Source organism: Phyllopteryx taeniolatus, chromosome 11 (genome assembly GCF_024500385.1).
Source record: "Phyllopteryx taeniolatus isolate TA_2022b chromosome 11, UOR_Ptae_1.2, whole genome shotgun sequence".
NCBI classification, from domain to species: Eukaryota; Metazoa; Chordata; class Actinopteri; order Syngnathiformes; family Syngnathidae; genus Phyllopteryx; species Phyllopteryx taeniolatus.
The window spans coordinates 9,759,384-10,047,741 of NC_084512.1; the positions used below are offsets into that span (position 1 = coordinate 9,759,384).

General features: G+C 41.1%; 9 protein-coding genes across 36 annotated transcripts in view; 2 read left to right on the forward strand and 7 right to left on the reverse strand.

Moving 5' to 3' along the window:
• Window positions 1-5,768: 5,768 nt before the first annotated feature.
• LOC133485589 (arginyl-tRNA--protein transferase 1) lies at window positions 5,769-68,122 on the reverse strand. 7 transcript variants are annotated; one of them, XM_061789527.1, is made up of 13 exons: window positions 67,955-68,122; window positions 64,879-64,942; window positions 64,710-64,772; window positions 64,483-64,586; window positions 64,143-64,364; window positions 61,657-61,871; window positions 58,445-58,573; window positions 57,199-57,327; window positions 50,414-50,446; window positions 45,904-46,085; window positions 35,892-35,991; window positions 13,236-13,356; window positions 5,769-7,871 (listed from the first exon to the last, which is right to left on the reverse strand). In XM_061789527.1, the coding sequence occupies exons 1-13, from the start codon at window positions 68,052-68,054 to the stop codon at window positions 7,693-7,695; spliced, it is 1,641 nt and encodes a 546-aa protein (XP_061645511.1). In that variant the 5' UTR covers window positions 68,055-68,122; the 3' UTR covers window positions 5,769-7,692. The 7 variants fall into 7 exon arrangements, with proteins under 7 accessions (XP_061645511.1, XP_061645513.1, XP_061645512.1 ...); XM_061789529.1 differs by lacking the exon at window positions 67,955-68,122 and adding an exon at window positions 67,303-67,477; XM_061789528.1 differs by lacking the exon at window positions 50,414-50,446.
• Window positions 68,123-70,188: 2,066 nt separating this feature from the next.
• Window positions 70,189-79,257, reverse strand: aldh18a1 (aldehyde dehydrogenase 18 family, member A1). 2 transcript variants are annotated; one of them, XM_061790495.1, is made up of 17 exons: window positions 79,099-79,257; window positions 78,594-78,692; window positions 77,806-77,957; window positions 77,572-77,721; window positions 77,395-77,499; window positions 77,162-77,314; window positions 75,893-75,983; window positions 75,235-75,359; window positions 75,004-75,148; window positions 74,824-74,897; window positions 72,507-72,606; window positions 71,971-72,191; window positions 71,747-71,884; window positions 71,463-71,658; window positions 71,174-71,295; window positions 70,765-71,047; window positions 70,189-70,687 (listed from the first exon to the last, which is right to left on the reverse strand). In XM_061790495.1, the coding sequence occupies exons 2-17, from the start codon at window positions 78,679-78,681 to the stop codon at window positions 70,506-70,508; spliced, it is 2,325 nt and encodes a 774-aa protein (XP_061646479.1). In that variant the 5' UTR covers window positions 78,682-78,692; window positions 79,099-79,257; the 3' UTR covers window positions 70,189-70,505. The 2 variants fall into 2 exon arrangements, with proteins under 2 accessions (XP_061646479.1, XP_061646478.1); XM_061790494.1 differs by having other exon boundaries at window positions 77,156-77,314.
• A 1,698-nt stretch (window positions 79,258-80,955) lies between these two features.
• On the forward strand, window positions 80,956-84,983 carry LOC133486164 (tripartite motif-containing protein 14-like). The gene is made up of 6 exons (XM_061790935.1): window positions 80,956-81,535; window positions 81,613-81,708; window positions 81,799-82,032; window positions 82,136-82,158; window positions 82,481-82,614; window positions 84,383-84,983. The coding sequence occupies exons 1-6, from the start codon at window positions 80,972-80,974 to the stop codon at window positions 84,979-84,981; spliced, it is 1,650 nt and encodes a 549-aa protein (XP_061646919.1). The 5' UTR covers window positions 80,956-80,971; the 3' UTR covers window positions 84,982-84,983.
• A 781-nt stretch (window positions 84,984-85,764) lies between these two features.
• LOC133486161 (hyaluronan-binding protein 2-like) lies at window positions 85,765-91,530 on the reverse strand. Its single transcript, XM_061790928.1, has 13 exons — window positions 91,109-91,530; window positions 90,432-90,561; window positions 90,259-90,357; window positions 90,031-90,141; window positions 89,823-89,939; window positions 89,623-89,733; window positions 88,001-88,172; window positions 87,821-87,912; window positions 87,350-87,701; window positions 87,133-87,275; window positions 86,333-86,467; window positions 86,039-86,184; window positions 85,765-85,950 (listed from the first exon to the last, which is right to left on the reverse strand). Exons 1-13 carry the CDS (start codon window positions 91,166-91,168, stop codon window positions 85,786-85,788), a joined length of 1,833 nt encoding a protein of 610 aa, XP_061646912.1. The 5' UTR covers window positions 91,169-91,530; the 3' UTR covers window positions 85,765-85,785.
• A 63-nt stretch (window positions 91,531-91,593) lies between these two features.
• LOC133485912 (probable E3 ubiquitin-protein ligase TRIML1) lies at window positions 91,594-98,213 on the reverse strand (the record flags this gene model as incomplete). The annotated part of the gene is made up of 5 exons (XM_061790301.1): window positions 91,594-94,708; window positions 94,792-94,934; window positions 95,060-95,106; window positions 97,052-97,285; window positions 98,055-98,213. Coding segments are annotated over 5 exons (1,155 nt in total), but the record flags the coding sequence as incomplete, so codon positions are not given.
• Window positions 98,214-99,140: 927 nt separating this feature from the next.
• LOC133486157 (actin-binding LIM protein 1-like) lies at window positions 99,141-156,684 on the reverse strand. 11 transcript variants are annotated; one of them, XM_061790916.1, is made up of 25 exons: window positions 147,400-147,995; window positions 126,156-126,293; window positions 122,860-123,043; window positions 122,479-122,588; window positions 120,104-120,230; window positions 118,119-118,212; window positions 113,682-113,769; window positions 112,375-112,439; window positions 110,985-111,062; window positions 110,618-110,776; window positions 110,392-110,436; window positions 109,895-109,930; window positions 109,637-109,766; window positions 109,075-109,194; window positions 108,452-108,556; window positions 108,048-108,095; window positions 106,820-106,954; window positions 106,049-106,128; window positions 105,821-105,944; window positions 105,664-105,725; window positions 105,086-105,146; window positions 104,827-104,834; window positions 104,241-104,315; window positions 100,367-100,447; window positions 99,141-100,182 (listed from the first exon to the last, which is right to left on the reverse strand). In XM_061790916.1, exons 1-25 carry the CDS (start codon window positions 147,632-147,634, stop codon window positions 100,069-100,071), a joined length of 2,502 nt encoding a protein of 833 aa, XP_061646900.1. In that variant the 5' UTR covers window positions 147,635-147,995; the 3' UTR covers window positions 99,141-100,068. The 11 variants fall into 11 exon arrangements, 9 of the variants coding, with proteins under 9 accessions (XP_061646900.1, XP_061646896.1, XP_061646894.1 ...); XR_009790940.1 differs by lacking the exons at window positions 104,241-104,315; window positions 104,827-104,834; XR_009790941.1 differs by lacking the exons at window positions 99,141-100,182; window positions 104,827-104,834 and having other exon boundaries at window positions 100,392-100,447.
• On the forward strand, window positions 156,578-165,855 carry fhip2a (FHF complex subunit HOOK interacting protein 2). 3 transcript variants are annotated; one of them, XM_061790917.1, is made up of 18 exons: window positions 156,578-156,696; window positions 156,795-156,949; window positions 158,103-158,181; window positions 159,304-159,473; window positions 159,682-159,786; window positions 159,886-160,008; window positions 160,429-160,626; window positions 160,714-160,910; window positions 161,006-161,120; window positions 161,210-161,286; window positions 161,366-161,558; window positions 161,925-162,088; window positions 162,488-162,634; window positions 162,715-162,805; window positions 162,883-163,026; window positions 163,513-163,653; window positions 163,854-163,957; window positions 164,037-165,855. In XM_061790917.1, the coding sequence occupies exons 2-18, from the start codon at window positions 156,905-156,907 to the stop codon at window positions 164,146-164,148; spliced, it is 2,205 nt and encodes a 734-aa protein (XP_061646901.1). In that variant the 5' UTR covers window positions 156,578-156,696; window positions 156,795-156,904; the 3' UTR covers window positions 164,149-165,855. The 3 variants fall into 3 exon arrangements, with proteins under 3 accessions (XP_061646901.1, XP_061646903.1, XP_061646902.1); XM_061790919.1 differs by lacking the exon at window positions 156,578-156,696 and having other exon boundaries at window positions 156,703-156,949; XM_061790918.1 differs by lacking the exon at window positions 156,578-156,696 and having other exon boundaries at window positions 163,854-163,916; window positions 164,001-164,139.
• Window positions 165,856-165,865: 10 nt separating this feature from the next.
• Window positions 165,866-218,442, reverse strand: srfb (serum response factor b). 6 transcript variants are annotated; one of them, XM_061790931.1, is made up of 8 exons: window positions 217,357-218,442; window positions 202,475-202,708; window positions 179,944-180,184; window positions 175,619-175,783; window positions 175,252-175,362; window positions 172,126-172,320; window positions 170,890-170,966; window positions 165,866-168,157 (listed from the first exon to the last, which is right to left on the reverse strand). In XM_061790931.1, exons 1-8 carry the CDS (start codon window positions 217,990-217,992, stop codon window positions 168,059-168,061), a joined length of 1,758 nt encoding a protein of 585 aa, XP_061646915.1. In that variant the 5' UTR covers window positions 217,993-218,442; the 3' UTR covers window positions 165,866-168,058. The 6 variants fall into 6 exon arrangements, with proteins under 6 accessions (XP_061646915.1, XP_061646916.1, XP_061646918.1 ...); XM_061790932.1 differs by having other exon boundaries at window positions 170,865-170,966; window positions 202,442-202,708; window positions 217,357-218,441; XM_061790934.1 differs by having other exon boundaries at window positions 202,442-202,708; window positions 218,144-218,440.
• Window positions 218,443-220,053: 1,611 nt separating this feature from the next.
• ptk7b (protein tyrosine kinase 7b) overlaps window positions 220,054-288,358 on the reverse strand; it is a 100,495-nt gene continuing 32,190 nt past the window's right edge. For 2 of the 4 annotated variants that reach the window (XM_061790901.1, XM_061790899.1), the window contains 19 exons: window positions 254,806-255,102; window positions 247,411-247,513; window positions 247,105-247,289; window positions 241,097-241,244; window positions 237,712-237,842; window positions 235,164-235,430; window positions 234,111-234,247; window positions 233,629-233,764; window positions 230,917-231,036; window positions 229,831-229,980; window positions 229,348-229,495; window positions 228,465-228,592; window positions 227,798-227,998; window positions 224,757-224,918; window positions 224,443-224,675; window positions 224,273-224,353; window positions 222,986-223,137; window positions 222,734-222,912; window positions 220,054-221,544 (listed from right to left, as the gene is read on the reverse strand). In XM_061790901.1, the coding sequence (XP_061646885.1) occupies window positions 221,384-221,544; window positions 222,734-222,912; window positions 222,986-223,137; window positions 224,273-224,353; window positions 224,443-224,675; window positions 224,757-224,918; window positions 227,798-227,998; window positions 228,465-228,592; window positions 229,348-229,495; window positions 229,831-229,980; window positions 230,917-231,036; window positions 233,629-233,764; window positions 234,111-234,247; window positions 235,164-235,430; window positions 237,712-237,842; window positions 241,097-241,244; window positions 247,105-247,289; window positions 247,411-247,513; window positions 254,806-255,102 (3,119 nt within the window). In that variant the 3' untranslated portion in view covers window positions 220,054-221,383. Of the gene's footprint in view, window positions 221,545-222,733; window positions 222,913-222,985; window positions 223,138-224,272; window positions 224,354-224,442; window positions 224,676-224,756; window positions 224,919-227,797; window positions 227,999-228,464; window positions 228,593-229,347; window positions 229,496-229,830; window positions 229,981-230,916; window positions 231,037-233,628; window positions 233,765-234,110; window positions 234,248-235,163; window positions 235,431-237,711; window positions 237,843-241,096; window positions 241,245-247,104; window positions 247,290-247,410; window positions 247,514-254,805; window positions 255,103-264,385; window positions 264,558-288,358 lie in introns of all 4 variants that reach the window. The other 2 variants (XM_061790903.1, XM_061790902.1) reach the window with 2 other exon arrangements.

A 288,358-nucleotide genomic window follows, 5' to 3' on the forward strand; every position in this document is an offset into this window, starting at 1 on the left:
TGAAATAGCTGAACTGAACAAACTAAACAATTTTGCGCAAGAAAATTATATGCCAAGTATCCACATTGCAACTATTTTGATGCAGTGTGACGATATTGCAAGTGATTCAAATCTGTATTTTGGCCCCAGCCACAGTAACTGGATGAGAGGCACATTTCTGGGGTCAGTCATGATCTTCTTCTGTCTGTATATTCCAGAGAAATTGCTGTTTGCTGTGAGCAGGGATTCTGGCCATAGTCCTTATTTGATTTGATTTACGGGCGCCATGAAGAGACCACAAAGTCAAAGCTGAGACATGAATGTGCTATTTGACACAAACAATATCCAAGCAAAGAACAATCACAGGAATATTTCAAACATGTGGTGGGAATTTACAGCAAAGGAAATGTTTTGTTGATTGTCATTCATTGGCCATATTCAGCGTTTGTGTCAGCACGCAATACAGTACATCATACCACATATGGAAGTACATAAACTCGCTGACTGCTACATTAAGTACACCTACAGAATGTAATGAGCTTGGGATTCATATTAAAACGATCTTTACAAATTTAACAATGCTCTATTTTGATTTATTCTGCTAGTCAGGGATTAATTTAAAGGGGAAATATTATGGAAAATTGTGTATTGTTTGTTTACAAATAGTTGCGTATCTGTAGTGCATGCTTCATGTGTGAAATTAAACAACCAAGTAAGTCTTTAGTTATCTGTCCAAAAAAACACTTTTTGTTTTGTATGGTTAAATTAGCCAGTGGTGGCTTCTCGCTAGCTGTCACTTTCGCTGTGCACTACATTTCCAAGACTCTCTGTGCTCACCTTCCAGGTGTCCAACATCTTGGGCTTTGGCATTTTTGCATCACGGACAACATGGGTTCCACCATAGTGACAGTGACAACAGCCTGGACGCATCACTGGCCATCAGTCTTCGCAAGTTTTAGCTGTATTACCGCCTTCAACCACCAGCAAATTATTGATCCAGCTGTGTCCCCCATTATTCAGCCTCTTTGCCAGCTCCCACTTAAAGGCCTCTGAATACTCCCGCGGTCACGTGGTCGACAACGCCCGCATTGCATCACGTGACCGACGAATTGGCCCGCATGGCCCCTCTACGTAGCTTGACGCGCACACGGCAAAAATTGTTGCTGCGCGTTGAACGCTGGAGATCATCTCTCGTGATTGGTCCGTTTTAGTCACATGCTGTGATGATGTAATTAGCGTTCCTCCCGGTTCCACATTGCATCTACGCTGCCGCCTTCTCGATCGATTTTGCAGCATAATTAAACGTATCATCTGGTCATCTAGGTCCATTTGTTCTAGCAGACTCTGTTCCATGGTCACCATTGTTGTTGCTTTGTTCCTTGTTACGGAAAGGAAAGTAAAACCGGCTAGCGGAAATGGCCACAAAATGCAGAGGTAAATCCACCCTGTGGCGTCCTAGCCAATACCAGCCCTAGCAACCCTCCCGACTTGGAGGAGAACTGCAGCACACTTTCAAAACAGCGCGCGTGGGTTGCGCTCGAGTATAAAGGAAAACTGCATGCGCGATAGCCGCAGTGACGTCAGCGCGGTCGCCGTCCGTGCGAGTATAAAGAAGCCTTTACTCTTGGTGACGACATTATGGCTGAGCTGTAGAAGCTCCTTACTGCTGGCATTATCAAGTGGCTCAACACTCCTTGGATCTCAAACGTAGTGTCAGTGAACAAAAAGTCAGGTGGCTTGTGGCCCTACATTGACCGCAGGATATTTAACAAAGCTGCAATTCCTGAAAAATACCTACTGCCTACAGCAGAGCAGCTGGCTGAGAAATTCTACAGCTCTACTGTACTATTGTACTCCAAACTCTTTAGCTGCAGCTTTCCCTGCACCTGGACAGCCTTTACCACACAGCATTTATGACCCACATGAGGGTCTTCCGCTACACTCAAGCTCATCTGAAATGGACTGATGCAAAGAGGAAGAGTGTACTGTGGTCTGACGAGACCACATTTCTAATTGTTTTTGGCAATCATGGACGTCGTGTCCTCTGGTCTAAACAGGAAAAGGACCATCCGGATTGTTATTAGCGCAAAGTTCAAAAGCCAGCATCTGTAATGGTATGGGGGTGTGTTAGTGCCCATGGCATGGGTAACATGCACATACAGTATGTGAAGGCACCATAAATGTAGAAAGGTACTACAGGTTTTGGAACAGAGACGTCCCTGCTTATCTTAGCACGACAATGCCAACCAAGCCACATTCTATATGTGTTACGACAGTGTGGCTTCGTAGTAAAAGAGTGCAAGTACTAGACTGATCTGACCTGTCTCCCATTGAAAATGTGTGGCGCATTATGAAGCGCAAAATACAACAATGGAGACCCCGGACTCTTGAGCAACTGAAGTTGTACATCAAGCAAGAATTGGAAAGAATTCCAACTACAAAGCATCGACAATGTGTCCTCAGTTCCCAAACATGTCCTGAGTGTTGTCAAAAGGGAATGTGATGTAACACAGTGGTAAAAATGCCCTTGTAACAGCTTTTTGGAATGTGTTGCAGGCAGAGTATATATTTTCCCAAAAAATTAATTTATCAGTTTGAACACTAAATATATTTGGTTCATAGTGTATTCCATTTACTATAGGTTGAAAAGGATTTGCACATCATTGTATTCCGTTTTTATTTACACTTTACAAAACGTCCCAACTTCATTGGAATTGGGGTTTACAATATATGCTAGCAGAGGGCAGTATTGCAGTAGTAAAGTTAAAATTTTGAATAAAGGCATATTTGTTTTTGTCTGTCACTTTTGTAAACAATTGCAAGGGAAAATACATAAATTGATTGATGATCTGAGTTTTTCTGCAATGACGTCATTCACATCGCTGTGGTTGCATCAGCCTCATAAAGAGTTTTACAATCTTAATTAGACACCGATTTTCAGTCTTCCTCCACTGGCCAGCTCCCCATCAGATGCCAAGCACTCCCTTCGACAACAAGGGCAGCATTCAAGAGGTGAAGATTTAAAGCTCTGCAAATATTGACTGCTCAATGGCTTTCATGGGCTAGGCCTGGGAGGGAATGACTCTAACCTCCACCTGTTTTCTCAGCAGCTTCACCACATCCAATAGAACACATGAGGGCAGTTTCCTTGGCGGAGATAAATGAGATTTAGGTCAGAAAAACAGCAGGGAGAGGGAGTGAAACAAGATTTAGATTCCCTGAGGAGACAGCGCACATATGAGACGTGGCTAGTTGGTCAACTCCCACCACTGCCTGAAGATTTGACTCTATTCACATAGAGCCATTAGTATTCTAATGCCAGTGGGAATATGTATGACTGCCTTTGAGAGAATGAGATGCACAGGCCTGAGCCAGAGAGGCAGGAGAAAAGACAATGAAGACAAGGAGAGACATTTATGTGTTTGGGACAGAGGGGAGCACAAACACATTAAGGGTGCTAAATAATGACATCTACCTCACTTAAGTCATCATGTCCCCATTATTCTTCTGATGCAGGAAAAGAGAGCCCACTCCGCTGTCATGTGTTTGGATTCTGATGGACTTTCCCAAAAGATCATTTTACTAAACATTGCAATACAAGTTAAATTGATTGTTTAAATTATATTATAATTCAAATATATAAACATCTCAATAAATTAGAATATAGTGTAAAAGTTCTATTACTTCAATAGAAAATGGTTCAATTGAAAATGGGAAACATATTTAGATTGAATAAACACTGAAAATACTTTCCTAAAGGTAATTTCCTATTTTCTATATTTAAAATAATGTTGGGTATTTCTTTTATAATATTTCAATTTCTTGAGGTTGGTAATTGTGGGCTGGGGTTAAATTATTCATTTAATATTTCACTGTGTGTAGTAAATTGATGTTTCACTTTTTTGATTGAACTACTAAAATTAAGTTTTGCACCTGTGTATTCAAAATAATTGAAAATTTGACAGTGGGTATTAGATACAATATCTAGCATCTTACTGCTTACTCTTAGCTACCTTTTTTTTTTTTTTTTTTTTTTTAAACAACTTGATGCTTTTAGATATTTTCACCACATTCAAATTGCAAACACTACAAGGCCCATGTAAAAATCGTCTTTCTTGTATCCACGGACACAATGCCTCCCCTCTACTTCAGAACAGTCTAGTGATCGTGTGTTGAATCTGGGTGACAGAGGCCCTGTAGGAGAGGGTGGGTGCCATCGCCACCCCCCCCGCCTCCCTCACAGTCCTCTTCGATAATCCCTAAGAGAAAGACTGGGCATTTAGGGTGAGATATGCTTAATCCAGGGTGGCCTTGCTAACAAAAGACTCTGCCACTTCCTCTGGCTTGGGAGCTTCCGCTGATTTGAGAGGCCTGGCGTGGGTGCAGTAAAAAACACACACCAATAGTGCATGTCTGCATCAATGGAGCAGACTACAGATGTACAGTTTAGACACACATAGACATGGAATGGTGGACAAAACAAGTTGGGTGTGATGGGAGAAACTAAACAACAAGCCCACACATCCAGGGGCGAATACAAATGAAAGACATACTGTAAAATATGTCTAAAGTATGTTGGCTGTGTACGTTCTGTTCCAGAGTTGAAATACAGTGTTCATTTTATGGAGGGATCCACCGAAGAAGATAAAAACGTCACGGCCTACTGCACTCGCATCTACAAAGAGAGAGGACCTGTCATTCATGGTTAAAGGTCCTTCTGATGGATGAGAGGAATGTGGTCATCATACAGTCCATCACATTAGGGCTTTGTTTGTATTTCTAAATGAGGAGACTACTTTCTGTGCAAAAAAAAAAAAAAAAAAAATGGCATCAAAAGGATTGATCCTGAACTTTTTACCTTCTGACATACCGCAAATTTCATTAATCTCACATTCACATTTGCTATTTTCACAGGAAAAACACACCCACTTGTAGTTAGAAATGTCATCACAGGGAGATACTTCACTTTTTCCGCTTTTTATTTCCCCAATTTAAAATAAACACACCATGGAATCATGTCATTGGCAGTTAAAGGTCAGTACAGACCTCATGCTTAGTGAGGCAATTATATCCCAGTCAGGTCCAAGACTCCAAGGCCTGCCATGCTGTGTCATGCAACATTATGAACTCACTACCAACCAGCTGAGCCGTCCGGGTCACTAATTCTGACAGGTCTACCACTGCACTAATGCTGACCGTCCTACGTAGCCTCCACCAAGACTAACTTTTCATGACAGTGCCAGGTGTATGTGTGTTCTCATGAAACTTGACACAGTCTTGTTGAGAATCCAATTCAAGAAGAAAAAGCCTCAGTGACGCACAGCACTAAATCATAAATGAAGAAAAAAAAAAAAGACTTGGGTTTTGGATAATGATTGGGGTTCAACTAAAGAAAACCAGTGTCCTGTGGAGTGATGGAAACGTGTGTATGTGCGAACCATACCTAATGTGGGATACCAAACCTGGGAAACTCACCAACATCAGCGTGGCAATCCTGGAGAATTAGCCTGTCCATCAGTCCTAACTCCTAAGGACACGGACTTCTTCTTACCAGGTTGCGTTTAAAGACGACACTATGGCAGTGAAGACCGACTTTCAACAGTATTCTTGGGTTTGATTGAAGGCAGACAGGTTCAAACGTGCAGGATTGTGAGCTGTACAATGCAGTGACTGAAACAAAAACAACATAAGTCCTCCAGTCCACTCCTTACATAACACAAACATTTCCTTAGTGCAGTTTTTACAGTATTTCATAGTGCTCATTGCTCAGAAATGACCAGAAAAGACAGTTTAATTGCAATATACAGCTCTTTATTTGGTTAACATAGCTGTCAATATTAAAAGAAAAGCACAGACATCTATGGACATAAATACAGAGGGCTGACGTTCAAAAAACGCTATCGAAATGTGGTTTGTCATGAGAATGAGGTTTTGGGATGTAAAGGTAGTAATTAAAAAGATACTTTTAACTGTAAAAGAAATTCAAAAGATAGTTGGCTCCTCCAGCAGCAATAAGTGGAAATGCTCGAAAAGCGGTGTGGATGCACGCATCTCGTTCCAACATTATTCAAGCATACAGTATCAAAAGTATATTTAAGGGACTGATCACTGCGAGGTCACACATTTAATATACAGTATATAATAAAGACATACAGTAACTGATGAGTGAGGGCTAGAGATGAAGGGCTATATGGATAGGATTCCATGAGTGGCAATTCCATTGCTTGAAGAGATCAGCACAGTGAGATTACTGACAGAGGCAGCAGAAAGCTCAGTCACAGAGACAGACCCAAAACCCACATTTCCACTAAACAGTACAGTGCAGTTCAGTTTGCAACTCATTTGGTTCGGTTGATTTTACTACACCAACCAGAAGAGGGCTCAAACAATTCAGGACTGTCTACTTTGCTTATTGCAGAAGGAATTGAAACACAAAGTGAAAACAAACTGTAGCCGTCCCTATAATGCGGTGCTGATGCTAAATAGAGCAAAGTTTGAAGGACCATTTTAAAATAGAAAACAATGATGTCCATTGTAAATATTGCATTGTAAATATACGCCATGCATACCAAATTAAGTGATGGAAAGTGGGTACATCAGTTGTCTAAAAATCTGCAGCCCTTAGTGCATGTGTGAGCAGGTGCATTGAGCTGATGGAGTGACTTTCATAAGGCTCCAATATCTTAAAGTTGTTTTCTTCATTTGACTGAAAGCCTGGAGTCTCAGGCACCACTCCATTGATGCACATTGTGCCACACTGTGGTTTCCTGTCTTTTAAACTGTTTTAGAACATACACTACTCCAAAAAAGTTGAGGATATTCAGCTTTCGGCCGCAATTTCATGATGAACCTAAAATGGACTATAATCTTTACAGGTGAAAACTTGATGCGATCTCTAAATTTATGAATACACAGGACATGTCCAACTCTTCAATGGTTCAGTAAATTGTGCGCAATATGCTGTTCTCGATCTTGGAGTTAAAAGCAGATCCTTGGCTCTACATCCCCAACTTACTGTGAGTAGTCTAAGTCCTTGGTGGAATAAAAAATGTATTGTTGATTGCATTTTCTGACATCTGAAATCAATGAATAAAAAAAGTAAAGATGAATCAAAAAGACAATTACTCAAGATAAATCCATCCATCAATTTTCTGAGCCGCTTATCCTCACAAGGGTTCAAGATAAATCAAAGAGGAAAATTATTTTAAATGCCCATCCTGATAGCTAATATTAGCTATGATAATAAAGTCAGTCGTTGCATTAGAAATGCAAATAAGAGTGACGTATCATCAGTAAGCAACAAATCAATGGATTCAATGTCAACCATGACACGGTAAACAGAACAATGGAAAACATCCAGCATCTTCATTTTAATGGCATCTGTGTGTTTACTAGAAGACGATCTCTGTTGCATAAAAATGTTCCATTCCCATTGTTGCATTGAAGTAATGATGCTCAATTGACCAAATCATTACTAGTGCACTACTGTGGTTGGCAACTATGGCAGGCTGCTTAAAGAAGATTTAAAAAATAAAAATAAAAAATGGTACGGTATAAATTATTCACAAAACTTTACAATGGAAATGCAAGAAAATTATCTGTTCTGTACTGTACTGAACCTCTATTGTACTGCTTTGTTGAAATGAGGTTTAAGTGACAGACTGTCGCTGGAAGGTGAATTTTCAAAGCTTCAGGTTGTGTGATTCTTCAGGGTTAGGCTCGGTACAGCAAGATCCTTTCAGCACAGTTCTGGCCAACCAAGCTAGCGTATTCTTTCACCTCCGTCTCATCACTGGAACCTTTCTGCTTGCGGCAATAGACTGTGTAGGGCATGATGGTCCGTCTGTGTAGCACTAGAACTCTGCCCACGTCTTTCAAGACCCAAGCATCTCCTGGAAACAAAAACACACAAATGCACACGTAAGCACACACAAGAACAAAATGTAGTGTAACACAATAAACTAACCTCAGTTTCCCTCCCTCTGACTTACCTCTGAGTGACTTGGCAAAGTTGCTTCATTATTCCGAGAAGCAGTTGGAGGAGCAGAAAGCAATTTAGCTCCAGACAACACTAACTACACTCTGCCCTAAACCTGAAGTCATGGCAGTGCATGAGCGGGCTGGTTAGCTTGCCTTGTTTATGTGGCCTTGCTCTGTGCTGGCTTGCCAAGCTCAGCATCTCATTAGGTCTTGTGTCATACACTGCCAGCATCTATTAGGCCTGTGAAAACACTGTTAATCTCAAAAGTGCATGCTAAGCTAAGAGCAGGCCTCTGGAGAGGTGGTTGGAAAAAGGCTGAAAAATGATGACCTTCTCTTTGATATTAAAATCCCCACCTCCTGGAGAGAAAGGCTGTGCCAAAGTACCTACAGCCGGCGCCAGTAAAAAGAGTAAGAGGTAGCACACAGCAGGGAAAAGAAGTAACTATGCATACAACGCATACTGTAATATGCAGAGGGTGTGTATTGACCCCTGTTTAAAATGCTCAAATATCAGGCTCACTTTAAATTCACTTTGCCAAAAATACGCAAACCAACATAACTGGAGTTTTTTTTCCTCCAAGACATTTGAATCTTTCAAATAAGATTTAATGAATCAATGTTTCTTTTATTAGCTTTGCTATGAAAGTCCTGAATTTACCTTTGCTCAAAAATAGACTTTTTGAAGCAAAACTTTAAATTAAAAACAAATCAGCAGTTTATATCATCGTGCCAGTGGCAGACGAGGACACAAAAAGGAATGACCACAAAATTAATTTAAGTAGCTCCTGATGACAAAAATATAATACTGTATTTAAAAATTCAAATCGTCAATGAATGCAACAGCTATAACATCAGCTTGCCTCCTTGAGTTAATTATCAGTAACAAAACACTAACTTACAAGTTACACTTGCGGTGTCTTTTTAGTGATTATTTTATGTGAACATTACACAGACCTTAATGGTGTGTAGTCGCACACATCTTTAAGATAGTCTATTAACCTCCACTTTAATACAGACCAGAGTTCGTAGTGGAGCTAGAAGGCCCTTCGCCTCCTTTCACTCGCAGAAATCCAAACATCCGCTGTGAACATAACTTCCTTTCGCGTCTACTCTCTCTCTGTCCCCTTATTCATGCACCATCTTCAGTTTGATGAACTCCAGACCGCCTTTTCTCTCTATCTCCCGGACATACTTTGAAATACTTCTTTGAGGTCACAGCTCTTAAGCATCCAGGTTCAAGGGTCCGGGGGAAGAGGAGTGGTGAGGATCGATCCGGGAGTCATAGGGTCAGGGTTGGAGCTCGGGGCCTTGACACCTTGCAACACTCCTCGCTCTTTTTATCCATCTCAAACTTTTAAAACATGCTCAACACACCGGATGCAGGTCAAAGGCACACCATTGGCTGTTTCTTTGGACATGAGCACTTCCTTTAAACTCCTGTTGCAAATCCAAACGCGATTTGGGTATGAAAGGAAAAAGGCCAACGTGTGGGTGTAGCATGGATAGGGTCTTTGACTGAATGAGCAGGGTTCAAGACCTCATGTCAGTAAGCTTCCTTTCAGCTGTACGTGCTGCGGAGGATCCCAGATGAAACCTTCCAGGAGTGCATGAGGGCATGGCAGAGAAGGCTGGGAAAGTGTGTTAGAGGGGGGGATTTCTCCAGAGGAGAAAACTTGTAGTTGGTAGTTTGGATTTGAAATATACAGTCCCCTCCAAAAGTATTGGAACGGCAAGGTCAATTCCTTTGTTTTTGTTGTTTCACATAAGACATTTGGGTTTCAGATCAAAAGATGAATATGAGACAGACGTTCAGAATTTCAGCTTTTATTTCAAGGTTTTTACATCTAGAAGTGTTAAACAACTCAGGACAGAGCACCTTTTGTTTGAACCTTTTCAATCGCGCAAAAGTATTGGAACGTGACTGATGGGTGTTTCTAGTTGCTCAGGTGATGCCTTTTAGATTGATTGCTTAAACATTAGATAGTGCTTGTTTTTGGCTTTGTGTTTCACCTGTGAAAAGTGCATTTGCTGTTAAGCAAACATGAAGACGAGAGGTGTCTATGGAAGAAAAGTGAACCATTTTGAAGCTGAGAGAAGAGGAAAAACCGATTATAACTATTGCACAAACATTGGGCATAGCCAAAATAACATTTTGGAATTTCCTGAAAAAGAAAGAATCTACTGGTGTACTGAGCAACAGACATCGAGCAGGTCGGCCAGGGTTATCTTCAGCAACTGACGACAGAAACATTGTGAGACCTGTGAAGAAACACCCAAAGACAACACTCAGTGACATCACTGCCAACCTCCACAGGGCAGGGGTGAAGGTATCACAATCCACTGTTCGAAGAAGACTTTGAGAGAAGAAATATACAGGCCGTACCACAAGATCCAAAACACTTATCAGCAAAAAGAATCGTAAGGCTAGACTCGATTTTGCAAATAACTACAGAGCCACACAAGTTTTGGAACAAAGATTTATGGACTGATCAGAATCAGAATCATCTTTATTTGCCAAGTATGTCCAAAACACACAAGGAATTTGTCTCCGGTAGTTGGAGCCGCTCTAGTACAACAGACAGTCAATTTACAGAACACTTTGGAGACAGAGACATTGACAAAAAACAATTGTGCAAAAAGATGCAGAGTCCTCTAGCACTTAGAGCAGTTCGAATGACTAATATTGCAATAGACCGGTGCAATGACCATTGTGCAAGGGGCGCTGAGACTTCAAGGAGTGTATGCGGTTTAAAGTGACGAGTAGTGCGATAATCTGGGACAATGTTGGTTGTGCAAATGTTACAGATACTCCTCAATCAGTGTGCAAATGGAACAGATGCTACTCTGGCATGAGTGGCCAGTATATGCAAATAGACCAAGATTAAGCTCTACCAAAGTGATGGAAAGGCCAGAAGTATGGAGAAAGAACGGATCTGCTCATGATCCAAAACACACAAGCTCATCTGTGAAGCATGGTGGAGGTAATGTCATGGCTTGGGCTTGAATGGTTACTTCTGGAACGGGCTCACTAGTCTTTATTGATGATGTAAACTCATGATGGCAGCAGAAGAATTAATTCTGAAGTCTACAAACCGTTTTGTCTGGCAATTTACAGAAAAATGCATCGAAACTATAATTGGGAGTAGCAACATCATGCAACAAGACAATGACCCAAAACACACTTCCAACACAACAAAGGACTTTATCAGGGGGTAAAAGTGGAAGGTCTTAGACTGGCCAGTCAATCACCGGACCTTAAACAAACAGAGCATGCATTTTACCTCCTGAAGAGGAGACTGAAGGGAGAAACCCCCAAAAACAAACGAGAACTGAAAGAGGCTGCAGTCAAGGCCTGGAAAAGCATTTCAAATGAAGAATGCAACAGTCTGGTGAAGTCAATGGCTCCTAGGCTTGATGCAGTTATTGCAAGTAAGGGTTACACCACCAAATATTAAATGTTATTTAAGTTAATTTAATGTCTGTTCCAAAACTTCTGCTCACTTGAAAAGTGGGTGGCTTCAAACAAAACGGCCTCTGTCCTTATTTGTTTAACACATCTAGATGTACATACCATGACATAAAAGCTGAAATTCTGAACTTTTGTCTCATATTCATCTTTTGATCTGAAACCCAAATGTCTTCAGTATACAACAAAAACAAAGGAATCGACTTTGCCGTTCCAATACATTTGTAGGGGACTGTACCTTTTGGGACACCAGTCCTAGAACTTTTCTTACACAATATCAGACGTGTATGTCTCAAAGCAATCTCGCTTGATGTTGGGGGTGAATCGACCACCTGCTGTGAAGACTATTAACTTCAACAACAACAAAATTCAGGAGCTACAAGAAAAGCGATTGTGTTGAAAATTTCAAGTCAAAATTTGTGTATGTCACACATTTGGTCAGTGCACATTAGTTTAAGGGGTTGACTCCTTCACGGAAACATTTTTTGCTGTGTTTATTCAGCAGAATGGACAATGACCCTGGCTTTTTTCAGTCTCAAATAAACATTGATAGTGAATGTGTGAGATAGTTCATATGTGTTGTACAGAATGAGTAAATATTATGCATACACTCTTGAGAGGCCACATTGAGGGCACTTAAATTTGATCCACATGGGTCGGCTTTGGATGGTTATTTAAACAGATAAGCTCGCTGTACACTTTCCTTTTTATTTTATTTTATTATTTTATTAACACAGCTCTTCAGGTACCCCATACCATTCAAATCCGTGAGGCTTGGACTTGGGAATTGGTTGGAATTAAAAAGCTTTTTGCCTCAAATTCAGTGACTAAATGACATGTCTAAAAAAATTACGTCCAGAACATATGCCTAAATTGTGTGCTATTGTGTCATTATGACACATGGAAGGCCATTTTGGTCGCACCACTGGGCGTATATTTCTGGAATAACAGTCTGAACCCTCCACACCAGCAGATGCCCAAGCCCACAAGTTTGGCAACAACACTGCTGCAGAGCTAAATATCCAGACGGCCAACACTGAAACATGTTGACAGTGAGTTTGTACAGTTAGGCCTGAAATAATGTCCATCTCCGGCCAAGATCAACAGTCCATGGAGGAATGGAGGCACCACAAACATAAACTTGTCATAGCATATATAAACTCTGACCATGACACATCATCAGTGTTTGTGCCTACTGATGGCAAGGTTATTTTGATGAAATGAAAATACCTAAGCTAACTATCTGGCCAACAAGTTATTCAAAGTAATGTTAATGGCAGTTGACTAATTGTTTAATGCATTTACTTCTTCAGAGGGTGCAGCTATGAAACTAAAAACGCATTCAAAGTACAACTCGCAACAGAAACCACGCAATTTCTTATTAGACAATGCATATACAAATGAGGCAACCGATGCCTAAAAATATAGCCATTGGACAGCCTAGGTTCTTAGCAGTGGAAAGAGTTGATTGTTTTAACTACCTCTCTAAATTGAAGGATTTCCAAGTATGACCTCACGATAAGAAAATATCAAGCTGTCGCTCACATATAATTTTTTTTTAACATTGTCCTCTACATACTTGTTAGTGTAGATTGACCTTCATAGCACCTCTCTCTCTTAGTATTGAGAATGGATCAGCCTCCCTCACTTTCTGTCCTCATTGCTGTGAACCTTTTTATATCCCATCTTTCCTTCCTCTACTTAGCTACTCTAATGCTGTGTCCCAATATCAGTACAGGGTTAATTGATGAGAAAAGACACGTCAAATGTTAACATGTGACCAGACGAGACTGTTGTGTTGCTATACCTTCATCAGGATTCGGGTTGAAACGAGCATATCGGGAATTCTCCAGGTGTGGAAGGCATTGCTCAATGGTTATCCAGACATTGGTTTCTGGGCAGAGTAGGTCTGAAGGTCGGTACTGTCCCTGTAAAATGAGGAAGGTAGGGAGCACGAGGATTAGAGATACATCTATAATGTACATTGGCTAAATTGTTGATACTTTTCTTTAAAGAAGGACATAACCACAATGGTCGTATAAATAATTGGAAACTAACAAAAGATATAATAAAAGTATTATTATATTAAACAAAATTAAACTCATGAAACTCACCTGGACAAAAAAAACCCAAAACTTTTTTTTGCACAACATTTCAATAACTGAAGGAAAAAGATTTTTGTAACTTTGTATTTTGTCCCACTTCTCATGAGCACACTGCTCCAGCTGTCTCAGGTTTGAAAGAGGTCTTCTTCAGGCTCCATGTTTCAGCTCCTTCCACAGATGTTCAATTGCATTTAGATCAGGGTTCAAAGAAGGCCACTTCCAAATAGTCCATTGTTTTGTTCTTATTCTAGAGTTTTTTTTAACTGTGTGCTTTGGGTCTTTATCCTGTTGGAGGACACATGACCAGCAACTGAGACATTGTTTGTAGACCATTTTGGGGGTTGCTCAAGCACCCCTAAATTGAATACCAGCACACCTAAAAAGAGATTATTTATTCATTTTATATGTATTTGCTTTTTAAACAAGCTAGAAAAGTGTATAACCAAACAGCAGCCCCCCTGGCCTCAAAAATGGCCACCCAGTGTTCCACCCAATTCCTCCCATCGCTCCCCGACTGGCCTTGCGCTACCTGCACGTACATATACATATATCACACACACGCGCGCACACACACACGCACGCACACACACACACACATTATATCAAATCGTCATATTCTTATTTAATTGACATCACAATCCAGCAGTTCGAGGGTGGGCCTTATTTCACATTTATCCTTTATTTAACCAGGTAAAAGCTTATTGAGTGATAAAATCTCTTTTTCAAGAGCCAAGAGGCAGCAGAAATTATACACTACATAACGCGACAACATTCATACAATAAATAAAAATACTGAAAACTAAACATAATAGTGATAATAAAAAGTATGGCATCTGATTCAAAAACAGTGACAAAGCCCAAAATCCATATATGGTGTTTTCTTTTCATTCATTCAAATTTGGCAGGCTTTAATCAATTTTTTGGGGTTTCTTTAGTGGGTGAATGACTCTATACCTATGTATGTTAAATATTTGTTTATGTGCAATTTTTGCGAACAGAGCCTGAGTCTGATTTATTTATATTTTTTTATTCATCTAAGATATATTTATTGTTCTACATTACAATGCCAATGTTCTTTAGAATTGAAAGTTAATTGTTCTTAAAAAGGATGTACTTGATTTATTATGCTCTATAATATCATTATATCAGTGGGGGAAAAAAGTGAAAAAAACGATACTATGGCTTATCGTGATCAGTCGACCGCGAAAGTAGTATTGGTAGATCGCATGACATCGCGTGACATTAAAAAAAAGACATCACTTAGGTCACGCACATGCGCAAACACCGGCGCTAAAAGATAACTGCAGATGTGCAAACAACGGCGCAAAGTGTGTCAAGACTAACAAGCTAGTCAGTGAGTTACCTCCAATTTTTATCTCTCGGCATTTTCTCTTAAACTTAAGAAAGGGTATAAAAATGAGTGGGGGAGCTGGACCAAGTAAGAAGACTAAAACTTACCACTTTCATACGGAATGGGATGAGGCGTATTTTTGCACGATGACATTTTCAAAATGCGTATGCCTCATCTGCCAGTCTACCATCGCATTACCAAAGAAGGGAAATGTGGAACGGCATTTTAGGACTGTGGATGGAAAATACGACACTGACTTCCTGCCAAAAAGTAAGCTGAGAAAGAGAAAGGTGAAGGAACTAAAATCCCAGTTGTCCGGACAGCAGTTACTTTTCACACAACATACTACAAAAGCGAAAGCTGCCACCGAGGCATCGTTCCGGGTGAGTCACGTCATCGTTAAGAACAAGAACTCCTTCCAAGAAGGAGAGATGGTAAAAGATGCCATCGTTGAAGCAGCTGACGCATTGTTCCGGGACTTTAAAAATAAGGCAGAAATATTATCTTTCATCAAAGCTCTCCAGCTGTCAAGAAGTACAGTTAAATGGCACGGTGAAGCCATGGCTGAGGATTTAACCCAGCAAATGTGGAAGGACATCGGAGATTGTGAGTGTTTCTCACTGCAGTTGGACGAATCTACGGACGTGAGTGACACAGCCCAGATGTGCATTTTCATTACATTCATGTGCTATCCTTTTCGGGAAGATGCTGAAGTTGATTCACTCGCATCAAAAATTGCAACACTGTTTCAGGAACTCTTCAGGAGTGGAAGATAAGATTTTGACACGACAAGCTGACATTGAGCTGAAGTCCAGAGCTCATGGACAGTTTTGGTACTTATTCACAGAGCTAAAGTACCCCAACATGAGGAAATGTGCTACCTTTTTGACTGCATTATTCGGCTCCACTTATTTATGTGAGTCAGCCTTTTCCCACATGAAGATCATGAAGTCCAAGTACCGTTCCACCCTAACTGATGAACATTTGGAAGTGTGCTTGAGGCTGGCTGTCAGCAGCTACTGTCCAGACTATGCATCCCTGGCTGATTCACTTCAGTGCAAGTCATCGGAGTAAACTCAGGTAATGACAACAAATTAACATTGTTAATTATGTTGTGATGTGCAAGATTGGCTCATGCGGTGATGTATGGTACATCAACATACATTGGTGCTGAGCTGTGTCGGCGGCCCAGAATTTTAGCTCATTGGCAGCGCTCTGCACTCTCAAACCGGAGACATGGTCGCGGCCCCCACCCCCCAAAAAACAAGTAGCTCGCGGGAGGTTGGCTGCTTACAAAGTAGATCTTGGGACAAAAAGGTTTGGGCACCCCTGATCTATGTATTGTATAGTATTGTTAAAGTATTCATGAATGTCAATATCTGTTCAAGTGTTTTACATGTCATGCACTGCATTTCATGCAAAAGTCCCAAAAATATGTCCAAGGTCCATTTTAGGTATATATAGTAGTCACTATAAGGGGCTGGTTTACTCCAGAAAAAAAATGCATGTTCCTAATGTTTATGTAGAGTTGCTGTTGTATCAAAATGAATTATCTTAGTAGGGTTACAATATGCTTATTTTACGATTCCCATTCCTTCTTCTTTTGCTGTGGCACATTTAAATAACCATTATCTGAATGAATGGTTCAGTCACAGATGTTCCAAAAAAGTGTTATGGTTCTCTTTCATAAATGTGAGAATGAAATTGTACGGAGCCCCTAAAGGGACATGGGGGGGAATAAAAAATAAACTTGTTTCTCATTCTAACGAGAAACTCTCTCCTTCGAATGAGAAAGTTCCTCGTTACAATGAGAAAGTTCCTCGTTACAATGAGAAACGTCCTCGTTTGAATGAGACACTTTCTCATTCAAATGAGAACGTTTCTCATTCGACCTGTGAGTGGTACCTTATTTACCTGCTAGCGGTAGCTTCATGCGTTCGGGTAGCCGTACAGTAGCTTATTTACAACTTGCTTCCAGCGCATGTCAGCTGAGCGAATGGCAACAGAAGAGGACTTGCTCTCTTTCCTTAAAACAAGGAATATACCTGATAGTGTCATCGACCAACTAAAAGAAGATAAGGTGAGTATAAATGTAAATGTAACTTTCATCACACAAATATAGCAGTATAGGCTATAGAATAGCTGAGCCATATTTGCTAGTGTGTGTGTGTGTGTGTGTGTACGTGTGTGTGTATGTGTGTGTGTGTAAATAAGCTACCACTCACAGGTAGACGTTTCTAATTCAAATGAGAAACTCTCTCATTCGAACGAGAAAGTTTCTCATTTGAATGAGAAACAAGTTTCTTTTTTTTTTTTCCATGTTCCTTTAGGGGCTCTGTAAAATTGTGTTCAAATGTAGAAAAAAAGTGAAATTTATCTTGCCGAGCTGGGAGCTCAGCACCCCTAAACCTTTTATCTTAGAATCACCCCTAGACTGAGACCATACTTGCAATTGACAAACGGCGCACTACACACTATACGCAATGGCGAGCAACATGTTGGAATAAGAGGAGGAGGATGATTTCGACGTACAGGAGCACCCAATTGAACTTGGCATCGTCAAACCTTACATGTTTGAGCCGATAAGGAGGTCGGAACCTGACAGTAACGACGATGAGCAGCCAAGCAGCAGCTGTACAACAGAAAAAGAAGAGTGGCCACTGGCTCGATGTGACGGTATGTCAAAAGCATGTCTTTTTATACAGTGATGGCTTGAAATAATGGAGGCGCATTCTGCATCATATTTATCGATTTTAACCGCTGTATATCTGCTATATAATCACTTCAAAATGGCAGATGTGGTTTGTAAAGGGGTTCTAGAGTTATCAAGAAAAATGTTAACATCTTTGTCCTCTGATGGCTTCTAATGGCAGTTGGTTGTTACTTCTTCAAAAGGAAACCAAATCAGTTAAATGCATGCAACCACACAAGAACAAGGATGTAAGCATAAAACAAACCAATACTAGCATGCTAAAGTGCCTGTGCTAACAGATTGCTGTAGATGGAATGCTATGCAGCTGTAATGGACACACACATCGATCTGATGCTCTCCATGTCCTAACAGCCTACAGTTTCTACAACTGTCAGCACACGTGGCTTGAGACACACACACACGAACGCACGCACACACCTCTATAGATTCCTTCAACACTGCTGCGGAACACCTCTAAATACACGCACACACATACGCACGCACACACCTGCTGGGCCATAAAAGCTCACTTGTTTCCCCCCACGAAGGCCTCAGCAGCTCAAATCAAGCATCATGCACGGTAGGGAGTAATAATGAGGGAGACGATAGACACTTCTTCAATTAGCTCTCTTTCCATGGTGGTGTCTTCAGTCCAAAATGATAAAGATATTTTATTATGAATATTTTATCAAAGGAAGGCCAAAAGAAAGTTGTTTTTACTGAAAGTGAATACTGAGCCTGTTTCTACTTGTCTCTACAACACAGGCCAACTACTGTTTGTAGTATTGTTTCTGTGCCACTGTTGCCTTTTATTCATAAATGTTTGTATTGCACAGTAAGCATATCAACAGAATGAGGGTCAAGTGCCTATTCCTGCATTTCAATGATAACATGCAATGCTACCTTTTACCATTTCTAAACTATACGTTGAAGATTATTACAAAGTCTTATTTCTAACCATAATTTGAGTATGTGGAATAGCAAGAGATGTCTTTGGGTAAGCTTGAGCACAAGTTGCACTGCACGTCATGCTCCATTAACAGTATAACAGCAAATAATGCCCGAGGAAAATCAGTGTAATTTAATGTGGATTGTTGTTTTAATGACATTAAAGCTGTGTGAACCCAAAATAACAAAGAAGGACACAGGCAATTTTTGTGACAAAAATGTGTGCATCATGAAGTAAAAGTTCGTGGTAGTTTTGGTGAAAAGGGGCCTTAAAATTGTTGGGATAAGATCCAGTCAGTCACCAGTGTTCCTTTTTTCTTCATTCCACCCTAGCATGTCTAGACAGATATGGATGTAGTGCTGGTGACAAACAACCTTTGAACGCTTGTTTAAGGACAACTTTAAAAAAAAAAAAAAGAAAAAAAAAAAAAAAAAAAAGGTACAAATGAAAGAACAAGCAGAAAAAGCCATAAATTAACAATGACGTGGAGGGTAGAGTTCGCATTGACAGCACAGTGATGAAAGGATGGTGGAACTTCAAGGTGTTGCAAAAAGCTAGCAAGGACTGTAGGTTGACAAAGGGTGCGACCTAAGGGTAAAAAGAAAAGAAGGAAGTGCAAAGACCCAGAGAAAAAAGTAGGAAACCTAATCAGGGCACACTGGTGTTAGTGAATGAAGTGCATTACGTAAATGATATGCTTGGTTTTTATATTTGTATATGTTTTCTTTTTTTTTTTTTTTTTTTCTATAAACATCGTTTGTTCACGACTGAATAAATCTCAACCACAATCATCAAGGGAAAAAATAAACCCCAAGGCTTACACAGTATTAAAAACAGACATGCAAAAACCAAAGGCATGAAAAAGGTGATTAAAAAAATGTTTAATATTAAAAATAAAATATTAATTGTAATATTTTTCAGTTTTTATTGGCCGTTTGTGAATTTGAAGTTAGTTCATTCTGTGTTGTGACATAATCCCTAACATCGCTCCGTCGCTTAATACATATATCATTATCATCCGTAAACTAATTAGATGATTGTAGCCGCATTTCCTAATGAATACAGGATGTACTAGGGCAGGGGTGGCCAACCCGCGGCTCGCGAGCCTCATGCGGCTCTTTAACTAGTTTCATGCGGCTCTTCAGGAGCTGTAACATGACATGCGTCAAAAATTCTTGGCTGGCGCTGTCATTCACTCCCCTACAGCTAGATGGCACACTGACCATGTAAGCCTGTTTGAGTGACGTCAAACGAGCGACGAGAGAATCTTTGGTGTGACATCATTTGTGTTGTAAACAATTTCCGACAAGTTACCTCTTGAAATGGCAGGGAAAAAAAGCACATCCAAACGAAAATATGAAGAAGAACACAGGACGTTTTTACCAGAGTGGGAGAGTTTATATTTTTTTGTTAAACGTAATGGCAAGCCGATCTGCCTTATATGTCACGCAGCATTAGCGCATTTCAAAGCTTCAAATCTTCAGCTCACTCCACCCTAACATCGAACAGGAATTTCCAAAAGGGACTGAACTTCGCAAGAACAAGTTGGTCGCTTTGAAAAGCAGGTGCAGTTTTTCAAAAAAATTACAACACACTCAGAGACCGTAACGCTTGCATCATATCAGCTGGCTTGGAAGCCAGACTGTTTGAAAGCCCCGCTCGTCACAGATGAGGCTGCGGCTGAGTTGGAGATGATCGACCTTTGTGAGGAGGATCAACTGAAAACTGTTTTAAGGGAAGGGACCGTTGAGTTCTGGAAAAGTGTGCCAATTGAAAAATACCCCAACATCAAACGAGCTGCGCTTAAGATACTGTCCATGTTTGGGTCAACGTACGTCTGCGAGTCTGTGTTTTCTACCCTGAAACGTGAAATCAAAGCATCGATCTCTTCTGACTGACACTCATTTGAAAGAATTGCTTAGAGTGGCAACAACAGAATACAAGCCAGATTTGAAGAGGATTGTTCAAGATAAGGAATGCCAGAAGTCTCACTAAGCAGCATAGTAAGAGAAAGATGTTATTGAAAATTATTCTTTTATTGTTTGTGGACTTGCTTGAACTGAGAGTTTGTGTGTGTGAGACACAATGTTAACTGTTGAAAATTACTGATATTATCATGTTGGTGTGGTTATTTTCATTAGATCTGGCTGAGCAGAGGTCTGTGTATGCGTGCATACATGATTAAAAGATGATGTTCATGTGTACCCGTGTATGTGGCTCTTTGCAGTAACACAGGAAAAAAAGTGGCTCTTAGTCTCTGACTAGTTGGCCACCCCTGTACTAGGGGATCAACACTTGTCGCCAATGTTACGTGTGCTTCACGGTTCTGCCGGGACCACAACCAGGGTCACGACCTACAGCACCTCAACACGAAAATACAAAAGACCAGTGCAACAAATACGACACTGGCTGATCTGATGAGCAAAAATGTTGCTTAAACGTAAGATAGAGGATGTCGCTCCAGAGGTGGGTAGAGTAGCCAAAAATTGTACTCAAGTAAGAGTACTGTTAGTTGACAATAATGTGACTCAAGTAAAAGTAATCCTCCAAAATATTACTTGAGTAAGAGTAAAAAGTGCAAAGTGAAATTATTACTCAAGTACTGAGTAAATAGTGAGTAACTTCTGGTTTTGTTTTGCTTCTTTTTTTTTTAACCACAGCATGAACATCCATTAAAAAAATAAAATGTGAATGTGCAAATTCTGATGTTTTTGTGTGTGAGTGTGTGTGTGTCAAAACTCCTCCCCCCCCCCCCCAAAAAAAAAAAAACATCTGCAATTTACTGCACAGTGTTTTCTCAAGTTATAAGTGAGCTGAAATATCCACGTTTGTGCAGACAGTGCCAGACAAATGCTACAATACATGAAAGCTGTTGTTTTTGTTTGTCTAAAATCAGGGGTGTCAAACTCATTTTTGTCTCGGGCCGCATTGTAGTTATGATTTCCCTCAGAGGGCCATTAGAACAGTGAAACCATATAAATGTTTTATCACCAAATCATATTATTACCATTACACAACAAATTGAGGGATAACTAGTTTTGAAATAGGCGGCACAGTGGCCGACTGGTTAGAGCGTCAGCCTCACAGTTCTGAGGTGCGGAGTTCAATCCCCGGCCCCGCGTGTGTGGAGTTTGCATGTTCTCCCCGTGCCTGCGTGGGTTTTCTCCGGGCACTCCGGTTTCCTCCCACATCCCAAAAACATGCATTAATTGGAGACTCTAAATTGCCCGTAGGCATGACTGTGAGTGCGAATGGTTGTTAGTTTCTATGTGCCCTGCGATTGGTTGGCAACCAGTTCAGGGTGTACCCCGCCTCCTGCCCAATGACAGCTGGGATAGGCTTCAGCACGCCCGCGACCCTAGTGAGGAGAAGCGGCTCAGAAAATGGATGGATGGATAGTTTTGAAATCAGAAGACAAGGATAATAGATTGTTCAAGTATTGTTTAAGTTACTGTATAAAAAGGGTTTGGTAAGAGAAAAATGCAATATCTCAACATTATTGTGTATTATTATGACAATTTGGAATTGGGGGACAGATTTTAGCAAAAGTCACGGAAGTTGACAAGCATGATTTTCTTTCGCGGGCCCCATCTGGCCCCCAGGCCTTGAGTTTGACCCCTATGGTCTAAATGTAAACACGAGTAGCGCCCCGTTGCCTTCATGGTAACGACGACCTTCCCAACATGGGGACCACGTATGCACGACGATCAGCTGGGCTGGCTTATCTAGTGTTAATACCCGGCTTATGGCCAGGAAGCCCAACAGAAGACGCTGAGTGAGGTCATGTGACTTTGTGTCCTTTGATTGGTGAACTAGAATTAAACGTCACTCGCGCTTCAACTGGATTGGCGCATACAGCGACCAATGCGGAAGTCGTAGTCTCACGCACGAAATAGTTGATGAATAAGCAATAATTGATCAATAAAAGTAGCGAGTGACATTTAGATCATTGTAACAGCAGAAGCGGCAAAGGTTTTTTTCTGGTCTTGTCAACTCATGTGACTTACCCAAACCTTACCGAGCGCACAGGCGGAACCTCAGGCCGCATATTCGTCCGCTGCGGAATAATATTCACAATTACTTCTGTGTGTGGATGGTGAATGTGTAGACTGGATCTAGCTGCCAGTGTTCAAGGAGTCCGATACAGCCTATGACGTCGGCAACCCAACCCCGAAAAACTCATCTATACGATTCACGTAAATGGCCTATTTTGAGTTTCCATGTATGTAAACACAACCTGAAGCCTCCTAAAATATTTAATGTATTAAGGACTAATTTAGTGTAAGCCCATTTGAGAGTAAAGGCACATTGCTTCACATCCAGACCGTTGCACTGTTGTTGTTCGAAGTTGCTCGCTTTAAGAATTAGTTGAGGGAAAGACGAGAAGACTGGATTTGGAGTTTTCTTTGCAACACCCACATCTGCTGCTTATTTCATATTCATATCACTTAGGTTTTCTCTCTCGTTGAATTGTCTCCTATCCCAAGTATACGTGCACAAGTTAGGCAATGTGGGGAATATGTTAATAAAAAGAATACACTAAACGTGTAGTAAAAGTGTAGTTACAGAAAGGTGGCATTAGACCTTTTGAACAAAAAAGCCTGTTTTATGATAATGAAGTTTGGTCATGACTCATGAATAGAAAATTTAATAGGGAACTCTGGGGAAATGACATAAAAAGCAAGCACTTTTGACCCAACAGACAAATACGGCCACCACGTCAAATGTGCAATTCATCTGTAGTAAGTTGTTTAGTTGGTTTTCACTCAGGGCATGAAAGAAATTAATTGGGATACAAAGAAGTCTTGTGTGACCCAGAGCCATGCAGACTTAAGCCAGTCTGGCCCTGGTTGTGCTCTGACCCAAGGTCACATTCAGCCAATCTCAGTTAAAAAAATAAAAAATAAAAAAACATAAACATGGACCACAAGCCTTCCATCTATCCTCCCTCTCATAGATACAACTTTCACAATAGTCCCTTTTCATCATTAAAAGATTGCTGAAACATGCACATTCTGGCCCAACAAGGGGGCATGTGGCTGCTGATGGACACATGTAAACAGCACGGCACACAAACACACACACGCAAGCTAGACAAATAACACAAGAGCCAAGCAGCCTGGACACAAGGATAGCATCACTGAAAGACATGTCCAAACAAGACATGACTCTGAATTGGGGCCCACACAGACCCATACTCTCACTGTAGTCTGCAACAATACGTTTATTTATGTAGTGGTGGAGGTCCTTTTGCAAATGCCCTGAACATGTCTGGAGTCTATGTTTTGGGGCAGATTTATACTACAGGCAGCAGTTTAAACACACAGTGTGCGCCAATGCTTTTTCACCCTAGTCAACACATAACCACAGCACAGCCTTAAAATAAAGTACCTAGGCTGTGGGACCCAAGACTGCCCTCATAATCCTAACACCAACCCACTCCACCCCTAGCTCTGCTTCGTCCAGCAATGCATCACAGCTCCATGGATGACAGGTTAATGAGGAGAAAATATTTTTATAAGATCACATTTCAACTGACTCCTGAGAACCAATGGCATAGCTTTTATGGATATCAGTTCACAGCTTGAGCACTTCTATCTCTATCACTTTTGGTCTTAAAATGCAGGCAAGCCTGACATCTGTATCACACTCACTACAGCTTGGCGACAAGTGGAATTACAACAGCTAATCTTGGTCTTAAAACCCCACCTCAAAGAACAAACTCGGCTCTTCACGCAACACAAAAACATGGATTTCAAATTGCAGCTCAGAAGTGGTTATCGAAAGATCTTAATGTAGTTTGACGAGCCTTTACAGACAAAATGGCACAGCTGCTGAAGTTAAAAAAAATATATAAAAATAGTGGTGAATTTAATAGTAACACAAACACCTCCGGCTGGCAGCTAGAGGGCTCTGGATCTGATCAGCATGACACCATCTCTAAACTCTCACTTTCAGCCCTGTGACCTTCGCACCACCCCCTCGCTCCAACCATGCTACCACTCACACCCCCAACTGAATCATTCAAAATCAACACTGTGACTTAATCTCCTCCTGACCTGACCCTTTGAACCTTGCTCTGTCAGACCCTCACCCTGTCAGCACTACTCACGGGGGGTGCCAAGTGCTGGCTGCCACAAGACCAGGTTGTAGTCTGTTAGTGATTTGTTTGATACACAATTACGACAAGATGAGAAAAATGTGTTGATGTGGGGAAAAAAAAGACAAAAAGAATGGTAATGGTAAAATATTTAAAGAAATGTCTACTGAGAGGTTCACCGTTGGTGGTCTGTAGTTAAATAAAACAACAAAGTGAAACTGAATATAGACCTAAAAGAGTTTTCTAAAACGTAAAATTTTGAAACATAAGATTCAAACAAAAAAATTAATACCTCAAACATGGTTAGTAGGGTTTTATACTGTAAATGAAAGTTAAACATCTATGAAGTAGGGCTGTCATTATCGAATCTTTTTTAAAGTAATTTTCCTATTGATTATCGATCAAATAATCACACCTCACTATTAACAAATACATATATATATATTTTTTTGTTACTACTAACATGCATTTTAATCTCATTTATGAGGGATGGACTTCGACGCTTTAAATGCATATGTTGGTACCATGGTATAAATTTGGTGTACAACATTTGCAATAGCAAAATGCTAAATGGTTAGCAATCACGAATAGCATTAGCGATTACTATTTTAGGTCAAAAAATGCTAACTACCATTCAGCTCACTCATATATCATGTTATATGTACATTACACATCTAACAGCGTCTTCACTTACAGACGCTCCTCTGTCATTTTGGCAACGTTTTCAGTGGCCCAACATCTGCAATAAATGTCTGTGCGAAACATGGGTTCCAGCGGCGCAAAAGTGGTTGGGGCGGACCTTTTTTTTTTTTTTTGTTGGTCCTGGCGGAGCTTTGAGGCAGAAATATTTCCGTCGACCTATTTTTGAGGTCGACTTTGCAGAGTTATTCGATTTTTTTCCCCTGCCCAACTACGAAGGTCACCGGAACATTTAAGAATCACCTCAAACTACTTTAGAACTGCACAAGAGTGATCTGAGCATGAAGGCATGACAAGTGGAAAAACAAGATCCTGACTGCTGCTGTAGTACACCATGCCAAAAAAGGCTTGTAATAAGGCCCTCAAAGATAAAGAAATCTCCTGTCATGGTTAGGTCTGATTGAAATCATACTATATGGCGTCATCACTTTGCTTGCTTTCTATCAGGCTTTAATCCCAACCAAAATGGTAGTTGCTTTTGTGAAAACAAAAGGGAAACAATCAGTTGTCTCGACCTGTATGACCTGACAAGTATGACGCAATTAGAATGTTTATTAGACCTGTACTGAATACAGTATATAGTCAAATAGAAATATTTAAAAAAAACAATGCAACATTCATGAAAAGAGGCTTGTTACACAAAGTTGGGGAAGTGGGCATCTGTGGAAATATCCACCGCTAGATCCCTCAAACTCAGACACTGTCATTCTTAAATCTGCCCAGATATATTGTATAAGTGACACTGAGAATGTGAGGTCAGATTCCCATACACATAACATACTGCATGAATGCGAGACATTTCGCAAGTTATAACCTGCAACCTTGTACAAGAAGAGAGTTAGGTTGACTGTGAACTACAGATGCCACTGTAAAACAGAGAGAAAAAGAAAACGTTTCAAGATTAGGTCGAGAAAATTGATTTGTCTGAAGAAAACTGGAGGACATGGGGGGGAAAATCAACCACTGTTCAAGGTTTAATCATTTATGTATAATTAAGCATGAATCTTGAGAAAATGAAACCCATTGATAGCTCAGGTTGAATGCATTTTATACATGTCTAATTTGACACAATATCTCGAATGATAAACTCATTAAGTACATATAGTAGTAAAGAAGTCACATCCACTCAAAAATATTTTATGTTGTCTGAAATCAAAACTTTAGCCATGTGAGACAGCTGCTGGCTGCTGCTTGAGAACTGAACAGCTCTCCAATGATGAAGTAGAGAAAATAAATCTATTAGTCTAATCATGTCTACAATTGACATACAGCACAGTATGAATTAAAAGTGTGAAGTAGAAACTTAAACTAGCTGCTAATATAATAGTTACCCAATAGCCTGCCATAAAAAATGGCATGTTTTAGCTAAAACACTAACAATGAATATACAGTATATGACGGAAGCATTAGTTTGAATAAACCATTAGCAACCTATTTCCAAGTACAGTATTAACTAGAGGTGTGGATTCGAGTCATGATTTTGATTACTTTAGACTCGACTTGACAAGATGTTAAAAGACTTGCAACTAGACTTGGACAGCAATGACTCGTGACTTCACTTGGACTTGAACCCATTGACTTGAAAAGACTTGCTAATTGGACCAAAGCACTGAGAAATCAACACTTTGTAATTTCTCTAGATGTCTTTCTCCAGCTATATGTGCAAGTTACTGTTTTACGACAAGAAAATTTGATAAGTAACAACATAAGGCTGAAAGTCTCGATTATTTATTAGGTCAAAGTCTCGCGCACAACTTCAGTTGTACAGTTGGGTCCACAACTCCTGTCCTACATGCTTCCCCTCCTGTCCTATCCTTCCCTCACAGGATGTAGCACTACTGACCCATACAACACTCGAATCGAATGTGTCATTGTACTAGTTATATAACGCTTTACTTTCCTAGTCTTGTTTACAGCTGGTGCTTTGCCTTTTGTTGTATTCTTTTCCAACATTATGTAGTTACATTTTCACTCTCTCTGTTGTTTTTGTCAATCCCCTTTAAAAACTTTGTTCTGTGCAACTGAACGACCATAATTCTCAATAAATATCCATCACAATACAAAGACACCATATTGGCAGCTTAAAAAGTCCACTGTGACAGTAAAACTGTTCCAGCATAAAAGATCTTCCTTTCTGCTTGACCAAACAGCCGAACAGGACAAAAAGTCTTGCACGCCATCATTGCTAATGTGTAGTTAGTTTTTATTATCGTTTAACAGTTAAAACCCTGTTGGTCACACTCTGGTAGAGGAATTGATCAACAGGTCATTCCTTCACACACTACCTAAAGTATTGGTTTTATTGAAGGGAATAAATAAATAAACAACCTAAACCTAAATAAGGTGTACTTTCCAAGAAACACTTAACATACACAGAAACAACGACAACAGTTAACGTAACAATAAAGATGTTAATTATGGCAAATAAAAAAAGAAAATCCACATTGCATTGTGGGAATCGAGCGGCTTGATGTCACGTATGCTTGTTTTCGTTAGCATGAGCAACTATCTTTGTGAGCGATCATGTAAATGGTTAGACGGCGGGCCAGCCGCTGCGCTGTCTGGGCTTCCTGTACATTACAGTCTGGCTTAGTCAGTGTAGTGTTCTCAAGAATCAGTCTTGTAGTGTATTTCTTTTTTTATTCATTTTATTTACCAATCGATCAGCACACAGCTAGCATCTATTCGACATCCATCCATCCATTTTCTGTAGCGCTTATCCTCACTTGGGTCGCGGCCGTGCTGGAGCCTATCCCAGCTATCATTGGGCAAGAGGCGGGGTACACCCTGAACTGGTCACCAGTCAATCGCAAGGCACATATAAAAAAAACAATCATTCGCACTCACATTCACATCTACGGGCAATTTAGCGTCTTCAGTCAACCTACCACGCTTGTTTTTGGAATGTGGGAGGAAACCGGAGTACCCTGAGAAAACCCACGGAGGCATGGGGAGAACATGCAAACTCCACACAGGCGGGGCTGGGATTTGAACCCCAGTCCTCAGAACTGTGAGGCAGTTCTAACCAGTTGTCCACTGTGCCACTCTATTCGACATTAAACTACATTCTTCTTCGTGTCCTTTTTTCACCTTTTACAGGTTAAAGTTTGGTAATGATAGCGGAGGAATACAACTGTTGTATTAGATTTTACATCAAAATATATAATTCAGCTCAGTTCATCTCAAGTGTGGTTCATTTAGAAGTCTTTCAGTGCACATGAAAGGCACTTTTCAGAAAAAGGTGTCAGAAGGGCTAAGACCTTTGGGCTCATTTAGCGTCCAACAGCTTCACCTTCTGCTGCCTACAGCTCAACATCAGAGAGCTAGAGAGGGCCAAAGGGACAGGGACAAGAGCCAGCGGCAGGATGTCACGTCTATCCACAAAAGCACCAGCCAAACCAGGAAGGCCCTGTGGGACACGCAGTCTCAGATTTGACAACAAAGGAGAGGGCTTGAAACAGGCCAGGCAACCTCCTCTTTCGTCCTAGTCTCCAAATCTTGAGTAACCCTGCACTTAAAGTGCAGGCACGTCTCAGATACGTTTTCAACCCATCAAACATTGGTCTGTTACCCGTTAAACAGAACAATTATTTTACATATACTTCTAAATAATGTTAATGTGCAAGCAAAAAAAAAATATTGCTTTTTTGTATTTTTAAACCTGTTCTATTCTGCTGCACCTGCCATGCAGAATGCTGAATCTGTATGACTTTAGTACTGGAACAGTTTTGCTGTGTAACGGGAGTTTGAAATGGTCCCTCTATTTAACGTATTTAATTCTTCTTCTTCTTTTCCTTTCGGCTTGTCCCTTTAGGGGTCGCCACAGCGCGTCATTCTTTTCCATGTAAGCCTATCTCCTGCATCCTCCTCTCGAACACCAACTGCCCTCATGTCTTCCCTCACGACATCCATCAACCTTTTCTTTGGTCTTCCTCTAGCTCTCTTGCCTGGCAGCTCCATCCTCATCATCCTTCTACAAATATACTCACTATTTCTCCTCTGGACGTGTCCAAACCATCGAAGTCTGCTCTCTCTAACTTTGTCTCCAAAACATCCAACCTTGGCTGTCCCTCTGATGAGCTCATTTCTAATTTTATCCAACCTGGTCACTCCGAGAGCAAACCTCAACATCTTCATTTCCGGCACCTCCAGCTCTGCTTCCTGTTGTCTCTTCAGTGCCACTGTCTCTAATCTGTACATCATGGCTGGCCTCACCACTGTTTTATAAATTTTACCCTTCATCCTAGCAGAGACTTTTCTGTCACATAACACACCTGACACCTTCCTCCACCCGTTCCAACCTCCCTCTCCCTGTAGCCTCACTCTTCCCCCCCCCCCCCCCCCCCTCATTCATGCACATATATTCTGTCTTACTTCGGCTAATCTTCATTCCTCTGCTTTCCAGTGCATGCCTCCATCTTTCTAATTGTTCCTCCACCTGCTACCTGCTTTCACTGCAGATCACAATGCCATCTGCAAACATCATGGTCCACGGGGATTCCAGTCTAACCATCTGTCAGCCTATCCATCACCACTGCAAACAGGAAGGGGCTCAGGGCTGGTCCTTGATGCAGTCCCACCTCCACTTTAAATTCGTCTGTCACACCTACAGCACACCTCACCACTGTTCTGCTGCCCTCATACATGTGCCGTACTATTCTAACATACTTCTCTGCCACTCCAGACTTCCGCATGCAGTACCACAGTTCCTCTCTAGATCTACAAAGACACAATGTAGCTCCTTCTGACCTTCTCTGTACTTTTCCATCAACATCCTCAAGGCAAATAATGCATCTGTGGTAATCTTTCTAGGCATGAAACCATACTGTTGCTCACAAATACTCACTTCTGTCCTGAGTCTAGCCACCACTACTCTTTCCCATAACTGTGTGTGGCTCATCAACTTTATTCCTCTATAGTTCCCACAGCTCTGCACATCACCCTTGTTCTTAAAAATGGGTACCAGCACACTTTTCCTCCATTCCTCACGCATCTTCTATTGAACAAGCTGGTCAAAAACTTGACAGGCACCTCTCCTAGATGCTTCCATATCTCCACAGGAATGTCATCAGGACCAAATGCCTTTCCATTTTTCATCCTTTTTAATGCCTTTCTAACTTCCCCCTTACTAATCATTGCCACTTCCTGGTCCACCACACATGCCTCTTCTACTCTCATTTTCCTTTATTCATCAACTCCTCGACATATTCTGTCCATCTATCTAGCACACTACTGGCACCAGTCAACATATTTCCATCTCTACCCTTAATCACCCTAACCTGCTGCACATCCTTCCCGTCTCTATCCCTCTGTCTGGCCAGCCTGTATAGATCCTTTGCTCCTTCTTTAGTGTCCAACCTGGCATACATGTCATCATATGCCTCTTGTTTGGCCTTTGCAAACCTCTACCTTTGCCCTATGTCGCATCTCAATGTATTCCTTTCGCCTCTCCTCGGTCTTCTCAGTGTCCCACTTCTTCTTAGCTAACCTTTTTCCTTGTATGATTTCCTGTACTGTGAGGTTCCACCACCAAGTATCCTTCTCTCCTTTCCTGCCAGAAGATACACCAAGTACTCTCCTGTCTGCCTCTCTGATTATCTTGGTTGTAGTGGTCCAGTCTTCTGGAAGCCCCTCCTGTCCACCGAGAGCCTGTCTCACCTCTTCCCGAAAAGCTGCACAACACTCGTCCTGTCTCAGCTTCCACCACATGGTTTTCTGCTCTGCCTTTGTCTTCCTAATCTTCCCCCCCCCACCACCAGAGTCATTTTACACACCACCATCCCATGGTGTCTAGCCACACTCTCCCCTACCACTCCCTTACAGTCGGTAACCTCCTTCAGATTACATCGTCTGCACAAGATGTAATCCACCTGCGTTCTTCTACCTCCGCTCTTGTAGGTCACCCTATGTTCCATCCTCTTCTGGATAAAAAGTGTTCACTACATCCATTTGCATCCTTTTTGCAAAGTCTACCACCATCAGTCCCTCCAAGTTCCTTTCCTGGATGTCGTACTTAACAATCACTTCTTCATCACCCCTATTTCCTTCACCAACATGTTTATTACAATCTGTACCAATCACGACTCTCACTCTCTCTGGGATGCTCAGAAATACTTCGTCTAGCTCCTTCCAGAATTTCTCTTTCACCTCGAGGTCACATACTACCTGTGGGCCATAGCCACTAATCACATTATACATAACACCCTCAATTTCAAGTTTCAGCCTCATCACTCGATCTGATACTCTTTTCACCTCCCAGACATTCTTAGCCAACTCTTTTTTTAAAATAACCCCGACTCTATTTCTCGTTCCATCTACACCATGGTAAAATAATTTAAACCCTGCCCCTAAACGTCTAGCCTTACTGCCTTTCCACCTGGTCTCCTGGACACACAATATATCAACCTTTCCCCTAATCATCATGTCAACCAACTCCCGAGATCTTCCTGTCATAGTCCCAACATTCAAAGTCCCCACATTCAGTTCTAGGCTCTGTGCTTTCCTATTCTCTTTCTGCCGAAGAACCCGCTTTCCACCTCTTCTTCTTCTTTGACTTCGACCCACAGTAGATGAATTTCTACCGGCGCCCTGCAGGTTGATGACGCCGGTGGCGGACGTTGGAATTCTTTGGATGAACGCTCATATTTGCTTGGCAAAGTTTTAAGCCGGATGCCCTTCCTGACGCAACCCTCTGCATTTATCCGGGCTTGGGACCGGCCTACAGTTTGCACTGGCTTGTGCCCCCCATAGGGCTGCATTGTTTAACATATTTATTACTTTTGTTAATTATTCTGATGATTATGGAAAATACGGCCGGAGAGAAAGGAGTTTTAGGGGACAGAGCGAGGGACAGAACAGACAAGGAGAATGGGGGTGTGAACCACAGCAGAATGATAGTTAGACAGTCTAGATATTTGACTACACATTAAAAAGTCAAATTGCATTCTTATTTGTGGACGGGGGGACTTGCAACAGCTAACCAATAGGACAAGACTCGAGAGGACAGAAAAGGGCCTGGTAGGACAGGATGTGGAAGGTGACCAAGGCAGTGCTACTGATGAGGTGGTGGTGGAATGCTTTTATAGTGTGTAAACATCTGTAAGAACTTGTGGGTTGATATCTTAACACAACCTGTGTTATTATTAGTGGTCCCAGCACAATTAAAGCCTATACTGTCTCTATGGAACTTATTGAAAAGTAAAGTAAGTAAGTAAAAAATAAAGTCATAGTTGAGTAAAGTAAGTAAGTAAAAATAAAGTCACAATTGATCGGGCTTGATAGTTGATTGGGCTTTGAAGAGCCTCAATTCTCTCGTACTGTATGACAAGTACACCTTTACAAAGCACATGAACATGGGCCATAAACGTAGCAAAGTGAAGATGATGGAACACATTCAATAGCTTCAATATTATTTGCCTGCAGCCCATCTACAGGTACATCAATAAATTGAAATATGGTAAAAAAAAAAAGTTTATTTATTTCAGTACAATAAAAATTATATATATTCATCAAACGGGAAAATAATTTTCAGATGTCAAATTCCTACCTAATTTCTACACCAAAAATCATTTTCATTGTTTCTTGATTGCTATTTTTACGTAATATTTTAGTTTCAGGATTTGGTGAATTTTGAGCTTTTGTTTATTTTAAACTATAATCATCAAAATTATGTATATTAAAAAGAAATCATGAAATATTTCACTCTGAGTGTGTGTTATGCATCTCTGAGTTTTACTTTTTGAATTGAACTACCTAACTAAAGCTTTTGACACTATTCTAATTTATTGAGATGTACTGTACCTGTATGACCACAACATAATTTTGCCAAAAATTTTCCACCATCCTGCAGTGTACAAAATTATTAGGGTCTCAGGAAAATATTACAGAAGGGATAGGAGGATGTTAGTGAGTAAAATGAACATGAGTGGTGTCAAGAGCTTTAAGTGGTGTCCAGCAGGGTTTATTGCTCGTGCTTTCATGGATAAAGAGGTAAACAGCAGGCAGGACTGGGATCCAGAAATGAGTAAACCTCCAATACAATGCCACTGAAGTTTATGGGCTCACCGTCTTGAACAATATCACAGTATGTGTGTGCATTAATGAACGACTTGGGCTCATATGCAAATGAACATGAGACATTGTGTGTATAACAGCACAAGCAGTGTGTGCATGGGAGGATTTCTGAGGGAGTATAAGAGTCCAAGGTGGGAACTCGGCAACCTTCTCACCCTTGTTCTATTTTACTCTCCAAGGGTAAAAAAGGAAGAAGTGGGGAGGTTATGAGCATGATGTTGTAGTGGCAAACACACAAGAACAGATATGGCGATAAATCCCCAACAAGACATCAGTCTGCCATGGACATGGGAACATCTTTCATGAAATAATGGCAGGATGAGCCGGTGAATAAAAGAAAGGCAAAATTTCAATAAACTACTTAGACTAATGCATTTGAAAGGGCTCCTTTCATTTACCATTCTTGATGCTTCAGCATCTGAATGAGAATGCAGATGAAGTGAAACTTCTATCAAATTAATGCGTAGGCCTATTCACAATTAGTGCTGACAAGTCCAATTATTACTTTACTACTCTATAATGCTTGCAGCCATACTTGATAGATGACTTCGTAAAACACCATCCCAGTTATCTTAATCCTCTCTATCCTGTGACAATAAGGTGTAAAAATGTTATAAAAATATACAGTGGGAACGGAAAGTATTCAGACCCCCTTAAATTTCTTACTCTTTGTTATATTGCAGCAATTTGCTAAAATCATTTAAGTTCATTTTTGTCCTCCATGTAGGCATGGCACCCCATATTGAAAGAAAAAAATTGAATTGTTGAAATTTTTTCAGATTTATTAAAAAAGAAAAACTGAAATATCACACAGCCATAAGTATTCAGACCCTTTGCTCAGTATTTAGTAGAAGCACCCTTTTGAGCTAATACAGCCATGAGTCTTTTTGGGAATGATGCAACAAGTTTTTCACACCCGGATTTGGGGATCCTCTGCCATTCCTTCTTTCAGATCCTCTCTAGTTCTGTCAGGTTGGATGGTGAACGTTGGTGGACAGCCATTTTCAGGTCTCTCCAGAGATGCTCAATTGGGTTTAAGTCAGGGCTCTGGCTGAGCTATTCAAGAACGGTCACTGAGTTGTTCTGAAGGCACTCCATTATTTTAGCTGTGTGCTTAGGGTCATTGTCTTTTCGGAAGCTGAACCTTTGGCCCAGTCTAAGGTCCTGAGCACTCTGGAGAAGGTTTTCGTCCAGGATATCTCTGTACTTGGCTGCATTCATCTTTCCTTCAATTGCAACCAGTCGTACTGTCCCTGCAACTGAAAAACCCCCACAGCATGATGCTGCCACCACCATGCTTCACTGTTGGGACTGTATTGGACAGGTGATGAGCAGTGCCTGGTTTTCTCCACACATACCGCTTAGAATTAAGGCCAAAAAGTTATATCTTGGTCTCATCAGACCAGAGAATCTTATTTCTCACCATCTTGGAGTCCTTCAGGTGTTTTTAGCAAACTCCATGCGGGCTTTTATGAGTCTTGCACTGAGGAGAGGCTTCCGTCGGGCCACTCTACCATAAAGCCCCGACTGGTGGAGGGCTGCAGTGACTGTTGACTTTCTAGAACTTCCATCTCTGGACTGCATCTCTAGAGCTCAGCCACAGTGATCTTTGGGCTCTTGTTTACCTCTGTCACCAAGGCTCTTCTCCCCCGATTGCTCAGTTTGGCTGCACGGCCAGCTCTAGGAAGGGTTCTGGTTGTCCCAAACGTGCTCCATTTAAGGATTATGGAGGCCACTGTGCTCTAAGGAACCTAAAGTGCAGCAGATTTTTTTTTTTTAAACCTTAGCCAGATCTGTGCCTTGCCACAATTCTGTCTCTTAGCTCTTCAGGCAGTTCCTTTGACCTCATGATTCTCATCTGCTCTGACATGCACTGTGAGCTGTGAGGTCTTATATAGACAGTAATCAAGTCCAATCAGTATAATCAAACACAGCTGGACTCCAATGAAGGTGTAGAACCATCTCAAGGATGAGCAAAAGAAATGGACAGCACCAGAGTTAAATATGAGTGTCACAGCAAAGGGTCTGAATACTTATGGCTATGTGATATTTCAGTTTTTCTTTTTTAATAAATCTGCAAAAATTTCAACAATTCATTTTTTTCTGTCAATATGGGGTGCTGTGTGTACATTGAGGAAAAAAATTAAAAATGATTTTAGCAAATGGCTCCAATACAACAAAGAGTGAACATTTTAAGGGGGTCTGAATACTTTCTGTACCCACTGTACATTATGAACCAATACATGATTTTTTGTTTTGTATTGTTAACAGTTTAAAAAATTTGTAATGGGACAGAGGCTAGGAACACCAACTTGGTGATTTTCAGTATATCACCATGTCGCAGGGGCACAATGGACATATTCTTTCAACCAAAGTTTGTATGATGGCTGACAACTGAAGCACGTAATGTTGCATGTCAGCCCTATAACCTGAGTTTAAAAAAAAAATTACTCAAAGGATTATAAACAGACAGATGTGTTGATGGCAAACATACCTTATACCGCATCTTGGGACAGGAGTGAATATAAAAGCCCAGGTAGTAGTGGGACAACTTTGGGGACTGTTTCTGTAGCTGCCTTGTGAAAGCAATCTCCCTAAAATGGAAAAGGCAGGTTAAGAATTTGAGGTTATATATTTTACTTACTGAGAATTAATAACATTAAGCAAGAAATATCTTGCTGTAACAACTTATAATACCATATTAATGTAAATTAGATCAGTATTGAAATATCAGACCAGATTACAGTGTTTTAACTGGCCCTGTAATTAATGACCAATGTACTGATTACATTGCTTAGCAAGAAATGCTGGAACACAGACAGAAAATGTTCCGAATAAAAGTGAAACACGTGTTTGTTATAAACACACGCACAAAAAAATCTCTGGTGTGCACAAATTATGTTGAGATATTCAAAGATAAAATACAAATAGCAATACCTCAAAATCAGTGAATGTTTTTCATGCAGCATTTAATGCTGGTATTAAGAAACAAAATGGTTAAAAACATTTAAAACCAGTGCCCAAGCTGAGGAAGTAAACACCCAAACTCAAAGAGGCAGCTTTTCTTGTCTCATTTCATTAGACAAAAACAATGACCCTCTCTCTATATAGGCACTGAGCCGTTAAGCACAAAAGCAAGCAGGTGGTAAAAAAGGAGAAGATTTAGAACTCTAAAGATTTAAACAGCTTCTTCAAATACAGTAAATGTCTTGCGTTCTTTATTTCCCCCAGTAGTTTCTTCCTTAATTGCATCCTTTTACTAACCCTCCATTTTCTCCTTCCATCTGCCATTTCCTTCACCATTCCATAACTACGGTAAATTCCAGCTCCTTTTGTTTCACCCTTCCTTCTACTACCTTTCATTCACTCAAATGAAGGGGGAGAATTCCCGTTCTTTCAATACTTTAGAGTGAGAGAAAGAGGCCTTAACATAAAATAGATGCTCTGAAAAATAAGACATGGGACAAAGCAGACCAGGGGAACATGGGGGAGAGAGAAGTGCAGAGAGAGCAGGAAGAGAATATAAAAGAGCATGTTGGAGAAAGCAAAAAGAAGGCTGAGGAGAGGCAGCTACAGCGAGGTGCTAGAAGGTCACCCACTTGCTGCCAGGTTCCTGGGTTCCCATCCCCTCGTCACAAAAGGCCTGAATTGAGTGTCGGGGGGTGCACGAAAAGCAAGGGGTCCATTCACAAAAAGCCATGCAGACCCCCCTCCTTTCTCTTGAGCCCTTCACACCCCCAATCTCACCCCAATGGCAGCAGCTTGAGTTTACTATTATCCCCTCTTCAGCCATCTGACACTCCAGCACAAGCCAATTATCAAGCCCTGATGAGTACATCCACACGCACGAGCGCACACGCACGCACGCACACACACACACACACACACACACACACACACACACACACACACACACACATACACACACAGAGAGAGAGAGGGAGCTGCAGCCTCATATGAACAAGGAAACATTTCTTCAAAAACGACAAAACTTGTGCTAATTAGCTGGATAGGATAGTATGTTAAGTTGCAGAGCTGACCAATGTGTGCGTGAACCTATTTTTGCAAGGTGCCACAAAAACAATTTCACATTACCTCCAGCAGTGTTTTTCACAACCTTTATTGAGCCAATTTTATATTGGGAAACAAAATTAAAGATACACCATCACACAAAAGTGCCTCAAAAAGTATACATACTGAAATAATGAACATCTTGTTTCAATTTACTTTTAAATGTGCTTATTCAAGATGGCGCCTACCAGTCTGGCTGCCGCGCTCTCTAGGATTGTTTTTGTGTTTTTCGTTCGACTCACTTACACAAGGGGAGACTTGCTAACCATAAAGGAGGCTACGGAGCCTCCTTTCTTTCACCAACTTTCGCAAATCCGCTCAGTTTTTTCCCGGAGTGACTCATCAGAGCAGCGACCGCGGTCCTCGGCGCATGGAAACGGAGGCGACGCAACAGAGGGAAGCGAGCCGGCATCCAGGTGAAACTCCGCAAGAGAGGATACAGATTGGCGTTTCCGTCCATCCACCTCGCGAATGTACGCTCCCTTCCCAACAAAATGGACGAGCTTCATCTTCTGATAAAGACCAGTAAAGACTTCGGACGTTCCCCCGCCATGTGCTTTACGGAGACTTGGCTTTGTGAGGCTGTACCCGATGGCGCCGTCATGCTTCCGGGTTTTCATCTTCACCGAGCAGACCGCATCACGGCGTTATCGGGGAAAACAAACGGGTTATGCTTCTATATCAACGCACAATGGTGTACGGACCTCACGGAGCTCAGCACACACTGCAGCCCGCATTTGGAGTTGCTGTTTTTGAACTGTAAGCCATTCTACTCGCCGCGTGAGTTTGCATCATTAATTCTTGCTGGCGCCTATATTCCGCCTCAAGCCAACATGAACGCCGCACTGCTAACGCTCGCCGAACAAGTCAAAGAAATTGAAAAAAGACACCTGGACTCACCCCTCATTATTCTCGGGGAATTTAACAAAGCTAAACTCAACCACCAACTCCCTAAATACAAGCAACACATTGACTGTCCTACCAGGGAAAATAACATTTTAGACCACTGCTATACTACGCTAAATAACACATACCGTGCCCTGGGCTCGTCTGATCACTGCTTAATTCACTTAATACCGACATACAGGCAAGAACTTAAATGCGCGAAGCCTACAGTGAAAACAGTGAAAAAGTGGACCAATGAAGCAAAGATGGAAAACAATGAAACATGGCAACTTCAAAGCTGTTTAGACTGCACAGACTGGAGTGTCTTTGAAAATTCAGCTTGCAGCCTGGATGAATATACGGACACTGTCACATTCTATATCAGTTTCAGTGAAGATGTGTGTGTACCAACAAAGTCATTTCGCACATTCAACAACAACAACAAGCCATGGTTCAATGCGAAACTTAAGCAGCTTCGCCAAGCTAAGGAGGACGCATATCAAAGTGGGGACGGGGCCCTGTACAATCGAGCTAGAAACCAGCTGACTAAAGAAATTAACATTGCAAAGAAGAACTATGCAGCAAAGTTGGAAAAACAGTTTAGCGCTAATGACTCTAAATCAGTCTGGCATGCATTCCAATTGCTGACAAATTACAAGCGACGATCCCCCCCAAGCTGAGAACAATAGCACACTAGCCAACGACTTGAACACCTTCTACTGCAGATTTGAAAAGGACACTTTTGTGGGCGACCAACATCAACTCTGTCCTCAAAAAGGCCCAGCAGAGGATGTACTTCCTGCCGCTTCTGAGAAAGCACGGCCTGCCACAGGAGCTGCTGAGGGAGTTCTACACAGCGGTCATCGAATTAGTCCTGTGTTCTTCCATCACAGTCTGGTTTGGTGCTACTACAAAAAAGGACAAACTCCGACTGCAGCAGACAATCAAAACTGCTGAAATGATCGTCGGTAGCCCCCACCCACCCTGTCGGACCCTCCACATCTCGGTCACCAGCTCTTCCAGCTCCTTCCCTCAGGTAGGCGCTACCGATCAATGCAAACTAGAACTAGCAGACATTCCAACCGCTTCTTCCCTCTTGCAATCAACTTCTTAAACACCTAACCTTCCATTACAACATGCTGGCAATTTTTTGACTTGAGTTTGTTGTCACATTTCTGTGGGGCCAATTATATATTACTCGTGCAGTCACTGTAGTAGTCTCGCCACGCTGCACTATTTGTATATCTGTTGTTGACCAATACTGGCCACTCATGCCAGAGTAGCATCTGCTCCATTTGCACACTGATTGAGGAGTATCTGCAACATTTGTACAATCAACATTGTCCCAGATTATCGCACTACTCGCTTGAAGTTTCGGCGCCCTTTGCACAATGGTCATTGCACCGGACTATTGCAATATTATTCTAACTGCTCTAATTGCTAGAGGACTCTGCATCTTTTTGCACAATTGTCAAAAAAAAAAAAAAATTACCGTCATTACCAGATAACTAGAAACCCTTTATTGCTCAGTTTTTGTCAATGTCTTTATGTCTCAAAAGTGTTCTCTGTCAATTGACTGTCTGTTGTCGTAATAGAGCAGCTCCAACTACCGGAGACAAATTCCTTGTGTGTTTTTTGGACATACTTGGCAAATAAAGATGATTCTGATTTAGTGTGAAATCTCTGCCTGTTTAGTTCGTTGAACTATTGTTTCTATTGTGTTGTATGAACGGTAACAGGTGGTTGAGAAACAGGTTAATTGTACCTTCTGCCATCTAGAGGAAGAGCATTTCATTGCTCTGCCAGGAACTAAAAAACCTAAATGATAGATTATGCGTGGCAAATAAATAATCTTCGTACCAATTAAGTGAAATTGCATAATTTGCCACAGCAAATCAGCAAGACCACGTGTCAAAGCTATGGCCCGCAGGCCAAATGTGGCCCGCCGTGTCATTTTATGTGGCCCGCGGGGCTTGAAAGGTCTTAAAATAAGTCAATTGAGCAGTTTACATGTGTATTCGCCATCAACCACATTTCCCATAATACATCGGTCTTAAAAATTACCGCCAAGTCACGGGATCTTACCACTAGGGGAGAGTGTACCCGCATCAGTGTAAAGCAGCGGTTTTAAGTTGAGAAACATCTACAAATGATCCCAAAATGTCGAGGAAGCAAACAATTTATTCAAATAGAAGGCCTTTTCAACAAAAATTGGAAAACGAACATATATTTTTCTGCTGCTGTGTGCACGGGTTTCTGTATTAATGCAGACAAAGTATACAGTATTCACTATTTACACATTTCTCATTAGCAGGTGGTATTCCCTTTGCACTTTATACCAGGGCAATTTGTATTTCTAAAATGCTAACTGTGTCACCAATGTTCTGAGTAGTGCAAAATTGTAAAAAAATAAATAAATAAATAAATAAGTCTAACAAAAAACATTTGAAAAAAGTTAATGTCATAACCTGGGTTTGGAGATATTCTTCTTTATTTACTTAAATAGTTTGATGGTTGATTGATGAGCAACGCGTTTTTCTTAGGATTCATGTTATAATATCAGGGCAATAAATAATAATAAATACAGTTATTTAACAATATGTTGAGGAGTATAGTTACATTTATGTTACATTTAGTTACATTTAAGGTCTTCTAACTGGCCCTTCAACAGCATCGATAATGCCAATATGGCCCTTGGTGAAAATGAGTTTAACACCCCTGACCTAGACCAATCACAGTGAAGCACGGTGGTCACAGCATTACGTATTGGGCAAGATTATTTACAATTGGAACAAGGGTTGGTTTAAAGTGGTAGGACTTACGGTATAAATATAGTCAATAGTCAGTTTTAGCCCAAAACTTTCAGATGAAGGAGAAGAATTTCAACTGTCAGCATATCAATTACCCAAACACAGACCCAAAGCCAGTGCTGGAATAGTCCCGTCAAAACCAACATCTAAATCTAATTTCAAATGTGTGGGGTGATGTGCACTGAAGAGGGCTGTATGCCTCCAATCTGAGAGATTTGGAGAACTTTAACAAGAAAGTAGGCCTAGGCAATATATCGATTTTATCGATTAATTCAAGGTTTCTTTTGTGGTGAACCATTTAAAAAATATAACATTTTCGGTTTTTTTCTCCTCTTCCTGCGGACAACATGGCTACAGCTAAAGAGAGAGTGACACGTTTATTCCCAAGAATAGAATGGTATCATCAGTGGTTTGGAACTGGTTTGAGTTTGCGGCGACAGACATGGAACAAGTAACTGCACGCTGCAAAGTTTGTCTAAAGCCCGTTGCAACAAAAGGCAGATGCACAATGAACTTATTCTGGCATCTAAAACAGTGGCACACAGCTTAGTGGGAGACATGCTGATTCGTTACAAGGCTTAACAAGACCCCTACAACCCAAAAACTCCTGCTAAAAAGCAGCTTACTGTGGTGGAATCATTTACCCAAAGCACCACGTATGATAAGAAAAGGGCACAATGGAGAACGATAACTAAAGCGATCACTTTGCACATCGCTCAAGATATGGTACCCATATATTACAATGGAGAAGTCTGGGTTTATCCATTTGCTGTAAACTGGAAACCCCAGTTATGTGCTACTAAGACGCAAGTATTTTGATGATGTTGCCTTACCCCATTTGTACAACAGGACTCGTGAGTAAATTAGCAGAGAGCTTGACGGGGTGTCGCTTTATCATGCAACGACAGACGTGGTCCAGTTGAACCATGCAGTCATACATGAGTTTGAAGGCGCACACTATCAACAATGACTGGGGTCTGTGGAGTATTTGTCTCCAAACAGCATACTTTCCAGAGGATCACTAGTCTTCTTTGCCAAAAATGTATAAAAGTTATAGACAACAAGCACAGAACGCATGTCCTACATTTCAACCAAAAGGTCAGTTTGGTTTTGTTCATACAGTGTGTTCAGGGAGACAAGTGGCACTGTTTATCTTTTAAAACAAGGCTTAACAAAAGTTTTAAGTTTGAACTTTATAAAAATCTTGGTGTTGATTTTTTTCATTTGCATTCAATGTGCTGTTACATTTATTTTTCCAAAAGTATTTTATTTAAGACAGAAGTTTTGCACTAACTTTTTGAAAACTTGTTTTGTGTTTTCTCTGTCATTTGTACTTATTGATTTCTTTAAAAAATAGGGAAAAATTGGAAATAGAATTTTTTTGTGAAATAATCTGAGATTTTATTTTCAGGCCATATCGTCCAGCCCTACAAGGAAAAGTGCCAAATGTTGCAGAAGTTAAATTGTGCCATGCTAACCCCTATTTATAAGACAGAACGTTGTAAAGCTTTGTGTTACAATGTATACTACTTCAGGCACCTTCCTGAGAAGGAAGAGACACTCCTGGAAGAACATTCTCAACACCACCCTCTTCAGTTTGAATCAGACATGTACACGACAACTCCAAAGGTTTTTGCCCACAGAACCCGCCACAGTGTGGTTGAGATGACCAGTTAAATGATTGGTCCACTTGTCCTCATTGGATATGCAAAGTTTCTTTACGTTGTTGGTTTAAGGAACCCACATTTTAAAACCTTTTTCAAGCCGTTTTGGTCAGTCCACTCATTCATGATCTATGGTCAATCTTATGTTACATTCATTTGTGATTTTTTTTTTTTTTTTTTTTTACAGGGCATAAAACAAGTATGAAAATGTTTTATACTAATTACAAATTGCAGGCTAATGATATTCTTTAAAATGTTTTGAAAATATAGCAATGAGTCTATGCCATTTGAATGGCAAGATGAGGATTAAGTGTTATCTTTAAGAATTAATGCTGCAGTGGGCAGCTTCTATAGCCCCTTGGCTGGAATTTTGCTTTACAACAGAGCTGTCGCTTCGATATGACATAGGCTATGTCTAGCCCCGCCTCCACTCCACTCCCCTCCCCTCCTCCATCGTGTGACTTCAGAACGTTTAATTTCATTTGGAAGGACAACTGGAGAAAAGATGAATACTCCAGAAGAGGTAATTATTGTATACCGTAATAGCTCGTGCATAATGCGCATTTTCCCCCCCAAAAAATTGTCAAAAGTCAGTAGTGCGCGTTATACATAGGTATAGGGACCAATGGAAAAAACGTTCAAATTTTATAAGTGTATGCCACCATCTATTGGTTATGAAAAAGCTGTACACTTTCATTCCAAAATGCCACCGCCACCTAGAGGTTATGAGAAATGTGTACACTTTCATTGTAATATGCCACCTAGTGGTTATAAAAAAAAGCTGTGGCCTACACATGTACAGTTGTGCTCATAAGTTTACATACCCTGGCAGAATTTGTGAAATATATATATATATATATATATATATATATATATATATATATATATATTATTATTATTATATATTTTTTTACATTTATTTTATTTATTAATTTATTTATTTTTTTAGTATGACTGATGACTAACAACCATCATTAATTTCTTTGTGGCTATGGTCTGTTTAATGATAATACTTTTCTGAAATGCTTCACTGTTTAATTTTAATCCCATTAAAATAAAATGAAATGAGTTTCCCCTGGTCCACGTTTTCTTTAAAGAATTGTACCCATCTTACAAATTCTGCCTGGGTAATCAAACATATGAGCGCAACTGTGTGTTTTCTCATTTACTAAATAAAAGTAGGGGTGTGAATTTCAAAATAACAGCAAGTAAATAAAAAAAGTATGTGTTCAAATAAAGTGCTTAACTTCAGAATAATTATTTGAAAACAACTAACAAAATACAGATAATACTTCATGTTTTGATCATATGGGTAGAAGCAAAATCATGCATTGTAAAAATGGATTACACATAGGTAGAAGGGTTTTCCAGAATTTTGAGGTCAACCTTGGAGGTGCGTCGTATTATACATGGGTGCGCATTATACAGGAGAAATTACGGTAATTATTTTCTGTTACAAAAATTCAAAATAACATGTTTAGCGTTTTACAAACGGGAGACAACATGCAACGCTCAGACCATTGCTAGGTAAAATGCGTCGTTTCTGGTCCGTCATTTCCGGTACGTAATTTTCTGTGCGCCAGCAAGCGCCGTGTGCAGGAATGTCACTAGTGCACACGCAATATAAAAGATTAAATACACCAAGATGGTAGAGGAGCTGATAGGCTTCATCAGCATTGTGTCATTTCCCCTAGTAGTGGCTTGGGTGAAAATGACTATTTTTATTTTGTTTTATTATTATTATTATTTTTTAAAGTTACACATTGCAGCTTTAAGGCCTTAATTTTGAAAAATCAAATGCAAGACTCTTGGACAGTCAGCAATGACAGGAATTGCAATTGGTGACTTGTGTGTTCTGTACAAGGGTTTTGCGCACAGACAGCAAGGGACTGTAGACCAGAAAGTAGAAATGAGTAAAGACCTGTGCTCTGGTATCCTACAATAACCAGGAGGACTTCAGTGCAGTGGGCTTCCAGTTCCAAAACTTCCTCCAGACAAAATCACTTTGTTTGAGTCTTGAATTCTAATTCAGAATAAAAATAAAATGTGAAGGGAAGCAGTGCACTTAGAATCGCAGAGGTGCCCCCTTTAACATGAGCAACGCCCACCTGTCTAAACTGGTCTCACGTTTTTGTGGACACACACACACACACACACACACACACACACACAGAGAGAGACACACTGTACACCATCATTAAACCAACATCTGTGAAATATTTTAAAACGTTTTTCCACTTTACTGGAATGGCCAGAAATGCGTCTCCAGTGTGTGTAGTATATGTATACGTGTGCTCTAATTTCGCATGGGCAGAGAGAACTGTCGCCAGCTAAACCACAATTGGAAAACTGCCTCTGCTAATCAAATGTGAAGACAGAGGAATGTTCCTTACAAACACGATATTAAACGTGTACACACACACACACACACACACATACATACAGTAACTTGCCTATACAGTATATATTACATCAAAGAAAATATTTTTCGAAGAGGGGGGGGTGGTCTGTGAAAGAATGAAATGGCAGGATATATATAACAAAATACTAATGAAAGCACGGTGGCCGACTGGTTAGAGCGTCAGCCTCACAGTTCTGAGGTGCGGGGTTCAATCCCCGTCCCCGCCTGTGTGGAGTTTGCATGTTCTCCCCGTGCCTGCGTGGGTTTTCTCCGGGTACTCCGGTTTCCTCCCACATCCCAAAAACATGCATGAATTGGAGACTCTAAATTGCCCGTAGGCATGACTGTGAGTGCGAATGGTTGTTTGTTCCTATGTGCCCTGCGATTGGCTGACAACCAGTTCAGGGTGTACCCCGCCTCCTGCCCGATGACAGCTGGGATAGGCTCCAGCACGCCCGCGACCCTAGTGAGGAGAAGCGGCTCAGAAAATGGATGGATGGATGGACTAATGAAAGACAGGCAAATATAAAGGATCTACAAGTGACATTTTACGAAGACATGAAATTTCAAGTCCATGTTTTACTGCAAACTGATTGATTTGATTGTTCTTTAAAATGAAAGTAAAAGTGTGTTGTTTGATCTTAGGATCAAACAACGCGAGTTCTGACAACCAACCTGAGAGCAGAGTAGGATCCCAGAGACAAGAAGGCAAAGTCTGGGTGGTAGTACAGGTAGACGGATGACACACAGGAAGGCAGGATATCGATCACTCCCACTGCCACAATCTGGCCATCTAGCCAGTACTGCTGGTGAAAGGAGCCATAACCCATCGCGGGCCCATCAACAGAGTACTCTGCCTGGGACGGCACAAAGAAAGTGGATAAGATTAAAAACCATTGCCACTGACCAAAATAATTGCAGTGCTCTTACGTGCAAAAGCCTGCAAAAAAAGATGAACATCGCACGCACACACACACACACACACACTTTTTTCAGGGGTTCGAAAGTATTTGGAAATTTGAAAATTATGGTTTGCTAAACTTGGATGAAAATCATTTGCCATCATTGGGTGCCTGAAGTCCAACTCTTTTTTTTTTGTCTCCCCTTTCAGTTTCCTCCCTGGAGATGCTTTGCCAGGGCATCACTTCAGTCCTGACTATTTGCATACTGCCTTCACCTTTGTCTTGAGTGAGTTAAAAGTATGCTCTACTGTGTTGAGGTCAGGGAACTGACTTGGTCAGTTTGCAATTGTGTTCACAGTATGTTTAAGGATACTATCCACATGCACGGTAAAAAATAAAAATACACTTCAATCACATTCATTTTTAAATAAAAAGACATTGTGGTAGTATATAGAGGTATTTAGGAGGTTCTTTCTGCCAGGCCTCACACATTATGTGTGGGGGTGTACAGTAGCGTCACTTTCTGGCTGCTAATGGCTCCCAAATGTGGAATGAGTGCAATAGTAAAGAGAGTTGGGGTAGAGTTGGTACTAGCTTCAGAAACACTCCTGGAGAGAACTTTTTAATAAGTCACTTCACCAGCCAGCTGTGGCTTGCTGCCAAACTTTCTCCTGTATGTCTGTGTCTGCTCGCCCCATGTGGTATGAAATAATGTGTGTTAGGGTGCATATGCTTGCTTGTGTCTAATCTGTTGATTGATGTAGGGTGCAATTATGTGTGCCACTTATCAAAGGGACTTGAGATTGTTTGATTTAGTGTAATTTCTCCAGGTTTATGAATACGTAAATGTGTGGCATATTCCAGTGCATGAGAAAGTGCTTGTTATCATTCATCAGTACAATTATGCACTCACCAGTTCAGTATGCATTCACTTTATACACTGATTTCAACAAGAAGCAAGGTACAAAAACGCAGGACTTGTGTTACATGTTATGACTGAGATAACTGCCATGGTACTGAACACCACATTTGTTTGTGTGAATGTTGGCGTATGTGTGCGTGTGTATGTGTGTGTGCTTCTTGAAGATATATTTTTAAAATAATGTGTTACACCACCAACATTGTTATTTTAAAATAGCAACAATTGTATTGTGTTTTTACAATATTTTTACAGAGAGTGAATTTACTAACATATGTAAAGCAGCAAATACTGTGGCTTATTTCACTGGCAATTATCAGTAATAACTAACTATATACTGTGTCTATACATTGTGTGTTTAAAGCAATAGTCAGAGTAATGGAATAATATACCTCATCATGGTTTTAATTGTACACTGAAAGGTGTGCATCTACCTGTAGGTTGCAGAATATAGTCTTTGTGTATATGCACTTTTATTCACGAAACAGATTACTAATCACACAAGGCTTTATGCCCACAAAATAGAACTTTCAGCGATATAATTAGCTTCAAGTTTGTTTTCCTACCATTTCAAGTCAAAATGGCTACAATTAACTAGTTCTGTTACTTGTATGTCATGACTAAAATGCTTTCACATTTATTTTCGAATTTAATGGATTTTATTATGTGCACACTCATGAAAACAGTTACATTTTTACATCCTCACACTCAGATTTTTTTATTTATTTTTTGCCATATCTGTTGGCAAATCTACCAAACGTTCTCTTGGGCTCTATATCAGAGGCTAACGATATGAAAGTGTTGATGTGGTTTCACTCCACATTAGCGTCGCCTAACTGGCAAGCAGCCAATGAATGAGGAGAAACAAAACTTGAGCGAGAGAGATAGATTAAGTGCGATAGAAGGGGAGAGTGTGTGTGTGTGTGTACGCGCGTGCGTGTACGCGCGTGCGTGTGCGCGCGTACGGTGAAATGTCCATCTGTGTAAGCAGCCAGCCTGTTATTTCTTGGCACAAGTTCAATGAAAAACACTAGACTCTTTGTAAGGGGTCCCAAGAAAACCTAGCCGAGTAGGTGTGTGTGTGTGTTTACATGCGTGTGTGCGTGCGTAATGATTTGTGTGTTAAAAAAAAAAAAAGAAAGTATTTTTCATCATCCCACTTTGGATGTGCATGTTTTATTGCAATTATATGTGAATGTAAGCACAGTAGAAGTAATGGGCTGTTTTGAGTTTGTGTGTTTGTTTATAGGTTCATACCATGTTCAAGGCTGATTGCTCTCTTACCAACCTGCAAGTCTCATCACAAGACAGCTTAATGGCTGTGTCCTTGCCACTGCAAAAACAATCTAAACTTCTCTGGAACATTTCAAACCAGCCCAGAGCTTCCCGTGCTCAACCAAATCGCTCGCATATGGCCAAAAGACTGGACCAAGTGAGCAGTACACTTTGAGAGTCAGGCGGTGGTTGTCGCTTATCTTTTAACCTGCATCACACATATTTGGGTTGACCCTCCCTATATGAGGGCAGTACTTATTGTAAACTGTCAGCCACATGAGCTCAGTGTGTCATGATCACCTTAGTGGAAAAGAAATTAAGAGTGCACTGATGCTACCGGCAGTGATGCTGCCAGTTCTCTTCAGCACAATGTGACAATGTAGGAACTCCAAGTTTAAAATTCCAATTATAGACAAACAGACAAATTCCTTGTGTGTCTTGTAACATACTTGACCAAAAAAGCTGATTCTGATATAAGAAGGTTGATGTTGTTGTGAGGCTGTTCTGGGAGATGTGTGATCACACAATGATTACAAAGTGACAAGAATAAACAGTAAATTATACATTTTTAATTGCATGTATTGACATAAAAAAAGGTTAAAATGATGGAGTTTGCACTTTCATTGACTAGTCAAAGTCAGAGTGTGCTACCTTCAGTCAAAATATGAACATCTTGCCAGTACTTTCTACAGCACACACACCATCCCAATTCACCAGGGTCATGTGAAATGACACTCATGGCCGCTGTTCATCACATTAACGATACTGATGTGCAACAGAGTAACAAAAAGCAAAAATTCACTGTCAGAGTATGTAAATAGTTTTTTAAAACACCTGCGATCTAATATGAACCCTCTGCAATCTTGGTGAAGATGAACCTAACACCAAGCATGTCCTTTATAGCTGCAGTTAGATGAGACTACTTTGCATACATTAGAAATAATGCAGGCCAATGTGAACCACACACACCATGTGGTGAGTGTATGTAGTCTAATAGCCCTCAGATTATAAACAGATGGAAGCCGACATGCAGTGGTAGAAGAGAAAAGCCACATACAATAACTCTGACATGAGAGGGGAGGACTGGGTGGGAGATCAGAGACAGAAATAAAAACAAGTTGGGCAACAGGGGGTCATACGAGCAGATATGGCATGCTAAATCCATCTAAGGAGAGTGAGTGAACGCAGCATATGAGAGGGAGTGTGCCACAGAGTGTGTGCAAGAAAGGGTAGTTCAATGTGCGTGGCCAGCTTTGAGGACTTGATAAAAGCTTGTCCCTTATAAACGCTTATGATGCTCATTAAGGAAGACCCAAGGGAAGCCACACAGCAAAAGTACAGAGATTTGTGTGCACCTCAGTCTAATTCAAGTTGCTGTTCCAAGTATCCTTCCTGCGTCTGATTACGGATGTAATTGTCCTGAGCTAAAATGTGCACTGGTGCCTCTAGAGGCTGAAGTTCACAAAGCCTGGTATGTAGTACTCAATGATGCCTGGCTACATATTCATGTCAATCAACGGCATAAAGTATACCAAGGTTTTAGCATAAATTCATTATACTTTGAAGCTGATAGCAACTATTAGACTTAATTTATACATTGAATAAAACTTTGTGTGGATGTATCAGAAGCCAGTGAGAGTTGGGTGATGCTTAAACAAACACTTAATAATCATCTGTTGGATACTGAGGCACATAGCAAATTTGTCCCACTTTATCAAGGGCAGAGAAGAAGGACTGATTATGGGCATTTTTTCAATTCCAATTCAATATGGACATCACATTTCAATTTAACCTTTGACTCCCTCTTCTACTTCCACTGCTTGCGATAACTCCTCCATATGAAAAAATAACTCCTTTCCTGTATCCCTTAACCACCACTCAATCAATCTAGCTGGAGGGCTTGAAAAGAGAGAGCAAAGATGAGTGGCTCAATATGTAAAAGTTGAAAGGAAATTAACTTTTAATTAATCTGTTCTGGTAATGTGTTGGCAAAGAAAATGTGGAGTAAGAAAATATCAGGCAATGCTAAAAGGAAAAATATTGAAAAGATGTATTACAGAACTGTGCAGAGGCCAAAGGAAATACATACCTCTAATGGTGAATCGCAGAGAAATCGCCGGAACTATAGCGGGATGCAGAGGGGAACAGACGGAAAATGTGAGTTCTCACTATCATCAAAATACGAGAAAGAATACATGGAAAAAAAAAAACTTCCATTCTTATCAGACTGTCACAGAAATAAGTCAGCCCTCAAAGTGTTCTCTTTACCCAGGTCTTCTATATGTTATATATGCATATGTATATGTTATATATCAAATACCACGGCAATCACAAAAGGCCATGAAAAGAAAGACTGTTTACACAAATGAAAACATTTAGGCCAGTCAATTAGACAAGAGGAGACAGTTCAGAGGATAAGTAAGAAATATTTCAACCTGGTCTCCATTTCCTCCATTTTAGATCTAGATACTAGTCGGGACAATAATTGTTACCGTTTCTTCAGGGGGAGTGAGAATACTTTTGAGAAATGTCTTAACAGGGCTTGTGTACCTGTCAAAGGAGGACCAACAAAAGTTTGTGTTTTACCACTGAAAGACTTGCATTGTGGATCAACAAAAGCAGGATTCCAGAGATGTACTTTTCCATGTGCACTTTTCAGTGTTTTTGTGCCAGGATTGAGAGCATTGTTTGTAGGTGACTTACATCTTCAGGACATAACTCTACATAATTTAAAAATAAATAAAACAATAACAGAAAATCCCTCATGACGGACTGTGTAATTGTATTCCCCAAATTTGCTTCAGTCCCGCTCTTGGACTCAAACTTTTACAACAAAAAAGAAAGCCCCTTGCCAACAACATCTGTGCCTTCTTGAAATCACTAAAATTAGCTGACACCATTCTGTTGAAAGATTTCAAAGTTAACCCCATATAGGATTGGAAAAGGCTTATTAATGAATGGCAAAGTGCAAAGGCAACATTAAACTCATAAATTCAAATGAAATATTTGTATATTAAATGCATTTGGGCATAACGGTATTATATGGGTATACGGTAAGTGGTAAATCCACAACACGCAGACTCACCAACCTATATCTGTCCTATATCTGTGTTTATCTAAAAGCAGAATTTATCCATCAAAAATGAATTTAACTTCTCTAAACAAATGGCTCATGACCAATTAAAATCTACCTTGGCTGCAGATTGGTGTATTTTTAATCAGCCACTCTGTTACCATGTATGCATTAAGCAGTTTACTTACATTGTTCATTCTCTGCTTTTTCTCTGAGTGCCAGTTTGCAGTCCATGTACTGGGTACAATTCTATCTGGCCAAACTATGTCTGCCTCCATAATGCTATGTGGCAATGATGATGTTCCGCTTGGCTTTCAGCTATGACTAATCAACAAGGCAGAGTGGCTTGCTACTTGCGGGGCGTTTTATTTGATGCAGAAAAAAAGCGAGGAGGGGAAAAACAATGAATGCTCCCGGAAGATTTCAACATAATATGTTTGTGTTTTACCGACTTTTATCATGACGGTTCCCATGGAATTAGTATACACTGATCATAACCGCATACACTCCTTGAAGTCTCAGCGCCCCTTGCACAATGGTCATTGCACCGGTCTATTGCAATATTAGTCATTCGAACTGCTCTAAGTGCTAGAGGACTCTGCATCTTTTTGCACAATTGTTTTTTGTCAATGTCTCTGTCTCCAAAGTGTTCTGTAAATTGACTGTCTGTTGTACTAGAGCGGCTCCAACTACCGGAGACAAATTCCTTGTGTGTTTTGGACATACTTGGCAAATAAAGATGATTCTGATTCTGATAAGACTGCTATAATAATAGTGGATAAAACTTATGTCTAAATTATTGTTTAAGTCATTTCTTGACAAAATAAAAATGTCATTAAACAGATACACGACTGTACTTGTGAATGGTGTTCACACTTGCGTAGAACATTTATTATTTTTAATGACTTTCATTAAGAAACAAGATGCACAGGAGAGTGGAGGTGGGGCTATTAAAGATGCACTGTTTCATCCACCAAGAAGCACTCTGTGCCAAGACAGTCCAGCTAAGTAAATGTAATGTAACAAACTGCTTTGTAATGGTGAACATAATTTGAGCATAAAGACTCTACCATAGAAAATATACACACCCTGAACTGGTCGCCAGCCAATCGCAGAGCACACATAAACAAACAACTATTCGCACTCACATTCACACCTACGGGCAATTTAGAGTCTTCAATCAACCTACCATGCATGTTTTGGGGATGTGGGAGGAAACCGGAGTACCCGGAGAAAACCCACGCAGGCACGGGGAGAACATGCAAACTCCACACAGGTGGGGCTGGGATTTGAACCGCGGTCCTCAGAACTGTGAGGCAAATGTGCTAACCAGCCGGTACCGTGCCGCCCAGTACAGAAAATGGATGGATGGAATATATTTGTGTTATCTATTGCTCTTGCTCTCTCTCAATATATTATGTTACAGCCTGCTCCGATAGCAAGTTTTTTAGGACGATATTTTTTCCCCAAAACGATATTTTTTTTATGCCACTGAAATAATGATACTATAAAGCATAATAAATCAAGTACTGTACATCCTTTTAAAGAACAATTAACTTTAAATTCTAAATAACATTGGCATTGTAATGTAGAAAAATAAATAAGATAAAAAATAAATAATCAGACTCAGGCTCTGTTTGCAAAAAAAAATACTTTATCAAATATTAAACATTTGGCACATAAGTGCAGAGTCACTAAACCCACTTAAGAGCCCCAAAAAATAAGCCTGCCAAATTTGAATGAAGAAAAAAACGCCATGTACTCCAAAGCATTTGGGCTTTGTCACTGTTTTTAAATCACATGCAATACATTTTAATATCACTTTTTATTTTAGTCTTTATTTGTATTTATTGTATGAATGTTGTTGTCTTATGTACTGTATAATTTCTGCTGCCTCGTGGCTTTTGAAAAGGAGATTTATCGCAATAAGCTTATCTAGTTAAATATAGGATAAATAAAATGTAAAATAAGGCCCGCCCTCAACCTGCTGGACTGTGATGAAACCTTTTATCTGTCAATCAAATGACGCTGAAAATGAGTTCGCTGAAGTCAACTGCTGCCTGAATATTGATGTGTGCCGCTATCGTTATAGTTTATAAACAGTTACCTTTCCCATATGTGTCCGTGTGTGTGTTTGTGTGTTATGTGGGGAAGACACACAACTCGGAACACTGACATTTTAACGATGTCGCCGCGGTCGAGTGAGCTTTTTAGCTCCAACCCTTACCTCAATAGCTCATTAGCTCGCAGGCTAGCGAATGTTATAAACAGTTTATTTTCCCTTTGTCCCAGTTGTGTGCATCTACGGAGCAAACGGCGTATGTGTATGGATGGAACGATCACCCGCCCAACTCTGCCTCTGATTGGCTAGCACCAAGACAGGATTCGTACTTTTGATTCGTTGTGCAGGCGCGCGCACACACGAGGTCTTAAACCATGCATCAATGGACGCAGAATGATTATGCTTAATCCATCGGTGCTAATTTTTGTGCGTCTCAGACGCAGGCGCTCATCAAACGAGATCCCTGGATTATATGAGATAATGAATGTTAGAATATAGAACAGTCTATATAGTTCCATTTTCCTGACGATATTAACTGGGGGAAAAAAACCTTAAATCTGGAAGAATACCAGTAAACTAATTTTCCACTACTAACTTTACAGTCAAGACATTTCCAACCACAAACCCCCCCAACGTGCAATACGCTTAAAGGCAAAAACACTAACACTTTTACTGAAAACTCACAAAAAACAGCTTCATAAAAACAGCTGCCGGTAACAGATGTCATTTAAAATCTACCGTCCTAAAACACACACTGCCATGTATAATTAAGTCTCCAAACAACCTACTCATCCATTTATTTGGTTGAGTTTGTGGGGATAAAAATAATTTTCACAGAGGCACAGACGTTACAAAGTGAAAAAACGGGGCATTAAAATCAACTACAAGACAGCCCTGCCACCCCTCTACTTATACATTGATTTGGCACTCAGTGGCTAGTTACTGGACTACATTCAGTTCTAATTAGAAAAGCTTAACAGGGGTGCGCTATTTTGGGCATGAACGCTAGCACACCCACGACCCTAGTGAGAATAAGCGGTTAAGCGAATGGATGGATGGATGAGTGTGTAAAAACGAAGTGTAACGTGCAGGTGCAGTCACTGAGGCCTGTTGACAGCAAGGCAATACAATGTGAAGCAATCTCAGCTTCCCTTCTCTGATGCAACGACACAAAATAGTCTGTAAACAGATTAGTCAAGTACCCTCTGGAACATTCTCACTGGCAACACATGGAGTACATCACTTCCCATTTCTCTCCCTTTACTGCAGTAAACATTCATCTGCACATGATTAGAGTCTAAAATGCACACACACGGTACATATAAATACACTCATTTGCTTAGACCCAATTCCTACTAGGACCATACACCATTCTCCCCTTTAAACACGCATGCACGCACGCATGCACACAGCCCAGCCCTCTAAGGCTGAACATTAATGGATAGTGGTGGATTCACCCCATCCAAATTGAATGCCAATTGAATTGAATCTGCTCACTGCACAGGGTCCTAAATTAGCAATCTATTATGTTTTCTTCCTCTCCTGTACAGGCCAAACAAGTGAAGAAAAGCCATTGAAACAGTGTTCTGTGGATTAGCATTTTCACAATGTTAAATAAAAAAATTAAAAATACATCAATACTGCTATCCAGATCCACACACATCAAAGTTAAAAGCTTTCTTCCTTACCACACCCCTCCACAAGAATTTTTGAAAAAGTTTTTTTTTTTTTTTTTTTTTAAGATGTGCCATATGAGATGGAGGACACAGATCTTTGTGGATGTACTAAAGCTAAAACAATATCTTAATAGGTTTGAACTCTTGCAATAAAAAGATAATCTGGGTAAATGAAATGTTTTCTTTTCTCTCTCACCCACATCTACTTATCCACCTTATCACTATTCCTAACTTTGTGGCATACTTTCATGTGTGTCTCCTTAAGTTAAGGTCCTTTTCCAAGAATGGGAATACAGATTTAACAGTTTAGTTGTTGTTGTTTTTTTGGCCTGACAATGAAAGCCACATGTGGTGGAACCCAGTCACCGCTTACCAAAACAGGTAGGTAAGCAAAATGTGTGCTTTGTAGTGCTTTTGTAAAGTATGTGCCTCAACTTTAGGGGAATGTTTTGGGAATAATGCCGATCCCACTTCCAGGTGTGGTATAACAGGAAATACATGACTTTGGATCGTTTTTTTGTAGAAAAGAGATTAGAGAACACTGTCATTCAAAACAATTCCCCTCTACCTCACCTGCATGACAGCAGGTTGGCGTTACAATGCTTAGGAACAGGCAAATCCGTAGTAATATTTCTTAAAATACGGAGAGACATAGCATTGTATTTGTTGGGATGCTACTAACAAGAGAAGAGGTTACTGGTGACATTCAGTTTCAATTTAAAACTCTTACATCGCATTAGCAACCTTTCAGCTACTATAAAAGTCACTATGAAAATCAGTGGGATCCCTCTCAAATGCCATTGATTCACCTTTAGCTGACAATGTTCATTTACAACATGAATCACCATTAGTCAACTTCCAAAAACGTCTCCAACAAATTCCATCATTCAGTTAGTCAAACTGCACACAGTATAGCAAAAGATTTTTCTTTTTCCATTTTTAAATCTTTACATTATGTTCTAGAACTATTCTGATCACAGTGGTTATAAAACTGAGCTAAAGCTGGTACAGTACACATTCTTACTTAGAATTGCCAGCGTTAAGGCACTAAGAAAGAATGTGCCAGCGCCTCCTTCCCAAATCATACTGCTTTTACAATTAATGAACTACCTTACTTTTACAAGACAAAGAATTCAGTCATTTACAGAGGCCGACTTGCAGAAGGTTTTGGGAGGTAGATGTTTTTCCAGCCCTCAAGGACAATTGGCCCACTCAGGTTTGTGGAAAAGGTTTCGCAGTTCTGCATCGACTTTATTTTCTCCACTTTTTATGTACGTATAAAGGCAGGCGAACACATACACTGCTACAAACCATAACAAATGTTTAGATTTCATGTTTTCCCTGTTTTCCATTAGGCACAATATTGCTCATGCACCAAGGATGTAAAGATAAAGTTGTTTAACAGGTTTTGCTGTAATATGCAATGTACCGGTATGTACCTCTGGAAAATCTACAAGAAATCTTTCTTAAATAAATGTTAGTTATAATGATGCCTTACAATAATTTATCTCCTCAGATCCTGTAGTGGTATAGATCTGTTTATTATTCTGTCCCAAGCCCAGGGGAACCTTTGAGAATGGCGACATTGTTTTTTAACATATCATGATTAGATATAATTGATGCATGATATTCTATCAGGTACTCTTTCTATTGCTGCTGCTGTTATTGTTTCTGTTGTCATCACATCTGTGGGTCCACTGGACAAATTGGACTCCTTTTTGTGAGTGTTTTAACATCTCCTTTTATGAGATTATAAAGATGCTAATGTTATGATATATTCATTCTACTGCATCATCTTATATCTCCTACCTTACGTTAATAGATTATTTATTTTTATTCTATCATTCATACCATTTACTGCATAAACTCTGGAATTTCACTCTTTTATAGAATGTATATAAAATGTTAACAAAAAGTACAAATTACAAGTAAAAAATATAGGAATGGTATAACTGCAATTGGATTTCTTTAACAACATACTGTCTGCCAAAGAAAGAATTTCTGTTACACAAAACCAACTATGCGTGTCCTACAGAGAGTGCGGAGTAAAAATCGTGCAGTACCTCACTCTCACTACATTCGCTGGGGTCATCCCCATGAATGGCCATCTGGTAACGGGTGTACAGCGCCACAGACTGCTGATAGGACGCTGTGAATTGTGGGTCCTCAAAGCTGACTGGTACTAGCCTCACCTTCAAGCACAAAGTGTAAAAGGGGAAAAGCAATGAGGTTCAATGAGTGCTGTTTAATGTTGCTTAGAGATCTCACTTCAGTCTCCTTGATCATGGTTACAGCCGCAATTGACATATATTCCTTTTATGGCTGTACAAAAAGTACGAATGCATGGAAAAAAAATGATGGGATTCTAGGAGACTGAATATATACTATGTTTTAAAATAGCTCACAGTTAAACAGGCAACCTGAAGATGAGGCTAGTGCATGGCCCAACATTTTCCACAGATCGAGCGTTCTCAACTTTTATCTAACTTTTAGTACATAGCCTTGCCCCTCTCAAGGAAGCACACCAAATTTATCAAACTGCAATAACCCAATAATCTCTTTTCCACAAACACTGTGCCGCATGGCACCCAATCTGTGACTCTATCCAGTGCATTGTATGTAGAGTGCTGAGTTGCACCGGTGGCGTAACATTCCCAACAAGATTGTGTAGTAGGTGCTAATAATAATCTATTATTTTTCTTAATAATCGATTAAAGATCTACCTAATCTAGCATGAATTTGGGTGATAGAAGGGGAGCCGATGAAATTAAACTGTGAAAACTAGGAGGATTAGTAATCAATACTGAAACTGTTCCCCCAAAAAACAGACCACAATAAATAGCCCACCAACTGACTCAAGGCCAACTCAATACACCTGGAGAAACACTGCTCTCAACCATGGCGCATGGAAACATTTTCACATTATTATCTCCCTTGATTGTCTTTCTTTGACAATCTTTTTTTTCAGACTGAAACCTAATGGTTTTCACTTACCCTGATATTTTTGATATTTCCCCTAAAGTATTTATCGTTTATATGTGAAAATGTATGAATCATATAAAAACATGTAGTACATTTCTATAAAGTGAAGTAGAGTAGGGCAATGTGACATATACTGTATATAGCATGACAATACTTCTCTCAAACAAAACTAAGGATTCTTAAAAGACAGAGTGATTCTACTATATGAATTGGAACATTTTATTTTCTTGTTATTATTACTAATGTCCCTCTGGATGCATATCTATCCTCTCCCACCCACTATGAGAAGGCCAACAGCAGCTTGACCTATGCCTGCCACCCCCTGACCTGGCTCTCAGAGGGTTTGTCAGCAGGGTCCTTGTGAATTGCCATCTGGTAGAGTTTGTACACCTGGTAGGAGGCGTCGAAAGAGGTTTTGAACTGCGTGCAAGGGGGATTGGCGCGCACTAACCTCACCTTCAAAAAAAAAAAATATTGGCAGACAATAGTTAACATCAAAATACAGATAATAGGACAGGTACAATTTGAACAAGGGACAACTCACAGACAACTGATGAATGCATTGCAACATGAGAATCACAAACACACACCCTCCTTGCTCAGTGGCATTATGATTTCAAGTCAGCCTTAGTAAATAATTTGTTATCTTTTCTACGATACAACTATTGCTCTTATGGACCCCTTCCTTTAAAAGGAAACAAAACTATACAGAGAACAGTGTTATAAGAATCTGTAATAATGCACACGAGATGAACAGATATCAAATTGATAAAAAGAAGAGGAAATAATTTCCAGTGACTCACCAAAGTTTTTATTTTCTTATTTAGAAAAAAATATTTTTTGATGCATGTTGGATCTATGATGTCACTGCTGTTAGCAAATTAATTTACACGTGTTTATTATTCATACACTCAATTGTGTGTTTCAGTCTCAGAGATTAAAATAGACCGATCAAACCATGAAAAACAGTGAGTGTTTCTAATATCAAACAAATTATTATTTTGCTCAGACATTGGCTCTGTGCCACCAACCACTTCTTCAACCATAAGTTTTTTACTGGCCAAAGACACTATGTCAATTGAGTGTTCTAGACAGATAGGATAGGGGCTTGAACCTACGGTATATTGGATTTGGACTGAAGAGGGCTGGTCTCCTATGACCATTGGCATCCACTTTTTTGTTACACAGGTCCTTATAAATGAAAGAAAACTTCCCAAGTTCAATCTTTTTAATTATGTTCTAGAGCTGAAGATATGTTTCGACAGGATGAACTACTTGAGGCAGGCCACAAGTCTACACCATAGTGGTGAGATTTTTTTTGTTAGTTTTTTTGAGAGCTATTACAACAGTACTACAACATTACTCAAATAGTTGGATACTTGACTGCCCAAGAAAGTTTTATTATAATGCAAAGAGTTTTAAAGAAAATATCATCCAACATTCACCTTTCTCTAATCATATAAGGACAAAACCTCAGTCTATATAAGAAATTATAATATTTTTTTATACTGGTGGGAGGGACAAAAAAAACTGCAACTGCACTGAAATTTTTCACACCAGACTTCAATATTATTTGTTCATTTGAAAGCATTTAGGTACTACACCGGGCTGTGTTCACATTATCTCCAAATCATTGACTAAACTTTTTTTTTCTTCAAATTTTTATATTTGGTTATTCTTTTATTTCAGATTAAAAACTAAAGAAAATTAGGAAACTGTTTGACCAGTCAAGAAGGCTTTTTTTAAAAGAGTGAGTTTACCATGAGGGCACAGAATCATGTCATCATATTGCCCTCTGGTGGATGAGAGTTGACCATCACCAGCATAAGTAGAAATGATAGCTATTAAATTGGTTAAATTAATGATAAAATATCATGCCAAAAGGTGACCGTCAACTAAGTCATTTCAAAGGCAGATTCATCCATATTCACACCACGTAAAGTTTTTTTTCTGCCTTATTTTAAAAATATGCCCAAAGTATTTGTGTTGGTGTTGTCCCTGATGTAGTCAACACTTCATAAATATGTGATAAAATCTGGATACTTTAAGGTCACTTTGTAACTATTACATTGTCAGTGCTCTGAGACTATTCGTTATTATGTCGTTTAGCTTTTATGAAAGGGTCTTAAATAGATATACAGTGATTTGAAAAGTACTTGCCCCCTTCCTGATTTTTTTTATTTTCATGCATGCTTGTCATATTTAAATGTTTCCCATCATCAAATAAACTTAAATATGAGTCAAAGACAACAAGTAAACATGGCCCTGTGTGGCACACGTTATTCAGCCAATACTTGACTACAGCAAATGTCAGCGTATTAAGGCTGGTCTCAATTTTGCCAGAAGACATCTTGATGATCCCCAAGACTTTTGGGAAAAGACTTGTGGTCTGACGAGACAAAAGTTGAACTTTTTGGAAGGTGTGTGTCCCATTGCATCTGGCGTAAAAGTAACACAGCATTTCAGAAAAAGAACATCAAGCCAACAGTAAAATATAGTGGTGGTAGTGTGATGGTCTGGGTCAGTTTTCCTGCTTCAGGACCTGGAAGACTTACTTTGATAAATGGAACCATAAATTCTTCTGTCTACCAAATAATGCTGAAAGAGATTATCCGGGCATCTGTTCGTGACCTCAAACTGAAACGAGCTTGGGTTTTACAGCAGGACAATGATCCAAAACACACCAGCAAGTCCACCTTTGAATGGCTGAAGAAAAACAAAATGAAGACTTTGGAGTGGCCTAGTAAATGGCCTGACCTGAATCCTATTGAGATGCTGTGGCATGACCTTAAAAAGGCAGTTCATGCTCAAAAATCTTCCAATGTGGCTGAATTACAACAATTCTGCAAAAATGACTGTGCCTAAATTTTTTTCATGATGCCAAACATTTAAGTGTGACAAACATGCAAAAAAATAAGAACTCAGGAAGGAGGCAAACACATTCACACAACTGTATTTTGGGGTACTGAAATTACACGACTGTTCAGGAAAGTGTACAATGTACAATACAGTACATGTCAAGACACTATACTATTATGTATACCGCATGGTGTGTGGCCAGAGATATACTTTCTGAGCTAACAATAGTAAAGTTTAGGGCTCTGCATTCAGATTCTTTATGAATGCTCAAACATCCGCAAGAAGGGTGTGTCAATAATAGACAGTGCTTGTGTCTGGTTCAAGTCTTGGCCAAGAACGATGTGTCTCTGCCAACCTCATTTTAGAACCTTTGCCAGGGATTTTTTTTAAATCACCTTGACTCCCAAATTTTTAATTTTCATGTCCTCTCATTCATGGTCATGTGGGTGATGTGGTTTTAATGTCATCATCAGGGTAACATGACTAAGTCAGTGGTGTGTCTGCAGTTCCATTGATCTTTGAGAATGAGGTGTTTTTTGAGGTGTTTGAGGTGTCACTATGCATTGGTCAGCAAACCTCCAAACATAAACATGGTGAAGTCACTGAGGCTAATGATGATGGAAGAGAGAGTTAATGCTTATTTCAAGTACAAAAGGAGAATGGAAACCACCGCTGCTTACCTCCAGGCAATGAGACGAACTGTCAGGACACGTCTCGGTGAGAAAATCTTCCAGGGTTTTGGTTTGGTTGGTCTGAGTGGGAGTAGGAGGGCTAATGGTCAGAGTGGATGAGGCTCCAACACTGCTATGTTTCATCTGCTCCTTCTGATGACGCCGCTCTCTCCTCAAGTCTTTGGCCTTCCGACAAGGGGGTCGGTTGGGATCCACTCCTATACCTATACCCCAGACAGAGGAGACAGTCATAAAAGAGAAAGAGATGTGCCTCTTCAGCCTTCACAAACAGCAAAGATCATTCTTGTGCGTGGGGAACTGTGGATGGACACTATCGTAAGCAGACATCCTTCCTTCTCATTGAATTTTCACTGAGAGTAGCGTATAATTTGCTTATGATATCACTACTACTGTGAATAGTAAGAACATTAACATTGTCTGTCGCAATGCAATCTTGTTTTAGCCCCCACCCCTTCTCTCCTGCGCTTCCTTTTCAACCACGATCTCGAGACTCTTGCCAAGTCCTCCAGCTCGACGGGCATCCCATGTCAACAACTTATACGCCCACATCCTGTTTGGAGCAATAAGGAAACGAGGACCATTGCTCGCTTGTCAAGTTGCCCAACGCAACCATCAGTTCACTTTCCACCTTTCTCCTCCATCACCGTAAGAGAGGAATACCCCATCTTGACAACAGTAAAAAGGAAACCTGGCACTTGCAAGGATTCACTGGAAGAGTCAGCTGGTTCAAAGTAAAAAAAAAAAAAATTCCTTAAGTGGGGAAGCTTCTGTTCTGTATAAGGTAGATTTCAGATGCACTAAAAAGCCACATCGTCAAAATCCTTTCATATGATGCAAAATTTCCAGTATAGAATACTATAGTATCATTCTAATTATGATGTCGGTTTAAACAACTACAGTGATCTAAACCTACAATTCCCTATCAAGATTTACAGCTCTGTTCTAGTTATTTTCCTCTGGCAGAGGCACGCTGGTCAACTGGATGACAAAGGTTTCAGTTCTGGACTGTGTTAATCACACTGCCTCAGTCCTGAACAAAGCATCCCCACTCAGAGGACAATGCACAAATTCATGTTGAGTATTATGTTTAATAAATCATTTCCTGTGAAAGACAGATGCTCCCACTCCAGCGCTTAGCACTTCATAAAGCAATGACACTCTCCCTTCCTGGCTCCCCAGGCACAATCCCCAAAGTAATATTTAGCTTAAAACTTGTTTGAAACATAAAAATACACATCATAATGTAATAAACCTTTCCGAGATTTGGTCGTTAGCTTAGATAACATTCCAAGTCACATTTTTTAAACCATTTCCTGTTTTGAAAGCACACCAACTGTATTATTGTTATGTAAACTAACATGCTGTTCACTTAAAGGACCAAGTTAATGGTGAGAACATTCCATAGGTCTGGACTTAAAAATGATGTCGGCAGAAGAAAAATCTTCCCAAAATTGACTCCATAGTAACTAAAATTACTATGGAGTCAATTTTGTTTTGTTTTCTGATGAAAAATGTGATTTTCAGCCAGATTTTGGCCCGCCCACATTTTGGACATGTCGGCCAGTCACAGCTTGACACGTAGATGGCAGAAGGCGATCACATTTCCTCATTGAACTTCGATGGGTGAATTTCTTTTCCATATTTGGAACTTCCTAGATCCGAGCTCCTAGCACCTCTGTTTACATGCTAGCGCCTTTCACCAGAAATTCCATCATGGAATGAGGATATTCACAGAGGAGCAATGCAGGAGGACGTAGGAATGTTTTGGGGAAATAAGACAAGGGTTCCCCGATGACGTCATTTTCATGGAGACGTCTACTCCAGATGTTGCTACATCACTGACATGTCCCAAATCAACCGTCTGATCTATAGCAGTAACTATTACAAACCCCAATTCCAATGAAGTTGTGTAAATATAAATCAAAACAGAGTACTGTGTGTTAACTCTCAGTTTTCCTGAGCCCATATGGCAATATCCTTTATACAATGATGCCAATGGTGCTGCCTGAGGGATCGAAGGTCAGGGGCATTCAATATTGATTTTCAGCCTTGTCACTTAGGTGCATACATTTCTCCAGATTCTCTGAATCTTTTGATGATATTATGGACCGTAGATTACGAAATCCCTAAATTACTTACAATTGTACACTGAGGAACATTTTTCTTAATCTGTTGTACTATTTGCTGACGCAGTTGTCGACATAGTGGTGAACCTCATTTTTTGACACCGGAAGGAGAGCGTTCTCAATTATGTTCACCCGGCAGAAATGAACAAAGTTCAGTTAACGTTCACACAAAATTTGAACTAGTTCATGAACTTTCGTTCATTGAACTTGTTGCGGTACAAATCTGCATTTATTTATTCAAGAGGACAATGTCCATGCTATACTGTACAGTCAAATCAACATTACACTTTCAGCAATGGTGACCAGCAGCACCATCGCATAATAGGTACCGGAAACACGATTTCCTACCAGGTTTAGGAACTGCGGCTGTTGTTCTGCCATCCAGGACAGAGCCTGGCTCTTTTCTAGGTGTCTCTGAGACAGTGGGTGTGACATCTGCCTCATTCCTGTCAACTTTTGTGATATGTGGGCACTCTGCTACTTCCTTTTGAATGTCTGTAATAGCACACTCCATTCCTTTAATTGGTTCTCGAGGACCTGCAACTTCACACACGGAATCCATTGGTTCCACTACAAAAAAAAAAATAAAAAAATGTTAAATAACACCACAAGTGGGGGATAAAATTATGGAAAAAAAAATCCTCTAAAACAAACACACGCACACTAAATTATTAAAGAGAATACTCACCAGTTTCATGCTCTTTTGGTACTACTCCTTTAAAAATGAATGTATTGATCTTCTTCAAGATTTTCTTATGAGATTTGGAAGGCTGGAATTTCACAGCATGACATCTTGATAAAGAGCACAGAGTAGTATCTTTGGTTAGAATGCTGTCAAAAAAATGTGTTATCTACCTGTAATGAATCCAAATAATGAGCATGAATGCTTAGACCATCATGTTTGGAAATCATTACCTGATGGTATATTGCGGACAGCATGTCTTGTTCATTATGGGCTTGTAAACATATTTTCCACTTCTATTGAATAAAAAAATACATGGATGAGTCCAGGTTTTTTTGTTTTTTTCTTGGGCTTCAATATTAGAAGCAGGTTGGTTAAAAGCAGACATAAGTTGCTTGGTACCTTCTCCATCCTCTGTCTATGAGGTCCTGGTAGTCTTGTACTGTCAAGCTGTGAGACCACATACCTGAAGAAAATTATATTATTATCAAGGTATATTGATGAAATACATTACTATAGTTTTTAATAATAATGGTTAAAATAGTTATTTTCCAACAGAGCCAAAGCAGTAATATGAGAATAGTCTGACTCGTGTGTTTTCATTAAGCAACCAGTTTTACATTTCATCACATCCTCCAACAGTCTAGAATATTTGATTGTATAAATTATCTTTATGCAATTAATTTAATAATTTTGCCTAAAAAGGGTCATCATTCTTAATTTTTATTGACACTGTCAGAAAGGGACCGCCACATGTACACTGCAGTTCAAATAAATAAATTCTAAGACAAAAACGTAACTCAAACTTCAAGAGATATCACTTCGTCCCATGATAAGATTACAAGTGCAGTTACTAACACAAAAGAATTAACGGATCCAAATAAAACTGAACTGTCTGCGGCAGATGTACTACTCTGAGTCCCTTAGTAGCACCCAGGCTTCTCCACGTGGGATACAAGAAATGGGACAAGTGTGCAGTGTCCTTGTCCAGTGTGTTTCATCAAAATCTTGAAGTACTGCCAAGAAACATTCCCATAGTCCGCCAATAAACACATGCATATTTATGATCTGTAGAAACAGCAGCTTACATCCTAGTTCCCAGGACTGAGGGCGAAGATCTCATTTCAACCTCTGACCTTGTCTACTAAAATCATACACACAGCTTGCAAGCAACATTGACTATAACATTACCGTACTGTAGGCCTACATCTAAACCAGAGAAATTAATTGTAAACTAGGTTACACAACTGACAGGCATGCACCCATTTATTTTTAAAGTTTTCTTCGTTAAGTTGGTAGCAAGCGTTAAAGAGACTTAACTTTTTTTTAAGGTTTACTTTTCTAGCCCTGAACCATACATGCTGCTCCCATGATGTAACAAGTCCATATCACTGCTCTTGCTTTAAATTAGAGAACCACTCATCTGTATCACTCACTAGCTATATGAGTTACCATCTGAGTCCTAATTATAGCAAAACTGTCTCATCCCTCTTGAGACAGGAAATTATATTTAACATAAAAAAACATACCACTTTAGTTGTTTCTCAACAAGTGTAATTTACACTGGACATTCACATTTCAACGCCTAAAGACAGATTCTTTGAATGAGGGTCCAAATCATAGCGAATACAAATAAGTTAACGGCAGACATTTATTCACCCAGCAAAGAAGTTTATTAAGTTGTATTTTTAAAAGCTAATTTATGAGTAAGTATTGCCAAATTATGTTTGGGTAGGTGGAGGGAAGATGATGAGAACTGATGCTAGTACAATAAAAGTAACACATAGCATAGTCTGTTAAATGTGTAGTCCTCAGACTTTTAAATGTTCATTTAAAATGGAAATGTATACATTATAGACAAACTAATGTAGTGCAGGGTCATGGTTACATCATCTGACTCTACCCGTACTCATAGACATGTGAGTGCAAATGGTTGTTTGTCTATATGTGCCCTGCGATTGACTGACGACCAGTGCGGATGTACCCAGCCTCTTGCCTAAAAGAACGCTGGGACCTGCTCCAGCTCATCCACAACCCTAATGAAGACAAGCGGTATAGAAAATGCACTGAGGGATAATTTAGAACAAAATCACAACAGTAATCAGTATGTCTATTAAATGGCTAAAAATAATGGCTAACTCTCATCTATCACGTTTATCTGTGATAACACTGTTCCAAAACAAATGTACATGCTTTGATTACATAGATCTTTGGTGAACTGTCCCAATTTCAATATGTAGATCTGCCATCTCACAGGTGCAACTAAATGGATTGTGGCAAAATTCATTTCTTTCAGTAGTTCAATTCAAAAAGTGAAACTCTCAGTGATATAGTACAGATTTGCTGCACTACACACACTGTGAAATACTTTCAGATTTTCTTTTATCACAACTTGGATGATAATGGGAATGAATAAAAAAAATCCATACATACATTTTCTACAGCGTATAGCCTCACTGGGGTCAAGTCCAGCTGACTTTCTGTGAGAGGCAACCAGGCAGGGTACCCTGGACTGGTCGCCAGTCAATTGCAGAGCACGCACATGCACACTCACATTAACGTCTATAGACGCATTTCGTCAATAAACATAAGAAGCATGTTCTGATGAATGTGGAAAGAAGGAAGCCCGGAGAAAACATGCAAACTCCACAACCCTTTAACTGTGAAGTAGACGTGCTTAACCACATCTACTCTGTGCGGCCAACAATCGAAATCATTTTGAACACAGGAATTACACCTTCTGAAAAAAAATATTTTCCCCATGTACAACTACTGAGATAAATGATCTTTTCCACGGTGCACCAATGTATTGACGTGCATGTTTACCGTCACACAAGCGTGAAACGTCATTCTGCTACAGGCAACTCCAAATGTGGGACAAAGTGCTTTGGCTTCAGTGCATTTATTGTACCGGAAGGCTAACTTTAAGCAAGTAGTGAGGAAAGACACGAGTGTATATGCTCAATCACTCTTTAAGACTTTCGCCAAGATTTGAAGCTATGACACAGCAGAGAGTATTGCGTGGGCGGGCACGTCCTTGTCAATGTGAATACACGGTGCTAGTGCTAGCTAGCTCGATGCTAGTTGGCAACACACCAGCTGTCTTTAATGCTAATGTTGCAAGTGTTTATCATGAGCCAAGAAGAGAGCGTCGCTGCCAAATCAACATTGCACACAAGACTCCTCTGATATAATGCACGGGATATATATATATATATATATATATATATTATATTATATATGAATAGTTTTTTTTCCCGGACAGAAATATAAACTTTAGGGTATAAAATGAAGGGCTACAATGGTAACATTCAGAGTCCTTCACGAGCAACACTTATTGCAGCACGTATTGAAACACTTAGTTCATCTTTTGTCTGAATATATATTACACAGCGATCGGCGAATTCTCTCGCTGACAGGAAGAGCTAGTTTGTTAGCATGGTAATGTATACACTGGGCTATCTTATTAGACGCTTACCGTGAGAAAAGTTTCCCTTTTCATTTTTGCAGTAACCACAGCGGTAACCATCATCCCCACCGAAATATTCGACAATAGTATAGGAATTGTTTCCTGCCATGTTAAATCCGAAAACCGATGACAGATGGAGAGATGAATGTAGGAAGAGGGCGGGGGGGGGGCTCTCCGCCGGCCGGTCTACACGACAGACAGTTGCAGCTGTGGGTGGGAGGGGTGGAGGAAAAAAAAAACTTTATTGAAACCAGCTAGGAAGAGTAATGCCTTATTTTACTGTATAACGAAAAACGTGAATTATGAAGAACATGCAACATGATTAAGATTTTAGTTTTAATATCAATTTATCTTTTTTGCCCGCCCAACTATTAACGTCATAAGGATACACCAACAGATATGAATAGAAGACTTCATACAACAACAAAAAACATTTTGAGAGATAGAGAGAGCAATGCATGCACATAGAAAATAAATAATTTCATTTGTCAACCGATTTTCAAGGTTTACTTTTTTATCAACGTCAAATCGTGTGCTATTAATATATGGAATCAGATTTGGGCCAAGAATAGAACAAAACCTCTTGCAAACAAAAAAAAAATAAGACCATCAAAAAAAAACTTCCCGAACTACAAACAAAAAATAAGACAGTGATAAATATAATTAACTCAAGGGGGAAAAAATGTAAAATACAGCAAACACATTCAGGTGGCAAAAATTACACGCTGTACTTAAGTACAGATACTGGCGTAAAAGAAAAAAACACTATGGTCATGTAAAAGTAGAAGTAGTTTCAACTCAAAGTACAGTGAATCATGTTTAAAAAAACAAATGAAAAATAATTGATAAATTGCCACAAAGGGGGGGGGGACTGCGCTTTCCCTCCTTTATCAACTTGCATATTGCTCGTACCAAGAAGAAAAAATAAACCTGGACACAGCTTTGCTGGAGGCTAAATTCTGACAGGAGAATCAGGACTGAACTGACAAGTCCTGCATGAGCAAACAAAAACACAGAAAAAGTTAAATTAGCTAATGATGACCAAAAAATTTTTTTTTGTTATCATCCTTAGGCTTACATGTATGTTTTTGGGTTTTTTTCAGCTTATTTGGAGACTTTTTTAACACTAGTAGCTGGCTATTAGGCACAAAACAACATACTGGCCAAATGGCCGCAAAACATTATTTTCTCTGACAACATAAATGATCTTAAATGAGGTAATTGTTGGGGAAATTCCATCTGGTAAGTCAGTGGTGCTCCCGAGTTCACATCATCCATGTTACTGCTGTCTGTACCTTTTTTTTTTTTTAACAGGTCATCATCCGTGGTTGAAAAAAAAAAAACCGAACAAGCCAATTTTGACAAAGAAAAAAAAAAAAAAAGTATAGATGTTTTTGAATTAACGGAGTCAAAAAAAGTCAAACTACAAATACAGCAGTGACGTGCGGTGAGATTCATGATTGGTGAGGCACTGACTACGTCACGTGACTGAAGCTCAACTCATCACTGCCACATGCCGGTTGTGGCACCGTCCATACCAAACGCCACTGTGCACCTTTAGTGGCTTTTCTGGTCGAAAAATAAAGACTAAATGTCACACAATTTCATTAAATATATTAGACAGTCTGTTAAAAGTCAGTAAGTGCAGTACGTGTGTGATAAAACATTATTGGCGATGTAATGATGAAACACCGATGTCTCTTGTGTGAAGCCACGGACCAATCACGGCCTGCCTTAATGGATGTGTGCTTGGTCTCTTGAAGCATCATGCGAGCGATGACTCGTGACTCATAACTGCACTTCCTATGCATTTGAACAGGAAATATGAAAATTCAGCTATTTTAATGATGAAATCACTGAAATTGGATTGAAAAAGAAAATCAATATAAAGCACAGACCATAGAACTAAAATGGAACAATTTAATGTAATAAGGTTGTTTTTTTCCTGTTCACATGCAGTGGAAAGGAAAGACCACCAGGGGGCAGTGCGGCTCTGCCTCACTTGCCTATCCTGACCTCACGTCACTGAAGTACAGGTACCTGAAATTTTTACACTTCAGCAGTATTGGCAGCCTACTTCGTTACTTCCCAAAGTTCCCACCACTGAACACCAAAAAATACAGATCTAAATTATCTGTTGAGCAATTACGAATGATGATAATCTGATTTGTGTGTGGATAATGAAATGGGAAAGAACACAATAACCCACAGGTAGAAAACAAGATATAATGATAAAGCAAACACAATTTACCATAGATATTTATTCAAATAAAACTCATCAGGAAGATATATCGTAAACAGATCTGCAACAGAACTGCTTTTACCATAAATTACAAACAGGCGATGATAGTTTGTAGAAAAATAAGTTAAAAATCCCTACTGTGTCAGTGATTGCTTTTTTAATCACTGGGGGAAAAAACTACATGCAAGCTTTCTGCAGAAACACTTGATTTGTACAAGAAATTAAGCAGGAGTAGCAAAGTGCTACGTTCAGACACAAACCTTTGAATGTGACTGACATTTGCAAACTCGAGTCACTGATATCAGTTTGGACAAGAGCCTAGCTGAAGCTCCCCTGGGGAACAGGGATGTTTTCATGAAGGTATTTCATACTTCCATGCTCAGAGAAGTCAGCCACAGTATGACCTTCTCCTCGAAGGACCCATTTGGTGGTCAGAAGCCCCTCTAAACCCACTGGACCTCTGGCATGGATGCGTGCTGTGCTGATCCCCACCTCAGCACCTGGAAAAATAATTGACTCTGTCATTCAGTTTTTATAATTTTCTCTAAATAATATAAGGTGAAATAAATATCCCTACCTAGACCAAAGCGGTAGCCATCAGCAAAGCGAGAGCTTGAGTTGAAGAATACACACGCACTATCCACTTGCTGCAGAAACTGTTCAGCTGTCTCTTCATTTTCCGTAACAATGACATCGGTGTGGGAGCTGCCATATTTATGGATATGGTCCACAGCCTCCTGCATGCTGTCCACCACTTCGATGCAGCACTCCAGATCCCCATATTCTATCCGCAGGGACTTCACCTCAGATGGGCCGAACGTTAAATACGATGCAAACCGGGGACCGGCGTGTATCTTTACCTGAAGAAATTAAAATGGGAAATCAGAGTAATTCTTTGTAATCAGCTCAATAATTTAAAGGTGGAAGGAAAAATATTACAACCATATTGGATTAAATGGACAAGTCCCAGAAGCTACATGTCTTACATGTTCTGTCCTCAGCATATCGATGATTTGGTCAAATATTGGAGTTCGCAACAGGTCTCTATGAATGAGGAGAGTTTCCATGGCATTGCAGGCCGCAGGGTAGTCACATTTAGAGTCTCGGACTGGAATCAAATGTATACAACATACTGTATGCAAATATCAGTGTCCTGCATGTCAAACAGATAAACGCATTGGTCTTATACCTGAACACTCACAGAAATTAGACAAACCTTAAAACACAACCCTTGCTAAAATAGGCAAAATATAGACACACATTAGGACTACATACCAATGTCAATGGCTTTGTCAATGCTTGCTTCACTGTCAATGTAAACATGACAGACACCCTCACTGTGGCCCAGTACAGGAATACCCTTTGCTGCTCTCTGTATGTCTCGCACCAACTGAGACGACCCTCTTGGGATGATCAGGTCAATTACTTTGTCCAGTCTGCATAAATCTTCAACTTCTTCTCGTGTGCTAACCTGCATGGCACAATCAATGTAAAAATGAAGACAGTTATCCCAGGAAAAATTTTGCTGCATGTATATAATTAAACACTTTCAATCTAACCAGTTGAATAGAATCTGCTACTCCATGAATGGAAAGTGCTTCCTGGGTGAGTTGATGCAGAATTCTGTTGGTGTTGGAAGCTTCCTTGCCACCCTTCAGCAGCAAAGCATTTCCACTGGCAATGGCCAAAGCAGATACCTGAAAGACACATTGCAGACAAATTTTAACTATAAATCAGCATCGAGATCCGGTATTATACACACGAAAGTGACAGTGACAATTACCTGTGGGAGGCAGTCAGGACGTGACTCAAAGATAACCAGCAGGACACCAATGGGGACAGTGATCTGCTCCAACTCTAAATTGTTTGCAATCCTGGTCCTCCGCAGCACCCGACCCACGCTATCCCTGGAAGACACAGCCAGCTGACGCAGGCCGATGGCCAGGCTGTTCAGTTTAGCTGTTGACAGACTCAACCGGTCGATGAGAGCCTGGGAGAAACGACCTATGAAAATTTTTAATGAATACATTAGGACAATTAATAAATGGTACACTTAGCAGATCCACATGCAGATTTTCTTGGAGGGCCTGGTTCCTGAAAGACCAGTATTCATGCTCAGCTACAGAAGACTGGTACATTCTGAACTGACAATTCACAACAAAATCTACTCACTCATAATTATGTGCAATCCAATCACACACACAATAAAGACCTCAAGAACAAATCTACTGAGCTTGAATGAGCCACTAAATGACACATTGAGCCTGTGGAACATATGCCCCAGTGAATTACGTTAATTCACATGTCCCATTTCTTTACCTGATGCTGTTGCTATCTCCATGTCTCTCTTGTTAGCACTCAGAATCTCATCCTTCTTCTCTGTAAGCAACTCAGCAAGACTGCAGATGATTTCACCTCTCTGGAAACACAAAGATGAACAATTTATATACAGTAATCCCTCACGATATCACGTTTCACTTTTTGCTGATTTAGTGCATTGGAGATTTCTTCAATAGGTCAGTGTAGGGCAGTTATTCACTTGCACATCTCTGATACATTTAGCTTTATTGGCTATATTATTTTAGTGTGGCACCAATGACTCACATAAGGTCAATTGCGCTCTTATTCATAGCAGAAAAAGAAACCTTACTAAATAATCTCCACTCAAACATTTGGTAAATCACCAGATTGCTTGAGGATACCAAGAACATGACCCGAAAGCCAATGTTTAAAAAACACAAGCCACAGTAAGATTTATATGAAATTAATTCACAAATCCAACCTTAGCCTGACAAATAGCTAGTGCACACATTCATATCATCAACAGGAACAAATGCAAGTAAAAAGAAATGTTTGTCTTAATTTTCTACAACTACTGTAGTTAAAAATATCACTGCAATGAATTCTTGGTTCACTGACTACATTGCCAGGACCATCAGTGTGTAACGGTGCTAATGCTTAAGGCAGGATATTGCCTGTTCCCACCATGTCTGCATGGGCTGTTGTTCACGTCATTCAAGCAGAGCCTATCCAGCTTTATTAGGAATGTGCTCGTGTAGAGTGTGGATAAAAATACCTGCAACACTAAAGTATCACATATCGGCACTGAAATGCATATATGATACGTTTGTATATGATAAATAATTGGAGGCTACTTCACTGATTTATTGCAGGGGTTTTCTGGAACGTAACCACCATGATAAACGAGGGTTAACTGTATACAGTGGAACCTCGGTTCAAGAACACATCGGTTTGTGAACGAAATTTCCGGTCATATCTTATTTTGGCTGACAGTGGTGGAAAATAAAGCATTTTTACACCCTTTACTCAGTATTTTGCAGGCATCTGTACTTCAGTAATTCTTTTTCGGACAAATTTTTATTTTTACTCCCTACCTTAGAAAACATATCGATACTTTGTACTCCTTTGTTACAATTGACTTATTACTCACAATGATCTAAAAAAGATGCAAATAGAGAGAGGTAACATCAACTGCGGTTTGTATTTTATTTGATTGATTATTAATTGAGATCTTGGGGACTTGTAAGGAAAAATGTGAACTGAGGAGTATGAACGATGATGCATCAGATTCAGACAAGCAAGATATTCTCCCTCCATAGCCATAAAATTGTTTGATGTCAGCTGCAAGAATAATTTGTCACCCGTGTGTTTTGTCTTGTACCAGCCAAAAATAATCACAAATCGCATTCAAAAATTCTCCAAATAAGCTCAACAAAACACAGGGAAGGTGTATTTTTTTCTGTTGCTATCATTAGCTAATTTAACAAAAACATTTTATTTTATTTTTTTTTAGATAATCCCGGTACACACAAAGACAATCGGGCTGTTTTTGTCTTCAATCTTCCCCTTTCCTGACCAAGCACGTCAAACAATCTTATGTTTTAGCTTATTCAAGAAGACTGTCCTTTGGTCTGAAGTGTGTTAAGAGTGGATTTGTACCGATTTTAGGGTCCGAAGCAGGTTGGGGCCGACAATCTTAAATAATGAATGCGTTCAACATTTACGAGCAAAACTCTTCATGTGTGGTGATAGTCGACATCTCCCTGGTTCAAGACACTGTGAATTGAAAGAATCTTTTAAGATTTGAAAATACCAGGCCGCGCATTAACAAACCTATGGGAACAACTTTTTAATCGGAGTTTTGTTTTTTCTGTTGTGCCCAAGTTATCAAAAGAGGTATTGTAAATAATTGAGAAGAAAAAAAAAACAAAAAACTTTTTACTTTTGTACTTAAGTACATTTACGTGCTCACCTGCTTTTTGCCAGCGTCTGCGCGCAAAGAAGATTTGGCTGTGGGGGTGAAAACTTATCAATTCTAAAAATTGCTTCTGTTCGCAAACAGTTTTGTAACAAATTAAGGTTGCGATTCGAGGGTCCACTGTAATCATTTAGGCGTTGGGGCTCAGTGCCCTGCTTAAGGGCACCTCGACAGTTATCAGGGTAACGAGCATCTCTCCAAAAACTAGTCGTAATTTCTTTTGTCCGCAGCAGGACTCGAACAGTAATCCTCCTTTTCCAAAGTCTAAGCTCTTACAGATGAGTCATTACCACCCACGTTATTAATAGCTAAATAGCATTTTTTCATGCCAAAATATTGAGGCAAGGAGAAATTCACCTGCTCTGGAAGCAAAGAAGCCAGAGTTCTTCCGGCATGACGGGCCATCTCTGTCTGCTGCTCCACAGTGGGACCTGAAGGTGACAAGAGTATAATCCAAAAATACTTAAAGACCTCATTTAAAAAAAATACATGATCATTTAAAAACATGGGGTTCCGTTTGCATTTAGTTCAATGCACCTGCTGGTTTTACTTCAGAGAAGAACGTGCCAACTTTCTTCCCCTCCACAATGTCTGTGATGACATGGCCTGTGACTTTGGGATCCGTGCCGTTGGCAATAACCACTGATGACCCACCTTGTAGTGCCCACAGGGCTGCTTTGACCTGTATTAGAAAACAGTGGACTTTAATCAAGATTTTTAACCAACTGTCTACAATTTATGATGAAGTATTTTGTCTGTTGTGTCGACCTTGGCTTCCATGCCGCCAATGCCAACTCTGGACTTTGTTCCATAAGTGATTGACTGCTGGTCTCCAGGATAGAAGATATCAATGAGTTTGGCATCATCTGTTCCTGGGGGACTGTCATATAGGCCTGGAGAAGAGATTTGTTTTTCAGATTTAATCCTCCATTCAAGCAGTGTAGTCATGACAAAAATGACAAATCAACTTATTTGAAGATAAAGAAAAACATATTTGATAAATTATTCCAAATTTCAGTTTGGAATAATGTGTTAATCATTTAGCAAGTTTAAATCAATCAATTTTCTATCGCGCTTCCTAGGATCACAGGTTAGCTGGAGTCTATCCTAGCTGACTTTGGGTGGGGTACAACCTGGACCCCCAGAAAAGCCATGATCCATCCATCCATTTTCTACACCACTTATCCTCACTACGGTTGCGGGTATGCTGGAGCATATCCCAGTTAACTGCGGGGAGGAGGCGGGGTACACCCTGAACTCGTTGCCAGCCACTCAGGAAAAGGTATGAAATGAAATTAATTTAAATGTGTAATTTTAATCAAACAATACACAATTGTGAAAGTTTTTAGACATTTTGGGGGGAATATTTAACTTACAACTCATAATGCTAGCATTTAAAAAGACCAATAATCAGGTAATTCTGTACCTTGAACATCAGACAGGGCAATTAGGAGGTCCACTTTCATTTCAACAGCCAGACGGGCAGCTAAACTGTCATTATCTTTGATGCTTATAACCTGAAATGCATAAAGTCATTGTGATAAAGCCATAACAAAAATCTGGTTATGAATTATCATGGGGGGGGGGGGACTAATTTAATAATTTCTTTTTTTCATTAGATGCTATAGAGCATGTATGTCAAACTCAGGTTCAGGGGCCTGCAAGACCATATCAAATGTGTAGTAGAGCAAGACCATATCAAATGTGTATTAGAGCTGGCCCGCCAGTATATAGCACATGTGCCACTAATATTACAAATCCCAGAATGCTTTGCTAGTGTGTTGCCCAATCAGTCTAGACCGGCGCGCACCCCTTCCCTCTGTTGCAGTCGTTAGCAGTCGTGAGCAACTATGCTACCAGTCTCCTCAAGCAAAGATGGAAACCGGTTAACTTCGGAGACAGGTGGGAGGCAGCTTGTCTGTTCACTAAAGTAAAAGACAGAATATATATCTTAATTGAATTGTTGTTGTTTTTTTAAATGCCTTTCATCAACTCAAGTTTGGATTTTTATTAAAGGACATTTTTTGGTTTTTTGTTGTTGTTGGCCTTTGAAAAAAAGATTTACATCAAAAAGAAAGGTCGTTGGAGATAGATAAATAGAAGATGGAGAGACAGAAGGATTCATGTTAGCTATTTAAATACAAAACAACAAACACCACTGATGTCTTTTATCGCAAATTTTATTTCTTGTGTTTATAATATTAAAGTTTGTTTATTCCAGATTCAGTGTTTCAGCAAAATTTAAGTTTGTTGTCATATGATAAACATTAACGCTACATTTCTGCAGAGAAGGGAAACATGCACATCGCCGTTATTTTTCATTAAATATTGAGTTTGGCCCGCGACGTTGTCCCAATTTTTAATTTTGGCCCACCATGAATTTGAGTTTCACACCCCTGCTATACAGCAAAAGCCAGCAAGTCTCAATAAGTGGTTAAAAGATCACCGCTTTCGAGTTAACAAGCAGGAATGTACACCATGCGGTTTAAGGGGTGAAAAGACCCAACTATCTCAAAGAAGACAATTAAATCCCTAAAAAAATTTTTAAACGCATGTTCCCAAGATGTGAATGTTGCGATGAGTAGAAACATAACATTATATGGTATTTGATTTGATGCATGCCTTCACCTTAAGAAATCCTCATACACAACACTTAGCATTCCCAGCATGCCCTTCACACAGTACCCACATTTACCCCCTGCAGGTCACTGTTGGGAACAGGGGGTGGCACAACAGCATCATTGGTGTTAATGATGGGAACTATGTTCATCCGGAGAAGTTCAAGAAGGGTGCTGTTAAGGTTGCGTCGCTTCTGCTCGTCATGAAAATCCAGGTTTGTGACTAAAATCTGCAGAAAAGAACATAAGAAGCCTTCAATGACTTTCAAACACCTCTCAGTATTCAGTAGAATAAAGCTCAAGTGCATACTTGTGCAGTGCAGATGCTATACTGAGTAAACATGGCTTCGTACAACGCCATCAGACCACTCTGTCCAGCAGCTGCACAAGCCCTTGCCTCCAAAACTGGAATTGCCTGGGGGAGACTCACCATGAAAATACCTACAGAATACTAAACAGACACTTATCTAATAAAGTTATAGATCACCATTTCCTTCAGCTGGTTCTGACCAGAATGTAAAGCTTGTCTGACACTTTGGGAGAGCAGGATTTCATGTCTTAATCTCTGCTTTCCAAATGCCACAGCACCACTGGTGACAATCATCATCTCCCTGCCTTGATTCTGCAGCATGGCCACCTGACAGGATACAAGAAAGGATAATGAGTCTTGAACGAAACCGACTCTGTTTGAGTATGCAGATCGACCAACAATATGCGTTACCTGCTCAACTATGGAGGCCAGTCGCCCCAGGGCCAGGCCGCATTCATCTCCCCGTGTCACCACAGCACTCCCTAATTTCACCACGATGCGTTTGGCTTGCTTCAACTCACTCCGATGGGCAAAAGACTTGCCATGGGAGCGTGGGTGTGAGACTGCAAGTGCACATTAGGGATGAAACAGTTAACAGTTTACTGGTAAACTATGACAGTCATTTAAAAGATTGAATAAAGCCAACTTCAATTTATGAATTAAAGACTTGTAAAATCCCCTTGATGGGAAATAGACATTTGTGATTTATTTTTGTTTATTGTTTCGGTGACCAAAATCTAATTGAAAACTTTGTACATGTATTGTATAAAGAATAAATAAACCCTCTATTTAATTAGTTTGAATGAAATCCCACCACTATAAAATATATCCCTGTCTATTTTAGCCATTTTAAGTACATTTTGTGGGGTTTTACATGTGAAAATTCATTTTGGTTGCATAGGTTTGGTTACACAGGTTTGTAGATTTTATAGTGTTTGTATACAAATTAAAATTGTTGCCATGTTTTGCCCATGTATCTGGGTTTTTGTTCTTTTGCATTTCTTTTAGTAATTCTGTTTTTTTCCCCATTCAGTTTCAAATCTATTGTACATCAGAAAAAAAATATCAGCATGTCCCAAAATTGGAATTGGGTATACACTAACAGGCCACTTCATGACAATACTTTGGTTACATTACTTGCCATCATTACAAAGTAGAAACACTTCACATTTATACTGAATCAGATGAGTGCTACTTACATTTTGCTTGGGAAAATGTTCTGATAGTGACTTTCACTTGCCGAATTCTGGGTGGAAAGTGTGAGGACAAGCGGAGTCTGGCAAACATGGCACCGAAACCTAAAATCAAGTGTGACAAACAGAGCAATGCCCATTTAATGCAGGGAACCTGGCTTAACGGGTTAAGTACCTTTTAGGTATGATGGCTGACCATGTGCAACTAGGACTGCAATATTTTATTGCTTATCTTGGCAGTAACCTACTGAGAAGATGTTGATGGTCAACCAATGTTAACCTAAAATATTGACTCTAAATGAACAGACAGTGGGTGACGTTCATACGAATAAATATCGCGGTATTTATGCAGTGCCATTACACTAAGTCGCCGAGTGAGTTTCAGACTGTACATTATGCTAAACATGCAATGGGCTGCATGTTGGGTAGCTTAGCATTAGCTTATGTTTTATTTTGCCATGCAAACGGTCCAAAATGGTCAAGAGCAAAAATTTAGTGAAATAGTCTATACCTGGCAAAGATCGAGAGTGAGAAAACCAGCCCAAATCCACTTGAGTGAACTTCTAGAGCAAAGACACGTAATCAGGCTGCCCGCACTCAGCTGCCACATCCACAGCCCACGTCGAGGCAGTAGCGCGACGGGCTGCAATTCACAAACGACGCTTGCGTAAGGTTTCCGTTTACGGGGCCTATGTTAAGGAGTCCCGCGTACGCACAAAATAGTAGTTGGATATTGACGTAACAACAGGAAGCAAAAACACAAAATTAGGCATTACTATTGTGGTACTAGAAGAAAATGCATTCTATTGCACGTGTCTATTTAAATTTTAAACTTTAAAAAAGTATATTCAATAGAATAACTTTTTTGACTAGTGAATATTGATTTGATCATTATTTGATTAGGACTGTGCAGATTTATCATAAATATATTGTCAAGTTAGCACAGTGGCTAAATTGCATCCGTTGTCCTATGGTGGGTATCATAAAACACATCCAAAGACAATACACCATGACAAATATGATTGAGATGTAGAGGCTTGTAAATTGACTCAAGCTATGACAAAAAAAAAAGTGTGTGTGTGTATATATATATATATATATATACACACACACATATATATATATATATACACACATGCATACATATATATATATATATATATATATATATATATATATATACACATACATAAATACATATATATACACATACATACATACATACATATACACATACATACATACATATACACATACAAACATACATACATACATACATACATATATATATATATATATATATATATATATACACACTAGTGACTAGTGAGCATCACAGGCACTATCCAGGAGGAAACAACAGGTCTCCAAGAATACATAAAGAAGATGGCCCCCAGGGATGAATGAACTACTAAATGAATGCCTCAGGCAACAAAAGCGTAGTAAGGAGAAGGAGCCAGATGGGTTGTCATGGAAAGACAAGCCCCTGCATGGCATATACCACCGACAAACTGAAGAAGTGGGTGACATAGAGAAAACATACCAGTGGCTGGAAAAGGCTGGATTGAAAGACAGCACGGAGACACGAATCATGACAGCACAAGATCAGTAGAGGTGGGGGTCTACCACATCAGACAGGACCCCAGATGCAGGGTGTGCAAAGAAGCCCCAGAGACAGTACCGCACATCACAGCGTGGTGTAAGATGCTAGCAGGCAAGCAGACATGGAGTGACATAACCAGGTAGCAGGACAGGTGTACCGCAACATCTGTACCAAATATGGACTAGAGGAGAAGGAATCAAGATGGCAGACACCATCCAAGGTGGTTGAGAACACCCAGGCAAAGATCCTGTGGAACTTCCAGATCCAGACTGACACACTAGTAGGGGCCAAGCAGCCTGAGATAGTGGTAGTGGATGAACATCAGAAAACAGCAATCATGATAGATGTAGCAATCTCGAGTGACAGCAACATCCGGAAAAAGGACCATGAAAAGCTGGAGAAGTACGAAAGATTGAAGGAAGAACTAGAGAAAATGTCGACGGTGAAGGCAATAGTGGTGGCCGAGCGATCGGGCACTTGGGGCAATAACCCCCGAGGGTGATTGAAAAGTAACTCCCTATTTTAAAATACTTATAATTTATTCATATGTTGTCATATTTTTCTCAATTCTTTTGTTTATGTTCCATGATTAAAGGACAAAGTCTATTCTACCAAACAGGAAACAGAAAAATATCTACACATCTCTGCACATCTTCAGTAATGTGATACTGAGGCACGTGAGTGGCTGTGCATGCAGAACGAGGCCTGTGAAACATTCATGAGCAGAACAAGCAGCACAAAGCATTCTCACTGAGTCACCATAGCAGGTCCAAGCAGAGCTATGGGGACCGTTGAAGAAATGTTGAAGTGCCCTGCCTGCCAGGATTTATTCACGGATCCTGTGAAACTCCCATGCAGACATGACTTTTGTCTGACCTGCATCCAGACTGTCTGTGAGGAAGGTCCTCTTTTCTGCCCAGAGTGTCAGATCCTGCTACCACCCAACCTCACCCTGGAGATAGATGCAAGCCTTCAAAGCAAAGTGAAGGATTTCATGATCAAATCATCAACACCGGTGCTACCGACAGAAATCAAATCTTCTTCGACTATCTTCTGTGACCACTGCATAGAGACGCCATCAGAAGCTATTAGGACCTGCCTGACCTGTGACGCCTCACTATGCCAAGCTCATGCCCTGTTGCACCAGCAAAGATCAGCACTGAGGGAGCACACTGTGGTGGATGTGACACAGGATCTGCTGTCTTTAAAATGCAAAGAGCACCGTGACGAGTTAAAGCTCTTTTGCTTGGAGGAGCGAGTCCCTGTTTGCTGTTTGTGCGTCCTGGTTGGTGCACACAAGAATCACAGAGCAGCCCAGCTAAATGAAGCCTGCACCGATTTAAAGGTCATTAATTTGTTTGCCATAACATATGTTTTTTGCCAGGATTACATTAAAAAAATCACATGTACATCTGTCTTTAGAGGATGTTGGAGACAACTGTGAAACAACTGCTGCAGATGAGATGCGAAGCAGAGAACGCCATTAAGGACTTGGAGTTCATGTATACACAAACAGTGGTATGGTCACTGTAAAATAAAAAAAAATAAAAAAAGCTTTTTAATTGATATTTCAGCATTTCAGATTATTCTTTTTTATATCATTCCCAGATGTCTTCAGCGGACTTCAGAGAGAGAATATCAGACAAGTACAACAGGATCCGAGTTGTGCTGGATGGCGACGAGCGTCTGATGATGCAGATCATTGACGCAGAGGAGGAATGTATGAGCGAGTGGCTGGAAGCACAGAGAGGAATCATGGAGGCTCGCATCAAGGAGATAGATGACCTAAGAGTTTCCAGTAAACTACTCCTACAAGAAACACATGACTTGAGCTTCATTCAGGCAAGTTGAAAACAATGTAGAGCACATAAAAAAAAAATTCCAATGTCATTTCCATAATTCAATACATGAACAGCTTGCTTTTTGCTTCTTCTTTTTTTAACAGCAAATCACCGCACAGAATCTGTGGTGAGCACATTTGTCATACTTTATTTAATTGCACTGCAAAAGCACAAAATCTTACCATGCAACTTATCTTATTTGTAGTGAAAACATCTTACTGTACTTCTTTTAAGACAGTTTTGACTTATTTTAAAATTTAAAATCTTATTTTAAGTATCCTATCAAGTCGATTCATACTAGTTCCATTGCCAGATTGTTTTCACTTATTTTAGAGACAAAATGTCTGGTTTTTAAAATTTGTTTTACTTGTTTTGAGGTCATTTTTTTCCAGTGTCATAATTGATGAGTATGTGTTTTGATGTCTGATTGTGTTGCTGTTTAATTGTAGTGACCCTCCAAAGTTGGCACCCATTCAGCAAATAGACAAAGAGCTGTCTGAGCCTGACAAGCTAAGAACAATAGAAAAGCTGGTGGATGACCTGTCAGTGGCTCTGTCTCAGCACTTTCCCCGAATGTGGTCCTGTGAGTAAAATTATCTTATACAGTGGAACTGCCAAAGTCGTGCACAATCAGTTCCGTGATGTTGGTCGACTTCCAGGTTATTTGAGTTTCAAAATATTTGTATCCATAGTAAATAAGGTAAAGTAAATTAGTTTGTCCAGCGTTCAGACAGTTGCTATCATAGAATCTTTATCATCTGTAAAGAAAATGTTATTTTAACATTCATAGCTGTCGCTTGAGTATAAATAAAAGTGAACCATTTACTATAATATAATTAAATACAACTCAAATAAAGTAAAACTACTCACCATGTATAAATGCCTCACAGACACAGAATGGAGCGAGAACAGGAAAGTGAAAAGTGGAAAGTGTTTGGAGAGTGGGACTTTATTGGTGGAATTGAAAACATCTTGCGCTTTTGTTGTTTTTGCTTCGTCAAGTATGTGCTGCAATTTCAATTCCGTATCAGACATGGCATCTGCTTGATAAAAATGTGAACCAGAGGTTAGCATTTCTCAACCAGAACTGTATGTTCTCCCTGTGCCTTTATTGGTTTCCTCCGGGTACTCCCGCTCCCTCCCACATTCCAAAAACATGTATGTTAGGTTAACTGAAGAGTCTAAATTGTCCATGGGTGAATGTGGTGCTTATCCTCATAGGGTCCCATGCAGTCACTGGGATAACATGCAAACTCTACACAGAAAGGCCAGAGCTTAGATTCAAACCCCGAACCACAGACCTGTGGCAGACGTACTAATCCATCGTTCATTGTGCTGCCACACTGAATATCATTCGATATTAAATGACAATACTTTGTAATGTACGGAGCAGCCAGATACTTTCCTCTGTTACAAAAGGTTCCATTTTCATTTATCATCACACATTTCTTTAGCCATCAGAACTTTCACAAGATTTTCTGAAGTATCACTTGGCGTCACACACGAGGGAACGTTGAACTAAAAGTTTTGTTTGACTTTTGAGGCATACATTACATGAAGATTTTGGTTGAACTCCAAATTGTACCACTTTTGGCAGTTTCTGGGTTGTCTGGTCCAGTGGTAACTTAAAAAAAGAAATAAGAATCTATAAATAAATAAATAAAAAGGAGGCAGAGCTGGAGGTGGCTGAGATAAAAATGTAGTTTCTCCTTAGGAGTAACCGGGTTGAATGGGATTGGAAACGAGCTCGTCAGAGGGACATTCGAGGTCAGATGTTTTGAAGACAAACTTTGATGATTTGGACACGTTCAGAGGAGAGAGCGTTAATATACTGATAGAAAGATGATGAGGATGGAGCTGCCAGGCAAGAGAGCTAGAGGAAGACCTAAGAGAAGGTTGATAGATGTTGGTAAAACTCTGCATCTTTTTGCACAATTGTCAAAAAAAAAAAATAATAATAATAATAATTGTACCGGCATTACCAGATAACTAGAAACCCTTTATTGCTCAGTGACTGTTTTTCTCAATGTCTTTATGTCTCAAAAGTGTTCTCTGTCAATTGACTGTCTGTTGTCGTACTAGAGCAGCTGCAACTACCGGAGACAAATTCGTTGTGTTTTTTGGACATACTTGGCAAATAAAGATGATTCTGATTCTGAGGGAAGACATGAGGACAGTTGAGGATGCAGAAGATAGGCCTAGAAGGAAAAGGATGATACACCATGGTGACCCTTAATGGGACAAACCTTGAAAAAGATTAAGACTGTATTTGATAAAATAAAAAAAAAAAAAACCTAAAATCATCTGGTTATCCCCATAATTGAGTCCTGGCTATAAATTTGTCATTGCAGATCTAAGTTGTCCTGCTCTCGACTTGAAAACAGCCCACCCAAAGCTGGAGATATCGCAGGATGGGAGACAAGTGTGCTGGGGAGTGCAACCTGACAGTCGGGCTCCAACCACACAGCCATATGATTCCCAATACAGTGTCTTGACTCAGAAGAGTTTTATTACTGGCCAACACTACTGGGAAGTCATTGTACAGGAGAAACCGTACTGGCTGATCGGTGTCACCACTGGTCCGGTCACTGGAGACGTTGGTCTGAGTCTGAGGCCTTCTGGTCTGGGTGTGAATAAGACTTCCTGGTGCATATACCATGGTGAGGGACAGTACATGGCGTGCCATGACACCCAGGAAAAACAGCTACAAATTGGGAAGAAAGTCAGAAAGTTGGGCATACTGGCAAATCTCCCAAAGGGGGAGCTGTCGTTCTACAATGCAGACACCGTGACCCTGCTACACTCTTTCTGTGTGGAGTGCAAAGAGCCTCTTTTCCCAATGTTTAACCCCTGCATTGATGTAAATGGACTGAACAGGCATCCCCTGACCATGTTTTGGATTAAGGACCCCTGGGATTGGAGTGTCAACACAGATGGAGGCGACGAGTGACTTTGCAATTTGTTTCGGTATAAAAATGATGGCTGTTAGATGTTGACAAATCATAAATAATGTTGATATAGCATTCAGTTTATATTTTATTTCAGTATATTACGATTAGAGTCTGTAACCGACACTACAATACACTGTAAATCTAAATATTTAATCCATTCATTTTCTGGGGCAAACTACTCTCATGTAGTCCACAAAGTTAATGACCAGTCCATTGCTTGTTCTTTTCACTACATAAGCCTCAGCACAGCACAACACCGAGGTCATTCGTGCTTTCGGTGTCACATGTCAGTGTACCTTGCAGAGGTGATCTGCAGGAAAAGTTTACACAATCAAGCTGGAATATGTGTGTGATTCTGCATTTTAATGTGTATTATTGTTTACATTCATAGATCGTAAAGATAATAAGAAATACCATTCTCTTGGATTGTAATTTGAGGTCGTGTGTAGCCATTTGTTCACTAACAGATGAATAAAATATTTCATTCAAACTTTATGTGTGTGAACATGGCCAAATTGGACCTTTTGAGTAAAACTACCGCTATAAATCATTTTCAGTCAGTTTAACTGAACAAGTAAAGTAATGTGTAGGGTGTTAATGATTCCAAGGCATTATGTAACTGAATATCATCATAACATGTTACATCATAATCAAATGTGCAGAACACTTGAGATGTTATCCTTATAAGTACATGACCAGATTATCTGGAATTACATTTACAGTAAAAACTAACTACACCAAAAGCCAAAGCTAAAGTCATAGTGATTGGCTCCTCGACTAGATGCAATAGTAGATGTTCTTTATTATGATGATGCTTGAGTCTTTGATTTGATCCAGTCCAGGAAATGAGTGACCCGTGAGTATACCCCAGGTTTATTCTTCTTTCCACATTGGTCTCCCCAGCTCACCAAACCATAAACAACATGGGTGTTGTTGTGCTCACAGGTCAGCGGTCCTCCAGAGTCACCCTGAAACAACAAGTGTCCTCAGATAGTAAATCCACAGCCACACATATTCATTGTATGAGTATTAGTATTTAACTTTCTCCTCACTCACCTGGCAGGAATCGACACCTCCTTGTAGATGTCCAGCGCAGAACATGCCATTATCCAAAGTTGAGCCATAAATGTTGTCTTCGGAGCATTTGTCCTGGTTGATCAGCAGAACATTGGCCTCCAGCAAATGGTTGGAACCATAGTCGGCTGCAAACAGAAATAGTAATGAGACAAGGAATGTGAGCCAATAGAAGAAGATTCAAGTTTTGTTTAGTTCAAGTTCTTTGAAGGAAAAGATTGGAATTAAACTTGAATATATTTTTTTATCATCTCAATTGTAGGAAATTGGACTTACATTCCTCAGTGGCACCCCACCCAGAGATGGTACATTCCTCCCCATCAGCTAGTGGGCTCTCAGGCAGACAGGCTGCCTTCACAAACTGGGTCTCATTGGCACAAACACCATCAGCACCTTCCAGTCGCAGCAACGCTACACAAATGCAGTTGTTGCGCATTATTAGATTACATGTGTAATGGAATATTTTACTCCTACATAACACGAACAACAAAGTGTGAAGTGGATTTTCTTATTTGACATTTGAGTGTAAATGTTCAGCGATGAAAGTTACAAGGACAGTGATGTATTTGGAGATGCAGTTAAACTGGAAATTATTGAAACCCTGGCCAAATTTGAGTTAAATTAATTTGTGTTTTATTTGTTGAATAGGTGTTATTTTAATAACATTGCAAAAGACTGTGGGATACAGACCGACACCATGCCGCGAATGGCAAAAAACGCAAGCGATGACCCACAACAAAAGATTTATAATTGTGCATATTCATAGTTTACTGTAAATACACCACCAACGATGGACCCAAAAACCCTTCAATATTATTTCAAACTCATCTTAAAACATTAAAAATATAGGATTTGATTTTGAAAAAAAAATGCATAAGGCGAAGACTCTCTGTAGTTTATACGAACAATCCAGATTCGGAGATTTCGCATGTGTTTTCACGGGAATAGTTGAGGATAGGTTCCACAGACAAAACTGCAAATAGGTGGTGAACTGTACTGTAGTTTACAGTTAACTGTAAGCCAGGGTTACAGTAATTCAATTTAGACACCCGGTCACGTTCATGAAAACTGCTCACCTATGTCATTGTGGACTGATATTAGAGTTTCCCTATAGTTCTCATGCACAATGGCCTCTTCAACATTAAAGATCTGTTCAGTGGACTCATCAGTGTCCAGAGAGAGCCCTCCCATAACCACCTGCATGTCATTTCGCCGTTCACTGTTCAAACACATAAACATAACACCTGAAATTATTTCAATGTTTAAAATTGTGCATGTCAAAATTGCTCTTACATGCAGTGTCCAGCTGTCAGTATCCAGCAGCTTTCGATGAGAACACCTCCACAGATGTGCTTGTACAACTGAGTGGATCTCTTGGGCCTCACTTGCAGGGACACCTGCCAAGGTAATGCCCCAGGGGGTACCTTCAATCCCCCAAAGATTCGGGTGATGGCTATCTTTGGCTGAGGTTTCCCACAAGTGCTGAACGTTTTTAGAGAAGGTGTGAGAGTGGGTGAGGCGTCACTAGGTTGTGGAGGCTCGATGGTCATTTGGGTTGGGACAGGTGTTGTTGGCTTTGGAGGAGCTGGCTCAGGAGGTGCTGGAGAAGCTGGAGGTGCAGGGTGAGCTGGGGTGGCAATTCCATCTGGTGTCACCCAGAAAATTCACAATCACACAAGTAAAACAACTCTTTTGGGTTACGTGCACTTAAAATTACTTAATAAACTTAATCTTGTGCAAAACCTTGAAGTCTATGTACAGTACCTTCAGAACATTCATTTACATCACAATAGTTCCACAGCAGCTTTCGGCCTCTTCTGAAGAAACACCACGGCGTCAAGTCACCATCTGAGTTTCTGGGGTATAGAAAATATCTCACTTAGCCCCTTTCTTAATTTTTTGTAAGTAGGCATTTTCAGCAGCATCCTTTGAGAAAAAGTTGACCTGCAAAAGTTGTGAGGGCCAAGGCCGTCGCTGTCCTCAAAAGAGTTGAAAGGATACATTCCTTTCTCCAGGATGAAATGAGAGTTCCAGTAGAGGCACTCATCACCATCAACTGTCTCACTCACGGTACCACGATATGACTCTCCATCATCTTCATAACAGTCATTTGGGCCTGAGAATTACAGCACTCCCAGTTCAATAATTTGTCATATATAACATACCATAAAGTGTAGACTACAAGCGGCAACTTTCATCCCAGCTTTAACCCATGCAGATTTTCCTGGTTCCAAGAGCTTCAAGTTCTCAGCTATCCATACATTGTATTTAATTCGTCAAAATCATATTTACTGTTTATACATTTTTTGATGAGCGCCTTGTCGGCTTGTTAAGTGTTCACTTTCTCAAATCAAATTTGCATGCATGGAACCATTCAGGGGCGGCACGGTGGACGACTGGTTGGAGCGTCAGCCTCAAAGTTCTGAGGATCCGGGTTCAATCCCCTGCCCCGCCTGTGTGGAGTTTGGATGTTCTCCCCGTGCCTGTGTGGGTTTTCTCCGGGCACTCCGGTTTCCTCCCACATCCCAAAAACATGCATTAATTAGAGACTCTAAATTGCCCGTAGGCATGACTGTGAGTGCGAATGGTTGTTTGTTTCTATGTGCTCTGCGATTGGCTGGCAACCAGTTCAGGGTGTAGCCCGCCTCCTGCCCGATGACAGCTGGGATAGGCTCCAGCACGCCCACGACCCTAGTGAGGAGAAGCGGCTCAGAAAATGGATGGATGGATGGAACCATTCAGGGCGGCACGGTGGGCGACTGGTTAGCACATCTGCCTCACAGTTCTGAGGACCGGGTTACAAATCCTGGCCCCGGCTGTGTGGAGTTTGCATGTTCTCCCCATGCCTGCGTTGGTTTTCTCCAAGTACTCTAGTTTCCTCCTACATCCCAAAAACATGGGTTGTAGGTTGATTGAAGACTCTAAATTGCTCTTAGGTGTGATTGTGAGTGCGAATGGTTGTTTGTTTATATGTGCCCTGCGATTGGTTGGCGACCAGTTCAGGGTGTACCCCGTCTCTCGCCCGAAGATAGATGAATCTTCAATTTAAGTACTTTCAACACAGCCATTACCGTTAGCCGAAGTCCGCTAGCATACAATAGGAAACAAAAATTAGCATTACTATTGCAGCCATTTTAAACCGTCAAACAACTGTTCCTTTAACACAATCATGGCTGTTACATACTGTAGACAAAAATAAGTTTTGACCTTGAGTCTGTAATAATAAAGCAACAACAAATAGAACATACAACAGTACTAGCAGGCATTTATTCTCTCTGCTCTGTGGAAACAATTACAACTGGTGGAGTTTAGCTTTCATTTAGTTTGCTGCCTGGCCAATTCCTGACATCATCAATCAACTCTTTGCCACCTCACTGCCACTACTGTCAGGCTGTGGCTTGGTCACCAGAGGGGGCAGCACATACTGTATGTGTAATTTGTACGGTTTATGAACCAGTGTGGTTTATGTGTGAAAAAGTTCTGATTTTCTTTTTTTATTTAGTGGGTGCAGCTGATATACCGGTGTGCTCAATAGACCATATTTTATAGTATGTTGTGGTACTTACCGACGTGGCAAAAACGACCTCTGAAACCTGAAGGACACTCGCAATCAAAGTCGTTACCATCCTTGATGCACTGTCCACCATTCTTACACGGATTAGGCTCACAGACAGCATCTGGAAGAAGAAAGTAACAATTATTTGTTTCTCATAAACAATTTCCAGCAAATTAGGCAATTGGTGTGAATAGAGCAATGGTTCCTCACATGTTCTACAGTATGGAGGCTTGAAGGGATGCTTGCATTTGCACTCATAAAATGGTCGAGTGGAAGTCAGCACACACTCACCACAGCCACATAAACCTCTCTTGCAAAACTTTGGTCCTGGAAAATTAATCCACTTTTGTATTGGTTATTTCTGGCAAACCCTTTATGCTGTATTTGTATGCAACAACAAAAAAAAACGTATTCCAACCTTTCTCACATCGTCTTCCCTTGAAATGTTTTGGACAGTCACATTTGAATTTTTTCTTTCCTTTCTCCTTGCAAACGCCATTATTTTGGCAAGGGTTTGGGTTACATTGGCCTGAGAAAAAGGTACGAAAAGGAAGGAGTACACCTCAGAGATTTAGTTTGAAATGTAGCCCATTATGGCATAAGAAAGAATGAGTGAAATAAAAATACTCCCTGCAGTGTTTCTCACCTGCTGGATCTTGAAGGTCAAGAAGCCATTCACTTGGGTCATCATCATCATCGTCGTCATCATCATCAAGAGTATCTCTCAAATTTCCAAAGAACACGTCTAAAAAGCAACCCATGTTACAAATGTACAAATGCATCTCTGAGATGTTAGAAAAGGAAATATGAATCATTTACCATTAATTATGTCATTAAACCGTTCTCTCCTTTTCGCATGTTTTCCATGTTTATGAGGCCCGACTTGAAGAGGATCATCGTTATGATGACGATGATTATAACGAAGTTTTTTGTACTTGTCACGCTTCATCTGAAAAAAAGCAGTGTCTAATACATTTCCATAGTGAATGAAATTCAGTGTTTTTTTGGGGGGAGGGGTATTTTTACAATGGTTAAATATAAATTAGATTGGGGGTTGCAAAGACAAGGAAGGCATTCCACATTTTGCAAGAGACTTTGGGAAATTTGGAAAATAGACGCTTTCTATGGCATTAATGGTCATGCGTTGTCATTTTGAAACGTTTGTTTACTTGTGGTCTCAATCAAGTTTTGGGGGCAAACAAAAAACATTCAAATTCCCTTTTATAGATTAGCTTGCAATTTTGGAGATTGCTGATGTTTATTCCTCTAATTTACCTTATATTCCCATTAATTCCGATGGAATGTTTTTATCTTTGAAAATAATGGGAATGTTGTAGCTGTAATTGTGATTCCTTAATGTAATTATGGTATCACTGAATTGCTTTGAAGAGAAACAGCTGGTGAAGGACTCCATTTTATTCAAAAGACAAGCGCATAACAACAGCAAAAAGCACACTATAATAGCTAAGCAGCAGTAGTGAACAGGGAATACATACTTCAGCAGGGATGAGAATCACAGCAAGAAAGAGGCAAAAGAAGAGGAGCTTCAGATTCATGATGGCAGTAGATCAGACGACACGGTGCCAAATGAGAGTTTTCAGCGGCAGATCACGCTCACTCTTGTAAACCTTTGCATGAGTACACTAACCTTTGATTCGCTTCTCTGGAATCCTGTGGGTCAATGATATTGATTTTTCTCTATACTTTTGAGGATTCATATGCAGTCACAAGCACAAAATTATACATCGGCCCAAACCATGAACATTTTAATACCAATACAAAGAACCTGCCTTGATTATAGTAATATTTCTATTATTGGAGTTAGTCCTGAAATGACTAAGCAGAACTGTTTGCAAAACAAACATAGTGAGATATTAAAATAGCACGTAAAATAGTACTATGATTTTTGAATATGTTTATTGTCACATCACAATTATGGCCTCACGGAATCATGTTTGTATGCCCCCCCCCCCCCCCCCCCCCCCCACCCCTCTACATGTTCCCCCCTCAGGGAATAGTTCATTTGCAAGGAATTTATTTGTTTGAATGTAGACTTTGGACCTACATACACTGGATGACTTTCAAGTTAACTAAAACTGCTATTTAAACTCACTTTACCCCAAATCCAGTGTAATGTACAATCCAGTCTACTGGGTGGACCAAAATTATTTTTACATGTTATTACAGTATATGGTTTTGTTACATTTAACTATAGTTAAATGTTCAGAAATGTTAGACATGAGAAGGCATTGTGTTGCAATGTGCCGTCAGAAATTAAATATTTAAGAAAAAGGTATTCTTATTTTACCATGGAGTAGATGAGAAGACAAATCGATTAGGGGTTATTTGAAAGTGAGAGTTACCTAAACATGTCTTGGAAGTGAAAAGAGTATCAGATCGAGTGATGAGGCTGAAACTTGAAACATCCCAGACAGAGAGACAGCTGTGATTGGTGCAGATTGTAATCGACATGTTGGTGAAGGAAACAGGGGTGATGAAGAAGAAGAATCCAGGAAAGGCACTTGGAGGGACAGATGGTGGTAGACTTTGCAAAAAGAATGGAAATGGCTGTAGTAAACACTTTCTTCCAGAAGAGGCAGGAACATAGGGTGACCTACAAGAGCCAAGGTAGAAGCACGCAGGTAGATTACATGTTGTGCAGATGATGTAATCTGAAGGAGGTTAACGACTGTAAGGTAGTGGTAGGGGAGAGTGTGGCTGGAAAGCATTAGATGGTGGTGTGTAAGATGACTCTGGTGGGGGGAGGAAGATTAAGAAGACAAAGGCAGAGCAGAGAACCATGTGGTGGAAGCTGAGAAAGGAAGATAAGAGTTGAGAGAGGCTCTCGGTGGATGGGAGGAGCTTCCAGAAGACTGGACCACGGTCAGAGAGACAGGCAGGGGAGTACTTGGTGTATCTTCTGGGAGGAAAGGGGAGAAGGAGACTTGGTGATGAAACCTCAAAGTACATGAAATCATACAAGGAAAGAGGTTAGCTAAGAAGAAGTGGGACACTGAGAGGGCTGAGGAGAGGAGAAAGGAATACATGGGGATGCGACATAGGGTGAAGGTAGAGGTGGCCAAACGAGGGATATGATGACATGTATGCCAGGTTGGACACTAATGAAGGAGAAAAAGATCTATATAGGTTGGCCAGACAGAGGGATAGAGATGGGAAGGATGTGCAGCAGGTTAGGGTGGTTAAGGATAGAGATGGAACTGTGTTGACTAGTGCCAGTAGTGTGCTGGATAGATGAAGAGAATACTTTGAGGAGTTGATGAATGAGGAAAATGAGAGAGAAGGAAGAGCAGAAGAGGCAAGTGTGGTGGACCAGGAAGTAGCAATGATGAGTAAGGAAGAAGTTAGAAAGGCACTAAAGAGGATGAAAAATGGAAAGTCAGTTGGTCCTGATGACATACAGTACCTGTGGAGGTAAAGAAGCATCTAGGAGAGGTGGGTGTGGAGTTTTTGACCAGGTTGTTCAACAGAATTCTAGCTTGGGGTCAACAGTCCACAGCAATGGTGAGTGTGGTAAGGAAGTGAATAAATGGATCCAAGCAGGTTAGAACGGGTGGAGAAAGGTGTCAGGTGTGTTATGTGACAGAAGAATCTGCTAGGATGAAGGACAATGATGGTCAGCCATGATGTACATATTAGAGACAGTGACAATGAAGAGTCAACAGAAAACAGAGCTGTGGCGACCCTTAAAGGGCTAAGCCGCAAGGAAAAGAAGAAATAAGAAGCTATTCTTAAAAGGAAGTGTATTTCAAAATGAAACTAACCACAGTGTCAACAAAGGACCAGCGAAGTGCCAGATTCTTCAATAGAGGATCTTAAATTCTTTATGTAACTGTTATTGATTGATACGACACTAATGGGAGTTGGGAGGCTATGAAAATATTGTCCGACTTGCCTGAGGATGACACATGCTTAGTCTGTCTGTTAAATATTTGAATTCTTCAGAGAAGCTCTATTGCTTGACCACCAGACCATCGACCCCCATTGTTGTTCACAGAGCATTTGGGCCACTAATTTACTGTAAAGTTTATGTCTGAAAAGTAAGAAAGCTAGCAATCCAAACTTCAAATGAATTACACTACTTGTGTTGTTTACTTAAAGTGGAGTAAAATGGTAGGGAATATGGATAACACATCTGCCTCACAGGCAGTGGTTCTGGGTTCGAATCTGGTTGCATGATCTCCCTAGATGTGCTTGTGTGTGTTTTCCTTGGTTAGTTCAGTTTCCTCCCACATTTCAAGAACATGTTAGCTGAATTAAAGACTAAATTGACCATACATGTGAGTGTGATTTATTTACTTAGTTAGTTACTTCGTTAGTTAGTTAGTCTAAAGTGCTCTGCGACTGACTGGCGACCAGCAGGGTGTATCCTGTCTCTCAACCAAAGTCATCTGGGATAGGCTCCCTCTTACCTGTGACCCACAGCAGGATACACAGTAGAAAATGGATGGATGGAAGGTTTCACTTCCATCTGTGTCAAGTCTCATATAAATGATTTGTACAAATTTAAACAAGTGGAGCATGAGATGTTGCATTACAGATTACAATTGGTTTTGCATTGGTTCCATTGTGGGCATGGCCAGGACACACGGCCAGGTGGAGGCTATCGGAGAAGCTCCCTGCACAGAAGCAGAACAGCGGTGACATATCATCTGCACCGAGAAACATCACCGACCCAGCTGGGAAATTACACAAAATTCCAATTCGACACAAGTGTTTCGTGACAAGCAGCCTATGGGGAACGCCTTGGTGCCAGGCTGTATATTCCCCATCAAAAAACTCCACACACCACGACTCATCTCCTCGACCCAGCCAGCAGTCCTCAGCTGTGCCCTTGCGTGGAATGCTGGGATACGTGACGCCAAGCTCCCAGTAGGTCTTGCCAGTCACGTCTATCTCCCAGTAATGACAGCCAAAGCTGAAGCTTTGCAAGCTGATGACGTTAAGAGTGGTGTCAAAGCGCGAAGGGGTGTCAGGAAGCTCCTTCCACGTGTCTGTGTAGGTGACACTGTCACCTTTAGGAGAGATAAGCAGCTTGGGATGAGCTGTGTCTGGATCCAAGCACACGTCACTCGAATCTGAAGATACACATTCTATATCAGTTCAGTGAATATATTGTACACAATGAAAGAGATGTGGTTAGTAAAATATTTGTACTAACAGCTTTTCACAAGAGTCTTCATAGTAGGTGTGAGGGAGGAGATGAGCAGAAGCATGTTGTTGGTGAGGCTGACAATCTGCTCAGCTTTGGCCTCATCCAAGCTCACACTGCAACGCTCTGAGCTGTTGAGCACATCTGGCACTCTGGAGGTGGTCGGTCAGAAATAGAAACATGTTGCGGCAATGAGTCACACTCGGACATTTTGATTATGGTCACCGTTATGTAATTATAACAATCACAGTTTAATTGCGGTAGGGATAGTGCATACCTGTCTCTCACCCTGGTGCCTTGGTGGTCAAGGCATGAGAGGAAAGACTGAGCAGAAGCAAGAAAATCAGGATTAAATGAAGTGTACTGTATATAGGCAATCACCATTACATACAGTATGTTGTTTTAGCATTTCTACAATGACTACACAGAACTCGAATTTCACTCACAATAGCACAGACCTGCACTAATTACTTTTTATAAAATAATTTGTGGAGCCCCTGTGCTGCACGGCGAACCTGTGGTTACCTCATCTGCCTCACAGTCAACTGGTTCTGGGTACGTATTTCTGAATTTGCATTGTTCTCTACGTGTTTGTGTGATTTTTTTTCCCCGGGTACTCCAGCTTCCTCCTACGTCCCCAAAACTTGCATGTTAGGTAAAATGAAGTGTCCAAATCAGGGGTTACCAACGTTTCTGAAACTGAGATCTACTTCTTGGTTACTGATTAATGTGAAGGGCTACCAGTTGGATACACACTTCTGAAATAACGAATTTGATCAAATTACCTTTAATTTTGTATTATTATTAATATTTAATGATATGCAGATAGGCGGCACGGTGGCCGACTGGTTAGAGCGTCAGCCTCACAGTTCTGAGGACCCGGGTTCAATCCCTGGCCCCGCCTGTGTGGAGTTTGCATGTTCTCCCCGTGCCTGCGTGGGTTTCCTCCCACATCCAAAAAACATGCATTAATTGAAGACTCTAAATTGCCCGTAGGTGTGACTGTGCGTGCGAATGGTTGTTAGTTTGTATGTGCCCTGCGATTGGCTGGCAACCAGTTCAGGGTGTACCCCGCCTCCTGCCCGATGATAGCTGGGATAGGCTCCAGCATGCCCGCGACCCTAGTGAGGAGAAGCGGCTCAGAAAATGGATGGATGGATATGCAGATAGGTGAACAATGATGATGTTAATGATTTCTCACAATAATTAAACAAGGTAGGGAACAGACAACGGCGGCACGGTGACCGACTGGTTAGAGCGTCTGCCTCACAGTTCTGGGGTCCGGGGTTCAATACCCGGCCCCGCCTGTGTGGAGTTTGCATGTTCTCCCCGTGCCTGCGTGGGTCTTCTCCGGGCACTCCGGTTTCCTCCCACATCCCTAAGACATGCATGATAGGTTAATTGACGACTCTAAATTGCCCGTTGGTGTGAATGTGAGTGTGAATGGTTGTTTGTTTCTATGTGCCCTGCAATTGGCTGGCAACCAGTTCAGGGTGTACCCCGCCTCCTGCTCGATGATAGCTGGGATAGGCTCCAGCACTCCCGCGACCCATGTGAGGAGAAGCGGCTCAGAAAATGGATGGATGGATGGATGGAACAGACAACTATGCAACACTTTATTTATATAAAGCTCTCTATATATAAAGTGTTTGTGCTTTCAAATACTCACTTCTACGACCTTCCTAGGCATTTTTTGTTAATTATTATTATTTTTAGGACAGGCCCACAGGCTATTCATGTGGTCCTTTGTCGCTACCTGTTGGTTGCAGGAATCATGTTGGTGACCCCTGTTCTAAGTTGTCCATGGGCATGAACGTGAGTGTGTTTGGATGTTTGTTTATATGTGCCCTGTGATTGGCTGGTGACCAGTCCAGGGTGTTCCCCGGCTCTCGGCCAAAGTCAGCTGGGATAGGCTCCAGCTCATCCATGACCCTAATGAGGACAAGCTATAGAAAATGGATGGCTGGCTATTGAAGCACAATATACATATACAGTAAGGGTTTCTTCGTTAACCCTTCCCAGTTTATGCCCATGATGATTTTGAGGGGTGGCCAGTTACAATGATAGGGACTTAAACGGTTTAAAAAAAAAATCCTGTGTCCACCCATTTATTTATCCAGACCCTAACCAAAATGTAATGGATTCAAACGCCGAACCTCAGCACTGCGAGGCAGACGTGCTGAACAGTCACACACTGTGCCTGCTCGTAATACAACATAAAATATACCGCATCATTTCAACGGTGTGAATATATTCCGTGTTCTTTCACCGTTGCATCAGCATGCGTGTCCACGTGGTCCAGTGTCACTGTGATTCCAGCCAGGTCCTGTTCTATCTCCTGGATCAGAGACCAGTTCCTCTCCATGAGCCAGTCCAGAGCTGAGACAGCAGCACGCTCCTCGGCCTCCAGGTGTGACAGTGTGGTCCTCAGGTCCTTATCCAGGATGGCTTGGATCTCCAGGTGTTTTCTTATTATGCTCTCCTTTAGCACATAGGACTTTTTCTGAGGTACAAGCACTCATCAGTTTATTGTACTTCATACAAAGAATCACAAACGGTTTTGTTTTTCTTTAAGATTAAAGACATTTATTGTCATCAACACATTCACACAAACATCACCTTTTCACTCGTCGCAGTGGTTACCACAGCAAGCAGACATAATGGATTTAGTAGGATCTTTGCTCAGGGCTATTTCGGATGTGAATGACCATATATGTTGGGGGGACTGAAAATGGGGCTCTTAAGTCAAGGGTCACATTCTGAACCACTTGTACACAGTTGCCCGGAGTTTGGAGATAGGTGAATTGGTCAATGGAAAGTGAATAATCTCAAGTTAACGCCAAAGGCTAATGTTACATGATGAAAAAAAAAAGAAAAGGAATATCACTTCAATATTGTTTATTTTGAAAAGTTTTTGATAGCTAACTAACCAGTTCTGGGGACCGGAGTTCAAATCCCGGCCCCGCCCGTGTGGAGTTTGGATGTTCTCCCCGCGCCTGCGTGGGTTTTCTCCGGGCACTCTGGTTTCCTCCCACATCCCAAAAACATGCATGGTAGGTTGTTTGAAGACTCTAAATTACCCGTAGGAGTGAATGTGAGTGCAAATGGTTGTTTGTTTCTATGTGCCCTGCGATTGGCTGGCGACCAGTTTAGGTTGTACCCAACCTCCTGCCCGAAGATAGCTGGGATAGGCTCCAGCAGCCTGCGACCCTAGTGACGATAAGCGAAAAGAAAATGGATGGATGGATGGACTTTTCTCATTGAGAACTTACGGTGATTTCCGATTGTTGCACGGCCAGGTTCTTCTGTCGGTCTTTCACCACCTCCCTCTGCCTCTTTAGATATTCTTGATGAATTTTTAACAACTCCTGCAGAGAATGGTGCAAATATTGAAATGCAATAACCTTAAATTGATGAATAAGCAGTTCATATTATGCCTTATTAAGTCCTGACGCAACAAAGAATTGAATTGAATCTAATGGTCACAATACCTTTACTTGGGACTTCGGTTAGACTCATTTATGTTGCTCTTGACAATATTGTTAATTTCATGAATCATACTGTACGCGATTGCCTATACCTGCACAGGCAAAGTTGTTTGGTTACCATTTAGAACGACAGGCAAAGCCGTTCGAAACACCGCTCGACGTGACACAATGCTCTTTAACACCATTGCAAACTATGATTATCAAAAGATTAACAGTGTTCCAATCTAGAAGATACCCAGCGGGTACTTTGTGATTGTCTACAACCATGAGTTGTAGTTTGGTTTAATTTATTGATGAAAGCTTGTAAATGATCATATTCTTATTTTTTCAGATTTAGATTTATTCAAATCAGTCAACAAATCATCATATTATAGATCGGGACATACACACATCACTACCACTGTTATATTACAATGTGTATCCTTCTCATCAGAGAAATTGAGATTGCATAATTACACTTGGTACTGTATCTAATTCAGAAGACAGACATAAGTCATTAACAAGGGGTATGACTTTCTTAGTGTGCTGCAGTATGTTGATGCAGTACATTCTGAGTAAGTCTTAACATTTTCTGTGACTCATATCTTCCTGAATCTATAACATGAAACCTAATTCCTCACTAACGTGAGTCACTTTTATTATTTTCCCCATTGTCAATTCATAAAGATACTTGCACCACTAACCGATTTAAACAACGCTATGTTTCAAAATATTATAGACTCAGTGTTAGAAGATGTCTCCAAATAATAATTGTGTATGCGCAGTCTTGCCGATAGGCCCATAAAAGCCACCTAGTCCTCAGACAACCTATCACCCAGTATAAGTGAGCTTGATGGAGAAACACAAAGTCAACAGAAAAGAGGCAGTGACTATCTCGGTATAGCTGGGGATCATGTGGTTCATGATGATTTAAAGCTTTATTGGCTTCTTTTTCGATACAACAAACGGCAGTGTGGGTTGTCATATATAAAACAATACTTTCAAACACAGGCTTGCTTACATTAGGTGTATTATCGAATTGTCCCTTATTGTATTTTGGGTATGGCAATAAAATATATTGAGATTTATACTTCAAATACATGTAAAGGGTAAGTGTCTGGCCATGTTTCATGAAGCCCGAGAGGAGTGCCATTTTCTCTTTATATAAGAATCTAATGAAAGCCGACATGTCCAGAAGCCAAGCTGAAGGCTGAGTGAAGATGCTTGGATCGTTCATTCCCATGTAGATGCAGCAAAACTGTTTCTGCTGTTCAGATAACTTCTTTCCCAGTGTTTTTTTAAAAATCATTTATATTATTCAAAGACTCACTGAGCCAATTGATGCAAACTTTGGACCAACTCTTTTTCGGTCCAAGCAAAGAAAGCAAGACTTATGTTCAGGCTACAAGCATGGACATTCTGTGGCATCATAAGGTTCTACTTCACTTACAAAGTTCCACAGGAGTCAACAGCAACAAATAGCAGGAAGGAACAAGCATAAAAAAGACGAAAGCAAAGCAAGAAAAAACAAGCGGCATCAATACAAATCTCATGATCCTATTTATCATTCATTCTTTGTCATTTTTGAACATGAAACTGATTCTAGAGCTCGATTATTGGTTTCCTGTACAAATCTAATGTGCCGCACCATTCAGCTCACAGTCTCAGGAAGTGAGCGAAAAGAGTTCATTTCAGAAGGTAGAAAAAAAAACAACCTCAAAATAAGGAAACAAACCAAAGTCTAGTCTAGATGATTGTTTTCTTAAATGGTCTGTTTGAATGTACATGTGTGTACAGTATATGCATGCTGCTGTGAGCGTTAGAAAAGCTTGGCCTTCTTTTTCATGTCGTTGCGTTTCCACAGGGGAAGCCTGTCAAACTCCTGGATCTCCAGTCCAAAGATGTCAAAGAACGTTTCAGGTGCTAAGTGGCGCTAAAAAGGTGGAGACAACAAAGGAGGGGAGGTGGGGGTTAACACCAAAGCCATTAAAATGGTCTCTGCAAAAATGACGAGGAGCTATGAATACTGCACATTCTTGCTAATGTTCTATTCGTGTAACATGCTATTACACAAAGTTAGAAAATTTAGCATAAATGGCGGACAAACACAATGATACCTCCAGTCTGGTTCTGTCCACGTCCCTGGGCAGTTTAGCTCTCCCTCTACTGGTTATCATGAGCATTTCATAGGGATACACCTTCATAGGGAGAGACTCATCAGTGCACAGGGTCACATACCCACGTTGCTTAAGTAATAACCTATTTAACTGACGAAATAACAAACATTGTAAGTAACTGTGATTGTAATAGTGACAGAGGGAACACTGGGCAGGAAAACAGGTATGTGACAGGAGGCTGAGTGACGGTGAAAGCAGTCGTTTATTTTTGGGGAAAATACTTGTTGGGTGCTATGGTGTGCATACTCTAACGTGCAATAGATCAAGAAAGAACACGTAGACAGAGTTATGTAAGGGTGACATTTTGAGCGCAATTTAATACAAACTAAAAAAATAGAACTAACATCACTAATGCTGTTCAAGTAAAACACATGGGAATGATCACCTTGGAAAACTAAACTACAATCTGAATAATTATTTCTGTGCATATGAGAAGAAAGTGGCAAATCAAAATTCTGGTGATGTGTTTGACAAGCAAGATTAGCTTATGCTCCTTATGAGGTCTGTTAGAAAAGTTCCAGGACTGATGTCACTAAAGATATTTTAAACCCAACTATGTTTTCGCCTTCAATGCAATGGCCCTGGAGTATATACTGTAAATGTGACCTCAGCTCTCTGGAGCTATTGAACTTTTTGTTCACATGCTGGAGAAGCCCATAACATAATAATAGCCCATAATGTAATAATGTCCCGTAACATTTGCCCTTTTTAAAATGCAATAGGCCCAAAACATAATAACTGGCCAACAATGTCATAAAGGTCCTGAACCTATAACGTAATAACTTTTGGCCAATAACATAATAACTTATTACATTATTGGCTGATTATTATGTTATTGGCCTGGTTAAAAAAAAAACAAAAAAAAAAAAACATCTTTGCAGATGAAATAATTGAGCCCATAATGTAATATTAAATTACATAATGGGCCTGTTACATTTTGAAAAGAGCAAATTTATTACGTTATGGGCCGTTATTTGAGAAGCCCATAACTAGCACGTCTAGAAAGAGATCCTGCAGAGTTTGCTTTGTTCAGTGCATGAGAAGAGATCAGAGTTGTGGCAGGACAACTCGTGGCTGCTTCACCATGACAACAAGCCTGCTTACAATGAGCCATATTCTCTCACTGCTGAATAAATCTGGCTTGCACGCTGTCAAGGTGCGCAGATTCTCTCGTAACGACTTCTGCCACACCCACCATGCGTACAGGGCGAATATGTGCACTTCGACACAAAGGGTGTGACTCATTGACGTATGAGGCTCGCCAGAATTCATAAAATTGTGGAGTTTTCCTGCGACGCATGAAGTCAATAGAAATCCATTTGGGAAAATATGTCACACTTTTAATTTGAAATTAACTCCTATAGCAGATACAGAAGTTAATTGTCGCTAGTGAGACGTGTGTACCTCTTATGTAACAGGCTACTTTGAAGGAGCATGTGTTGTTGTATTCTGCGAATTAATAAATCCAACAATAGCAATTTAATCAGAAGAGTGTGCTCATGACTGAATGCATGTTGAACGAGAGCGAGTCATTTAACAATGATATACTGTATTTAAAAAAAAATGGTTCAAAATTGAGCTCACCATTGTGCCATTAAGATGACTGCAATGATCTGCGTGAGAGGCGCTTTCAGACAAACCACAAACTGCCAGGCACAATGAAGCAGAAATACTCCTCACAGGGGAAAAAAAAGTCCACTAGCGCTGATTTTCTTTTATGTCAATTACTATGATATACTGTATTATCTCAACGTAATGTGGTTGGGAAACATTATGCCCATTGGGCAGTATGTGAGCGTATAGGGCCAGGTATCTCCCGCTCAATAAACACGAGTCAGCCGCCGTGCCAAGCGGGCCGTCACCGACCGTCGGAGTGCGGGAGCAGTTAAATCAAATCAAAACGTGACGTATGATGTTTAACCTTCCTGGGGTGCTAGACTTACTGCAGCCTAAGGACTGCGGATGAGAAAACGCGCATAAATCTTTGGCAGAATACACGCTCGGCCCTCATGAGAGGGACCACCCAAACTTCAGGGTTACTCCACCCAGAGTGCATATATGGCGAGAAGGTGCGCAAATGATAGAATTAAGTAGACGGCAGAATGAGCTCAGCCCAAAAAAAGTGTGGTGCTGCGCACCTTTTCTGATTTAAGCACACATGAGCATCTGACAATTCCTGGTCGAGAAGAATATTGCAGTGCTGGAGCAACATCCCCACTCACCTGACCTGACCCCATGTGATTTTTCCCTATTTCCAAAACTAAAGGGGGTTATCAAGGGGACCCGTTTTGAAGATGTGGACAATATCAAGATGGCCAGGACAAAGATTAATGAAGAATCATCCCAATCATCATTGCATGAGGGGATAACAGAGAAGGCTGAGGAAGTGCATTAAACTACAGGGGGATTACTTCAAAGGGGAAAACATGTAGTCTGGATTAGAACTATATCAGTCCTGGAACGTTTCTGCCACGCCTCCTATACAGGAATTATAGTATATAGGGGTATGAGTGCTTTAGATGGAGTTTTAGGCATTGGCTTCTTCACTGTATGGCACATACAGTATCCAGCCACCAGAAGTCAAAGCTATGTGCAGATGAACATGACGAAGCCGGCATGCTAAGCACTAGAGTGACTGCAGCTCCTGAAGCAGCATGCTAAATCTGGAACTTCTCGAACTTGGGTGTTCAAATACTGTACAATGCTCCTGCACTATAGGGAGCATACTGTATATGACTTCCAATCCATGCGACAATCTATAAGTTAAACACGCCGCATTATGTCCAAATATTTCGTTTTTAAACTTTCACTTTTCGCGATCGTTAGTGTAGCCTGTACATTTTTTAACCTACAATATATGAGCACAAGTATTGGGACCCCTGGCCATTAAAGCTCAGAACTGCAGAAGATTTTGGAGTGTATGAGGCGTGGGGGTATTTTGGTATTCGGATTCATCCAGAACAACACTTCTGAACTTAGCAGTCACTGATGGTGGACATGAAAGGGGGTCTGGCTATAACATGATTTCTGTTGCAGTTCATCCCAAGGGTGTTTGATGGGTTTTCCCACACCAAGCACATCCAAGTAGGAATTTATAGACCTTGCTTTTTGCAGTCATGCTGGAACAGAAAAGGGGCTTCCTCAACCGGTTCCCACACATGGAAGCATGGCCAAAATGGCATGCAGAGGAATTAACAGGATTATCTAACTGTTTTTAATAGCAAAAACATTGGAAAGATATTACTGCAAGACCTGAAATGAACAATTTAATCAAATCTGCCTTCGAAAGGGGTTTTACAAACCTGGGGCTGCCATACTTCTGGAATGTAATGCAGTTTTCATTCATCCATGTATTTTCTACTGCTTATTTTGTTGAGGGTTACAGGTAAACAGGAGCCAGCTGATTTTGGGTGAAAGGCTGCGTACACCAGTCAATCACAGGGCACATACAGTTTCGTCAAACTAATGTGCACGCCAATTCATACCTATGAGCAATTTAGAATGGTCACTAAACCTAAAATGCATGTTTTTGAAAGAAAGTTTTGAGAAGAGATTCAAACACAAAAATTCTTGACACAACAGTGTCAGCCAATGTTATTTTTAGTTTGTTTTTTTCATTTCAGGTCATTTCCAATGTTTTACACAACATTTCTAAGACCGATGAGTATTACCATTAAGATTCAAGAGGACATTAAGGAGTGAATTCCAAGCCCTGATTGACTAGGCAACTGACAATGCAGTGCGTCTCAATACTTTTGTCCATATAGTGTAGTTCACATTGTTGCCATCAGTACAAAAAGAAGAAGATACTTGCTTTGGGCTCCAACATATTAGGCATAGATACTCCCCTGTCCATCCTTGCAAGTGCTGCTCGGCCATCCTTAATGTGCTAAAGAATAGAACATACACAAATATAATATAGTGGGAGGGGACTGCAGGGTTAATGGCATGAGTATGTTGTCGTTTTATGACCGTGGGCACACTTTTCACTGGATGGAGCAAGGAGCTGGACTACTGCTCAGGATCCTACGATTCAAGATGGGCAGTTGGTGTTCCATTGTATGTTTATGCTTCCCTGATGTGAATTTTGAAATAATATTTCTACAATCTAACATTTAAGTCGGGTCATGACATTGGTATACAGACAAACAAAATAACGCATGAGGTGGTGCTTGCACTTTGCACATAGAGTACAGCTGCTCAGCTACTGGGCAGTGCATTTGAAATGACTGCATGCCCCGTAGGTGACATCTGGATGACATATAGCAACATGTTCAACGACAATGCAAGCATGTAGCACAAGTGGACAGTGTGCATTCATGGCAAGATGCCTACTGCAAGGAGATTGGTGGTGTGAGGTGAGAAAGCATGCCATGTGAAAAAGCAGATGGGTGACATACCTGAAACTCTGCAGGACAAAATGGGACAGAAAAATGAGACTCACAGTTAATGGTTTTGCCGTCACATGTCCTTTCAGGCTACTACTATGACTGAACACTTTTGTCCCTTATTGTGGACACATTGTGGGAACCAGTAAGCAGCTATTTCAAAATGCACAGCAACTTCATGTACACGAAGCAAGCCATTTGTGAATACGACAGGAATACTGGAGTTCTTGTGAAATTTGCTTGTTCAACATGTTTTGTTCGCAGTGCTCACCTCTGCCCCCTCCACACATGTCACCATAGCTGTTGTACTGTGTGAAATCTGTTGACTGGGGCTGCAGGGCGGAGGAAAAGTGCTAGGTTCAGTTTAACATGTACAGTATGTATGACTGTATTGTAAAATCTACACAAAGACACACTTAAGAGTCGTTTCCTCAAGCATGTGTTCTGTAAGGGCAATAACATACTGTAACAATCATGAGGAAAAGCATAAATAAACACCAATCCAGTGTTTTCCAATGTACACAAATATCTATGTCAGATTTACAAGAACAGAACCTTGTTATTCATTTAAATACACCAACTCACAATTAAATGACTAGTTAGGCAATGACCTATGTTTTTATACTAATATAGTACTAATACCACTATTAACAATAAAATAAGAATACAATAATAATAGTAATGATACAGTATATTATTATACAGTATGTTATTATTATATTATTGTATTATAATACAAAACTATTATAATTACTATTACTGTTATTAGTAGTCATAGTATAAGTAATAGCTTCTTTTTTTCTCTTTCGTCTGTGGTTCGGACTGCTTTGATTATGAATGAGGTCTCACCCGGTGTAGGCCATTCCTCCCATACCCAGGCAAAGAGTTTGTTCTCGTTGGAGACGTCGGATCTGAAAGATAAAAACGGTTATCTATAAGTCATATCAAATCATAATTGACTGGATTCAGTGAGAAGACATTCTCAAGTCATGATGCTTCTCTTTACCTGCATCACAGTTATCCTGCTTGATGTCATAGCGCTGAGCAGAAACACTCCTTGTGTAGCGTTCCCTAATCTGCTCCTTTTCCATCTCCTCCCTGAGAATTAGCTTTCCCAAACCGGACTGAATCTAGATACGAACACACTTTAAGGTCAATTACCATTCTGAACAGGACAATTAAGGATACACAGCGTGTATTTCTAATTGTAATGCTTTATCATTATCTGATTGACCTTGTTGAGGTGTTCTTCCTGAAGCTGCTTTCTTTTCAAGGCATCTTCCTCCTCTTCTTCTCTGGATCGTCTTCTTCCCTCTGTACCGTCAAGATCCAAATACAGCCCCCCAAAGATATAATCAATTTAAAATAAAAAGTAAATGCACATCCTGCAGGAGGATGTCATGAACCACATGTATTTGGATAGTGCAACTGATATATAATAACAGTTACAACAGAAACAGGAGGCGGTATTTCCACTAATTGTGAGTTAATGTATGAACTAAGTAAATAATACACAGGGTGTACAAAGGAACACAAATGTGAGACAGAGTTGACAAGACAGACAAACAGGAGACTTTGTGATGTTTTCTTTAGCGGCTTCAATCGTGTACCCCCTGGATTCACTGCACATCTAATACATAGAACAGCACAGATGTAAGACACATGGATACATGTCAGTTTGAAGTCAGTCTCAGTTATCTCTGTCTAAGTCATTTGTGGCTTTAGTGTGTAAATCTATTGCACCAAAGAGTGCAGTAACATAAGTGAAACTGATGCTACCTCAAGCAAAAAAAAAAAAAAAATTAATAAGAACGTGGTAGCAAAAGAAACTCTTTTTGTGCAAGCGTAACATAATAAATGTGCCAGAATTCCAACAGTGCTCAAAAACGAAGCAGGGATGCAGTTAAGGATTTAGAGCAGCTCCAAGGGGAAACAAGAATTAGTTAGGTGAAGTTTGCCACTACATGGCTGCAATGCAAGCATGCCCATTAGGAGCCTACTGTACCTAATACAGCGTTAGAGGAGGGCCAACAATCACCCTCACTCTGTGAGCTGTCGTCTGGAGAGGGAGCATGGGCAGCGGGGAAGGTGGCACATCTGATGATGTCATCAGCCGACTTGCTTTGACGTGCTATGGCAGCTGTGTATAGGTTGGCAACCATGGCAACTGATCTATCAGTGTTTGTGTGTCACTGTCTCAAGCACATATAGCTTAAACATAGGAGTAATGTGTGCCTTACACAAAGTTAAGCATTTCTTCATCAATATGGTGAAAAGTATCTCCTAATTTGAGTTGGAAGCATAGTACATATTGTATGGTAGCATACTGACATTTTGGGATGTTATTTTTACAGTGAAGTAAGGTACACGACTCACAAAAAGGTTTGGATATTGCTTTACCTTTACACGTGAACTTAATTTCACTGTCTCTAAACTTTTGAATGCACGTATCCAACTGTTCAATGTTTCAGTACTTATTGCACAACTTGCTGTTCTCTAATGAGAAGCTGAAAGGCAAAATTCACAACAGATGCTTGATCCATGAAAATGTCCAAGGACGTCCACGTCTTTGCCTTTCGGTAACTCTTCCAGTCTCTGTATCGCTGTTGCAACCTGCTGATGACACTCTGTGACACTCTAAGCTCAGTGGCCACTTCTCTCTGAAAACATCCTGTTTGAAACCTCACAATGGTAAGGTACTGTTGATCAATTGTTAGGTGCTGACTTGGTCTCATGATGTCAAATTGTGAACAGCAAGATGAAGAGGACCAGGAAGTCTACTGGTTTGCGCCAAAAGTATTGAAAGATTCAACAGTGCATTCAAAAGTCACTAGAAGGTCAAATTAAGCGAACTTGTAAAGGTTTTACATCCTGAAATTTCACCTGAAAGACAAACATCCCAAACGTTTTTGGAGTGGTGCACATACCTGTAACAAACAGTTCCATTTATTTTAATTGTCCAAACTGAACACATTACATAACATTATTGTAAGGGGCCAGTGAAAAGGGACTTAACATGACTTGTTCAGATGGACAAAAATGCTACAGAAGTGAATCAGAGACAGACTTCAAACAGTGCAGTGACAAAGGGGTAAATATAGGTTAAATAACAAAATATTTTCAACACAGAACATTATAATTTTATACATGTTGACACATCACCCACTCAGGTCAGCACTCAGTCACAATTCAAATGAGAAAACGAGCTGTAAATTAAAAAAAAAAAAAGGTACCGTATTGTTTGTAGATGGGTGGTTTCCTATAGATGTTACTGCCCTGATCTGCAATTTGCCATATACAGAAAATCACATTTAAAGATCCTTCAGCATTTATGTAAAGCAAATGTACCCGTAACCAACATTTACTAATATCAATTATTATTACATTGTCATTATATCATCTTTACCCACAGATGCCCCTTAATGCTCATCTCTCTGTATGTTTGAAATAAAAGTATAAAAGGCATTCTAGCAAGCTTCAAAATTATTAGACCGACAGACCGACAGACCGACAGACAGACAGACAGACAGACAGATAGATAGATAGATAGATAGATAGATAGATAGATAGATAGATAGATAGATAGATAGATAGATAGATAGATAAGAGCAGTGACAGGGTGTGCTCCGACTCCTACCTGGGAGGTGAAAATGTTTAGGGGTCAGAGAGAGAGGCGGGGTGCCGGGCCGGCTCTCAGGCCTAAGCGGGAGAGGGGAGCTCCGGCCACTTGGTGGGTCAGTGCCTCCAGTGAGAAGAACCAAGAAATGAATGTAAATAGGGATGCATAGGGAGAACCAGAGTGTGGATGGGGCAACACATTTGGAGTGTGGTATGGAGAATGAAGATTATTTACATGAACATGTTTGCTTCTAATGTGAGTTGTGAGTAACAACACAACATACTACACTGTACGTAGACTTACACAACTAAACTATAGGATTTGACAGGAGTAGGAATGTGCATCATGTGGTGGATGGTATCATTCAACTTCCATTGTAGAAAGTGATTGCTACAACCTCACAATGGCAAGCAAACAGCAACTAAACAAACACCCAGAGCTTGTCATCTGCTTGTGCTGAAGCAGTGCCAGTGTCATTAATGATGGCAATATCTGTCTGATGAGACATGGTGATTGATCCAAAATGACAGAAGAGACCAGCATGAGGTTACATCCCAAGCCGTAATGGAGATGATGTGCTTCTTTGGATGAGTAAGAGACCATAAAGAGGCGTGTGGGTTGTGGGGAGAGAGGGGGCTTACCTTGGCTATGGGGGAGGAAGTGGTGTCTAAAAGGGGAGGTGGGGCGGGAGTCATTATTTCTGGAGCCCACACTGTTACTGCACAAAGAGGAGCAGAGCTTCTGCATGCCTGTCAGTGCTTCTGCGGGGAGGACGGGAGCGCGACCCCCAGCCGCAGCCGGCATAGTGGCCGATTGTGGGACGGTGAGAGGTTGAGAAAATGAGGGGGAGATGAAAAAGAAGATTTGCAGGCATTGAAATTTGAAAAGAGCAAAGAACTTAGAACCAAGGTGAAAAAAAAATAAACTCCACTCTTGTACACAACTAAAAAAGGGAAGTGTGATGCTGAGGAGGCAAATTGGCTGTTTGACTGTTATTGGAATATGACTTTTTTTTTTCCTCCAGTCAGTTCAATCACAAAAAGACATAACAACCAATCAGTCAATTTTAGTGAGGTTTCTTTTAACATGGTAAAAACAATAAAGAACAGGAAGCAAGAACCCCAACGTACTAAGCTAATATCGTACACTTCAACAATTGTGACTCATCAGTATGATTGTATGAACCGTCCACAAAGGACTCACCTGGCCTGTGAAAATGCTGTGGGGACCGTGACAGAGTGGGGGTGTAACCATGGCGATTATAAACTGGCGAGCCTAAGGAGCCCTGACTGGTGGACCTCTGGAGAATGCGTTCTCTTTTGTCATAACATCCCTGACATACAGTATACACAAATATACAGTGTTGGATAAAATACAAATTGTGATGATATTTTAAACAGTACTGTAGTTACAACACACATACAAAGAGAATACTGAAATTTGATGAAACACAAAGCTCACCTCATTGGAAAGGGTTGGAGACATGGGTCTAAAAAACTGGAAATAAGAAGAAGCATTGTTAACATTTTAGAATATGAATCTTTATTATCAATTTTTTCTCTTGCTAAATCTCTGCTCCATAGAAAAAACCTACCCAGGCATCATATGATAGCATAATAAGCAGGATTTAATAGAGGTATCACTCATGTACAACTAAAAACTTCTATTTCCTTTCTGATTTTGTGCTCTTTATGAGATTGAGAGGAGCACAACAGGGCAGTGCGTCACAGCAAGGAGCTTCTGGGTTGCTGTGTCTGTCCTAGTTTGGCTACTCTGCAGGTAAATTCCTCCCACAGTCCAAACATGTGCAAATGCTTTTTGTCTGTCTCTACTGCATGTGTCAGGATCCTGGGTGAACACCTTTCACCCTAACGCTCCAGCTTCCCTATGACCCTCAACAGGTTTAGCAGGATAGAAAATGGATGGATGGATGGATCAGCAGCTGATGTAATTCTCACCTTTTCATCGGGCAAGGGCGAGCGCTCCCTCCTGGCATTGAAAAGCTATTGAGGGACATTGAAGTTAATTAGCAGATATACAGGTAGGTGTACCAGTAATATTGACAAAAACCGAGACACTTAGAATTTTACAGTATTTTGCATTTCACAACTAAACAAAGGACCAGCTTGGGAACTGCATTCTTGCTGTTCAACATGACCACGAGGAGCATGCAGTCTGTTTTACCTCTCCTACACTTTCTCGTCTCTCCTCTCGTTCCTCCAGAGAGGTGGTGTACATAGGTTCATAGGTAATAAGGTCAGGGCGCTCAATGTCATAAATGGCTTTGACTTTTGGAATGGCAGCTAGGTCTCTGTAATCAAGAATCTCATTGTCTACTTTTGCCTAAGGAGACAAATAAAGACAAACATGCAAACACAGACATGAGCAAAGAGATACTGCTGAGGTAAAACCATTCTCTCCTTGAATAAAGTGCAACTGTAACAATTGCTTGTAGGTAAATGGGATGGGAAAGGATAATTTCTCACTCAGAGAAAGGGAACAGTAGACACGCTCATTGCGACATACACTACGTATCTACGATATATCTTACATAGATTGTGTGACCCGGTGAGCCAGGTATGCTTGAGCCAGGTCTGGAACAAATACTCTCAGATGACGACCTCGTTGGCTGCAGGAGGGAAAAACATATGAAACAAAAAAATATGTAGTCATTGCATCTTACTTGTGCAGCCAGTTTCTCTTCACCCACAGCACCCATCGCCATCTGCACATTACGCGAAATCCTCCAACATGACATCATTTAGCCTTTATGAGCATGAGTGATAGCAGAGATTTGCAAACCCTGTATTTATTTTTGAGGAATTATGCAAAGTAATTTCAAATCTTTTCAAGATGCCATCTCAACAATGTGGTCATTCATTTGCAAATGTGAAAAGTGAATGAGTGTGCTGTAGAGTTGTCTTGCTTATTTATGAGATATGAATTATTTTGATGACAGCAACAGTCTTGAATGTAGTATAATTAAATTAACTTTTAATCAAATTGATAAATGGGGCTTTTATATCAGACAAGTTATTCATTATTCTAAATGGCTACATGTGGAATCACGGAGAGGGCACTGCAAGCTGTCTCCAGCAGATGTCAGCATACAATGCCCTGCGTACTACTGTATGTGTATGGTGGAACACAATGATGCCGCCTTACAGCTCATAGAGAATACAGTACCTGCCTTTCTGTTTTTTGAAGGAATAATAGGGACGGATGCAGTAGCCATGGAGGAAGGGAGAAGTGGTTCACAGGACATTGTACAGGGGTTGTACCTCTCCAGTCTGACTCAAAGTTCACACATTCACTCAGGGGCACTGCCAGTTATTTGTGGCCCCGTGGGGGGGCACTTTAGGCCCCACCACCACGTCAATCAAAATTGTAAATACTAATATTTCCTAGGGTTCTTGTCATTCATGGGCCCTTAAATTTGTCATCACTTTTCTTCCGCTTACAATGCCCCTGCATACACGTGCAGCCAAAACGTCAGGTTAAGTTGTGCAATCGAACAATCTGATGTTGAATATATGAGCAGTTAAAATTATGCCTTCATCAAGATAATCAGTGTTGATTGTCACTGTCAAAGTGGTAATAAGTTAAAATAAATGTGTTTATTAAGTTGGTTGAAGTTTGTGGTTTGTAGTCAATAAAAAATTTTTTTTATTTTGCTATAGCTCTTGTATTGGATTGAAATAGAGTGTGCAATTGTAACTAATGAAGTGTCCAATAAGTGTACATCAAGTCAAACATTTCAGGAAGTGAAGTTTTTCAAACCACAGAAGCTTCTTCATGAAGCAAAGGTCTGCTATTATAGAAATTGCTTGTTGCACATGCAGAAGTTCTCTCCATTCCCACTGAATGTTGTCATGAGACATGAACAGAAAGCGCTTTCAGACTGGGTTAAGTCAGGGATAATGGAACATGCAGATTCCTACCCTCTCCCTGTGTCTCTCCTCTGTTCTAGTTGTGTTCTTGCAGGCAGGATGCCACACTGTTGATCCTGAAGACACACAATGTCAGGATTACTTTCTAAGTACTTGTCTCTTTCAGTGTCTTGCAATTATGGAAAGGATTCCTGCACAGTCAGATATGTTTCTGACGTGAGAGAAATGTCACTCAATTAGACAGTCTCGCTTTGCATTTTATTAGAGATGAGATTGGCATGAGCAAAACCTGACTATTCCATCCATCCATTATCTGAACCGCTTCTCCCCACAAGGGTCGCGGGAGCGCTGGAGCCTATCGCAGCTATCATCGGGCAGGAGGCGGGGTACACCCTGAACTGGTTGCCAGCCAATCGCAGGGCACATATAAACAAACAACCATTCGCACTCACATTCACACCTACGGGCAATTTAGAGTCTTCAATGAACCTAGCATGCATGTTTTTGGGATGTGGGAGGAAACCGGAGTGCCCAGAGAAAATCCACGCAGGCACGGGGAGAACATGCAAACTCCACACAGGCGGGGCCGGGGATTGAACCCCGGTCCTCAGAACTGTGAGGCAGACGCTCTAACCAGTCTGTCACCGTGCCGCCAACCTGACTATTGTTGATGCTAATAATTTTCAGCATTCATTTGGTGACAGCGAAAAGGATCACAAGCATGTGCAGCTCATCTTATTTTTGAATCTTCACCCAATTCATCTAAATCTACTTATTGTATTACCTGTCCATTTTCAAAGCCGCTTGTCCTCGTTATGGTCACATGCAAACTGGAGCCTATCCCAGGCAGGGTACACCCTAAACTGGTTGCCAGTCAATGGCAGCGCACATATACTGTAGTCAAACAACCATGCACTAATAATCACATCTATGGAAAATTTAGAGTGTTCCTTGAACCTAAGATGCATGTTTTTTAAAGAGGGAGGAAGCCGGAGAACACTGAGAAAACCTACGCAAACATGGGATGAATGCACAAACTCGCCAGAGCTGGGATTCAAACTCAGGACCATTTAACTGTGAGGCAGATGTGCTCACCAATGGTTCATCGTGCTGTCTCAATCCAAATCTAGCAGATTGAAATTTCCACCATTCATAACAGGAACAGTATTTATAAAATAATGTAGTAATATAGAGAGAATGTAACTTCCTCTGCAGTGAGATGTGCCAAGTTGCTTGCTTCTTACAAAGATGTTCACATTAATCTGATTTGCTGCTCATGTATTATTCAAAGTCTGTTTATACCAAACATAAAATGAGTAAAGCTTCACAGAGTAATAAAGAACGTGTCGAGTGCTTACCTTGCAGGTACATCTCTTCTCCTTCCGTGAACATCTGATTGCACCTGCTGCATCTCGCACAGCTGGGATGGTAATGCTTATCTCCTGCCTACAAAAAACACAGCACAAAGAAATGACCTGACTTCAGAGAAATGGGAAGATCAATGACATTCACAGCAGTGAGGCAGGAAATGAACACAATAAACTCACTTCTGCTCAGAACCACAAAGCCTGCTAAACCCTGGGAAGTTTCCTCAGATCCAGCAAGGATGTCGTTCAGAAAATGTGAAATACTGTGGACTAATTAGTTATTTACTTTCAGTCCTGAGCAGAAAAAAAATACTTTTAGTAGTTGAATGTTATGTTCCTATTCAAAACAGTTGAAGGACAAGAGCTCACTGAAAATGAAAGAATCTGGATTAAATCTGATGGATGGTCAAATGAATTTGGTGACCACTACGTATTATTTTATTTCATGATGGTGGTGCGCGGCAACCTGTCAAACAGATTGTTCCAAAAATGTTGCACAGTTGTTGAATTAATTTGAGAGCTCGTGACAATTAATTTATCGCATGTGATTCATGAAACACATGGTGGCTCTGCAGTTCTAGTTGACACAATGTGCATTTGTTATCTTTTTGCATAGTGCCCCCACCCCCACAAGCCTATCTGAAGGTCAAAACCACATCCCTTGGAGTACAATGTGGTGGCCAGATAATTAATACACATAATGGAGTTTGGCACATATTGTGGATATAGAAAATTATTATTACATTAACTGAGATAGCAAATCAGTTTGACAGGGAAATATTTGAGGGCGGCGATTTGAATGAAGTCAATCTAAAGACCATGCAGTAAAATATATGGTGCCAATTTTTTTGTCTTTAATCTTGAGTGGTCATTACCGCATTCTAATGGTATAGAAAATGTGTGAGGAAAAGAAGTATTTAAAAAAAAAAAAAAAAAAAGCCTGCATCAATTCATTAATAATCGAGAGTTGGACTTCACTAGACAAGGACTATTCGCAGTATTAGGCCGCGTTGATACTTAATACTCTTACCAAGATACCTTGGAAGAGTTGAAGCTGTCCTCAAGTCTAGAACCACGCTCCTCAAACATTGAAGAAAACCAAGAACGTGTATATGAACGTGAACATGAACATCACAATTTTATCCATTACAACATATGCATGAACTGTAACTATTTTAACAGAACTCAATAGTAATAACCAGAGGTGCGTAGTAACGCACTAAATTTACTCTGTTACATTTACTCAAGTAACATTTTCCATAAACTGTACTTGTCAGAGTACTTTAAATGCAACATACTTTTACTTGAGTATTTATGTGAAGAAGGATCAATACTTTTACTCCGTTACAATGATCGACATGCCATTCGCTACTTTAATTTACTCATTCTTGCGTGTGCGTGTTTAGTTTTAGACTCCATCTTCGACTTCCGCATAGGGCGCCCGTCGCGCCAATCAAACAGGATCACTAATGTTATTTCACTCCAATTCACCAATCAGACGACACAAGGCAGTCACATGACTGCGCACGTAGCCTTCGCGAGCCAATCAAAATGACTTATTTTGGGGGGGAAAAACAGCCACGCGACCGTGTTTATTTTACAGACTCCAAAAAACAACAGCTTTATCATGCAGCTCTTAAATTGTGACTGCCCAAACTTGGATATTTCAGCCCACTTCTAACTTGAGAAAACACCTTGCGGTAAGTTGCAGATGTCTCTATTGTTGTTTTGGCAGTGGATATGGCAACATTAGCCCTATCCCTATGGTGTCGCACAAGGACACGCAATCAATGTCTGTTTAGCAAGCAGCTTCTTCATGAAGTCATTTCAGCGAATAAAGCAAATAATGTTTCTGTAGGGCCCAATGTACAACCCCAATTTCAATGAAGTTGAGACATTGTGTTAAACATAAATAAAAACAGAATACAATGATTTGCAACTCATGTTCAACCTATATACACTGAATAGACTACAAAGACAAGATATTTAATGTTCAAACTGATAAACTTTATTGTTTTTTACAAATAATCATTAACTTAGAATGTTATGGCTGCAACACGTTCCAAAAAAGCTGGGACAGGGTCATGTTTACCACTGTGTTAAATCACCTTTTCTTTTAACAACATTCAATAAACGTTTGGAAAGTGAGGACACTAATTGTTGAAGCTTTGTAGGTGGAATTCTTTCCCATTCTTGCTTTATGTACAGCTTCAGCTGTTCAACAGTCCGGGGTCTCCGTTGTCGTATTTTACGCTTCATAATGCACCACACATTTTCAATGGGAGACAGGTCTGGACTGCAGGCAGGCCAGTCTAGTACCCGCACTCTTTTACTATGAAGCCACGCTGTTGTACCACGTGCAGAATGTGGTTTGGCATTGTCTTGCTGAAATAAGCATGGGCGTCCATGAAAAAGACGTTGCTTGGAGGGCAGCATATGTTTCTCCAAAACCTGTATGTACTTTTCAGCATTAATGCTGCCTTCACAGATGTGTAAGTTACCCATGCCATTGGCACTAACACAGCACAGATGCTGGCTTTTGAACTTTGCGTCCATAACAGTCCGGATGGTTCTTTTCCTCTATGGCCCGGAGACACGACGTCCACAATTTCCCAAAACAATTTGAAATGTGGACTCATCGGACCACAGAACACTTTTCCACTTTTCATCGGTCCATCTTAGATGAGCTTGGGCCCAGAGAAGCCGGTGGTGTTTCTGGGTGTTGTTGATAAATGGCTTTTGCTTTGCATAGTAGCGTTTCAAGTTGCACTTACGGATGTAGCGCCGAACTGTATTTACTGACATTGGTTTTCTGAAGTGTTCCGGAGCCCATGCGGTGATATCCTTTACACATTGATGTCGGTTTTTTATGCAGTGCCGCCTGAGGGATCGAAGGTCACGGGCATTCAATGTTGGTTTTCGGCCTTGCCGCTTACATGCAGTGATTTCCCCAGATTCTCTGAACTTTTGATGATATTATGGCCCGTAGATGATGACATCCCTAAATTCCTTGCAATTGTACGTTTTTATTTATGTTTAACACAATGTCCCAACTTCATTGGAATTTGGGTTGTATGTGTTGTTGGTTTTTGGGCAGTTAAAAATTTAACTGGTGGCAGGTGTGTGTCGACTCCCATATATTATTATTTTTTTAGTTGATGTTCATGCTCTGATTTAAAAAAAATTTTTTTAAATTGAAGTTACTCACAAGTTACTCTTTACTTGAGTAGTTTTTTCATTGAGTACTTTCTTACTCTTAGGCAAATAAATATTTGGATGACTACTTTTTACTTTTACTTGAGTCATATTCTAATGTAACAGTACTCTTACTTGAGTACAATATTTGGGTACGCTACCCACCTCTGGTAATAACAATATTATAATATAAAACACAATGAATCAGAGTAATAGCGCGACATCTTAATTAAGAAACAATAATGTGGTTTTGCAGAAAAAAAAAATATTCAAAAATAAAATTCAAAGATAACAATCAGCATTATATTTTAGCATGGCAAATATTTCACTTAAAACACATTCACTGCCATTGACGGCTTTAGAAGTCAACTATCCATGTTAACTTGGAAGGCTGGCAGTGAATGAGTTTTAAAAAGCTTTTCTACTGTTACCAATATAGTATATTGCCAATGCTATTTATTTAGACTAGCTGTGGCAAACCTTACATGGTGGTGGTTTAAGACATTTGCTTAGAACTGTACTTAGGGAGAGCGGTATTCATCAAGCCAGTAGAGTTCAAGAGATGTTCGATGTAGAACTTAACCCTGATTAAACTGTCAGACAGCCTGGCATCACTTTGGCAGCACTGTTGCTTTGGCAGCAGCTCAGGAATAAGATGCAGAGATCTTTTCCTATTGTCATATAGTCCAGCCTTAATACTGGATTACTGTAAACTCAGCTGGCTGGTAGTAACATTTTCATACCATTAAATGACTCACTGTCTGAATGGATCCGGTCGAGTTTCCTGGGGATACTTGTGGCTATCGGTCTAAAGCGTTGATTACATTTGTAGATACAAACATCTTTATACATACTTCACCTAGTTTCAACTATAGCTAAAGGGACACTTCAGTAATAGTTTCATTACAAATTCAAAATATCACACTAGGCATTTTATGTAATATTTATGTAATTGACGGTAAAACAAGCTGGAGGAGTTCCAAAAAGCTGAAAATCTACCCAGAATTAATCTTTTAGCAGAACACTTTCATGTCAAGAGACTGTTTGGCCATGTGTTGAAGAGATTACAACACAGATTAACAAACTACATTTATGGCAAACTGAATTTAGATGTTAACAGCATCTTATATAAATCCACATTTTGAAATACAAAAGAGCAACAACAACTTTAGGTTAGCCAGATTTCCAAAATGTCCCTGTCCTTTTAGTTCATACCTTTTATTTTTCTCTTACCTCAAGTACTTTGCCTGTGATGAATTGATGACACGCCTCACACTGCACTCCAAAATGAATCTGGTAGTCCTTCTCACAGTACGGTGCACCATCCCTAAATGGAGGAAGTCAGGGTTGAACATCAGGAACACTGTTTTTACCAACAGCAGCTACAAATACAGGAATATAAATAAATATCAAGCCAAGTTTACGGAAAACAGTACAGTTCAGTTCAGTTCAGCTTGCCATTGTACAATTTAAACTGTATGGCAGCTACAGTTGTGGTGTACCTTCTCTCATCAGGAATGCCATATTAATGATTCATTTGGATCATTATTTTCCATGGTGTTATGATTATACAACAACAGCAACAACAAACAACAACAACATGTATCTTCAATCACTTTTAAAAATAATAATTTATAAATATTGATTTTATTTGGGATGTTCTCTCATCCATATTGGGTCAAAATTATACATACAGGTTAAAATATATACACCTCCATTAATAATAATTGTACTTAATATTGGGTTAATTAGCAAGTTTAACCGCGACCAGATGCTTTGTAGCCATCAACAAGCTTTTGGCATATTTCGGGCTCAATATTTGACACTTTCTTGGCAGAAATGCCTGTAGTAGAATTCAATTAAATTGTTTGGTTTCCTGACATGTTTCCTGTCTTTTAAACATTCTGCAAATATTCAATAGGGTTAAGGTCGCCTGCTTTATCCATTAAAAAAAACAAACAACAGTTTCAATGTGTGTTTAGGATCCTTGTCCTAAGGGACACTCAACTGTGTCGAACTTTGTGTCAGCAATTACTGTTGATGTGAGGTGAATTTAGAGCTTGTCCTCCATTGTTCCAACCACTTTGTGCAGTGCACCAGTTAAAGACTGGCAGCAAAAAAGCCTCGGAGGATGACAGGTTGCACAATGTTCTTAGGTTTAAAAGCCTCACCTTGACTCCTCCATCTAATAAACACTTTGTCATTGTGGCCAAATGGCCAAATCTTTGTCTCGTCTAACCATAAGGCTTTTGTCCAGAAGCTACAGTATGTGGCTTGTTCATGTGGGCAGCTTTAAATTTCAGTCGAGCTTGAAGGTGTCCTGTATGTATAATTTGTCTTTGTGTAGATTTATTATGGGGGAGGGGAACAAACCTAAACTTGTGAACAAAATCCTTGTTTTTAATGATCATTGAAGATTTACATTGTATAATCATTCCCCCGTGGAATGGCTCATAACATGAAAAACCACCAAATGAATGCTATTCTTGTTCACGATGCTTGTATGTAGACAAGGATAGGTAGATCTACCACAAATAGAGTATACATTCTCTTGTGCTTACGGGGCAATAGTCTCCCATTGGTGCCCAAGTCTGTATTTTACGCGCCTGGCTTGCGTGTTTTCAAGGTACGCCTACCATAATGAATTCCGCTATATGATGTTTCACCTTCCCGGGGTGCTAGACTTACTACAGTCTTTGGAGCATGTAAAAGGAAACACACTAAAGTCTTTGACAAAATACACGCAAGGCCAGATATGAGAGGGAGCGCCCACATTTTAGGGTTACTCCACACAAAGCGCACAAATGGCCAGAAAGCGTGCAAATGATAGAATTCAGTGGACGGCAGAATGGGCGCAGAGAGAAAAGCTCGGAGCTACGCGCCTTTTCTGACTTAAGCATATTGGAGAATATAGCCCACTGTAATTAGTGTGATATCATAACAGTGCAACAAAGTGTAGCCCACCAAGGTACTAAACAAAAAAAGACACACACCACAAAAAAAAAAAAAAAAAAAAAAACAGTAACGGAGGATATACATCCTTTGTGTTATTCTTTGTTGAAATATTGCAATGCTAAGTTACAGAATGCAATGTGTAGTGCCAAAAAGTAGTATGGCACAAATCAGTTATTTTGGTTACTTTAGATGATAAAAATGCCAACATTTCTAAACAAAATCGAACCAATGTGCATCCTAGAAACGGGGCTGAAGTTACTTACTTGCTGATGTACTCTCCGGTTAGCACTTTACCGCAGGCCTTACACTTGAAGCAGCCGAGATGCCACTGTTTGTCCAATGCTAGGAGAGCCTGTCCATTCTTAATATCTCGTCCGCATCCTGCACAATCTAAAGAAACAAAAGATGCATTGGCTGAGAAAGCTACTGTCAACGTTACATACATATGAAAATACATTTGTCTGGAAATAAGAGTGGACTAAATTAATTTTCACTTCAATGAAATAATACCCTGAACCATGATGACGGCACGCAAAGTGAGAGCCGAGACACAAGATGGTGTCAATAAGGAGGTTCTGTCGGTTGTCTCTATCATGCACATCGTTTTAGCCGTTGCTTTAAAAACTACATCCATTATTGAAGAAGGATGGAGACTCTCTAAATAGTGAGAGACGTTCGTTTGAGTAATGAACGCCAAACTCCAGTCATCTCTTGTTTAATGAATAGAGGATGAAAGCGAGGCAGAGCCCTCTGCAACCACAGGGGATGTAACGACGTAAGGCATAACGAGGTTGCGGCGATGACGTGAGGAGAATAAGCATGTCTTATTCATAGGTGACCTTAGCTGAAAGCCCTTTAAATGCCAGCAGAGATATATATATATGTGTGTGTGTAAGAGGGGAGTCCTGCTGTGGTTGGAGATGGTTAGGACTGATGCAGCCTTTTGGACTAGGAGTATAAGTGGGCCTGTCATTCCCTCGACCCACTTACATGTGTGGGGCTGGGCATACTTCCTTGGCTATGGGGAAATCTGTGTTCTGGTTTCCTTGTGGTACTATACAGTCTTTGCATGTTTTTTTTTTTTTTTGCACCAGTATGGGGCATGTGGCGTTACCCTGACACAACACATCAGCAACCACTGTGAACCAATTATTAGTCTCAGTTGGACTCACCAGTGTTTGCTGAGCCAGTGTTTTTGGCCAATTACACCACTTTATGTTTCATATTTTCACTGTGTCAGGCTACGAGGGGTGGTGCGTGGTCTGTATAGTTAATTAATGTGTGACTAGTTCAAAACTTAACGTTTTGAAGACAAAGTGTCTTGTTTTTGGTTCCAAACATGCCCTGACGTCTGATCCTAAGCTATGTCTTTCTGTGCAAAGGGTTGCGATAGAACAGGTTAGAAAAGGCAAACCTTTGGGAGTTATGGTCAATGAAACATTATCTTGGTCTTCTCACATTATTGATGTCTAAAATGAGTCGCAACATCTCCAATATTAGGAGAAGCAGCTATTTGCTTAATAAAACAACTGTCAAATTATGAATTCAATATTTAGTCTTGTCTCATTTGACTTCTTTCCAACAGTTTGGTCCAGTGAAAACAAGAACCTGCAAAGCGCCAAATCCCTCTGAAGAGAGCACCTCGACTTGCCCTCTGCTGTTCTATTAGAAGCAGTGTAGAAGGTATGCATGCCAGACTGTCTTGAGATGATAACGGAGGATAGACTGGCATGCAGTCCTCTGTGTTTTTAAGAAATATCCATACTTCAGGTAAACCCGGCTTTTTGTTTTTACAGCAGGTACCAAATACAGAAAGGCATAGCTATCACACCAGACAGGCCCTAGATAATCACTTGATTCTGCCTATGCCCAGAACTAATGCACTGAGAAGAGCAATGTACAGAACGGTTTCATACTGGAACCATCTTCCCCCATTTTTAATTGCGATGGTTAAAACACCAAGCTTTAAAAGGACACTGAAAAGCCGGTAAATGGAAAAGAAATAATGATTGATGCCATATAACCTTGTAAACAGATGGGTTTTGTGATAAAATGTTGATCTACTTGAATGGACCAAGAAATGGCAGTAGTACATCGTGCTATTAGGATGTGAGATGATTTTTTTCAAAATTTTATTTCAGTTGGCATTTAGTTTCATTTTACTCATATTTTTAAGATGGGGATGTTTAGGTGAAAGATTGGACTCATTTTGATTTTGATTTTGGAAAAATATTATTGTTTTACTTGTTTGGAACGTCTGTGAGGGATCCCAGGAAGAATAGTCTCCACTATGGTGAAAACTTACCGGGATTCCATTTTGAACAATAAACAATATCTGTCCTTGAATAAATACTGTAGTTACAGTATTTGAACAAACGATTAGAGGTGGTGTCGGTCACAGATACACATTCATATGCACAGAAATGGTTATTTTTCCCTTTCATAATTTTTTTTTGCCATCATCCATAACTTTATATGTAGACAGAAGACAATGGATGCACAGTATGTATCAACATTTATAATTAGAATTAATAGTTTGTAAATGTATTGGCTGCTGCCCGTGAGTGACTTCCCTTAAATACCACTGTGTAAAAGACGATCCCTTCCTATGCATTAACCTTAGAAAAAAACTACTTACTGCTGGTGCCCAGGATGTCTTTTGGTCCTGGAGACATAGGCTCAACACAGTACTGACAGAGACAGTCCTTCCCGTTGAAGGTCACCCTGTCTCCAGCAGGGAACGGCCGTCTAGAAGGGGGATGACTTCAATTACCAGTATACTGTATAATCAGCATGACGTGAGCCGACACCCTATGGTTAAATTTTACTGAGCACGGGGGCTCAGAGGTTCTCTGCTTTTGGTCAGAATAGACCAAGAGTGTACTGACATAAATGGTACCTCCTTGCACCTTCTAATATTATTTAATAGGAAATGTTTTTATAAACGCACTAAGCATCAGATGAATTCACATGCTATTCTGTTGATTAAAATCCAAAATATGATCAATTTGAAGCTTACTTGCAGACTGTGCAAACAAAGCAGGCAGGGTGATAGGTCTTGCCCAGTGCAGTGACCACTTCCCCCTCCACAAAGTCCCCGCATCCATTGCAGCGAGTACCGTGCATGCGTTGGTAGTCCACTGTGCACAGATAATCTCCATTCTTCATGAAGAAGCCGCCCTGGGCCAGGTCACATCCGCACGCTGAACAGAGCACACACAGGGGCATGGGTCGTTTATTGGTCAGCGCACAGCACGCGAAACATCCAGTCAGAGCGCTTTGTCAAGACTTACTAGTATCTTCAATGTTAATGGCAATGCAAGGGCCGTTCATTTTTATTGCAGTGCAACAATTGTACGAGTGTCCAGCTCAGGAAATGGCCTTGATCTGCCTCAGAAGATAACTTGCTTTAAATATTTCACACTAAGCAGTTACTTCTGTCTATTCAATTATGACCTTGTCATTTACACAAACAGGATGGCAGAACAAAGACTTTATTCATTAAAGAACATTAGTGGGGTTGGTATAATATCGATGTAACGCTGGGTTATGATTATTTTATCTTGTTTGAAGAGACCTAGTTTTTGTAATGTATTTTTTTAATGACAGATGTCACTTGATAAACATAAATAAGAACTATATAAATCCATCAACTGTACTTAAACATCTTGCGCACTTCAAATTCTATGACGAGCTCGTATGTGTAGTAATACAGATAAATACTGTACACTTTTCACATGATCCTCACTGCTATAATAAGTACAATCGCCACACCTTTAGACACACATCTACAATATGACATCAAACAAAGAAGCGCACTGAATATTATGACTATACAAATATAAAAATGCTCATTTTTGACACACTGTCAGAGATGAATTAATTTAATAATGTTTAAAGTATCAATATGGTTACAGTCTCATTAGAATATACGGTAGGTGTTCCTCATGGTGTGGCCAGTCAATATTCCTACAGTATATTTTTGTCATGGTGTAGCTATGTGTATTTTCTGTATTGTGGTACATAAGATAGCCATATAAGAGAGTACTACGTACTGGCTATATTGTGTGAAGTCACCCTAGGTTAGCTTGGTTCAAGTCCCCCTACTGACAAAAATGTAAAATAGCAACTAGTTCTTTGAGACATGCTAGTCTGCTTGCTGGCTACTGCAAGGTGCTGTCAACCCCACCGCATCGCTGTGTTCCCCCACTCAAGTGGTGCAGCACGGTTTGCGTGTCACTTTCACTCTGAATCTTGCTTGTGTGTGTGTGTTATCTGGTTCTCCATGTTATGTGCAACACAAAATATATAGCAGAGTGTAAGGCGAATTTTCCCTTGAGGGATCCTAATAATATATATATATATATATTTAGAATATTTAAACACATAATGATGACATGATTGTGTGACTCGCAATTCCAGCCCCACAGCATGTGACTTGTGTATTAAAAGGCTTTTGGAAATGCCACAGAAAGGGCGCAAAATATTGTGATGTTTGAGATAACTTGCTCTAATCATTGTTATGCAATGAGCCATGCTAAATCCTGTGGATGAATGAGAGCGAGTCAGGGAAAGGCTAAGATTTAATTGCATTAGGACTCAGGGATGACGAGATTAACTTGTAAACTAACTGTTTTGAGAGCAACCCTGATATTGAGATTTAGTGGCCGTTGTAAGGGTGACAATCATTTTGTATGAAAATACAGTATATCACATTATTGCATGAATATTTTTAAAAAGTGAAAAGGGTCATCGTCACCTTATTTACAAGTGATAGTAGGGAATTATTCATGTAAATTTTTCAGATTCTATTCCCCTAAAATAAATGCATGCTTATAGTCGCTGAATGATGTGTAAGTAACAACGCCTATAATACTTTAAAGATGAGTATACATAATAATAGGGCAATACAAATTGAGAAACAGAACTCGTGACTAGGACTACTATCTCCATTGAGTACAAACAGATCCATCCCCACTAAGGCATGTACATCCACTTGCTGAGGACAGAAATAGGTGTTAATCTAAGCATTTGCTTAGTTAGAGTTTGTTATTCCAGGTAGCTGTCGATAGCTGTGACAGTGCGCCGGTCACAGATTAACCACAAAAGGTTTTACTACGCCATGTTGAGCCTTTAAGAAGGAGACAGTTAGGCCAGCCGAGGGCACTGAAGGAGTTTTCGTGCCAGAAAATCATCACTAATGGGGTTAAACACTGAAGCCAGACTGGAGTGAAGAAGAACCACATCTATTTAAGTCAGAGTTAGGTGAGAATTTGGACGGCTCCCTATACAACACAGTCAGATGTAATAATGAAGTATTACTTTTTTTAATGCTTATGCATAAACCTTACATGACACAATCAAACAGGTGTGTTTCACTAGGCAGAATGCACGCAGTGAAAAGAGACAAGCGTCCTACTATGGGGAAAGAGTCAAATTAGCCACGCATTGAAAAATATTGCACCTTCGCTGCCAATTTTCACACAACTCCCACGTCTTTGTCCCTTATTCAGTAAAAACGGCTCAGATAACCTTATATTTTAGAATAGGAAGATAGACTCAGTGAAAATAGTGTGGAGATACAGCCCATAATTCACAGCCCCAACCACCGGGCCACGGAACAGTACCGGGCCGCACAGATACGTAGACTAATTATTATTAGATATTTTTTTTATATAAATATATATCATTGTTTTTTTCTTTTTTTTAGCAGAAAGGGATATGGGGCTTGAGAACCCCGTTGCCTGCCAGACGGCCTGCCTCACAGACTGAGAGTAAGAGAAAATATGATTGCTGTGAATGCCAAATGCCAGCTTAGATGGTGTGAAAAAAAGGCTCATTACTCACATTACCAAGATACTGTATTTTGGACAACTTTGAGCTTCCAACTTTTAGGAAGGCCCTTTTGAACATCCAGCATGACCGTGCCCCTGTGCACAAAACATTGTCTATAAAAAATAAAAAACATGGTAGAATGCTTTTGGTGTGTAAGAGCCTGAAGGAGATGACCTCAGACTCATCAAATGCATTGGTATGAACTGAGACAGACCCTCTCACATCTGACCTCATATAAAAGAGTGAAAGTCGTTAAAACTACATAGATGGGACGAACCATGTTTTCTTCCATTTTCGCTTCTCCTAGATCGAATGCATCATAATACTTTTTGTCAAAATACTGTGTTAAAGTTGAAAATATATTATGAAAAGTTTGAAAATTTAGGACAGAACAAGAAAAATCATTTAGTGTTATTTAATGTGCACATTTAATGTACAGTATGTACTGGGTTAGACCTTGAGGTCTGTGTGTTACTATACCTTTACAGGTGAAGCACTTTAGGTGGAAGTGCTTGTTCTGCACCCGCAGGACCTCACCCTTGCATGGCTGCCCGCACTTATAGCACTGGATCAGGGGCTTCGCTGTGGAGTCGTGGTGCGTGTCCTGCGCATGAGCCACTGCAAAGAGAAGATACATTAGCATTACTAATGGGCTCGAAATGATGACGATGACTCATCCCAGTTGCTTGGTGAGTGTCTGCAGTTTCATTGCTCTTCTTCTCATTGTTGTTTTTAGTACATACATTGGATAGAAACACTACTGTTTAAATGCCAGGTTTCTGTGATATTAAAAAATATAGACTGAGATAAATAATTTCAAAAACATTTCTACCATTAATGTACACTATATTCTGTACAACTCTATAATAAGTTTTTTTTAATTATGCAAAGCAAAATTTTTAACCTTGGTTTCAAAGCTTTGTAACACCACACTTGAAACATGTGAGGAAATATGTTCTGATCCTGTGAAACCAAGGTTGAACATTTTGGCCATAATTCCAAAAGGTGTGTTTGGTGGCAACACAACGCTGCTCATCACCAAAAGAAGACAATACTGTACATACAGGGAAGCATGCCTTGAGGCTTTTCCTAAGAAGCAACAAAAAAAATGTCTGGAAATGTCTACTAGAACAACTGAACTTTATTAGGCATTCATCAGAGGGATTTTAAATGATGTGTGCTGACTCTCATTGAACTTTTGTTTGAATGATGTTGGTTAATTCTGAACATAGCCACATCCCCAGTTGCATGAGGGTGTGCACACTGGTGCAACCACACTATGTCAGTTGTTTATTTTTTTATTAAAGATTTAAATTTTCTTTCAATTGAGTTGTTCAGTTTATATGTCACATTAATGGTGGAAAACGTTTTGAAATGATTTACCTTGGTTGATCACAAAAAAAGGCATTCAAACAGGGGTGTGTAAACCTTTCATGTCAACTATATATTCTATATGATCAATACATCTAGAATCTGTGAATTGTTAAAAGTAGAACATTACACGAACCGTTGTGAGCCTGTTGCTGGAAAACAATTAGCAGGTCAGCACAACCTAGTGTGTGCGCAACACAGTTCACACTTCATCGACTAAGCCAAGAAAAGCAGTGAATGGCAGGGTAAAAGGTTATTGATAATGATTCAGAGAGAACTTTCAAGTCTTTCAGATTTTTTTTTTTCTAATGACTCTTGAAAAGTTCAGTTTGGTTGTTTGAGAGCGTGTCAAATATTTGACAGTGTGCAGATCCTGGCACTCCGCTCAGATAAGAATACAACAGGCTTCCTGTGAAGATAGCAAGTGGATGAATAAACTGAAGGAACAGAATGTTCACATAATTTTCTTCCGTGAAGTTTATTGACAGACAGTCGAAAAAGACAGAAGACATTACAGTGTTCCCTTGCTATATCGCAGTTAACCCACTACAAAATTCAGTGCATTACAATTTTTTTTTGCTCATATTCATATAATGCCTAATTCACCATATCATGGGATTTTGAGTGAATTCTGTAATTCTTTTGTGGTAAATAAACACCTTCTAGCCTAAAACATGAAAACTTAAAAAAAATAAAATAAACTACATAAAAATTCATTAAAACCTTAAAAGGCATAAAATGTACATAGTGTACAGGACTACTGTGCATTACTGTATGTTTAAGAGTTTAAAAGGTGTTTAAGAGTATCGAAAGTGTTTATAAGAGTATGGTCGAGGTTTATATATATGTGGTAGATTAATAAGAGTCTGAGGAGGTTCATACAGCTTTAAAATATCTATAACTCATTAGAATATATATATATATGTGTGTGGGCAACATCAATAATTTGTCTTCTTTTTAGGAAATGGAAGATTAAACAGTAACAGTTTGAAGAGAGAGAATGATGATGCTCCAGAAAGAATACCAATGGCATTTGTGATTGCTTTGGCTCTATCTGAAGAGCCCATGAGAGGCTGTTTAAATGCTGTTGGATTTTTTTCTTTTTTTCATCACACATAGTGTAAATATTCCCATTTCAAATGACTTAACACGTTTGGCGTTCTTCCACGTGCATGTCGCTACTATGGTGGCTGTCAGTCAGAAGCTAAGCTGCACTGTATTAGTTTACGGACTAGCCATGTAGCGCGAGTGTGAGATAGTTACAGTTCGTGTCCGTTACTTAACATGTTCCGAGTGGGAACCCCAATAATCGTCACATCATATTAAAGTACAGTATATAATTGTAGTACAGTATATAATTGTATCATTATACTTTTTATGATAGATAACTCATTTCAAACAGAAGTCAAGGTAAAATTGTGACAAGCCTTTGTGGGCCACATAAAGTTACGTGGAGGACCCGATCCAGCCCGTGAGCCTTGAGTTTTACAGTAGTGCTGAATAGGGACAGCAGTATTTTCTTTATAAAAAATTAAAACAAAAAGATAGGGGAACCTGACGTAGACATTGATGCAACGTATTGCACAGGATGTAAGAACCTTTCAGTGCCGCTGCCGAGCACACAGTATCAACTTTTCTGACAATAGTAGATTATACACCCAGTACCAGTCACTCTACTCCCTCTTCCTATGACTGTTTTCAAGCCAGTTGGAGCTCTCTCTTTTCTTTTCTTTTCAGTGACTCATTAGTCTGTAAAGGTAAAAGCACATCCATCCATCCATTTTCCATCCCGCTTACAGTATCCTCACTATAGGCAAAGCATAATCGTAGAAAACTATTGCACGATGGCGAAACTATTACACTTTCACTGTTGCAACAGTTTTGCAATAATCAGGATAAGGGTAAAAGACTTCTAGATTTCAACAGTCTTTGATAAATCCTCAAGGGCAAATACTAGGGATGTTCGATTCCACTTTATTTCAGACCGATACCAGTACTCGTGAGTACTCACCCATACTAGTACTTTTGTTTCATCAAATTTCAACTCATAAAATGACAGATAATTGTGAAAAAAGACCTTTCATTCTGTCACATGATGACTGCACCAATGTGTCATACCACTGCAGTGTAGCACCAACGACTGATGAGGAGGACTCCCCCCCCCCCCTATATCTGTGGCTGGTATTGGGAGCATTCATGAGTAACCAATACCTTGAAATAAGTATCGGCCTAGCAAATATAAATAATTACAACTGATATAACAGAATATCAACCCTACAAAGCTTCCTTGTTGTGAAGAAAATGGCAAAGAGGATAAAGAGAAGAGAGGTGGGCACTTGTCCTTTGATGCAATTACACTCAGCAGGAGAATGAGTCATCTATGGGTGAACCAAACACTGAAGTCTCAGCAGTTGTGAGTGTGACATTGCACCTCCAAACAAAGCCATGGGTCATCTGGGTTAGTGAGAACTGCAAAAACGTAACACAGTTTAAGCCTCTTTAACCTTCACCAAATTGTAACTGAAATGTAAAAAAAATTCAGCATAAACCAGTGATAGACTGTATTAATATTGTAATAAATATTTTAGGTTTAAGAGAAGTGATTTCCTGCTATTCCACAAATGTAAATACTGTACACTGAATTACCTTTTTAGCCTGCCTAAAGAAGCATGTGTTTTTTGTATTTTCTGGTTTTATTCTAAAAAAAGAAGAAAAAAAAGAGACTAGAAAGACAATTACAGCAGGGCAACATGGAGCATCATTCACAAGCAACATATCGATGACAAGTTGACAACTACTACGAAGTACAGCAGTGACAACCTAACATGGAAAAGTCATTGCTAACATTACAAACAGTGTAAGATTCCAAGATCAAAACTGAGGTTTGTATGAGAGAGACTGCCGAGTTTTTCTGTCTCAATGCGGCCTGCTTGCTCCACTGCAAATTGCTGTGTTGCTGCAGCAAAGGGAACGAAGAGGCGGAGAGAGACTCTGTGACAAAATAAAGCTTAGACAGGCACGCTACACCACGTTATTAAAATTTTAAAACACAAAAAGGGCTTCAACTAAAAGCGGATTGGGACATGTATGCGTTTTGACACAAACTCAATTAGTAATTTGCAGTTTTACCAGAATGTATGATATATAACACTATAAATAAATAGAAATATGGTAAACAGGGATCTCGTTTGATGTGCATCCCACATCTGAGACACACAAGAACTAGCGGGGACGCATGAAACATATTCATTTTGTGCCTGTAGATGCGTGGTGTGTGTGTGTGAAGAGCTTCCACACTCTGCGAATCAAAAGTACGAATCCTGTCTTGGTGCTGGCCAATCGGACGCAGAGTAGGGCGGGTTATTGTTCGATAAATACAATGGACAGAGCAGTTTTTTCTGGACTTCATAAATTTTCATTGTTGTGGTAACACCTGCTGCGCCGTTCACGACGCCGCAAGCTGCTGGCAGAACGGCATTTCCTTTGTAGATGCACACAACTGGGACAAAGGGAAAGTTAACTGTTTATCGCATTTGCTAGCCTGCGAGCTAACGAGCTAGCAAGCTAAGGGCTGGCGCTAAAAAATTCACTCGACCGCGACAACATCATTAAAACGCCAGCGCTCGGAGTTTTGCGTGTTCCCCACATAACACACACGAGAACATTAACTGTTTATAAACCATAACCACAGCGACACACATCAATATTCAGCCAGTAATTGACTCCAGGCAACTAATTTTCAGCGTCATTTGATTGACAGGTAAAGGTCTCACACCACCGTCCATCAGCTCGAGGGTGGGCCTTATTTTAGATTTTATTTATCGTTTATTTAACCAGGTAAAAGCTTATTGGGGGGAAAAAAATATCGTTTTCAAAAGCCAAGTGGCAGCAGAAATTATATGGCATCTGATATGAAAAGAGTGACAAAGCCCAAATGCTTTCAACTACATGCATGGTGTTTTCTTTTCATTCATTCAAATTTGGCAGGCTTCAAGACATTTCTTGGGCCTCTTTAGTTGGTTAATGGCTCTATACCTATGTGCCAAATGGTTGACATTTGCTTAAGTACAATTTTTGTGAACAGAGGCTGAGTCTGATTTATTTATATTTTATTTATCTAAAAATATTTTTTTATTTATTGTTCTACATTAGCCGGCACGGTGAGTGAAAGTCAGTGTGAATGGTTGTTTGTTTCTATGTGCCCTGCGATTGGCTGGCGACCGGTTCAGGGTGTACCCCGCCTCCCGCCCGAAGATAGCTGGGATAGGCGCCAGCAGCCCACGACCCTAGTGAGGATAAGCGGTAAAGAAAATGGATGGATGGATGTTTTACATTACTATGCCAGTGTGCAATGTTCTTTAGAAGTGAAAGTTAATTGCTCTTAAAAAGGATGTACTTGAATTATTATGTTCTATCATATCATTATATCAGTGACATGAAAAAAAAAAAAACATTAACGATACTATCGTTTATCGTGATAGCTTTTGGGAAAATATATCGTCCTAAAAAATTTTGTCTCATGGCAGGCTGAAACAATATATTGAGAGAGCAAGAGCAATGGATAACCGAAAAAAATATTTTACACATTGCAGAAATAAAAATCTGCAATATAGCGGGACCGCAAAGCAACACCAGTCATATAGTGGAGGATTACATGTATCTTTACTCCGTGATGGTAAATTGCTGTGGCTCATTGTTGCAGGGCTGGGACTCATTGTTTCCAGACGTGCATCCTAGGACTCACAAAGTTTCAAGTGTAAAATGATCTATGGGTAAATGTAGCAAACTCAGTCCAGAACAACTCATACTCAAATATACAGTACCACAGAAAAAATATTCAGATTTGCCCACACATTCCCGAAACTTGGTTAGAAGTGCTGACTCTGCTGACTCTGTGTGTTTAGGCTCATGTCAGTCATGTTATCCCTCTGTGAAGAAGCAGGACAAATCACAATGAACACACATGCACGACCATGGTGCTGAGAAAGCAAAAACCAGCAGAGCGTCCTGAAGCATGGAGATGAGGCATTAGAGGCGGGGTTTCTCTCCTCAGCCCTCAAGCCCTTCCACCCATCACTCATAAAAGCAGAGCATCGCTGTGTCGACAATAACAAAAGGATGACAGTCTGAGGGGAAATGAGGAAAGCCTTCAGTCCCCTGAGTGCTGATTCTCGTGCAACATGTGCTCATACCTTCTTGGTAAATGACAATATTGGCAGTGATAGTGCCTTAATTTACACCTTTAAACTCATCCGAATGTAAAATCATAGTAGCAGGTTGGAAATACACCAGGGAAAAGGGAAATCAGACAAGCGAGGGAAGCGCTGATAAAATATTCATTTGCTTATTGCCTTTGCTACTCTAAGTTATACAGTCTCTCCAGCAGAGATAGACAACATCCCCAAAGGAGTGTGCGAATATTGGTAAGAACACCAAACAAAGAGGTTGCATCCAACACAATAGGGACCCAGATGTCACTGTTATGCTCAACCACTGCAGTGGCTAGCTAGCCCTTGACCTTATTTTAAAAATGCATTCTGTTTGACACCTTAGATTTTCCCCACCAAATAAAAAAGTGGTCTCAGATGTTCTTATACATTTATTGCGAACCAACCAAACCCTTTTCCCTCTCAAAAAAATGTCATAACTTGAAGGGAACTGAGTAGTGTGCACATACAGTGTTTGTATAATGTGCAGACCTCCATCTAATTTGAGTGAGCACTAAATGTGCACCCCTAAAAACGTGGGTGTCCAAAGTGCATCGCATATTCTAAAAATAAAAATATGAAACATGGCTTGCAGCAGACAAAGGGGGATTAGAAAATCCCAGTAGGTATAATCATAGCCATACTCAAGGGTTACAGCTAGGTCATTATAGAACTGGGGCATAGCCAGAACTCTATTACGGGTGATGATGTTTTCACATCCCTTTCTGGACACATCAATGCCAGCAACATTCCAGAGGATAAAAATTCCAGAGACTCAACGGTCAAGTTCGTACTGACTAGTGTGCTCTCCAGCCAATACCTTGGCTTTGGATGGCCTGAGATGGGAATATTGGATTTCCTTCCAGCAAGGGGGAATAGAAAGTCTCCAACCTGCACTGTGCATCAGCAGGAAGTTAAACAAATATGAGATGGGGTATTCAGTTATACGAAAGGAATGTCTTGTCCTTAGAGTTAACCTTTGCACAAGTGGGGGGGGGGGAATCAGAATTTCTAGCTTGAGTTTGTATCATTGGGATAGATAGCTATTGCATGACTCTTCCTTAGAACCAATAGTCTGTAGTCTTTATACTGCTTTTACACAGACCAGTAAATATTACCACAGAAGTAATAAATACCTAATCATGCGGGTTCTGTTTTGTGTCCATCATTTTGTGATTGAGCTGTAACATCACTATCAGCTTTTTGAATGAGCTGAATGCCTCACGTACAACATTCTATTGTTCCTTTCAACCTCTGTGAAGTCAAAATAAAATTAAAAAAAAGCAAAGATTCCAAGTAGGGTTAGTAGCAAGGTTAGTGCAGTCACTACTTGGAGTTGAGTATGTGAGCATTCATTACATTACTCAGTTTAGACGATCTCGGTATACATATTTAGTTAAACAACCACGTGCTACAAAAGAATACACACAGTACAAATGAACTACAGTACACAGCAAAAATTGGAGTGTTAAAATTTCAGTGATGACATTTTTGGGAGTAGAGTTTACCTCCCACAGTTTAATTCTAACATTTCGGGAGTTAAATAGTGCCCAGAGTAGGGGTTAATTCACAGAGTTAGACACACAGTGTTAGGTTAACTCTGCAGACAGTTAATTAATTAAGCGCCGCCTTCGCACCTGCACGTCTCCAGCTCGAGAAAGACGAGTCAGCTTCATTTTCCTCCTCCTGTATTTTCACATGATAAGTGAAATTAAGTTCTCTCTCTCTCTCATTTGTCCATCAACTCCCAGAGGAGCATAGAGCATTGACAACTTTTCTCCATCCAGCTCGGCTTTGGCCTATGCTCTCCCCCTTTCTTCCATTGATACCGTGTCTCTTCAGCTCTGCCTCGGTGTCCCGCCTCCAGCTGCTTTTGGGCCTTTCTCTCTTCCGCTTTCCCTGGGGGTTCCATGTCATGGCCTGGCGTATGATGGCATCTGCTGATTTATGTAAGGTGTGGCCAATCCATCCCCACTTCCATCTCCGGATCTGACTCTCTGCTGGCTCCCTCTCTGCCACAGTTCCTTGTTTCTGATTTTGTCCGACCACCTGATTCGGAAGATGCACCTCAGACAGCTGTTAATGAATGTCTGGATCTTTTGCAACATATTTTTTTCGTCATTCTCCATGTCTCTGAACCATAAAGTTTGCTGTTATTTAAAAATATCCTTTACTCAAAATACAACATTGTAAACAAGTATATTTTTATATGTTCCGAACTGTGAAAGCAATGTCTGTGTTTGCTAAATAAAAGAAAGGTATTCAAATATTGAAAAAAATGTGTTTTAAATATTAACTCAATGGGTAACACAATTCAAAGTGTCAACTGTTTGCACTAAAAATTAGATGTGCATATCAAATTTGCAGTGTACGTGAAATTTCAAATTAAAATAATAAACTATGTACATAGTATTTAAACAGGAGGTAATCAATCAGGGGTTGGTCAATATAAGTTCTACAGTATACATACATACTGTTCATAAGATATTCTTCCCACAGTTGTGGTTACTTCTAATACTCGCCTCATATTTATAGGTCTGTGAGGGCCTATAATGACACCATTCATTGCCAATGCATGGTCAGATGTAGATGTGTGTCTATGGGGGAGGGTGTGCAGAGCTCTTTATCACAGAGCCATAACAAGAAGCTCTTAACCCTCACTGCCATGAATATGTATGCCAGCCCTCCTCTCTGCCCCGCTACCAGCACCCCAAACAAAGCACTTCAAACACATGCGTAAAATGTGGGGGTGACCGTATCAGACTCCACCAGACCCCCCGAACTACTCCCCAGGGACCTGGGTTTGGAATAATGATTTACCACGATGCAAAGCATTTGTTGTGCAGCGAGTACCAAACAATTTGCAGATAGACACTTAGATGGACTTCCAGTTCACTGGCCCTATCTGTAATGAGACAATGGTTGGTTGATGAACCACAAAACCACTACGCTTGTATATGTGGAAATGATAAAAGCTTTTGGACCCAGAATCACAGTCCATTATGTCTCCACATTCCACGGTCTTATTTCCTGTTACAATAAGACCAATGACGGCAGACAAAGAGGATGTTTGTTGGCTCGCACAATGTATGATATTCTCGTGTCTTTCTTGTTGTTTTAACTTGTGTACTTTAGGTCAATGACTTTTGCTTCCTGGCTGACCACTTATCTCATCTTTATATTCTGATCTAGTGTGCCAGCTGCACAAACACCGTGTGTATTGGACAGCGTGTGTGTGTGTGTGTGTGTGTGTGTGTGTGTGAGATGTTGCCTACATGTTGGGGAAAAGGGTGAGCTCTGGTATCAGAGTGTTGAAACTGGCAATATTAAAATATAAGGCACCATGCAGTGGAATAAGTGTTAGAGTTACATTACATTAGTTAAAATTGGGCGGCACGGTGGCCGACTGGTTAGAGCGTCAGCCTCACAGTTCTGAGGACCCGGGTTCAATCCCTGGCCCCGCCTGTGTGGAGTTTGCATGTTCTCCCCATGCCTGCGTGGGTTTTCTCCGGGCACTCCGGTTTCCTCCCACATCCCAAAAACATGCATTAATTGGGGACTCTAAATTGCCCGTAGGTGTGAATGTGAGTGCGAATGTTGTTTGCTTGTATGTGCCCTGCGATTGGCTGGCAACCAGTTCAGGGTGTACCCCGCCTCCTGCCCGATGATAGCTGGGATAGGCTCCAGCACGCCCGCGACCCTAGTGAGGAGAAGCGGCTCAGAAAATGCATGGATGGATAGTTAAAATTGTGTAGAAATCTTTATCTCCTCAGTAGAGGGAATTCTGGGAACTTGTCTCTTCATGGTGATGCTTCTGTACAGTAGATGGGAATAATTAATGCATAAGGCAGTATGCTTATTGTATGTAATACATGTAGTAGAAACAAACCAATAGTAATACAAATGCACACTAATGTGGGTAAGAAGGATTCCATGAATCAAATTTCACATGGCGTTGATGAATTACTAGCTATTTAGAGGCTTTGCTTTGCACTGGAAAAAGGACAACCACCTGCACACAGTCAGAAAATGCTCACGCTGCAATCTCTAGATTGTGATTCATCTTTTACAGCATAGAGTGTAATTCAGTTAGGCAGTTATGCTGAGGTCGGAGCCCACCTGGCCACAGAAGAGCTACGCCTGATGAGTTTCTTGAAATCTTTGGTCACGTTCTTTATGCATGCTAAAAAAACAAAACAAAAAAAACACCAATGAACATCCGTAAAGAAAAAAAGCCTCTGATTGTGGATGACGAAACTAGACAAGAATCCTTCTTTTGACAGATCCCAAGAATCCACTGGGGAAGTAGCGGTTCAAGTCCGTGGAAAACTTACAGAGGCATTGTGGTGAATGAACATATGGCTCCCAGAGCTTTTGGGTGTTCTGCCAGCATGGGTCTTGGTGGCGAAGGCCATTATTTTGCGGCCAATTAAGTCCACATCAAGAGAATAATTCCAGGGCTGGACGTAGCCTCTTTCCAGTAGAGCGCCGTCAGATGAACAAACAAACCTACACACGCATGTTTAAGAAATGAGTAAACACATTATTTTAGTTAGGGAAAATATTTTTTTCTGAAAAAAACAAACAAAAAAAACTGAAATATCACATCACACCCACACACAGCAAACAAAACTGTCTGCACAGGCTTGAAGCTCAATTTAAGAATAATAAAGGAAATTAAATTATGATATCTCCTGGCATTGTTGTCTAATGATGACGAATTATCTTCATGGTTAATACTAATCAGTTGAGTTTGCTTTGAAATGTGGCATAGTCTACATCATCTTTCCATTAAATCAGATAATTTATATTGATATTAATAGATCTACCATGTACAATTTGCTATTGTCATGTTTTTAACAACAACAAAAATAAGACTACTTATTTATTTTGTGCCACAGAACTGCTGATCATTTTTTTCTGACTACAGTGAGTTTAAAAAAAAATCTGAATCCGTGTTGGAGCAGAGATCTGACAAACAATAACATCAAACCACAAATCCCTGCAAATAGATTGGGAACATGCTCCTTCATGACCCTCATGTAGCTAAAATGACATGATAACCTTGTTTGTAGGTGGGAACAAGCACCTTCTTCTTTTAACAGGACACTACTGCACTACTACCACAGCTGACAACAATGGAGTGTACCTTTTGGTTGGTCACCATGGCAACGGCTGCAGACAGAGGATTGGAGGGAGAGGCAAAGAGAGAGAGCTCTGCGCAGTGTGCTTCCCTATACAAGTGTTCCACTTTTTACATTTTCTAGCTTTAGCTGCATTGAATGTGAAAAGGCATCTCATTTAATCAAACACTACATGCACATTATTCACCATATGGTGTTATGCTCCCTCATAACATGGCAGATGCTTTCTTCCAACATACATTTACATAAAGCCTGACACAGTCAAACTAAGCTAATTCCAGCCCAAGCATCATGTGCTAGTACTAGGAGAGGCATCGCATGTTCAAGTCTTGAGGGAGGGCACGTTTACACGCCACGTTTCTTCGAAGTTGTAACCAGCACACACACCCACAAACCATGTCAATATCCCTCAGAATCATACACCTAACCTAAAAATAGGCAGATCCGACATTATTTATTTCAGTCACTCAAATAAAATGGAAAAGACATTGGTTCACACTGGTTCACATTGATCCATACACCACCAATAACACAATACCTTTTTCTTTGACCATGACCATTGGAATCCGATAAATCTGCAATGGAGAAGCTTCTAAGTATCCTTCAGCAATGACACAGAAGCTGCTGGATCCTTTTAAAGTCGAGACAACACAGAGAGAAAGGGGGGAGGTGCAGGTGCTATGCTCTCCTTCCGAAAACACAGCTAGAGTGAGGGGTTCGCCTCCAACTGCCTGCTTTGCTGCTACATCCCTCTTCTCCTCCTCCTTCTCTGCCCAATTCTCCTCCCTACACTGCCTCACTCTGTCCCTCTGTCGTGTCAGCCACCTCCTCACTGCAGCAGTCTGGTGGCTGCTGCCTCTGTGTGAACTAAACCCGTAACCCCAAATCCCAAAGCAGATTACTTAAATACATATAACCTATAACCTCAGTCCATTTGACATTTCAAGATAATACAAACCAAATTCCAATGAAGTAGGGACGTTGTGTTAAACATAATAAAAACAGAATACAATGATTTTCAATACAATGATTTTCAAATCACATTCAACCTATATTTAATTGAATACACTACAATACACTACTACTTTTAATATTCAAACTGATCAATTTTATTGTTTTTAGCAAATAATCATAAACTTGGAATTTTATGGCTGCAACACATTCCAAAAAAGCTGGGACAGGGTCATGTTTACCACTGTGTTACATCACCTTTTCTTTTAACAACATTCAATAAACGTTTGGGAAGTGAGGACACTAATTGTTGAAACTTTGTAGGTGGAATTCTTTTCCATTCTTGCTTGATGTACAGCTTCAGCTGTTAAACAGTCCGGGCTCTCCGTTGTCGTATTTTACGCTTCATAATGCGCCACACATTTTCAATGGGAGACAGGTCTGGACTGCAGGCAGGCCAGTCTAGTACCCGCACTCTTTTACTACGAAGCCACACTGTTGTACCACATGCAGAATGTGGTTTGGCATTGCCTTGCTGAAATAAGCAAGGGCGTCCATGAAAAAGACGTTGCTTGGATGGCAGCATATGTTTCTCCAAAACCTGTATGTACCTTTCGGCATTAATGGAGCCTTCACAGATGTGTAAGTTACCCATGCCATTGGCACTAACACCGGCCCATACCATCACAGCTGCTGGCTTTTGAACTTTGCGTCCATAACAGTCCGGATGGTTATTTTCCTCTTTGGCCCTGAGGACACGACGTCAACAATTTCCCAAAACAATTTGAAATGTGGACTCGTCGGACCACAGAACACTTTTCCACTTTGCATCAGTCCATCTTAGAAGAGTTCGGGCTCAGAGAAGCCGTCGGTGTTTCTGGGTGTTGTGCCCTCCGTGCCCTCCGCCCACGCCATGATCCGCTGATGTCGATATAGCTGGGCTGCCGCACGACATGGTACCCGCCAAGGGTACCGGGGTAAAGAAAGTGGCGTACTGCAAGAGGTGGCCTGCATCCGCCTACCAGCCGGGTCAGAAAGTGTGGCTCTCTGCTTAGAAGCGTCACCTCCGAGTCCCCTCCAAGAAACTGCCACCGTGGTTTGTCGGTCCCCTCCCTATAGCTAACGTCATCGGTCCTGCGGCTCTCCGACTCCACCTGCCTCGCTACCTCCGTATCCACCCCACCTTCTGTCAGTCAGGTCAAACTGGCCAAGGAGAGGCCTATGGTCCCGGCCCCCCCTTCGCCTCCTGAAGAGGTAGACGGGGGTCCCGTCTACAAGGTGAAACGGCTGTTAGCAGTATGTAACGGGCCGGGGCAGAGAGTATCTGGTGGACTAGGAGAGGTACGGCCTGGAAGTAGCCGGTCCTAGAAGTGGGGGTTTGTCTTGTCATTTTCTGTTTTATTTTGAAAGACTAACTGTCCTCTTGTTTCAGAGCACTTGCCCTCCCTCGTGTGTCACCTATGTGTCTGCCCTGATTCCTGATTGTCTCCACCTGTTCCCAATGTGCTTAAATCCTTGTCTTGCGCCAGAGGGTCTTTGTCCGTCGATCGATTCACCCTAGCCTGTCTTTAAGTCTATGTCCTTTGTCATAGCAATTGCTGCAAGTATACCTTTTGATCCTCGAGACGAGTGTTTTTGTAATTTACATAGCTTAATTTGCTCCTTAGCCTTTGTTCACAGCCATTTGTTTTCCTCCTTAGGAGTGATTTTGTCATTTATATTTCATAGCTTTTGTTTTTCCTCCCTCTAGAGTGATTTTCTGTGTGCTAAACTTTACAGGGACTTTATTTAATTACCCTTTCCTCCTCCTGGAGAGTTTTTGTTACTTTGTTCTCTGTGAGTATAGAGCACTCTCCTTGAAGAGCCAGGTTCTCCTTCCATACATCTTAAGTTTGTAGCCGATTGTTTTGTCAGTCTGTCAAGAGGTCACCTGTATATTCAATAAAACCTGCTCTCACTAGTGATCTCTGCATCTGAGAGTGTGTTGTCCCGGACTGACAATGCATGTGCATTTTTTTTTATATGTGAAGAGATTATCTACTTTACTATTAAGAAATACTTTATATTTGCCAATGTTTGTTAGCAGGAGGACACAAACTACATGGTAGAATTCTATTAAACTTGGTGGAAACATGGATAGTATCCATTATATTTTGTCTTCTAGCCAAATGTTATTCTGCCAAGCAAATCTTTTTTTTCCCTCTACATTGGTCATTATCTGTGCATTTTGTGTGTACTCTGATGAGTGTAAATGTATTGTGTATCAGATTCCCCAATAAATGTGCAAAAGTGATAATTACTACATCAGAAAATTTCTAAAATTTAGACCAAAAAATTACTTATTATTTTTGTGAAACTATGTATGTTTGCTTATACAGTCTTCTTCTTTTCCTTACGGCTTGTCCCGTTAGGGGTCGCCACAGCGCGTCATCCTTTTCCATGTAAGCCTACCTCCTGCATCCTCCTCTCGAACACCAACTGCCATCATGTCTTCCCTCACGACATCCATCAACCTTCTCTTTGGTCTTCCTCTAGCTCTCTTACCTGGCAGCGCCATCCTCATCATCCTTCAACCAATATACTCACTATTTCTCCTCTGGACGTGTCCAAACCATTGAAGTCTGCTCTCTCTAACTTTGTCTCCAAAACATCGAACCTTGGCTGTCCCTCTGATGAGCTTATTTCTAATTTTATCCAACCTGGTCACTCCAAGAGCAAACCTCAACATCTTCATTTCCGCCACCTCCAGCTCTGCTTCCTGTTGTCTCTTCAGTGCCACTGTCTCTAATCCATACATCATGGCTGGCCTCACCACTGTTTTATAAACTTTGCCCTTCATCCTAGCAGAGACTCTTCTGTCACATAACACACCTGACACCTTCCTCCACCCGTTCCAACCTGCTTGGACCCGTTTCTTCACTACCTGACCAGACTCACCATTGCTCTGGACGGTTGACCCCAAGTATTTAAAGTCCTCCACCCTTGCTATCTCTTCTCCCTGTAGCCTCATTCTTCCCCCACCACCCCTCTCATTCATGCACATATATTCTGTTTTACTTCGGCTAATCTTCATTCCTCTTCTTTCCAGTGCATGCCTCCATCTTTCTAACTGTTCCTCCAGCTGCTCCCTGCTTTCACTGCAGATCACAATGTCATCAGCAAACATCATGGTCCATGGGGATTCCAGTCTAACCTCATCTGTCAGCCTATCCATCACCACTGCAAAAAGGAAGGGGCTCAGGGCTGATCCCTGATGCAGTCCCACGTCCACCTTAAATTCTTCTGTCACACCTACAGCACACCTCACCGCTGTTCTGCTGCCCTCGTACATGTCCTGTATTATTCTAACATACTTCTCTGCCACTCCAGACTTCCGCATGCAGTACCACAGTTCCTCTCTGGGTACTCTGTCGTAGGCTTTCTCTAGATCTACAAAGACACAATGTAGCTCCTTCTGACCTTCTCTGTACTTTTCCATCAACATCCTCAAGGCAGATAATGCATCTGTGGTACTCTTTCAAGGCATGAAACCATACTGTTGCTAGCAAATACTCACTTCTGTCCTGAGTCTAGCCTCCACTACTCTTTCCCATAACTTCATTGTGTGGCTCATCAACTTTATTCGTCTATAGTTGCCACAGCTCTGCACATCACCTTTGTTCTTAAAAATGGGCACTAGTACACTTTTCCTCCATTCCTCAGGCATCTTCTCACGCACTAGAATTCTATTGAACAAGCTGGTCAAAAACTCCACAGCCACCTCTCCTAGATGCTTCCATACCTCCACAGGAATGTCATCAGGACCAACTGCTTTTCCATTTTTCATTATCTTTCATGCCTTTCTAACTTCCCCCTTACCAATCATTGCCACTTCCTGGTCCACCACACTTGCCTCTTCTACTCTCCCTTCTCTCTCATTTTCCTCATTCATCAACTGCTCGAAGTATTCTTTCCATCTAGCTAGCACTGCTGGCACCAGTCAACATATTTCCATCTCTATCCTTAATCACCCTAACCTGCTGCACATCCTTCCCATCTCTATCCCTCTGTCTGGCCAGCCTGTATAGATCCTTTTCTCCTTCTTTAGTGTCCAACCTGCCATACATGTCATCATATGCCTCTTGTTTGGCCTTTGCCACCTCTACCTTTGCCCTGTGTCGCATCTCAATGTATTCCTTTCGCCTCTCCTCGGTCCTCTCAGTGTCCCACTTCTTCTTAGCTAACCTTTTTCCTTGTATGATTTCCTGTACTGTGAGGTTCCACCACCAAGTCTCCTTCTCTCCTTTCCTGCCAGAAGATACACCAAGTACTCTCCTGCCTGCTTCTCTGATCACCTTGGCTGCAGTGGTCCAGTCTTCTGGAAGCTCCTCCCGTCCACCGAGAGCCTGTATCACCTCTTCCCGAAAAGCTGCACAACACTCGTCCTGTCTCAGCTTCCACCACATGGTTCTCTTCTCTGCCTTTGTCTTCCTAATTTTCCTCCCCACCACCAGAGTCATTTTACACACCACCATCCTATGCCGTCTAGCCACACTCTCCCCTACCACTACCTTACAGTTGGTAACCTCCTGCAGATTACATCCTCTGCACAAGATGTAATCCACCTGTGTGCTTCTACCTCCGCTCTTGTAGGTCACTGTATGTTCGTGTCTCTTCTGGAAAAAAGTTTTCACTACAGCCATTTGCATCCTTGTTGCAAAGTCTACCACCATCTGTCCCTCCAAGTTCCTTTCCTGCATGCCGTACTTACCCATCACTTCTTCATCACCCCTATGACCTTCACCAACATGTCCATTACAATCTGCACCAATTACGACTCTCTCTCTGTCTGGGATGCTCAGAACTACATCATCTAGCTCCTTCCAGAATTTCTCTTTCACCTCCAGGTCACATGCTACCTGTGGGGCATAGCCACTAATCACATTACACATCACACCCTCAATTTCAAATTTCAGCCTCATCACTCGATCTGATACTCTTTTCACCTCCAAGGCATTCTTAGCCAACTCTTCTTTTAAAATAACCCCGATTCCATTTCTCTTCCCATCTACACCATGGTAAAATAATTTAAACCCTGCCCCTAAACTTCTAGCCTTACTGCCTTTCCACCTGGTCCCCTGGACACACAATATATCAACTTTTCTCCTAATCATCATGTCAATCAACTCCCGAGATTTTCCTGTCATAGTCCCAACATTCAAAGTCCCCACATTCAGTTCTAGGCTCTGTGTTTTCCTCTTCTCTTTCTGCCGAAGAACCCGCTTTCCACCTCTTCTTCTTCTTCTTTGACTTCAACCCACAGTAGCTGAATTTTCAACGGCGCCCCGCAGGATGACGGCGCCGGTGGCGGACGTTGTTAACCCGGGCCACGACCGATCCGGTATGGAATTCTTTGGATGAACGCTCATATTTGTTTGGCAAGGTTTTAAGCCGGATGCCCTTCCTGACGCAACCCTCTGCATTTATCCGGGCTTGGGACCGGCCTACAGTTTGCACTGACTTGTGCCCCCCATAGGGCTGCATTATGTTTGCTTATACAGTAATATACATAAAATATAATTTATTGAAGCCTCTTCACATTAATGCAGATAAAGACAGGTCAGACAGATGAAAACAGAGTAAAACATTTGTTTGCATGCAATGGCAAAACCAAAGCCAGTGATACAAATAAATAACTTGTTAATCAACATTGAAAATTGAAAATTATTTGTAAATGTTACATTTGTGTCAATTGTATCGAAGTGAAGATTACCAACAAAGGCTGTGATGGTTCTAAATGATGACTTACATTCCTTATCTCATTGCTTCCAGCACGCTAGGCTCTGTATAAGAGGGCACAAAGGGTCATTTTAAGTCAAAGGTCAGAACGGTACTGACCTCGAGCATGAGCTTTCAATTAATATATTTAGTGGGCCTTCAGAATCCAATTAAAGAGCGCACGGGAGAAGACTTGCCTATCCTGTATACTGCGAACCTCTGTAGAATTTACACTTACATTTACATTTACACCCAGATTGTTGCTATTTTTAGACAAATTATTCTGTATATTGCTTTTCTGCTGATTTAGCAGAGAGATATCGTTCACGTTTGTTGTAGAGTATTAGGTCACACCATTTGCTATTGCTGTGTAATAACTTGTCTGAGTTATTCTCAGGTATTTACAGATTCATTGACTTTTTAATGTTGCTTGTTTTATGTGTAACCTTTTTTTGCACTGTAAAATACATGCAGACATCATTTGTATATTGTTTATTACCATGATAAAACCACAATTTTGGAAAAAAGGAAAACCGTTTACATACGTATCCTTGTTTTTAATTGGAGATTCTATAGTGTTTCTTAAATCAGGCAGTGTAGGGCTATAACAGCCATATGTAATTTTCACACTGTGCAGTAAATGGGTGAGGGCTATTGTAAATGTATTTTTCACTGACACAATACAAATTGATGCAATTAAGATGGATGTATCTCATGCTGACTCTGCTGCTTAAATCTCCAGCAGCTGATGACGAGTAAAATGGCTACAATGGTGTAATAACGAGGATAACATTACACATATGTATGCGTATTTACAGGAATACTTTTTGTACAATGGAGTGAAGGACTTCCTACAGGAAGGAGTGCCTCTTATGTCTACCCAAAGTAACAGAAATATTGGCATTTAAAAACTCCATCCAACCTGGTAGGTTAAATGAATTTCTATTAATCTAGAGCTGTCTTCTTTTGGTTATCATGAGTTTGTTTGGGCATATGGTTAACGTGATGGCCAGGCTAACGTGTGCTGGCTAACTTCGCTCATTAGCCAACATTCAGATATTTAACTACACTACTGAAATGAAATAATAAATAAAACAAAATAATGAAAATGGATAAAAACAATCAGAACTATAACCACTCATTTTCATACACTTTTGCTTTTATTTCCATTGATTGAGTACATTTAATGTAAGAAAATGACTTTTGCTACATTTAGTATCAGAGACTTTAAAAGATTTACTCAAGGCATATTCTACAAGGGGACTAACTTTTACTAGTTATTTTCTGTTAAGCTACTTTATACAAGACTTCTGAATGGTCAATGAGATTCTTCAAAATTAATTCTCATCCAACTGCTGCTCATGCAGACATTTCACAATCAATCCTCATACCCATTTCAATCAAGCCTGACAAGTGTGCTCGTCAATATAGCATGATAGTGAACTTTCATGAGTCACCTCCTGAATTATTTGGTTGAGGTAAAGCAGGAGACAAATAACGTATTAATAGAGGGCATCAATCACACTGAATGTGACTTGTATAACTTCCACACATTGCAGTTGCTGATGCAAGCAATCGTTCATCGGTTTCACAGTGTGCAATTTCTTCTGTCACGTCAGCCAATCGCGTTCTACGACACAGCCAATCTGTCAGCCAATTACGTTCTACTAGCCAGCCAATCGGTCAGCCAATCATGTGCTACTAACCAGAGCCAGAGACACCTCCCTATTTAAGGCCTTGTTGATGATGCAGTCAGTGTTTGATTATTTGACAAAGATACAAGAAGGACACTAAAACTTGACCCAGTGAGAGTTCTGCCTTTTGCCATTTGACTGTTCCTGTCCCCGTGGCTGTTGGGGATTCTGAATGAGAGTTCCTCATTCTGCTCTCTGTGAATCGTGTATGAAGACAACATTGAAATCTGAGCATTTCCTGACCTGCTCGCATCACTTGGCCCGATCTTCAAAACCTGACCCGCTCGACTGTCAAGTGTGAAATTGACGACCCTTAACTGAACATTATGCTGTCTTTGATTTGACCTGCAACAGTTGATCTCAAATTAAGTATTAAATCCTTTCCAACTTTCCCTGTGTGCTGCATTTAAGTCATAAGTCACAATCGCCCCATGTCACCAGTAACACAATTATCGTCTACAGTCCCCCTGCGCCACATGCTGGACACTCAACAACACATCTATTTCTAACAAGGACAATAATTAGCGGATACATTTTCCATATTCCACCCTTTTCATTCTGCAGAGAGAAACATGCAATCTGTTGGTAATGAGAAATACTTGATGTCTTGGAGTTTTAATATTTAAGATTCCGGCTACACATTTCTGTTCAATATGCAGCATCTTCCCACATTTAATAAGCTCTGTTGCAATGCTTATAGAAAGTCACACTATACAAAAATAATAATAATTCAAGGGTCTGTCATACGAGAAAGTTAACTGTATTTGTCTCGCCTGTGGACCACTGTAACTAGTCATGTTTGCCTGCTTGATTTCTGCTGCCAGTATAAGAAAATGAAAGGCCAGCATAAATGAAAGGCCTACATTTACATCTGTGGACCTTTACTATCATTTTGCCTTCATCACGTTTGTGTTCAAATGAAAACATTATCCACCCGCGACCCTAGTGAGGATAAAGCGGTACAGAAAATGGATGGATAATCAACAACATAGCGTCTATGTTAGACCAAAAGGCCAAGCAATGATGGCTTTACTACTTTGTTTGGCATGCAGTCAGAGTGTGCGTAAGGTTTGGAAATCGCGATTTGTACGCATGCCCACATGTAATCCTGATGTAAGCTACCATGTCGCTTGGTCATGTGCTGCTGTTTGGCAAAATGCAGCAAGTCTGGCCTTGTGCTATGGACACACGTTATATACTGTAACTACAGGTGATTAACTTACTGCCATTTCACCTTTTGCAGTAACACCTTTGGATCTAGGGGATCTGTGATTGTGCAACATGTCCACAGTAGACTGCATACACACGGGTCCAATGTGAGATACAAATTAAAATGCAGCCATCTGTGAGTAACAACCAAACTATTGACTTGTGGGCACCTAAATGGAGACATAATTCAAAGCAGAAAAGATAAACTGACAGAAAGCTGGAACAAATAAAGGGTAAAGGCAAATGCACATGAAAGAAACAAAATCTGATATCGGTTATTGTTTTAACTCAATATCATTACTGTAGTGGTTACAGAGCACTCATGACTAACTTTCAGGGTGACATTAATATTTAGGTAGATGCACACATTTAATTTATTCCCCTATCCTACCTGAAGCAACATCATGTAGCCTCTCACTCAGGTAATAGTCGTTTGGGTTGAGGTAGGGCAGCTGCTCCATGTACTGTTTTGGGATGAGGTACAGGACCTCAGCCACATGGCCGTCCTCAATGATGGACATGCGCTTGATGGAGCCCTTGCGTTTCACCCGCACACGGTCTACGTTGTGGCTGCGGCTGGAGCTACACAGACTTCCAAGGCTGTTAAGATTGGGAAGAGTGGGCATGACGCTTTGCTCCCCCTCCACCGTGCCACAAAGGCGGGTGAAGCACTCCAGGTAGATGTCAGCCAGCGTCCAGGGGTCTGGGTCAGTCCCCCTCTAAAAGGCAGCTGCCTTTCAACATGAGGAAAGAGTAGCTCTCAAAGAGATCCATATATGAAGTAAGAGTGAACTCCAAATCCACAACAGTGCATCATAAAACCCAACGATATCCAGTTTGGTAATGAGCAGGCTTCTCCTGGGAAAACGATCTCGTCTGTTCACATCTACAGAAAAAGCAAAAAGTTGGGCACTGAGCCCACCTTGTGCAGGGGAAGTCAAACATCAGGGACACAAGAACCTCTACTGCAGGTAGAGCCCACTGAGACGCTGGTAAACAAGCTTATGAGTGTCTTCAGCCCAACCAGACTGGAGCCTTAAGCAGCTTATGGCTGACGTTGAGCCTATGATTATCTTCTGGGTGGGGTTAGGTAGTTCCACATCAGGTTTGCTCAGTGTACTAAGGGAGAATTGGCACTTGACACGTCCTTTCTCACACATCTGCCAGAAATTAAAACCCTATCTGGGTTTACTGGACACTTTAGAACTATTAAAAGCATTGATTTCAGGAGGTTGTTTTAGAGGCATGAAGACCAATTTTAGTTAGTATTGGTGAATTAGTGCAAAATAAGACCAAATGGATGCATTGCATAAAGATGGTATGACATGATAATCCAAGAGTTTTCGTGACAGATTGACTCATGACAAGGTCAGAAACGTGCATAAACCCATCTAATCTTGACCATGATCCTTCAAAAGAGAGCTCTAACCTCATTGGCACGAAAATGGAAGTAACATCAGTGACTTTATTTTCATCTGTTGAAAATACTGCATAAAGCAAGATTTTACCTTGCAAATATATAGTAACTGAGATATTTTGTGTTCTTAGTCTTTTGATACGGTAGATCATAATATACTGCTGAACAGGTTGGAAACGTGGGTAGGACTAAATGGAACAGTCCTTAAATGGTTCAGGTCCTACCTGGAGGAAAGGAGTTATTTTGTAACCATTGGAAGTGTTCAATCTCATCGAATGGTAATGACCTATGGGGTACCTCAAGGGTCAGTTCTTGCACCCCTCCTGTTCAACCTGTATATGCTACTCTTGGGTCAAATTCTTCAGAACTTTAATTTTGACTATCATAGCTTTGCAGATGACACATAGTTATATCTAGCAGTGTCTCCAGAAGACTACAGTTCAAATGAGGTGTTGTGTCACTGTCTAAAACAGATACATATCTGGATGAGCCAACATTTTCTTCAATTAAACCACAACAAAACTGAGATAATTGTTTTTGGCAATAAAGAAAAGAGGATTGCTGCTAGTAAATACCTGGAATCACTCTATTTAAAAAACAAAGACCAAGTCCGAAACCTTGGTGTTCTGATAGATTCCGACCTGACTTTCAACAGTCATATCAAATCAATTAATAAAACTGCATTCTACCATCTGAAGAACATATCAAGATTGAAGGCTTGCGTGTGTCAAGCAGACAAGGAGAAGCTCATCCATGCTTTTATTTCAAGTAGACTTGACTATTGTAATGGTCTTCTGACTGGACTCCCTAAAAAGAGCATTAAACAGCTGCAGCTCATTCAGAATGCTGCAGCTTGGGTTCTGATGAAAACAAAGAGGTCAGAGCATATTACTCCAATTCTAAAGTCTTTACACTGGCTTCCAGTCAGCTTTAGAATAGATTTCAAAGTTCTGCTACTGGGCTATAAATCACTAAATGGTTTAGGTCCTGAATACATGAATGAAATGCTAATAGATTATAAACCCAGTAGGGCTCTGAGATCGACAGAATCAGGTCAAATAGTGGAGCACAGAGTCCAAAGCAAACATGGTGAAGCAACATTTAGCTATTATGCTGCACACAAATGGAATAAGTTGCCAACAGAAGTGACGTCAGCCCCAAGTGTGCATGTTTTTAAGTCCAGGTTAAAAACTCTTCTTTTTTCCCATGCTTTCGAGAGCATTTCCACTTTTGAATGATATTTCTTGCACTGTACGCTGTTTTAATTGTATTTTTATTTTATTTTTTTCTCTTTGTTTTAAATGTTTATAAGCTGTTTTTAAATGATTTTAATCACGTAAAGCACATTGAGTTACCTTGTGTATGAAATGCGCTATATAAATAAATTTGCTTTGCTTTTGCTTTGCAGCTACTGTGAATGTTATTCCCAGCAAAAAGTGCAATCTTGTGATTTAGTTTGTTTTGTCTTCATTTTTATGAGATGTATTACATCAAAGTGCACTCCAACTTTCTAAAAAATGTTAGTTAATTATGTGCTAAAATGTTCATATACATGTCCCTAGACAAGATGGGGGATAATATGAGCAAACTACACAAATGAGACAAAATGAACCTGGGAAGGGAACAAAAACAGCAACTTTGTTTTGCCCTGTAGAATCCCGTCTAACTGACAGTTATCCTTATTCATGAAAGTATATACAGTGCATTAACAGAATATATTGAACATCACTCAATACTGTCTGACACACACACACACACACGCACACACAGAGTATATATAATTAAATATGGTCTTTCCAAAATAATTGTCTCCTTAAATAACACAGTATAACAATAAAAACAAAGCAAAAATAATTGTTGTGGTTTAGAGTGCTTGGGCCCTCACCTCAAATTATAAGAATATCTTGTTTGTTGAGGAGGAAGAACTCAGACTTTGTGACTTGTGTTCTGCTGGTTGAGTTTACAAATATTAAACCAATCAATACAGCAATAAACTAATTTAGTTGTTTTCAGATACATTGTAAATAACCCATCCAGGCTTTTGGGAATTAATTCTACAGAAGAAAAATCATGTACTGTACTGTATAAGTACCGTTGATGGTTCTTTCAACAATACAGTACTACACACATAAAGACAATGAAAGGAGTGCAGCAGAGGACATGCAATTGTGCTGCAGTGAGGTACTGCCCTCCAACCGTCATCCACTCCTCAAATGTAGCTACGACACGTCTTCCAACATGCTCACACATGAACACATGCATGCGCAGAACAAAAGTCAGCTGTGCCTGAACGAATAAAGACACCGTCGTGAGATAGTCCAAACCCTCCTCTGCATAAACATCATCCTTTTCCGCTCTTCTTACCATCCAGTCCGAAGCAGGAGGTGATTTTTTGGGCGTAGTTGCACAGCCCATCGTAGCCCTGCTGCTCCTGCATCACTTTGTTCCTCTCCCCAATCTTTACACACAGACAGCCAATTGCACATACACTCCGTCTCGTCCAGCAAGGCGTTCACTCCTTCGCCTGCTCATGAATTATTTATGCTTTTGCCAGGACTCTTGCACAAGCGTGTTCCTGAGCCCCAGATGCAGACTCATGCACTCTATACCCACGCAGAAATTGAGAAAAGTGCTGATTCAGAGGGGTGTGTGGAGCCCTCTCCACTGCTCCTATATGGAGGAAGCAGCGGATTGTGTTACTGAAGCAAAAAGCCTCCTCTTTAATCCATCATTGATCGTTACATTAAGTACAATAGATAAAGTGTGCAGGATGTACTAACCTTTCCCAAGCAATATGGAGCAGGTACCAGGAAGCTCTTGGCAGAAAATTTTACTATTTAGAGACTGAGCTGTATATATTAATCTTTTAAAATTAGCCAAAATGCCAAAATTGAAAAGGGATGTTTTCCCTCCATGTTTTGGGAAAGTAACAGAGGCTTCATCGTCTTTAAAATTACCAAAAAGTAAATCTTTTCAATGCTTTATCAATGTGAAATTTGTATCGTGGCCAGCATAGTACAGTATAAGACTTCCGACTGGTTAATGCAGCTTTCCATTGAATGGCCCTGTTTTCCAGTCTTCGAATTGCATGGCAGAGGTCAGGTATGCATGTATGAATTGTTTATATTACATCCATCCATCCATTTTCTGAGCCGCTTCTCCTCACTAGGGTCGCGGGCGTGCTGGAGCCCATCCCAGCTATCATCGGGCAGGAGGCGGGGTACACCTTGAACTGGTTGCCAGCCAATCGCAGGGCACATACAAACAAACAAACCATTTGCACTCGCATTCACACCTACGGGCAATTTAGAATCTCCAATTCATGCATTTTTTTGGGATGTGGGAGGAAACCGGAGTGCCCGGAGAAAACCCACACAGGCACGGGGAGAACATGCAAACACCACACAGGTGGCGCCGGGGATTGAACCCCGGTCCTCAGAACTGTGAGGCTGACGCTCTAACCAGTCGTCCACCATGCCGCCTGTTTATATTACATGAAATCAAATATGACATGTCAACATTATACAGACCAGTAGAGGCAAAAATCAAAATGGAAAGAAAAACATTGCCTCACATAGTTTATGTAAGAATTCTGCTGAGTTGACGGTCTTGTGATGGATGTGATAGGAAAGATTAACATGAACAATAAACCCATCCACAGATGAACGGCCAAACTAATTACTCGTGACCTGACTAGAGCAGTGATTTCCAACATTTATGGAGACAAGGCACATATTTTACAATTAAAAAATCTCACGGCACACCAACAAACGAAAATGTCACAAAAAGCGGATACATTAATTACTGTATGTACTTCCTGCCATCTAATAGAAGAGCATTTGTTCTGTCTGTGACTAGGCCTCACTGCCATAAATAGATGAACAAAGATATATTTATTGTAAATATAAATTTTTTTGAACAATTAAGTAAATGAACAAGTCATTTAAACAGACACGTTGCTCCATCTTGTGATCGGATCAGTGATCGGTTATCGTTTTTTTTAAACACGCTGATCGGCCCCAAACATCCTGTGTGAAGCCTAATTTCAAGAGACTGTGACCTCTAAACACTCTATGATGATGATGAAGAAAAGGAATACATTTAGCTGAAATACATTACTGCAGTGGAACTATGATGATCCTGATAGAGCAGCAGGCCCACAGGGAGCGTATTGTACTTTTTATTGGGTCACTAATGGAAATCAGTGCCAAGGTAAAAGCTGTTGGCCTCGTACTGATACCTGGGGCTGGCTCGAAAGTGAGGCAAAGACTGAGAGTGCAGTAATGGCTTTTAACTGACCAGTTGATGGAATGTCTGATAATCAGAAGTGGAAGCCAATCACTCATGGGTTCTTACTCTTACTCTCAAGAATTCTACTTCTTGCCAATCTTGTCGTATTGTATTTACAATAAAACATTATGTTAGAGAACACATAGATTTTAACATAATACAAAGAGTAAGAAATCTTAGCAAGCTTGCATAGTGTTTCATCTTCTCCTTTAAAAACATTGGAATGTGTCTCTGTTATGGATTCATCATAATACTGACCAATACAGGTACAAGTAAGAACACACTTTTTGTGTTTGTGAGAGGCTAAGTGGGCTAATCAGGTATGTCATGTGGTGGACCCTGAGCTTTATCGATCTCCACCGGCAGCAGGGAAAACACACACTTAGACACATAAAAGCCCATGCAAGACGGATATCAAAGCTCTTTTGCCATTTTAAATAGCCTGATAGAGAGTATTGTAATAATATACACACCAGGCACAACATTAGGTGCCCCTGCACAATCAAATGAGATCACGAGAGATGTATCAGAAATTCGTAAGTACAAACACAATAAAGCTCAAATTTGTTGACAATCAAGCATATACTTACCTGTATTGTTGTACAGTAGTTGTAGTTTGCAGGTACAGTGGTGCCTTAAGATACAAATTTAATTTATTCCATGACCATGCTCTTATCTCAAAACACTCATATCTCTGAACATATTTCCCCATTAAAATGAATGGGGAAAAAAAACACCACAACTTTTGAAACTTTTTTTTCCCCAAAGACAAGTAGCAGTACATTGTAAAATATAGTCATAAAAACTAAAATCACTACCTCATGCCAACATCTGTGTTGACAAATCTACCATACGTAAAACAAGAATAGGGTTCACGGGAGAACACCAAGGAGGAGTCTAAAAAAAAAACATTGCTGCATGTTTGAAGTTTGTTAAAGAGCATGTGGATGTTCCACAGCACCATTGGCAAAATACTCTTTGGACAGATGAACTCAAAGTTGAATTGTTTGGGCAGAACACACAATGCCATTTGTGGAGGAAAAATGGTTCCCGTGCCCCTCCCGTTGGGACTGGTTGGGGCGGTTCGTTTGCGCTTCGGTTGGGCTGAGGACCGCCCTGGGTCTTGGGGAGTGGGTGTCATTCCCCTGGTTGGGTCGCTTGCTGGACGGGCTCACTGGCTTGCCGACCCCCCTGCCCACTTGCGGGTGGAGGGGGCCGGGCCCACCGTTCTTCAATGTGCCGGCTCAGCAACTCTGTACACCAGTTGACTAACATGCATGTGATATGGTGTTGATTCACTAATAAGTTTGGTAGACACGCTATAGGCTTTAATTTCTTGTGCTGGGACAACTAATAAAAACACAGGTTATACTAACATAGCAACTCACAGGTTCTTACAGGTGTTTAGACACTGAAAGGAATCGCACCACACCACTCGTCAGTAGCACTGCCTTGCTCATTTCCCACATCCTGTTCTGCCCTTTTCTGTCCTCTCTCATCTTGTTCTCTTCATTAGTTGTTGCATGCACCCCCGTCCCCCCACACCATCCACAAATAAGAACACAATTTGACTGTTGTAACGCTACTTGTGCTCAAATATCTGTCACTGTCTAACTATTGCTCTGCCGTGGTTCACACCCCTATAGCCCTTTCCCACTCTGTTCATCTGTCTGTCCCCTAAACCCTTTTGTGTCCGGCTGCATTTTCAGTAAACATCAGAATAATTACAAAATTAAAAAATAAGCAGAGGGAGTATTTCAAACTATCCTGTTTCACAGCAAAACTGTTCCAGCACAAAAGGCATATATGTCCACCATTCTACAAGGCCATGCAGCTGAACAGGAATCAAAATTAAAAAAATAAAATAAAAATAGGCGGCACGGTGGCCGACTGGTTAGAGCTGGTCAGCTTCACAGTTCTGAGGACCCGGGTTCAATCCCCGGTCCCACCTGTGTGGAGTTTGCATGTTCTCCCCGTGCCTGCGTGGGTTTTCTCCGGGCACTCCGGTTTCCTCCCACATCCCAAAAAAACCCAAAAACATGCATTAATTGGAGACTCTAAATTTCCCGTAGGCGTGACTGTGAGTGCGCTTGGTTGTCTGTTTGTATGTGCCCTGCGATTGGCTGGCAACCAGTTCACGGTGTACCCCGCCTCCTGACCGATGACAGCTGGGATAGGCTCCAGCATGCCCGCGACCCTAGTGAGGAGAAGCGGCTCAGAAAATGGATGGATGGATGGAAAATAAAAATACAGAAGTTATTTTGTGGTGAATAAATAAACACTCATTGAATTGCTTAGGGCGGCACGGTGGACAACAGGTTAGAGCGTCTGCCTCACAGTTCTGAGGTCCGGGGTTCAATCCCTGACCCCGCCTGTGTGGAGTTTGTATGTTCTCCCCGTGCCTGCGTGGGTTTTCTACGGGCACTCCAGTTTCCTCCCACACCCCGAAAAACATGCATGGTAGGTTAATTGAAGACTCTAAATTGCCCAGAGGTCTGAATGTGAGTGCGAATGGTTGTTTGTTTATATTCACACTCACACTGTCAGTGAGTGGGAATTGAACCCACATTGTCTGCACGGAAGTCACTCAAGTGAACCACTACACTATCTGTCACCTATGTGTGCCTAACAGTGATTCTCAAGAGTATCAATGCATCACAAGCAGTCAGTTTACAGTACATAATTAGGAACCAAAGGGGTAAGCACAGTTGCCCCCTCCCTCTGCCTGCATTCACAAGACATTAACCATTGAGCAAGGCACAGTACTGAAACTCCCCACTTGTTCCTGCATGTGTGTACATGGATCGATTGATCACAGCTTTTGCTAAGGCCAGAGGAAGTTCAGTATGCTGAGATTCTCAGATCACGTACAGCGTCAAAGGACGATCACATTAGATTGAATGAGCAAATTAGGTGAATTTTACAAGAGATGATTTCAAATGTCTGATCTATTTTTAGGCATCAGATTAGGCGGTCACATCATCTAATAAATAACAGGCTGCAGCAGTGTAGTGATTCCAGCTGCGCCGGTGTTAGCTACTTACGCAGTCAATGCTTTTGTCACTGGTCCCCTGATAGACGACAACGGACTTCTTTCCCAAATACACCCGTCCTTGAACCCCTCCCCCCCAAAATGAAGACCTTTTGCCTCTGCATCAATTGACATGAAGGCTTCTGCGGCACAAGACACTCACCTTGAGCAGACATGCCGGGTAGGTAGACTGTCTTTAACTGCAGAGATGAGCAGAAGGCGAGCTCAGCTCACTCAAAACCAGGGCATGGCTTGATCGGCAAATTTCGACCTGGACTTGAAGTTTTCTTCTGGCATTATTTGAACGGATCGGAAACGGTGGCTGCTATTTAAGCGAACTAGACGATGGAGATCGCACGCTCTGGCAGCAGGGCGTGTCCATGAAGGCAGCATCTTTTTGTTTGGCAAGTTTTTCACCACATTTAAATTAACCATGACGCATTGCTTGGTTAGACGAGTCGTCTTTTTATTATTATTTATTATTAAGTTTTGAGTCATCATAACATTAAAATCAGCCTCGTTCATCATTATTTGGAGGATGACACTAACTGTAATAATAATAATGGAGTTAACAGGCACTCTTGTGGAATGGAATGGTTTTTCGCATTGTTACATCCCTTTCATACTATCTAAGTGTCCTTATAGTGTGGAATTAGTAGTAGTATTTCAAATAGATGATTAGTGTTGTAGCTACTGTAAGGCTACGGGTTCCGCAAAATGCAATTTCAATTTCCCAAACCCACGATGCTTGATTGCCACAATATCATTACGCATCGCCTTAATCTAATGTTTGGAGCCAAATTGAAAATAGTGCACACTGAACGCTTCCCTGCACCATTGGTATGCACTGGCCGTCGTCAACAACATCATGGCCGTATGTCTTTGAATCTAGCGGGGCCTGCTGGTCAGAAACGGCGCTGCCTGCTGAGGGAAGTGCCACCGTGTCCAAAGTGAGCTCGCTCGGTTCTACTACACTTGCCAGGCGTGTTGTTGTGCGGTCACGAACGTTTTACTGTTTTATTACTCACGCTGATTCTCTCGTTACAAGGCTCGCTATACGAAAGCTCCAATCTGGATCGAGGCGGCAACAACAGGAAGAAGAAGATAGAGGAATTCTCTAGGTCTTCTCGGGAGAAAATAGTCCAGTCCAAGAACAAAATGTTCTCCAAATTTACGTCAATTCTCCAGCACGCAGTGGAAGCGGTAAGTTTTCAGCGAGCGCACGCAAAAAAAAAATCATTTCTCTTTTTTTATCATACATATTTTCCCTGTCGTCGGCGATCTAACCGTCTGTATCGTAACGTCAGCGGTGCTAACGAACCAGCATACATTGACATTTTACAGTTTATTTACGCCTGTTTAACTGGGAAATAGAACCAAATAGTACATTTTGGCAAGTTTGTTTATCTACTCGTGATATGTTGCATTTCCCCGACTAGCTTCGTGCTAATAGTAGCCAGCTGTTTGTGTTTCATCTAGCCTAGCAAACGGGGCGAGATAGCCGCTAACGTTGGCAGGTAGTTAGCCGCTAACGTTGGCAGGTAGTTAGCCGCTAACGTTGGCAGGTAGTTAGCCGCTAACGTTGGCAGGTAGTTAGGCGCTAACGTTGGCAGGTAGTTAGCCGCTAACGTTGGCAGGTAGTTAGCCGCTAACGTTGGCAGGTAGTTAGCCGCTAACGTTGGCAGGTAGTTAGCCGCTAACGTTGGCAGGTAGTTAGCCGCTAACGTTGGCAGCTAGTTAGCCGCTAACGTTGGCAGCTAGTTAGCCGCTAACGTTGGCAGGTAGTTAGTGCATTTGTGTTTTATCTTCGAGGTGTTGAAATAGTGGAACACAAGTTTGCTATTGCGCAAAAGTAGTTGCGCTGCTTAAAAAAAACATTCAGTGAGGACATTGATGACTATCGGATATGTTTACTGTGGCGTTTTTTTTTGTTTATTAGTTTTTTTTTGGGGGGGGGGGGGGGGCGTGCTGACAAATGAGTCGAGGGGAGTGACCTACCCGAAACCAGTTTTCAAAGTAAAGTCACTAGGTTTCCTGAAAACATGAAACATGGTGAATGATAAATCATTGTTTATTTAGTGCCTTAATTTGCCAGCTACTGCGAGCGTTTAGTCATAAATAAAAGTCTACAATACTTAGTTTTGAAACGTAAAACTGGAAAAATTAAATTTAAATACATTCACACACCTGGCGAATCTATGATTACAATTATGTCACTTGGACTAAAGAGTACAAATATTTTTGAGCAACTATGGTACTCCTAGTACTGTTGTGTAAACAGATATAAACGTATAAACGTATTGCTCTTGTCAGCTGATAAAAATTAACATGTATTTTATTTCTCCCTTTTTTTCAGCTTGCTCCATCGCTACCACTGCAGGAGGACTTTGTCTATCACTGGAAAGCCATTACACATTATTACATTGAAACATCGGGTAAGATCAGTTTCAAGTCTCCGTCTCTTATTAGATGGCATTATTGACTCAGTAGCTACATGATGAGTGAGCTGGAGGTTTGAGTTGGTCAAAGATTATTGCACTGTTGCAGGAGATTTGGCTGTTCCCTATAAGTAATCACAGGTTTATGAAGTAATAGCTATGAAGAAAATAGGGAAAAGTAAATCTTGCCTCAGGTCATACTTTGAAGTCCATCCATCCATCGATTTTCTGAGCTCTATACTCTTGAGAATCACTGTTAGGCACACATAGGTGACAGATAGTGTAGTGGGGTACACCCTGAACTGGTTGCCAGCCAATCGCAGGGCACATACAAACAAACAACCATTCGCACTCACAGTCATGCGTACGGGCAATTTAGAGTCTCCAATTAATGCATGTTTTTTTTGGGATGTGGGAGGAAACCGGAGTGCCCGGAGAAAACCCACGCAGGCACGGGGAGAACATGCAAACACCACACAGGCGGGGCCTGGGATTGAACCCGGGTCCTCAGAACTGTGAGGCTGACGCTCTAACCAGTCGACCACTGTGCCGCTACTTTGAAGTCGTCACATCTAATTAATACTAAGCATGAGCCTCACCTCTAGTTTGCACCCTGTAAACATAATCGTGTTTCTCTTGATTTTTGCTGAGACAATGATCATTATGGAGGTTTTTTTGGGGGGGGGTAAGGTGATTACAGTTGTTTGTAGTTGATCTTTATTGGGAATGTTGTAAATAAATACGTTATTTTCTTTCTTTATTCTCTGCACCAAAATGAAAATTCTTGACCGAAACTGAAAACCGAAATAAATTATCCATCAAACTGAATTTATAAACGTGTTTCATACAAAAAAATGCAACACAAATGGCTTTGCATCCATCCATCCATTTTCCATAACACTTATCCTCACTAGGATCGCGGGCATGCTGGAGTCTATCCCAGCTGACTCTTGGTTTGGCTTTACGTTAAATAGTTTCCCTGCTGTGATAAGTATACAGGTAATTGCAATTTGCAAATGCTTACAAGATTTGCCTGAGGCTATAGAAAACATCACTGAACCAACCTATGATGATAATGAACTAGGCACCTTATCGTGGCGTGTTTCTCTGTGCTCCCAGATGACAAAGCGCCAGTCACAGACACCAACATCCCATCCCACCTGGAACAGATGCTGGAAATTCTGAGTCAGGAGGAAGGAGAAAGGGAGTCTGGAGAGACTGGACCCTGCATGGAGTATCTCCTGCACCACAAGATTCTAGAGACGCTTTACACTTTGGGCAAGGCAGATGTAAGACTCTCATGCTTTAAATATTCCAAAAGGGGTTTAACACTGGCCAAATTTCATCGACTAACATGATGTCGACAGTTTCCTAAAACATTCAAATAATTGGGGTTGTTATGCTGGCACAAAATGTCACGGGATGTTTTCAGTACATTGTGTTGAGGATAAATGGTACGGAAAATGGATGGATATTTGAAGGCTGGTTTCCCACTAGTGTCCTCCAGGAATGAAGCAGCAGGTCCTAACTTTCTACACAAAGCTGCTAGCACACATCCGTCAACCTCTCCTGCCACATATCAATGTTCACAGACCAGTTCAGGTGTGTTGATCAGCATTTCTAATATTTGGGTCACTCTTCCCTTGTTGCAGTTTGGCCCGGGACAGGTTGTGTAACATATTTTCAACATGTTTCTGCTAGAAACTGATCCGCCTGTGTGGGGACGTACTTGCTGCTCCTACAGAAAATGAAGAGATTCAGTTCCTTTGTATAGTTTGTGCCAAACTGAAGCAGGATCCATATCTTGTCAACTTCTTCCTTGAGGTAGGTGGTCCGCACTTTATGGCGAGCTTGCGTTCTTCTTAACCCAAAGTAATACAGGACATTGGAACACTCCATAGTCTATCACTAACCTACGTTACCGTCAGTGGTAAAGTCATCATTGCAGTATTTGTATGAAAAACACTCCTAGGCAATAAATATAAAACATTCACTTGAAAACCAGTAAGTGCGGCGCTAACTTAGTGTGCCTTCTTCTGCCGTGTGACAATGTAATCGTACGCCTCTGCGGAAATCTGTATTGCTCATAACGTTGCATGTTGACAATTACATATGTCATGAACTGAGGACCCCCAGGACTACACTTTATAAATAGTATTCAGTATGATGATCATAAATAAGGGCTTAAAATGATTTATGAACATATGTAAGAGCAGAAGTCCTCATTTCTGGTGTTATTTCTAGAACAAGTCTAAGAGAAATGAGACCAAGAGTCCTGGTGGGGCAGATGGACTGAAGGACAGCGTGTTGGCTCCAGACACTGGTCAAGAACATGCAAAAGGCGGTGAGGCGCCACAAGCTGCTGCCTCCATCTCAAGTCCAACCAACAACAACAACAATTATAATCTGGTTACCTCGCTGCTCAACCTTACAAAGAGCCCCGTGAGTAACCCACCTTTTGACCCTTACGTTATTATGGGCTACCTCTGTTTTGAAAGGGTTTCTTCATGATTTGTGTCCACTGTTCAGGATGGCAGGATTGTGGTGAAGGCTTGTGAAGGCCTTATGCTGCTGGTCAGTTTACCAGAACCTGCAGCTGCCAGGTGCTTGACTGAGAACACTGAGCTCTGTGAGCTTCTGACCGACAGGCTGGTCACCCTGTATAAAGCCCTTCCACCATCCATGGACCCTTTGGACATCGAGACAGTGGAGTCCATCAACTGGGGGTAAAACTCCTTATGTTTTTTACAACTTATTCATACAGACAGTAAGTTTTGTACTATCCTGATCCATTTGTTGTCGTTTTTTTTGTTCTTTTTAGTCTCGATGTGTATAATGTGAAAGAGGATGCTGCAGTGTTTGCAGGGAAGAGGCCTCTCATCTCCTTCCTGTCATGGCTGGATTACTGCGATCAGCTCATCAAAGAAGCTCAGAAGGTCTCGAGCAGCTCCTGCTTGTTGTATGCGGAGGTGTCATTTTGTCTTAATTTGACTCAGTAAACACAAGTTTTGTTTCGTACTTTCAGTCGGCGGCATCTGTGATGGCCAAGGCAGTGCGAGAAAGATTCTTTGTGTGCGTGATGGAGCCGCAGCTTGTGCAGACGTAAGTCCTGTCTTGAGTCGGCCTGCTTTGGATTCTTCTGTCAGGATTTGCTTCTTAAGGCCTGTGTACGTGGTCACAGGTCAGAGGTGGGCATCCTCACCTCGACAGCCCTGTTGAATAGAATCATCAGGCAGGTGACGTCCGAGGCGCTGCTTCAGGAGATGGTCTTCTTTCTTTTGGGGGAAGATAGTGAGGCCGAGACGGCGTCTGCGATCGCTCAGAATCCTCTCAGACACAGACTCATCGAGCACTGTGACCACCTTTCAGATGAGGTCATCATCACATTTCATCTTCCACAGTCTGTCAACCACTGTCAGTCTTTCTCTTTTTGTTACTTTCCTCGTCGACAGTTTGTCTTCAGAAATCCTTTTTTCTTATTTCTTCCAAAATAACCACTGCCTGGGTAAAAAAAAAAAGCTTTCCAGTGACTCATGTTGACAACCAAAAGCACACAAATAATATCTGACAAGCCATTGTGCACATTGTTCTCGCACAAATGGAGGATTCATTATATCAGAGATTTGCGCCAGCGTCTGTCGGCTTTTGTTTTTCCCTGTTAGTATGCAAACACTTGGCATGTTGCCGTTGCGCTACGCTGACAACTAAACCTTATTCTTTTGCCTCACTCCCGGCTGCAGATCAGCATCATGACCCTGAGGCTCTTTGAGCAGCTCATCCAGAAGCCCAACCAGCACATCCTGCACAGTTTAGTGCTGCGTAACCTGGAGGAGAGGAACTACCTGGAGAACAAACCTCCCGAGGAGCGAGAGCCCATTGAAAACGGCCAGCCTCATGACGCTGTGTAAGGACCCCCGCCCACCCCACCAGGCAGAATCTTCTACTCACATGCATTTAGTTATTTGACTGAAATGTCACATTTTCTGTAACCCCAGTGTACAGTAAGCGACAGTTAGCATTTTCAATTTGTCATTTATATGACTGTGTAGTATGAAACAAGTCAGATTTTCCACACTCACACTTAAGTGCAGCAGTACGGATTGTTGGAATGGTAGTTAAAAGTAACTGGCAGTTAATAGTAGTAATTGTAAAAAATAGTAATTGTACCTTTCTGATGCATGCAGTCACCTGAAAAACATCACAACAAGACAAACAATATAAAGTCATACTGTACTATTGATGCACCCATATTAAAAACATAAATAATGAGTCCAGTATGAATGACTGGTATTATTGTGTGCAGAGACCTGGAGGAGGATCCGCTGTTTGGCGACGACCTCTCTCCAGACAGCCGTCTCTCTTCGTGCGATTGGCTCAGCCCCTCTCCGTCCCAGAGTCCGGACCGCTCCAAGTCTGAGGGGAAAACAGAAGTCCACAAGATCGTCAACAGGTTCACAAGCCGCTCGTCATGGGAAATAATCGCTGTTGATCCTTTTGGGATTTTAATTTGTTAAATCTCGCCGCTTGCAGTTTCCTGTGTTTGGTGCCCGACGAGGCAAAGTCGTCGTACTTTGTGGAAGGAAGCGGCTATGACACGTACCTCCGAGACGCGCACAGACAGGTGAGCGCTCACGACCCCTCAGTCATCGTCATAACCGGGAGAGCACCTTTTAAATGCAGACTGATGGATCTCCTTAGTTCCGAGACTATTGTGGAGTCTGTCAGTGCTGGGACTGGAGAGGAACCCCGAAACCCTTTGAGAAATGCAACTTGGAGCGCCCCTTCTTTGAGGGTCACTTCCTTAAGGTCCTCTTTGACAGGATGGGTCGCATTCTAGATCAGGTCAGTTTGTATGCGTCCTTAAAGCATTGTTGGGAGCACAAAATTGTCCTGTTACTTCAAAAAATCCACATGAAACGTTTGCCCAGCAATGTGTTAAATGTTTACCACTCTGACAGTGTCACTCCAAATTAATCATTTTTTAGAAACTGTCATGTATTATTGTTAATAGTAGTTGTAGTAGGCTAGGCCTTATCAAGGCAGACTTTTTGATTCAGTTCTGGTGTTGGATCTGCTTATCCTTCTCCCATTCTGCAGGTGTACCCAGTGAGGTTTCCAGTGAGTTTCTATCAGTGCTCGTCACATCCTTTTCAGATGCTTTAGCTCAGTTGCTTGAATAAGGCTCAAATAAATCAATTAGACCGCCCTGCCCTACTGGGGTGTCAGGCTGAAAATATAAAAATGTTTAGGATGAAAGCACTTTTCCCAGCGCGCACACACAATGTGCTCGAATATCCCTGTGTAATGTTGAGCTCTCGCGTCTTGCAGCCGTACGACGTCAACCTGCAAGTGACGGCAGTTATGTCCAAACTGTCCTTGTTTCCGCACCCCCACCTGCACGAGTACCTGCTGGACCCCTACATTAACCTGGCTCCCGGATGCAGGTCTCTGTTCTCCGTTGTGGTCAGGGTGAGTTTACCCCAGTCTTGCTGTCGGATTTGGGTACCAGTGCAACTGGTGTTGAGAGATTCTGGAGTCTGTCATGTAATATACTATATATATGATAATTAGAGATTTTGTAAACTGCTGGTTTACTCCCATAAATTCCCATAGAAAGTTAGTAAATTCCTGGAAAGGTTGCAACCAGAGTGACCGCTTCCTGTTGTCAGGTGGTGGGGGACCTCATGTTGAGGATTCAGCGCATCCCAGACTTCACCCCCAAACTGCTGCTGGTGAGGAAGAGGTTGTTGGGTCTGGAGCCCGAGGGCATCACGTACGTAGTGCACATGAACGCTCGCTTGTGTTTTTGTGTCCAGAGCGCGAGTGCGTTTTGAATCCGCATCTCCTTCCAGTATCGACCACATGACCCTGCTGGAGGGGGTGATCGTGCTCGAGGAGTTCTGCAAAGAGCTGGCGGCCATCGCCTTCGTCAAATACCACGCCACTGCCTCGTCGTCGCCGTAGCAGTTGGAACGCTCTTCTTACCGGGCTGCCCCAACGTCGCCGCCAAGTGGACGTCCGCACAAGACTGGTTCTGTCGCGTCTCGGTCTCAAGTGTGGGGCCATGCTCCATCACTGCCCCTCCAGCAGATGAACATGATCAACATCTGCATCTTCATTCACTGCCTAGCCAGTCATCATCATCGTCGTCATGGACCTATTGTGTTTGGGACAAACAGATGGTTGTATTTATTAGCAGTCATGGACGTCATCGCCTTCGTGTGCGAGCACACTTTTTTTTTTCTTTTTTTCTTTTTGGGACATTTTGATCTTGCCAATATTTGCCACGTTCATAGACGTGCAGTTAACATTCACCTTGGACTGTAGTATGAACAATACTGCACACACCTTTTAAAATGACAAGTCCTCGTATTTATTTATTTGCTTTCAGGTCGCCTTTCTTTTTAAACCAATGTGGTATTGGGATGCTTTTAATGCGGTTGACGAGCAGATGATTTTTGTTCATCCAAAACGAAGCTTCACCGGCGTAATCCAAAGATGTCACCATCCAATGTGGTGTGTTTAGGAGCCGGTGGACTTTTGCACATGCACTTGTTACGTTTTCGCTTGCTTTTTAGACATTTGTACAAAGATACAAAGCCTCTCTCAGTTCCGTTTTGTATGTAGATGTTCTCCCCCCCCCCCCCCGAGCTGCTGTGCTTAATTTAACTTTGAAATTGCTATGCCTTCTTACACAAACTTGTATTTAAAAGCAGTGTTGTGTCTCGGATGACACAAACGTGTACTGTACATTGTTACGTATTTTTTGTTCAGGTGTTGGTTGCTTTAACTCAACATCTTGCCACACTTGTCGAGTCCTTGATGAGTGAACTTGAGATTCTCCTCCGTATTTGGTGTTTGGCTAGTTTTTAGTTTGGATTTCAGCACGTGTGTGTGAATGCGAGAGATTAGATGCTCTCATCGTCTGGGCCTGAGCTATTGATGGAAAAGCGCTCGCACAGAGTCACATTTGCACATTTGTATTTCTTCACACTTGCTCGCTGTGTGAAATATACACCACAAAAGATATTTTTCTTCCCTTTCATAAACCAAAATCAAAAAAATACATTGTATCACAGGAGTACTGTTCCTATTTTAACAGAACTCTTGCTTGTTTTTTCTTAAATGGTCGATCATGCACATTTTATAATCAGCCATCATAACTTTGAGTGTCCAGTAGTGTATTGTATATGTACAATAGCAATATAGAATAATACTACCTGGTGTCAATGCATGCCACGGCATTATTGTCTTTGTAGGAAGATAGCAGAAGGCTGATTGTTCTCAGTAACACGTGATGCCTTACTTCGACTTCTTTCACTTGTCGTCTGTTTAGTTGCATCAGCTTGCTTTGTCATCATCGTGACTGATTGTTTGCTTTTGTCTGACTGACTGGTCAGTTGTTTTAATCACAGCAGTACTCTGTGACTTTCTCGACATGAAAGAAGAGGGAGCCTTGTTTTTTTGTTTTGGCTGTTTTGATTTGTGCAATGCAGATGTGAGACATCCAAATGAAGGTACATGATCTTCCCACCTGGTGCTTCAGTGAGGATTTGAAAAAAACAAGCCTTATGCGTTCTCATCGGCTTGATTTATTCCTCCCGTATCAGCAGTCTTCACTTCAGTGTGCTCTTGCTCAACTTTCTCCATTTCAATAAAAGATGTATCTCAGCTTGGTTCATTATTTTTGATCTTGTTTTTATTACAAAAGATTTGTACAATAAAGCAAAAAAAGTACTCCTGTATGAATATGAAGTCATATTTTTGATCAGCAGTACTGACTTCTTGACCTGTCGAAACACCTCCTTGAACAGGGACAAAGTCGTTTTTTTGGGGTTGTAAATTTACAACCTTTAACGTCATGCATGTGGAAATATGTCCAAGCTCTGCAAAGTTGTGTTAGGTGTCTTGGAAAAAAAACAAAAAAACGTACTAATGGTACAAGAATCAGCCCAGGAAAAGAGGCACTATGGTGCTGAAAAGAAATGTGTTCTTTCGGACTGATGCTGAGATAATTTTTCATTTCTGGTTAAACGGGAACTAACTCACTTTAAAAGCCAACTGGTGGTGAATTGATGACAGTGAAAATGACCACTACAGTTTTACTGAGAATTAAACAAATATTTAATTGCAATATTGAAGCTGGGTTTCTGTCATGTATTTGAACGGCCAGCCAATAAGGCAGCACACTTTGCAGCTGCTTGTGTTGTCATGTCACAATTTGAACAAAATAACCCAGATGTGTTGACAAAACATATAATGATCAATACTGAATGACTAACCCTTAAGAACAGTGGACCCTCCAAAGTCAAACCTCTCAAAATTTGGAGTTCAACGAAAGGTTTCTTGGGAAAAAAGCGTGGGATGCAATTTAATTATGCAAGACGTCAGCTCAGTGAGCAGCTAAAGGATAAACAACGCAAATGTGTTTTGGGGTGAAATGGTAAGTGTAATAGCAACTGAAATGATTATTTTTTTTGTAAACGTTAATTTACAGTATATAGCACAGAAATGACCAGAAAGTGATGCAAAAATGTTTAGAGTTTCCTTGCCGTTACCTCGCATCTTCAAATTGTGAGTAGTTTTAGAGCAGTTCACTTACCAATATGCTTGGACGATAATTAGGGATATTGAAATGTCGCAAGCCTGTACACTTAAAATTTTTAGTCGCAACTGTTTGTATGATCCATTTTCTATAGTGCTTGTCCTTCGGGGTTGTGGGTGAGCTGGAGCAGATCCCATCTGATTTTGGGTGAGAGATGGGGTACACCATGGACTGATCGCCAGCTAATCATAGGCCACATAAAGACAAACAAGGGTTCACGCTCACATTCACTCCTAAAGACAATCTAGACTGGTCTTCAATTAATCTAATTACCTAATCCCGAGTATCGGGGGCGGGGGGGACGACGACGACGACTTGGGTAAACACAGGAGAACTTGCAAACACCACACAGAAAGGCCAGAGCCCAGATTCGAACACAAACCTCAGAACAGTGAGGCTGTTGTGCCAACCACTCACACATCATTCCACACCTTAACATTATATGCTATGGAAAATAAACATTTTGAAATTACAACTTTGTCAACCAGTTTTATGGATCGTGTTCAACTTTGGAGGTTCCACTGAATATTGTGCATCAGTGTACACTACAATGGATTGTCCACATTTTCAATTTCAAGTGTGGTTGAGCGCGATGTAATTCCTATGAATGTCCACACATCAGAGCCGAAACTCCACATCACAATGATGCACACACCCCCCATGATAAAGTTGCTTGATTGTTTGTGAAGAAATCGTCCACCAAGTGACAGTATAACAGCCGATTCAAATATTTCCCGTACAGGATACATGTACATATTCACTTCTTTGTCTCATTGTCATGGACATACAAAACCACAACATAAAAAATTACATGCCATTACACAAAACTCAACCAGGCAAAAAATACAAGTTGTCTTTAAAAAAAAAAAAAAAAACTATATACATGAGCAAAAGTCATAATTCTCCATTTACACACACAAACGTGTGTGTGTGTGTGTGTGTACATTCAGACAAACGTCTTTGGCTGGTGTGACACTTTGTGACACCCAACTGAGTGTTCTTGTAATTGTATCTTCCAAAAAAAATAAAAATAGGCACACGCACACAAAAATACCATCTTACGACAAAATAGAAATCTGATGACGTGTGTAGTGATATACTTCCTATGCATTTGCGAATATATATTTATATATACCAAAACATATCGTAAAAGGGTCAACAAACACACACAGGCCCTTGATTGTGTGTGATGTACGTAAGGTCACATTGAGAAGTGTGATGAAGGAAGGCATCAATAAATAAAGACAAAGACGCTCGAGCTCAGCCGCCTCAGTCACTTTTGGAGTTTTGCGCCGCTGCGTCCAAGTTGACCACCTGCAGCTCGGTCAGGTTAGTGCTGCTGCCGCTCGACTGTGGCCCAATCACCATCTGGAACACAAACGGGGGGGCGGTTAACCGGATGGCAAACGCTTCACATTCAGGACGAGCTGGACATCAGCATACTAACAGCCGTTTCTCACACTTTCTTAAAATATTTTTTGAAAAGTTAATCATCATCCCAATGTTTCAAATATTCTGTTGTTTTGGTTTTGCACTGTAGTGATGCAGTAATAGCCATTTAATATTTAAAAAAAATAAATAAATAAATAAAAAAAGACATAGAATGGACGGATTGGACCAAGCCATTTGTAGGTGAGGTAAACAAAAAAAAGCTGTGTATAATATATGCATTTTTAAATTGATTTAGCAATTTTTATGCATTTGTGCATATATATATATATATATATATATATATATATATACACACACACACACATATATATATATATATATATATAGTGGTTACGGAAAGTTTTCAGACCCCTTAAAATTTTCAGTTATATTGCAGCCATTTGTTAAAATCATTTAAGTTCTTTTTTTCCTCATTAATGTACACACAACACCCCATATTTACTGGAAAAAAAACTTCATTGTTGGAATGTTTGCTAATTTATTAAAAAAGAAAAACTGAAATATCACACAGCCATCAGTATTCGGACCTTTTGCTGTGACACTCATATTTAACTCGTGTGCTGTCCATTTCTTCTGATCATCCTTGAGATGGTTCTCCACCTTCATTGGAGTCCAGCTGTGTTTGATTATACTGATTGGACTTGATTAGGAAAGCCACTCACCTGTCTAGATAAGACCTTACAGCTCACAGTGCATGTCAGAGCAAATTAGAATAATGAAGTCAAAAGAACTGCTGAAGAGCTCAGAGACAGAATTGTGGCAAAGCACAGATCTGGCCATGGTTACAAAAAATATTCTGCTGCACTTAAGGTTCCTCAAATCACAGTGGCCTCCATAATCCTTAAATGGAAGAGGTTTGGGAAGACCAGAACCCTTCCTAGAGCTGGCCGTCCGGCCAAACTGAGCAAGCGGGGGAGAAGAGCCTTGGTGAGAGAGGTAAAGAAGAACCCAAAGATCACTGTGGCTGAGCTCCAGTGATGCAGTCGGGAGATGGGAGAAAGTTCTAGAAAGTCAACAGTCACTGCAGCCCTCCACCAGTCGGGGCTTTATGGTAGAGTGGCCCGACGGAAGCCTCTCCTCAGTGCAAGACGCATGAAAGCCTGCATGGCGTTTGCTAAAAAACACCTGAAGGACTCCAAGATGGTGAGAAATAAGATTCTCTGGTCTTTGGCCTTAATTCTAAGCGGTATGTATGGAGAAAAGCAGGCACTGCTCATCACCTGTCCAATACAGTCCCAACAGTGAAGCATGGTGGTGGCAGCATCATGCTGTGGGGGGGTTTTTCCGCTGCAGGGACAGGACGACTTTTTGCAATCGAAGGAATGATGAATGCGGCCAAGTACAGGGATATCCTTGACGAAAACCTTCTCCAGAGCACTCAGGACCTCAGACTGGGCCGAAGGTTCAGCTTCCGAAAAGACAATGACCCTAAGCACACAGCTAAAATAACGGAGTGGCTTCAGAACAACTCCTTGACTGTTCTTGAATGGCCCAGCCAGAGCCCTGACTTAAACGCAATTGAGCATCTCTGGAGAGACCTGAAAATGGCTGTCCACCAACGTTCACCATCCAACCTGACAGGACTGTAGTGGATCTGCAAGGAGTAATGGCAGAGGATCCCCAAATCCAGGTATGAAAAACCTGTTGCATCATTCCCAAAAAGACTCATGGCTGTATTAGCTCAAAAGGGTGCTTCTACTAAATACTGAACAAAGGGTCTGAATACTTATGGCTGTGTGATATTTCAGTTTTTCTTTTTTAATAAATCTCCAAAGATTTCAACAATTGCGTTTTTTTCTGTCAATATGGGGTGCTGTGTGTACATTAATGAGGAAAAAATTCACTTAAATGATTTTAGCAAATGGCTGCAATATAACAAAGAGTGAAAAATTTAAGGGGGTCTGAATACTTTCCATACCCACTGTGTATATACACACACACAAAAAAAACGTACATACATACACACACACGCACATTTTGCTTAGTTTAAATGTTCCTTTTTTTTATACAGTGAGAGGATAGGATCTGTTCTATGAACTATTTCATATTAGTGGTGGTGTTATTGAGGAGGTATGGAGTAAAAATGTCAAAGGATTAGAAACATCCATCCATCGGTACAGCCTGAACTGGTCGCCAGCCAATCGCAGGACACATATCAACAAACAACCATTCACACTTACGTTCCCGCCTCTGGACAATTTAGCGCCTTCAGTCAACCTAACGTGCATGTTTTTGGAATGTAGGAGGAAGCCCGAGTACCTGGATAAAAGCCACATAAGCACAGGGAGAACATGCAAACTCCACACAGGAAGGCCAGAGTCCAGATTCAAACCCAGAACACCTCAGAACTGTGAGGCAGATGTGCTAACCACTCATCCAGGTGCTGCCTGTCAAAACATATTGACTAATAATAACAAGGCATTAAGGCAAATAAACCAAGTAGTTTGTGCTCTCCATGCGCTGAATAAACAGGGTGGGTGCGGGTGGTGTTTTGCTGCAAGTCACAAGCGGCTCCTCCACATTCACGCGACGCGACGGCGGCAGGTGACACATCGGTGTGCTGTTAGCGGGTGGGGCGAGGTCATGTGACATGCTGGTTGCAGAGGGAATAGCGGAGTTTCACTTGTGAAATGCAGATCTTGCCGTACTGGGTGAAGCTGCACCGCAGAGACGGGGATTTGCACCGTGCCGGGAGGCGCCGTGAGGAACACCTGCGGGACAGAGGCTGGGAGGAAGAGGAACACCCTTCAGTGGTCGCGCTCGTGTCGAGGGAAAGCTGCGAGAAGATTTATTCTGTATCATTGATATCCACCGCAAGGGTCACGGACTAGTGTTCTTGCTTGCTTCTTTTTTCACTACTAATGTCACTTTTGGCCAACTCGTAGGCAATTAAACCTTTTTAGTAACCTACTGTGCTGTACTAGTAACAATACCCGAGTAACACTACTAGAGCCAATGAGTAGGCATGTGCCAAGCACTAGTAGCCTCCATGACCCTACTACAGTAGTAGCACCGAAATGTCAACTAGCGGTTTTGCCTCACTAATAACATAAGTGTCCTACTATTATGCCAAAGGTTGTCCTTGTAGTGTGCAAAAATGTCATGCAGTTGTGGAAGGTAGTGGCTGAAAAAAAAAAAAAAAAAAAAAAAAAAAGGAACAGTAAGACAGTCGTTCTACTAGTGTGCTGAATTGTCTTGCCAGTCAGGACAAAGAGCATACTGTACAAGTACAGTGGTTCTCAATCATTTTCCTCCAAGTACCACCATAACGACCAAAATTAAATATAACACAACCATATATGTATGTATGTGTGTAATATAACTGAATTGAACATAACAAATGCACTGTGCTGGATTTAAAAAGAAAGTTGAAGCCACTTATGCAGTTGGAACATTGAATTCAGCCCTACTTTTGCATACCACTAGAGGGAACCCGCATACCACACTGAGAATCACTGTACTGTTCTAGTACATGAACCCTAAGCTGGATATTGAGGACATCGAATAAATGCTCAAATGTCTTTAGCCTAGCCCACCTAAGATCCACGCTCTTTGTCTTTTTACGACTAGGACAACAACATTCTAGTAGGCCAACTACATGTTACCAGTGAGAGAAAATTGGGCACGAGTTGACAACTGCGTGCCATACAGTAGTGCAACGCAGTAGTGAAAACATTTTTAACTACGCAGATGTTCACTAGTGCACTGACTGGTCTTACTAGTGAGGTCAAGAAGCATACTGGTACATGGTCCTTAAGGTGGATATCAAGGATATTGAACAAATGCTCAAACGGCTTTCCATCGTAAAGAGCAAAAGAAAAAATTGAAGAGCATTACATGGCACTTATGATACCTTTGTGTGTGTGTGTGTGTGTGTGTGTTACCTGCGTCGTGGGCTTGCGCGTGGGACACCTGCATGGCCGACGTGCCCTGGAAGGCGTTGAGCACGGCCAGCCCCCCGTCGGCCAGAGCGGGCGTGGAGGCGTACATCACCGTGTGGGGACTGGGGTACATCATGTGACCGGCCACAGACGACGGCACTGTCGAGGTGACGATGGTTGCCGGGAGACTCACTGTCGCTGAAAATCAGACAGGCAGAGGACATAGAGGACAACGTGTATGTGCAGGTGGCTGCCAGCAGGCAGTGCTTATCTTCAATTAAAAAAACAAAAAAAAAAAGTCCTCATTAGGGCCCAGTGTGAGCGATTTTGGGCGCAACTTGGACTGGTCGCCAAAAATCTAAGTCAAATACTACTAATTCATTTGCATTTGTATATTCTTTATGTGTTTTTATTTCTATATTTATATTATATTTATAATGAAATTCATTATGATTGACATCCATCCATTTTCTGAGCCGCTTCTCCTCACTAGGGTCGCGGGCATGCTGGAGCCGATCCCCAGCTATCTTCGGGCGGGAGGCGGGGTACACCCTGAACTGGTCGCCAGCCAATCGCAGTTATGATTGACAAAATAAATACAAATTGTTAAATGTGCAAAATGTATTATTGCACGCATACATTTTGATTTGATATTTACTGTTTTACAATAAATCAATTACATACTTAATGAAATGAATGAAAATCAAATACATTATAATTAACCAATTATAGTCAAATTAATGCAACAAATCTCACAGGACTCTTGATGGATTAAAGAACAAAACGGGCTGTATGTGGCCCACAGGACATACGTTGCCCACATCAGATTTGAGTCATGCATGTTTTGGGGGACGTGGGAGGAAGCCACAGTACCTGGAAAAAAACCCACACAAGCACAGGAAGGCCATTGCTGAGATTCGAACTGCTAACTCAGAACTGTGAGGCAGACACGCTTAACCACTAACACAGCGTGCTGCCACAAGGTAAAAATAATCCTCCAATATTTAGAGCAAACTGAAGCCACCTTTGCACCAGGTGATACAGTGCACCTAAACTTGCCACAGTGCTGCCGTGTAGTGAGAGTATGAGAACACCAACCCTCATGTGGCTTATCTGCATCAGTTACAGTATGTAAACAGTGTGCCATCATATCTGTGCGACAGTTGTAACCAGCTAAAGAATATGAACGAGACACATCGAACAAGAATGGAGGACATTTTGTGCAGCCTCTAAAGTCAGTACAGTATGAATTCCTGATGTTACAGAGTGGATCTGGCACCTCCTTTTAGACGGGGTGTCAAAAAGCAGTGTGATACAGCTTAGTTACAGTATTTTGGTGATCTTAAGAAAAGAAGAAGAAAAGATTGCCTAACAATAATATCAAGATGTTCTGAAGGGTGTGGTTTTAACTTGAAGCTTAACCCTTTTTAGGGCACCTTTTGAAATACTGTAATGAGACCAAGGGTTTTCAAAGTGATCGAGAAAGAAGTGTCCTTAACACATCGGGGAAACATACAGTAAAACGGCTGGGGCCGCCACTACGTACTTACATTAGCTTGACAGGTTGAAAAGTACCGGTACGTAATTGTTTCTTTATTTTTCTAAAGCTGTTGCAGCAACTGAGTAAAACAAGACTGATTTATTGTTTTACTGGGGTCATTGATTGCTGAGAGTACTTAGAGGAAATGCTGATCATCAAGCAGTTTTCGGGGCTTTTCAATTATTGTTTGTTAAAATTAATTCATGTCGTCTTATCAATAATTTCCATGTTTCTGTCAATTTTATGACAAAACTCTATAGTTTTGCATGTTTGCGTCAGAGGGAGGACCAAATTTAAATTAAATTAAATTAGTTAAATGTCCACAAATTTAGACTACAACTTTCGCACATTGTACTTGTATAACGGTCTTTTTCAGCTCAAGACTGAAGACTGTCCTTACAAAATAATTATATTGAAAATATCATCAATGAATGTGATGAAAGGTGGACATATTGGGGAAAACTGGCTTTTTAATTGCCTTGTAGTTGGATCAAACAAGCGAGCTAATCTTTTATCTGCCCATTTCTGAAAATGTGTATTGCTGTTCTCTAAATTTTGCAAATTGTGACATTTTCAGCTAATTCGCATAATTGACAAAATAACCGCCCACACACTGAGTTTCTCAGTCCTCCCTCGCCACTTTCAATCCTCAGCCAGACTGTCTGAAACACTATCATGTCTGATGTCTGTACTGATGCCACAAGTGAAAATCCTTCCGTCGTCCCCCTCCACAGTTTCGCCTCCACTTCTGCAAGTAGAAGCCACTTAATCAGCCTCCTAGCTCTACCGCTGGTCGTCATGGTGATGAAAGCCATAGCTTGGCATTGGTTCTGCAGAATAGCGGTAGGGTTTTGCGGTCACTCATTTTCGTGGAACAGGCCTGCCCTCTAAAAATAGGCTCTGGAATTCTGGAATGCTTCAAAATAGGGTATAATGTATACCCTACCCCAAGAATCAAGGATTACAGACACTTTATAGTATATAACTCTTGGAGTCTTTTGCGAAAACACGGAATATTTTAAAATTGTGGAAAAAGCATTATATGTCCCCTTTAAATCACATTGTTCCTCACTGACTGACTACAAGCCGTGGGCCACATACACCCACACCGTTCTTTAATACGGCCCAATTAGCCTTTTTAGGCGTTTTCCCCTTTTTTTTAATTAATTTATTGAATCAAAGTCAAATTTAGTTTCAATAAAAAAGCAAAATAAACTATTTTCCATATACATACAACAATTTGATGTAATTATTTTATTACATAATTGGTTAAATGATTACAATTGAATCAATTCGAAACAATACAACTAAGACATTAACATAAATTACTTCACATATTTATCATACACATTTTCTCTTCTTTTTTTAAGCTATGAATGACATGACCTTTCTGCACGTTTAGAAATGAAATGTGGCAAAAGTTTGCCCACCCCTGATCTACTGTCATCTACAGAGCGGGGGCTATTTTGAACACCCATTTAAGTTGCCTTTATGATTCCTCTCTAGATAAAGGCTTATGAAGACCTCGACCCACACTTGTGGGGGTAGGGGGGTGGGTGGAAGCTGTATTTATAGAGGACTCGATATACCTGTGGAGTTTGTAGTCGTGTGGGACATCTCGGGGCTGCTCTCACTGTTGGAGATGGCCTGAGTGTTGGGGTGAACCTGAATGGCCTGGAGCTGCTGAGAGACACCCGCTCCTGGAGACACGCACGCACGCACACGCACGCACGCACGCACGCACACACACACACACACACACACACACACACACACACACACACGCACACACACACACACAGGAAGTCACGCAACTGTAAAGATATTAGCCGTAGCTGTTTGTTAGTTGAAGCCATGTGTGTTTAGGTGCCTGATTGTGAGCCATTCAGTGAGTTAGTGCAGCAGCAGCAGTAGTAGTAGTAGGAGAAGCATTGGTGGCAGGCCAGAGCAGATCACCTGTGAGGGAGACAGCAGCAGGAAAGCGGAAGACAGCCTGCTGGCCCTGCTGAGGCTGAGGGGCTGTGGTCAGAGTCTGACCATGCTGCCCCTGGAGGGTCAGGGAGTGCTGCTGCAGCTGGCTCAGAGGAATGGTAGGGGTGCCGGGGGGGAGAGGAGTGCCTGCTGAAGGAGGGGGGCACGCACACGCAACCACACGGACCCAGACACGCGCACAGAACAGAGTGGCATAGGTCTGAATGTGAGAAGAAGCTGCTGTGTGGGGAAAAAAAACACCCTTAACAGAGACAGAAGCAGTCAAGATGAGATCAGAAAGCAGCAGTTCCCAATTACTGCACAAAAGGAATAATAATTAAAATATATATATATATTTTGAAAATATGTCATCTGTCTATACAGTGCGGCAAAAAAAGTATTTAGTCAGCCACCAATTGTGCAAGTTCTCCCACTTAAAAAGATGAGAGGCTTGTAATTTTCTTCATATGTATACCTCACCTTTGAGAGATAAAATGAGAAAAGAAAAAAAAACAGAAAAATATAGTTTTTTAAAGAATTTATTAGCAAATTATGGTGGAAAATAAGTACTTGGTCACCTACAAACAAGCAAGATTTCTAGCTCTCACAGACCTGTACCTTCTTCTTTAAGAGGCTCCTCTATCCTCCACTCCATTATCTGTATTAATGGCACCCGTTTGAACTCAGCGGCACGGTGGAAGACTGGTTAGCACATCCGCCTCACAGTTCTGAGAACTGGGGTTCAAATCCCAGCCCCGCCTATGTGGAGTTTGCATGCTCTCCCCGTGCCTGCGTGGGTTTTTGCCGGGTACTCCTGTTTCCTCCCACATCCCCTCAAAAAAAAAACATGTGGTGTGGTAGGTTGATTGAAGACGCTTAATTGCCCGTAGGTGTCAATGTGAGTGCAAATCGTTGTTTGTTTCTATGTGCCCTACGATTGGCTGGCAACCAGTTTAGGGTATTCCCCGCCTCCCGCCCGAAGACAGCTGGGATAGGCTCCAGCACACCCGCGGCCCGAGTGATCATAAGCGGAACGGAAGATGATGAATGAATGAATGTTTGAACTCATCAGTATAAAAGACACCTGTCCACAACCTCAAGCACGCCAAACTCCACTATGGCCAAGACCAAAGAGCTGTCAAAGGACACCAGAAACAAAATTGTAGACCTGCTCCAGGCTGGGAAGACTGGATCTGCAATAGGTAAGCAGCTTGGTGTGAAGAAATCAACTGTGGGAGCAATTATTAGAAAATGGAAGACATACAAGACCACTGATAATCTCCCTCGATCTGGGGCTCCACGCAAGCTCTCACCTCGTAGGGGTCAAAATGATCACAAGAACAATGAGCAAAAATCCCAGAACCACACGGGGGGACATAGTGAATGACCTGCAGAGAGCTGGGACCAAAGTAACAAAGGCTACCATCAGTAACACACTATGCCGCCAGGGACTCAAATCCTGGAGTGCCAGACGTGTCCCCCTGCTTAAGCCAGTACATGTCCAGGCCCGTCTGAAGTTTGCTAGAGAGCATTTGGATGATCCAGAAGATGATTGGGAGAATGTCATATGGTCAGATGAAACCAAAATCGAACATTTTGGTAAAAACTCAACTTGTCGTGTTTGGAGGAGAAAGAATGCTGAGTTGCATCAAAGAACACCATACCTACAGTGAAGCATGGGGGTGGAAACATCATGCTTTGGGGCTGTTTTTCTGCAAAGGGACCAGGATAACTGATCCGTGTAAAGGAAAGAATGAATGGGGCCATGTATCGTGAGATTTTGTGTGAAAACCTTCTTCCATCAGCAAGGGCATTGAAGGAAACGTGGCTGGGTCTTTCACCATGACAATGATCCCAAACACACAGCCCGGGCAACGAAGGAGTGGCTTCGTAAGAAGCATTTCAAGGTCCTGGAGTGGCCTAGCCAATCTCCAGATCTCAACCCCATAGAAAATCTTTGGAGGGAGTTGCAAGTCTGTGTTGCCAAGCGACAGCCCCAAAACATCACTGATTTCGAGGAGATCTGCATGGAGGAATGGGCCAAAATACCAGCAACAGTGTGTGAAAACCTTGTGAAGACTTACAGAAAACGTTTGACCTCTGTCATTGCCAACAAACGGTATATAACAAAGTATTGAGATGAACATTTGTTATTTCCACCATAATTTGCGAATAAATTCTTTATAAAAATCAAGACTGTGATTTTCTGGATTTTCCTCTCTCATAGGTCAGGTATACCTATGATGAAAATTACAGGCCTCTCTCATCTTTTTAAGTGGGAGAACTTTCACAATTAGTGGCTGACTAAATACTTTTTTGCCCCACTGTAAGTGTGATGTGATGAAGAAAGCTGCATTTATAAGTATGATGAATCTCCTTCTGGCTATGTTTTGTGGCATTCATTATGAACTATTGAGCTATTAGGCATAGGTGGTAGGTACAAAGGTACAGTACATTAAAAAAGGCATTTTATAGCAGACTGATAATTCAATCTGTTGCAGTATGTGTCAGAAAAAAACCCAACTTATTTGTACACCACCCCCTTCTCTTCCTCACTTGCATGATTTGTCCAAATGTCCCACAATCAAAGTGTTTGTTTTTAGCAAATGTCATGTTTCGTTCGGAAGTGGAACACCCTCACATTTAGTCACATGCTCGGCAGGCAGGTGCTGAGGTCGGGTGTGTTGCTCCACATGGGGCTGCCAGACAGGTGGCACAGAGCTGATATTGGAAAGGGTCTGGGGTGCGGGTGTGGGTGGGCATGTAAAGGAAGATTGGAGGAAGAGGAAGAAGCAAAGAGACTGAAGAAGGAACAGGAGGGGCATGGCTATTATTGCACTGTCAGTCAAAGTGATACAGTGGACGTCATGTGACTGTTCAGCTGTGACCAAAAACAGTGTGACAAGTACCAAGTGACATACTGTAAGAGGCAGCTCGCACAACATACTGGAGGGGAGATGATAAACATTTAAGCATAAACTACATGTTTCTGTACTGGCAAAAGCGGAGTCATGACTTAAAATTCCAAATATATAATGATATAAATTGTGCCTTAAAAAGTACCGTTAACTTGTTTTTCTTGAGGTATATTGCGCAATTCTCAGTAGATCATTCCAACAATTGCACTACTCTTTAGGCCAGCGGTTCTTAAACTAGGGTACTGAACACCTGGAGTCTGCGAAATATAGTTTGGGGTTCTGCAAAATAATTTATAATACATAAATAATAAATCTTGTATCCTTTAAAAAAGTGCATACCTACATTTGAAAAATGCCAATGAAACAAACATAATAAACCAATTACTCCTCCCTAACTTAGCTTTGGGGGAATTGAAAGCTGTGATGTTGTGATCTGCTATGCCTGTATGCGCGCAGCATTTCTAGCTAGTGAGCATAGATAAATATCTAATTCAATGTGGTTCAGTTTATTCTATTAAACAGGTCATTAATATTTAGCTAGCAATGTTCCAAAAACAAATAATTCAAATGGCATTTAGAAGTACACATGGTAGCAATGTTGAATTGGCGTTAGAATTATGAGAGGGACCTTGGAAAAATGTCTCTCATGTAACCGGTCCCTGGACCCGAACAGCTTGAGAACCCCTGATTTTGGTACCATACCTCTGTGACTGCTGCTCCAACTGAAGGGTTTCAAATAGCTTTAAAACTTCACTAGTGAAACCCAGAAATCTGTGTATAGTACCAAACGGACCTAATCTGGACTGCTTGGTGGAAAGGGGACATTTAAAAAGTGCCTGAATGTGTCCTCCTAGTTTTTCCCTTGTGCAGCCAACAGAAACCAGAACTGTCCAAAATAATCACTGTGTAAACCAATTCAGATACCCAAATCAAAGTGTGCGGCCCTAAAGTCCTCAGTAGACCTACCCAGGGTTTTGCTGGGAAAGGTTACGTTTAGTTCAGGACCACAAAAGCAGCAGCTTCACCGAGGATGTTTCATGTCATCACAAACCATGTTCCTTTTTTGAATATTCATGACTAATTATAGGCCATGTTCGGCAGCCCTCATTGCCAGATCTATTGTGCCCCCCTCACCTAATTATTCCTGTATGAGAGTGGAAATCAAAGGCTGTGAGTATGTGTGACTAGCTTTGAAAAAGCATGATGTAAACAGCCTGGCAAGTGAAGCACGACCGCCCCGAGATGACGCCCAAGATGTTGGCAAGGTTCCATTTAAATTCTAATCAGCTAATCACGGACCACACAGTCACATGGACAAACACGTCAATGCGAGTCTGAGTGATGACATTATGCAAATCGAGAAAACATGAAGAACACAACTCTCCTACATACCGGGCATGAAAGTGAAGCCACCGGGCAGCTGCATCACCCCCGTGGAGGCGCCGGTGGTCTTCAGGACAGTCCCGTTGGCGCTGACACTGGTGCTGGCAGAAACGGGCGCCAGGTAGTTGGTGATGGGAAAGTTGGGCCCGCTGCTCACCTGCATGCTGGTGGAGGTGGTGGGCACGGTGGCCTGGGCGCTGCTGGTACCGCCTGGTAGGCTGGCTACTGTGAACGTGGGTTTCAAAGTATCCTGAGGCAATAAACAAAAGTAAAATAGGAAAAAAATAAAAAAATAGGAGTAAATCATCTTTGGGTTCGGTCGAAGGAAACGACATTTAGAACAGGAAATCTTGAAAAGTTTTAATGTACCTAGACTTCATGATTTAGTTCATATGTACTCATTTTTAAACTTTTAAAATCTGATATTTTAAATCCAGTCCGAACTGATGCCGTTTTTGCTGACATCGGACCGATTTCCGATCTCAAAGATGGGATAGGGATTCGGGACACTCCTAATGGCGTTGACAATGTCTGTCAGTTCCAGAATTGGCCACTGTTGTTTACTGGCGCTGTGGCGCAATGCAAGCAGGGAATGGGATTGACTTATTTCCGGGTCACAGATTTTCAATGCTACATCCAATTCCAAAAGACGTGCCTTCATGGTGGCCATGTTGAATGTGGGGCACTGACGTGGCGTCCATATCATGATGCTTATATCTATTGTGTGTAGAGCACTGGGAGGGAGGGAGGTACGGTGGGGAGAGAGAGAGAGAGAGAGAGAGAGAGAGAGAGAGAGAGAGAGAGAGAGAGAGAGAGAGAGAGAGAGAGAGAGAGAGAGAGAGAGAGAGAGAAGCATGGATGCGGTGTTTACTCTGAGGAATACAAAACAAGTCTTTGGAGTCTGGAACATGCTACTGTTGGTACAGTAACAGATTTTTTTGTCAAGCCATTTGCATTTGGCAACAGATTTTGAACTAGGAGGCACACAAATTCCCCGTGGCTTATGAAAGCGACTAGCCTATAATAAGTACTGTACGTTAACAATGCCACCATGACCATGCATACCGGCTTGGTAAGTTTGGATAAAATGTGACACTTTCAAACATTTAAGCTTTTTAAAATATTTTATTTACAGTAACCTTGTACTGTACTGGGCGTTTTAGGCCACGAAAAAACCTACAAAACAATAATTTTGGACTATAGTAAGGGTGCATTTGGCTTAAAAAAAGTGCTTCAATGTTACGGACAATCGGCTATATTACAGTGTAGCACCTCAATAGAGGTGCCACTGTACTAGCAGAGTATAACTGTTTTGGAAGTTTAGTCACACAATACGGTCTTACCTTGACTCACAAGTTAATTTGTTCCTAGACCAGTCAATTTTAATTTTGAGAAATTAACTGGTTTTACAAAGTGTAATTACTGTGCAAATTTGGGATAAGCTCAAAGTCACAACAATAACCTCAACCGTAACGTTGTATGTGTCCCTTTATGAGCATGGCCTCGTGAGTGATGTCAGGAGCTGGAGTCGGATTGGCTTAGTTGGTTGCATTAGTCTGCGTGTGAGCGTCTGCATGGAAGTTGTGGCCTTTCAGCAGTTCTTCGCGAGTGTTCTCATTTTGTATTCGACTGTTTGTTCCGTTCAATAAATGGCTGGAAGTGCATCGGCGACTGCGGCTCTCCTTTTTTTTCTGATCCCAGTTCACTCAAGAATGGCGTATCTTAAGCTCCCTTTTACAACTAAAATCTTGGCTTACAACACAAAGCAAAAAAACAACTGTAGCCACTGTACATAATAAAAAAAAAATAATAATAATAAAAATAAAAAGCCAATCTGGGTTTGGACTATTTTTTGGGCAGCGTTTGGTCTGTTAAATTTAAGGATGCCAACGTGAACCAGGAGCAAATGCATAACAGTCCATGGTGTACCTACTCCTTGACCTAAGTCAACTGGGATAGGCTCAAGCTTCCCTGTGACCCTGAATAGAACAGAAATCTAGGTTGCATTTTTGTTCTGCTTCTCCACACGTTTGTGGTAGCACCAGACTTTTACTTGTGGGGAACTACAATAACACCATTAATGGGGCTTTTCCTCCCAAAAGCAGCTGGATGCACGGTGGGAAGTAAGAGGGAGGTTTCAAAGTAAACACAGTATTTTCAAGGATCAATGGATAGGCGACACGAACCAGACGTGACACAAACAAGGAACAGAAAATAAGCTGGCCTGGAACCCCTCTAATTGCATCCACATGGACAACTACAAGTTCAGTCTTTTGCTTGGCAAAATCGTAAAGTTGTCATTAGTGATGTTGGTCTATTGAATTGGTATCCTGGATGAATTAGGTTATTACATTTTGTTATGTGTCTTTTAAATACATTGGGCATTATTCATTCATCCAGAATAATAAAGTTCAGCTCCATCCAAACAAACAAACAAAAATGTGTTGCATTACCATAACAACCATGGGCAATCTAAAATCCTTACAAAAGGTGCAAATGCACACAGAAACGTATGATTGAATGACATGTGACCACACATTATGCTAATGTGAGGAGCCATTGATGAGCACAGCAGGATGTTTTGCTGAGTGGGCTGCACAACAAGACAAGGGCAGAAGATTGGACCCGACTGTAAAATAAATAATTTAGTTTCCATTTATTTGCAACAGCCCCATGAGAATCCATCAAGAAAATGCAGAAGCAACATACGATTGGAAATACAGTGGTCCCCTGCCTAGTCACGGTTGCCTACTCATGAATTCACCTATTTGCAGATTTTTGGGGCAACCTATCCTCCATTATTTTCTGAAAAAACGTTTTTTTTTGTGCTGGAACACCCTAAAATGTCACATGATGGCAGAATAGCCCTGTCTAGTAGACAGTATAGTAGTCCTATGTTTCTATTAGACAATGCTTTGGCACCATCTTGTTGCCAATGAACTATTGGTACCTTGACTTATAGGTTTTTTGACATACGAGCCATCATGTGGCCAAGTTTTTGGTTTGATTTGAGAAATGAGCGCTATATGGTGGCAGCGACCACAACTCTACTCACTTTGGCAGATGGTGAGCAATTCCTCATAAGAAGAGGCTTTAAGCTTTTGATTGCCACGCCCACTCACCGCATGTATATGTGCAGTTTGGGTGCATTTTATTTTTTTTTAAATCATATCTGTAAGCCATTTTTTTTTTTAAGGGTAATGTTGTAAAATGAGCTTGAAATGATATTAACGTGTTGTGATTGTACCAGGTATGGTATATGCTAACTTCTATAATTAGAGAAGGGTATTGGACTAGCATAGAAGATCTAGTGTACGGCTCTGGGAAGTGCATCCACCAGTAAAAATTACACAGAACAAATTTTACTTTTTACTGGCTGGCACATTATTATTTTGTAGAGCAAAAATGAACAAGATATTTACAATATTTACAAATCTGCAGAGAAGTTAGGTTCAATAGAAGTTCTAGAAACCTTTAGGAAGTTCCAGAAGTTATGGAAGTAGGAAATGTACTTAGACTTAATTCATCATTTGTTTTACACAAATAATAATTTCACAAACATTGCAACAACAAGGTCAACACAGTGCCGTGTACAAAATACTCCGATCACACGTTTCTTTTTCCGCTGGCAACCAAAAAGTCCCATTTATTTACACGTCCATATGCGCACAAGAAACAGTTCATGTGAACGTAAAAAACAATCAAAGGGAGGTGGGAGAGGACTGGCTGTCACAAACCCTTTCGATAGCGCAGGAGGATGTTGTTGAGCAGTAGTTCTGGCTCTTGGGCTTAGCTCACTCCCCAAGAGATTTAGCCATTGAGCATATTGACAAAGCAGCATTTAAAGAAAGGCTTCAGACTTTTAAAAAGTAGCACAAATCTTGAATCAAAACAGGTTGCTTTGATCTATACTTGTGTTGTTATTAATGTTGCTACTTAACACTTTTTCTTAACCAACTGGAAACTAGATTGGCAGTATATTGCCTGTAGAGGCATTCATGACTGTTGACATCTCTGTGCCAAATGTTTAATATTTAAGTGCAATTTTTGTGAACAGAGCCTGAGTCTGTTTTATTGATATTTTTTTATCTAAGATATTTTATTTATTGTTCTACATTACAATGTTCATTATTCTTAGAATTACAATTAAAAGTGAATTGTTCTTAAAAAGGATGTACTTACAATATTATGCTCTAATATTATCAGTGGCATAAAAAACAAGGATATTATCGTTTGTCGTGATAAGTTTTTGGGAAAACATATCATTTGCTATAGTGACAGCCCTAAACAAATAATATATATTGAGAGAGAGCAAGAGTAATGTATATCACAAAAATATTGTACAAACAGTATAAAAGATGGAGTAACAACTGTAATACAAAACCTGTATTCCATGATGATTAAGTTGCAGTGACACATTGTTCCCGGGTTGGGACTCATTGTTTCCATGACATATGCATCCCACGACTCACATAGTCTCAAGTGTAAATTGACGTGACAGACATGGGGATCTCATCTCTTTATCACAGAGCTTCACTGACCGCACTGACTCAACACATCGGTGCTTGTATTTGATGCCACTCAGAAGATTAATAATTAATCAAAGTTGGCCTTCTCACACCTGTGACACACACATAGCTGCACATGTGTGTTTTGCTGTGAATCACTACACGTATACACAAACAGCGTGCTGAGTGTGGAGTCCATCTCCAGATCTTGGCTCTCCTGAGGGCCTCTGACAGTTCAAGGTCCTTAACCGCTTTAGTTAGTGTTAGTTAAACAGCAACAGCAAAAGGGAACGGGGGAGGGGCCTCACAAAAGGACTCGCAGTTGTCATGTACTTCTAACTTAAAAGCGACAAAAAAAAAACCCAGTACTTAATCAACCATTTGCTACTGAGCATCCAGGAAAAATTGGCCGTGAGGGTCTAAAACCCCAATTCCAATGATGTTGGGACGTTGTGTTAACCATAAATAAAAACAGAATACAATGATTTGCAAATCATGTTCAACCTATATTTAATCTAATACACTACAAAGACAAGATATTTAATGTTCAAACTGATAAACTTTATTGTTTTAGCAAATAATCATTAAGCTAGAATTTTATGGCTGCAACGCGTTCCAAAAAAGCTGGGACAGGTGGCAAAAAAGACTGAGAAAGTTGATGAATGCTCATCAAACACCTGTTTGGAATATCCCACAGGTGAACAGGCTAATTGGGAACAGGTGGGTGCCATGATTGGGGATAAAAGGAGCTTCCCTGAATTGCTCAGTCATTCACAAGCAAAGATGGGGCGAGGTTCACCTCTTTCTGAACAAGTGCGTGAGAAAAATAGTTGAACAGTTTAAGGACAACGTACCTCCTCAACATATAATTGCAAGGAATTTAGGCATTTCATCATCTACGGTCCATATCATCATCAAAAGGTTCAGAGAATCTGGAGAAATCACTGTATGTAAGCGGCAAGGCCGAAAACCAACATTGAATGCCCGTGACCTTCGATCCCTCAGGCGGCACTCAGGAACACTTCAGAAAACCAATGTCAGTAAATACAGTTTGGCGCTACAGCCGTAAGTGCAACTTGAACCTCTACTATTGAAAGCAAAAGTCATTTATCAACAACACCCAGAATCGCCGCTGGCTTCTCTGGGCCCGAGCTCATCTAAGATGGACTGATGCAAAGTGGAAAAGTGTTCTGTGTTCCGACGAGTCCACATTTCAAATTGTTTTTGGAAATTGTGGACATAGTGTCCTCCGGGCCAAACAGGAAACGAACCATCCGGACTGTTATGGATGCAAAGTTCAAAAGCCAGCATCTGTGATGTTATGGGGCTGTGCTAGTGCCAATGGCATGGGTAACTTACATACATACATACATGAAGGCACCATTAATGCTGAAAGGTACATACAGGTTTTGGAGAAACATATGCTGCCATCCAAGCAACGTCTTTTTCATGGACGCCCCTGCTTATTTCAGCAAGACAATGCCAAACCACACTCTGCGCGTGTTACAACAGCGTGGCTTCGTAGTAAAAGAGTGCGGGTACTAGACTGGCCTGCCTGCAGTCCAGACCCGTCTCCCATTGAAAATGTGTGGCGCATTATGAAGCGTAAAATACAACAACGGAGACCCCGGACTGTTGAACAACTGAAGCTGTACACCAAGCAAGAATGGGAAAGAATTCCACCTACAAAGCTTCAACAATTAGTCTCCTCAGTTCCCAAACATTTATTGAATGTTGATAAAAGAAAAGGTGATGTAACACAGTGGTAAACATGATCCTGTCCCCGCTTTTTTGGAACGTGTTGCAGCCATAAAATTCTAACTTAATGATTATTTGCTAAAACAATAACATTTATCAGTTTGAACATTAAATATCTTGTCTTTGTAGTGTATTAGATTAAATATAGGTTGAACATGATTTGCAAATCATTGTATTCTGTTTTTATTTATGTTTAACACAACATCCCAACTTCACTGGAATTGGGGTTGTACTTTGAGTTTAAGTAGTGACTAGTAAAATCATGCAACTGGTTATTAACCCATGATGATGATAAAAATGAAGTAGGAGGTGAAAAAGAGGAGGAGGCGGTGTACCAGGAGAGATTCAGTATGGTGACCGTGGCATTTATCACACCCCCTCGCTCCCATTGTGCCACAGAGTGTGCATGGGAGTGTGTGCATGTATGTGTGTTTGTCAGACCAAGCTGTCTTGGCTGAAGGGACAGGGGAGGGGACAGGACTGCAAACAGCTGAGGATACCGACAGCTGGCGGGAAACCCGAGCACCGCACAGGGGGAATTAACCCCTCGCTGGCTAACTGAGGCCACTAAGAAAAAGATGATCACCATCTGAGGGTACGCTTATACGACCTACAAAAACCAAGTAAAACTTTCAAAATTCCCATACTGATGATGACAACAATCCCTGACATTGCAAGACCAGCAAAAATGATGAGTGAAAATTCAGCCAGGCCAACAGTTTCAGATGTAACTTTGTAAAGAAACACCATGCCTTCTAAATATGTGAATGAAGTTCAATGAATGGGGCTATCATTGGCAGCAGCCTCTCAAATATCTCCGGATGCAACCTGTGAAAATATGCAAAGGATGCGTGATTACCAATCATTTGTCATCTTTGTCATTGGGAGCATGAACCTCAATTTTGTGAATAGATGGAGATGCAAAAGCCTGCATTGCTGTCCAAAAGCCTGTTTCGTTGGCCACACTATCAGTGTGACCTACATTATCCAGGGTGATTGAAAAGTAACTCCCTATTTTTAAGTACTTGTAATTTATTTCTGAACTATAATTTTTACAAGAAATGAACATGAGAAGAAAGTCTATCGCATGGAGTTTTATTTAAAATTCGATTTGGGCGCCAGCATTAGTCACCAGTTTCTCAAGCCGCCTGGGAACCGCATTAACTGATTTCACAAGGAACTCTTGTGGGATGGAAGACAACTTCTCGTATTCGCCCTTCAAGTTCTTCCAAAGTCGTTGGTTTGGTAGAATAGACTTGCTCCTTTAATCATGGACCATACACAAAACATTTTAGAAAAATATTACAACATATGAAGAAATAAGTATTTTAAAATAGGGAGTTACTTTTCAATCACCCTGTATAATTAATTAGTACTGTTATCGTGCATATGCAAACTCACAGATGTTAACTGGCTCACTGCTTTGTTTGACCATGTGTCGACTGTTCAATTGGCCCTTCTATCAACAGCACAGACTTTCCGTTCACTGTCAAGACAGTGCATGGTAAATCCCACAGCATTATAGGGAGCTTTATGCAAGGATTCAGATCGAGGAAAATTTCTAATGTACGCAGTTCAGGTTCCTGTCTGCTCGGACGGAATCATTAAATCCACCTCTGATACAATTTCGGAAGATGGCAAATTTGCGGCTTAACATTACCCACCCATCCTGCTACCTCGCACATAGGACAGCGGGCCCAAGACAAGAAAAAGTCATCTTGGCTGGCTGAGGTTACAGGGGCTTTGATCTGAGACATGATGGAAGTCTGAAGCACGTGAACAAAACATCTGACTGAGATTACACTATGACTATTAAACTTCCACATACACAACAAAACAAACAATTCATCAATGTCTATTGAAAACTATATACACTGGAACCCAATCCCTTGAAGGTTTTATAATTTTGGAATTTGAATCCAGGCAACTGTTTTACCCAGCAACAGATTACCATATTTTCTCATGTATAATGTGCATTCCCCCCCCCAAAAAAAAAAATATTGTTAAAAGTCAATAGTTCGCATTATACATAGGTATAGGGGAAAATGAAAAACACGTAGCCATGTAGAGGTTATGAAAAAGCTCTACACTTATATTCCAATATCCCACCACGACCTAGAGTTTATGAAAAAGGTGTAGTTTACATTTTCATTCCAATATGACAGGGGTATATATGACTGCATATATGTACAGTTGTGCTCATAAGTTTACATACCAAGGCAAATTTTGTGAAATATTGTTTTTTTTTTTTTTTTTAAGTAAGACTGATGACAAATGATGACTAAACAACAACCATCATTAATCTCTTATGGTTACGTTTTGTTTAATGATAATGCTTTTCTGAAATGCTTGACAGTTTAATTTTAATCCCATTAAAATAAAATTAAATATGTTTCGCCTGGTCCTTCATGTTTTCTTTAAATAATTGTACACATCTTACAAATTCTGCTTGGGTAATCAAACATGAGCACAACTGTGTGATTTCTCATTTATTAAATAAAAGTAGGGCTGTGAATTTTAAAGCAAGAGCAAGTAACTAAAAAGAAGAGTATTACATGTTCAAATAAAGTGCTTAACTTCAGAATAATTATTTGAAAAAAAACTAACAAAATACAGATAATACTTCATGGTTTGATTATATGGGAAGAAGCAAAATCATGCATTGTAAAAATGCATTATACATCGATAGAAGGGTTTTTTTCAGAATTTTCAAGTCAACTTTGGGGGTTGCGTATTATACATTGGTCCGCATTATACACAAGAAATTACGGTGTTTAGATTTCCATTATTTGGAAGATATTTTAATTAATTACAAGTCAACAAATGACCCTGACTGGATTGTGTTCCCTGCAAACATCATTCTTTGTTCACATTTTCAGGCCTGTTTGGAGATTTCATCCATGACGTACTGTTTTACAATATATTAGATAAGACCGAGAGCTCCTCTTTGTTGGCGTTGGACACTCAGAAGAATTAACATTAACATGTAGATTATGTGACATACAACATTCAATTTAACCTTTAAGAATAATTAAGAACAATTCCTATTAACAATTTGCTTTAAAATTAAACTTCCTACTGCTCATATTGCTTTAAGGGTGGGGATAAGATAAAGATGCAGCAGAATGTGACAAATGAGAACGGAAGGAGGGTTGGGGAGATGTGTGCATGAAGGAATGAATCAAACAGCATGACTGCTCACAAGAGAATACATTACAAATCCTGTAAGACGCCATAACACATTGTATAGCATTGATTTACTAGGGTGGCAACACATTTCTTTGTTGACCTCTCCTCATACCTGCTGACACCACAAAAACTGCAAACACAAAAGAGGGTAGTTGTAATGATGAACTATTCATTCAAAGTTTAAGGTGACAGCTGGCAGAGAGCTCTGGTGTTGGTCGAACGGCCCATTGTACAGTGTAGTGGTGGCTGGCCGGCCCTCATCTAATCTCCCATTTGCTGGATCTCATCTCCCAGCCTGTCACCCTGCCAGCAACATGGAATTCGCAGCTCCATTTGGGACTGCTAAAAAAGGCAAGGCAGCCCAAGTGGAGGAGGTGCAGCCAATGACTGCTGACCTGTCCAGTTGCTTGCTGTAAAATAAGGAGGTAGAGGGGTGGGAGAGATTGTGTGTGTGTGTGTGTGTGTGTGTGTGCGCGCGCGCGCACACACACACACACACACGTGTCCGTGTGTGTTTTAGGTGTCTGACATAACGGTACTTTCTTTCCCCATCAAACAATCCAACTCTCTAGACCTGACCACCTTCATAGGAGTGATTATCAGCATGTCACCCTCAGAGCCTCATTCCGATGGAGGTTGACAGTTCAAAATAATTCACTAGTAAATTATCTAGTTTCTATTTCCCCCTCAAAGTTTATGCTCAACAAAAAGTTTGTATACTTTGTTAAAAATGTTGACATAAAACTTTATTTCACATTGGAGATGATTCATTTTCCCAAATGACAAAACTATGATACCCACTTTTTAAACCTATTGGGTCCATATTAAAAATCCATCTCAAGATAAAACTTCACTATCAGGAGATTAATCAGGAGCGGTAATTCAGATTAATTTAATTCAAAGATTTGCTAAGGGACTTCGATTGGGAATGAATCACACAGAAGCTACACAATATTTCCTGTAAACCTACGCTACACATGGCACTGATTTCCTAAAAAAAACATACTAAAGTTCACTGAGTGTAAATAAATAAAAATGCCTTGCCTAGTGTAACAGGTCAGGAGCAATGTGAGCATTGTCAGCCCAGGAAGGTTTCAATTTCATTGGAAGAATTGGAAGTCATTTAATGTAGCTATGGTGCAACATTGGCAGATGGCAGTGACATTCTATTAAAATGGAGGACCAGCACTAATAAATAAAAAAAGATTTTATCAACAACAATCTGCATCACAGCATTGCTAATTCTTCGCAACAATGATATGAGATAGAACAAGAGCCCTCAGACCTATGCCAAGACTTAACATTATTGATTCAAAGAGATATTGGTTCTGAGCATATTATGTTTCATTGAAAATGCAACCAGGCAATAACCTGGAGTTGAGCTCAATGAAACATGGCTTGACATGCCATAAAGAGTCATGGGATATTTGCATTTTTTTGTAATTTATTTTTATTTTTTTTAAACTTACTAGTCTTTCATTAAAACAAAGTAACCCATGCCAATGAAAACAATTTCCCTGGAGCATGATGCTCAGCAAATGTTTTAGACATAAAATGCCAAACTGCAGAACTTCTGCCATATTTTTTAAAGGGGACATTATGAAACAACTTTTTAATCGCTTATAAACAAATTGTTGGGTCTCTGGGTCATGGGTCCTCAAGCATGAAATTAAACAACCAAATATAGCGTGAGTTATCCGCCTGTTGCTGAAAATGTGTCTGTGAGTGAGCCGTTCTAAATTGATGACCTACAGTTACGTAACAGTGGGGCTATTTTACATAACCCTTTAACACCTAAACCTCAAAATGTCTGCCTGGACTTTTTTACTTATTTTTACTATGAAAGGGTCAGAAAATGTCCTGTAAATAAGTGCTTTTGCCCCTTTTTCCAGAAACTTTTTAAATATCTAGTAGGTTTCGGTTAGGTTATCCCCGACGCGTCGGCGATTTAACAACCCCCTCCGAGTTTCTGTGCCCAAGACATGGCAGCAAGGCTGGGCGAAAATCTGCCAGTTTCAAGCCACAATTGGACTACACTGTCGGTAGCAACGGTTAGTTAAGTTTTGTAGGATGCACATTAGCTTCTGATAAGCGACACAGGATTTTTTGGTGAAGTTGTAGACATGGTGGGCTAGGGTTAGGGGGTGTTTGTGATAGAAGTTTACGCTGCATGCACACACTAACTGACAAGTCTATTAAATGTTGTGTATGAAGTGCCGCTTCCACGGGTGAAAATGTTCTTGTTTTCTTTATGGCACTGCCTTTTTCAATCTCATCTTTGGTTGTCATGGTAAGCCGTGCTCAGCGTTGGCTCTGCAGTGGAGCGAATGGGGTGGAATAGGACCAGCCAAGTTTCAGAAGGCTTAAATAATGGGGTGTAAAGTGTACTGTAATTCTTGATCATTAGGGTATTTTGATGAAAATGTCATATACGTGTTATTGCGACATCTGGAAACTGTTTTGTAATTAGTGAGTGCATAATGCCTCCTTTAATAAGCTATACAGAAAACATCAGATCATGCCTGGCTCGCTAATCTCTTCTTTTTTTCTTTCCCTGCAAACCACTTCAACCTGAACTGTTTATACGACTTTAGGCTATGACGTACAGCTCCCAATAAATAGTGGCCAGAGAGCGCAGAGGTGTACACACTATGCAACCTAAACGCTGCACTGAAAACATGCCTGGGAATTTTGATTTAATATTGCATGATACTTGCAAACCACTTGCAAAATGTCTATGCAACGGCAAGTAGTCTGGCTCATTACTCTGTGATACAAATGTTTAAACTATGAGGAAAAAGTTAAAACTGAAATTTGACAGACCATTGTCAGTCCGATGTCACGTATACCCGACATACACTATGTCAGAGTACAGAGCTCATTGGCTGAAGAGATTCGGATAGAAAGGTTCAACTGTCCATCTATCCATTTTCATTACATAAGGTCAGGAAGTCAGGTTGACCTGGACCAGTCGCCAGGGAATTGCAGCTGGTTCAACTGCTGGCACCTTTTTAAATCCATGTTTAACTCCGTAACAGCATTTGCCTGATTTTTTTTTTTTTTTTACTACATATAGGGCCTGATTTACCATAAAAATGGGTGCCAACTTGATTGCTCAAGCAAACAGATGTGGAAGCTGATCTAACCGGGTGCACACAAGATTGCATCTACCAAATGGGCAATATTACCGCACAGAACATTTTGCATGTTCTGGGAGTATATGAAAATAGATGAATTTGTGATTTACCAAATCTGAGACTAATTGCGATGGCTGATTTTGAGTCTTTAAATACGACATCTGAAACCAAACCAAACCAGCATGCACAGCAGTGTCAGCGTAGTGCTGGCAAAGTGAAAGGCAGGGAGGAATTTTCTGCAAAAGTAAAAAATAAATAAAATCTATCATGTGTGAAAATTTTTTTTAAATTAGTTTTAAATAAAGGAAGAACTGTGCTTTCATTAACAAAAGCATCTTCAAGCATAACCCTCACCCAGCTCAAAAAAATTCAAGCAAAAAGTCACAACTTTAATGGATGTAAATCATGAAGCTGCTATCAAATAAGGGATCCTATGTCAAAATGGAACTTCACTTATGATGTTTTTGATTGAAATAGCTTTCGAGTTCAGTAAATATGACCTCCTAATGCTGCAAATTCAATGACTATTTTCAGTTCTTTAAAACCTGTCAAGTTGGAACTGTTGTGCATTTTAAGTTTATTCTTCAAAATAGAGTGATCACTTGGAGGTTTGTTCAAAAACATTTGAATTATATTCTGACAGTTGATGACTTAAAAATTATGCAGTCATTTGTATCAACTTTTTAGGAAAATGAGAAAAATATAATTTGCACAATAATTTGGAACACAGTATAGATACTACATCCTTTTCCCATAAAATGAAACTTGTTTAAATTTTGTAGAAGCATAAAAGCAAATTAAATCGATTCTTCCTTGACCTTGTGCTTTCTTTTCCAAGTAGCTGACAGATGAGCTATACAAATTAATAAAAAGTATATCAGACAACTATTGAATAGACTTTACACCGATCTCATCGGCTTGATCGGTATCAGCCGTTAATTAGCATTTTATGCTTATCGGCTTTCACGTCATAATTCGCCGAACCGATCAATGACGTCATCGATCGACTGCGCAAAAGACTTAACTCCGCATTGCCGTCGCGTATCAATCCAAAAGCTAGTTTACTTTTAGCCTTGTCACGCAATTTGTGGCGTAGTATTCTAACTATCTGACGGCCAATGATGTTTTTTCAATCTTGTCGGTGAAAAAAGACGTCGTTGGTGTGGGACTATTTGCGATGTCTCAGACAAACAACATGCAAGTTATTTGCAGTCTGTGTACAACTGAAGTACGTCGTGGGGAACGTCATCTCAATGCTTCAACACAACAAATTTGATCGGGCACCTGAAGAATGTACACAAGGAGGAGCATGCCGTGTTCAAGCAACGCAGCGTGGAAAACAAAAAATCTGTCATGTTGTAATGTTTATTTGACCTAAACATATGTCAGTGGCCAATCCTTGAATGCCCCCTAGAGGTCATTGATGGTTTAACTTTTGTCTTAAATGAGAATACTTTATACTGGAGAATACTCAGTATACAGTACACAAGTATAAACAATAAATGAACAAGTCATGTAAATAGACACATTGCTCCATCTTGAGATCGGATGAGTGATCGTTTTTTTTTTTTTTTTAAACTTGCTGATCGGCCCCAAAAATCCGGATCGTGTAAAGCCTGGTATTGAATTTACATAACTAATTGTCCAAGTATGACTAAAGACATCAAACAAAAAAATCCGTGCAACCACTATTTCAAGTGGTTGAACTCTAATCAGAAACCTTCAGTGCTTCAGTGTTCTTCAAGTGCATATATGCTACTAAAGCATATGTACAAACAGTAACTTGATGTTCAGTCAATGGTGCTTTAAAAATAAGTATTTTTTTTGTTTGTTTTTAACTGAAATCTGCTAGTTTAACTCCTACAACAAATTTAATATACAGAGCAACCTCAACATCAAAAACTATTTTTCCCATAGAGAAAAACAAATACAAATACTCTGTTTCAGGGTCAAACTGCTGCCATCTAAAAATGTGCACAGGCATTTTGAAGTAACACTGTAACTGTCAAACCTGTAAAAAGAAATTTGATAGCTAGAACGGTTACAGACGGAGCATAGATTTGACTTCATGTTTGACAACTAGGGATGTCCCAATCACCTTTTTTTGCACCCAAGTGTATATCTACTGTATCGATCCATCTACTGTATATATCATGCTTTGCCCACTTAGAAGTATCTTTCGGGACTCTTTCACTGGGTGTGGGGCCACTCACATATTGCGACAAATAACTCATGAATATGCGATGTGCTTGTGTATCCCCTCACTCATACTCTCGTCCTATAGACTTTTATAATTTACATAGTCAATCCCACCACACTTCAGTTGTACAGCCGGGTTCACGACCCTTGTCCTGCATGCTTCTTCTCCTGTCCTTGTCCTGTTCTAGCTTGTCCTGTCCTTCCCTCACAGTGTGTAGCACTACAGCCCCATGCAACACTCATATTTAATCTTTCTTTATTGTAGATAATGTAATGACTTACTTTTCTTATCCTGTTTAGAATTTGTGCTTTGTCTTTTGTCTTCGTTTCTCTCTGCCTTCTAGAAACTTTGTTCTGTTCGACACAATAAACTTCAATTATAATACTAAGAAACCACCAAGGAAGCTTAAAAACTCGACTGTTCTGGCATAAAATGTATACAGATCCTCCATTCTGCTTGACCTAACAGCCGAACAGGACAAAAAAAAAACCCCAAAAAAAACAAACCAAAAAAACTATCTTTCGGCTCTGCGTGGCGTGTAGGCAAAATGTTTTCACAACACACACACAGTTTCCATGTGTCTGTTACAGGCACTCTATACCGGTACTAACCTGAAAAGTTACATATAAAACGAAGCTATTACAGTTCTTTTTGGCAAGATCTTTGTACTCTGGATTATTTTGTTAATTTGTAATCTTTAAAATTTCAGAAAATGAATAACACCGATCTTTTTCCACCCGATCTTGATTAGCTGAAAACCACGTGATTGACCCAGATTTTCGGATCAGGACATCCCTAGTAGCAACAATTGGACAATAGCACTTACTAATAACCTGCTGACCAATGTACATGTCAAGCTCTGCTGACTATTTACAGGTTTGAACAGGGCAAGGATAGTGCACTTTGTGGAGGTTTCATCAGTGGTCCCCCACACTTTAACGGAAACAACACCAAACTGGATACCAAATATCGCTCAAATGAATCCATCGTGGGCGCTCACATCAACATCCACACTCCATATCACTATATGAGTGGTGGGGTCGGTGGGAGGTGGGGAATCACAGGACTCCAAAGACAGCTGCAGCTTATAAGGAATGTGAGGGGCCTCACGCCAAGAGAGCAAGCAGGGAAACCATACCATATATGGAAACAGGCGCAATCTAAATTTTATCAATGAGCGGAGCGAGCATGAGAGTGGCTTAACATGCAAAGCTTGGTCTCCCATCCTTGAAGGAGTATGTACGTGTTGGTGAGGGCCTTGGAAAAACAGCACACAGGAGAACAGGCCTGCGAGTGTCCATCGTCCATCGGGAAAACTTAAGCCGTCTAAACATTGGAGACAATCTGGGTTTCAGCACGTGACTGCATCAAGGTGCGGACAGCAAAGAGAGCCTGCTGAATAAGAAGCGCTTGACTTCAAACTCAAAGAACTATGCGATTACGTAGAGGGAAATAAATAATGATTGCAATTGCATGATACAAAATAAGACAAGTTAACCAAAAGGAGATACGATTTTTTTCACAATGTAAATTTAAAACAGTTCCCGAATCCCAGGTGTCTTAATAACATGTCTGTCGCATGCTTTTGTCAAAATACCCCAAGGATCAAGAACTACATATCCGTACAGCATATTTCTTGCCATGGAGTAATTGGCTTGTTTTAGGGGTGGGACTGTCTTGTGCAGTCACACAGCCCTCATCACGTCAATATACTGTTGAACCAATGGTGAGCCTGGCTTTTGTTATACTGAGCTAGTGGATCTCGCCGGTGGATTCATGTCGGCTGGCTCCTTACCTCTACTGGCGGAAGTAGAGCTCGAGTGTGTGGAAAACAAGCAAGCACCAAAGACAATGAAATAATTTTTGCTGCTGCCGCACGACCACATCAAACACAAATCCCCCACCACGCACATGAGCCCCCCACTGTCAACAACTTAATGGAGCAAATGAGTGGGTGTACTTTATTAGAAGCTAACGCTGCTATCTAACGCTAATCGGTGAACCCCAGAAAACAGGCTAACGTAATCATACACGCCCACACCCCAAACACACGAAAAGCAAGCAACCAGAAATTAAATTGTTTTATCACTTGTGAAGGCAGCAAATCATCACCGAAACACACAAAACATTCAGTTATTGTAACGGTGCTGCGCATGACATTGTCAAACACAAATACCCCTCATTCCCATATCGACAACTTAGCTGATATTATAACATTGTTATCAGAAGCTAATACAGGTAACATTTTAAATGTACACTAATCTATATGCTAACGCTGCACTCTGCTTACCTTTTGGCTTTGACAATGATAGTGCTTCGGCCGCCGCATCAAAGTGGTTCTTTTGCTCTGGAACTTTTTAGCCAGCCAAGCTTCCATTGGTTAAGAAACTGTGTGGGGGTGGCTATTAGGTTAATTATAACAGTAAGGCAGACGTGAAGAAGGGCTCACTCACAGTAGGATTTTAAAGAATAGAACGATAACGAAAGATTTGCTTGGCTGTTTTGTTTTCTACTTGACGTGTGGGCATTGGACAGGCACACAGAGACCCAACTACTTTTCCACAAACAAAACTAAATTTTCCACAATATGTCCCCTTTAAAGGATATACAGTACTTTACTTGTTTTCAGCTCTTCATTTTAAGTTTGAAACAGACAAGATCCTTTTTACCCTTTTGATGGGTTTTAATGCTTTAAATAATTTTAGCTTCCGTCTCACCCCTCACCCTCTCTGGAAAACCCCTTTTTGTGATTGTGTGATTTCGGTAGTGAGCCAAGGGTCAGCGTTTGTGCACTTTGTCCCTGTACGTCATAGATGCAGCATCCCTGGAGTAGACTGTGGACAAAAAACAGCTAGGATGATCAAAACTACAAATAAACAAAAATTATTGGAATAAGTTTGGATGAGTTGTGTAAGCCGTTTCCTTCTGCTAACTTAAAACAATTACATCTTAAGAACGATGATGGGAAAGGTCTCCTGGGATAGTTGCTATGGATGGATGCAATTATGGTAACACAGCCTAAATGTTAGTCTTGCTCCAAACCAAAGCAGACAAAGCCCAAATGAAGAGCTTTTCAAGATGCTGCAGCTCAAACAAGAATCAACACACACTACTCTATGTTAATACATCACTCTGATCCATTGAGAGCCTTAGAGCCTGTTTACACCAGGCAGTACAGTTTGACTACATTTGGTACCGTACATACTTTTCTTTGCATTTATATTGTCCAAAGTTGTGAAGAATACCAAAATAACTTATCTGTATTGTCATCAATAGAAGTCATACACTTCCTAAAGGGTGGCTCTAGACATCTGACGTTTGTTGACTGGTTGACAAAGGACTATTATTGTCAGTGGAATGCGAAGAACACAAAAAAACAAAGAAAACACAAACCTTTTAACAAATGTTACTTTTCCACTGCACAGTACCCGCTCAGCTCTACCAGACAGCATTGAACTAGTTCTCTGTATGTGACTTTTGGGTATGGTACTAAAGACAAAAAAAATGTACCACTCCAGAAGAGTGGAGACTGGCGTATGATACTGCAGTGCCCAGGGAACACCAACAGGTTAAGCAGATGTTAGCCTGTGTGTTTATTTTTTTCATTTCTAGCCATGTGTGCTCAATGATGATGATGAGGGATCTGCTCCACCACCGAGTGACCAGTAACAGTAACCCCACCTGACCAGGTACAACAAATATTACCTAGTAGTACAACCCCAATTACAATGAAGTTGGGATGTTTTGTTAAACATAAATAAAAACAGAATACAATGATTTGCAAATCATGTTTGACCTATATTTAATTGAATACGCTACAAAGAGATATTAAAGATATTTATTGTTCAAACTGATAAATTTTATTGTTTTCAGCAAATAATCATTAACTTAGAATTTTATGGCTGCAACACGTTCCAAAAAAGCTGGGACAGGGTCATGTTTACCACTGTGTTACATCACCTTTTCTTTTAACAATATTCAATAAACGTTTGGGAACTGAGGATACTAATTGTTGAAGCTTTGTAGGTGGAATTCTTTCCCATTCTTGCTTGATGTACAGCTTCAGCTGTTCAACAGTCCGGGCTCTCCGTTGTCGTATTTTACGACTTCATAATGCGCCACACTTTTTCAATCGGAGACAGGTCTGGACTGCAGGCAGGCCAGTCTAGTACCCACACTCTTACTACGAAGCCACGCTGTTGTAGCACGTGCACAATGTGGTTTGGCATTGTCTTGCTGAAATAAGCATGGGCGTCAATGAAAAAGACGTTGCTTGGATGGCAGCATATGTTTCTCCAAAACCTGTATGTACCTTTCAGCATTAATGGTGTCTTCACAGATGTGTAAATTACCCATGCCATTGGCACTAACAAAGCCCCATACCATCACAGATGCTGGCTTTTGAACTTTGTATCCATAACAGCGTCCGTATGGTTCTTTTCCTCTTTGGCCCGGAGGACACAACGTCCACAATTTCCAAAAACAATTTGAAATGTGGACTCATTGGACCACAGAAAACTTTTCATCGGTCCATCTTAGATGAGCTCGGGCCCAGAGAAGCCAGCGGCGATTCTGGGTGTTGTTGATAAATGGCTTTTGGTTTGCATAGTAGAGTTTCAGGTTGAACTTACGGATGAAGCGCCGAACTGTATTTACTGACATTGGTTTTCTGAAATTTTCCTGAGCCCTTGTGGTGATATCCTATACACACATTGATGTCGGTTTTTGATGCAGTCCCGCCAATGTATTGCAGCCATAAAATGTTAATGATTATTTGCTAAAAACAATAAAGTTTATCAGTTTGAACATTAAATATCTTGTCTTTGTAGTGTAGTCAATTAAATATATGTTGAACATGATTTGCAAATCATTGTATTCTGTTTTTATTTTTGTTTAACACAATGTCTCAACTTCATTGGAATTGGGGTTGTACATTAGAGGCGTGTCGAGCATTAAATAAGCTAAATAATTGCCCTCAGCAGCCAGTGGAGTAATTTATTATTTTATTTTTTTAACCTGTCTTGTTCAGCTGCATGATTGCTTTGCAGAATGGTGGATGGATCTGTATGCCTTTTGTGCTGGAACAGTTTTGGTGTGCAACAAGAGAGTTTGAAATACTACATCCATCCATCCATTTTCTTTACCGCTTATCCTCACTAGGGTCGCAGGCTGCTGGAGCCTATCCTAGCTATCTTCGGGCGGGAGGCGGGGTATACCCTGAACTGGTCACCAACCAATCGCAGGGCACATAGAAACAAACAACCATTCGCACCTACGGGCAATTTAGAGTCTTCAATTAACCTACAAGTTATGTTTTTGGGATGTGGGAGGAAACCAAAGTACCCGGAGAAAACCCACCCAGGGACGGGGAGAACATGCAAACTCCACACAGGCGGGGCCGGGATTTGAACCCCGGTCCCCAGAACTGTGAGGCAGATGTGCTAACCAGTCGCCGTCACCGTGCCGACTGAAATACTACCTCTGCTTCTTTTAAAATGTTTTAATTATTCTGATGTTTCTTGAAAATGCAGCCGGACAAAAAAGGTTTTTAGGGGACAGACAGAGGGACAGAGTGGACAAGGGAAATAGGGGTGCGAACTACAGCAGAACAGTCTAAATATTTGAGCACAAGTAACATTACAACAGTCAAATCGTGTTCTTATTTGGGGGGCGGGGGGGGGCTGGTGATGACATGCAATAACTAACCGAGAACAAGATGAGAGAGGACAGAAAAGGGCAGGACAGGATGTGGGAAATGAGCAAGGCAGTGCTACTGACAAGTGATCCGGTGGGATTCTTTTTAGTGACTCAACACCTGTAAGTACATATGTTATAACCTGTGTTGTTGTTTGTGGTCCCAGCACTAACAATTAAAGGCGATAGCGTGTCTATCGAACCTATTCGTGAATTAACACCATATCACATGCATGTTAGTCAACTGGTGTACGGAGTTGCTGAGCTAGTTGCTTACTAAATCATATTTGGGCACTTGGACTTCTTGTGTAAATCCAGCATATGTGTCAGATAAGTCACTAATTACTGAACGCTAGAGGAAAAGATGACAATAAAAGTCTACTGAAGGCACCATTGAAATCATTTAACAAATCATGACGTCCATTATTATTAATCCAAATAACTTTTTTTAAGTGAGGACAAAGTTTTGGAGACACTTAACTGCTTTTAGCAGCTCTGTTTCTCATCCAAACCCAAAGTAGATAAACATGGAGGCGCTTCATATAGCAGGGTACGTGCTTCTCACCCTAACACAAACCAGATCTGCTGTGATTTATCTTGAGCGGTATTACGAGGCTTTCCTGGAGCAGAGGTCAGCAGGGTTCACAGCAACCTTATCGGTCTCATCTCCAGTCAAGGGCATTTTTTAATTCATTAATTTAAACAACAGCCAAGACTTTCAAAGTGTGTTTACCACAGAACCGATTATTTCCCATTGGGACTTATGGAATTAATTTCTGTGTTTGTCGAACGTTTTTGCAGAAAGATTTCCCACCATACTAAGCTTTTTTTTTTTTAAAAAAAAACAACAACAACAAACGTTTCACTGATTGCAAAGCACAGCGTGAATGTACATCACGCCACCAAAGAGTTGAAACGGTGAACTCTAAACTGGCTTTATAGGAAAATGACAAAGTAGTAGAAAAAACAATGGCGGACATTGAACATGCTTTTTTTCTTGGCTTAGATGAAGACAAGCTTTGTTGGAAAAGATTTTCTTATTACTATTGTTGCAGGGAATTGATTAGTCTGGTTCTCTCACTCAACAGAGTGGAATCTCAAAAGTCTAAAGTAGAATTCTGAGTTCTGTTAACATTTTCAGGAAGAATTTCCCTCCAAAGTTGCAAAAAAGCATGGAGTTCCCGACCTCCAGTACCGGACTGCTGCATGTCTCACAAGACCTCAATCTCCTGAAACTTTAGTAAGCATCTATAATATCAACTCCATGAGTGTGTTTTTCTTGTCGGTATTGCTGAACTGCTGAGCATAAACTGACAATTATAGTATAAGAATGGCATGAATAGGAGGTTGGTCCCGACATACAAAGTTTCGGGGTTACAATTGGCACAAGATGGCATGCTCAGTTAGAGTTACCAGTACTGCTGTTATTTTACATTTATGGCCAAAAATGTTTTTCATACAAATATTACATTCCAACTCGCGTACAAATTATGGTTATGTCACCGCAGTAGGAACATATATGCATACATCGAGGACCCCCTGTATACCGGAATAGGAGCTGTGTTTAGTCCTAATGTAAAGCAGTCGCTTTACATTAGGACTAAACATGCGAAAAGCAGTAATCTCCCTCTGCATAGTTACCTTTTATCGTACTATTAACAGCAGTTAACTTTTTATACGTGTATGAAATGCCAAGTGTCAAATAAAATGTCAACTATTATTAAAAACACGGCTTGTACAGTCAAAGATTATGATAAGTTTAAACCTGAGAACGGATTAAATGCATTTCCCAAATTTCTTACATCCTAAGCGAAAAATTATTTGAAAAAATTGGAGGTTGATCAGCTTCCTTGAACAGAACAGATTGTGTTTGACCTTGGAGGTTCCAGTGTATTTCAGTGTGTCTAGATCCACCCTTTAGCTACAGATAACTTAATTTAGTACCCTACACGTGGAAAAAAAGCAAAATTAAACTAAACCAAACTCTACTACTTGGTGGAAACAGAGCTTTAATGACTCACCTTAGTGTCGCCCATGCTCTCCGACTCAGACACCTGGTAGGTGAGGTCCGTCTCCTCGAAGCCCGTTGCACTCATGCGCTGGTCTGTGGAGGGGTCCGAACGTGGCGGCGAGTCCGGTGAGTTGAGGCATGTTTGGATCAGCGCTTTGCCTGTTTCACTGGTGATCATGGGCTGGAGTTTACGGGTGGCAAATGTGTAGACGTGACCCGTTTCACTGGCCACGAGCAGCAGAACTTGGGTTCCTGTCAGGGTGGAGAGCTCGTACGCCTGGTGAGAAAAGACCGGTACACGTCAACACTTCATTCACATAGCGACTCAATGAGAGCTGCATAACTTCAGTGCATATTCAAAGAGTAACAATATCAATGTCTCCTTAGGTGTGGTCACAAAGAAGGTCATCATTAACAACTGGATTTTTGTAAAGACACCAATTTAGACAGAACGGATCAGCAAAGCAATGGAAATTATTAAGTTGGAGATGGTTGCCATTCGACTGGAAAATAATGACATCAGTTATGCTGAAACCTGGGCACCACTGGAGAAGTACTTCATGTCTCTATAATAATTATCTGTTTGTTTTCTTGACATAAGCGAGAGATTTTTGTCTTATTTCAATGACAGAGCTTTTTCTTCTATTATCTTGTTTTTATTTTTCTGTGGGTGTTTTAAAGGATGTCGCCTACCTGTACTATAGGATGAATATACTGTAAATGGAAACATAGGCGCCAAGATCGCGCCTACCAGTGTAAGATCGCCTCGGTAACGCGCTCTCTAGTATTGTTTTTGTGTTTTTCCTCCGTCTTTGGAGACCTTACACGACTCATTTACACAAGGGGAGACCTGCTAACCATCAAGGAGGCTACTCCGGACTTTCTGTGACCAACTTTCGCAAATCCGCTCAGTTTTTTCCCCCCCGAGTTACTCACCGGAGCGGCGTCCGCGGTTTTCGGCACATGGAGACGGAAGCGGCGCCACAGAGGGAAACGAGCCGGCATTCAGGTGAAACTCCGCAAGAGAGGACACAGATTGCCGTTCCCGTCGATCCACCTCGCGAATGTACGCTCCCTACCCAACAAAATGGACGAGCTTCATCTTCTGTTAAAGGCCAGTAAAGACTTCGGACGTTCCGCGGCTATGTGCTTCACGGAGACCTGGCTTTGCGACACTGTACCCGATGGGGCCGTTATGCTTCCCCGTTTCCACATTCATCGAGCGGACCGCGACATGGAATCATCGGGGAAAACAAAGGGCGGCGGGATATGCCTCTATATCAACGAAAAATGGTGTACGGACGTCACGGTGCTTAGCACACACAGCAGCCCGCATTTGGAGTCGCTATTTTTAAACTATAAACCATTCTACTCGCCACGTGAGTTCGCATCATTCATCCTGACTGCAGCCTACATCCCGCCTCAAGCTAACACGAACGCCGCACTGCTAACGCTCGCCGAACAAGTCAACGAAATTGAAAAAAAACACCCGGACTCACCCCTCATTATTCTCGGGGACTTTAACAAAGCTAAACTCAACCACGAACTCCCTAAATACAAGCAGCCCATCGACTGTCCTACCAGGGAAAATAATACTTTAGACCACTGCTACACTACGGTAAAAAACGCATACCGTGCTATTCCTCGTGCAGCCCTGGGATCGTCTGATCACTGCTTAATTCACTTAATACCGACGTACAGGCAAGAACTTAAATGCGCGAAGCCTACAGTGAAAACAGTGAAAAAGTGGACAAATGAAGCCAAGATGGAACTTCAAAGCTGTTTAGACTGCACAGACTGGAGTGTCTTTGAAAATTCAGCTGGCAGCCTGGATGAATATACGGACACTGTCACATCCTCTATCAGTTTCTGTGAAGAGGTTTGTGTACCAACAAAATCTTTTTGCACATTCAACAACAACAAGCCGTGGTTCACTGCTAAACTTAAGCAGCTTCGCCAAGCTAAGGAGGACGCATATCAGAGCGGGGACAGGGCCCTGTATAATCGAGCTAGAAACCAGCTGACTAAAGAAATTAACATTGCAAAAAGAAACTATGCAGCAAAGTTGGAAAAACAGTTTAGCGCAAACGACTCTAAATCAGTCTGGCATGCATTCCAATCGCTGACTAATTACAAGCGACGATCCCCCCAAGCTGAGAACAATAGCACACTAGCCAACGACTTGAATACCTTCTACTGCAGATTTGAAAAGGACACTTTCACACCACACACCCACCCGGCCGCACCCGCGACCAGAATCACACCTCTGACTTCTGCGTTAACCATTCATGAACAGGATGGGAGACGCATCTTCAAACAACAAAAGATTAACAAAGCGGCAGGCCCGGACCATGTGTCCCCATCCTGGCTCAAAGTCTGCACGGACCAGCTCGCTCCAATCTTAACTCAGATCTTCAATAGATCTCTGGAACTGTGCGAAGTTCCATCCTGTTTCAAACGCTCCACCATCATTCCAGTCCCCAAGAAACCTGCAATCTCGGGTCTGAATGACTACAGGCCTGTCGCTTTGACATCTGTGGTCATGAAGTCCTTTGAATGTCTCGTGCTGGACCACCTCAAGAGTGTCACAGGTCCCCTGCTGGACCCCCTGCAGTTTGCCTACCAAGCAAACAGGTCTGCGGATGATGCAGTCAACATGGGACTGCACTTCATCCTAGAACACCTCGACAGTCCAAGGACCTACGCGAGGATCCTGTTCGTGGACTTCAGCTCAGCGTTCAACACCATCATCCCTGAACTCCTTTCATCCAAGCTTCTCCAGCTCAGCGTCTCACCTGCCATCTGCCAGTGGATTTACAGCTTTCTGACGGGCAGGACACAGCAGGTCAGGCTGGGGGAGGCCACCTCATGCACACGCAGCATCAGCACTGGGGCGCCCCAAGGTTGTGTCCTCTCTCCGCTGCTCTTCTCTCTCTACACGAACGACTGCACCTCAGCGAACCCGACTGTCAAACTCCTGAAGTTTGCAGATGACACCACTGTCATCGGCCTCATCAAGGACGGTGACGAGTCTGCATACCGACAGGAAGTGGAGCGGCTGGAGCTGTGGTGTGGCCGACACAACCTGGAGCTGAACACACTCAAGACTGTAGAGATGATCGTGGACTTCAGGAGGCATCCTTCGCCACAGCTGCCCCTCACATTGTCCAGCCGCCTTGTGTCAACCGTCGAGACCTTCAAGTTCCTGGGAATTACAATCTCTCAGGAACTGAAGTGGGAGACTAACATCAACTCCGTCCTCAAAAAGGCCCAGCAGAGGATGTACTTCCTGCGGCTTCTGAGAAAGCACGGCCTGCCACCGGAGCTGCTGAGACAGTTCTACACAGCGGTCGTCGAATCAGTCCTGTGTTCTTCCATCACAGTCTGGTTTGGTGCTGCTACAAAAAAGAACAAACTCCGACTGCAACGGACAATCAAAACTGCTGAAAGGATTGTCGGTACCCCCATACCCACCATTGAGGACTTGCACGATGCCAGAACTAAGACAAGGGCGAGCAAAATCCTCTCGGACCCTCCGCACCCCGGTCACCAGCTCTTCCAGCTCCTTCCCTCAGGTAGGCGCTACCGATCCATGCAAACTAGAACTAGTAGACATTCCAACAGCTTCTTCCCTCTTGCGATCAACTTCTTAAACACCTAACCTATAATTCCATAACAACAAGCTGGCAATTTTTTTGACTTGAGTTCGTTGTCACATTTCTGTGGGGCCAATTATGTATTACTCGTGCACTCACTGTAGTTGTCTCGCCATGCTGCACTATTTGCATATACTGGCCACTCATGCCAGAGTAGCATCTGCTCCATTGCACACTGTTTGAGGAGTATCTGTAACATTTGCACAACCAACATTGTCCCAGATTATCGCACTACTCGTCACTTTAAACCGCATACACTCCTTGAAGTCTCAACGCCCCTTGCACAATGGTCATTGCACCGGTCTATTGCAATATTAGTCATTTGAACTGCTCTAAGTGCTAGAGGACTCTGCATCTTTTTGCACAATTGTTTTTTGTCAAGGTCTCTGTCTCCAAAGTGTTCTGTAAATTGTGTCTGTTGTACTAGAGCGGCTCCAACTACCGGAGACAAATTCCTTGTCTGTTTTGGACATACTTGGCAAATAAAGATGATTCTGATTCTGAAATATGGATGACTATTTTGAGAGGTTCATTCGGTACAGGTTTTTTGGATTTATGGAATGCTCCAAGCAAGGGGTTTGAAGATGGGTGACTTGTAGGGTTGGGGATCGTTAGAATTTTTGAGGGATTCCGCTCCAGATTCTGGTTCCTCATTTCGATTCCGGTTCCAAACGATTCTCGATTCAGATTCTTTTTGGGGGCTGGGTCAAAAAAGTTTGCATGGTTTAAATAAAGAGCGTCCAAATTATGAACATCCATTTGCTTAGCAGTCTGCAGCATGGACTAAAATGAACAATTGACTCGGGGTTCTTTATAACCAGTATCAATGTCAAACCTATGTGTGCAATGTGTGGAACGTCATCATTAATTAATGTTTCAGCTAAAAGTTAAATATAGCATTGTTAAAATAGTTATTTGGGACTGTTTTATCACATCAAATGGTTTATATGTGCAAGTTTTAACTTGAGTTCCTGTTTTAAGCTTGTAGCCTTTTATTTTGAAGGGTACGCACCGGAACTCAGCATTTTGGCACGAAAAATAACATCACATGACACCGGTGAATTTTGAAAACAAAAGTAATGGAACCAAATGCTATAAAATGTTTATTCCTTTACCTACGCACAGACGAGGCACTAGATTAGTGTTTGTGATACTGTGAGACGTTTATGTGAATTTTGTCCCAATTCATTGTGATGTAAAGTTGTTAGTTTGACCTTTGGTGAAGTTTTAGCTCAATGTTAAGCTTTTTTTTTTTTCTTCTGTCATCGGCTCTCACGTTGGTTTGAACACTAAAATAAATGCTAAAAACCATCAGTGCAAAAGTGCAACCAACCGTTTACCTTGTTAGCTGCCTCAATGTTGGCATAGACGTATTTTATTGTTTCACTCACTCAATTGACTGAGAGTTAAGTTCACTGAAGCTTTGCGTGGTGTAGCGTGAGGCTCAGAGCGGGAGGGAATACGTCAGACTTCTACACATCGTGAAAGCCTCCTTTACATAATATAATCTTATTCTTAATCTTATTATTTTTGTTCTGCTTTAATCTGTTGAGTCAACAATATATTTTTGTTCATTTGGAAAGAAAAATAAAACAGTGACTGGCTTCTTTGAAGTTGAGGAGGGGATGTAGTAGACCCCCTAAAGGTGAACATCTGGAACAAACAACCTAGTCAAGAAGACATTGCTGAACTAAAAATAGCCTTGTAGTCAAGTGTGACGTGTCGTGCAAATGAAGCCAAAATAACATAAGATAAGGCATCCAGAATAGAGCGTGTGATACTGTTAAGAGACTGATTGCAGCAGGCCGCACAGGAAGAGGGAGTGACAGTGGGCCAGCCCGAGGGCAGGATGTGATTGGCTGGAAACCACGAGGCCGCCAGCACACTCTGCATTATTGTAATATACTGTATAATGCAGCATGCAGACGCTCAGCCTTCCAAGCACACAACAAAAACACACGCACACACGATGAAACACGACAAGGCTGCACTCAGAGTGAACTTGTGAAGAAGCCTTTATATCTAAATGAATCATCACTTATGTGGAGGATGTTCGTGATGCTGCCAAGGCACTGAGCAGTTGCCATCACCTTGGTGCCAGAGCTGCAGTTAGCTGATAGAACCTAAATTGTTTTATTATGCCGTAATGGAAGCATACACTTGAGCATGGTACTTTTTTTTTTTTTTTTTTTTTTTTTTTTTTACTATAATGATAGCAGTGCTGTTGGCTCAATGTTCACCACCACGTGGGCGCATAAAAAATAAATCCAACGGAGTGAAGGAACTATAAAGAAGAGTAGAAAATGCAGAAGGTGTTGCTAGCAGCTCTAATTAACTATGCAAGTGGCAAGGGAGCAGTGTCAAACAGCGCCTAACAGCTGGCCAACATCCAGGACAGAAAAAGAACACAACAGTAGTTGTTTGTAGGACACTTGGTCTAATGACCAACTTAGAGCATATCATCAACATCCCATTATAGCCAGAGTTGATATTTCATATTCCTGTCGATGCAGAGAGATATCAATTACATTTTAAAAACTGAGGAACGGGTTAATGGGCACATTTACAGTACAGTGGAACCTCTTGGGTCAAACACAATCAACACAACTTAAAAAAAGTCTAAAATAACAGACTATAAATTAGATGTTCGCTCTAACAGATTGGACACGCTGTTTCGTGACACGTTGCATATGATTTACTAAACTTGTGATCTTTTACTAAGATTCAAAATAGCAGGAGCTAAATTTCATGCTCACTAACTCTACAGATTGTGTGAACTGTTGATTGCAGGTGCAAAAGAGGTGGAGACCGCTGCATTTAAAGTGAGGGTATAAACGAAATCTAATGCTTCGATAATATTGGGGAAGCCGGCAGCAGTTGCATTAAAAACATCTTTGTTTGAGTAAACTTGTCCCAAACGTTGCGTTAAAAACATGGGACTCCCACACCAGAAAAACTGCTCTGGGAGAGGCCAGCACCAATTCATACAGTGTGAATGTATGACTTGAAACCAGATCAAATGACCCAGACTCAAGGAAATGTAGAGTTCAAAGGAGTTTTGTCAGAGGTGATATGGCATGACTCCTTCTTGTGACTGACTCCGAGTCAGCCGTTAGATCATTCAGCTGCTCCAAAATTGCAATTGCACAGAAGACATTTCAGAATAATTTTTTATTCTGTTTGTTTTCAGGTTTCAAAACTATTTACACGAGTGGAGAAGGTCTCCCTGTCTCCTCTCATTTTGCCTGCACTACGCTCGCACCGTATTTTGTGCCGGTTGGTACCTGCGTTTCAGGGGTGGTATTTGGAGACACAAAATTAACCATCGCAATTCTTCTCTGGTTTGATAAATTACATTGCATATCCTAAATTCATCTATTTGCATATTACAGTACCTCTCTCAGGGTGTACAAAATGAACTACACAGCAATTTTGGACATTTGGTAGATGCAATCATGGTTGCACCCGGTTAGTAGATCAGATTCCACATCTATTTGTGTGAGCAATCAAGTTTGCGCCCGTTGATAGACATGCAAACATTTAGTAAATAAGGTCCGATATGTTCAGGAAAACCTGGCCAAGCTCAAATGGGTCTGGATCTCTTCATTGGAAATTAACGTTAATAACAAGTGACGGCGCACATAATGACATTGAAGTATTGGGACACTGCTGAAGTTTTACTCTTTTGCACACAAGGCTGCTTATTTCATGTAACTTCCATTGTATAGTGCTCGTCTTTCTTTTTCTCATCACAGCCCTTGAAGAGAGTGGCCCTTGTTGAGGAATTGGCATCCCAAATATGCCACTGAAAGCCAAAGAAAAAGCTAAAAATGTTTTAAATAGTTGACGCTCACTGAAAAAAAGTATAAACGCAGTACTTTTGTTTTTGCTCCCATTTTTCATGAGTTGAACTCGAATATGGAATAACCTTTATATATACAGACACACACACACACACACACACAAAGGCCTATTTCTCTCAAAACATTTGCACAACTCTGTGTAAGAGAGCACTTAACCTTTACCAAGATTATCCACCACCTCACAGGTGTGGTATATCAAGATGCTGATACTTGGGAAAATACGGGTCCCAGTGGGACAACAGTTGAGAACCACTGCTTGAAGCAAAGGATATTTGAACATAAACGGTGCGTCAACACGTGTAGACACACAATGTGACAATACTCACAGGCATATTTTCTTTGTCCTCTGCGATCAATATTACTGCATTTACCAGAGGCGCGAAGTAACGAAGTACTTGTGCTTTGTTACTGTAGTTAAGTAGATTTTTCAGGTATCTATACTTTGAGTAATTATTTATGTGGTGACTTTTTACTTTTACTCTTTGCTTTTTAAACACAAATAACTGTACTTTCTATTCCTTACATGTTAAATGGGAGCTCGTTATTTTTTTAAAACTTAGCGACGATGCAAAATAAAAAAGCAGAATGCCGAAAAACCCAGAAGCCGGAAGTAAAACCAAAACCAAAAATAACAAGGATGCCTGCACATTGTGCTGCATACGTTTGCACACACACATCATATAATCACAACAAGTGAACTCCGAACTGGGAAGAGGTAAGAATATTGTTGAGCCCCCCCAAAGTCCTCTTATGCTTTGGGTGAAGCACATTAGTTTTTTTAGAAAGCTACCTTGTTGTAGTCTAGCTCGCTGGTAGTGAATTATGTCACATTTGAGCCTTAAAATATTTCCAACAAATGAATTTGACCACTACTAAAACAAAAGCGTAAAAATCCCAAACTGAAAATAACCATAAGTTGCTCATTTTCTACTAGTTTAGTCAGCCCCTCACCCCCCACCCGTCTCCATTTGGCAGTGAACAAATAAACGTGTTTGAAAAAAAAAAACTCTTTTTTTAATTTCATCGATAGGACTGGACAATTAATTGAAATTTAATTGTGATTTCGCTTCTAACAATCATAAAAAGGAAGAAAAAATGAAAAATGATTGGTGTGCAGCAGTGCGGGTTGTGTATGCAAGTTCCTACATTGTAAACGCACCCTAGGTTGCTTGTAACAAGTATGTGACACATGTTCTTCTGTCTACCCTGAACGTGCTTTAACCTTATTAACCTAATTGACACCCCAGTTGGAGTTTACTTTAAAACTAAACACACAACACAAAGAATTGCTCAGATTGAATATTTAAATACAAGAAACACAATGTTTTGGAAATCGCCAGCTTATGCTGTCATCTATCCAGTCATCCATTTTCTTCTGCTTATCCGAGGTAGGGTGGCCGGGGCAGTAGCTTTAGCAGGGAAGCCCGACTTCCCTCTCCCCAGCCACTTCCTCCAGCTCTTCCGAGGGGATTCCAAGGCGTTCCCAGGCAAGCCGAGAGACTTAGTCTCTCCGGCGTGTCGTGGGTCATCCCCGGGTCTCCCCCTTGTGGGACGTGTCCGGAACACCTCACCAGGGAGGCGTCCTAAACAGATGCCCGAGCCACCTCATCTGGCTCCTCTCAATGCAGAGGAGCAGAGACTCTATTCTGAGCCCCTCCCGAAGACTGAGCTTCTCACCCTGACTAATACCTAGACAAAGCACAGCTCCAAAAACACCTATGACGAACAAAATAAATTGACATAGGTTTCCTTTGCCCGGACACGGGTCATCGGGGCCCCCCTTTGGAGCCAGGCCTGGAGGTGGAGCTCGAAGGGGAGCACTTGGTGGCCGAGCCTGGACCCATGGGGCCCGACCGGGCACAGCCTGGAAGGGTAATGTGGGTCCCCCTTCCCGTGGGCTCACCACCTGTGGGAGGGGCCATAGGGGTCGGGTACAGTATGAGCTGGGTAGTGGCCGAAGGCTTATGCTGTCAGTCAATGGAAAACCCTATTGCCGGGCTAGCTAGCATTAGCATAAGATAACGGGAGGGATTTACCTTCAAATAATGAATATTTACACAAAAACGCCCTAGTAACACATACAGAAAGAAAACATAATACCCACAGGCATATATTCTTCCTAATCTGTGAAAAACGAGTTTAATAAAGTTTTTTTTTTGGAGACTTTCTTCTTCTACTCTTTTTTTGTAGCTTCCTATAATATCCAGCTCCTTGCATGCATTGCAACACACTGCTCCCAAGAGGCCAAGGCGCATACAGCAGAAACAGTAGATACAGTCATGGCTTTGTATAAACAGACACAAAACGCTTTTTCCCCCCTGACTGTCTGACATGAAATCAGCCTAAAATGTTCCTGTTTTAGGTTAATTAGGATTACCAACGTTTTATTGAGAGGATATTTTTCAAGCAAATATATATAATAGACAATACAGTCACCCCAGGCGTGTCAATGTTTTTAGCCATAGCTGTATTTATTTTTATTTACTGTTTATTATATCTATTTTTTTTTAAATATATATATATATTATTATTTTACTTGTTACTCATTTCTTTTCTGGTTGTTCTATAAAGTTATATTTAAAGTTGAGTATAGGAAGTTAAATAAATACTAAGTTTCAAAATCAATGAATAATCATATTTATTAATTCTAATTTCAATATCAATCAAAATAATTGTGATCATTACTTTCTCCCATAATCGCCCAGCCCTATGTTGTACTGTATATAACTATTTTAATAATACAAATAAATGCTCATCTTTTCCTTTTAGCCTACCTGTTTTTATTTTGTTTGTTTTATCCATTGTTGCCCCCAGAGAAAGCATGCCAATCATCAGGAGCGATATACAAATCTCACTATATGCATTTTATTAGTGGCTTGAAAAATGTTAGTTTACTTTTTACTTAAGCACATGTATAAGGACTTTTGTACTTTTAGTTAAGGGAGTGGCTTCACTTTTACCAGAGTTGTTTTTTTTAAGTATAAGCTAGATACTAGTAGCTAGTGAGATACGAGAGCTACGAACGAATGAGTGGCAATTCTGATTTACTCGTGAGTCCGCTTGCAAAAACAAATTCTGAGTCATAATTTACGCATTCATATGAAAACAAATCAAAGCACACATTTTATTCTTATAAGAGCTTCAATGCTTTGTTTACTTCCGCTACCATTTTGACTTACTGCGCAGTTGTACCCAATAACGTGGATCACGGAGCCATCCCCTCCCCCCGAAACGATAATGACCGCGGAACGAGGCATCCGCAGCACATGAATTGGATAAAGTTATCCAGGAGTCATTCAAAACATCGTGGCAGATTTTTGATGAGAACTAGCCAGCTACCGCTAGCTAGCAGCTAAGATAACTAGCGAGCTTAGTAAGAAAAAGAAGAATCATCTTTTTTGTCATGAACATGCAGGCACGCACACAAAATTTGCTCTCTGCATTTTACCCATCACAGTGAACACACACACTTGTTGGTGGAGCACACTGGAGCAGGGGGCAGCTTAAGCGCCCGGGGAGCAGTTTGGGGTATTGGTGTCTTGCTCAGGGACACCACAGGAGTGAGTCCGGGAGATGTTGGTGGATGGTCCTGGTCGGGTTCTTGAACCTAGGTCCCCACGATGGCAGGCGATGATCTTAACCATTGGGCCAAGGCTGAAGCAGATCTTGCCAGCCAGCGTGGATTTACGCATTTTACGGCACAGAGACTGGACCAGACTACAGCTATGATGCGGCGAGGGATCCTGGTTAAAGTAAGACATTTTAAACTAAAAAGAAGCGATTTGACAAAAGCTTTTTCCAGAGGGACAAGCCAAGACGTCCCAGCCAAAATGGATCAGCTGTCTTCCCTGGTGTTGTGACTAAATTTGCAACCCCCCAAAAAACTGCGACCAGGACTTAACCAGGGGTCTATAGATAGCTTTCAAATAATCAAAATGTTATTCTTCTTTGGTTGGACAAAGACATGTCTATTTCGTAACAGTACAAGGAGTAATGATTTGATTGTGATTGGCTAGTCATTCGTTACAATCAATGCAAATAGCGACTCTCCGCTCTACTGATTACACAATGTGATTTTTGCACACATGTGCCTTAGGCTCCCCAGAAAAAAAGGCTACTCTAAAATGTGCAGTTTTACACGGTCGTATCCAGAGCATCCCAAACATGCTTAATAAGTGACATGTCCAGTGAATATGCTGGCCATGCAAGAAATGGGATGTTTTCAGCTTCCAGCAATTGGGTACAGATCTTTGAAACACAGGGTCATCCATGCATTATCATGCTGCAACATGCAATGATGGTCTTGGTGAATGGCACAACAATGGGCCTCAGAAACTTGTCACCGTATCATTCTGCATTCAAAATGCCATCAATAACATTCACCTTTGTTGGTTGTCCATAACATGCACCTGCCCGTACCAAAACACCACTGCCATCACGGGCCACTCGATCCGCAGCGTTGACATCAGCAAAGCGCTAGCCCAAACAATGCCTTACACGCCGTCTGCCATCTGCCCTGTACAGTAAAAACCGGGATTCATCCGTGAAACCCAAAATCCAAAGTGCCAGATGCATTTGTCCACTCAAATCGGTTATGATGACGAACTGCAGTCAGGTTGAGAGCACGATGATAAGGATGTCGAGCATACATTCCAGCTTCCCTAAAACAGTTTTCTGTCTTTGTGCAGAAATTATTTGGTTATGCAAAGCGATTGTTGCAGCTGCTGTCCGAGTGAATGGTCTCAGATTATCTTGGAGGTGAAGATGCTGGATGTGGAAGTACTGGGCTGGTGTGGTTACATGTGGTCTGTGGGTGTGATGCTGGTTGGATGTATGTACTGCCAAACTCTCTTAAACGCCTTAACGACAGTTTATGGTGAAAAACATTAGCTCTGGTGGAAGCTCCTGCAGTTAGCATGCAAATTGTACGCGCTCTCAAAAACATGCGACATATGTGGCATTGTGCTGTGTGATAATGCACATTTTAGAGTAGCCATTTATTGTTGGAAGCCTAACCCACACCTGTGGAAAAAAAATAAATCACATTGTCTAGTCAACATCTTGATATGCAGCACCTGGGAGATGCATGGATTATCGCAGGAAAGGATAAATACTCACACAGATTAAGACAGATTTGTGAACAATATTTGAGAGAACTAAGCCTTTTGTGAACATAAGTGTTTTATATTTGTGTTGCCAGCAAATCGCAGGGCACATATAAACAAACAATCAGTTGCACTCACATTCACATCTACGGGCAATTTAGAGTTGTCAATTAACCTACCATGCATGTTTTTGGGACGTGGGAGGAAGCCGGAGTGCCCGGAGAAAACCCACGCAGGCACGGGGAGAACATGCAAACTCCACACAGGCGGGGCCGGGGATTGGACCCCGGTCCTCAGGACTGTGAGGCAGACGCTCTAACCAGTCCCACACCGTGCCGCCAAAAAGTCGAACACAAAGCTAAAGAAAAGGCATCCTTTTGATGGTCACTGAGCTGACTTCAACAGATACATGCAAACAACTCATGCTTGAAGGCAGTCCTTTGTCTATTGCAGTAGATGTTGCAAAAGAAAAACAAAGAAAAAAACTAAACATGAACTCTGAATGAATCCTTAAGGTTTTGCTGAGCTGAGGTCTTGAAGACACAGAGTTCTAAAATAATCATTACCACTTAAACCAGTTGAATGCTCTGCTATTTGTGCAGGGAGATATTTGGGTGTAGAAATGTCAGCTACTTGTTGGCTCTGCAAATGAAGACACACCACTGCGATTGAGAAAAGGGGAACTCAGTTGCTATCGCTGATGAAGCAACCTGCTACTTGATACCGAGTAAGAAGTCCTGTGTACTTAATCCTAATCTATCGGGGGGGGGGGGGGGGGGAATGCCTCAACACATCCTTCACAAAGAGACTAAGCCTCTTGATCCTTAAAAAAAAAAAAAAAAAAAAAGAGACATCTTTACCATGCACCTATTTATCTCGTTTTATCTTTCTCATCCACACAACACAGTGTATCAAATGATATTCATGTTACCAAGAGCCTACATAAAGAAACCTCAGTTACCACGACAACAATCTGAGATAAATAGAAGAAGAAGGGGGTGAAAAAAACAAGTGAAATGCAGCAGGCTACACTGTGCATGTGCATGCTGGAAAATAACAGCGTCAAGATGATTTTTTGTAATACCTCCACTTGACACAGTGCTGATGACTAGTAGAACTTCTATGTTGTTTAGTGTCGTGGACTACACAATGACATACCAACACACAGAGCCCATAATGGCGTGCACAAGAAGCCCCACACACGTCTGCTGTCGGGCTGTCCTCTGGTGTTTGTGTGTGTGTGTGTGTGTGCGTGTGCGTGTGTCTCTGGGGTTAAAGGCCTGCTGCCGCTTTGCCCGCCACAAGGCCACCGCCTGTGAGTGGCGCGCTGCTTCGGAGGCACTCGGAACAGTCTGTGCATTGAGGGCTGTCCTGGCAACTGCTCACTGCATTAAGTGCTCCGATGCATTGTGTTTCTATCACATGAAGTCAAATAAGTACATCAAAGAGTCAAATTCGATTAAGTTAACTGTAAGTTCTAAACCATCGTGTGTGTGAAGCGACTGTATGTGAATGTGTGTGATTGGTGGGGGTTGTCATGGTCATAAATAGAACTGTCATTTGCTCTATTTGGAAATCCATTCCTTGTCATGCACTCACTCACATAATATTCCGAATACATTTCCTCATGATCACTACCTGGGTTTAAATGTTAATTGCTTCAATTGCTAGTTTAGGGCAGCACAGTGGTTAGCAGGTCTTTCTCACAATTCTGAGGTTTGGGATTTGAACCTCAGCGCCTGCATGTTCTCTCCGTGCTTGCGTGGGTTTTCTTCGGGTACACCGGCTTCCTCCCACGACAAAAAACATGCATGTTATGTTCAGTGAGCACTTTAAATTGCGTGAAGGTGAAGTGTGAATGGTTGTTCATCTTTGTGTGCCCTGTGATTGACAGGCAACAAGTCGGTGTACATCGCCTCTCGCCCAAAGTCAGTTGGGATAGGCTCCAGTTAACCAGTTACCCTAATGAGTCCAAGTGTATAGAACATGGACAGATGGACAATTACTTGTTGTACCACGAGTGTGAATTCCACTCGTGTGCAGATGCATGAACGAATCCAAATATTAGGTACACCTGCTCACCTTACAATGGCAATCTGCTCACTTTTGTTAAGAATTGGATCATCATGACAGGTCTTATCTAAAGTAGTCGCCAACATTTTAGTCGACAAAAACTCAGTATGATGAAATGCAGCTCTACACTAGTGCAAAGTACATCCAATACAGTAAACTGAGCTGTATTGTCTCTTACTGTGCATGTTTAGTACAGCTGTTACTGCAGCATGCAATGTTGTGACTTACCTTCTTCATAATGCCAGTCTTCCTCTTGCTGAAAGTGGTGTAGCGTCTCAACTTGTTGTCAATAAATTCCATCTTGATCTTGACGCGACCACGTGTCTTCTTCCCCGGCTTGGCCCCAGCGACCCCCCCGGGAACCAGGCCGTACCCTCCGGGAGCTCCTCCGACCTCCTGGCCCGTGACAGCAGCTTCTATTTCGGTTCTCTCCCGCTTCACCCCTCGCCTGCTGTCCCCGAGCGAAGCCACCGGGTCGTCGTCATCCCCCGAGTCCGAGTCGTTGTCCGAGCCGCTGCCTAGAGGCACACTCTCCCTGTCCGGGTCGAACCTGGCTGCGTGAGGCAGCACGATCCCCGCGTTGAGACCCACCATACTGCCCTGGAGGGCGGCCTGAAGCGGGCTCACCCCGGTCCCGTTGCCGGACCTCACGCCTCGGGGACCCCCTGGACCGTTCGCCCCCAGCATCCCGAGCCGCCCCGCTGCCCCGCTCACGCTCTCGCCAAGCCCGACAGAAGCTTGCCCTGTTCGGATCAAGACAGGACGATTCCCGCTACCGACAGAAGCCGAACCGAGCCCGACGGTACCTCTAGCTGAAGCTGACGCGTTTCCGTGAGGTGCCGACCCAACCTGGCTCGGTAACATTCTACTTCGCGGCGCGACTGTGTGTGACGCCAGCCCACAAAGCTGGACCTCGTAAACGACTGACAAAACGCATGCACGGCCGGGTCACAGAATGTAAACAAAGCGGCTCAGTTGGCGCTTCGACGGGGTCGAGCAAAGAAGGGAAACAAACTTTGGCAAGTGATGCTGACCACTGGACCTTCTCCGGCCTCCTCAGTTCGTTTCGCCCTCCTCTAATGTCCAAAACTCTCAGCACTTTCTCAAAAAGGAAAAGGCGGAAAGCGCCCGCCATGTTGCTCCGCCATAGCACGTAGTCCGGGTTGTGAACGGAAAACAATGCAAGCAGTATCCAGCTCGCGACCACGTAATACGCCCTTGTCCAGCAATAGTACCACGGGCACCGTTTCGTGTTTAGGAATGGCTGAAAAAAGTCAATATTTCCGGTCAGCCTTTACACCGGCGGAGTAATATGACAGCACGGGAACTACTTTCCTCCTTATAAAGAGATAGTGTTGCCTTATTTGGTGTTGTCGCTCCTTATTTGGTGAGTTACAGCGGTGCCTCCCGATTGGTTGAGGATTATCAGAGGCGTGCGGCTATTGGTCGTAAGGGCGCTCATTAGCATAAATACCAACACGGTTGCGCTAACGTCAACGTCACCCTGGCTGAGGCACCAAAATAACGAAACATTCAGGTTTTGTAGCTTCCTCAACACTGAGCCTCTCAGTTGAAATAATATTGATTCGTCAAAATGTAGTTTTGCTCATTCAGTGAATATATTTAGGTATTACGTGTGTAGAATTGATAGGAAATTTGTCAAAGCGGATATTTTAACAACAATGACCCTAAAATGAGACCCTAAGCCGAGTAAACCAAGATGACCATGACTAACCCATCGGGCACTAAGCATGATGAAGTAAAAACAATACATATATATTGAAGCATTCCAACATCACCGTCAAGAAATGAAAAGTTGGATTGCTGTTTTCAGAATGCCAGCCCCACTTTTGAAGACCAGTCCAACATGGATCAAACGGGAGCCAAAAACATACCGCCCTCTAGAGGCATGTTCAGGGAATGACACCTGTAAGGCCTCTTGAAGGAAAAGAGGAAGATGGCTTGCATCTTGCAAGTCTGCTTATATAAAAAATAAGATGTTTGAATTCATTATATATCATTTGTTTTGCATAGGTCAGTCCAGTAAGATTTAACACATTATAACCCACTGATGCAAAAATGTGGGATATTTGTGTCATCACGGACAGCTGTTTACACGAGTGTCTTAAGAGTCAGCGTGCAGAGGCTTGTCTGAAATATGAAGCTGTACTTACAGGATGTCTATAATTGAGCACCAACAGCCGCCAAGAGTATCTGTCAAGTTCACATCACAGGTTGCAACATTTTAAACAGGGTAACCTATGAAACTGTTGGCAACTACTGTACCTTGCATAAGAACTACCAGATTTACATGAACATCTAATCAGATGAGAGTTGTATTTAAAACCCTGCCGTTATAAAGCTCACGTTTAGTTTCGATACTGTCAGAGTTATTACTGTATTGTAACGTTCATTTTTTTTCTTTGTCGTTTGTGGTGGACTTTCAATATTCAAGTTACCCTATTTAGCTACACGGTGGGTGAAAAGTAACTAAGCATTACACATTTGTAATAGAAATATGGATTTTATTACCAATGTACAAATGAACAAATTGATATGTTCTTTATTACGTGGCAAATGAAATTAAAGATTAAAAAATATGAGATAGGAAAAGTAAGCTGCCATCTTGTTTCGCTACTGAACAGTCAAGCTGTTGTGTACTACGACTGTACAAAACAATGCCCATTAGTGTTTTCTGTCTAAAAAAATGTTTCCGTAATGACTTCAGTGATACTAAATTATAAGCATACTAATCTATAACCAATAACTATTGCCTAGTTACTTTTCACCCACCCTGTATATGTCAGATAAAACTGATAATTATGATTATTCAGGTGTACATCATGTTATGGCCAGTGAGTATACTTACTTTACTTACATCACCTGCATGTTGTTGGAAATACAACTTATTAAAACATAATTGGGTTAAAAAAAACTGTGACCCTTTATTGACAGCAGTATGTATAATTGTGCATATATCCATATATAACAGTGGACCTTCGCTGAAGCAGATAAAAAAAAAAAAAGTGAGTGCCTAGCTTTCATAGAAACATATTACACTAAACAATATGTAAAAACAGTTTCATGAACAAAGGCATGAGATTCATGTAACAAAAGTGAAAATAGTTTTTAGATTATCCTTCATTTACCAGGCACTTAATTAGTACTAGTGACCAGCAGTCCCGCTTTTGCCCTCCTTTTTTGTACTTTGTGTTAGCATTTTAGCTGCTTGGCCAGGCTATGCACACACTGAGCTGGAGCATGACAGTGAACATATAGCAGAACTACCTTAGAACTTCCTACTATAAACAAATATAAAAAAAACAACAACAACACAGGACCTTCATAAATAAACAGGCACCTGCACAGATACAAAGAGTGATGTTTTAGGTGAAGTTAGTGCAAGGCCTCTAACATTATCTACACTGGTCCCCTTTCGCAGCATTGCACACAGAAACAAGTGGACCCAGAGGGGAACTGTGATTGGACCTCTGCACAGAAGCTTGTCACAACTTTAACACACTCGGGATGGATTCCTGCTATTTGGACACCATCACAACAACTTAACATGTAACTGTGGTGCACTGGGAGCACCTGAAGGTTAATACGAGAACAAAACACACAAAATATACAAAATCTCCATTGGAAGTCTTATTTCTTGGGTGTATGCTAAAATATTTTTTTTTTGTTCATCATCATAACAGGCTCATTTTTTAAACAAGTCTGCTCATGTTGCACGTCACAAGTGGAACAGTTCGACACATTCATGCAAAGAGCTGCACATACTGGAGCTCACATGGTCCACACACGCACACACACACGGACACACTTGGAGCATCCATATGGTTTAAAGTGATGATGGGGGCTCACTGAGGATGCAGCTGGAGTATCGCTGCAAGAAAGTTGGATCGTTTGACATTGTGCTTGGTTCTGATTTGAACTGCGTGTGCGTGTGTGTGTGTATGTGTGCACACAGGTAGAGGTACCGAGTTTGTGAAGAGTCTCAGTGTTCACACAGACAGGAAGTTGAACAAGAGGGTGGTTATCCATGTTGCGTTTAAGGCAAACGTAAACTCACTGCGCTGCTCCCAAGTAAATGAAAAAAATGTGGGTGTGCTTCCACTGATATGGCAAACTCCTCCACACCCTCCTTTTCTAAAATGTCTGAAATGCATATTTAAAACGCTTCTTCCCTGAAATGTGAGACATTGCTGTCTTTATTCGTAGCGGAAGGATGTTCCCCTTCTTAATGGCCTCAGACTTTGCTGTCTGAGGGCGGCTCTCCCAGGCTGTGGACGATGTCACTGAAGGAGGGGCGCTCCTTGAGGCTGGGGGCCCAGCAGCTGACCATCAGCTTGTACATTTTGGAGGGGCATCCCTCTGGGGGCGGCAGCTTCAGCTTGCCGGTCTGCAGGCCTGGAAGGGGAAGGGGCCACACACAGGGGGTGATGGTTACCGGTAGATTACACTAGATAGCTAGATAAGCATTAATATCCATTTTCTATAGCATTTAGGTTCGTAGGTGAGCTGGAGTTGATCCCAGGTGACTTTGGACAAGAGGTGGGGTACACTGTGGACTGGATGCCAGTCAATCGCAGGGCAAATCATGTAAATACTGTATATGTAATGTATTTTCATTCCACTAAAAGATTAGATTTTTTTTCCCCCAAAAGTGTCTGTAATAAAGGCATACAATGTAATATCTTTTTATACATATGTATGGACTTTTTTTTTTTTTCCTATCCAAGCAAACTATTTTAGTTGAATTTTCCCTTGCAGTTTAATTTCTACTTGAGGGACTTTAATCAGTATAATAAATGAAATTACAAATTTCATGAAAAAAAATAAATATACACTTCGTCGGCTAAACACATGTTGTGGGGGAAAAACATTTGAAAGCAGAAATTGAAAATTTCCAACCAAATCAAACCCAGATACTCAAAGTTGTGAAATTTACACTGCACCACAATAAAAGAGAGATTATTTTCCCTCAGATGTATTTTCAATAATTGTATTTTATTGTATTTAATTGGGCGGCACGGTGGTCGACTGGTTAGAGCGTCAGCCTCATAGTTCTGAGGACCCGGGTTCAATCCCCGGCCCCGCCTGTGTGGAGTTTGGATGTTCTCCCCGTGCCTGCGTGGGTTTTCTCCGGGCACTCCGGTTTCCTCCCACATCCCAAAAACATGCATGAATTGGAGACTCTAAATTGCCCGTAGGCATGACTGTGAGTGCGAATGTTTGTTTGTTCCTATGTGCCCTGCGATTGGCTGGCAACCATTTCTGGGTGTACCCCGCCTCCTGCCCGATGACAGCTGGGATAGGCTCCAGCACGCCCGCGACCCTAGTGAGGAGAAGCGACTCAGAAAATGGATGGATGTATTTAATTGATTCCAATTAATTATTGTTTAAATGATTTTACTACTAATAATATTGTTATGTATTTTTTTTAAAAAACATTTCACGAGGACACCCTTCATTCAGCCATTTTGAAATAGAAGGAATGGAAAGTTAGAAAAGACATTTAAGGACGTTTTTAACCTTCAAAGCACAACAACTGCAATAACAGTTACTCAAGACTTTAAAAAAAAAAGCCTGCACTGACCTTCTAGCACTTCATTGTCTCCAAGTTTGCTGTATGGTATTTCTCCGTGACTGAATACCTCCCACATGAGCACTCCGAAGGCCCAAACGTCAGACTTGGTGGAGAAGTCGTCTTCAAACACAGACTCCGACGGGAGCCAGCGCAAGGGAATCCAAGCTTGTCTGTAGTGATAGTACTCACTGTACATGCGCAAGAAGAATCACTGTTAGCACTCATGACCCAAATCCGGTACTCACTACTAACAAGTCTGACCTTTTGTAAACGTCTTTGTTAAGGCTGAGCGACGACACTTTCACGCGTCTCTGACTGCTGACTAGGCAGTTTCGGGCGGCCAAGTCTTTGTGAACGAAGCGGTGATTGGACAGATGCTCCATCCCGTGAGCCACTTGGGCACAGATGGAAACCTAGAAAGAAGAAGGTTCAAGTTTTCATTTGACGTAGTGATTGTGATCACAAAGTATAGTCTATGATAAAATATATGAACCAGTAACAGTAAGATTTAATTTATAGCCGATAACTATAGTGTAGGAATTTATTTGGTACTTTTTTTTTTATGATTTATTGCATGACTTCAATCACAAAAACAGCTTAGAATTGAGAATGTACAGTCATAGGAAAAGAAAAAAAATCACTTCCCTTAACTGTCCATCCATTTTCTGAGCCGCTTCTCCTCACTAGGGTCGCGGGCGTTCTAGAGCCTATCCCAGCTATCATCGGGCAGGAGGCGGGGTACACCCTGAACTGGTTGCCAGCCAATCGCAGGGCACATATAAACAAACAACCATTCACACTCACATTCACACCTACGGGCAATTTAGAGTCTTCAATTAACCTACCATGGATGTTTTTGGGATATGGGAGGAAACCGGAGTGCCCGGAGAAAACCCACGCAGGCACGGGGAGAACATGTAAACTCCACACAGGCGGGGCCGGGGATTGTACCCCGGACCTCAGAACTGTGAGGCAGACGCTCTAACCAGTCGTTCACCGTGCCGCTTCCTTTAACTGATCATACTTTATCTTAACTGGTCACATTTTTACGTCATTTTATGTTATATTCTTATCAAAGCTTCATTTCGTTTATGTAATTTTATGGGTTGAGTTGTTTAATTTAATTACATTTAATTAAATAAAAAGGTCATTATTATATCTTGTATTTTATTTGCATTTCTTTAACTGATGGTCATATTTCATTTTGATTTATTTTTATTGTGAGCAGAGCTGATATATGTCCATGTAATTGTATGGGTTTGAGTTATGTTCTTTTTATATATCATCATAATTTTTTTATTTTTGTTTTTTTAAGGCAACACATTTACTTGCAAGTGGCAACGTTGTTTCAAAAAAAATGAAACACTGATCTAGGATTTTTTCTTGTTGACACACTTGGACAATAAAGTGGCATTTTAAAACCTTTAAAAGGCAGATTTAAAGAATAAATGTAATTTATAAGGACAATTCGGGTCTTAACTATTAAAAAAAAGTAAAGATCTATCAGAAAACTACTGTCTTGCAAGAGGGTTAATCCTGAACACTTACTTTGGTCTTGGTGCTGATAGGCTGAGCTTTAACCTTGTCATCTTTGTCTTTGGAAATCCTTAGGAACTGCTTTAAGTCTCCCTGGTTTGACAAATATGAGAAGACATTGAAACACGAGTGAAGCAGAAAGTCCTCTCGAACCGTTGACACGCGTCTTTCATTGAGCATACCAGGTCGTAGTATTCGAGGACCATGTAGTGGGGCTCGGCCTCTCTGCACAGACCCAGCAGGCGGACCACGTTGGGGTGGCTGAGCTTGCCGAACATTTCCGCTTCTCTGCGGAAGTCGAGCTGAAGCTGCTCGTCTCTGGTCTGGAGGCTCTTCACCAGCACCACCGTTTCTTCCTCTCTCTCCTCGATGCCCTTGGCTTTGGACAGCAGCACCTCGCCAAACTCTCCTTTACCTGCATCACATGTCACAGTTTGCTAAGCCCTCAACAGGCTGACTTATTACTACGTGTTTGCATACAGCAAGTGAATGTTACCTAAGGTAGTGATAGTTTGCAGGTTCGCTCGGGGGAAGTGAAGCTTGTCGCTGTTAACGTGGCTGTGGCGCTTCTCGGCTGTTGCCATGGTACCCATGTTGGTGAGGGCCACCTCCTCCTGGATCTCAGTGGTGGTGTGGCCATTTTGCTGAACAGTCCCTCCTGACAGACCACACACAGTATCGCCATGTCAATTTGAATGAACGCAGTCAAACAATATGAAGATGTTTGCTTTATTATATATGCAGAGTCACAAACATATATACATATATGTACACACACACAAACATATATATATATATACATATATATATATATATATATATATATATATATATATATATACATATATATATACATATATATATATATATATATATATATATATATATATATATACACACACACACACACACTATTGTCTAAAGTATTAATTTCACTCACCTGCATTGACTCATGTTTTTAAGTGATATCCCATTCTAAATCCATATGGTTTATTATGATGTTGGTCTACCCTTTGGAGCTATAACAGCTTCAACTCTTGTGGGAAGATTTTCAACATGGTTTAAGAGCGAGTTTATGGGAATTTGCGAAGAGCATGTTTGTGAGGTCACACACTGATGTTGGATGAGAAGGCCTGGCTCACTGTCCACTTGAAACAAACCACAAGCTGTTCTATCAAGTTGAGGGGAGGACTCTGTGGACGCCAGTGAAGTACATCCATACCAAATTCCCTCCATCCATGTCTTTATGGACCTTGCCTTGTGCACTGGTGCAGGGAGGGGTAATCCCCAAACTGTTTGACTGAAGCATTCATAGTTCCTTTCACTGGAGCTCCTAGGTTAATATTTTGGACATTTGCAACTTTGTGGGAACAGTTTGGAGATGGCAACTTCCTGTTCCAACATGACTGCATCAGTGCACAAATCAAGGTTCATAAAGATATGGATGAGAGCGTTTGATGTGGATGAACTTAACTGGCCTCCACAATCCTGACCTCAACCCTATAGAACACTTTAGAATGAAATGGAGTGGATACTGAGAGCCAGGCCGGCCTTCTCGCCCAACATCAGTGTGTAACCTGCTGAAGCTGTCCGAACTGCCGCCATATACAGGTGTGTTGTCACCTGCAATAATCAATGAGTGTATTGCTTCAGGCCAGAATTCGTCAAGGGAATACATTGTAATCAGAACCTTCATGAGCAATACAAGTTACAACTTAACCTAATATGATTTCACAGAGCGAGGCTGAACATTTTAAAAGGAAATTTCCATGCTCAATATTAATTGTTGTCAAAAGCATGACCTGAATCAAATCTGTGGTTTGCCAATATAGCTGCATTCTTACAGCTGATCTAGCATACAAAGAGCAAGTTTGGTCAAATCTCATGTGGCTAAGAAATAACCTTGTAGATGGATAAAGTATATTGACATGTTTGAATTATACAGTGGGTATGGAAAGTATTCAGACCCCCTTACATTCTTCACTCTTTGTTATATTGCAGCCATTTGCTAAAATCATTTAAGTCAATTTTTTCCTCAATGTACACACAGCACCCCATATTGACAGAAAAAAACAGAATTGTTGAAATTTTTGAAGATTTATGACGTTCACATTCACCATCCAACCTGACAGAACTGGAGAGGATCTGCGAGGAGGAATGGCAAAGGATCCCCAAATCCAGGTGTGAAAAACTTGTTGCATCATTCCCAAAAAGACTCATGGCTGTATTAGCTCAAAAGGGTGCTTCTACTAAATACTGACCAAAGGGTCAGAATACTTATGGCTGTGTGATATTTCAGTTTTTCTTTTTTAATAAATCTGCAAAAATTTCAACAGTTCAATTTTTTTTCTGTCAATATGGGGTCCTGTGTGTACATTAATGAGGAAAAAAATGAACAAATGATTTTAGCAAATGGCTGCAATATAACAAAGAATTACAAATGTAAGGGGGTCTAAATACTTTCTGTACCCACTGTAAATATTGACTTAGTTATTCACTGTATGGTTGTTTTTGTTCTTTTCTACGATTTTTACTATGACATCAGGGTGTGGACAAGACCCTACACATCACAAAGGATAGTTGCATAAACATACATGAGCAAGCAGACAAAACCACACTGATGAAAACAAACCCCTTGGTAAAATTACATACAGGTGCAAAAAAGTGAAACTAATTTTACTAATATATTCATTGATCCATCCTTCCATTTTCTATACTGTTTACTGGAGCCTCTCCCAGCTGACTTTTGGTGAAAGGCAGACTAAAACCTGGACAGGTCACTAGTCAATCACAGGGCATATACAGAGAAAGACGAACATTCACACTCATATTTATTTCACGCAGTCACTGAGAGGGAATTGAACCCAAGTCAGGTAAGTGTACCACTACGCCATCAGCAATTCTGATTCATTATACACAAATTTCAGAAAACCAGTTCCTACCGAATTTCTAGATTAAAAACCATTTTGATTATTTTTGTAATAATTTCTATTTTCTTAAAATGGAGAATTTGGTGTCTTTGTTAGCCAGAAGCTAAAAAAAAATCTAATCAGGAAATATTTTAATTTTTTCAACTGAACTACATGAATATAGTTTTTCATGATATTTTCATTTATTGAAATTCTCCGATATAAAACTCAGGCGAAGAGGAATGGCTAAAGGGTAGAATTGGGATTGGCCCTTACTCTGATAGACGCTCCATGTAAAATCTTTTTTTCACTGGAGTTCACAGAATGAACACAAGATGGCAGCAAACACCTTTACTGCTCAAATCTGAAGAAGAAAAAAAGAAAATCCAAGACTTCCCAAACTTTTGTATACCTGCACCCCAAGAAATATTTTATGCTGTCGAAAATTTTCAAAAGCAGTTCCTGTTATATTATTCTAGGAAGAAACAGAGTAATTTATGCCACAAGTCGCAACAACAATAATCAAATCCAAGTTTTCATACTCTAATGCAATGTTTTATCCCCGTTTGAGAAGCCCTGTCTTAATTAAACAAAGGTCCAAGCGTTTGTCTGTATCAAAGATGCATACCATTGAGACACTCCATCTCTGGCTCCTCTCCATCTGGACGCTTGTTCTGTCTTTTGGCGTTGCGCCTCTTTTTGCAGTAGAACATGAGGCCCAGCACCACGATGATGTACGCCACGGCCGCCCCCACAGACAGGCCGATGGTTTGAATCATCTTGTAAGGCGCTCTCTCCTCGTACTCGTCATGCGTCTGTGCTGGTTTATCTGTCGGGCACAGACATCCAAGCATCACATTAATTAATAAAATGTGGTTCTACTTTAATCTACTTTAATTATGTTTGAGCAAAATGTCTAAATTCATTTGTCTCATGCTTAGATCTAATTTGGAACACTATTCTGTTACTTGGTAGAAATTGGGAGTGGGAAGTGTGACCGAATTTGAGCTTCTGTAATAGACAAGCTCAGTGAAAGGGTGACAGTATATTTAAGCTTCAGACAACACACAGAAGACAAAAGCGGTATTACATCTATCGTCTCCCCACTTCCATCACCCCCCTGACAGCTGTGGCATCACTGAGGTAACCATGATTATTAACCTGTCCTGGTGGATGACAGGAGGAGTGGGAAGCTTTAATAGACACTTTCATCCAACATGTGGAATTGTGCTTTGTGTCCACTGGAGTATGCTCTGATTAGGGTGTGTGTGTGTGTGTGTGTGTGTGTAACTCACCTACGACATACAGCTGAGCCACACGGTCTTTGATGCTGCAACTGTTTCCTGCCACACACGTATATCTGCCTGTGTTATCTGTTGTGACATCTGAAATGACCAGGGAGCCATTGGGCATCTTCTGGATCCTGAGAGAAGAACAATTTTGAGGAAACAATATTTTGTACCATTCTAAAGGATCCTGGTAACTTTGAATCAATTGGATTCAAATCAACTATACATTTAGAAAATTGGATAATGGGGGTGTATATGATCAAATGTGGTGGTTTCGCAGTCTGAGTATAAACATATCCTTCTCAGGAGTGAGTCTCAATGTCTCCAGAAGTCTCCAATTAAACCACAAAAAGTAAATTAAATAGTCCCTGGAGGGATCAGAAGTCACAAAATATTAAAAGTCCATAAATATAGCGACAAAGTTGGCAACACTGAGTAGCCGCTCACTTGTGTGTGCATCTTCATGGGCGGGCATTGTTATAGGTTTCTGAGTAGGAACTCTGGTTTCCAGTGGTGTGCTATTAAACCTCATCTAGTCAGAGGGCTGAAATGACTGTTTTTTATTTTTGGCATGCAGCATTAACAAATAAAACCACTAAATTGTCTCTATTAAAACATTTATTACTTACTTGTTCTATATTAAAAGGTAGCACTGGGTTGTTTTTGCTACCACCAAGTAGTCAACAAATACAGATGATTCCACGTTTGAATAAAAAAAAATAAGTGTGTATTTTGAGATCCTAGAATGACATAACTTTGCGAGAGAAAAACAAACAGAAGAGCCTATCCATCTGAGTGTCCAAACAATATGCATAAGGATTTGATAAGATTCACAAAGTAGTCTTTTAAAATCATTTTTCCTGAGCTGATGATGGTAGATCTTCGTTACCTTCTGTTCTTACTGATGTCAAGCGTCTTGTCTTTAACCATCCAGTGGATATGAGGCTCAGGATCACCGGTTGCCTGGCAGTGCAGTATGGCCGTGTGGCCCTGGTACACAGTCGTATTCTCAGGCTCCACCTTAAAGCGAATGTACACTAAGAGTGTACATGCAAAGTGACACAAACACACACATTATCTTAAATTACTCTTTGTTCACAAACTGGCATGAAGTAAAAGGCTGGGGCGACTGTGGTTGGTCATAGTCACACTCTGCTGGCCAAATCTAATTCATTAATATGATGTAAAAACCCCACCAAAAGCCAGTAAATGCTGCCACTCACTGAGAATGATCAATCAATGTTTCCTCATGAAAGTACCCTCAAATATACTGAAACCACAACCACTTACAACATCGTACTGGTGACTAATTTGGTAGTGCAAGTTTTTTCTTAATGCTCCCTGCTTCCAAAATGATGAATGAGCAGTTTACCTGCCACTGTGAGTGACACCAAGGCTCTGACCTCCCCCTGGAGGCTGTTGGAGGCGATGCAGGTGTAATTGCCAGCATCACTGCGAGTGACTTTAGAGAAGTGAAGCTGGCCGTTTTTCTGTTCCACACGGGGTGGCAGTTCTCCTCCATCTGCAGGGGGCGACAAATGATAGAGGTTAAGGGATCTTAAAAAGGAATGCATTGTTTACAGTTTTGCTGCCACCGTAGCTGCATTGCAAACAATAATTTATCACGCTCATCTGGTTTCGTCATAGGTTTAAGAGTTTACTGCATTTCAGGCATAATCCACAATTGCTTAATTCATACAGACTTAAAAGCATCTTCATGGGTGCTGTGCCATTTGTGTGACGCAATACATTGCATTACTATGTGTACAACTAGTATATCAATTTAGCCCAACTTCCAGTGGCAGATTGTTAATTTTAACACTCTCCAGAATTACTATCTGTTTGGAATGAAACTGTCTTTTCATCTCTGTGATAATGTAACTGTGATGAGTAGGATGAACAGAAGGCTACATTCTAACTATATCACTGTTACCTCACAACAGTTCGGCAAAATGAGATGACTTTAGTGCTTTGCAGCACAATGGCTAATCTGGCTAATGGCGAATCTGCTTGTAATCCATCCACTTTCCATTGTGCTTGTCATCATGAGGGTCACGGTGGAGCCTATCACAGCCAACTTTGAGCAAGAGGCAAGAGCAAGAGAGAGTACATGCTGTACTGGTCACCAGCCAGTCATAGGGCACATACTATAACAACAATTCACACTGACATTAACACCTATGCGTAATTTAAGAGTCTTCAACTAAGCTAACATGCATGTTTTTGGAATCTGTGACGAGTACCTTAGGAAAACCTACCCGAGCACAGTGAGAACATGCAATGCCTTGCTTTTAAGTCCATAAATGTATGAGAGCTACATTTAGTCGCATTTCCTGAGAGATTTTCAAGTGTTAATGCACTGAGACGAACTGAGGGAATTATGTATATTATTATCCTCATATGTCCTCAACTGCAATTTCCATTATTGTGAGTTGTGTGTCGAGATCTTGGAGCACACCTGCTTTTGTCCAGCGGATAGTGGGACTTTCTCTGCCTTTAGCCGAGCACTGGATGGTGATCTCATTATCAAGCTCCAGGCACTGTGAAGTCTGGGGGGTTGGTGTGAACTTGAGCTTCTCTGAAACAAGTCAAAGCAAAACTTATTATTACTGTTATTCTTATACATTTTGCAAAAGCAGGAGAACAAAATTGAACTACGTAGATGGTTGTAGATCAGTATAACATATCTTCCACATCTGCATATTCATTTTTTTTCATTTTATTTTTTTATGGACGAAATCATTAAATTATTGTTAGGTTGTATTTTCTGTACCTTGTGGGATATCCCCCTTCTTAAAATGCCATTAATTTATAAAAGCTCAAGGAAGACTTTTTTGGGCCAATATTATAGAGGTTATGCAATGTTAACATGTTCCAGATAAAGATGTGACTTCACATAAAAATTATGTGCGTCAGACTAGCCACTATCATAAATGGATAAATAGATAGAAAAGCTAGACAGATAAATACTTTATTAATCCCAATGGGGAAATTTCGACATCTCACAGCTCAGTCAGTTGACAAAAATACATCCTTGTACAAAAGAAATTAGTGATGCACCAAAATGTAAATTCTTGACCGAAACCGAAACTGGGGCGCCCAATGCCTCAAACTGAAAGCCGAATCGCCAAAAGAACTTATCAAAATGAATTTATAAGCACTTTTAAGACAAAAAAAGAATGCAACACAAAGCACTTTACATTAATTAAAATATAACAACAAATCTAACCCGCCAATTATTAATTATGAAACTATGACAATCATTAGTAAAATTCCATTTATGGCTATGACTAAAGAGCAACCTATAGAAATTCACTAGACTAAGCAACCTATAGGAATTCACTTTGAGAACAATTTTTTTGAATTTCCATATTTTTTAAATTATGTCAAGAACATTACCATGGGACAGTTATTGCAGTATGTTTTATAGTAGGAGAAAAAAAATTCTGCATACTGTTCAGTTTAACAGCATAATCATTATCTATAATTGTAATAGTAAATAAATTATGGCTTCAATATTTTTTTATTTTACTGAATTTATTGCATTAATCTTGTAACGGTTGACACATTTGCAGCCAAATGTCTTCTCTTGAATGCTCTTTGTGTATTTCCTGTATCCACCATTGCTGCCGAAAAAAAATTCCCCATTGTGGGACTAATAAAGGTTATCTTATGCAGTGCACTCTAAATATTTTTATATTAACATACTCTATAGACACGTGTTAATTTGCCTGCTATTTTGTTCTTCAGAGTTGCCTAATCTCCGCTATAACGCGGTTCCAGCCAGACCGATGTGACAAGTGTACTGTACCACCCAATAACTTATTTTGGTGTTTTGCCACTTCATGTCACGATAGCTTAGCAATTGGCTTCCCCGCCTTCTGTCTCCCATCTTATACTCCCTCCGACCTTTGTGATAAAGATACTTGACAAAATGTAGTTTATTCGCTGTCATGGAGGCTATGATTTGTGACGTACGCTGCGTTGACGACAGACGCGATGCACACGTTCTTTCACCTCCACAGTTCGCCATCATTTTTAGCCACATTTGCCTCCGCGGGTCGTCATCGTATATAGCCGCGTTATGCAAATTTTAATTATTGCCGTAACAAAGACGGTCATTTTTGTTGTTGATGTGTGTTTATGTTACCAGTAGTTAAAGGTGTGCCTTATTTAACTGTTACCTTTATGGTTGATTTATGGTGCGCGACCATGTCATTACAAAACCGTGACTGTAGGCTGTGTGTAAAATAGTGACGTCCCAGTCAATTCAACGACACAGCAAAGCCTGATGGCCATTTGATTGTTAATAGCAAACATTTTTAAATATGTAGTGTACAAGCTCACGCGTTGGCCGGAGCAAAGCTATGAGATGGCAGCATAAAAATTTTTTTACGACAGTTTTATTTCGGTGACAAAAGTCTTTCGGTCCAAAACCAAAAATGCACTTTTGGAATTATTTCGGCAGAAACTCGACCACCGAAATTTCAGTGCAACATTACTGTAAATACATAAATAGCAATACACCATATAAGACAGGCAGCCAGTAATCAACCACTGACTATTTGGACTCAGTGGATGTAGAAACGTAAACGAAGTAAGACGACGTAAATTAGAGGTTCATAGCATCATAGTTAATGAAACGAAGTAATTAGTAAATTGGAGGTTCATAGCATCATAGTTACTGTATATTGTTTTATTTCAATCAGACAGCCGTTGGTTCTGAACGAGTTACCATTTCAAACACTTTAAACTAAGTACTTTATCAAAAACTGCAGTACTTTCCGTACCTTGAAAATGCAACTTAAAAGATTCAAGATCACTAGAGAACCCTGTACAATGTACCCATATACAAGCATAAAGAACTAAAAAGTAACAGAGGCAGACATCTTATAAATAGAGAGACCAGCCAGACATAACAATGACATCTCAGATCATCTACAGAAGTATTCATCTTAGAGATAAAGTGTTACATTGGAGGTCAGACTAAAGCTGCTGTGAATGAGTCATGTTTAACACCTACGTGGGTGTCTTCCAGCTCTTCCTATTTTAAGAAACACATACACATGCCCACAGGCATGACCACATTTGTTTTAGATTTTCTTTGAGCACTGTATTATTGATCTTTCTTGGAATGACTCAAAACATAAGAAAAATCTCACTGTCTTACCCAGTACGGTGATTCTGGCCTGGCCAGACAGTCGACCACCAACTGTTTTGGTCTCACAACCATACATCTGTCCGTCGTACACCTCCACGCTGTTGATCCTCAGGGTGCCGTTTGGAAATAGTTTAAAACGGGAGTCCTGGCAGGAAGAAAACTAGCAGTTAAAGACAAGCCCAGCTGAATTGTCAGAAAATGTGTACATTGTGGAAAAATTTGGTTACATTTCTCATAAAACTCTGGATGTTTTGACTACATTATTTCACAAATGGTCATCTACATAGCAGTAGGCAAATACTGCAACTGAAGTTTTTCTTTATAAATATCGATTGGGGTAACAAGTAATCGGGTAAGTTCGACAACCAACATTTTGCAGTACAGTATACAAAATAAAGTAAATCAAAGAGGAAGTCAGTTAACATATGTATATGAAGCCGAGAAAGGAGACATCACACAGGCCAGTGAGGAATGTGATCATAACAACAGACCTCAGGTGTGATCATGATGTTGTTGCGCAGCCACGTGACCTCAGGTTCAGGAGTGGCTTTGGCGTGACAGTGCAGATAACCCGGTTTACCTTCTTCCAAACGACTGTCTTGGGGCATTGTTACCCACAAAGGGGCGGCTGCAGGAGAACATGAGCACAGGCATTTTACAATCCCTCAAACATACACAGTATAATTGTAACAGCTATGTATTCAAATGCATGACAAGAACCTTGAGCAGACAACTTAGCTTGACTAAACTTAATACCATAAATTATCTCCCTTTCTAATAGGGATACATAAGTTATTTTGTGCTGTTCTATGTAAGACATATATTCACTTGGGATGTTTTGTTGTAGTAATAAAAATATACATCCATTTGTATCTGCGCTTATGCTGTTGATTTACAGCAGGTGTTTTGTATATTTGATAGCATTTCAACAACATCTAGCATGCACTGCAGGTGAATTGGCAGATGTGATTTATGCACATATGACTGATATCTTTAGATGTTTCTGCTTATATTACCATGAGAGATATTCAAACTTTATGGAGGGCTAGGAATGCCCAAAAAGATGTAACTGGAGCACTTGAATCATGTACAGTGTTCCCTCATATTTGTGATTTGCTAAGTTACCAATTAGCTGATTTTTTGAGGAACCTATCCTATTATTGACTGAAAAAACTCACCTATTTTCTGTTTTTGTGCTAAGACCAAAGCCCCGTCTAACATAAAAGTATTGCTTTGGTATCATCTTGTGGCAGTGTGGTGCCGACAAACTATGAAGTTAGGGAAGGAGCTTCATTTAGTCAGCCATTAGAACTGTCCAATTGGAAAGTAGTGCTTTGCCACTATTTTGTGATTTTCACTATTTGCAACAGGGCTCTGTCCTATTGCCTATGAGTAGAACAGTGTAAATCTGGCATTAAAAAAAAGTACTAAAAACACAAAATAATGTGTATTAAATCTAATTTGAGTATGATCCTCATTTCTTAAAAAAAAAAAAAAAAAAAAGTGAATAAACGCGTGATGTTGTAAGCTTGTTTTGTACTCACTTGCTACAGTGAAGGTAACTTCTTGTGTCCTGCGTCCCGCCTTGTTTTGAGCTACGCAGGTATAGACTCCTGAATCGCCCGCCTCAGTTGGACTGAAGACCAGATCAGAGCCATCCTGGTACACTCGTCCCTCCGTGGGCACTCGCTGACCTCCCTTCTCCCACCAGACTCCGGGCTGGGGTCGTCCCCGTGGGGCATTACAAGGGACCCGCTGCAAAGTGTCTGCTGTGAAAACTTTTGACATCTTGGCCATCATGTCATCAATCTCTGTGGTGTAGAGAAGAGAGGTGAAGGGAACAGAACTGTGAAATTACTTAATTATATTTATGTTTATTATTAATTTTTATTTTTGTGAACCAAAATCTGTCTTCAAAGTGTGATTTAATTTATCAAGCACCTTGAGTACAGCTATTTCTAGATCATAGAGCTGTTGACAGATTTTTGGTATTTTAATAAAACAATTCCCCATTAGGTAACAAAAGATAGTAGGAGACTGAGAATATAGGTTGTTTTAAGTAAGGGAATTAGATTAGAAAGGGTCTTTGTGAGGTGAGCCATTTCAAAGCTGGCAGCAGCTATATAGTCAGTGGAGTGTGATCTGTGCTACAAAGACTCACAAGACCTTACTGTACTGTATGATGCATTGTTTTGTTTTTTAACAATCATTACTACTTTATTGGTTAACGGGACTCAAGTTGGTCACCGGCTCCGACCTTTCAGAGTCAATGATCAAAATCAGCTATTGAGAAGAGAGGAAAACGCATATATTTCAGCAGATGAACGGTAGGCTGAACTGGGAAAGAAGGAGATTGAGGGGGGCATGGGTTGGTATTTGGGCTGTAAAATGAATGAGGTGGAACTACGATGGAAAGACTTAAAACTTGTCACCAAATAATGACTTCTATTGTGACACAATCCCATTTAATGCCTGGAGGGATTACCATCAGATTATGTGAATTAAGGTATTTAAATGGAGCTGCGGTTCACTGGGTTAAAACTGCAGATACAGTCGTATTTCATTTGACCAAAGACAAAACAGAAGTTTGAGAGGGGAAAAAAAAAAAAAAAAAAAAGAGTCCTCAGGAGAGTAAAAGAAAGAAACTCCAGACTTAAGCGTGTTAACATTTGATTTGCATGCACTTGCATTTGAAAAGGAAATCTGATTCGTAAAAAATGAGATACAACAGATAAACCTCACTTTAAACTGCAGCAGTAATTTAAATACTTTTTAGAAGGTAGTGTTCAGAACTTATATGGCACTCATTGACACTATTATGGAAAATATCGTAGAATAGTTCATATGCCTAGACAATGTTTTCACTGTGGTCTCTGTGCTATTAAATCATAGTTTTCATTCTCAGTGGGTTTATTCATGTAACGCAATTTCAAATACAACTACAGTTATTTCTTGTGTATAATGCACATTTCCCCCCCCCCCCCCCCCAAAAAAAATATTGCTTTTCTGAAATGCTTGACAGTTTTAATTTGAATCCCATTAAAATAAAATTAAATAAGTTTCGCCTGCCCCTTAATGTTTTTAAAGAATTATACCCATCTTACAAATTCTGCCTGGGTAATCAAACGTATGAGCACAACTGTGTGTTTTCTCATTTAATAAATAAAAGTAGGGTTGTGAATTTCAAAATAAGCGCAAGTAAATAAAAAGAAAGTATTACATGATCAAATAAAGTGCTTAACTTCCGAATAAAACTCACAAAAGACAGATAATACTTCATGGTTTGATCATATGGGTAGAAGCAAAATCATGCATTGTAAAAATGCATTATACATAGGTAGAACGGTTTTCCAGAATTTTAGGGTCCACTTTGGGGGTGCGTATTATACATGGGTGCGCATTATACACGAGAAATTGCAGTGCTTATCAAAGATTTTAATTCCCAATGAGAAATTTCATTAGTATTAAATAATAAAGTTATGCAATTAATAGACTACTTTAGGTATACGAATACTGTGAGCAGGTTTCTAAAAAATTTATAACGACAAGGGCATTCTAAACAATAATGTATCCAAGTGGACATCACTCAATTTATGTACTTAGGATGAATTTGCAGCTGTATGTTTGTCAATGCCACATGCTGTGTAATAAATGCCTCACTTTAGTACAACTATTCCTAGTAAATTATTAACTCCTATGGATCAAAGAAATAGCGAATACATTTCGGCTCTGCGGAACAGGATTATCTCTATGGTATTCATTCATAATCTCGTGTGGGGCATGTCAACTGTTATTTTATACAGACTTCATGTGATGTTATGATCACTAGCCAACGTGATAGGCCAAACACGAAGTGGAAGAATTGAAGTGTTTCAGCATGTATAGAGTGAGAAGGATACAGCTGCGCCGGATAATGTTAAGGAAATTTGATTATATGGTGACATATGGCTCTAAGTGAAAAAGCCAACAGAAGGCAGAGGAATATTGTACTGAAATGCTCTCACACTCTCAGACAACATGATGTGGTTAGGTGTTTATCACCAAGCAGGTCAACCGCTGCAAATTTGTGTGTGTGTGTGTGTGTGTGTGTACCTGCTATGAGGAGGGAAGCCTCGTGTGTCACTTGTGAACCACTGTCGCTGCGGCCAACACACTTGTACAAGCCCGTGTTCCTGGGTTTAACCTGGGTGATGAGCAGTGACCCATTGGATAGCAGGAATACACTGGAGAGAAAAAAATCTCATATAAACCTCTACCGCTGCTTATTGATTCTTCTTGCCACCAGTATATTCTTGCCATTTCCTTTGGCTTGATTGACCACCAGCAGCTCCTCTGATCAGTGTAATGGGTACCAGGGATCTGGCATGTTTCCTAACCATGCTGATCCGGTGAAACATCTGGTGCGCCGAGTTAGTTCTAATTTAGGCAAATTTCCACTACAAAACACACAGATAAATGTCCTATACAGCAAGTTATTTTTAAAACATCTTGTGATGTTGGAGGCCCATCCTAATGGCCCATCTTGACCTCTGGCATGCTAAGTAGTCGTTCTGTGGCAGTGATGGACAGGGTGAAAATTAATTACAGGCAAGCTGTGCTGTTCACATCTGGGATGGATATGAGAGAGAGTGGCAGGAACTCAACATAGACATGGGGTGATGGACATGGACAAAAGTATTGAGACGGCTTCCTACAAAGAGTAAGTGAAAATGGAGTTCGGCCAACCTACCCACCACCAGCTTCCACTCATAAGGTAAGACTTTCTACAAGATGTAAGAATGTTTCTGTGGGCATTTTTAGTCCTTTCAACCAGAAAAACAATCACTGTGGTAGAAAAATGGAACAAAAAATGGCTTTTGACACAATCTTGTTCAAAATGTCTTGATAGGATGAATAATTACAGATTAGGTCAAGCCATACCCTTGATTTAATTAAAGAGGTTTCCGCAGACCTATCAGTCCATATACATTATATAGTCCCCAATATAGGGAGTTTGCTATTTTGTAGTGCTGTTCCAATGTGTAGTGAGTACAGGTTATTCCCTTTAAAGTGCCTTGAATGTATTCCGCAATGCATCTTGGAAAGTAATGAACAACCAATATCCATGATGCATTGCGCCGATACAGAATTTTTTTTCCCCTCTTCTGTTTCTGGGGTGTTGTTTGATTTTCGACATGAGAAAAATTCATGAGTTTTGACTCGAAAATATCTTTTAAGTGCCCCAAAACGTAAACCCTTATTTTGTTTCTAAATACATAAAATATGTTTGAAGTGCTGAAAACGTGCAAAGACTGAGAACAATATAGTACTGAATTGTTGAGATATACTGTAGCTTAAGACTTTTTTTCACCTTCTACATTAGTCCACATTTTTTGTGGGCGGGGCTAAAAACTATCCTCATGACCTCAAGAGGTTTGGACATATACTTTACATACCTCACTATATAAACAGTAAGCGCCCTTATTCCATGCAGTGACCATTTGGCGGAATTGCCACTTCCTCATTCATAATCGAACCAGTTCTACTAATGTAGTGTGCATTTAGCCATCAAAGTATGCCCACAACTCAGAAAAATACATATTCCCTGTAGTGCAATGTGTTTGGTGTTATTTGGACTAACACGTCTCTGCCGCCTGGCCGCATGCTCGTTGTGTTGCGAGGCAGCAGCGATCCGCCACCCCACGCCGACCTGACAGCGGTTAGAGTACATGGTGAATGTTCATCAGCCCCTCGAATTGATGGAGGGGCTCGTAAGCCAGTTGCATCATGGACGAGGAGGAGTGGGACAAAAATCACCCAGCTGCGGCGGCCACACGCCCACACCACTGTGTGCACCATGGATGATTCCCCGCACCCCGTCCTCTTTCTCCTCCTTCTCGCAACACGTCGCGGCTGACGAGTCCCTTTGTCAACTAATGGCCCACTGAATTTCAACGGAAATAAAGGGGCAGAATGACTGCGGCCCATGAAGCATGTGCTGTCTATTGCACTGCTTGCAGGCAGAGGAGTAGCAAATCCACGATAGAAAAAAAGTATTTGATTGACAGCTGGAGACAGAATTTACAGAGCACCCAGCGACATGCCCACCGCGTCTGGAAGCTCAAAAAATGTCTCAAGTCTTAACCATTTTGAAGCCTGGTTTCACATACTTTGCGATTTTTTTATACATTAATTCATGGTACAGCTTGTTAAATTTACTCTGTGGTATTTTGACTTTACAAGACATTTTTTGGGCCTGTTTTGTGGCACTTTAATATAACTAGAGCAACACATCACAACATGGATGGACATAAACTGCTTTGTGTTAATTTTGAAAAATACACTCATCTCACGACCAGTTGGGTGTTTACCCGGCCTCTTCCCCAGAGTCAGCTGGGATAGGCTCCAGCAAGCCCGTGACCCGAGTGAGGAGAACCAGTATGGAAAATGGATGGATGGATACTCATCTTAAAACTAGGCTTTACACGATCAGGATTTGTGGGGCCGATCACCGATCAGTGAGTTTAAAGAAACGATAGCCGATCACCGATCCAATCACAAGATGGAGCAATGTGTCTATTTAAATGAAATGGTGAAATTTGTGTGTCCTCCACCTTAGGAAATATATTTAATGAGAAAAATGGTGACGTTTTGAATACTTATTTCAGCTGCTCTATACCGAGTTATATCTTCTGCAGTGCTATCAAACTACAGCAAATGGTGGTGAAATGACTAATAAACGATTAGCTGGCGACATGAAGCCTCATTCATTTCTCATTCAAACACTGGCAGCTGTACAAAATGGCCATGCAGGCCTATAAATTAAACCCCCCAAAAAAAAACCACTGTGTTTAAGGTCACACATAGATAGCGACAGTGTCTCAGTGTGATCAGTGCTGACTGCTTCAAGTCCAGCAGCAGCAACAGTGCAGTGTGTCCCATCTGCTAGTGACTCTTGTGCAGCATAGTGTGAGAAACATAAACTGACCAGTAATTATTAAAAAAACTAAATCAACCAGCTGGCAAGATTTTTTTTTCCCCAGCTGCCCGCAGACTTGCTGTTTGACACGTGATTGAGAGCTTCCAGTACATGTTTATAGGGGACATGCTGGTAAGCTGATTGCAGCTTGAGGGCTTTTTCGGTTCAGTGTGTGAACAGTGAAAGACTGCAAAGTCTCTTGTGATAGAGGACACGTTGAAATGAAGTACAGCAGATCGCAAAGGAACTTTACAGCATTCTTATTTCAGGAATAGGATTCCTTAATGTGCAATTCATCTTGTGGCAGAGCTGCAAGAGCAAAATGGAAGCTGAAAGTACAGCTCCAGAGTTCCAGTTTATAGGTCTCAAGGGAATGCACCACAGCTACACACTAGTAAAACAAGTAGAGATGATGCGTATAATGTATAACGGTGAAGTAAGGCAAGGGAACAATGTTGGAACAGAAGAAGACATGTTTCCAGGAGGGGAAAAAAAATAAATTTTGCAATTGGAATTTACCGAGTTTTGTTAACCAGCAGCTCACTTTCATGGTACCATTCCAAAGCAGGAGGTGGGACAGCTGTGAACTGGCAGTGGAACACAGCTTCTTCATTCCTCAGAACCACCTGGTCCTCAGGAGTGACAACTGGTCGAGGAAAGCTCTTATCTATAAAAGACGTAGACAAACATCTCCATGATTACATCAGCAGGCATTAGACCATCAAGCACTATCGCATCTGTGCACTTATTAAAAGCTGCCAACAGCAGGGCAGGCCCTCAGGTGATGGTATGTGTCAACACCTCAGGGGCCCTCATGCAGACTTAATTAGGTCACTGGACTTTTCATTGACCCCTTGGCATATCAGGACCATCATTTTTATGGCAGCTGTAACACATAACGGGATTGACTGTTGTACAGGAGGAAAATCCCTATACTCAAACACAAAATTTTATGTGTCATGTAAAAGCTCATTTTATTTATTTGAAGAAAAATAAACTGAGAGATTTGCATCTGATTTGGAGTCACCAGCATAAATTAAACTAAATTCAATTAATTCAATACCATTTAATACCTATTTTCATAATTTTTTTTTAAAAACAACTAGTATTTTAACTAGCAATCATTATGAGACATCTAAAACTACACTTGCAGATACAGCCAAATTTATACAGAAACAACCACTGGATATGACATCAACATTCAGCACTGAATGACTGGGCATCCCAAAAGTATGGACACACAGGCAAATATATTCTCGAGAAATTATATTTTCAACACTGCATCTGTGATTTCTATTGAGTGCACCTTCTCCTTTAGCACTGTTGTTCTCAAACTTGGATCCAGGGGCCCATGGGGGCTGCGACCCGTAACTTGAAAAATATACTTTGCAAATCTATGTGCAAAAAAATTATGTCATACATATGGGGACCAGTGCTCCAAAGAAAAAATATATACTAAACCAGTTACTCCTCCCTACCTTCGCTTTGGGCCAACTAGAAGGTCTGATACGATTGTGATGTATGACGTAAATCTGACGTCATTTAAAGCGTGCAATATTTCTCGTGGTCTCAAGCAATTTTTTCATATAGAGCTCTTTCAGTGAGGAAAGGCTCCATCAGCAAAATATTTGCAAATCGCTAAATTAGCAACACTGACTATCCTTTTGTAATCTAGCTCATCTCTATTCGCAGCCATGCTGTTAGTGGAAGCAGTGCACGTCAGCTAGCCTTGATGGATAAATATTGAAATCAATTCAACTGATTGTGATTGAGTTCCTTTCTATTAAACAGACCATGAATATATAGGTTGAAACTTTCAAAAAATAAATAATTATCATGTCATTTAGGGGTGCACATGATCGTTATGGTTAATTGGTATTGGCATTTTTAGAGAGTCATTGGAAAGATTTCTGCCCTATAAGGAGACCTGGGACCCAAAAAGTTTGATTATTCCTACTTTAGCATACCCCAAAAAGAAGTCAAGAGGGCTAAGGTCTGGTGAAGTAGAAGACCACGCCACATGACTAAATATATTTAATATCAAATTTACATATTTGCAAATGCTGTCTGAGCTGCCTGGGCTAGTAACTCATTTACAATGTTCAGTTAATTTGTATTAGTGTCATAAGTAGAATTCCCTGGTTGCCACACAAAAAAGATATTTGAAGCATTCAAGAGATTGTGTTTCATTTCAGGTTTGCTATGGCCAGTTGTCTATCCGATTAAAGGCCATATTACAGCTGTCATTGTATATACTTGGCCCACCCATGCAAGGCTATGACTGCATTGAAAACCTGCTTAAATCTGTCAAAGCTCCCTCAAAGGTAAGCCCTATGGCAGTACCAAGGGGAGTAACCGGGAACTCAATAATTAGCCATCCTCCCTCCACCCAGGTGCTAACATTACCATGTGTGTTTTATATTTGTGTGTGTGTGTGTGTGTGTGTGTTTTAGGTGGCTAATTAGTGTGAGGCGGGCATCAGGTTTCTCAGACAGATGCTGAATGTACAGTACTGTATTTCTCTCTGTGGTGTACTGAAGATAATACAGTATAGCGTGTTACATAAGCACACAAAATGTAGAAAAATCATGAGAAAGCAGAAATACAAATTTCATGACACTACACGTCAGCTGTTTTTTTAAACAGTAGAGTCCATCCATCCATCCATTCTCTACCGCTTATCCGGGTCGGGTCGCGGGGGCAGTAGCTTCAGCAGGGACGCCCAGACTACCCTCTCCCCAGCCACTTCATCCAGCTCTTCCGGGGGGATCCCGAGGCGTTCCCAGGCCAGCCGAAGGATGTAGTCTCTCCAGCGCGTCCTGGGTCGTCCCCGGGGTCTCCTCCCGGTGGGACATGCCCGGAACACCTCACCAGGGAGGCGTCCGGGAGGCATCCGAATCAGATGCCCCAGCCACCTCATCTGGCTCCTCTCAATGCGGAGAAGTAGCGGCTCTACTCTGAGATCCTCCCGGATGACCGAGCTTCTCACCCTATCTCTAAGGGAGAGCCCGGACACCCTGCGAAGGAAACTCATTTCGGCCGCTTGTATCCGGGATCTTGTTCTTTCGGTCATGACCCACAGCTCATGACCATAGGTGAGGGTAGGAACGAAGATCGACCGGTAAATTGAGAGCTTCGCCTTTCGGCTTAGCTCTTTCTTTACCACAACGGACCGATACAAAGTCCGCATCACTGCAGACGCTGCAGCGATCCGCCTGTCGATCTCCCGTTCCATTCTTCCCTCACTCGTGAACAAGACCCCAAGATACTTGAATTCCTCCACTTGGGGCAGGATCTGATCCCCGACCTGGAGATGGCATGCCACCCTTTCCCGACTGAGGACCATGGTCTCAGATTTGGAGGTGCTGATTCTCATCCCAGCCGCTTCACACTCGGCTGCGAACTGCTCCAATGAGAGTTGGAGGTCACGGCTTGATGAAGCCAACAGAACCACATCATCTGCAAAAAGCAGAGATGCAATACTGAGGCAACCAAACCGGACCCCCTCTACGCCTCGGCTGCGCCTAGAAATTCTGTCCATAAAAGTTATGAACAGAATCGGCGACAAAGGGCAGCCTTGGCGGAGTCCAACCCTCACCGGGAACGAGTCCGACTTACTGCCGGATATGCGGACCAAACTCTGACTCTGGTCGTACAGGGACCGAACAGCCCGTATCAGGGGGTTCGGTACCCCATACTCCCGAAGCACTCTCCACAGGACTCCCCGAGGGACACGGTCGAACGCCTTCTCCAAGTCCACAAAACACATGTAGACTGGTTGGGCGAACTCCCATGCACCCTCGAGGACCCTGCCGAGGGTGTAGAGCTGGTCCACTGTTCCACGGCCAGGACGAAAACCACACTGCTCCTCCTGAATCTGAGATTCGACTTCCCGACGGACCCTCCTCTCCAGCACCCCTGAATAGACCTTACCAGGGAGGCTGAGCAGTGTGATCCCCCTGTAGTTGGAACACACCCTCCGGTCCCCCTTCTTAAAAAGGGGGACCACCACCCCAGTCTGCCAATCCAGAGGCACTGTCCCCGATGTCCACGCGATGTTGCAGAGGCGTGTCAACCAGGACAGCCCCACAACATCCAGAGCCTTTAGGAACTCCGGGTGAATCTCATCCACCCCCGGGGCCCTGCCACCGAGGAGCTTTTTAACTACCTCGGTGACCTCAAACCCAGAGATAGGAGAGCCCGCCTCAGACAACCCACACTCTGCTTCCCCATGGGAAGGCGTGTCGGTGGAATTGAGGAGGTCTTCGAAGTATTCTCCCCACCGACTCACAACGTCCCGAGTCGAGGTCAGCAGCGCCCCATCCCCACTATACACAGTGTTGGTGGTACACTGCTTTCCTCTCCTGAGACGTCGGATGGTGGACCAGAATTTCCTCGAAGCCGTCCGGAAGTCTTTCTCCATGGCCTCACCGAACTCCTCCCATGCCCGGGTTTTTGCTTCAGCGACCACCAGAGCTGCATTCCGCTTGGCCAGCCGGTACCCATCAGCTGCCTCAGGAGTCCCACAGGCCAAAAAGGCCCGATAGGACTCCTTCTTCAGCTTGACGGCATCCCTCACCGTTGGTGTCCACCAACGGGTTCGGGGATTGCCGCCACGACAGGCACCGACCACCTTACGGCCACAGCTCCGGTCGGCCGCCTCTGCAATGGAGGCGCGGAACATGGTCCACTCGGACTCGATGTCCCCCGCCTCCCCCGGAACATGAGCAAAGTTCTGTCGGAGGTGGGAGTTGAAACTCCTTCTGACAGGGGATTCTGCCAGACGTTCCCAGCAGGCCCTCACAATACGTTTGGGCCTGCCACGTCGGACCGGCATCTTCCCCCACCATCGGAGCCAACTCACCACCAGGTGGTGATCAGTTGACAGCTCCGCCCCTCTCTCCCGAGTGTCCAAGACATGCGGCCGCAAGTCCGATGACACGACCACAAAGTCGATCATCGAACTGCGACCTAGGGTGTCCTGGTGCCAAGTGCACGTGTGGACACCCTTATGCTTGAACATGGTGTTCGTTATGGACAATCCGTGACGAGCACAGAAGTCCAATAACAGAACACCGCTTGGGTTCTGATCGGGGGGCCGTTCCTCCCAATCGCGCCCTTCCAGGTCTCACTGTCATTGCCCACGTGAGCATTGAAGTCCCCCAACAGAACAATGGAGTCCCCAGCGGGAGCGCTCTCCAGCACCCCCTCCAAGGACTCCAAAAAGGGTGGGTACTCTGAACTGCTGTTTGGTGCATAGGCACAAACAACAGTCAGGACCCGTCCCCCCACCCGAAGGCGGAGGGAGGCTACCCTCTCGTCCACCGGGGTGAACCCCAACGTACAGGCGCCGAGCCGGGGGGCAATAAGTATACCCACACCTGCTCGGCGCCTCTCACCATGGGCAACTCCAGAGAGTCCAACCCCTCTCGAGAGGACTGGTACCAGAGCCCCAGGTGTGTGTGGAGGCGAGTCCGACAATATCGAGTCGGAACTTCTCGACCTCACACACCAGCTCGGGCTCCTTCCCTGCCAGAGAGGTGACATTCCACGTCCCTAGAGCCAGCTTCTGTAGCCGGGGATCGGATCGCCAAGGTCCCCGCCTTCGGCCACCGCCCAGCTCACACTGCACCCGACCCCTATGGCCCCTCCCACAGGTGGTGAGCCCATGGGAAGGGGGACCCACGTTACCCTTTCGGGCTGTGCCCGGCCGGGCCCCATGGGTGCAGGCCCGGCCACCAGGCGCTCGCCTTCGAGCCCCACCACCAGGAAACAGTAGAGTAATGCAGCTATATAAGCATGCTTACTTCATTCAATTCCATTGGCAATTATGATGTTATGTCTGCATGTGTAAAGGCTTCTTTATACTTTCCCACGCGTAGTTTGCCTTTGTAATCGAGCGCAACCCACGCATGCTGTTTTGAAAGTGTGCTGCAGTTCTCCTCCAAGTCGGGGGTGTCGCTACAGCTGGTATTGTATGGGACACCACAAGGTGGATTTTCCTCTGCATTTTTTTTTTGCCATTTCCGGTAGCCGTTTTTACTTTCCTTTCAGTAACAAGGAACAAAGCAACAACAATGGCGACCGCGACAGAACAAATGGACCTAGATGACCAGATGATGCGTTTAATTATACTGCAAAATCGATCGAGAAGGCGGCGACGTAGATGGTATATAGAACCAATGGGCATATTGGTACGTCATCACAGCATGTGACTAAAACGGACTAATCACGATAGACGCCACAGAGCAACTACGCAGACGTGCTGCGCGGGGCAATTTGTCGGTCACGTGATGCAATGCGGGCGTTGTCGGCCGCGTGGCCGCGGGAGTATAAAGAGGCCTTAAGCCAGCCACTGCTTCTCATCAAGAACTCAATTTCCTTTTCTTTTTTTCCCCCTCAATTTTCTCAACATTAACAGTGCACCTCTTAGCTTTGTTTCATTACATGAAAGTAAAATCTGTCAAAAGAGCATTAAGTTGGCAAACTGTGCCAACCTACTTGTACATATTTGACATAGAGCTTACCAATTATGTTGAGAGAGAAGTTACTGTTGCTGCAGACATGGCCGGCTGCGTTCTTGGCACAGCAGTAGAACAGACCGTTGTCATCTGGAGTGGCGCTCTTGATTGTAAGCGTACGCTCCTTGTTGTTGATCTGATGGCTCTTCTCAGTCAGCTTCACCCCGTCTTTGAACCACTGGCAAGTCGGCCTGAGGGAAGGGTGTGAAACAGGCATGAGGATAAGGGAGTGGACAATAAAAATATCTATTTTTTTTTTCTTGTACCATCCCACAATAAATCAGTGTTTTTGGGGTGATAAGGGAGACTCACCGAGGGTGTCCGTCAATGTGACAGCGAAGCGTGACGGGGGCTGAACTCTCAATTTCCCCTTCTGAGGTGGGCTCCTTTAATGTCACGCCACCGCTTTCTAACCCTGCAGAAGCAGAAAAAAACTATTCAGGCTTCAAGTGGGAGGATGGACAGACAAGAAGTGTTAAGGAGATTGTCAGGATGATAAATTGAGTTAAATGGTGTTCTGTTATTCATTGTCATGGGATGTGTATGACACAGTGGGCCTGCACGGATGACGCTTATGATGCATCACAGTAACAGCAACAGAAAGAAATTAAAGAGAGTTCTCAACTACATCCCATGAAATGTTGAAAACATTGATGTACAATGTCCATAATTCCTTCAAACTTGTCCATACAACAAGGAGGCAAAAAAGTATCATTTGTAAAGCTACAGTGGATTGTAACTGGAATTATGTATTATGATGTGGCATGATAGTCGATTGATCGTTATGAATTCGGTCAGATGGGTGGTATTGATTGTTGATCAATCATCAGCAGTTCTGCTCAGTCCAACACAGGAGTAGAAACAGGACTAATTCATTGATTGATGACTTTTGCTACACAATACCTCCTCCTGAGTTATAGTGTTACCATAAAATCCAATGTTATGAGATAATTAGTGTTCCTTGAACAGTGTTTTGAGGAACAAACTGACTCTTACTGGACTCCTCTTTCAGACAGCAAAAGGTAAAGGTAATAACGCAAGAATTACTACCTTTTGGGAGCATCGAAAGTCGCAGCAGAGTTCAAGAAACTTGAATGAATCGTGGAAAAATCTGGGGTTTAACCTAAAGCTTGCATTCCTAAAAACATAAAGCTAACTTATCAAGCATGACTGTTTGGTGATAGACTGAAAACATCGGGTCTATTATCGTGTTCCAGAAGGGCATGATTTAGATTCAGCCATATAAACATACACTTCTCAGATGAACGACGACAAAATAGATCATTCAGAGGGAGGTTTCTAAATACATTAAATATGTTTGAAGTGACCGGTTCAGGGTGATAGTTGGGATAGGCTCCAGCAGCCCGTGACCCTAGTGAGGATAAGCGGTAAAGAAAAATCGATGGATGGATAGATGTTTGAAGTGCTGAAAATTGATGCAAAAACATAACAATATGGTGCTGAATTGTTGCGATATAGCTTAAGCATCTTTTTCACCGTTTCAATTTTCCTGACTTTGCGGGTCGGGCTAAAACAGCCCCATAACATCAAGGGGCTGGGGCGTATACTTTCTAGCGCGAGTTACCTCACCCACGATATTAGTAAAAAAAATGACGTCATTTCATTTGACTGCTCAGTTGTTAGCTGTGCTTAGCATCCATAACAAGACCCATTTACCACTCCAGCTTGCAGTTAGCAAACTAACAATGGCTACACCCCGAAAATACGTCTTCACTGGATGCCTCAATTTACAGAACAGCTCGGTAGCGTTTTTTAAACCTCCCAAAAAATGAGGAAATAAAAACCAATGGATTGACTTTTTGAAAAGATGCAGATGGTGAGCTGAACATCAACACGACTGTGCAGTGGGCATTTTACGACAGATAATTTTGTAAACTTTCACCAGAGACAACATGGCTTCATGGGTAACTTGATACGAGTGAATGGGGCAGTGCCGACTGTCTAACTACCTGGGCTTCTTCCTACCGTGCCGCTCTTGTCTAGTGTCATGTTCAAATTTGGCAAGGTTGTTAACGTCACTCTTTTCTGTGGTGTGTCGAATTTACATGCCATTTTTTTAGCCTGCTTAGTGCCACTTTAAGTCTAAACATTTATACGGCCTATGGCTGACTAGTGTTAGCAGCCACCATTATTTATATCACCCGTGTCAAACTCAAGGCCCGGGGGCCAGATCCGGCCCGACACTGAATTTTATGTGGCCCGCGAAGGCAAATCATGTGTCAACTTCCATGATTCTTGTTAAAATCTGCACCGAAATATATCATAAATGATAATGTTGAGATACTGCAAGCATTTTTGTGTTACCAAACATGAACAATAGTTGAAAAACCCATTACCCTTGATTTCTGATTCCAAAACTAGTTCATAAATTTCGTGTGTAAATATGATGAGGCGATTAAAGATTTTTATGGTTTCACAGTCATAATAGCCCTCTGAGGGAAACCGTAACTACAATATGGCCCGTGACAAAAATGAGTTTGACACCCCTGGTTTATATCCTCTATTAAATATTCTTAGTATCACCTGAAACAGCAGTTGAGAGCCAAGAGGAAGCAGATTGCCTGCAAAAGGCACTGGAGGGGTAAACAGGGAGACCTGTCAATATGAATATGCCTTCACTTAATAGCCTAAACCTGCCTTGTCTGAGCCAGTACTCCGTAGCGTTACCTAAAGAGAGATGACAGAAAAACTGAACATCTCACTGAAGTGTTTGTGTGTCTGTGCATCTGTCAAGGACGTGTGGTTGCGTGCAGTGATGAGATAGATGCAGCCCATGCTGCAGTACCCAAGGGAAACTATACAAGTGCCCTCGAGAGTTCAATGCAATGACTATCATCAGCATGTCGGACTGAGTCAAATCTTGTTTGCAAATAAAGGCATTTATTTAAACCTGTCCAGAGCAACAGGTGGGTGTCAGATACAGGTGGTACATATGGGCTTCTAACACTTATGAGTCAGTGTTCATTTTGCAGTTTGAATAAAATACAGTGATTTATGCGGAGTTTCCATCTCTTTTGTCAAGCATAAATTTGGCTTGTAAACGACCCAAAAGGTTAAGGAAGCATAGAATTATCCAAAAATGTCTGGTTGGTATAGTTAACTAAGGCCAACCCTTGAGTGATTAATAAATTGATTCAGAGGCACATCCCAAGACTGTCATCATCATATAAAGATGAATCGGCAGCAAGTGTGTGCATGTAGGAACCATGGCACACCATTGACCTCTGTGTACAGAGTCATTCACATTAACAATCACAATAAGCCATTGACACATTGCGCCTTATTGGTTCCGCCATTCCCTGAGTTTGGTTCTCGCTTGACCTGGATTTCTTGACATTTGTACATTCTAACACTTAAGTCCTTAGCGCAGGTTTCTCCAGCTGTCTGCTTGACAAACAGAAGGTGCTCTTTCATAACCTATTAAGAGGCACACATACTTGCTCACAATCTGGCTCAGAATGCATGACTAAGTGTCTAACTAACTGAGCGTGCGCCTGGTCTTTAACACCATAATTAAGGGTGTATAATTATTATTACGTTGGAGCAGGGACAGGAAGCCAGATCAACACATGGATGATAGATAAATTGAGACAATATTATTGTTAAGGCAAGTGTGTCTGTGAGCTTGTTTGTTACCGTCTTCTGAAAAAGGCATGACAGATTGTGTTATCCAGGCAAGGTATTCTGGGCTTTTTGTTTGACTGGCCGTACCATATGTGTATGTAAATGCAAGTTGGACTCATGCTGTGTAATTAATAGATAAATAAAAAATTAAGATGGCGAGGGAAAAGTGTGGTGTCAGATTTGACCAGCTGTGCTTGACAAAGGCCAACGCTTCAAATTAAATTGACTCAGGGAGACGATGTTACTGTCACATGGTGGCGTATCGGGGTGAGACTGTGAGCATCTGCCTTTTGTCAGCTCACGGACAAATGCAAAACAAAAGAGGAGAGATGACAGATGACAGAATGAGAGCTCATGGATTCACGCAAGTGAGCAGAAAGGATGTCTTCATAGTAGTAGGAATGTGTACCAAAATCAGTAAATTTTTTGGTACCGACTGAATTCGGGCGATACTACCAAATGAAGGGCTCAGCCGAAGGGGCGAAGGGGAAGGGATAAGGGGTAGAATTGGGACTGGCCACAAGTACCATCAATTGTCACAATGCCGCAAACACGCTACTTAATTAGGTATAAGTTAAAAACCCTGAAAATAATAACAGTGATCCTACCCAAATGAGTAAAATATTGTTTAAATATATATGCACTTTTTCAATACAAAGCTGGCATTATGCGTTTACTTTTGTACTCCATATGCACAGATAAATTATTGTGCTGTGTGTGTTATTTTTTTTATTCCAAATTCCAAGAGGAAACAAACATTACATTTACAGGTACTGTACCTTTTCATTGTTTATACACAACTGGAATGATTTTTACTTTTGTACTCCATGTGCACAAGTAAGTTATGTGCCATTTTTTAATTTTCAGATTATTTATTGCTTAAAAAATGTGACGTGACAATAAATAATTCAAAGTTGTCAAAATTTATTCTTATTTCTGTATTTGTACTTCTTAATGAATAGCATTTAAATCAACAAATTGAATTGCAACCTGAAGAATCAATATCAAATTGAACTGCAACTGAAAGAATCGAAAGTGAATCGAATCGTGAAGTTCTTAATGTCCAGCCCTAAATATTACTGTATATTTTGCTCATTTGTTTTAAACTTGGGATGTTGTTGTGTTATATTTCTCAAAGTTTATATATTGAAAAGTAAATGTTAAATAGAAAATTTTGAGATTTGATTACTGAACAAATAATTTATTACCACACACACACACACACACACAAAAGTACCAAAAATTGGTACCGTTGAGTATCGGTATCGATTCCAAGGTGTCGGGAATTGGTATCATACTGGTTCAAATGTGAAAGGTACACATCCTTACTTAAAAGTACAGTTCCTAATCAAATGTAGGTTAAGGAGACTCACAGTGAGTGCAAGATGCCGTGTTGGCTTTTGTTCGTGCAGCTCAGTGCGAGTTTATAGATTAAATAGGGAGTGCAAAGTGATTGTCTGCATTTCTAATGTCAATTCCCGATGCGTGCAAAAGATTTCCAAAACAGTCTGTCCGCATGTTGTTCCACGAGTCAGGCAAAGCGTCGCCTGCAGGACCAGCAAACATCCTGACAATGGTGAGGTATGGCGCCGACGCCTCTGATGGACGCGCTTCTCGCCATGGAGACCCAATGGCCAGCCAGAACAAAATGACGAAGGGGGGGCTGAAGCCCTATTAGAGAACACAGAGGGGGATAATTACTCTGAGTAACTCTCAACTGACATGATTTGCTTACCCACCATTGAGACCAAGATAAATTAACACTCTCCTTCGTGCCAGAGGCTGGGGTGGATGGAGCTGGGGGATAAAAACCTACTGTGGTACAGTAAATGTAGACCACCCTGCCCCTCACCCTATAGCTCATTTACTACTATGCACGCAAAGTAGCATACACATGAGTGAACGTTAAGGCAGAATTAGCACCAGAGGGGGTCTTCTGCTGTGTGTAGCTTCATCACCCGTTAAATGTACTGTATATTGTGGAAATATGAGACCATTTGTCATAACATGGTCTGATTTACAGTATGTAAAGCAATCCACAGAGAGAAGCCAACCTGCACATCTCGACAGAGACAAATGAGTTGATATACAAAAAAAGTCGCAGCTTAGAAATTTAACCTGGAGGATTTATTACTTATCTAGCTATATGTACAGGGAGTCATCTAAATTGTAACACCCCAAAAAATATTCAGCAAGTTATCAGGAACATACAGTCATAATGTAACAGTCATCTTGCATGAAGTCATGCAAGATGAAAAATCTCCCGAAATCATCACATCTAATGAGACTTTGGTGAAGTGAATACCTGAAGGACTGTATTTTGGCTTTTTGGTTCACTTCTTTTTTTCCACTGTGATGCCAACATAGGATGGCATCAGTAATGACACACCGGGAAAGGCTGATAACGCACAAAGAACCTGAAACTGGACTCATTACGACTTATTAGTCGAAGAGTACAGGATTTTTTCATGTTTTTTTTGAGCATGGCTAAATCGAGATGAGTCACCACTCATCCACAAGGCTCATTTTATATAGTTGGCAATATTTTTAACCATTTAAATCTAGCAGGGTTGTTAACAACACTTCTCTATGGTGTGTCACAGTTCTAAGACATGCAGTATTTAGTTTTGCTCTACTAGGTCTTCACTGGAGGTTGACCAGCTTCCTAGTACAGATTATGTTCAACCATTAAGGTTTCACTGTACTGTAACAGTACTGTACTCTTAATTAATCTTCACACACCACTTTGCACTGCGACGAAAAACAGAATTGCCGGGTCAAAACCTCCCAAGATTTACAATGGAGGAATGTTCTATATATGACATGTATTGTTTTTAATTTAATGCCAAGCAACTAATTTAGAATTTTCATGCTAAAGGACACACAATCTTTGCATCCATTGCTAATGTGCCCCATCTAAACTAAAAAGACTGAATGACTAAAAGAATGAAAGTGTTTCTTTAATCTGGGTGGTCATTTTAACTGGTTTACTCTTTACACAATTTAAACTATGTGAGTGATGCACTTCACTGTTCAAAAGGGATTACACTTGTCTATACACAAATGGAAAAAAGAGGTAAATCTTCTGCCTTCCATCCAATTCAAGGCTATGATAATGACCCCAAATATAGTTGCTGAATTTGTATCATGAGAACTGGTCTTTCATGTCTGAATTGTTTGCTTACTCAGCTTTATTATTAACACAGTGGATATCTTTATTTTCAACAAAGCCATTTCTTTTACATTAGAGAAGCTTTAGAAAACTGATGAGTTTCTTTTGGCAATAACACAATGCACTTAACATCACAGGCCACAAATATCTGCTCGCAGAGCCGAAGTATAGAATTGAGATTAGCGCTTATCTCTTTCTCAGAGTATGACAGACTTCGTTTGAAAACCTCCTCCCCCACACAGGGAAACACTCATAGAAATTCCTGTTTCAGTGTAGCGAGGAAAGAGAATATACAGTATTCAAAATGAAGGCACTTTAGTACATAGTAACAACTAATACCAAGGGCTGCTCCACAATACATGACTAGATCGTTATGGAGCCCCAAATAGGATTTCTGTTTCTATTGTTTTTTATAAACCAATGACGTTTGGCTTTGCAGCAATATTAAGTAAAATGAAGAAACTTCTGTGCCTGCTTCTGAAGATGCCTTCATGACAATTAACTGAGAAAAGGTACTGTCATTGATCCAAGTGATTCAGATTACATATCCATAAGGTAAAGCAACTCCGCAACATCCAGACAAAAGGCACAAGGGAAAAGAGTATGATGTAACAGAAAAAGCAACAAGAAACGCATGCTTGCTTGGTGGTACTCATATCCAGTTTCCATTGGGCAAAGGAGAGGAAGCCTCAAAGGTCAAAGTGGAAACATTCCTTCAGCTTTTTAGCTGCCATGCTACACTGCAACTTTTGTTTTGCTTTTCTGATCCAGAAACTGGACGCACATCCTTGTCGCCACTATGAAACTCTGTCAACTGGCAATTTTCACACAGGAAATCAAGGTGCTTTTAGAGTGAAGGGTGAGAACCTGGCCTGAAATGAAACACTTACATTTGATATTGAAGGAGGCATTGGTGGAGTGGAGCACCTCTCCCATTGCCGTGTTTTGTGCCACACACTTGAAGTTTCCTGCGTCCAGTTGGCGGTCCACTGCGTTAAACTTGAGATTGCTGCCCTCCTGGTAGCGCCTGTCGCTGTTTTCCAACGGCTGGCCATTGTGGAGCCAACGGTAGGTGATGTCAGTCGGCTCGCTGACCTCGCAGCGGAGCATGGCGCTACGGCCATGCAGAGCATCCTGAGACTTGGGCTCCCTGGTGAACTGGATGGCAGCAGCCTGGATGGACAAAACTGAGAGGAAGAAAGAGGGACAATAAATGACAGGACCAATTGGCCTTGTGGGAGAATGTTTGAAAATTATCTGGACTAGACGGGGAAAAAGTGTTCTAGTTTATGAGGCTGTGAGTTTTCCAATCGAATACACAGCCACAGACACACACAGCACATTCGCGTACACACACACAGTACAAGTCATGTGCCCTCACTTTACGAAGATAGCTCTCAAATAAGACACAAAGTGTTGCACACACACTCTCACGCACACTTGAATCTTTCATGGCGCATCTACCAGCACTGTGAATACATGTTTTCTGCTCTATTTAACCACATCTCAGTGGAGGGAACCAATGGAATGAAGCCTGAACCAAAGCTCCAAGAACACGATACAACCACGATCATTTTAGTGTGCTTAACTATTTTCCTTGGTAGCGGTGACATTAGTTTAACTTGGAATAGCGTATATGAATTGAATGAGTATTGTGGACAGTGTATATTTCAGTTCACTAAATATACTTGTTACAACATTGACTACAGCTGCACATCTAATGAGATACAATGTATCTGTATCCGCTTTTACAGATAATGCTCAACTGAGTTTCAAGATTAGCAGTTTGTTTATTATTGCAGTCATAGATTGCAGCGGCGTAAAAATTGCTTTGCATCATATGCAGAGGTGTCTTTAATATGCTGGCCACTTTATTTAGCTACATATCAGTGTCAAGACCAGTTGCTTTTACTGTGCTTGAACTTTAGCAGTAATCGCTCTTCGTGTTCCAACAGCTACCACAATGGACCTCTATATTCTGTCAAGGCAGTGCTCATCAGCGAGTTCGCATACCTGATGTCAAGTTTGTTATCATAAGGAACAGTCCACTGCTAAGAGTTGATGAAGCGTACCACCAAGAGTGTGTGGGCATTATGTGTTATGGGGGAGGGATGTGTCACCACACTGAAAAACTGGTGACTGGAATCGAGTCACAAGAGAAATCCTTCAATAATGTTAAATCAAAGACCTTGTTGAAGCTGACGCAATACCTCACTGTTTGACCTTCACCACCCCTTGCAACCACAGTGTTCTCTTCCGTATCAGATGAAAACACATGCTCAAACCAAAATCTGCGCAAGAGTTGGAAGTAGGGCTTTCACGATAATTACTATATCGACTTATCCATCTATCCATCCATTTTCTGAGCCGCTTCTCCTCACTAGGGTCAGGGGCATGCTGGAGCCTATCCCAGCTGTCATCGGGCAGGAGGCGGGGTACACCCTGAACTGGTTGCCAGCCAATCGCAGGGCACATACAAACAAACAACCCTCCACACTCACATTCACACCCACGGGCAATTTAGAGTCTCCAATTAATGCATGTTTTCGGGATGTGGGAGGAAACCGGAGTGCCCGGAGAAAACCCACGCAGGCACGGGGAGAACATGCAAACTCCACACAGGTGGGGCCGGGGATTGAACCCCGCTTCTCAGAACTGTGAGGCTGACGCTCTAACCAGTCGGCCAACGTGCCGCCTATATCGACTTATCGTTTGATAAAAAAAATGGACACGATAGTTTTTCCGGACTCGATAAATTGTCATTGTTGTGGTGAGCCAGCGCGTGGATCACACAGTGAGCAGACAGAGTTGGATGGCTCCATGTGCAGCGCATAGATTCATACAACAGACACACTTAAGGGAAAGTTAACTTTTCATTGGGTTCGCTAGCCCACGAGCTAATGTGCTCGAGCTTTAAAACGTCAGCATCTCTCTACAACTTGTGTGTGTTAGTCCCCAATTAACACAAACACTGGAAAGTTAATTATTTATTAAAAATAACCTCAGTGGCACAGATTATTCAGCCAGTAGTTGACTACAGCGAACCTTAACGTATATTTGATTGACAGGTGAAGGGCTGGTGTTTGGAGGACCAACCACATAGTCTTGCAGCTTTTTATTCTTTATTTCAGACCCAGGGGATCTATATCACAGGGGAGAGAAAAAATATATAGAGAGACAACAAATGAAATTATAATAATAACAATAATAATAATTATAACAATACTTATTTAAAAGCAAAAAAGGGCGGGCCTTATTTTTTCATGATTTCAGAGGCATAAAAAAACTATGGTTTATCGTGATACTTTTTGAGAAAATATATCGTCATTTTTTTCCCCCCTTTAATCAGGACAGGCCTAGTTGGCAGCAACTTTTGCTTCTCAGTGAAGTGATAGAATTAAATGAGTGAAGCAACAGCAAATTCTGTAACCCCTGTGTGTTTATTAGATTTTCAGAAACAAATCCATCCAGAAAAAATTCCTGCCACAAAGATCATACATCACATATACAAGGAAAGGCTACCTTTTTTTGTGCTAATGATAAGCAACTGTACTTGTTTTCCTTTTTTATTTTCCCTTTTCTTATTGGAATGGCATTAGGGGAAAAATACCTTGGCACATAAGATGTGATGCAAAAAAGCCCTTAAGATACACATTTCCATTACACCATTCAGTTGAAAAAAAAAAAACAACAATAGCTGTGGTACTTTTTTAGCATTCAGGTCTGGCAGAAAAGTGGGTTAATCTTTGTGGAGGTCAAAGTCTTGTGGGCTTTTCTTTCCTCAGTGGCAAACTAAGTGTGGCAAGCAGATTTGCAGATACCACAAGGACACCCACTGCCAGATAATTGACATTATAAGCAACATTTCTACCCTCAGGTTGTGCAATATGTGAAGTGGCTGTTATGGCTACTTGTTCCTTTACATACACAGTAACATTCATCCATTAATTTTCCGTACCGCTTATCCTCACACTAGGGTCGCGGGCGTGCTGGAGCCTGTCCCAGCTATCTTTGGGAGCGAGGTGGGGTACAGCCTGAACTGGTTGCCAGCCAATCGCAGGGCACATGTAAACAAACAACTAGTCGGACTCACATTTACGCCTACAGGCAATTTAGAATCTTCAATTAACCTACAATGCATGTTTTGGAATGTGGGAGGAAACCAGAGTACTGGAGAAAACCCACGCAGGCACGGGGAGAAAATGCAAACTCCACACAGGCGAGGCCGGATTTGAGGCTGGGTCCTCACAACTGTGAGGCAGATCTGCTAAACAGTCGTCCTCCGTTCCGCCACACAGTAACATATATCCAAATTAAGAAAAAATCTGGTGACACAAGAATCAGTATGTATAATAAAATAATAAAAGCAATGAAAAACTCCAATGATCAACATGTGGACCAGCCTACAATGGGACTGGGAGACAATGCTACAATCTGGGATAGGCATAATACCTGATTAATCACTTAATTTGTGAAAAATAATCCAGTCCATTGTGTGCAATTGTTTGTTGACTCATCACATCTTGACGCAATTGAGCTAAAACGGAGTGTATGCCTAGGCTTTGACCAAGTTGTCAATTACCACTAGTTTTGGGTCTAAAGAAAACCATGACTTCAACTTTTGGGAGTTGAGGTACATCCAAGCAAACCATGGCAAAACACAAGTTGATTAAATTGTGCAGTACATTTGTCAACCCATGAAAATGTTATTTGTTCATTTTCCCCATGGTCAGTAAAGGAAAATCAGTCAAATACCCCTCCCTAGTTACAACACAGTGTTTGGGCATTGTGCCGCAGACAACTCTCTTAAGAGGCTGGGAATTTAATCAGTTTAAAACTAGGAAGCGCAAGCGTCTTAACATTCATTTCAAATAACAACAATATTGCCTCCATGCGAAGCACACTGCCAGGTTGTGAGACAGCCAAGTTCCTCCAGGCTCAGCCAACTTGGCACAGTGTTTGTACATATGATATTCTGCGTGCCGTTTTGCAATGCAGCGGAGGAGCTGTGGAATGCGGTTGGTGGTTTACTTCATACTTGTTGACGCAATGTGTCTGTGAATATATGTGAGAGTACTTTCTGAGTGCAAAAAGGGAATGACTTGCGGAAAAAGTCCCCGCCAATACAGACAGCACACAGAGATGAGGTGTTTACGCCAGCCACAGGATGACTGACGAGGAGGAGAGTGATGAGATGCAGAGTAACAGTCTATCACATCTGAGGATGTCTGCCAAGTTCACGGTGCTGCAGCTCAAACCAGGAAAAAGGGCAGGCGCCATGACCTGTATCCTTCAAACACATTGCAGCCCTGCCTCTCATAGAGACACTTTAGAATGAACACGTTCCAAAGATATGCACATAATATATTTATATACAAATCACAACTGCAGTGTCAGTGAATTAAATGGTTCTCTCTTTGCCTCTTTGACCATATTGAAACCTAAAATGTGGTTCATGCTTTCTCAGTGAGCACACGGGGGGGGGGGGGGGGGGGAGAGAATGCTTAGACTGAGTGCACAGAGGGACATTCAAAGAGATAAGGAGGACAAACAACATCCTAACTTCTGAGGGAGTTCAAAGTGAGGGGAGTTGAAAGGGAAATTGTGAGCGATAAAGTGGGAAAAAACTAAGCTTATGTTAGTCAAGTTTATGAGTGTTGAGAAAACTACTGTAGAAAAATTGCAGGCAAAAGTCAAAATCACAGACGTCATTCTCACTGTTTTATAAGAAGGTCCATTCAAATTTAGTTTATCATGCAGTTGACTGGGGAAAAAAATACTATCGGAATGCCTATAATCTCAAGCAGAAAATAAGATGATAAAAAAAAATAAAAATAATGATCATTCGAGACTTTCCATTTAAATCAGCCAATATGGCACTTACACCAGAAGTATTCACTCACCAGTCGTAAATCACATATGATTTGAAGTGACATTCCCTTCTTAATCCATAGGGTTTAGTATGACATCAATCCACCTTTTACCACTACAACAGCTTTGACTCTTCTGGGAAGGTTTTCCACAAGGTTCAGGAGTATGTGTAGGGAATTTTGGGACATTCTTCCAGAAGTGTATTTGTGAAGCCACACAGTGATGTTGGAAAAAAAGCCCTGGGTCTCAGTCTGTCCTATAATTCATCCCAAAGGTGTTCTATCAGGTTGGTGTAAGGACAGTTGAGTTCATCCACACCAAACTATCTCATTCATGCATTTATGGACTTTGCTTTCTGCATTGGTGCACAGTCATTTTGAAACAGGAAGGGGCCATACCCAAAATGTTTCCACAAAGTTGGGAGCAATGAAATGTCCAAAAGCTCTTGGTATGCTGAATCCTTCAGAGTTCCTTTCACTGGAACTAAGGAGCCAATATTTTGGAGAATTCCATCCTTCCAACTTTGTGGGAACAGTTCTTCAATTTCTAACATGGCTGTGCACAAAGCAAGGTCCATAAAGACATGGATGACAGAGTCTGGTGTGGATGAACTTGACTGCCCTGCACAGAGTCCTGACCTCAACCCAATAGAACACCTTTGGGTTGATTTCAAGTGTACAGCGAGCCAGGCCTTCTCGTCCAACATCAGTCTGTGACCTCACAAATGCGATTCTGGAAGAATGGTAAAAAATTCCCATAAACACACTCCTAAACCTTGCGGACAGCCTTCCCAGAAGAGTTGAAGCTACTATAGCTGGAAATGGTGGACCGACATCATATTGAACCCTATGGATTACGACTGAGATGTTACTTAAATTCATGTGTGAGTAAAGGCAGGTGAGCGAGTACTTTGGTAATATGGTGTATTTCATATATACGTTGCTAGATGAGTCGTATAAAATGCTGAAGAGAAAATCCCTCATTCATTGAAGAAAAACTGTTGTAAAGTACTGCAGCTGAAGCAAGCAAGCCTTCAACAAGGGTAATTAAAGGGTGCAATGCTGCTGATCACAGCTCATTTGGGAACTGAGGAAATGCAACAGCTAAAGAAAAAAAGGCAGCAAACAGCATACAAGAGCACACTTAACATGAGTTTATACAATGCCTTATTTTACGATTCTAAAATGGAATCCAGTCGTTTGTGGTAAACTGAGTCATAGTTCCTTTGAATCAAAATGAGTCAACAGGTGGTTGAGTTACAATTGTAGGATGCCTTCCAGATGGCCCTTCCAGGCCACCCATGCAATGACCCCTCTCCTTTGTTCCCTTAATCTGCTGCTATTGTGACCCTGAAAATTAATGGATGGGAAAATTGGCTTTGCAACTACAAAAGCTGAGTGGGTACTCCTGACTATTACAGGGATCAATATGCACTTTCCGAGTGTTGCTTACAACAATACACTAATGTACCGGTGAGAGCAGCAGGTCGTATGCAATATTAACATCAATTCTGATTAAGGTAACTGACAACAAAGTGGAAGTAAGAAAGTAGGTTAAAGACTGATGGCGAAATGTGCTGAAAGGATAAAATGTCTGCGCACAGGGATTCTCCTCTTCGATTCAATACACTGTTGACCCCATTAAACCCGCCTTGGTTGGCTGAAATATCAGGTGGAAGTCAAACCAAAGTTGGCTCGATTCATGAATCCACTGTAAAAGGCTCTACACGAGCTAATACTGACTTAAGAGTTGCCTGTTAGCAAACAATGACATACGTTGCTAAGTTCATATATCTGAAAAAATACACAGTACCGCAAAGCCAATCAAATTTACATGAAAGAAAAAAAAGAAGAAAAAAAAACGTAAGAGGATGACTTCACATCCATGGCCATGTTTAATTTCATTGTAAAGTGCTTATTAAGTTTTTTTTTTTTTTTTTTTGGATACCGATTTAGACTGACTGTGCAAAGGGCTGGGGAAATGAATACAGTCGTTGTTTGTAGTGTAGTGGTTCACATAACAGATACAGGAAGCAGGCAGGGGTTTGATTCCCACTCAATGCCCAGCGCTCGGCTGACTGAAGTCCAGGGAGTAGTTTGCCTTTGGCCCAAAGTCAGCTAGGATAGGCTCCAGTCCTAGCCATGACCCTGAACAGGATAAGTAGTACAGAGAATGGATGGATGTATCGATTGAGTGACAAGAGAGACAAATATGACAGGCTCACTGCTCTCTCCATTGTGGAGACAATTGGAACAAAGTTGATTATGACATTTTTCTTAAGTTACTGCAGAGTAATAAAAACCAACGATGCTGATGTAGGAGCAGCACCCATATCAAATATCCAAGTCAAAGCAAGGCAACAGCAGGCAAGTGTTTCCCAATGACAAGATGGCGGAACAGAGTTTTGGCGTCACAGAAATGAGCCTTGCTGATGCATTGATTGGAATAACCAACATCACTGTGCTCAGATGCTTATCTCAAGGACATCACAATCACTGGCACCCGGTTCTGAAAGCCTAACCCATTAGACTATTGTTTATACCAGTGACAGCAGGGTTATAGATCCCGTCAAGAACCAAAAACATAATCAATCAGAAACATTTTCTGCCACTGATAACAATGAACGCCCTCAACCAACTGTCATGTTTGCAATTTCAAACCACTATTTAACAAGCAGCAGAATCAATCGCACCGGATATAATAGTATGAGATCAGATAGCAGATCTTTCCTGAAATGCACAAACAAATGCACAACCTGTTAGTGAATACTAAACATCAAAGAAGCACAGAATAAGACCACAATATTTTTGTATCCAACAACTACCAAAGAGCTTGAATAGCTTGATTTACATGCAGAGACAAACATCTTGTTTGTTTTATGCAGAGCGGAGGTCGGACAGGGGCTTTTACTGAGTGCACTGAACGGAAAATATCCTATCCATTTTCAGAATGCACGGAAACGCTAATGCATACAGCTCTGGGAACTATTCTCTCGTTAAAAGCATCTACTCTTGCTGCTGGACTGCCAGGAGCAGCAGACAGGACAGTGAACAAGATGGTCCAGGAAGGAAGACTTCGACTGCCTGTGGCCAATTAATTCTAACTGGAGCAGTTGTACTTAAAAAAACACCGCTGTTTGCATTTGTATGCTTACAATATTTAAACTGCTCCACTAATTCAGTGACGTGAGGAGATTGTTATAAATATTGTAATATTCAGATATTTGGGAAGGTGCAGATTTCTGCTGCTGCACTGGGATGCAAAGTAAGCAGGGTAATTTTATTCAGAGGGGATGTAAAATGGAGTGAAACACAAAGAGATGGGAAAACCATTTTTATGTAGATGTGACAGAATGCCAGCCATTGGAAGCTAAGTTCTGAATGATAGCAATTCCATAATCAAATTTTAGGAATCTATCCTGGATGACAGCCTGCACTGTATTTTCAGAGAGAAGCCACAGACCATCCATCACTCTACTGGCAAGAACAAGTTTTCAAAAGCTAAAAGGAAAACCTCAGATGAAAATCATTGATAGCTTCATCCTCAGATGGGTTTTCAGACCCAGATGCCTGCAAGATAAAGTGGACTGGGAATGAAGGGTAAAATCATGGGAGGAACTAGAGCCTACTCGCAGATATTTTATGGGCTGACAGCAAACCACTGTGTGCGTGCAAGCGGATGTGACAGTTATATGGTCAAATATTCTCGTGGAAAACCCCTAAACAAAAATAAATACAGTGCCGTGAAAAAGTATTGGCCCCCTTCTCAAATTCTATATTATTATTTTATCTATAATATCTATATTACATCTATATATTTGCATAGTTTCCTCACTTTAATGTTTTAAGACCATCAATCAACTGTAAATATCAGACAAATATAAACCAAGTGAATTTAAAATGCTGTTTTTTGGGGGTGATTTTCATTTATCAAGCAACAACTTAAACTGAAGTATTTTCTATAACTGGCAATGACTCTCTCACATCTTTGTGGAGATATTTTGGCCCACTCTTCCTTGCGCAATTGTTTGAATTCTGAAAAAATGGAGGGTTTTCATGCATGAATGGGATTTTTAAGGTAATTCCAATGCATTTCCATCAGATTCAAGTCTGGACTTAAACCATTCAGAAGTTGACTTGCTGGTGTGTTTTGGATCTTTATCCTGCTGCAAAACTCAAGTGCGCTTCAGCTTGAGGTCACAAACTGAGGGCTAAACATTCTCCTGAAGGATTTTCTGTTAATAAATGGTTCCATCAATCACAGCAAGTTGTCCTGGTCCTGAAGAAGCTAAGCAGCCCAAGACCATCACACTACCACCACGTTTGACTGTTGGTATGATGTTCTTTTTCTGAAATGCTGTGCTACATTTATGCCAGAAGTAACGAGACACACACCGACCAAAATCTCAACTTTCATCCCCTCAGTCCATATAATATTTTCAGAAGAGTCTTGGGAATAATTCTCATGTTTTTTTTTTTGCAAAAGTAACAAGCCTTTATGTTGTTTTTGGTCAGCAGTGGTTTTCGCCTTGGAACTCTGCCATGGATGCAGTTTTTGCCCAGTCTCTTCCTTACTGTTGTGTTATGAACACTGACTGACCTTAACTGAGGCAAGGGAGGCCTGCAGTTCTTTAGAAGTTGTCCCGAGTTCCTCTGTAGCCTCCTAGATGAGTCATTGCTGTTCTCTTGGGTTAATCTTTGTAGGCTGGCCACTCCTGGAATGGTTCACCACTGTTCCATGTTTTCTCCATGTGAGGATAATGGCTCTCCCCCTGTGGAATCCTAAAGCTTTAAAAATGGCTTTTGTAACCCTTTCCAGACTGACAGATGTCAATTACTTTATTTCTCAACTGTTCTGGAACTTCTTTGGATTGTGTAATTTTGTTGCAGCTTTTTTAGGTCTTTTGTCGGACTTAAGTGTTAAGTCTGTTTAAGTGTTTTCTTGATTGAACAGTTCCGGAGGTAATCACGCTTGGGTGTGATCAGTGAAAATTAACCAAAAATTGTGATTAGCTACAATTCATGATTTTAACAAGGGGGGTGATTACTTTTTCCACACAGGGCCAGGTAACTTTTAATTATTTTTTATTCCTTAAATGAAATCAGCATTAAAAAAACCAGTTTGAGTTCACTTGGGTTATATCGGTCTGATATTTCCATTTGTTTGATGATCTTAAAGTGGGGAAACTATGCATAAATATAAGAATTTGAGAAGGGCAATACTTTTTCACAGCACTATGTATGGCTACTCAACTATTAAAGTATGGCTCCAAATTATATTTCCTTCTAACCCCCTAAAATTACTTTAAATTGTTGGCCACAGTCAATTTGTGCATGAAATATTTGTATATCGTTGCGTTTAAATTATTCTGTAAAAGTGTTTGTTTTTTTAACCCCAATACAGTAGTGGTTTCCAACATGGGCTTGGTACCTCCAGCATGACCCTCACAAAGAAATCACTAGAGCATGAAGCTAAAATGTAGCCCAAACAAAGAGGTCAGGCATTCTTATTTATCTTGACAGCAGAGACATTTAACAGGCAAAATTCCATCACGGACATACTTCAGCAAAACACTAACAAGACAGATAGATGTACATCATACTCACACATTGTGACAGATCAGTGGGTAGTGACAAATATGATTAGTAGTATTAAATATGATTAGAACATTTGAGCATGACGTATTTTGTGTTAAATTACACTAACTGTGTTTATTCTTAACATTTGCATTAGGTGGCAGGTCAACCTTAACAGTAAACCTTAACAATAGTTAAGCCAACCTGAAGAAATGTTAGTTGCACTTTATTCAAATAAAGTGTGAATGCATTTGCCATCAATGGCTGTTTATTATATCCATAATTACTTTTACCTGATACATTCGCGAGAAACCAAAGGAATTTTCACCTGCACTGTCCAGTATCCAGGTATTTGTTGTATTTTATTTTTGTTTTCACACTGAATTTTTGGCTAAAAAGTTACTGAATTGAATTCAAGCCACTGAATCGTTCCGAGTTGCATCATTCTAGATGAACCAATAACGTCCTTGAATCAAATCAGCAACCACGAATCATGATACAATTTTCTTTTTCTTTTTTAAATGAATCGTTACACCCCTAAAAATTAGAATCAACCAAAGTATTGGAACAACAGCTGGATTCAGTGCACTTCCACACAAATGCAAACCACAACCACAATAATAACATTTTGCTTGAAAAGACAGAATTTATGATACAGCTCTTGTATTGGATGTCATTAAATTTTCAAATGTTATATAAATCACATCAGGACATCATACAGGACATTATAAGAGCTTAAAATAGACGATTGTAGCTCAACCTTGATCAATTAAATGGTGAATAGAAAATGTAAAAAAGAACAATTCCCAGTTGCCTCATTGCAGAACATCAGTAAAAAGATCTCTACTGGTCCTATTTTAAATCTGCAGAGTACATCGCTGTGTTCATTCCACTGCTCCTAAAGGGAACTTCAATTGAAAGAAGCTAATTTCTTACCATTGTCACAGGTATGCATACCTCCTACCATATTGCAATCCTGGCTCTTATTGTACTAGGTAATTGCTCTGGGTAAAGTTATACGCTTCTGTGGAAAAAAAGGCCAAGCTTATTATAACAAAGCTAAATGAGATCGCTTTCATTTTCTGCATGGTGTTCTCCTTTTTACCAGTGACAGCAGGCGGTGGTCTCTGCACCAAACCAGACAAAGATCCTAACTCCCTTGCTTATTACCAGGCAACACTGGCATGGCAACCAGTATGCAAGATCTCCCGGTGGACCAGATCCCACATCATTTTGCTTTGCTCTTGCTCAACCACCGTAATCTGAAGTGATCTAGGTTTTGACAGATGTATAAACAAAAACCTGACACTAACAACCTAAGAGTCTTGTTTGTGAGTGGATTTATTTCACATAAAAGCTCCTAAAGTTATATTTCGACAGATGTATGTCACCACTCCTACACCGTTATCAAAGGAGGACCCATCCATCCTAACAAGTCTGAGCATGTCTGCACTCCTCACTTTCGGAAAGGATGAAGTGTTCCCACATGATCTCCATGACAGAAATAATAATAATAATAATAATAAAACAAAATACAGATGTAAAAATGTGCAGAGGAGGTGGAACAAGTGTCAGTCATGATGCTCATAATAAGCATCAAAGTGTTTGTCTGGCTCCACCTATACACTTCGCTGAGTGTTTTCTAATAGGCCAACCAATGTAGGCTGTTAGTGTCTCCTAACTAGGTAGAATTGTTGAAAATAGACCTGACCTCAACATTATCGGGATGTCTATTAAAGACCCTGTAAATTGATTTCAGTGATTTCATTAAATCAGAAGAGCTGAGAACGTGCAAAGAGAGAACAATTTATGACTGAATCGTTGAGGGATAGTGTTAAACTCTTTTTCACCATTTCAGTTGTCCACATTTTTGGGGCGTGGCTAAAAACCATCATTCCAGACGACCCGGCCGCTGGTCCGTTTGCTAACCTGCTAGCCCGCTACACCACTGTTGCAAATGTGTAGCTTGCGAGCCTTGTCCATGTAACTAATATTCCACGACAATAACTGTAGTGTGGATTAATTTTATGTGATTTGATTTTACTTCAACACAGAACTTTGCAACGCCGACACAACGTTATGCTATTTCTTATTCTGGTATACAGTACAGGAGAGGTGGGTGCCAAAGTGACAGCGGCTCCAAATTAAGAAACATTTCATAGCAAATATGAGCACACGTCGCTCATCATGTTTCCCTACTGTGTCCCTCCACACCTGCTTTTATAACTGTCAAGCTGTATGTCAAAGCGACATCTAAAATATAGTTCGACTGAGGCCGACCACCTTTCAACACCCACTCATAAGACGCCAACTGTTGAAAAACAGGCAGTCTAATTCTGCCTCATGTAAACTTTAAATCCTGAGGACAAAAAAAGTGTGGGCAGGTTGAGTGGGAAAGTAGAGCAAAGAAATTTGACATAATTTACAGAGAACCAAATAACCTAATATATAACCTTTGTGATGAGTTTGACCTTTGAGCTGTATTACTGAAAGGAGCCATGAGTATTATTACCCATGCTAGACAAGCCTTCTGAAGCAGCCGCCATCCTGCAGCCCTGCTTTTATGAGACAGTGAATTTGGGAGCAATTATTAGATTAGGCTGGATTAGGCTTTGCTCAGGTGAGGAAGACTGGGCTGTTCCTGTCTCTTAGGGTCTCAAAAACCTGGCACTAATCTGATAGAGACTTTTTAGTGGGAACACAGAAAAGAAAGGCTACTCTTCCTCCTCGTCTAGATTTTGTATACACAAAGGTCTACACAAACCTGAAAGCTTACTGCGGGCTATGTTCAAACTATCCTGCAAATGGCTTGAGTGAAATCTAACAGTAATTTACATTTAAAAATATAAAGCACGGTAATGTAGAACATCTGGCATCACGCTCTACAACATTTCCAAGATTATGAACGAACGATGGAAGATTAATTTGTAGTGAAGCAGAGATGTTCTGCCATTTGCACCCATGCTAAACACACAAGCCTGATAGATGTTACGGACCAAAGAGTCCACTTTTTAAGTGGCTGTTTTAAGAATCAAAGCTGGTTGCAAGTTTAATTTTTTCTCTGTAGGGTTTTGGAGACAGTCTCAACAGTGTAATACGACCGACATCAAATATAGCTGCGAAAAGTGGGGTACTGTTTAAAAGCATTCCTTGTAGAAGTATGATGTGGGGATAAACAACCTCAATGGTTTAAACAGCGCTCCCCTGCGCAACCAAGCAAGCTTACTGCCATCTAGTTTGGCAATGCGTGTCCAATCTTTTTCCCTGTCATTACAGGACTTCATGAATGAAGTCAAATCTCTGGTTTTGGCTGTCAGTGCTGCTCTGTTCTCCACAGGCAGTGCTGGCTGATACCTGCACCTCAGTTATGTCCAAGCATAAGTGGTAATACTGAATGTGATGGTAAACTATGTTCCAGGCTGGGGAGTGGGCTAAGATATGGATGGATAAGATGATATATGGCATATGCCAATAGTGATGAAAGCATGGATATGTTTCCATGCTCCTTAAAAAAAAATAATTAATGGGAATTTGTTCACTACTATTATAATACATCCATGAAGTACAATTTCTTCATATAATTTATCACAAGAAGGAAGACTGTGGCATCAATGATAAATCAATCCTTTGTTCTCAAGAGTAACATTGATTGCGTTATACATAAACACAATGAGATATATATAAAAAAAAGTTATTAAAAACAACAATATTCCATTTGGATTGCACCATCAAGAAGACACAGATACAATATCCTCATGACACAATTACAACAAGAAGGAATACTTAATAAAGCACGAATGGAGACACGTCAGCATTTACACGTTCATTCACTCAAAGTTCCTGAGTACAATCAGGACTTCCCTATCAAAGTGCAACTGGCCTCCATAGAAGCATCTAAAATCTGATAACTGTCTACCCCTACCAAAGCGATTGTGAGCATCCTCCTCACAATGCCCTTGAAACACATACGAACGCAAGCACACGCATGCACACACAAATCCCTTTGGCAAGGGAGTTCCTGAAAGAAGGGCAACATACATGGTCTTTTAAAGCCTCTCTTACCCACTTAATCCAACTCAAACATGCACAGATGTTGATGCTGGCAGGGGCTAAAGTGACAAACCTGGCATCCAGGTTGTTTCCAGTCAGCTCTTTGGTGTTACTTTGCTTGCATAATTTGCACAACTATGAGTGAGCTGAGTGTGGTCACTGCACCTTATTTAGCGGTAATAGTTCCAGACAGAAGTCTACTGTAAATAAACTCCCTGCGAAAGTCAACCACATTGGTCTGAGTGTCAATTTGTCCGTTCATTTATTGATTTTTGGGAGTAAAAATAAATTATTATTTTGAAAAGTTGTCATGTAGGGCTAAGTAAGCCTGTAACAAAACTGAAAATCGTGATACTGTAAGACACAAACCTATGTTGTCTTTGAAATGGCAGGAGTCCAACCCTCACCGGAAACGAGTCCGACTTACTGCCGGCAATGCGGACCAAACTCTGACACTGGTCGTACAGGGACCGAACAGCCCGTATCAGGGGGTTCAGCACCCCCCACACGACTCCCCGAGAGACACGGTTGAACGCCTTCTCCAAGTCCACAAAACACACGTAGACTGGTTGGGTGAACTCCCATGCACCCTCAAGGACTCTGCCGAGGGTGTAGAGCTGGTCCACTGTTCCACGGCCAGGACGAAAACTACACTGCTCCTCCTGAATCTGAGATTCGACTTCCCGACGGACCCTCCTCTCCTGCACCCCTGAATAGACCTTACCAGGAAGGCTGAGGTGTGTGATCACCCTGTAGTTGGAACACACCCTCCGGTCCCCCTTTTTAAAAAGTGGGACCACCACCCCAGTCTGCCAATCCAGAGGCACTGTCCCCGATGTCCACGCGATGTTGCAGAGGCGTGTCAACCAGGACAGCTCCACAACATCCAGAGCCTTTAGCAACTCGAGCGAATCTCATCCACCACCGGGGCCTTGCCACCGAGGAGCTTTTTAACTACCTCGGTGACCTCAACCCCAGAGATAGGAGAGCCCGTCTCAGAGAGCCCAGACTCTGCTTCTTCATGGGAAGGCGTGTCGGTGGAATTGAGGAGGTATTCGAAGTATTCTCCCCACCGATTCACAACGTCCTGAGTCGAGATCAGCAGTGTCCCATCCCCACTATAAAACAGTATTGATGGTGCACTGCTTCCCCCTCCTGGGACGCCGGATGGTGGACCAGAATTTCCTCTTTTTCCTATTTGGATTCAGTACATCGAAATTGTCCAAAATCAGCTAAAAAACAAAAATAAAAAAAAATCGTAGAAAAATTTGTTGTTGACCAGTGTAATTAGCGTACGTACCTGGTGACAGTTTTTAAATGGTCATGTGGACATACTGTATGTGGTATGTCACCTCACATATTTGAACAGTAAAAGATATGAAAATAATAAAAGATCTGAAAATAAACATTTGTCCAATAACGAAAGTAAAAATCAACAGTTCTATAAACTTAAATAGTATCGCTTTCGTCTTGGAAATGATGGATGAAAATACAAATTTTGCCTTGCACAGTTTACTAAAGATCTTACTTTCGTCTATTTCCCATGTTCCAGATTTACACAGGAATCCAAAATGACCCCAAAGGTCACATTTGCTGACCATTTCTTTGTTCTTTGGTTGAATCAAATGCAAAGCGACCCCCACTGGCCAGGAGGTGAATCAATACAGAGGATTTACTGAATCGATATATTGCAATGCATCGATTAATCGATATTTTCACCCAACCCTATTCACTATATTAATCTATAAAAAAAATTAAGTGAGTTCAAACCGTGGGTCAGAAATCGAGATACGAATCAAATCTTTATTTGGGTGTATCCTAGGGCTAAGTATGTGCTGGATTCCATCACTCTAAAAAGAATGATCCCTTTCCAGACAACTCATTTATCAAGCATACACCCAGAACTGTGCATAAAGCGTGCGACGAACATTCCCGCGCAAAATATGGGATTTATTTATCAAGTTGGATTGATCTGTGGGGATGTGTAAATTTTCACACAGCTCTGACCATGCGTACAAACAAAACCTTGTTGTAGAATAGTGAAGCTACAAATAGAACGCACTCAGCGCATCACCAAAGCCAGCCGAGTGCACAATGCGATTCTGTTGTCCCCACCTGAAAATTTTAGCGGGAGATTGCAGACCTATGCAGCATTTTGCATTACACACTGCCAAATCATGCCGATGTGCAATAATTTTCCTGGCTGCAATTTACATCCAGTTGCCGTACAGACATCACAAACAAGCCAAAATTAAACAAGGGTCTCCCAAACATGTAGCTGAAGCCGTAGAATACACCCACATTTCAATTAATGAATCATCACACAACAAATTCAGCTATGTGAAAAGAAAAGGATTTCATTCAATCAATGCACGAATAATCTGCAATCCACGTTGCTTGGAGGAAGTCACAATTATTTCATTCATTAATTTGTTCTACAGAATAGCTCTGTGGATGTCTGCCTTGGGAGCTGTGGTTGAGGATGGCTGGCTGCACGTATAATGACGTGTCCCAATGCTTGCAATATTGATATTCATTATTACTTGTCCTCAATCCAGTCAATTAAAGATAATTCGCATCTGTGGGCCCTGACACATTTTTTGGCATTTGTTGGTGCCTGCATTAATTATTCCAAAGTAGTATATTTTGGGTTCTTTTCCACTTTTCAGAAAAGTTCTGCAATCATTGTCGGTCTCATGGAGATATTGTTTTTCTTCACCCTCTTTTTCAGAGAGGGAAGTCAATCCCCACATTCTTAAAGTTTGTGTTGCTACCAAACAAACCCTTTCCAAAAAATAAAGAATATCATGGAAAAGTTAATTTATGGGGGCACGGTGGCCGACTGGTTAGCACATCTGCCTCACAGTTCTGAGGATCGGGGTTCAAATCCAGGCCCCGCCTGTGTGGAGTTTGCATGTTCTTCGTGCCTTCGTGGGTTTTCTCCAGGCACTCCGGTTTCCTCCCACATCCCAAAAACATGCATGGTAGGTTGATTGAGGACTCTAAATTGGGCTTAGGTGTGAATGTGTGTGCGAATGGTTGCTTGTTTATATGTGCCCTGCGATTGGCTGACGACCAGTTCAGGGTGTACCCCGCCTCTCGCCCGAAGATTGCTGGGATAGGCTCTACCACGCCCGCGACACCAGTGAGGAAACATATTTAGCTATTTCCATCAAAAAAAATCCTAAACAAATGTTATTTAACCTTTTAAAGAAATATACTTTGATTCAAGAATTATGGATATTATCACCAAAAATTATACAAACACTTATGGACTCCTTTACTTGGCAACATACGCCACTTATGTTTCCACCCACTCAGCTAGAGCTGATGATGGCCAAGGTGATTATGCTGCTTCTATAAACAATTTAACTCCTCAGCATTGACTCATCACACCCTCTCTGAGAAAAGGGGGTTTCAATCACAGTGCAAACATGACAGAAGTAAGGCAGTTTAGGTTGTATTAACTAAAAGCACAATTACTGTCGGCTCACTTATTCATATGTAGTCAGTTCGGGGTCTCTGTACAGGAACTGGAATATCTGATCTCTCCCCAAGATACCTGGACAGTCATTTTCTAAGGTACAGCAGATGAGGATATCCATCTAGTAGAGGAAAGCCCAACATAAAAAGACCCTGAGATGGATATGAAATGTGTTGGGTGACTAACATTTAAAGACTTAATATGGCACAGCTAAGATCCTGTGTGTCTAATGAGGGTTGGTAGGGGCAGTATCCCTATGATCCAACAGGCACTATAATTTAGATGTGTTTTCTTAGGCCTCAGGTCCACTGAGGATTCGCTGTTAGGAGTAGAGAACAGCTGCTTTGTTAGTGACAATTGACAATTCGGGCCACCTGGTAACCTAGTAACATCTACACCATGCCAAAAGAGCAATATAAGCAAGCAACAATGCTGCAGTCAGCAGGGTAATTATCCAACCAGAATCTGTCGTCAAACTTGGCTCCCTTTGCAGGTTCTGTCAGTGGTTTCTTCTAAATAGCACGCATCAGTGCAATGGTTAGTGTTTCATGTATGTGAAGCACTGCGAGTGGCATTTAACAGAAGGTCAAGTATCTGACATTAAAATTGAAATATTTCTTTTCAGATTTTAGTACATTTGGTAAATGCCATATCAGTTTAAAAAGGTCAAGCAGATTATTCCTGTTTCTGTCAATTAAGTTAAACGATTTGCAAACCTGTGTCTTACATGAATATCATGGACTGTTTAAATGCATACTGTATGTACAGGCAGTTAAGAATTGTGAGACATTATCTCCTCCCTTAAGTAAAAAAGTAATCTTTGTAAGGAATGTTTGTGGTCCAGTAAATACACCCCAATACACAGTGTAAATTGGAAATAAGGTAACTGTCGGGAAATTTCATTAGGAATCAAGTCCATCAGCAGTTTAAAACGAAGGGGAGGAAAAATGGAACCTTCCATTCTAAACCCACCAATACCATAATCATATTCAAGGAATTTATTAAATTAGGACTGTATTGTAAATGGACACATTTACATATCAACAACATACTGGCTTCCTGTCCTCCTAAATGTAAACAGCATTGAAGCCTGACTGGCACAATGAGCTCCCTCTGAGTATGCAGTCATTCACATTCTGGTAAGAGACCTCGCACTCCAGGAGACGGTGCAATCACCCCCCCCCCACCCTCACCCCGCCCCACCACACCACCCCGCCCGAGACTTCACGAAATGACACCTTTTACGAGCTCACACACTCGGCCACTAATTAGCTGGCCATGATTGTGTGTACTAACTGGATGAAGGGCGAGCAGCTGTTGCTATAGACAGTGCCTTCAAATGTGAAAGACACGAAAGAGACAAGGAAGCAAAAGGGAAAAGTGACAATATGCATGTCTGCCTTGGTGGAATAAAAGGAGCTAGCCTCACATTAAGCTATCCTCATGCCTACAACTAATTACCAGGATATAAAGCAGGAGCCCTCCTACTCTTTCTGTAGGATCCACTGAGTATGATTGCAGTTTTCCGTTGGATTTTCCCATCTTCCTCGTCCAAGACCACTGTGATGTTTTCAGACCATAATAATTCACATCCTTACCACGCTGCAAAGGGAGGGCAGATATTTTCTTTCAAAGTAGAGATGTTTATGTTTTCCCACACTGGTTGCGGTTGGTGACCTGCCCAGATATACCGTATATGTGTGTTTTGATAGAGGAGAATGAAACTGCATTTAAGTTTACCTTTAAAACAAGATGTGTAGGTCCCGTCCGGGCAAACCAAAAAAAAGGAAAGAGAAGAAGCCCATTAGCTATGGCTTCAATATCAGCAGACTTATTAACACAAAGTGGTCTGTGTTTTGGCCAACGTAAAAACCTTTTTATTCTTTTCTTAAAAAAAAAAAAAAAAAAAAAGTTTGATTATAGTAGTTTACTGTCCAGTTTCAATTTCTAGCCAAATGTAAAAATAATAATAATTTTAAAAAAATGTGACCGATGGATTTAAGGGTATCTGTGGGAGTCTAAAACAAATGTCAAATTCCTAATTTAAGAAACTTGAATTATTAAAGGTCCCTTATTTTGGCTATTTAGACCTCCACAGTGACTCTCTAACATTGACTTAGTATAAAAATGTCAATTTCATTAAAAAAATAAAAATTAATAAATTAAAAAAACTTGGTTTTGTCATATTTGTTCCCAGAAAAGGCCTCTCTGACAGCTACTTCTGTTTAACCCCGTTTCGTCCTTATTTGGCTAAGGCTGCCCCCTTTTCTCTGATTGATTGCGTCCGTGTAGAAGACCCACTTGTGATAGCACACGTGTTTGTTATGTTGACAGCGCTGGCTCGGGAGCGGACAGGGAGGCAGAGATCTTCACCAGTGACGTCGATAAGCTTGAGAAATACAAAAAACCTGATTGCAGGTCTCTCGACAGAAAAACGTCTGGAGCTCAGGAATGTGTGGACGATTTTAATTCATATTTCACATGTTTACTGAGGCACAGAGAGCCAATCTTAAATCCCAAATACTAGAAAAAGTTGGTTTGGTAAATTATGGCACTTAACATTTGTTTGCCTTACTGGTTTCCCTATTCCCCTCCTACTGTTATGGCCTCATCTTGGCAGTGTTAATTCCACGGGACGGAGGGAAACTGAAGCGCAAAAAAATTATAATAATACCAAAAAATAAATAGTGGCAGCAGCAATGTTGATGATATTCTGTATGTCTTAACTACAAGACCTTTGCCACCATGTGAGAGATCCCCACCTGTGAACCTTACGAGACAAGACAGTCACATGACCGCACACAATGTCTTCTATTGGGCTTCGTGGGCATACTGTAGATATAAACACTACATACGCCAGCACGGCTAATCAACTTGCCTATGTGGCGGCCATATTGGGAAGGTCGTCGTTCCCCTAGAAGGCAACGGCGTGCGACTATTTAGATTTCAGATGACAAAAACAATAGCTTTCATGCACTGTATTATTTCCCTGGCACTGTCTGCCCAAATGTGGATATTCAAGCCCACTTCTAAGTTTCAGATGTTTTTGTTGATTTGGCTGTGCATATTACTAAAAGATTTGGGGTATGTGCTAATCTTGTTCTCACACACACACACACACACACACACACACACACACACACACACACACACACACACACACACAGCACCTTCACATTTTATTTAGTTATAGTTTAGTGCTTGTGTTATTTTATTTGATGTTCATGCTCTGACAAATCAGAAGTTACTCACCATTTACTCAGTACTTGAGAAGTTTTTTCCATCCATCCATCCATCCATCCATCCATTTTCTACCGCTTATCCGAGGTCGGGTTGCGGGGGCAGTAGCTTTAGCAGGGACACCCAGACTTCCCTCTCCCCAGCCACTTCATCCATCTCTTCCAGGGGGATCCCGAGGCGTTCCCAGGCCAGCCGAAGGACGTAGTCTCTCCAGTGTGTCCTGGGTCGTGCCCGGGGTCTCCTCCTGGTGGGACGTGCCCGGAACACCTCACCAGGGAGGCGTCCGAATCAGATGCCTCAGCCATCTCAACTCTGAGATCCTCCCGGATGACCGAGCTTCTCCCTCTCTCTAAGGGAAAGCCCGGACACCCTGCGGAGGAAACTCATTTCGGCCGCTTGTATCCGGGATCTTGTTCTCGTGACCATAGGTGAGGGTAGGAACGTAGATCGACCGGTAAATCGAGAGCTTCGCCTTAGCTTCTTCTTTACCACAACTGATCGATACAAAGTCCGCATCACTGCAGACGCTGCACCGATCCGCCTGTCAATCTCCCGTTCCATTCTTCCCTCACTCGTGAACAAGACCCCAAGATACTTGAACTCCTCCACTTGGGGCAGGATCTCATCCCCGACCTGGTGAGGGCACACCACCCTTTTCCGACTGAGGACCATGGTCTCAGATTTGGAGGTGCTGATTCTCATCCCAGCCGCTTCACACTCTGCTGCGAACTGCTCCAGTGAGAGTTGGAGGTCACGGCTTGATGAAGCCAACAGAACCACATCATCTGCAAAAAGTAGAGATGCAATATTGAGGCCACGCCCTCTACGCCTCAGCTGCGCCTAGAAATTCTGTCCATAAAAGTTATGAACAGAATTGGTGACAAAGGGCAGCCTTGGCGGAGTCCAACCCTCACCGGAAACGAGTCCGACTTACAGCCGGATATGCGGCCCAAACTCTGACTCCGGTCGTACATGGACAGCCCATATCAGGGAGTTCGGTACCCCATACTCCCGAAGCACCCCCCACAGGACCCCCCGAGGGACACGGTCGAACGCCTTCTCCAAGTCCACAAAACACATGTAGACTGGTTGGGCGAACTCCCATGCACCCTCGAGGACCCTGCCAAGGGTGTAGAGCTGGTGCATTGTTCCACGGCCAGGACGAAAACTACACTGCTCCTCCTGAATCTGAGATTCAACTTCCCGAAGGACCCTCCTCTCCAGCACCCCTCAATAGACCTTACCAGGGAGGCTGAGGAGTGTGATCCCCCTGTAGTTGGAACACATCCTCCGGTCCCCCTTCTTAAAAAGGGGGACCACCACCCCAGTCTGCCAATCCAGAGGTACTCTCCCCGATGTCCATGCGATGTTGCAGAGGCATGTCAACCAGGACAGCCCTACAACATCCAGAGCCTTGAGGAACTCCGGGCGAATCTCATCCACCCCTGGGGCCTTGTCACCGAGGAGCTTTTTAGCCACCTCGGTGACCTCAACCCCAGAGATAGGAGAACCCGCTTCAGAGAACCCAGACTCTGCTCCCTCATGATGGATACTAGGAGTGTGTGGGGTGACACGTTCCAAGTTATTTTGCAACTCGAGATACATGGAAAAAAATAGTCTTCTTTCAGAAATACTTATAAAACGAATAGTATTGGTATCAGGGGTGGACAAGCAGTTGGTATGAGTGTAGTTTGTCTTTACAAACTGGCAGTATCGACTGCTGGCCTGGTTTCAATAGTAAAACGTTTTCATTATTTTTTGTAGGTCTGTGTGAGTGGGGAATGTTTTGAAAACACTCATTTAACTTTTATGTTGTCATCATGTAAACGTACACAGCAAAAATGTGGATAACAGTAGTTGGGTCTTGATATCACCACATTTAATATTTACTTTCAAAAAGGAAGGAACATTTTTACAGCTTGGCCCTTAAAAGCTGTAAAGAAAACCAATCATGTTGAGCTTCCCTATAGCAGATGTGCTCCAACTTACATCAGTGGTGCCTTTTGACAAGGAAACTTAACCTCAGGCTTTATATACTATAACATGCCTTCTACCACTAGAATATTCAATTTCTCGGCAGAAAAACAATGCATTAAATGAAAAACAATATCAGATCAACTTACACTGGAAAATAGGAGTATTTGTGTGTAATATCACCCCCTCTCAAACAAAGCATGCAGTAACACTCTGATCTGTCTACCCATCTGGTCTAGACCCAGACTAACAGCCATACCACTATGGCCTACTTCTTGTGTCAATCCTACTGAATAAGATGGATGAGGCATTATGATGAGTAACATCCCCCCTTCAGAAATAACCCAGGACATGTGGGAAAACAAGAGGATGAGCGCAAAAAGCCTGAAGTAAGGAGTCTGACATATAGATAAATACCTGTCTGTTTTCATCAAGTATTTGAGAGGGATGTATTGACCCAAGACAATCCTAGACATGCCCCTCTAATACCCAATGGTGTGGGAAAGGATACAAGCTGCATCATAAAGTGATGGCAAAAACTGCATAATGGTTACAGGAGAAGTCCACAGGTCACCAATTGCACTGTAATGCAAGTAGAGAAATGAAGAAACCATAGTTCATCATTAATATTAGAGGTCAGCATTTTTTTGGAAAACGATTTTAAAAAAATAATAATAATAAAAAATAAAAATAAAAAAGACTGGGGCAATGCAAAGCAACTTGAGCATACGTCATGCATTTTTTTCTGCCCCAACAGTATCTTACAGGCATCTCCATAACAACCACAAATGGACAGTGACCCTCCTGGGTGATGATGGCAAAGGTCAAGTAAGGATCATTTATTTTTGCTGAGCAAAGTCATGATCTTCAAGTGGCCATTCTCACAGTATGCACAGTCCTGAAAAGACAGTTTTGTTTTCCCAAATTGATTGGGAAAACTGTTTGGCCTCAATCTCCACAAAGGCATTGAGTTTTTTCCCCCCTCTTTTTTTGACAGTAGCCTTGTTAGGTCAAGTCAACCTCAGCACAACCTTTGGTGATCTGAATATGAACACATCCAAAACAATACCCCAAGGCAAATGAAATTGAAGGCATATCCTCCTTGCATATCCTCTGCAGGTCTGTTAAGTGTCTACCAGCAAAGCATTACCCGACCCAGAAGCTAGGCTTCAAGGGTTAAAGGCTATGGTGTCAATGAGGGCCAACAGTAAGATGGTTTGATGCCATGGGAATGTTAAGGATGCATTTGACAAAGCTGCAACACCAAATTGACTTCAGCCCCCCAAGCTAAGGCAGCAACTAAGGGGGAGGCCAGTCGTCTTTTCTGCTTGTTAAAACACCAGCGCTCAAGTGACTGTCAAGACAAAATCAAAATCGGTACAAACATGCCTTTACAACGTACAATACAATCCATCAAACTCAGGAGAAACTATACACCTAATTCAGACAAATGACATTTACTGAAGAGTTATTTAGATGCTATCGGTGGCCGATGTCTTTGTGCTAAGGGGATTAGAACTAGTGTGCCCAGTGCTGAAAGGCGCCTTTGTGCCTTCAATCTTTAGCGAGATCCTAGTGAGGTTCAGATGCCTGTGTGGAGGGTGTCAGTTATCAGGGATCCTGCCATGCCTTGCTAATCTCTGGCTCTGCAGAGCTCCTGAAACTTGGCCAGTCCGTTCTATACCAGCGTCAAGAGTTTGATCAAAATATGGGACAATGATAGGTATTCACTGTGAGAGCCAGTGGACTGGCAAGCCTCTCTCCTCGAGGGAGCAGTATACGCTTGTATGGGCAGGGCCAAGGTTGGACCAACCACAACTACTTTAGCCACTCTACAAATCTCACAACTTTGTATTTCTCTTACATGAAGTTCAAGGACTCAACTGTGTGAGCACTACCTTAAAATCTAATCTAGTAGTTGTTGCTTGATGTAAAAATTGGACTTTACGGCGATTTGATCGGGTTGATCGGTATCGGCCGATATTTAGCATTTTATGCTGATCGGCTTTAATGTCATAATTCGCCGATCCGATCAATGACGTCATTGATCGGCTCCCCAAAAGACATTAACTCCGCGTCGCCGCGTGCACAGTATATTTGAATCCAAAAGCTAGTTTATTTTTAGCCCTGTCGCGTGTCTTTTGGCGTAGTACTGTAAATATCTGACGGCCAATGAAGTTATCTAAAAAAACGTCGGCGGTGTGGGACAGACAACACGTCGGAGACTGGCAACACGTAATGCCAGGATCAGACTTTAAGACAAATTTGCTCTTTCACGATTGCACTGTCAGACTACTGCAATAAAATCTTGTATTCCGATAAAACCGCATCCCGTTTTTTATGATCATTGGGCTTTATCTTGTCAACTCAAATGGGACCGGAATCACTCGTTACCGTGGCGACGACAACAAGAGTGGATCGCGCCGACTGTATTATAAAAACAAAATGGGGAAAAACGTGTGTTGGTGGTCACCTGTGCTCAGCACAGGAGAGGACGTTCGCTTAAGGCTTGCTTGAGGTATGTTCACATAATTTTAATACGATACGGCTCACAAGCAGGCAATAAAATGTTATGTAGCCTAGAAAGCCTACTGCTAGCATGACTGGTTGGACGTAAACATGCCGCCGTCCTGTCGAAACATGCTCTAAGGTTTTGGTGTGTGTAAAGTAATTTAATTAAAAATAAAGTAATTTAATTACAGTAAGTTAGCACCATTATTTCTGTCATGTTGTAATGTTGGTTTGACCTGACTGATTAGAATACACGATCTGACTAGAGCAGTGATTTCCAACCTTTATGGAGCCAAGGAACATATTTTACAATTTAAAAATCTCACAGCACACTAACAAACAAAAATGTCACAAAAAGTGGATACATTAATTACTGTATTTACTTCCTGCCATTTAATAGAAGACCATTCATTTGTTCTGTCTGTCACTATGCCTCACTGGCTTAAATAGAGGAACAAAGATACATTATTTATTGTAAATATAATTTTTTGAGCAATTAAGTACACAAGTATATACATTAAATGAACAGGTCATTTAAATAGACACATTCCTCCATCTTGTGATCGGATCGGTTTTTTAAACTCGGTGATCGGTGATTGGCCCCAAAAATCCTGATCGTGTAGAGCCTAGTAAAAATGTGTACCCATTTCAAATCCCATATACAGTAGGTCCCACCCAAAGTGAGAGTCAAGATACTGTAGGGCTCTATGATGTCAGCGCTCAAAAACAGATATTGATAATGACAAATGTGCAAAATATAATCAAGAGCATACTATCTACAACACAGACAATAAATATATTCTTATAATTCTGATTTATCCATATCATGACATTTTCTAAGTGACAATGCACTTGAAACCAAACTTCATAAAGATAAGAAAAGAAAAACAAGATACAACTTGCCATACAAAACTGCTTTTGGCCCACATATAAATAAGATCAAAAAACCTTTCATCAAACCTTTTTTAAATATAGTAATAGGTTATTATATGCAAACATCATTGTTCCAAAATTAATGCAGAATTTCTGCAGGGTAGACTAGTTCATGAAAAAGTAGGTCACAAAACACTAGTACAATGTATTCATCAAATATGAGCACTGCTTCACCCTCCCATCTCTTCATACGATGCTGATGCTTTAATTAAATGTAGATGAGAAGGGGAAAGAAAAGATAAGCAACAACGCTAATTAACAACTTGTGATACTTGCTGATGAAGATAGTAATATCTTAGTGCAGCTAAATGAAGAGAGGATTTCTTTTTAATGTTGAATCCATTTGTGTGTCTTGTTTTTTTCCACAAAGTGCTCTTCAGGGTGAAAGAAGGCCTCCTTTCCACTCCACTGGAAAGCAGACATGTTCAGGGGCAATCGTAAATGCTTGGCTGTAGAACTTCACAGGGCGGCATCTCGTCTCCTCTTCATGTGTCCTGTTGTTCTGCTGGCCAGGTTCAGCGTCTGGGACGACCCTTTGCCAGTGATGTGGACACACACAATCTACCCCTTTCAAAGTAACAAAGCGCTCAAAGATTGTTGTCTGGTGTTTTATCACGATGAAGCTATTCTGCTAATCGTTTTTCATGTTTGAGCTTGAGGCCCAACTTAACGGTCACATTCAAAGGTGCACGCTACATAAAACAAAATCAAGAATTACTGGTTCTTGTTGAGAAATATTTGCAGGTGGATGCGTACACAGTCTTGAGACAGTCGGTTAAGCAAATTATGAGACAGTTAAAGCAATACAGATACCAACTTCCTAAAAGTCTTTGTAAACTGACTATTCACTTTCCATTAGTGTCGAATCGCTCTCTGAATGTTCTGGATTCCTGTTTCTATGCCGGTGTTTTATGGGTAGATTGCCCAAGGGAGTTGTCCCATAGTGGAGTTCTACAATATGTGGATGAAGGCCTTAGTTAGCTCCAAATAACCAACAATAAATTCTCAATGATACATAATGGGCTAATCGGTTGATATGGCCATCCCGTGACCAGAATAAGATTTTTCCAATTCCAAACAACCTATTTGTGATGAAGAACACTGAGGATACTGCACACACATAAAAAAAAAAGAAGACGTGTTATTAACCTGCTTGACAGAAGCTCAGTAACGACAAAGCTTATTGGCCTTCACAGCACTGAAGAATTGGAAGTCTCATTCAGTGAGCAAACATTGCCAATGCTGCACAATCGAGAAATCCATGGTGTCCCAATAACAAACCGCAGCATCCATAGCACACACACATTTTGGCACTGCAGTGGAATGTCGCTTGGTCCCATCCCCGTGCTTTATACAATGTCTCTTTTCAAAGCAGCCTCCCAGACGAAAGGAGTCGAGTTAATTGCCTTATCTACAATAGAAACCACACCGCGAGGACTTCCCATTTCCCCCGGCAATTAGGACTCACTTCCCTCCAGGTACTTGTGAACTAAGGGTGGGCTCGCACTCATGTGGAATCAACAGCAGACGTCGCCTATCATCAGCTAACCTATCGAGCATGTAGCATATGATAGATAGTCACAAATGACCTGTCACAACATGCATGTAACAGGAAATGCAGCCAGTGAATGTCCCTGAGACACATTTAGATTACTCAGGTTGGATCCAGTCTTTGCCCTTCTCTCTCAGTGTGAACAGTAAACTGCTATAAACAATTACACGCCAAGAAGCCTGGTTAACCAACTATGCGAGTGAGCAGCCCTAGTTCTTTTGTGATTACAGCAGAATAATTTGAACTAATTACTTCCTGCTTTACAACCCCTTCTCATGTGGGTTGTGCACACAGAATGAAGAATGTTTTGCTTTTCTCAGGATTTAGGCTGAGGGGGGTAAAAGGTAGGAGGGGGGCTTGATGAAGAAGACAGGCTTTTTGGCTGGCTTGAGACTCTTATGCGACTTGTAAGGATGTTTGAAATGTGCATGAACTGAGGGAAGTGAGTCACAAAACCATCTGTCATGGGTTCATTTGTATGTACACCACAGCCTCATGAGGCGCACTCCCCCCCATCAGTGAGCTGCAAAATCCCCCCCACCGCCTCTTTGAAACATCCAGAATGACCTCTCTACAGTTGTTCTACACAGAGCCTTTTCTACATGACTATGGTTAACAGCTCCCTCAGAGTGGGCTGGGCACCACGTATGGGATACCCAACATACCTCTGTCAAGTAAAGAGAGGGTTTGCCATGCACTAATAAAAGTGTTCAATTACTGAGCACCCCTGTAGAAAGTACTATAGTGAAAGATCTAAGGTTGAACACTCCTGAGACTTTGAGGGAAAAATTTGCCTGAAGTCACATACTGTACATACCTCTGCATTAAGCACGATGCCACACAAGACCTATCCGTAGCTCGAGACTCAGCAAATCTCGTGAGACTTCATATCAGCTAGCATCTAAAATGTACACCAGGAGCTGCATTTAGTCTTTAAGGCAAACATCATTTTTGAACTAACGCGGCCAAAGATGTTACTAAAGCATTGCCTATTAGTTGATAGTTTAATAAAGGAACATACTACTCATTCATTCATTTCCCCACACCTTTCATTTCACTAGGATTGCAGTGGTGCTGGAGCCTATCCCAGCTCACTCTGGGCGAGAGGTGGGGTACACCCTGACCTGGTCGCCACTATATTCATTTGTATTTTTTGGAATGCCTTATGGGTAGGGCTGGGCGATAAATCAATATCAATATGCATCGCGATAGACACGTGATTGATATTAATAGAAAATCCGTTCGATAAAATATTCAAAACAACAAACATCAAAACTATCCAGAAACAAATCTGGAAGAAAACGACACCGTCCGGAAGGCATTCTGCGCGAGGCTACAGAGGCTTTAGGGCTCACTTCATTTTTCTTTTTGCCGGGATGCTGTGGTTGTATATGATACTAATGGGAAGAGAACTGAGATCCACCCTGAGTCTCTTGACCTATCACAGCCCAGCTAAGCAAATGTGGTTACGTCATTAAACTCACTCGCTCTTTTGAATTGAAACCTAGAACTTAGAATAAAAATACTTGAGTAACATGCACAGTAGCGATTTCATGTTTCGCTATTGTGTCTAAGAACTTCTGTTTTTTGTTTTGTTTTGTTTTTTTTAAAGAGAGAATGGCGTGCACGGAAACAAAAAAAAAAACGTACGCGACAAGAAATTGTTGACGAGATAGGGAAGGTACAGCACGTCACTATTTTGGCGGTATTTTGGATAGTTTAACCACGACAGACGACCGATGCCGTCTGTAAACTACATGTAAAATATGCATATTGAAATGTGGATGACGAGAGCCACACGAGTATGTTGCTGAAGACAGACAAAGTTGTTGTAGCTGCATTTATTGCTCTGTCTTCTGGGGTCCCTCGTGCACTCAGTACAACGGCATGTCAGATGTACACTGCCAGAAACAACCACGGAAAACAAAAAAAACCTCACACTACATTACGCTATGCAGGATTATCGCCCCTACAGTTTCAACATTAAATATCTTGTCTTTGTAGTTTATTTAATTGAATATGAGTTGAAAAGGTTTTGAAAATCATTGTACATTTTACACAATGTCCAAACTTCATCGGAATTGAGGTTTGTAAGAACAAACGTAATTGTGAGATTGTATTCTGTTTTTATTTACTGTACACTTTACACAATGTCTCAACTTCATTGGAATTGGGGTTTGCAAGAATAAACGTCATTGTAAGAAAGGATCTCTGGGTTAAGTGTGAAATACAACTGATAACTGTGCTAAAGTATTGATTAGAGAGTCAATTATTAGCCCAGTTATTTAGTGATCTCACTGCCACAATCCTCGGCGGTCCTGTCAGAGTTTCATGCATTTCAATGGACCAGTGTGAGTCAAGGTCTTCCTATTGGTCTTACTGGTTGATCAAAGCCTTGTGAAAATCAGACCTACTATCTTGTGAACCCATCACCTATTTTTCCAAGCTCTCAGACTCACGCCCGTACCTTTAGCAAATTATCTCTGCATCATTTGCAACTCTCCCTGGTTTCCCAGCTGCTTCAGCCACAAGTTAACCCTTCCAATCTGTTAAACGCCTGGGCGGGCTGCTATCAAAGATAAAAATGTTTTTTAAAAAAACCTTTCAGACTATCAGACATAAAGCTGACTTCCATTTATTCACATTCTCTCATCGATCGTTTGATTAATGTCCCCAGTTAAAATAAACAAGACATTCATTCTTGCATCCATGGCTCTTATTCTCACAATAATTTAGTAGGATTTCATGGTCAAAGTAATTGGGGGGGGGTTATTTTTTCCTCCCGATGAATTTTATGAAAATAGTGTATGCCGTAATCCTGGAGTAGTCAAGTCGTCAAGAATGTGTGACCAAAAAGGCCCAGGTTTAATTACCCTGAACCGCATAAGAATACGGTCATTGAAGGCTAATGGTTTCCCCCGAGCATAGCACCAAACTAGCCCAACTGCAGCCCACTGCTTCAATGAGTACAGAACAGTGCGTGCTAGCTGTGGTCACGAGACCAAAAAAAGATCGTAATCGTAAACATATACAGGGATCTTGATTGTTGTGCGTCCCGCGTCTGAGACACACAAAAATGAGCAGGGACACATTGCTTGCCCACGAATGTGTTTGTGTGTTGCTGAAGTGCTTCAGTGAATTAATATACACTAAAAGTACAAGTTCACATGCAGGAAGCGGAGCAGCTATGAGCCTCGCAATCGATCGGCAAAGAGAAGCCTGCAGGCTGAGGGAGTCTGTCTATCCCTGGGCACCCCACAGTGGCCAGCCAGGTTGGAGCTTGGTGCCAAAATGAAGCATAAAACCATGAGGAACGTTTGAAGTTTAGTGCAGCTAGCGGGCTAGCTACAGTAGCTGGCTAGCTGCCTTCTTAATTAAAGCGCAAGCAAGTGATCCACCACGCGGTCACAGTTTGTGGGCTGGCCATCTCTGGCTATGCAGAGTGCCGTGGTTCAAGGCAAACCCAGTCGAACGGGCCTATCACATCCATATGAACTCAATTATTGTACTTCAGTTTTGACAAAGGGTGAGTACTGTATATCAATTAGGCCAAAATGTTCTTGCTTTTTAAATCTGTTACAATTATCTGACAGCGTAAGTTACTGCGCATAACCATTTTTATATTCTCCCCTTGTCCTGTAAATATTTACCACCCCAAATGTTCAATATTAATGTTGATTATCAATACAAAAGTGTGAATTTGAGAAAATTCTCCAATTTCCTCAGCTCAACAGCCCTTAAAGTTCTTTTGTGGAAAAATATAAATAACCATATCACTTTTTTCATCAGCTTGTTATCTGTTCATAAATTACTTATATGATAATAAATTGGTTATCTTTTCATAAACGGATTATCTGTATGGGGGGGTGGGGAAATTCCAGTCCACCGACGCAATAAGTGAAATTTGTGAAATTCTCTATTTAAATAGACCCTAGGTATGTCTTTGTTGCGTTTACGGCGGCACTTACATTTTTTGAAAGGCCTATAAACATCTAAAATAATATAAACATTTAAACAGTATAATGAGAGAGAGAGCAAGAGTAATGGATAACACAAAAATACTGTACAAACAGTATAAAAGAGTAACAACTGTAATGAAATTCTAAAATATAATTTGTACTTGAACAAACATAACCGCTGAAACAGTTCAGTTAAGAGTTGTTAAATTGAAATATGTAAAATTGTTTGAGACTTCACTGTTGTGTCAAGATGCCAAACAGAAAAGTAGAAATTCTAACTTATTTTTCTGAAGTTAAGCGGTTTATTGGAACACGTATACTCTCTCTTTTTATTTACTTGCTCTTATTGTGAAATGCAGCCCTACTCTTATTTAGGAAATGATAGAACATTACACTGTTGTGCGCATATGTTTGATAACCAGGGAAGAATTTGTCCAATTCTTTATTATGCTCTAATTTCACTGTATCAGTGGCATCAAAAACATCAACAATATCGTTTATCGAGAACGTTTTGAGGAAAATATCTCATTCTAAAGACTTTGCCATTCTGGCAGGCTTATAGACATATTTGAGAGAGAACAAGAGCAATGGATTACACAAAAATATAAGATGATGGAGCGGAGGATTACTGTATTTGTATTGCGTGATAATTTGCAGGGACTCATTGTTCCAGGGCTGGGACTTATTGTTTCCATGGCATGTGCATCCCGAGACTCACACTGTCTCACGTGTAAAATGATCTACAATATAGTTATATAATACAACATTTTAGCATAGCAAGTCCACCATAAGTGCGTTCATGATGTTAGTGGAAAGTCTTGCTTGTACCTAAACAAATAAAGAAACCCACAAAGAACACTGAAATGACAAAGGCAATTACAATTCAAGGTTGAAAGGGAGTCTGTCTTCTCCATACCAAGTTTCAACTCCTTCCCTTCATTCCCTTAGGTTGACAGTTGATCAGGGCTCATAGAAGATATCTTCAGAATACGGCAATGTTTTGTTCTTAGTCATTCTTGGGTGTTTTTAGCTATCTGTAGCCCATTTTGTTCCAGGATGCCACGTTTGTGTCACATGCAGAAAAACAGCTCCATTACATAAGTGAGCCTTCTCCATATTTCATAGCACTCTTTTCTTGAAATGCCAAATTTTTGCTAAACATAGAGCAGACGTGACTTGCCAAAAAAGCTCTAATTTTGTCTCATCTGTCCAAAGGATATTCTCTTGGAAGATTTGTGACTCATCAATATGCATTTTTGCTAATTCCAGTATTATTTCAGTGAACATTCCCTC

Bases quoted from the DNA above. Each gene is read 5' to 3' on its own strand.
- srfb (XM_061790929.1), bottom strand. From the start codon at position 217,992: ATGTTACCGAGCCAGGTTGGGTCGGCACCTCACGGAAACGCGTCAGCT. The intron at 175,784-179,943 runs GTATGTAGGAGA...CCCCTCCTTCAG, and splicing joins TGGCTTCACTTTCATGCCCG to CAGGCACTCCTCTCCCCCCC. The intron at 172,321-175,251 runs GTATATCGAGTC...TCTGATTTTCAG, and splicing joins CACGACTACAAACTCCACAG to CGACAGTGAGTCTCCCGGCA.
- LOC133486164 (XM_061790935.1), top strand. From the start codon at position 80,972: ATGGGGACCGTTGAAGAAATGTTGAAGTGCCCTGCCTGCCAGGATTTA. The intron at 81,536-81,612 runs GTCATTAATTTG...ATCTGTCTTTAG, and splicing joins AAGCCTGCACCGATTTAAAG to AGGATGTTGGAGACAACTGT. The intron at 82,033-82,135 runs GCAAGTTGAAAA...TTTTTTTAACAG, and splicing joins ATGACTTGAGCTTCATTCAG to CAAATCACCGCACAGAATCT.
- LOC133486161 (XM_061790928.1), bottom strand. From the start codon at position 91,168: ATGAATCTGAAGCTCCTCTTCTTTTGCCTCTTTCTTGCTGTGATTCTC. The intron at 90,562-91,108 runs GTATGTATTCCC...GCTTTTTTTCAG, and splicing joins TGATTCTCATCCCTGCTGAA to ATGAAGCGTGACAAGTACAA. The intron at 90,142-90,258 runs GTGAGAAACACT...CCTTTTTCTCAG, and splicing joins TGACCTTCAAGATCCAGCAG to GCCAATGTAACCCAAACCCT.
- LOC133485589 (XM_061789527.1), bottom strand. From the start codon at position 68,054: ATGGCAGGAAACAATTCCTATACTATTGTCGAATATTTCGGTGGGGAT. The intron at 35,992-45,903 runs GTTGGTTGTCAG...TTTCCATTTTAG, and splicing joins GGATCCTACTCTGCTCTCAG to GGAGATTGCTTTCACAAGGC. The intron at 13,357-35,891 runs GTATGTTTGCCA...CTCATTTTACAG, and splicing joins GTCCCAAGATGCGGTATAAG to GGACAGTACCGACCTTCAGA.
- fhip2a (XM_061790917.1), top strand. From the start codon at position 156,905: ATGTTCTCCAAATTTACGTCAATTCTCCAGCACGCAGTGGAAGCG. The intron at 162,806-162,882 runs GTGAGCGCTCAC...GGATCTCCTTAG, and splicing joins TCCGAGACGCGCACAGACAG to TTCCGAGACTATTGTGGAGT. The intron at 163,958-164,036 runs GTACGTAGTGCA...ATCTCCTTCCAG, and splicing joins CTGGAGCCCGAGGGCATCAC to TATCGACCACATGACCCTGC.
- LOC133486157 (XM_061790916.1), bottom strand. From the start codon at position 147,634: ATGCCCACTCTTCCCAATCTTAACAGCCTTGGAAGTCTGTGTAGCTCC. The intron at 109,931-110,391 runs GTGAGAATTACA...TCTTATTTCCAG, and splicing joins CGCCCTTGCCCGATGAAAAG to TTTTTTAGACCCATGTCTCC. The intron at 106,955-108,047 runs GTACCTTTTTTT...ACCTATACACAG, and splicing joins ACCCATCTACAAACAATACG to CTGCCATAGCACGTCAAAGC.
- aldh18a1 (XM_061790494.1), bottom strand. From the start codon at position 78,681: ATGTTTGCCAGACTCCGCTTGTCCTCACACTTTCCACCCAGAATTCGG. The intron at 77,315-77,394 runs GTATGCACTTGA...TCTTTTCTGCAG, and splicing joins ATAGCATCTGCACTGCACAA to ATTTTAGTCACAAACCTGGA. The intron at 75,984-77,155 runs GTGGGTACTGTG...TATGCATTTCAG, and splicing joins GTGACCTGCAGGGGGTAAAT to GTTATAAGCATCAAAGATAA.